At 40.9% G+C, this 260,000-nt stretch overlaps 3 protein-coding genes and 2 pseudogenes across 4 annotated transcripts; 2 read left to right on the plus strand and 3 right to left on the minus strand.

Annotated features, from left to right (window-relative positions):
* Positions 1-12,348: 12,348 nt before the first annotated feature.
* Ccdc73 (coiled-coil domain containing 73) lies at positions 12,349-152,980 on the plus strand. Its single transcript, XM_041679268.1, has 17 exons — positions 12,349-12,480; positions 32,638-32,709; positions 41,495-41,566; positions 43,457-43,492; positions 44,973-45,047; positions 58,580-58,618; positions 61,877-62,012; positions 62,211-62,290; positions 124,036-124,164; positions 124,734-124,793; positions 127,158-127,262; positions 135,667-135,777; positions 138,504-138,638; positions 145,072-145,261; positions 146,167-147,642; positions 149,664-149,797; positions 152,759-152,980. Exons 1-17 carry the CDS (start codon positions 12,349-12,351, stop codon positions 152,978-152,980), a joined length of 3,204 nt encoding a protein of 1,067 aa, XP_041535202.1.
* On the plus strand, positions 62,664-74,636 carry LOC121465666 (annotated as a pseudogene).
* On the minus strand, positions 87,264-89,571 carry LOC121465468 (sentrin-specific protease 2-like). Its single transcript, XM_041678702.1, has 2 exons — positions 89,554-89,571; positions 87,264-88,634 (listed from the first exon to the last, which is right to left on the minus strand). The coding sequence occupies exons 1-2, from the start codon at positions 89,569-89,571 to the stop codon at positions 87,264-87,266; spliced, it is 1,389 nt and encodes a 462-aa protein (XP_041534636.1).
* A 381-nt stretch (positions 152,981-153,361) lies between the features above and the next one.
* On the minus strand, positions 153,362-167,969 carry Eif3m (eukaryotic translation initiation factor 3 subunit M). 2 transcript variants are annotated; one of them, XM_041679269.1, is made up of 11 exons: positions 167,832-167,969; positions 165,567-165,699; positions 164,554-164,692; positions 164,063-164,186; positions 163,691-163,785; positions 161,422-161,505; positions 160,521-160,620; positions 159,869-159,950; positions 155,095-155,238; positions 153,981-154,041; positions 153,362-153,557 (listed from the first exon to the last, which is right to left on the minus strand). In XM_041679269.1, exons 1-11 carry the CDS (start codon positions 167,871-167,873, stop codon positions 153,437-153,439), a joined length of 1,125 nt encoding a protein of 374 aa, XP_041535203.1. In that variant the 5' UTR covers positions 167,874-167,969; the 3' UTR covers positions 153,362-153,436. The 2 variants fall into 2 exon arrangements, with proteins under 2 accessions (XP_041535203.1, XP_041535204.1); XM_041679270.1 differs by lacking the exon at positions 165,567-165,699 and having other exon boundaries at positions 167,832-167,962.
* A 17,668-nt stretch (positions 167,970-185,637) lies between these two features.
* Positions 185,638-193,483, minus strand: LOC121465477 (annotated as a pseudogene).
* Between the last annotated feature and the right edge of the window lie 66,517 nt (positions 193,484-260,000).

Raw genomic sequence — 260,000 nt, forward strand, 5'->3', positions numbered from 1 at the left:
GCAAAAAGTGATGTATCTTGTACTCATAAGCATTCTAATCTTTTTTTTTTTCAGTCCTGAAGAGTAAACCCAGGGCATAATACAGTCTGATCAAGTGCTCTACCATTGAGCTACATCACAGCTCTGGTTGTTTCTTCAGTGGCTTTTGAACATCTACTATAAACTAGGACTTTACATATATTACCCTGCTTAATCCTCACATGGTGAAAGCACTATCGCTATTACATAGATTTTATGTAGATGAGTATGCTGAAACACACAGAGCTGACACAGCCAGTAAGAAGACAACAGCCATATATGTTGTGGATATTGTTAGAGGAATCTAAAAGAGGCATGTTTTAAATACTTAGCCGAGTGGTAGTGATGTATACCTTTAAGCCCAGCTCTCAGGAGGTAGAGGCAGCTGGATCTTTGAGTTCTGAGTTCAAGGATCTCAGTCTACAGATCAAGTTCCAGGACAGCCAGGGCTATACAGAGAAACCCTGTCTTGAAAAACAAAACAAACAAACAAAAACAAAAAACTTAAAAGAATTTGTATCACAAATTTCAAAACTGGTATATTTCTTACTGTATAATGCTACCTGTAACATTATAAAACATTCTAAAAAATTCAGATTTATTCACTTTACTTGGAATATTTTGCTTGTATGTGTATATATGCACCATGTGCATACATGTTGGATCAGCTAGAACTGGGGTGATGGATGACTGTGAATCATCATGTAGATGTTGGGAATTGAACACAGGTCTTTTGCAAGAGCAACAAGTACTTTTAATTGTTGGGCCATCTCTCTAGGCCCCCATAAAACATTTTTTTATTATTTTTATTGTATGTACAGTGATGTTTTGCCTGCAACTATGTCTGTGTGAGGTTATTGGGTCTTTTGGAACCGGAGTCACAGGCAGTTGTGAACTTCCATGTGGGTGCTGGGAATTGAACCCAGGTCCTCTGGAAGAGCAGCCTGTAACTTCAGTACTAAGGATCCAGTGCTCTCTCTGACCTCCACCAGCACTACGTACGTGTGGTTCACAAACATACAAGTAGGCATTCTACCAATGCACAGAATAAAAATGAAGGCAAAAACAGAAACAGAACAGATCAAAATAAAACCCATGGATGTGTTTGTATGCAAAAAAGTAATTTCCAGAAAGTAGGTAGAAGAGTAGTATGATTGTCTTCAAGTTTGGAAGTAGGCTTGACTCTTGGAAACACCGAGTCTTCTGAAAGGCATGGATAAGATTTGCTCATAATAAGGCAATTTTATTGAAAATCTGTGTATATTATGTGAATCTTTCCAGTTTTCCTGACCCAAGGAGATGGAAGTTGGTGCTTTGCAAAAAAAAAAAAAAAATTAATTGTGGTAACAGTGACAAACGCACACTGATTATGACAGATGACATCTCTTGGGGATGAAAATGAAAACTGAGTAGAAATCTCACTGAACTTTGGAAACCTTACATCCGAGCTCTCATGCATCTGTTGGAGTGTACACTGCCCTTTTCCCTCTCCTTCACTTCAAGAAAACGGGAATTCTCTGGAGAAGATGAAAGGCCTGAGAGGAAACGTTGGAGGGAGAAACCCCTCGTGAGTTCTCGTTTTGTTACCCGATCAGCCAGTAGTGAAGCCTGCCAGTCAATTAGCCTTTTCTCAGTGTTTCCGTTGATATTTTTTCACTGCATGCTTCCATTAAAAAAGAAAAAAAAATGGCCCCAGCTTTATTGAGGTAGATTTTCTGTGCTGCATAGTTCATTCAGAGTGTGTAAGTTGGTTATTTTTAGTCTGTTCAGAGTTGTACAACGATCATCACAATCAGTTCTAGAACATTTCCTTCAAACTAACCTTACACCCATTGGTAGTCAGTCCTGAATCCCCCATAATACCCCTCCCACCTTGCTTGCCCTAAGCAACCATTGATCTGCATTCTGTGTCTATGAGTTTGCCTATTCTGGACATTTCATATAACTAGAACAAAATGTATCTCTATTGATTATATTCCTACTATGTATATACTGGACTGAAGTTAATCAAAACATTATTATTTTTGTATAATGTTGTAGTTATATTTCTTTTATTTCTCTTTGGGTTTTTATAAGCTTCTGTCACACTCTTCATACTCTTTATTTCACCTTCACACAGCTCTGTTGTCATTTTATAAATCAGAGGTAAGTTTTCTGACATATTTGCCATCATTCTTCTTCCTCCTTCTCCTCTTCTTTTTGTTTTTGGGTTTTTTTGAGACAGGGTTTCTCTGTGTAACAGTCTTGGCTGTCCTGGAACTTGCTTTGTGGACTAGGCTAGCTTCCATCTGCCTCAGCGTCATGAGTGCTGGGGTTAAAGATGTGCACCACACCATCCAGCTCGTTTTTATTCTTCTTATATAATGTTTCAAACTTTCATCTCAGATAGGGTTCATTATTTTAAAATTCTTTTGTGAAGTTCTGTCAAATTTTCTGTTTCATTTTCTCTGAAAAAAATGTGCATTCTTTCCTTATGAAAATGTCTTATTTAGCTAGATATGTGGTGGTAAATGTCTTTAATCCCAGCACTTGGGAGGCAGAGGCAAGTATATCTCTAGTAATTTCAAGCTGACCGGGGCCACATAGTGAGACCCTGTTTTAAAAAAGGTCTTTTACAATTTCCTTTCTTTTTTCAGTCACTTAAAAATATCTTATTTTGTGCATATAGGTGTTTTGCCTTCATGTATGTCTGTGCATAGTGAGTGTGCCTGGTGTTGGCAGAAGTCAGGAGAGTGTTGGATCCTCTGGGACTGGAGTTACAGATGGTTGTGAACCAGTATGTGTGTGCTGAAATCTGAACCCGGGTCCTCTGCGAGAACAGCAGATGCTTTTAGCCTCTGAGTCTTCTCTTTTGCCTCTTTCTCTTTTTTCAATCCTTAAACATACTTTCCTAAAACAGAATTGTAATTCCGTGAAATTCACACTTTTAAAGCATACAGATCAGTAGTTTTGTTATAAATTCTGAAAGTTGTGCAACTACCACCACCACTATTACATTCCAGAGCGTTCTATTATCTCAAAGAGAAACGATGCTCTTATTACTTATTTCCTGTCTTCCCTCATACCTGGCAACCACTTATCTATTCATGTCTGTATAGTTTTGCTAACTCCAGATGCTTAATGTAAATGCAATCAAATAACATGTGGCCTTTTGTGTTTGGTTTCTTTTACTGAGCATAATGTTGTTTAGGCTCATACATCCTATAGCATGTACCAGTATTTTATTCTTTTTTATGGCCCATACTGGTCTACTATATAGACATGCTGCATTTTGTCACTTCGTTTACCCATCCATCAGTTGATGGACATTTGAGTTGTCTCTACTTTTTACTTACTGTGACTGATGCTGTGATGAACACTCATGCACAGTTGTTTTCATGGGAATTTCTGTTTTTACTGGATTTACACCTAGGAGCAGAGTGCTGGTCATCTTGTAGCTCCATGTTTAACCTTTTGAGGAACTGCCAAACTGTTTTTCAGAGTAGCTTAATGATTTTATAATCCCACCAGCAATGTAAGTGATAAGTTTTCTTTGTCTTGCCAGCACTTGTTAATGTCTGTTTTGTGTGTGTGTGTGTGTGTGTGTGTGCGCGCGCGCGCTTGCTCACATGTTAATGCATTGGGGATGCCTTGGGAAGAGGGGTTTGGGGGTGAATCCAGAGCTTTACACATGCTAGGTAAGTACTCTGCTACTGAGCTACACATCTCTCTCTCTCTTTTTTTTTTAAATTTATTCAGCTGTATTCTCTTAATACTTCTGAAATGTATCTCTTTGTGGTTTTGATTTTTATCATCTTAATAAGTAATGATAGTAAATATATTTCATGATATGGCCACATGTACACTTATGCACTTATTCTAATCTCATGGCTGTTTTGTCTTTTTACTGTTTAATCATAGTAAGCTATTATATATTCAGTGTAAAAATTTCTTTGTCAAATATATGCTTTGCAAATATTTTTTTACTTCATAGATTATCTTTATTATATTCTTCAAAGTACAAACATTTAAAATTTTGATAAATCCAGTCTGCAAAACCAAATACCTTTATGGTGTTCTTGTTCATTTCTTAAAAGGAAAATTCTAAGTCTTTAGCAATTTTTTTTAACTGCATTTATTATTGCTGTGACCAAAATAGCTGACAAGAAATAATTTTACAGAAGGAAGGATTTATTTCAACTTTTGGTGTGAGAAGATTCTGTCCATCATGGTGGGAATGGTCTCTCAGGTGGAGACAGCTAGGCTCCATTTGTGGTGGCAGGAACTTGTAGCAGGTATTCATTTTTACATGTCATTAACCGGAAAGCAAGGTTGGCCTGTGATCCTCAAGACCCATCCTACAGTGACCCTCATCCTGCAGCTAGGTTCTACCTCCCAAAGGTTCCACAGATTCATCACAACAGTATCATAGCTGGGAACTAAGCATTCCAACACAAGAGTCTGTGGGCAGCATTTCACATTCAGATCACAAACACTTGCTGTCTGTGTGAGTTTTTCATAGATTCCCTCTATTAGGCTGACATTCCCGTCTGTCCTTACTTTGTTGAGAATTTTATCATGAGAAGGTATTGGACTTTGTTAAATACTTTTCTTGCATTTATTAAGATGAAGTATTGGATACTTTTCTTGCATTTATTAAGATGATCCTATTGTTCTTTTCCTTATCCCATCAATATGGTTTATTACACTGAAAGATTTTTTTTTTAGCATATCAAAACAACCTTGTATTCATAGGATAAGCCATATTTGGTTATGATGTGTAATTCCTTTTGTGTATGTGGTAAAATTTTATTGAGCATTTACATGTTCTTATTCCTAAGGACTTTTGGTTTATGGTTTTACTTCCCTGTGAAATATTTGTCTTATTTCAGTATGAAGATAATACTGGCTTTGTAAAATGGATTAGTAGTGTGTTTTCTTTTATATTGTTATCCAGAAAGTTTTGTGTATTTATTCTTTAAAGTTTTGGTAAAATTTACCAGCAAACAATCTGGTCCTGATCTTTTTATTTTGTGAGAAATTTTCCAACACTAATTCTGTCTCCCTACTCATGAAAGGTTTATGTTGATTTTTGTCTTGAGTCAGTTGGGAAGTTTATCTGCTTTGAGGAATTGTCCCATTTATTCATAATACCTCATTTGTGGCTAACATTCTTTTCCATAGTAATGTGATGAAATGATTCATTTCTCCCCATTTGACTCAGAGCAGAGAAGAGCAGTTTCAATACTGTTTAGGTAGTATTAGTGTTAATCAACATCCATTTTAATTTTTTTTCAGATGTTGAGGGCTGATTTGGCTACCTAGGAACAGTTGATGGACCATAGTTTGGTATGGTGCCTCTCTGCCTTGATTGCAGGATGTGCAACAAAGCAGCTCCTTTTTACCCGCTGTTCAGACCTCCCTCATGGCAGCTGCTTTGAACACTCTCTGGATGTATTCAGTAAGCTGCGCAGTATGTGACTCCAGAAGGCACCACAACTGTTCAAACAGCTTGGGTCAGTCTTTTTGCCATTGCCAGCCTCAGTGCACTCCTAATTCGAAGCCATTTTCATCCAGGCCAATGTGGAAGTTCTTTCCATGGTGACCCAGTAGAAAATCTATAGTGGGGGCAAACACGATCCTCTATTTGCATGAAGGGGCATGGAATGACTGGTGCAAAACTCCCCTGCCACTCACCCCCTTTTTGGCTACATAAGCAGACTCTTTGACTTTCTTTTCAAGGCATTCTGGTACTACTGTCTTATGTGGCCTTCTGGTGGTGTATATTAGCTCTATTAAAAAGATTTTCTTAAGTGGGTTTGTCTCCTTTTGATCTTTATCATTAGTAGAGCAGGCTGAGTTCGTAACTTGGAAACAGTGGCAGCAGATCAGTAGCTGTGGTGGTAGTTGTGGCTGTAGGAGTAGTGGTGGCAGGAGAGTGGTGGTGGCAGGAGAGTGGTGGTGGCAGGAGGGGTGGTGGTGGCAGGAGAGTGGTGGTGGCAGGAGAGTGGTGGCAGGAGAGTGGTGGTGGCAGGAGAGTGGTGGCAGGAGAGTGGTGGCGGCAGGAGAGTGGTGGTGGCAGGAGAGTGGTGGTGGCAGGAGGGGTGGTGGTGGCAGGAGAGTGGTGGTGGCAGGAGGGGTGGTGGTGGCAGGAGAGTGGTGGTGGCAGGAGGGGTGGTGGTGGCAGGAGGGGTGGTGGTGGCAGGAGAGTGGTGGCAGGAGAGTGGTGGCAGGAGAGTGGTGGTGGCAGGAGAGTGGTGGCAGGAGAGTGGTGGTGGCAGGAGAGTGGTGGCAGGAGAGTGGTGGCAGGAGAGTGGTGGTGGCAGGAGGGGTGGTGGTGGCAGGAGGGGTGGTGGTGGCAGGAGAGTGGTGGTGGCAGGAGAGTGGTGGCAGGAGAGTGGTGGCAGGAGAGTGGTGGTGGCAGGAGAGTGGTGGCAGGAGAGTGGTGGTGGCAGGAGAGTGGTGGTGGCAGGAGGGGTGGTGGTGGCAGGAGAGTGGTGGCAGGAGAGTGGTGGTGGCAGGAGAGTGGTGGCAGGAGAGTGGTGGTGGCAGGAGGGGTGGTGGTGGCAGCAGTAGCAGTAGTGGTTAGAGCATAGATCAGTAGGGGAAGAAACAGTGAGGAACAGAGATGCCAGGGCAGATTGAGGGTTCCAGTCGCTAGAAGAATTTCAGAGACGTGCCAAGCTTAAAGGGCCAAAAGTCCTGAAACCCAAGACTTGAGAGCTATAGCATTAGCTGCAGTCAAAGGCAATAGTTCTGACACTGTGGACAAGAGCTGTAACTGTTGCCACTGTAGTAGCTGAGAGTCCCAACATCCAGGCTTTCCCAGGGATTGTAACACTGCAGTCACTATCTGCTATTGGAAGTTGGTAATGACAACAGCTGGCAAAAGTCAGGGATAGTGTGGTTAAAGGCCAGGGCAGTAAGCGTCTAGCTGAGGGTCTAGAGCAGTAACTCACTGGCTTCTAAACCAGGAATTTAGGCCTCTGACTCTCAGACCTGAAGTAAACCTCAAGGATGCTGGTCTAGCTCCTGGGTCATGGGTCCTCAGGGGTCTAGGGCTGCCAAACTAGAAGAGCCTCTTCACCTCTTCACATCTCCACAGCTTTGTTCTTGCAGAACAATAGGACTCAGGCAGCAGACGGCGTCAGCAACATTCCCTCGTTCATCATTGAGTTTTTGCCATCTGAATCTTGATAAGTCTACCTAAATGTTTGTCAGTTTTAAAAATATTTAATTTTTTTGCATCATTAACATTTGTCTCTTTCTAGTATCTGGTTAATTTATTTCTGTTCTCTCTTTGTAATTTTACTTTTGATTTCTCAGAACATGGTTGTCAACTTGACATACCTGGGAAGAGGAAACCTCAACTGAGGAATTGCCTTTATCAGATAGGCCTGTGAACATATCTGTGGGGAATTCTCTTGATTGCTGATGGGGTTGGGGAGAGCATAGCTTACTGGCCACCCATGGGCAAGTTGTGTAGTAGGGAAGGTAGATGAGCAAGTCAGTTTGCAGGATTACTCCATGGTCTCTGCTTTAGTTCCCACCTCCAGTCTCCTGCCTTGAGTTCCTGCTTTGACTTCTCTCCATGATGGACTGTGTCGTGTAAACTGAGATAAATTCTTTTCTCACCAAACTACTTTTTTAAAAAAATTTTTTATTTATTTTTTTTCTTGAAAAAAAAAATTTCTGCCTCCTCCCAGCCTCCCACTCCTCTCCCCTCAACCCACTCCTCTCCCACTTCCCCCACTCCTCTCCCCCTCCCCCACCCTTCTTCCCCTCCCCCCACTCCTCTCCCCCTCCCTCTCCAGTCTGAAGAGCAGTCAGGGTTCCCTGCCCTGTGGAAAGTCCAAGGTCCTCCCCTCTCCATTCTGGTCTAGGAAGGTGAACATCCAAACTGGCTAGGCTCCCACAAAGCCAGAACATGAAGTAGGATCAAAACCCAGTGCCATTGTCCTTGGCTTCTCAGCAGCCCTCATTGTCCGCCATATTCAGAGAGTCCAGTTTTATCCCATGCTTTTTCAGTCACAGTCCAGCTGGCCTTGGTGAGCTCCCAATAGATCAGCCCCACTGTCTCCATTGGTGGGTGCACCCCTTGTGGTCCTGACTTCTTTGCTCATGTTCTCCCTCCTTCTGCTCCTCATTGGGACACTGGGAGCTCAGTCCGGTGCTCCAGTGTGGGTCTCTGTCTCTATCTCCATCCTTCGCCAGATGAAGGTTCTATGGTGATATGCAAGATATTCATCAGTATGGCTATAGGATAGGGTCATTTCAGGTTCCCTATCCTCAGCTGCCCCAGGAACTAACTGGGGACCTCGCCTTGGGCACCTGGGAGCCCCTCTAGGTCCAAGTCTCTTGCCAACCCTAAGATGGCTCCCTTAATTAAGATATGTGCTTCCCTGCTCCCCTATCCAACCTTCCTTTATCCCAATCATCCCGTTTCCCCAAGTTCTCCCCATCCTACCCTTCTCACTTTTCTCTCCCCATCTCCCCTTACCCCTCTCCCACTCCACCCCCAAGATCCCAATTTTTTTGCCCGGCAATCTTGTCTACTTCCCATAACCAGGAGGATAGCTATATGTTTTTCTTTGGGTTCACCTTCTTATTTAGCTTTTTTAGGATATCAAATTATAGACTCACTGACCTTTATTTATGGCTAGAACCCAATTATGAGTGAGTACATCCCATGTTCATCTTTTTGGGTCTGGGTTACCTCACTCAGGATAGTATTTTCTATTTCCATCCATTTGCATGCAAAATTTAAGAAGTCATTGTTTTTTACTGCTGAGTAATACTCTAATGTGTATATATTCCACACTTTCTTCATCCATTCTTCCATTGAAGGACATCTAGGTTGTTTCCAGGTTCTGGCTATTACAAATAATGCTGCTATGAACATAGTTGAACAAATGCCCTTGTCATATGATCGGGCATCTCTTGGGTATATTCCCAAGAGTGGCATTGCTGGGTCCAGGGGTAGGTTGATCCCGAATTTCCTGAGAAACTGCCACACTGCTTTCCAAAGTGGTTGCACAAGTTTGCATTCCCACCAGCAATGGATGATGGTACCCCTTCCTCTACAACCTCTCCAGCAAAGGCTATTATTGGTGTTTTTGATTTTAGCCATTCTGACAGGTGTAAGATGATATCTCAAAGTTGTTTTGATTTACATTTCCCTGATCGCTAAGGAGGTTGAGCATGACCTTAAGTGTCTTTTGGCCATTTGAACTTCTTCTGTTGAGAATTCTCTGTTTAGATCAGTGCCCCATTTTTTAATTGGGTTAATTAGCATTTTAAAGTCTAGTTTCTTGAGTTCCTTATATATTTTGGAGATCAGACCTTTGTCAGTTGCGGGGTTGGTGAAGATCTTCTCTCAGTCATTGGGTTGCCTTTTTGTCTTAGTGACAGTGTCCTTTGTTTTACAGAAGCTTCTCAGTTTCAGTAGGTCCCATTTATTCAATGTTGCCCTTAATGTCTGTGCTGCTGGGGTTATACCTAGGAAGTGATCGCCTGTGCCCATATATTGTAGGGTACTTCCCACTTTCTCTTCTATCAGGTTCAGTGTGTTCGGGCTGATATTGAGGTCTTTGATCCATTTGGACTTGAGTTTTATGCACGGTGAAAGATGTGGGTCTATTTTCATTCTTCTACAGGTTGACATGCAGTTGTGCCAGCACCATTTGTTGAAGATGCTTTCTTTCTTCCATTGTATACTTTTAGCTCCTTTATCGAAAATGAGGTGTTCATAGGTTTGTGGGTTAAAATCCGGGTCTTCTATACGATTCCATTGGTCGACTTCTCTGTTTTTATGCCAATACCACACTGTTTTCATTACTGTGGCTCTGTAATAGAGTTTGTAGTCAGGGATGGTAATGCCTCCAGAAGTTCCTTTATTATATAAGATTGTTTTGGCTATCCTGGGTTTTTTGTTTTTCCATATAAAGTTGATTATTGTCCTCTCAAGATCTGTGAAGAATTTTGATGGGACCTTGATGGGGATTGCATTGAATCTATAAATTGCCTTTGGTAGAATTGCCATTTTTACTATGTTGATCCTCCCAATCCAAGAGCAAGGGAGATCCTTCCATTTTCTGGTATCCTCTTCAATTTCTTTCTTCAATGCCTTAAAGTTCTTGTCAAATAGATCTTTCACTTCCTTGGTTAGAGTTACCCCAAGATATTTTATGCTGTTTGTGGCTATCGTGAAAGGTGATGCTTCTCTGATTTCCCTCTCTGCTTCCATATCCTTTGTGTATAGGAAGGCGACTGATTTTTTGGAGTTGATATTGTATCCTGCCACCTTACTGAAGGTGTTTATCAGCTGTAGGAGTTCTTTGGTGGAGTTTTTGGGGTCGCTTATGTACACTATCATATCATCTGCAAATAATGAAAGTTTAACCTCTTCTTTCCCAATTCGAATCCTCTTGATCCCCTTATGTTGTCTTATTGCTATTGCTAAAACTTCAAGCACTATATTGAGGAGGTATGGCGAGAGTGGACAGCCTTGCCGTGTTCCTGATTTTAGTAGGATGGCTTTGAGTTTCTCTCCGTTTAGTTTGATGTTAGCTGTCGGCTTGCTGTATATAGCTTTTATTGTATTTAGGTAAGACCCTTGTATCCCTAATCTCTCCAAGACTTTTATCATAAAGGGATGTTGAATTTTGTCAAAAGCTTTTTCAGGATCTAATGAAATGATCATATGATTTTTTCTTTCAGTTTATTTATATGATGGATTACATTGATAGATTTTCGTATGTTGAACCAGCCCTGCATCTCTGGGATGAAGCCTACTTGATCATAATGGATAATTTTTCTAATGTGTTCTTGGATATGGTTTGCCAGTATTTTGTTGAGGACTTTTGCGTCGATGTTCATGAGTGAGATTGGCCTGTAATTCTCTTTCTTGGTTGAGTCTTTGTGTGGTTTTGGTATCAGAGTGACTGTAGCTTCATAAAAGGAATACCAAATTACTTTTGGTCGTGGTGTTTATCACAGCAACAGAAAGCAAACTAGAACACTTATTATCATTGCTAATACTCTGAGAGTATCAATCTTTTTTCCTGTGGTTGATTTTAAGATTTTTTTTCACATTATTTTGGGTCACTTCGCTGTGATAACTGTGTTGATTTTTTTTATTTACTAATTGTGGCCAGTCTACTTCAAACATACCAGTTGTCTGTTTTTTTTAAAATTATGTATCTCAGATAATAGAGATTTCAATGAATTAAAAAAGTCTGCCAGTGGCACATACTTATAATCGATGAGAGGCTGAGTTAGGAGTATTGGAAGAGGGAGGTTAACGTAGGGAGACCCTGTCTTAACAACACCATGCTGTTTGATAATTTCAAGACTGGCCTTATTTTTTTAAACATAGTAATTATATGCTAATGAAGTGCGTATCTGCTTCTCTTGTCACTCGCCTCTCTTTGCTGGTTCCTATAATGCCATACATCTTTCTTCTCCTCGTTAACTTTGTGTGCTGTTTATGGTCCTGGAAAAGCTCTGTGTGAAAATTGTTTATCTCAGGATAATAGGAGGAACTTTATTTGCTTCTTCAAGTTTCTTCAGGACATTACCAGTGTGGAAGCATTTAAAACTGTGTTAATAGTTTGAAGTTTCTTTCACTTAACAAGTGTATCTGAAATTAAAATTAAGGTAACTGTTATAGAAGTTAAGACTGGGAGAAGGGAATGTGGCAACAAAGGGGCCTGTGATAATGATAGGATTCTGCATTTTGATTGTGATATTAGTAGCAATAAATGTGCACAGTAGTATGCATATATATATACACAAATAAATCTATGTATCACTGTACAACTGTATGGATTGTACTAATATCAGACATACATTTTAAATATTGCATCATTGTTATACAGGATGGTAATACTGAAGATGTCTCAATGATACTGGAGATGTCTGGTTCATAGGACTCCCCTGTGCTTATCTGTGCAACTGCTTTTGAGCTTATAATCATGTCAGACTGGGAACACTATTCTTGCAAAGTAGCTTCATGTGAAAGCAAAGTTCAGAAAGAGAATGCATGGCATCAAGCCTCTGGTGAAGGGTCAATATTAGGAACCCAGCCTTCACAAGTTTGGTGTGTAGGGTTAGAAAGTGTAGTCTTAAAGGGTACACAGGTACAAGAAAAACCCTCAAGCATGAGAAGTAGAATAAAGCCATTGCTGCCAAGTGTCTTTCTATAAATATTGGAGTATGAGGGATAGCAGCATTATTATTTAGTGTTGAACTTGGAGGATTATGGGGTAATGTCTTTTTATGGTAGTTGTGGGTTTTCTAGAAAAACATAAGTAATCTTTTTGAATTGCAGGAAATGAAATAAATATTAACATGGAGGATAGCACCAAATCCTCATCATCTACCTTCACGCTTCAGAGTTCTTTAGAGACAATGGCTTCTATTCAGCTCCTGGATTTCAGAACAAATTTACTTGAAGCAGTGGAAGAGCTGCGCATGAGAAGGGTGAGCCCCTCTTAAGGTTTTAAATAGAAAGCTTTGATTTTCCCAGTTTCTTTTTCCTTTCAAGACTCCCAAACAACCTCCTATTTATAAAGAAAAAATATAGCTTTGTGGAGTTGGTTCTCTTCTTCCTCTTTTACTTGGGTTCTGGGGATCAAACTCAGCTCAGAAGGTATGTGTGGCTAGTATTTGTAAAACGTACAGGCTTTAGCAGGTATGTTGAATAGTTTTTCTGTTCCCTTGACACCGCTGAGGCTGAGAATAAGGCATCTTAATTGAGACTAGACTGTAGGTAGGTCTGTAGGGCATTGTTTTGATAGATTTGGGAGGGTCCATTTACCCAGGGTGCCACCCCTGGGCGGATAGTTCTGGATGGTATGAGAATTTGAGCAAGCTAGAGAGAGCAAGCCAATAAGCAGCTGTCCTTCCTCGCCTTTGCCTTAGTTCCTGCTTCCAGGTTCCTGCCATCATGTCCTGTCTGGATTTCCCTGGACTAAAACCTAGAAAATTTGATAAACTCTTTCCTCAAGCTGCTTTTGGTCATGGTATTTGTGCTGGCTAATTTTATGTCAGATTGACACAAGCTAGAGTCATCTGAAAAGACGGAACCTCAATTGAGAAAATGCTTTCATAAGATCCAGCTGTAGACAAGCCTGTAGGACATTTTGTTAATTAGTGATCGATGTAGGAAGGCCCAGCCTATTGTGAGTGGTGCCATCCCTGGACTGGTGACCCTGGGTTCTATAAGAAAACAGACTGAGCAAGCCATGAAAGAAAGCCAGAAAGCAACGTATGTTCACAGCCTCTGCGTCTGCTTCTGCCTCCATATATCTGCCATATTTAAGTTCCTTGTCTTCAATGATGAACTGTTATATGGAAATATAAGTGCAATAAACCCTTTCCTACCCAAGTTGCTTTTGGTCGTATGCTGTAGGAATTCCTGCCACCAGTAGTCTTTAAGTTACCCGCCCACTTGGGCATGGCCTCTTATGCTGATTAAAAGCATGTGTCTAGTCTCTTTTCCTGCTGTGGGATTTGGTTGCTGTTCCCTTTCCAGCAGAGGATTGTGATCTGTGAGTCTACACCTAAAAAAATAACCTTCTAATATACTCAGTTCTGAGCTAGTGTGGGATTTCTTTTAAGCATCCTTCTTCAGTCGTGGAGTTTTATCACAGCAATATTAACCCTAACTAAGACAGTGTTTTTATTATAGCAATAGAAACCCTAAGACAGCAAGATAGCTTTATAATCCAAAACTTCAAAAGCATTCTCTTCTGGGATTGTGCTGATCTAAGTCTGAAACTGTATTGTTAACTCTATTGTAGGATAGATTGCAGCTGCTTCTGGAAAGAGGAAATGAACAAAAGCCACTGTAGTAGTAATCTGGTTTTATTTGCTTGGCTTTGTTTCGGTTTGTTTTTGTTCTCATCTAATGTTCATTATCGACCAGTCACTCTCTTAGGTACTTTGTTGTTAGCATTTCTTTTCTTTTTTTTTATTTTTAAAACTTACCAATTTTTTAAAGATTTATTTATTTTATATATATAAGTACTCTCTCTGCATGTATGCTTTTATGTCAGAAGAGGGCATCATATCCCATTATAAATGGTCATGATCCACCATGTAGTTGCTGGGAATTGAACTCAGGGCCTTTGGAAGAGCAGGTGCTCTTAACTACTGAGTCACATCTCCAGCCCCCAATAAGTATTTTGTTTGTTTGTTTTGTGTTTTGAGTCAGGGTTTCTCTGTGTCCATCCTGTCCTGGAACTTGTTTTATAGACCAGGGTAGCCTCAAACTCACAGAGATCAGTCTGCCTCTGCCTCCTGAGTGCTGGGATTAAAGGTGTGCGCCACCACCACCTAGCTAGTATTTCTTTTAACATTTGCAAAATCTCATCTTCTAGACAAGTGAACCAACACTCCTGGTCTGAAAATAAGCTACAAGTGAGAAAAAAAGCTGAAACATTATAAACTTTGTTCTAAGTTTTAAATTATTGAAATTTACTATTATAAATTTCATGCTATTTAAGTTACCTATTAGTGTAATATCTTATATAAAGATTTATATAAAAGTTATCTATTAGTGTAACAAAAATGTGTTTAAAGAAGAAATCCTGCAAAGTAATTTATAAAGTAATCTTTATAAAAACATGTCTTGATGAATGTAAAATGTTAACTTTCCTAAGTGAAACAACTTCAAGACACTAAAACTTCATGCTTTATGTTTCAAATGTTATATTTTGTTTGTTATTTGCAGATTGAAATGCACAACTCTTTAACTTTCTTCTGAGGAGGACTGGGTTTGATCTCCAACATCCATTAACAGCATGTGTGGTAGTTCAAGTAGTTAATCCCAGGGAGATAGAGTCAAGAGGTCAGAAATTCAAGGTCATCTTGGGCTACATAGTGAGTTTGAGGCTGGCATTGGCTACATAAGATCCTGTCTCAATCAAAGAAACCTTTGCTATTTTTTGGGTTAGTAAAAGAACAGTGCATGTATTCAGTTAGTGTGTATGTGCATATCATTTGTATGTGTGCGTGTGTGCACGTGTGTGTGTGTGCTAGAGATCAAACTTAAGTTTTTAAAAAATATGTTTATTATCTTTTTGAGATGGTTCACAGAAATTGCCTACCTTCCAAGTGCTGAGATTAAAAATGTGAGCCACCTTGCCCAGTTTTAATACATATTTTTGATAATTCTTTGAGAATTGCATATATTTTAGTTAAAAATTTATTTATTATTTTATTTTACTGTATGAATGTTTGCCTGCATGTATGTGTATACATGTGTACCTGCTTCCCACAGTGAAGAATGAGTCAGATCCCCTGGAACTGAAGATACAGACATCTGTGATCAATCATGTGGGTACAGGGAATTGAACCTATGTCCTTCGGAAGAGTAATCAGTGCTCTTAACTGCTGAGCCATTTCTCTAGCCCCTCTATATATGCTTGTATGTGTGGCCACCAACTGGAGTGTGTTCCATTTATGAGATGCCACACCATTAAGGAAAACTAACTCTCTCTCTCTCTCCTGGAAGCTATAGTTCATTATCTAGGGGTAGGATTTCATGACTACTACTCTTTATATGCTGAATTTTTGTCAAGCTTGAGCTTGTATAGGTCTTGTATATGCTTTTACAACTACTGTGAATTCTTTTGTGTAACTACCATTTTATATCTGGAAAACAGTTTTGCTGTTGTCATCTACTGCCTCTGGCTCTTACAGTCTTTCTTTTCCATTTTCTGTGTTATAGAGGTCCCATTTAGGTCGGAAGACTTGGCAGTGTAGGCTGAAGTTTCTGTCCTGCAAGCTGCTCCTAATAACTACACAGAGGCTTAATATTATATAAATGCTCAGGTTTATTACTAGCTAACTCTTACATTTTCAATTAACCCATATTTTTATTTACACTTGCCATGTGACGTGGCACCTTTTCTCAGTACAGCATGTCCATCTTGCTTCTCTCTGCGTCTGCTCCCTACTCTTCTGATTCTACTCTTATTCTTCCCAGCATTTTCTGTTTGGCTCTTCCCCTAACCTTATCCTGTCCAGATGTTGGCCAGTCAGGTTCTTTATTAAACCAATCACAGAAAACATATATTCCCACAGTGTAAAAGAATATTTCACACTGCAGTCTCTTATTCTTTGCAGCTTATCTACTATGGGTCTCATGTTAATTGCCATCTCATCCAAAAAAGAAGTCTTTCTAATGACTTTTGAAAGATGCAGTAATTTATGGGTATAGCAATGTCATTAGGAGTAGGTTTAATACTATGTTCCTTTTGTTAATTAATGGCAGTAGGTTGTCCCCTATGGTATATGACCTTTCATTTTTTCTTTCTTTCTTTCTTTATTTCTTTCTTTTATTTATTTATTTTTTTTGGTTTTTTAAGACAGGGTTTCTCTGTAGCTTTGGAGCCTGTCCTGGAACTAGCTCTTGTAGACCAGGCTGGCCTCAAACGCACAGAGATCCACTTGCCTCTGCCTCCTGAGTGCTGGGATTAAAGGTATGAGCCACCACCACCTGGCGGCATATGATCTTTCTAGCCATATGTTTTTGGTCTCAATAATGGTACCAGGTATGGGTTCTATCTTGGGAAGTGGCCTAAAACCCTAGAAAGGGGTTGGATACTCCCATGACATTCATGCCACTACTGTACTGGTGGGCATATCTTGTCAGGTTGGTCATTATTTTAGCTCATAGATTGAAGGCATAAGTCATAAACAATGCCACACCAGTTTGGGATTATGATTAATAGGGTGGTATTTATTTAAAGGGGAAAAAACTTACAGATCACCGTCCCAGACAACAGCCCTCTGCGCAACCAGGAAGGGAGTCTAGTCTCCAGCGGAGCAGGAAGTGAAGAGAGAGAGGAGAGGGAAGTGGCCGCTTTTTTAAAGGGAGAGAGACCACGCCCCAATGGGCTAGTATCTCAGTGGCTATAGGCTGGAGGAGTGGAAGGACCTCCCGCAACACCTCCCCCTTTTGTTTAAGTAAGAGAGTTCTAAACCTACTATGAAATTATATACAATAAGTACAAATATCCTATTCTAACTAGCTTAGGTCTTGTATAATAAATAACTTGGCCAAGTCATGAGAGAAAAGTAACTACATTTATATAGTCTTCAACCCCATTGAAGATCTGAGAAGGGAAATAGTGTTACCTGAGTAATTAGGAAGTTCAGTAAAACAACTTCCAAAACATGCAACAAATCACAGAGACAACTAGCTACCTGGGCAATCACCCAAAGTCACGTTAGCAGCATTGAAGCAACCAACTTTGGCTAAGGCCTAACATAACTGACATACCATTTTCAAAGGCAAGCAACTTTTCAAAACTATCTTACCCTGTCTTGGCAGGATATGACAGTCCTGTTTTATCCATTGATGCACGCTCTGTATCTCTGTCAGTGGTTGAGGTATGGGCATTTCTTTGCCCAAAGGCCAGTTCTGCCAAAAAGAAAGGCTCCAGGTGGAGTGTCTTTGGTGCTCAACATTGTCTCGGGAATAGAGTGGTGTTGCCAGGAGCAATTGTGTCTCACTATCACAAAACTCTGAGTTAGATTAAAAGCCATTTTCTACAGCTCATTGAAGAAGTTGAAGATTATCTATCTATACTGAGTATAATCTCTATATATCTAAAGAACCTGATTAGTCTAATTATAAATGACAAACTTAGATGACTATTAATCTATATAATTCTCAATATCTATCTAACTTAAAGACTAAGACAATAAACGACTGTGAAACAAATGAGGACAATGACCTCCAAATATAAACAATGTACAAATATACATTGCAGTATGGTAAATATATATCAATACACAAACAATATATAAGTATCTTAATCAGAGGTAGAAATGTACACTGCAATATGGTAAATATATACAATATATATCAATACAATATATATCAATACATAAAAAATATTTTAAACAGAGGTAGAAACATGCATGCATACAATAGTCGATATAATTTAACTTTGTATCAATATACAAGAATCAATACCAATATATTTGTCTAAAAACAGTAACTCACAATTATAAATCTATTATCCCATCATCCCTCTTTTTTTTTTTCAAAATGATCCCTGAGCTTATAAAATTCCTCCCCCAACCCTCAATCATATACTAATTATAATCAACCCCTAAATGATGTCCCTAAACCCAAGGGCAAACTTTACTGGGAGAGGGGACGTCGTCCTCTAGAATTACTTCCAGCTGTCATGGGGGCGACATTCTTTCTGGGGGATCCTGTGAAAGTAAAATGATGGTTAAATTTCAAGATCAATGTCTTTTGAAATTGCAAATAGTCTCTGAGTATTTTGTGCAGGTCTGGCCAAAATGTTGTATAAGATGTGTACAATTTCAGTTAACCAAGTTGGAACTGTCTTGTGCAGCTGGTACCCAAAGCAGGTCTTGTAGTAGCGCTATCAGTATCATGACGTCATATCAACCAGGTGGAGTTGTTGTTGTGGGGCCCCATCTTCTTCCTGGAAACTTCAAATGTCACTTCAGGAAAAACTCATTGTTCATTGTGAAAAACTTAAACATTAATCATATAGACATATATATATATATACATATATATATTCACTGAAAGGCATGATAGACATAGTCAATGAAAAGTATGATAGATATGAAGAAAAGCAAAGATGTTTTCTAAACTCATATTTCTTTCTGTCCCATATCATGGCTCTTGACATGAGACAGAAACTCCAAGAATTCTGGGTTTTTCTCTTACTAACAGGCTTGGAATTGGAGAGGGACTGAGCCAGAGTCCAACTTCAAAACCAGCTTTATAAATTTAGAAATATGGTTTAATATATTTTACTTACACAACCCATTCAGTTTTCTTGATATTTCCTATTGGGCAGGTATTTTTCCATCTGTCAGTATCCAAACATCCAGGGTCCCTTGAATTTTTCAAAGATGAGTGTTTTCCTGTGGAGATAAGAACAGAACCCTGCCCCCATTCTATATGTTTTTCTTACCACCTGTATGAATGTCATCATTGTGGATGAGTTGTCATTTCTCCTTTCCAAGAGGTTTCTCCTCTTCAAATCGAAACTTTATTAATTTTGATGGTATCCACAATTTTTCTTCTCCTGTGGAAACAAGAGCAAAACCCCTTCCCCAACGTAGCACATCTCCTGACTTCCATTGAGAGGTCAGCACATCTTTGAAATCAATCGGTTGATTTAGTTCAGCAGACTTTTCCATTATCCAATGTCTTTCTGCTGCTGTCGTTCCTTTCTCATTAGCGTTAAGAAAATTCAAGGTTAATAAAGCATTATGTAATCTATTTCTGGGGGTATTTTCGGTCCCTTTCTGTTTGTTCAGCATATCCTTTATAGTACAATTTGATCTTTCTATAACTGCCTGACCTGTAGGATTATTTGGTATACCTGTAATGTGTTTTATATTATAATAATCAAAAAAGCGTTTCATTTTCTTAGATACTTATGCTGGACCATTATCTGTCTTTATTTGCGCAGGTATACCCATGATGGCCATAACTTCCAATAAATGTGTGATTACTGAATCAGCCTTTTCTGAGCTCAGGGCAGTAGCCCATTGAAAACCTGAATACGTGTCTATGGTGTGGTGTACATATTTTAATTTACCAAATTCCATAAAGTGGAACACATCCATCTGCTAGATTTCATTTCTCTTAGTACCCTTTAGGTTACTCCCTCCAGGCAACGGTGTTTGATTATAGAAAGAACAAGTAGGACATCTCTTTATAATGTCCTTAGCTTGTTGCCAAGTAATGGAAAATTCTTTCTTTAGGCCTTTACTATTGACATGATGCTTCTTATGAAATTCTGAGGCCTGCAACACACTTCCAATCAATAATTGATCAATCTCAGCGTTGCCTTGGGCTAGAGGACCAGGCAGACCTGTATGAGACCGGATGTTTGTTATGTACATCGGACAAAGCCTGTTCCTGATTATGTCTTGTACCTGGATAAACAATGAAGTCAACTCTGTGTCATCTGGTATAAATTCAGCGGTTTCAATATGCAAGATAACTCTTTCTGCATATTGTGAATCTGTAACTATATTAAGAGGTTCTTTAAAATCCCTTAGCACCATAAGAATGGCATATAATTCTGCCTTCTGGACAGAATTATAAGGGCTTTGTTCCACCTTACTCAATTCATCTGACTTGTAACCTGCTTTCCCTGATTTATTTGGAACGTACGGGCTCCAGTTATTGGAGCATCACGTATAATTCTAGGAAGAATCCAAGAAGTTCTTTTTATGAGGTTAAGTCTACCACTTTTGGGATAGTTGCTATTAATTTCTCCCAAAAAATTAGCACAAGCTCTTTGCCACGGTTCATTGTCTTCCCATAACTTTTTTATTTCTTCAGTAGTAAAAGGCACTATAATTTCTGCTGGGTCTATACCTGCTAGTTGACGAAGTCTCAGCTTACCTTTTATAATTAATTCAGAGACTTTTTCCACATAAGTTTTTAATTTTTTACTTGGTTTATTAGGTATAAATATCCACTCTAAAATAATATCTTCCCTCTGCATTAGAATCCCTGTAGGAGAAATTCTGGAAGGCAATATGACTAGGATGCAGCTAAGATTTGGGTTCACCCTATCCATATGTGCCTCCTGTAATTTTTCCTCAATCATTGTTAGTTCCATTTCTGCTTCAGCTGTCAGTTTTCTTGGACCATTCAAATCTTTATCACCATCTAAGGTTTTGTTTAAATGAACTATTAGATCAGGTGTTATCCCAACAGCTGGTCGTAGACTGGAAATGTCTCCTAACAATCTTTGGAAGTCATTAAGAGTCTTTAACCGGTCTTTCCTAATTTGTGCCTTTTGCGTTTTAATTTTCTCTAACCCTATTCTGTAACCTAGGTAATTAATAGAATTTCCTCTTTGAATCTTTTCAGGGGCAATTTGTAATCCCCACCTGGGCAAGACTTTTTTTTTTTTTTTTTTTTTTTGGTTTTTCGAGACAGGGTTTCTCTGTGGTTTTGGAGCCTGTTCTGGAACTAGCTCTTGTAGACCAGGCTGGTCTCGAACTCACAGAGATCTGCCTTAGGCAAGACTTTCTTTACTTCTTCAAACATCCTTTCTAAAGTATCTTTATTTGAATCAGATAACAAGATGTCATCCATGTAATGATAAATTATGGACTTGGGGAATTGTTTACGAATTATTTCCAATGGCTTACTTCCAAAATATTGGCGCAATGTAGGACTATTGAGCATAGCCTGTGGGAGGACAGTCCATTGATATCTCCTATTAGGCTGAGAATTATTATAAGTAGGCACTGTGAAGGCAAATTTTTCTCTATCCTTTTCTTGTAACGGTATAGTGAAAAAACAATCTTTCAAATCAATAACTATAAGAGGCCATCCTTTTGGTAACAGAGAAGGCAAAGGAATTCCAGATTGTAGTGGGCCCATAGGTTGAATTACCTTGTTGACAGCTCTTAAATCTGTCACCATTCTCCATTTACCAGATTTCTTTTTTACAACAAACACAGGAGAATTCCAAGGGCTGGTTGATTCTTCAATATGGTGAGCATCTAGTTGCTCTTGCACCAGCTGTTCCAATGCCTGTAGTTTATCTTCAGCTAGAGGCCACTGTTTGATCCATATTGGCTTCTCAGTTAGGCATTTTAAAGGTAGGGCTGTTGGTACCTCTAAAGGTTTGGTATTTGCTGTATGTTCTTGTACAGCCTGAATGGCTGGTAACCTTTTTCCATAATACCTCATCATATCCTTCCCAGAATTATGAGTTCCTGGAACTACAGGAATGTTAATCTGGGTATTCCATTGCTGTAGCAGGTCATGTCCCCATAAATTTATGGCAATATTGGCTATATATGGCCTTAGTCTTCCTATTTGCCCTTCGGGCCCTATGCATTCAACCCATCTTGTGCTTTGTTTTACACGAGATAGGGTTCCAATTCCCAGGAACTGAACATCTACCTCTTGAAGAGGCCAATTCGGATGCCAAGATTCTGGGGTAATGATACTTACATCTGCACCTGTGTCTAATAAGCCTTCAATAAAAGTGCCATTTATACAGACTCGTAGCTTTTGTCTTTGATCATTAATAGAAGTCTGCCAAAATATATGTTTACTCTGTCCTACTGGGTTGTTTGACTCGTCCTCCGCACGTAATTTATCATTTATACCAGTATTACTTTTTACAGCAGAAATTGGAGCTTTTAATTTTCTTGGTGAGGCACGTTCTCCACTGTGACTGGGAATGACTGGGCCACTGTTGGCTTGGGGGCCTGCGACAGGCCCCTCAAGGAATTTCCTGATGATATCGGATTGCCTTGTCTGTCTGTTGTTGACCTGCATTCGTTGGACCAATGCCGTCCTTTACCGCATCTCCTACATATACCTGAAGGTCGAGGTCTCCTATTTTTGTCATTCCCAGAAGAGATACTATTCCTAGAAATTCTTTGCCTGCAATCCCTTTGCAAATGTCCCAATTTACCACAATTAAAACACCTGGCAGTTTGATGTCTCCTCATTGCTTTGGAAATCGCTTCTCCTACCCAAGATTTATCATTATAGCTAAACGTCTCAACATTCATCGTATGCTGAATCCATTCATCCATAGGTGCCGATCTAGACTTTAAAGGCCCAATTATCTTTTTGCATTCTATGTTTGCATTCTCAAAAGCTAGAGATTCAAGAAGTATTCGTCTAGCTTCTGGGTCTGTTACCCCTATGTCCAGAGCCTTAATTAATCTTTGCAAAAAGTCAATAAAGGGTTCTCTCTGTCCCTGCCTAATTCTGGTATATGATTCAACCCTTTTTGCTGGATTTTGTATCCTATTCCAAGCATTTAAAGCTGCTTGGTGACATAGACACAGTACTTCATCGTCATAAAGAGCTTGGACCTGTGGATCAGCATATCCTCTTGCACCAAGAATTTGATCTTGGGAAACCTCAACACCTTTTGCTCTTCCTTGCTGTTCCATATGTTTGGATTCTTTCTGAAATAAATTCCAAACATCAAGGAAGTTCCATTATCTAAATCTGCAGACACTAACTGATGGAAATCATGGGTGGTAGCTCTAGCATTAGAAGCCCAAGTCCTTATCATTTCCTTTACATATGCATTGTGCAAGCCAAAATTAACAACAGCTTGCTTAATTTCTTTCAGATCATTCATTGCTATTGGCATCCATCTAGCTTCTCTGACTCCCTTTGAGCCTTTAGAAGTTGATGCTTTGTCAGAATTAAGTATAGGGTATGTCGCTAAAACCCTGGGTAAGCCAGTTCTAATAGCTGGTGGAGGCATTGTATCCTGTCCTTGTGCCTCCTTACTCTATTCACCAACTCTAATAATTTCTCCAATCTTTTCAAATCTTTTTATCATTGTCTCTCTTAAATCCTGAATCTCCTGACCTGTATATGTTTCCAGTGATTTCACTGAGGTATCAATTTTTTGGTCCCCATTCTGCACCTGTGATTCCAAAGCTTTAATTTTTTCCTTCAAAGATAACATGTCCTCCTTAAACTTTTCTTGTATATCATGTAGATTCCCATCTTGGAGGTACATTCTGTCTGTTACCTTATCAAAACTTTGTGATAAAGTCTGAAGGTCAAATTCAACAGCCTGAACCCTTTCAGGTAACTTTCTAATACCCTTGGATATGGAGTCAATTTTGTCTGTCATAGTATCCACTTGTTCAGATAACCTCTGATTTTCAATAATTTTAATCCTGTCAATTAGTTGTTCATTATTAGTTCGTAAAGATTCTATTGTTCTTAGGAGTGCCATATTCTTCCTTAATGATAGAATATGGAAAAGAAAACTGAAACCTAGTAACAAGCAAATTAAGGTATCCCCATAATCATATAAACCTTGTATGATGTAATCCATTGTATTAGTGAAAACAAAGCAGTAAAATTTGCGTTAGAAATGAAAACTGCCATATTACCTATTATCCAACAGGTGGCGCTGTTGCCGAGTCGTGATGAAAACGGGGTCCTGTTTCAGTGCCTTAGTAGATGTTAAAAACTGGAAAATGCGAGTTTCTCAACAAAGTAAATTTAATTAAATCAATTCCTGAGATGGAACCAGAAACCCAGAATCCAGGGGTAGAGAAGAGCAACCTGGAAGCTGCTTATGCCTCCACGTGACAGAGTCACCCTGAGGGGTTGCAGCTTTCAGCAACCGGCAACCATGTGCTCTGGTTTGCGCCACTTAAGAGCTGTGCTTGCAAAGGAGATTTAAAAACGACTCAGAAAAGAGCAAACCACGCGGGCAGAGACTACGCGGGCCTGTGGAGTTTAAATCCACATGGGGAGGCAGACAATAGGGTGCGTGGGGACTGGAAGTCAATCTGAGGTGTGTAAAGGGAAAATATAAAGAACTGCAGCAAGAAAAGCCAGTGTGTGATGATTTATATTAAGCCGCTGGCTCCACGCACAAGACACAGGCCATAAGGCCGCCGCCGCAAGGCACAGGCCGCGGCTGAGGAAGGGAGGGCTCACGCCAAGCCGAACTCACGGCCAGCAGCCGAGCGGGGGAAGGAAAGGTCCTAAAACCAAACGTTGGGCACCAATTGAAGGCATAAGTCACAAACAATGCCACACCAGTTTGGGATTATGATTAATAGAGTGGTATTTATTTAAAGGGTAAAAAACTTACTGATCACTGTCCCAGACAACAGCCCTCTGCGCAACCAGGAAGGGAGTCTAGTCGCCAGCGGAGCAGGAAGTGAAGAGAGAGAGGAGAGGGAAGTGGCCGCTTTTTTAAAGGGAGAGAGACCACGCCCCAATGGGCTGGTATCTCAGTGGCTATAGGCTGGAGGAGCGGAAGGACCTCCCGCAACAATAGACTTCATAGTTGGGTAAAATTGATGTTTAATTTTCCCTCTGGTAGTGTACTTAGCACTGTGAAAGACTGCCATGGTTTAGGCAAGGGATGAAGCTTTCAGGTCAATAGCAGTTTGATTTCTTCGTGTTCTGTGACTCAGGTATGTGGTATCTTCACCAATAGGGTCTTTTCATTAATTTCTGGAGAGCTTGCAATAGTTGGGGGAATTTATGGGACTTCACTGGCCAACAACTACAATAGGAGTAACCCATTTCAGACATCAGATTTTTGTTAGCTTGTAATTTCTAGTTGAGGTATTATTGTCCTGCTATAGGGTAACTCCATAAACTCCTTTTATATATACAGATGCATATATTTATATTTTAGAAAGTTTTTTTTCTGAAGTAGTTTTCATATGACTTTTTCAGAAGTCTTTAGTCTTTGTTACCCCTCCCTGTGTTCCCTACTCTACCTGCCCTCCCATCTTCCAACCTGTAGGCAGAGACTGATTGTTCATTTCCGGGTCACCCTGACCCAAAATAATCACACAGAAACTGTATTAATTAAAAAACTGCTTGGCCTATTAGCTTATGCATATTTCTAGCTAGCTCTTACATCTTAAATTAATCCATCTCTATTAATCTGTATATCACCATGAGGTGCCTCACTGGCAAGGTTCCAGTTGGCTCCAGTGAGTGTCTTTCTCCTTCAGCGACTACATGGTGTCTCTCTGACTCTGCCTTTTTTCTTCTCTATCTGCTTAGAATTCCTGCCTTACTCTATTCTGCCCTGCCGTGGGCCAAAGCAGTTTTATTCATTAACCAATGAAAGCAACACATATACAGAAGGACTTCCCACACCACCAACCTGTTTAATCCTCTCTGCTTCATTATCCCACTTTCTCCTTCTATCTCACTGTGTTCTTTCTTCCTTTCCTTGAAAGATCTAATTTTCTGATCGCTGTGGGTATTTCAAATGAAACACATGCATTCATTTATTTTCCTTGCCACAGGCGGTGCTGCACACTTTTATTTTAAAATGTTATATACAATATATTTAGGTCATACTCTTTCCCTTCTTCCAACTTCTTTCAAATCCCCTATTTTCCACTGACTCAACTTCATATTCTTTTTTTTAAAACAAACACAAAACCAATATGTTGGGATTTTGTTTTGTTTGAATTTGTGCAGATTCTGTGCATTCATGTGTGTCAGCCCTGTTGTGTCTGGAAAACATTGTCTCCTTTCATTCATCACCTCTGGCTCACAATTGTTCCAGCTCCTCTTTCACATAGATCTCTGAGTTTTGAGTGGAGGAAAAAACACATATACTTACAGATTCAAAGCGAACACCCACAAATAATTCATTTTTCAGTTTTAGTAGACTAGGCTCATCATGTAGCCCTGGCTGGCCTGGCACTTGTTGTATAGATCAGACTGCCTTGAACTCGAAGGGCTCTACTTTCCTGTGTCTCCCCAGTGCTGGGATTAAAGGTGTTCACCACTATGTTGGACTAAATTGGTAATGATACAATTTGAAAATAATTGAATGCTTTAAATTAATAAAGATGTACAATTTAACAATCTGAATCAGCAAAATAGCTCATATTGAATCTATAGTATGTGCAATTTAGAATTTTGACTCCTTTTCTTATTTATTTTGAGGCAGTCTCCTGTGCTTCAGACTTGCCTTAAATTGGTGAAGCCAAGGATAGCCTTGAATTCCTGATCATTCTGCCTCTGCCTCTGAAGTGCTAGATTTTAGATATGCACCAGTGCACGCTGGGATTGAACTCAGAGGGCTTCATTTATGCTAGGCAAGCTTCCAGCAGCTCATCCTAAGATCTGAGTCAGACAGACCCATGGGATTGGTGATAAGGAGTAAAAGTGATCCATAATAGCACAGGGATCACAAATTGAGGATTCGGATGGTTAGTCTATGACTGGCGTAGGGTAGGACTTATGCTCAACTTGAGAGTCTATATTGTATTGTGTTGAAAGTAACATAGACATTCCTATTTCCATGTAAAATCTATTGGAGTCTAAAAATTAGAAGGAGTTTGAATGTTTTTTTAAAAAGATACATTTCTGATCCAAATCAGTTATATAAGGAGGATGAAAGACATTTACCATGAGGCCTTTAGAACATTAAAATATACATTTAGTTGATGTCCTCTTATAAACCATTTCTGGGTCTTATACTTTAAGAAGGTCCCAGTTTTGTAGATATAATATACCATGCCAGTTAAGAACTGTGTTACCACATAGTGTGCGTCATGATAAAATTATAAATAAAATTACTTGAAAAATCTGTTAAGTATCCAAATAGTAATAAGCCCTTGGGCTCTATGTAAACAATAAATATAATTCAGTGGAATTTTGGATAGTGTGAAGTAACAATGATTTGCTAAGGAAACTAAGAGAAAACTGACCACACAGTAGTATACTCTGTAGCAAATAATCTTACATCATCTTTCTGTGCTGCAAAATCAATGCCATTACTATTGATTGAATCAGTACAGTCTGTAGAATACATATTTTATTCTCAATGGAATTGGATAAATGGATATTAGCCACATTGCCAAAGTAGGATTGTTAAATACTTATACTTTCTTGGCATTTTGACTCCAAATTTTCCATTAATCTTATTTTTAATCTTTATTATTTAGCTTTTATGCTTTTCTTCACTCTATCAAGTGACTTTAAAAAGTTTTAATAAAAATGCCTGTGAGATTGTCAACGAAAGAAAATAAATTTAGCAAGAAAAATCCTATCTCCAAGTTCAATAAAGTATCCCAGAATATAGGATCCTAAAAGTGCTTATTTTTTATTAGATGCCTTAGGACTACAAGGATTTAAGTGTTTTTACAAAAACAATAAAAGAGGAGTAATTTGATGGTTTATTTACTCTTTATAACCTTTAGAAAGTGTTGTGCCTTTTTAAAGTGCTTGCTTCAGGCTGTCGTTTTACAAGATGGGCTGTGTTGGTCAGACTCTTTCAATTCCTGACCCTGAACAGATTTAGGGACCTAGCACATACAGTAGGCATGTGTTCAGGAAACCCAAACTGTAACTGGCTACTTTTACTCTCCTTTCAAATTTATAATCTGTCTTTCTAAAATTGCTCAATTCAGTTTCTCCATGTTGTTTGGTAAAAATACTGTGCACTTTTCTGTATATTTTCTTAGTCTAATTAGCCAAAAGTTGCTCAAGATAAATATCTCTACTATTGATGAAATGACCCAAAAGTTCATTTTTAAATAGTATTAAAGAGGCCGTTTTTATATTAACAGATTACTATTAGGAAAGTTTCTCATTAACACATTCCTATTATTTATTTTAAAATTATTTATTTTTGCTTTAATTTAGATGCATGTATATGTGTCTCTTTGTGACTATGTGCATGTGCCTGTGAGAGGCATCAGATGCCTCTTGAGCTGGAGTTACAGGCAGCTGTGAGCTGGCTGATGGAACTGCTGGGAATTGGAACTCATATCCTCTTAAACATTGTGCCATCTTTCAGCCCTCATATCAATTCTTAATTTTTATGTTTTCATACAACAACTATTTCTAAGTTTTATTTGAAAATGTTCTACCAAAATCAGAATGTACTTACATGTAGGCAAAAGGTTTTAAAACACATGCATGCGCAAGTGTGTGTGTGTGTGTGTGTGTGTGTGTGTGTATGTGTGTGTGTGTGTTGTATTGATGGACTCAAATGTATCATGGCATGTGTGTAGAAACCAGAGATCAACTTTGGTAGTCTGATCTTCCCTTCTATCATGTGGGTCATAGGGGTTAAACTCAAGTCACCACACTTGTGCTGCAAGTACCTTTACCCACTGAGCCCTCTTACTGGCCCTGGTAAAGGGTTTTCTAACTTGTGTGAGCTATAAAGAGTATGAAGAGTTTTTCAAGCAGTGTATCATAACAATCCCTATGTCTTATCATATCCACAACCTTTCTCTTTTAAGATTTATTATGTATACAGTATACTGTTTGCATGTATGCCTGCAGGCCAGAAGAGGGTGCCAGATCTCACTACAGATGGTTGTGAGCTACCATGTGGTTGCTGGGGATTGAACTCTGGACGCCTGGAAGAGCTGCCAGTGCTCTTAACCTCTGAGCCATCTCTCCAGCCCCATATCCACAATTTCTTAAAAATATAATTCAGTATTCAAGAGACTTTGGAGACAGATAATTTGGGATCAAATACAAACTCTTGACAGAGTTAAGACTGTTGTAGTATCCATTACTTGGGTGGTTGAGACAGGAGTTACAGACTAACCTGGACAGTATAGCAAGATCTTACTTCAAATATGAAACAAGAAAACAAATCAGCTGCCAACCTGACACAAACCTAGAGTCACCTGGGAAGAGGGAATTTGCCCAGATAGATCAGACTGGCCAGTGAGCATGTCTGTGAGACATTTTCTTAATTGTAACTGATGTAAGAGAGTTTGCTCTACTGTGGGCAGTACCATTCTTGGCTCTGTGGGCCTGAAGGTAGTGAGGCAAACCAGTAAGCAGCAGTCCGTCATGGTCTCTGCTGCAGTTTCTGCCTCAGCTCCTGCCCTGACTTTCCTTGATGATGGACTTAACCTGTAAGGCAAGTAAGCCCCTTCCTTCCTGGGCTTAGTGTTTTACAAGTTGACACAAATTAGAGTTGACTGGAAAGAGGGAAGAAGAAAGAGGAATTTTCTGTATTCAATGGCCTGTAAGCATATCTGTGGGGCACTTTCTTTCATTTCTCTCTCTCTCTCTCTCTCTCTCTCTCTCTCTCTTTCTGTTTTTCTCCTTTTCTTTTTTTAAATTAAGATTTAAAAAATATAATCTTTCCCTATTTTACATATCTATCCCTGTTTCCACTCCCTCCCCTCCTCTTACCCCACCCTACCCCCACTCTTCAGAAAGGATAAGGTGTCCCGTGAAGAGTCAACAAAGTCTGATACTTTGAAGCAAGACCAAGCCTTTCCCCCTATATCTAGACTGATAAAGGTATCCCTTCAAAGAGAATGTGCTCCTAGATTGCCAGTTCAAGCACTAGGGATAAATCCTAGTCCCACTGCCAGTGGCTCCACAGACTGCCCAAGCCTCACAACTGTCCCTACAGTCAGTGGGCCTAGTTTGGTTCTATGCAGGTTCCCCTGCTATCAGTCTAGAGTCAGTGAGCTCTCACTAGCTCAGGTCAGCTGTTTTTGTGGGTATCATCATCATCATGGTCTTAACCCCTTTGCTCTTCTTTTGCGCCTCCCTCTCTTGAAATGTAAACCAAAACAACTCTGAGATACCATCTTACTCCAGTCAGAATGGCTAAGATTAAAAACACCAATAATAGCTTATGCTAGAGAGGATGCTGGTGGGAGTGCAAACTTGTAGAGCCACTTTGGAAATCAGTGTGGCGGTTTCTCAGAAAATTGGGGATCAATCTACCTCAAGATCCAGCAATACCACTTTTGGGCACATACCCAAAGGATATACACTCACACCACAAGGACATTTGCTCAGCTGTGTTCATAGCAGCACTATTTAATAGCCAGCACCTGGAAACAACCTAGATGCCCCTCAACTAAAGAATGGATAAAGAAAATATGGTACATTTAAACAGTGGGGCATTTTCTTGATGGTTTATTTGGGAGTAGCCAGCCTACTGTGGGTGCTGTCACCCCTGGGAAGGTGGTTTGGGCTTAGAAAGCAAGCAAAACAAGCCATGTCCTCCATGGTCTCTGCTTTAGTTCCTGCCTCCAGGTTCCTGCCTTGAGTTGCTTCCTTGGCTTCCCTTGATGCTGAAATATAAACTGTGAATTGAAGTAAATCCTTTCCTTTCCCAAGTTGCTTTGGTCATGGTGTTTGTCACAGTATCAGAAAGCAAACTAGGGCACTGAGAAACTATCCTTTTGCTACTTCGATTTTTTTCAACTAAAATAGTAAGAATACCTGTCTCATAAATCTTTTCCTGGATCAATCAATATATACATAAAACTGAGAACAGTGTCATGATAAAATTTTACAATCTGAGCCGGGCGATGGTGGTGCATGCCTTTAATCCCAGCACTCGGGAGGCAGAGGCAAGCGGATCTCTGTGAGTTCGAGCCCAGCCTGGTCTACAGAGCTAGTCCAGGACAGGCTCCAAAGCCACCAAGAAACCCTGTCTCGAAAAAAAAAATTTACAATCTGCCTACTTAAATAGTGTGACCACACTGACATAGTGAAAGCTGTATCTTCTACATTAAAAAATCTTTTAAAAGATTTATTTTATATGTTTCAGTGTTTTCTCTTGTGCTCTTGAAGTTCAGAAGAGAAAGGCTGATCCCCTGGAATTGGAATTAGTTGTAAGCTACCATGTAGGTGCTAGGAACTGAACCCAGGTCTCTCCTGAGCAGTATGTGCTCTTAACTGCTGAGCTACCTCTCCAGTCCTCTTCTACATTTTAACACAACTTTTTTTTTCAGAATAAATGTATGCATATTGTGTATGATGCACATATATGTATTTATTTATTTTTAGGTAAGTCTCCCAATGTTACTCAACCTGGTCTTGAACTTGAAATCTTTCTGTTTCCCTCTAGAGTAGGTGAGTTTACAGGCATGTACTACTATTTCTGGCCATTCAATTTTAATTATAGATCATATTATTACAAGATATTCTAATGTCACCTTCACTTTTTGTGTAGTATATAATGTTGGTATTTGTTGGCATGCACTTTCTTCCTTCTTTCAAGTTTAGAAAAGCCATGGTTGTGTCTTAGGGTTTACTTCTTACTGGTGTGAGTCAGAGAAGTCCTCATTGGTAGTTATTCATGAAGTACTCTTCTCTGCCAGTGACTTTATTTAGAGAGTACATGTAACCCCATATGGCAATGAGATAATGGGATGTGCGTGTTGGGAAGCTTCTGGGAAAGATTTCCTTTTTATTAAGACTGTGTTTTTTCTTTAAATAAAATTCTATTTATGATGATGATTATGATGTGTGTGTGTGTGTGTGTGTGTGTGTGTGTGTGTGTATATGAAGTAGTAGGGGCAGCGGGGCTGTGTCCCCAGCACCCCGGCTGCCTGCTCGGCGGCTAGCTTATGCCCCAAAATAATTACACGGAAACTGTATTCTTTTAAACACTGCTTGGCCCATTCTCTTCTAGGCTAATTCTCACATATTAATTTAGCCCATTCTAATCATCTGTGTGTGGCACCCCAAGGTGCGCTTACCGGGAAGATTCTAGCCTAGTCCATCCTGGGTCGGAGATTCATGCCTGGAGCGGGGCATGGCGTCTCTCTCAGGCGTCTGCTCCCTAGAGGAGAGCTGTCAAGTCTCTGAGCTCACTTCCTCTTCCTCCCAGTATCCTGTTCTGTTTTCTCCTCCCACCTATCTTCTAACCAATAAAATGGGCCAGGGCAGTTCCTTTATTAGCCAATGACCTTCCTCCATCGTGTGTGTGTGTGTGTGTGTGTGTGTGTGTGTGTGCGCGCGCGCGCTCATGCTACAACATTTGTGTGCTGGTCAGAGAAAGCCTTTGCAGAGTAGGGTTTTTCCTTCTCCCTTTACATGGATTCTAGGGTTTGAACTAAGACCATCAGGTTCTAAGAGATGTACCTGTGCCTGCTTCTGCCTCCCAAGTGACAGGATTAAGGTTTATGCCACCATGCCTAACCTCTATCCAGATTTTAGATTACTTGATTGATATGGAACCACAGTCCTCTGCTGGATTTATAAATTTAATTTGAAGAATTCCAGGTTTCCCCCAGTGAATGTGAAGGTGTGTCATTTCTGTCTCACTAGAAAGAGCTGGAACTAAATCTGTGAAGTTTTCATTTTCATAGCATTCTTTTTTCTTTTCAATTTAGGAAGCAGAGACTCAATATGAAAAGCAGATAGCTAAAATTATTATGGAGATACAGGAACTGAAATGGCAAAAGGTAAGTATTCCCTTCTCAGATTATCATCTTCAGCATCTATTTAAAATACATTCCAGGGGCTGGAGAGATGGCTCAGAGATCAAGACCATGCTTCTCTATCAGAGGACCTGTGTTCTTTTCCCAGTACCCAGATAGAGCTCATAATCACCCACAGCTCCAGTCCCAGGGCATCTGATACCTTTTTCTGTTTTTTTTTTCAGGTTCCAGACATGGACATAGTATATATACATACATGTAGGCAAAAACATGTATACACATAAAATAAATCTTATGCTCTAACATTTACTACAACATTTTAAAATTTCTCACATATATTTATAGGTAGTGTAGCATTTGAAATATAGGCTCATGACAGTTCCCACCAAAATCAATGATATTTGTGGCTTCAGAATTTTTAAGCTTTCTAATATAACACCGAAGACAATTCTGCTGAAAACTTCTGTTTGCATCTAACAAATAATAAAGGGAATGAGTGTTTCTGCAGGTGCTGAAAGCTCAAGGCTAGGGCATGTTTTCGCAGGGTGGTATATCATGTACCCAAATAGAAAACGTATGAGCTATGATTTTATCTGTAATCTTATCTGCATTAAAACATCCAAGATAACAGTTCTTACACCTTTCCACCAAAATAAAATTAATAACCAAAGAGCAAAGATTAAGTTGATGTTGCCTCTTCTTAGGGGCAATATCTCAGATTAACAATTCAAATGACAGCGTTTAAATCTGACTAGAAATTAGGGGGCGTTTGAAGGTAAGACTAGCAACCAGGGCAGGATTATGTAAGGGACATATCTACAGTCCTATCCATGGAGAGAGAAAACAGGTGAATACTAAGGGCAAATTAAACTGTGAGTAGATTTTTAAATGTCAGTTGTGCTTGGCTTCTGAGTTTGTTTGAGACTGAGTCTTACTGCATTCAGTCCGATCTTGCACATCTCTGCTCAAGTGATCTTTACCTCAGCTTTCTAAATAGCTGGATTACAGGTATTTTCAGCTGCACCTGGCTATATCTTTTAGTTAGGAAGAATCAACAGTATTAAATTCAGAATAGGAGGATCTGGAGAGGTGGCTCAGCAGTTACGAGCACTGACTGCTCTTCTAGAGGACTCAGGTTCAATCCCAGCACCCACATGGTGGCTGACAACTGTCTGTAACTGTAGTTACAAACAAGAGATCCAGTGCCCTCTTCTGGCCTCCACAGGTACTGGGCATGCAAGTGCTACACAGACATACATGCCGACAAAAAACTCATAAAAAAATTAAAAGTAATTCAGATAATTAAAAAAGTTAATGTAATTCTTTTTAAAAATACCAAGAGCATGTTTGAGAGCTCTTAGGCTGATTCCAAGGCTTGTATTAACATAGAGGAACAGCTGGAAAGTATTAGAGAAAAAAAAGGAGAATTATGTAGTGGTATTTTGATCCTTAGACATATTATAAGGCTGTAAAATAATTAAAATAGGGCTAGTAAGGTGGCTCAGCTGGTAAAGGCACTTACTGCCAAGCTGATGCTTGAGTTCAATCTTCCCACTCCCCAGCCTGTGACCTTCACACATGTGTGCATATACACACACACATACACGCGTGTGCACACACACACACACATTTAAAAAGTTAAAATAGTTTTGTTGTATATATGAATGTATATTCAGCACACGTATCATAATACAACCCAGAAATAGAGCCAAATACAAATGGTAATTTAATTAATGATAGAATTAGCTTTCAAGTTAACAAGGAAGAATAGATTATTTAATAAATAGTATTTGAAGCTGGGTTTCAGTGGAAGAAAAAATAGAGCCAGATTCCTATAGTTCTTTATAGACTTGTATAAATAAAGAAACTGTCCACACTGTTGGCAGTGTGAAAATGATTGTGCTGTGTTAATCAGAATGTCATCAAACAACCTGTTAAAAATAGCCGTATTCTAACTCATTGTAGTTTGAACATTTTGTAATCTCAAGGTTTCAAAAGAGGTACATCAGGATGAGAATATAGAGAGGGTTTCTGGCTTTAGGCTCAAATGCCTTTATGTGGATAATTTTAAGTTGGAGGGTTGATTGGAATTGAAAAATTGTGATGTAATGTTTTAAGATAGGTCAAGGTAACAGCATGAGGGTCTTGAAGCTACTTTTGAGAATGAAGCATTTTTTTTATAAACTAGGTATTTTACCCAAGTAAACAAGTACTTTTAAAGTTTCTGCATTGGTCCAAAACAGAAAATACTAGGCACAGTTTTCTTCCACAAACAAAATAATGTTGATGCTGGTGTTCTCAGACCTCTTAGTTTTGAATGTTCTTCTTTCAGTTCTCGGTCCTTCTTTCTTTCTTCATCCTGATCTGGAGAGGAGACTATTTTTATTTAGAATGTAATAAATCAAATCTACACTGTTTTATCAAGTCATGGTAGCTTGTATGATTGATCCTGGCAATGACTGTTTATAATATATATTATATTATATATTTCCTGTCTTTTTATTATTGGTCCATTAGATAGGACAGTAGTCATAAAACAGTCCCATATTTGAACATGCTAACATGGAAAAATGCAAGGAAAATGATTATTATCAGTTATCCTAAATTAATAGCTAAGAGCACCAATTTAAACCAAGAGAACAGAAACTGTCTCTAAGTCACAACTTCAGTCCATTATTGGACTCATCTCACAGGTGGCCGAGAATTTGGAAAGCAATATTGAGGCTAACAATTGGAGATATCACTTAAGAAATAGTATGCATTTACTCATTTAAGGTTCTGGACTGCCAACAAAGAGGAAATAAAATATTTATGCATGTATAAGGAATTAAAACCCTCATAAAGCACTGCAGTTGGTGACTCTGATGACCTAGATTAGGAGACCACTGTCACGGCCACCCTCGTCCCGCAAGGATGACGTGACCACCGGAGCTCTTCTCACTGCAGTCTTATTCCAGGACTTTTTACACTTCTCTCTCTCTTCCCCTCTCTCCCTGGGCAAACCTCTCTCAGCCCTTAAGTAGGCATGGACTGCCAATCCCGAACTGCCAGGTGGGCACTGCCCATAGGCTCACGCATATGCAGGGAGCTGATAATCATTGCGTGATCATAGCATAGGTCAGGCCTTAGCCATAGGAGTTGATTATCATAAAGAGCACTCGCTTTCGGGCAGGAACCAGTACCATCAGGTGGCTCCACACAGCTCTCTACATTGCCATCAGGTGTGGCTCTCTACAGACCACTTGCTTTTTATTTATAGAGCCATATGGTAAATATTTCAGACTTTGTAGATAAGATAGTCTTCCATCACAACTATCTAACAGCCATGGGCAGCCAGCCCTTAGATGAGTAACTATGTTCTTCTTTTTTTTGGGGGGGGGGTTTCTTTGCAACTATTTAAAAATGTAAAAACAATTCTTTACGTACAGATCCTGTAGGACAAGTAGTTGGTCAAATCTGACCTGCAGATCCTAGTTTCTTCTTTTTATTTTATTTTATTTTTTCAGGAGGTCTCACTTTATAGACCAGGCTGGCCTGGAACTCACAGATTCACCTTCTGCCTCTGCTCTCTGAGGTTAAAGGCTGGGGTTAAAGGCGTGTGCCACTATCCCAGGCAGATTCTAGTTTCTTGACTCCTGATGTAGACCTCACTCTGTAGGCGCAGGAATAAAGGCTGTCTGTATTATGTATTTGTATTATGTATATGTATTATGTATTTGTATTATGTATATATATTATGTAGGCGCAGGAATAAAGGCCGTCTGTATTATGTATTTGCCTTGCTGACACATTCCCTTTGATTGGGAGCTGTTCTGTTTTGTTTTCCTGAGATGGTCTGTTTCTACAGTTTTCTTATCATTTTTTAGTCTTAAATCACTTGGTAGCATAGAACTATAGGTGTTGAAGAATGAAATCTAATATCTGTTCATTTAGGAGATCCCAAGATCTAATGCCCTGGAATTTAGATATTGTGCTGAAAGCCAAAGTAATTGATACAATTTTTTCAAACATGGTTTTCAAGTATTTCATTTCTTTCTAGTCATTTTCAGAAGACATCTTTGAGTTTTTAGTCATGTAGAAGAAATGTGCTAACATTCAGTATTGATACGATTTTGAAACCTAGTACTTTACTAGGTTTGACTGAAGTAAGGAAATACCTCAAATCAGGGGGCTCTGTTTTCCCTTAAGACTGCAGATGATGGAGACAGTGAGTTTCTGAATTAGGGGCAAGGGTTTACAAGGATTTCTGAGTGCTCTGTCACTAGAGAGCCTGTTTAGAAACACAACATCAAGAAATTCTTTTTACTTTCACAGTGGTACCTCCATGGCAAGACATTTTATTTTAGTCCATCCTGGGAAGAAGTAGGCAATGATGAGAACACAGTCAGAACTCATCATAGGGTTAATTTTAGGAAGTCCATTTACAGGAGCTGAGGTTAGGGTATACAAGAATGACAGTTTAACCAGGAGGGCTCTGCTGACACAGGAAGGATCAGCACGGACAGCCTCAGCAATCTTGGTAAAACTTCTGTTGGTGCTATAATTGAGTTTGTTTCCAGTCAGTCCTTATTCTGATGGGTAGTTTCATGTAAAGGTTTTTAAGAAATTCCATTAAGGTCCTCTGGTGCCACCAAGTGTTTGTCCTTAAAGTGTCCTGAAAGAGATTTCTTGTGTAATTTACAACCACTTTCTTTATAGCATGGAGCCCATTGTGAGCATTACAAATAGCCTTTAAAAATCTCTGAAAAGATTTGGCTTTGGGGTATTACAGAGCCCAGGATCACGAATCAGTGAAGATTAGCTAGGGCATTTGCTTTCTGCTTTCGGTTATCCTTTTTAGTGCATATGTGCCCTCAGGAAGCATTAGAACACTGATGGTTGACTTTACAACTTGGATTCCTGTTGAAGTTCTAAATCTGAAATCTCCTTATTTCTATAGTATTCTGAAATCATGGCTGTCTACAGACGCACACCTAGTGATAATGTTAACTCACTTCTCTCATGATAATTGGCAAGCTTTGCTGAGTAAGATAAGTTCTGTCATCTTGGTTGATTTACCTCTGTTAAGGAATCATAATCTAGAGGTCAGTGGAGACTGTTGTAGCATGCTGATAGTTCTCCTATCTCCATTAGAAAACTTAGCTATAAACAAATAAGATTGAACCTAGATTTAATTTAGGGAGAGTGTCTGTCTTAGCTAGGGTTTCTGTCATTATGAAGAGATATGACCATGGCAGCTCTTATAAAGGAAAACATTTAATTGGGGTGGCTTACATTTCCAGAGGTTTAGTTCATTATCATCATAGTGGACATGGCAGCATGCAGACAGACATGGTGCTGGAGAAGAAACTACATCTTGATCCTTCAGGCAATAGGATGTGGTCTGGGATACTGGGCATGGCTTTAGCATATATGAGACCTCAAAGCCTACCCCACAGTGACACACTTCCTGCAACAAGGCCAAACCAATTGCAACAAAGCCATAGCTCCTAATAGTGCTACTCACAGAGTTACCTGCTTCTGCTTTCTGAGTGCTAGGTGTACATACCACTAAACTTGGCTGATTATTTTTCATTTAAAACTATATTACATCTAAATCCTAAAATACACACATATAAATAATATATAAAAATAAATGTCAATGTGTATTTATGTATGAATATAAAAATGAATAATATGTAAAAATAGAATAAATATCCTGTGTGTGTTGTGGAAAACTGTCCTCCAGGCATGGCATGGCTGTTGCTGTCTTGAAATCAGAACCATGTGGCAACTGCACGAGATTCTCACACGAATTGGCCCACTGGTGAGAGATCACATGCCAGATGCTGATATGCCGATGAGAAGGAGGTTCTGACTTACCATTTCTTACAGATGGGTTGTGGTGAGGTGTAAGGAAAAGAGAGTACAAATTGTATCTGTGTTAAATATCTCCCTGTGGCATTTAAATTTTTGGGACCCATGAAAAAAATTTAACAATGAAAAATTGGAAAGTAAGGTAAAGATGAAATTAAGGGAACAAGGCATAAGGGAAATGGGGTATGATGTCCAGTTCACCAGGCTGGTTAGGACTGTGTTTTCCTCATAGTTGAGAAGGAGGAACCCTGGTTCTAGCATGGGTGTGTGAGAGTGTTTGTGGTCTTGCTAAACTCCACAATGAGTTGTATTATCTTAAAGAGGCTCTGGTCTATCTGGGTGACTTAGATTGGCATATAAATTGGATTTGTAAAGTACACAAGTGATCAAGAGGGGATGAGGAAAAAATAGAAAAGGGACAAGATTTATATCAAGACAAAGTATTTAGGAAAAAATAACAACAAACCAAGTTTAGTGCTTTGAGGCTCTGAACTCCAGAAAAGCAGCAGTGTTCTTAACCATTGAACCACCTCTGTAGCCCCTTAACTTTGAAATAAATAGAATAGAAAACACTTTAAATTAAATATTAAACCTAAGGAATCAGACATATAACGTTCACCTGAAATAGGGGGGAGGTGAGAAATGGGATCATATAAATGCAATAAAAAAGTGCTTGGGGACTAGGAAAATGGCCTCCTGGGTAAAGTGCTCTACAAACATGAGGACCTGAGTTTGGATTTTCAGAACCCATTTAAAAGCCAGGTGAGATAGTATAAATTCCAATGTTCCTACAGTGAAATGGGGAGGTGGAGACTGGTCAGTCCCTAGAAACTTGATTGCCAGTTAGCCTGAAGTACAAAGCAGTGAGTAAGAAACCCAGTTTCAAATAAGGTGGACAAACACTTGAGTTGTTTTTGACCTCCGCACTTGCCTTTGTGGCACATGTGTAGACAGAAGTTTCTGTCCCGCTCAGCCCCTCAGCTATTTAGCTCCAAAGAAACATACAGAGGATTATATTAACTATAATCTGTTTGACCTATTAGCTCAGGCTTATTACTAACTAGCTCTTACAACTTAAATTAATTCGTAATTCTTGTCTGTGTTCAGCCACATGGCTTGGTACCTTTTCTCAGAAAGGCATTCTCATCTTGCTTCCTCTGCATCTGGCTGTGACTGCATCTCTGCTTTTCCTCTTCTCAGAATTCTCCTAAGTCTGGTTGCTTCACCTATAGTTTCTGCCTGGCTACTGGTCAATCAGTGTTCTATTAAACCAATATGAGTTTATATGATCTATAAAGTGTATAAGAGCATTATCCCACAGAACACATACAGGCTTGAACTCACAACACACATAAACAAAGATAAGAGAAAAAAAGTGAAATTCTTTGCTGTACTTTGGTTTTACAAAAAAATAATTTGGCCAACTTAAAGAAGTAAATGTTGGCTGGGCAGTGATGGCACATGCCTCTAATCCCAGCACTTGGGAGCCAGAGGCAGGCGGATCTCTGTGAGTTTGAGGCCAACCTGGACTACAAGAGCTAGTTCCAGGACAGGCTCCAAAGCTGAAGAGAAACACTGTCTCAAAAAAAAAAAAAAAAGTAAAGGTCATTGACAATATATACTTAGATAATAAGATAATAAATTGGCTTCTCTAGGAATTCTAACCCCAAGACTACAATTCTTCTTGTATACTAGGGCTGTTAATTTTAATCAATTTAGTTAGAATTTCTTCCATTTTTCCTCCCTCTCTCCCTCCCTCCCTTCTTTCTACCTTTCTTTTTTCCTTCTTTTTGTTCTTTCTTGACAGCTTAGGCTAACAGTCTCTGGAACCATGGTGGGCCTTGAATACCTAATCTTCACCTTCCATATGCTATGACAACAGGTGCACTTCATCACATCTGGCTTGGCATTGAAGAAAGTTTGAAGCCAGCTGTTTCTAGAGTCTAAATTTTTAAAAAATTGTTTTATATATTTTTCTCTGCTCCCTTCCTATGCTATTTCCTCCCCTTCTGCCCTCTCCCATGATCCCCATGCTCCTAATTTACTCAGGAGATCTTGTCTTTTTTCTACTTCCTATATAGATCAGATCCATGTATGTCTCTCTTAGGGTCCTCTTTGTTGTCTAGGTTCTCTGGGATTGTGAATTGTAGGTTGGTCTTCCTTTGCTTTATGTCTAAAAGCCACTTATGAGTGAGTACATATGATATTTGCCTTTCTGGGTCTAAGTTACCTCACACAATATGATGGTTTCTGGATCCATCCATTTGCTCACAAATGTCAAGATGTCATTATTTTTTTCTGCTGTGTAGTACTCCATTGTGTAAATGTACCACATTTTTTTATCCATTTGTCTGTCAAGGAATATTTAGGTTGTTTCCATGTTCTGGCTATGACAAATAATGCTGCTATAAACATAGTTGAGCATACTTTGGATATATACCCAAAAGTGGTATTGCTGGATCTTGATGTAGGTAGAGTACAAAAATTTAAAAAGCAGTGTGCTTTTATTATGAATAAGCAAATGAAACCAAAATTTATGTATAATTTTATCACCAAAAGATAATGAAATTGATTAAAGTCATATTTCAAGGGAATAAATAGAAATAAATATGCTTTAAAATATTTTAATTTTGATTATTTTTTATATGATATTTTGTCTTTCTGTACGCATATGTATATCATGGGCGTGTCTGGTGCCCACATAAGTCATAAGAGGGTATCCAAGTCCCTAGGAACTGGAGTTACCAATGATTTGAGCTACCATGTGGATGCTGATCCTGGGTCTTCTGTAAGAATAGCAAGTGCTCTTAACCTCTGAGCCATCTCCCCAGCTGCCTATGCTTAACTTATTTTAACTGTAAACCTAATTGAGTTTTAAAGTTAGAAAACTTACCAAACTTTGTTTTTAACTTCTCATAATGTTTTTTTCCTTTTCTCATAATTTTAAAAACAGGAGACTCTTCAGAATCAAAAGGAGGCGTTAATAAAGCAACATAAGGAAGCAATGGAAGTTTTTAAAAATCAGGTGATTTTCATGATGGACTAACTACAATTGAAAATTGGGTATTTTTTCTCTTTGCAGTGAATATTAGGATAAACTATTCTCTGCACATACAGAAAACAAAAGAACATTATGGAAAACAAGAAATAAATTTTTTACTTATAACTCATGCTAGTGTAGAGAAATTTGGAAAAATGTTTTCTTGGTGATATAGATGTATCTATCTGTCCTTAATAATTTTGATATGTGCTCATTCATCCTCTTTCTTTTGTAAAAATATGCTATTGCCCTCCCTTTCCCATACTGCTCCTTTACAGAAGTTGATCTATTGAATCATGCATGGTGCTTGGGTCAATTCACCAGTAATTAAAAATATTAAGAGGAAGATGTGAAACCAGGCATAGTGGCACATGCTTTTAATCCTAGCACTCAGGAGGCAGAAGCAGATGGATTTCTGTGAGTTCAGATTGATTTCAGTGAGTTCAAGGTCAGCCTAGTCTGTATTTTGAGTTCCAGGCCAGCTGGATACATAGAGAGACTTTTGTCTCAACATAACAAAACAAAAAGCGAATAGCAGCAACAACAATACCCCCAAAAGAAAGAGGATATGAAGGAGGGAGAGAAGAGGTGATCCTTTTTGCTCTCTGCTGAAATCTCCATGAATAATCGCTACCAGTAATTGAAAAATAAAGAAAATAAAACTAAAACATTTTAAAGTAATGAAAGCTATACCTTCATTAATTTAATTTTATCATCTTTGACTTTCTCAGATTCATCTCTGCTTATTAGAAAATGTTAGCTTAGATTTTCATTGGCATTAATTTTACTTAGCAAAAAATAATGCTTCCTGTAAAACAGCGACAACAAAAGCAAATGTTAGCTTAGGAAAATACACTCAGAAAATACAATACCTTCTAGAATGCTGTCTTTATATCCCACTGTTCTCATTCTTTCTTCCCTCTCTTTTGTCTTCATTTTCATACAACTATGTGTGGAGAAAAAGAAACACAAAGAAATAAACCTGTGTACCTAACATCATAGTTGGTTAAGGTTAGTGATAATTTATATCTTGGGATGAATTGTGTTAAACAAGGCAAACTTTCTTTTAATTTGAAATAATTCTAACCAATGCTGTAAGAGGTTTAGCTGAAGGGTTAGGAAGCAGAAGTGTAACACAGAGTTCTGGACTGCAAAGACACCGAGTACCTCGGAAGGCCCTGGTACCCTCAGGAGGCATCTTCAGGGTCTCACAGTTGTTTGTTTTATAGTACTAGAGCTCAAACACAGGCCTTTCACATGGCTGGAAAGTTCTTATCACCATGCTGCATTCACAGCCCGTGCTTATTTTTAAGTAAAGAACTATTGAATGCAAATGAAGAGTGTGGGAGAGATAGAGATGTCTCAAAGCAAAAGTATTGACAATTTTGTTAAAGTCCTTAATGCTGCTTAGGATATTTTATTTTTTCCTTTGGCATATTCACTTTCATCTTGCTATTTTAGAGTGACATTTTTAAAGTAATAAAAGTCATTTTAATTTCATTATCATAAGTATTTAATCAAACTCAGAATGTGAATATTGCTCATGCAAATATAAATGCTGTGATTTCATATACTTATACCTTTAGAAAATGATACATGATATTGCTTAAAAGTAGATAGTAAATATTCAGACATTTAAGATTTTTGGAGAGTTAAACCAAACTTCAATGGAATTATTGATATTTAAATGTGATTTAGTTATTTATGTGCTTTAGTGATTGCCTTTCCTTCTCTTCCTTTATTTATGTTTTCTCAATGTGAGAATATGTTCAAATTGTATAAATTCAATATAGAGTATAAAATGCTTTCATATCCTTCCTGATGAGCAGAAATCACTAGTTTACTTATCTGTATTTTAATTTTAAAACTTACCAGCTGCAAATGAAGATGTATGCCTTGGAAGAAGAAAAGGTAACTATTCATTTTAAGATATAGTTAAATGAATTTAGCATCACTATTCACAATAATAGAAATGGTTGTCAGTAATGAAATAATGGAGAATGTTGGTTGATTAAAATCTTATAAGCAGGCCATCATGTTGCTTGACTTTATGATTTTCTGATTGAGAATATTCAGGCTCAACAGATGGGATGACTTTACATGGTAAAACTGGGACTAGAATTCAGGCTTCTTCAGCTCCCAAAGGAATTGTGCTTTTTTCTGCCGGAGTGCTTCCTTCTACGGTCATCCCATGCTCTAGTGCAGTGGTTCTCAACTTGTGGGTCATGGCCTTTTTGGGGAGTCACATATCAGATATCCTGCATATCAGATGTTTACACTGTGATTTACAACAGTAGCAAAATTACAGTAATGAAGTAGCAATGAAAACAATTTTATGGCTGGGGGTCACCACAACATGAGGATCTGTAAAGGATCACAGAATTAGTAAGGCTGAGAACCACCGCTCTAGTGCCTTTCCAGTGTGAGCAACTGCTTTCAGTATAAACTCTTGAAATGATTTGTATCTGGTTGCCAGCTAATTTAGAGAAGAGACATGATTTCTAACAAGTCAAGAAACTTACCTCGCATATTTTCTAATGTTAACAATTAACATGGATTATGTTAAGTATGCCAATGGACATAGAATTTACAATATTAATTTATACACATACTCTTAAGCAAGAGACTTTTAAGGAAAATTCTTCCTTATCTTTATACTCGTAATATAGATGCACCTATGTCTTATTAATTAGAATATATTTGCCCCTCTGCATCTACAGTTTTGTATGCATGGTTTAACGACACTAATTAAAAATACTAGCTAAGAAAAATTGCTTCTGTGCTGGATACAGAGATTTTATTCACAACATCATTTCATAACCAGTGTCTTATGACAACTATTTATATATAATTTATATTATTTTAAGTATTATAACTAATCTGGTGATAATTTGAAGTATATAAGAGAATGTGTGTAGGTTATGTGCAAACACCATGAGCATCCTTAGATTTTGTTATGTATAGAGGGACTCTTAGACTCAGTTCCTTGTAAATTCTGAGAGATGATTGTATGTTCTATGTAAGAATTTAATAATTATATAGTGTCTATAAGTTTGCTTAAAAGTGTTCTTATAAATTGAGTTATAGTTAAAACATTTTATTTTATGATAATTATAATTATGTAAAGGTTATTGCAGTGTTTAATGGTTTTTTTTTTTTTTTTTTTTTGGTTTTTTGAGACAGGGTTTCTCTGTAGCTTTGGAGCCTGTCCTGGAAGAGTGTTTGATGTTTAAAGGCTGTTATAAGTATACTTTGTCATGTAGATGTTTGTTTAAAGTCTGTGAAATATTAGGTTTAAAATACAGGTTTTGGTTCTTGAGTTCTATTTTCTCCTTTTATATTTATGCTAAAAATAAAATATTGGAGTGTGACCTTTTTTTTTTCCTTAAAGGGAAAATACAAACTTGCTAAAGAAATCAAAGAAAAAGAAATTGAAGGATTGAAAGAAACATTAAAAACACTGCAGGTAAAGTAACTTACAGTTTAAAAATCAATTTTCTATTAGCATGCATCAGTGAAACACCATGCAGCATGGCTAACAAAGCTAATAATAGTTTTTATTACATTATAATTTATATAATACTTTTGCTTGTGTACCATAATTTGAAATTTTAATTTTTGTTTGATAAATATTATAGTATATTAAATAGTATATACAGATGTTAAGTAGAATACACATATACATATAGTATATGTATATTAAAGTAGCCTTCATTGTTTGTTACTGCAATATAGGTGATTTACTGTTTTATTGCTATGAAGAGAAAAACTTATAAATGAAATAATTTAATTGGAGATTTGCTTACAGTATTAGAAGTTAGTCCATTATTATCATGGTGGAGAGCATGGTAACACACAAACAGACATGGTGTTAGAGAAGGAAATGGGAGTTCTGCATCCTGATACAAAGGCGGAGAGAGTGAGACTGGATCTGGCTTGGGCTTTTGAAAAGCCCACTCCCAGTGACACATTTCCTCTAACAAGGCCACACCTCTTAATCGTTCTCAAATAGTGCCATCCCTAGTGACTAAGCATTTGAGTCTGCGAGGCCTGTTCTTATTCAAACCACCATAGGTAAATAGCTGTAGTTTTTAACATTACATGTATGAGGAAAACAAGTAAGGCTTATATGTTACAATTTATCTGTGGCCCTTAAAAGCTAATAAATATTCTAGCACTTGGGAGACAGAGAAAGGCAGATCTCTGAGTTAAAGGCCAGCCTACATAGCGAGTTTTAGGATAGCTGTGGCTACATAAGGGAGAGACCCTCTCTCAAAAAACAAAAACAAACAAAATTCTGGCCTTAACTGAATATTTGCTGCATGGTACAAGTATTACAACTCTGAAAGGAAAAGTAGTCGGAAGCCAGGCCATACCTACAACTCTGAAGAGAAAGGTATCCTGGATGTTTGTTCTGGTGGGGGATGGTTTCCCCACCGGAATGTAGTTCTCCAACAGAGCTGTTACAGCTCAGCTCTCCTTGCCTCTGCTAGGGGAGTTTCCCCTCAGAAATGCCTGTTGTCTGTGCTCCAGTGAAAGTTGTTACTCTGCTTCACTCTGCTAAGGGGAGATGTAGCAGTTTTCTTCTGTTATGGCAAAAGTTGAAAAGTTGTTACTTCTCTGCCCCACTCCAATTTGGGGAAAGAAGGTCTTCAACCAAAATTCATTCAAGAGGTGTATGGGAGGGAGAAATTCAGGACAGTGGCTGCTTCTGCCTCAGTGGAAGTAGGCAGCTCCCAACTGGACAGTACAGGCTTATATAGAGTTTCTTAGGGGCGGAATTTTTCCAGGGTGAAGATTTTCTGGGTGGGAATTGGTCGGATTTCAATCCCAGAGTTTGGACAAATTTAGAGAGTGACTGGATTTTATTATCAATGATTGACTTGTTCGTCTGCTCAAGGATTGGTTGGTTTTCATGCTGACGCAGAAGACCTCAGTTCAGGGGCAGAGTGTGTCTCCTTGACTCTGGTTTTAGGGCCAAAGTATGTTTCTTTAACTAGTTTTTGTTTCAAGTCAGGGTGTTTCTTTGACTGGCCCTTTTACTCTACACATGTGAAGTCCTGATTTTCTGCAGTTAAAGACTGAGAAATGATAGCCTTTGCCCTTAAATTGTTGAGTCTCATACTGGTAATTTATTCAGTACATGTGCACACAAAGTCTGCTGTGTGCCAAACACTTTTCTTAGTAGGGTGGATACAGCGGTGAGCATAAAAGAGGAAAGATTTCTGCCTTGAGCCTACAAAACTAAAATTAAGTCAAAATGGAAATATTACTATAGAAAATGTTTTTATGATTTCAAAGTATTACCATATAGATAGCATTGCTTACAGAGAACAAATAAGAAGATCAAGTGTAAAATTGCTGCTGCTGATTCCTTGGGTTCAGTGTCACTGTGACATAAGGAGCATATACCTTTATCTGTGTAATTTTTTACAACAAGCTTATACCAATCGAACACTGAAGAAACAATGAGAGACTGTCTCAAAAACAGAACAAAGATTCTAGCATTAACTGAATAATTGCAACATGTGAATTTCTTATTTTCTGCAAATATAAAGGCTAAGAAATTATGGCTTTTGCCCTTAAATTGTTCTCGGTTTCATAGAAAATACAGAAGATATTCAGTTATAATTTGGAGTATCCCATTAAACAGCTGACTTGGGATATTAAAATCTGTCAATGTTAAGTAGTAGTGGCACACACCTGTAGTTTTGGCACTTAAAAGGCTGAGACAGGAGGTTTATGAGTTTGAGGTCATCTTGGGCTACATACATACCTTGTATCAAAACAAAAAAAAATTCACTGTCATAAAAAAAAGCAAAGGCAAAATACCTTTGCTTAGAGAGAAACTATATGCAATACATAGTCCTTGATTGGATCCTGCACCAAGGAAAGACATGTCCATATAAAGAATAAGGTTTCAGAGGGGAGACCTGGATAGAACTATTTGTTAGACTCTAAAAATTATTGTTACTATTTCTCTGGGTGTAATTGGTATTGGGGTTGTATAGAACAAAATCTTTGTTCTTAGAAAATGCTTAAAATATTAGGGGTGAAGTTTTCTGATTGAAAAATATAAAACATTGCTCAGAGAAATAAAAGGTGAGATATGACATGATTATTGAGTATGAGTCAGTAATTTTAATACTTTGTTTTTGTTCTTCCGTGGTCTGCTTTTTTCTTGCCTGTATTTATCATCACTGGAAATTTTAACTAAAATTTAGTTCTTTTTTTTTTTTTTTTCGAGACAGGGTTTCTCCGTAGCTTTTGGTTCCTGTCCTGGAACTAGCTCTTGTAGACCAGGCTGGCCTCGAACTCACAGAGATCCGCCAGCCTCTGCCTCCCAAGTGCTGGGATTAAAGGCGTGTGCCACCACCGCCTGGCTTCATTTTTCTTTTTAATTAGTAAATTTTGTGTTCACCAAGTCTTCTTATCAGGAATTCATTGACTGTCTTGTTTAAACCTGCAACAGAGTCTCTGTTCAGAGGACCTAGACTCCAGCTGTGGCCACCACATAAAGATTTTTATAGAAGAAAAATAATGTTAATTAAGTCTGTTAAAAAAAAGAAAATAGAAATCACTAACACTGTAACTATTATAAAAACACCCTTTCTAATTTGTGGGTTTTTTTTTTTTAAAGATTTATTTATTATGTATACAGTGTTCTGCCTGCATGCCAGAAGAGGGCACCAGATCTCATTATGGATGGTTGTGAGCCACCATGTGGTTGCTGGGAATTGAACTCAGAACCTCTGGAAGAGCATCCAGTGCTCTTAACCACTGAGCCATCTCTCCTGCCCTAATTTGTGTTTTCTTACTTTATTTTAGGCCCAATTTAAATTTGAGTAAGTGTTGAAACATTAATACATTTTTCTTACTAAAATATTTTCAAAAGGAGCATGCTAATTTTGGTGTAATTTATTCTTTTTAGATTGTTTGAGTTGCTGTCATATATACAGCATCTAATTATTTGAATCATGACTATTTTGAAAGCAAAATAAATTCCTTCATATGGCTGACCCTTGAATAGGTGTAAGGACATGTTTTGTCTTACTGGTGACATAATACATGTCACATACTACACAGTATCTGATCTGTCAAACAAGGCTTGAACAGAGTAAACCGGTGAAGGGTCACTGTGAGTCTCATCTCCCCACCTCAACTTGAAGAAGCTCAGGTAAAGTTCCGTTCAGATACAGATCTGACACAAACCCACCTTGTAGTAGTATGGGGCTGCAGGGCTGTGTCCCCCACACCCGGCCGCCCACATGGCTAGCTTATGCCCCGAAATAATTACACGGACACTGTACTCCTCCAAACACTGCCTGGCCCATTCTCTTCTAGGCTAATTCTCACATATTAATTTAGCCCACCTCTAATCATCTGTATGTAGCACCCCAAGGTGCGCTTACCGGGGAGATTCCAGCCTAGTCCATCCTGGGTTGGAGCTTCATCCTGGGAGCGGGGCATGGCGTCTCTCTCTGAGGCGTCTGCTCCCGAGAGAGCTGTGGAGTCTCTGTGCTCACTTCCTCTTCCTCCCAGCATTTTGTTCTGTTTACTCCTCCCACCTATCCTCTAACCAATAAAATGGGCCAGGGCAGTGCCTTTATTAGCCAATGACCTTCCTCCATCATTTCCCCTTTTTCGGTTTAAACAAAAAAAAAAAAGCTTTAACTTTAACATAGCAAAATTACATATAACAAAACAGTTATCAAGTAAAAGTTACAATAATCTTTGTCATAACTAAGGAAAACTATAACTATACCTAACTATTCTTAACTCCATCAAAGACTCCAGAAAGATACAATACTACCTAAGCAAACAAGAAAAAAGCAACTTTTAAAACTCTAGAAATGACAGAGACATCTCGCTGCCTGGACAGTCACCCAAAGTTCTTTTGTACCGTTGGGGCATCCATCTTCGGCCTTCAGGCCCATGGTATCCAGCAGACATTTCCATAAAGCAGGAAAATTCAAAGTCAGTTCAGTCACTATCTGTTGTGTCCTGCAGAATGTCTCGCAGACTCTTTCATGAATCAGGAACCCCGAAAGATCATCTCACCTTAGGCAAGTTCAGTAGTCCTCTCTGCGGGTTCTCTGTGTCCAGTTTATGCAATAGTCCAGGCAAGAGCAGTGTCTTGCCCAAATGGCTATCAAACTCCATAAGGTGCCTCTTTGATGCCCATCTTCCTCTTGAAGTAGATTGGTGCTGCCAGGAGCAGAGTGTCTCATTGTTGTGAAAAGTCCTTAGTTATTAAAACATTAAATGTCCTATTCTGTAATCTGTGAAAGACATGAAGAATGTCTATCTAAAATATATCTCTATATATCTAGAAAATCTAACTAACATGACTACAAGCTTTACTATTATCGATGATTATCCATTAACAACCTATATTTCTTAATTATACAGTACATATTTAAATGAACTACACAATCACAATACCTTAATCAAAATCAGAAACACTTATACATATAACAAAATTGACCTTAAATCTCTATCAATAAAGCAAAATCTATCCTAATGTAAATTATTCATATCTATATCATATCCCCCTTTAAATGTAAAAGAACGTTTATAAACCATATTTGGGAACATGGGCGCAGTTTTTTCTCTCCAAACTGCTTCCTGCTGAATGGGGGCGCTGTTAATCAGATCATTTAGGGTGTAACCTGTGTGCCAGGTTTATCTCAGTTGGCAGTTGAGTGAAGTAATTTTTTGAAGATGTTCACTGCAACCCTTCAGGAGGGCGTGGTCCATCATACCACATTGGAATAGAAGAAATGAACAGCGTCTCATCCTCTGTGAAAACAAAATAAGAAACTCCTTTCCAAAGTATCATGTCCTTAGATCCAAATTTCAAATTCAAGGCATTTTCAAAATATCTATGTTGGATTAGTTGAGCAGCATTTATAAATAAATATCTTTTAGCATCTGTTGCTCCTTCCTCAGCGTTTAAATTATTTAAAGAGAGCATAATAGCATACAGTATCAAGATTCTCTTTGTATTTTCCATCTTTGTGCAGCTTTGTTTTAACCTCTATTTTGTTTATTTTTACTTTTAACTCTTTGCTTTTTGAGACAGGTTCTCTGTATCTTTGACCTGAAGTAACTCTGTAGACCAGGCTGTCTTTGAACTCTCAGAGATCTGCCTGTCTCTGCCTCCCAGGCATTCAGGATTAAAGGTGTTTGCTACTACACCTTGAACTCACAGAGATCTGTTAGTCTCTGCCTTCTAGGCACTGGGATTAAAGGCGTGTGCTATCACACACAACAACTCTCTTTCTTTTTTGTTTTTTACTTTAAGAACTTCAACTTTTAGTCTGCATATATTTTTAACACACTTTAAACCATTCAGAAATTTTCTTTGTCTTTGAATCTCTCTTTACTGTATATCTCTCTTTTTCTGACCACACTAGTCTTTAAATTACTGAGCAATATGGGTAGGATTAAAGGCGTGGCTTTGCCAGCTAGATCCAGTCCATTCCTTAGCTTTCCAGCCTCATGGCGGATATACAGGCTGTAGCCATGTTTACTGTAACAACTGTATGGCATTTCAAGGTCCCTGCCAGCAAGTGAGCTACAACAGACAACACTCACGTCCTCTCTTGGTAGCCGGCCCTCCTGCCTTAAACAGTCAGAGTTTGCCCTGGCAGGATGGCCCAGAAAGCCAGCATTTTTAAACGGTGCAGCTTTTTTCCTGCTACGGCTGAAAACCGAAAAGCATGCGTTCAGCTTTTCGTCAACACCATTTAAGTGTTTCGTGGCAGGACCTCTTAATGAGCTGCAGGCTTTGCAGCTAAAGCTGAGTCAGGAAGCCTCTCTTAGATGAGGCGCTTGCTTGCCTCTAGCAAGAAGAGTAGAACCGAGAAATTGCTGCTACCAAGAAACCAGGCACAATGCTTTCACTTTGTTCTAGAATTACTTCCCAAGCTGTCTCAGGCTTTATGTGGAAGCAGTTGTCCACGTGGGCACTAATCATCTGTTGGGCGCCAACCTGTAGTAGTATGGGGCTGCAGGGCTGTGTCCCCCACACCCGGCCGCCCACATGGCTAGCTTATGCCCCGAAATAATTACACGGACACTGTATTCCTCCAAACACTGCCTGGCCCATTCTCTTCTAGGCTAATTCTCACATATTAATTTAGCCCACCTCTAATCATCTGTATGTAGCACCCCAAGGTGCGCTTACCGGGGAGATTCCAGCCTAGTCCATCCTGGGTTGGAGCTTCATCCTGGGAGCGGGGCATGGCGTCTCTCTCTGAGGCGTCTGCTCCCGAGAGAGCTGTGGAGTCTCTGTGCTCACTTCCTCTTCCTCCCAGCATTTTGTTCTGTTTACTCCTCCCACCTATCCTCTAACCAATAAAATGGGCCAGGGCAGTGCCTTTATTAGCCAATGACCTTCCTCCATCACCACCTGACAAAGACCTTTTAATACAGAGCCCCTCCCCTGCCTTCTCTACTTCCTGGTTACTTAGTTTTCTTCCTCTCTTGTCCTTTAATAATGTAATACTTTACCAGGTGCTGGCAATAATTGGATAGCAACTTTCATTGTGGAACTCATAGTCAAGGGCTTCTAATCACCTAATTCCAAAACAAATAGAAACAGAAAACCATACACCCCCAAAAAGAAAGAAACAGAGAAAATATTTTTGTTGTGATAGATTATTTGAATTTTTCCTTTCTGTATAATCATGGTACCCAGTTGATTTCAAATGAGAGACTTTCCTTAACAAAACAGTATGTCTAAATGGCTAGATAACTTTGCTGATGTTTTTGTGGATTAATGGCTTATTGTATAATGTGGCAAGACACACTTTTCTTGAACTTCAGGTTTCTTTTAAGTAAAATGAAGAAGTTGAACTGTATTATTATTTCCCAACAAGATCACTTCTATAGAGTAATAAAGTATGTCCACTATCTACTCGGTATAAAAGGAGTGAACCCGAAGAGTCAGTTTTATTGAATGTCCAGAAGCATGAAGAGGAAGATGGGTAGAATGTGATTAAACTGGGTAGGGACTATGGCGATAGATGACCTCTATAGCTCTCTCATTATTTTCTCACTAACTTCCTACTGTTCTTATAGACTATAGAATACTAATGACTCTTGCAGATCTGAAGGCATATTTAATAATTTGCTCTTTTTACTATTGAAGTTTAATGGTCTTAAGTCTCACCCAATCACTCTGATGAAAGAGAACAGAATTCTTGGAGCTGTGACTATGTGTATGTTTTGATCCATGAATAGGTCTTAGCCATTTGAATGATGTTTTCATCAGGAGGACAGAGGACATGTAACATAAAAGGTCTTGGAGTAAATGATAAATGATACTGGAACAACTTGGCATTGTGAAAAACTGACTCTAAACACAGACATACAGTTGACACAAAATAACAGAATGGATCAGAGACCAAAACTATAGCAATTCTAGAACACAATGTAGGAAAAAAATCTAGGAGGGTTTGGCATTGGCTTTTGAGGCATGAGACCAAAGGAATGATCCATGCAGTGACTGGTAAACTGGGCTTCATGGAAATGAAAAGTTTCTGCTTTTCAAAAAGACTTTCAACATAGTGAAAGACAAGCTCCAGATGAGAAGACAGTGTTCACAGAAGGCTCTCCAGAAGAGAAGACTGTTCACACAGAAGGCTCTCCAGATGAGAAGACAGTATTCACAGAAGGCTCTCCAGAAGAGAAGACAGTGTTCACACAGAAGGCTCTCCAGATGAGAAGACAGTGTTCACAGAAGGCTCTCCAGATGAGAAGACAGTATTCACAGAAGGCTCTCCAGATGAGAAGACAGTATTCACAGAAGGCTCTCCAGATGAGAAGACAGTATTCACAGAAGGCTCTCCAGATGAGAAGACAGTGTTCACAGAAGGCTCTCCAGATGAGAAGACAGTATTCACAGAAGGCTCTCCAGATGAGAAGACAGTATTCATAGAAGGCTCTCCAGATGAGAAGACAGTGTTCACAGAAGGCTCTCCAGATGAGAAGACAGTATTCACAGAAGGCTCTCCAGATGCAGACTGCTCTATCACATTAAGTTTCTCTTAAACCTAGTAAGAGGAAAACAAACAACTCAAATAAAAAATATGCTGTAGATCTAACACAAACCTTACCAAAGATACACAGACAGATGTCATGTGCTCATATAAAAAGATCTTCCACATCATATGCTATGAAGGAATTGCAAAGTAAAGTGTCAAAAATAACACTGTGCTTTAAAATTGAAATAACCAAAATCTAGATCACAGAAAAGCTGTGGAGACAATTTGGCTGTTTCTTACAAAATTCAACATTCTTTGTTAAAAAGCAGAGGAAAAGAATAAAAAAGAGACTGAAGCATGTTAATAGTGGAAACACCGTGTGTGGTGCTGTAGTGCTGGGCACATATCATTACCCACTTGTCCAGACACATAGACTGTTCATGAGTGAACCCTGTTGTAATCTGTGGACTTTGAGTGATAATGTGTCATTGTAGGCTCACTAATTGTAACAGGCACATAATTTGTGTGTGGGAGGGGAGGAGAGGGAGAAGGGAGGGAGGGAGGGAGGGAGGGAAAGAGGTGTTAATAGTCAGGGAGGTTGCTCTTGTGTGAGAAGAGCAGGGAGTCTATGGGATATTTGTACTTTTCTCTCAGTTTTGCTATAAAACTGCATATATGTTTTTAAAATCTTGAAAAAGAGACCTACAGTTCTCTAAGTGGAGTCAGAATAATTCTTATCACCCAAATTTTTACCATCCTTCTAATTTTATATAATTCAAGGTATATATTTTTGTGGTGTGAAATTAATACTTTTGATCTTTTAAACTGTGATGACTTCAAGTTTCACCTTCCCCAATAATCTTCATCTTTTCTCCTTTCCATTTTCGTAGAAGATATATTTTGCATCTTCTCATGTGCCTTACGTGTCTTCGTACTCTCACACTCTTTATCTCTGTGACCTTGCTATGTTTTATGTTGTTTCTTTACATTTATCTTCTAGTTCACTAATTTTTCAACTATGTTTTATTTGTCATATAACTTGTCCATTAAGTTTTTTATTTTATAACTGCATTTCTGTTTTATGGAAGTTCAATTTGGTACACTTTCAAATCTGCCTTTTTTATAGCGTCTTATACTTTTCTCATGCTTTTTACTTTGTCTTTTACGTCTTTAATCATAGAAAATAATTCTCTATCGTTGAGATTTTTATCTCTTATCTCTAATTATTGATGGTCAAGTCTTCCTGTTTGCAGTGTCTGCCTGCTGAGTTTCCCCTTGGAGGTCTTTGTGTTTGATGTGGTTCATAAATTTTAACTTGCTAGCCCCTCTTCACAGGAAGTACATTTTCTGCTGAAACTATGTCATGTAACTTTTCTACAGAACTCATTTAGGATACTTCCTTTTTTTCCTGAATCTCAATATCATCGGATGTGTACACATGCAAGGAATGCTTTATAATACATGTTTAGGGTTTTAGTTTTTCATGGAATAACTTTTATTTTTGAACAAGTTTTAGTTAAAAACAAAGTTTTTTGTGTTGGTATATTGAATGTCTTTGCAATTAGGAACTGCTCACTGACAATATTTATTGCACATACTACTGGGCTACATAAGGATATTTTTCATACAAATATACATGTACTAGCCCATCTTACCCATACCTCCTCCCCTGTTATTCATTCTTGTTCCCCTAGTTCCACATCTACTTTCATGTCATATATACACATATTTTATATAAATATAAAACCTATGAACCATAAATGAGAGAAAATGTATATTTGTTTTTCTGAGAGTTATTTTAGTTTACTTAATATGATCATCTCTAATTGTGCCTATTTTCCTGTAAACCACATAATTTATTTTTAGCTAAAAATTCCATTTTTATTATATACCATATTTATTTACCCAGCCCTCTGTTAGTGGATACCTGGATTCATTCCATACTTAGCTGTTATGGGATTGCTGCAGTAAACATTGGTGCGCGCAAGCATCTCTGTCATATATTGATGTGCTGGGCCCTATGGGAGATGCTGACTTTCAGTCTGCATTCACATCAATAGCATGTGAACGTTCATGTTTGTGTACATCCTTGGGAACTTTTTTATTTTTTGAGACAGGGTCTCATTGTGTAACCCTGACTAGGTTGGAACTTGCTATGTAGACCAGGTGGTGGTCTTGAACTCACAGAGATCTGTTTCCCCCTGTCTTCTGAGTGTTTGGATTAGAGGTGTACATCACCAAGCTTGGAATTACTTGTTTTCTGATTGATTGTCATTCTGACTGGGTGGGATGATATACACTTAATTTGTGTTTTCTGATAACTAGCAAGAGTGGACATTTTTTAATATTTGTACTTCATCTTTTGATAACTTTTGTTAATTTTATTAGCACATTTATTGAGTGGGTTATTTGATTTTTTGCTATTTAGTTTTTTGAATTCTTTTTATAGACTAGATATTAATCTCAAAGATTTTTCTCTCATTCCGTAGGTTGTTTCTTAATTCAGTTGTTTCCTTTGCTGTGGAGAAACGTTTTAGTTTTATGAGGTTCTATCTGTCAGTGAGAAGAGTTGAAGACTGGTTTTATGTTTTCATAGGTACTGTGTTTAGGCAGTTGCATCCTGGTATTCCAGTCTGGGCTAAGGATTTAAATGTGCTAATTATCCAGGTGAAAGTGGACCACTTTATAGATACATGAGTAATTTTCAATCTTTTATTTGCCACATTTTATTTATATGGTATTTATTATATTTATACTTAGTTTGGGTTTCAACTATATTCAGAAACAGATACGTATACTTTTGATTAAAATATATATTATCTTTTTATGATAACTTAAAAATTTTTACTTCCTTGATAGTTTAATACATATATAATGAGTTTTAAACATTATGCAGTTTTAGTATAATTTACACAGTTCTCAAGCAGTAACTTTGCAGATGACAGCATCATGTCATAATGTCATACAAAATAAATGTATGTTTCCACTATTTGTTTAAATGACTGACTGGTTTCAATAAAATGTGTTCCCAGCCTTGTCTCCTTGAACTAACTTAAATCAGAGCAATTATTTATAACAGCAGTCAGCACATTTGCTTGAAGCTCCCTAATGAATTTGCAAAAATCTAACTCCTACCACAAATTACAAGGTTAACAATGATTGCATTCTGCCATTTCTGAAGTCATTTTTGTTTATTTTTCCCATTTACTTCCTTCTTTCCACATGAGCATTCTAGTTCATTGAAACAAAAATACAAAATAAGGTTATTGACTGTGTGGCTGTGAACTTGTTGAAATTTTCTTCCTTCTTTCTTAAGACTTTAACCACAAGTTGCTGACTCAGGAGGGTCTTTACCGACCATGCAATGAAATTACATTTCCTGATTGTTTTTCTTTAACTCTTACCATGTAGTTTAACTTAAGTACATTGCTTATGGCTTATCTTCCTCAGAATAAAAATGGGCAAGCATTTCCTGGGTCCACCGTTGTTACCCCCAGTACCTGTATTTATGGACTTTGCTTACAGGGTCCAAGCACTCAGTATTTACTGAAGAAGTGACATACACATAACTATTCTTTTGAGGTTATGGCAGCTAGCTAAGGCATTTGTTTCATAGTGAATGTGAAACAGTTATTTTATTTTTCTTAAAGTTTAACAAATCAAAGTTATTGAAGAAAATGAGAATTCATACATGGCTGGTTAGAGTTTAGCCTGGTCAGCTATTCTGGAGGACTAAGTGACAATTTTCAAAAACAAAAATGTATCCAGTGTGAGCTGGCCTGCAAGAAAAATGAAAAAGCAGAGCGACATTTTGTTAAGGGAAGGCCCAGAGATGAAGGGCTTCTGTCTCTGTCTGAAAGCAGAGAATCAGAATGACCATCCTCTACTAGCCCCGGGGATTTGGAGATCTTGCAGCAGAAGCAAATGAGAAAGACATGGGACCCGAGCAGTTCTGAGCCCTTCACCTGTGTGCCTGGCACCAGGCTCACCATACATCTGCTTTGTTCTGTAGTGATCACAGGTGGCAGCACTGATGGCATTCCTTTTGCCCCAAGTCGGCAGCTTGCTTCCCCTCAGGTAGCTTCTCTTTCTCTGGACCACTCCTGAGAGTGAGGAGCTGTACTCCTTCCTTCCTATTCCAAAGTATTAAAAGTAACTTTGTAATTTTTTTTTTAAAAGAACAAACCTTAGAAATTCTACTTTTTGAAATTTGTTCTGCTGAAATGACTAACTACAAAATTCAAATATAAGCACATTTCAGAATAATTCACATTGTTAAAAAGTTGAAAACTAGGTAAGCCTATAAAAATGAGAGGGATTGGGTAAATTGGTGAAGTTAAACATTGGGCTACTATGTTTTATATAGCCATTGTAAATTCTAAGAGTCCTACAGACTGGGACATCTTTTGCGGTCATATCCCTCTAGCTCTCCTTTAAAGTTCAATTCACTAAAGCCAGAAGCACTAAAGTAGTCAGTAGTGAGATTTTTTTTTACTTAAAATAATTTTTATTCCTATGTTTATTTGTTCTTTAATATGTCCTTCAACAAACACTAGTGTGAAGTATCAAACTCTACCAGATGCAGTTTCTTGAAGTTACCATTCTTTAACATGGTATAGTTCCTACCACTCACTGTCTGTCTACTATTATTGGACCAGAAAATACACTCTTATGGCCAGGGATCTGTCTTATTCAAGCAGTATCCTAGGAACAGATGTAGTGATAGTGTTCCTGTAAATATATTGTGAACAAAGGCAATAAATGTGTTTTTAAAGACAGGATCTCAACTATGTAACCCCTTCCTTCCAAGTGCTGGAATTATAGGCACAAGACACTGTACTGCCTTGAATATACTAGTGTTGTAAGGAAGAGAGTTACTATAAAAATTTGAAAAAAAATCACTAAAAGTTGTAATAGATAAATGCCACATTTGGTAGCATGCAGTTTTGATGTCAGAAGGAATTTAAAGTAAAGAATTCTAATAGATTTTCCTTCTCTTTTCAAGGTTTCTCAATATTCTTTACAGAAGAAAGTGAGTGAAATGGTAAGAAAATTGCATAATATATATTTTTACCACTTGGATTAGAACACAAGATTCATAGTAATACTGTAATATAACTGACTTTTAGTAAAAAAAATTGTAGAAAATTGATACTGGGTATTGTTACAGTTTAAAGGCCTGCCTGCCACAATTTCAAAGTCATTATAACTTAGATCAATTTTGCAAATTTATTTGTAGATTTTTTTTTGAGACAGGGTTTCTCTGTGTAGCTGTGGTGCCTGTCCTGGGACTAGTTCTTGTAGACCAGGCTGGCCTCAAACTCACAGAGATCTGCCTGCCTCTGTCTCTAGAGTGTTGGGATTAAAGGTGTGCACCACCACTGCCCGGCCAGATTTCTTAATGCTTACATATTACAAATAAATAAAATATGTGGCAATGTTCATCCTTTGTTGTTGTACATTCATGATAATTTATGGTATGGTACTTGTTATTGTTCAGGTATTTGCTTTTTATTTCTATGCATATAAAATTAATATTTACTTTACAGAATAACATTTCATAAAATACTTATTTTTTAATACTCTCCCTCATATTTAAGGAAGAGATTTTTGTTGCTGTTGTTATTGAGGTTTTTTTGTGGTTTTAATTAAACAGAATTCTCACTATATCTACTTAAATCTTCAGAAGGCTTCTTGGGTGGGCTTATGCTATTACAATCTCATTCTTTGGAATAAACTGTAAAGCAAGTGAAATTAATTTTTGGCTATATTTTGGCTATCACATAGATAAGAAATAGAGACTGTTGCTGTAACATTGAATACCATTTTAAATATTTTGCTTCTTGAAATTATTTGAGGTGTTAAAAATAATAGGATGATTGTTAGGCTTGATTGAATAGAAGATGTGAAAATTCTGTTGCTATTCAACTGGAGAGAATAAAGATGATATTGTCAGACTATTTTAAACTGTGATTTTAATTAAGAAGCTGAAAAACTATATTCCACTTTAGCTGTAAGTACCATGACATTTGTGCTGAAAGTCATCCTCAACGCTACAGTGGTTTTACACAAAATATAGAGAAATTGAATAATGTGCCCTTTGATCTGGGAGATAAGGCTACAGTGAAGGATCAAAGGCCACGTAAAATGTATTTTACTTTCTTCCAGTTTAAAATTTCATTGAACAGATACTCATAATCTTTAAAAAAAAACCCACAGAAATATCTCCAAGTTTTTTGTTAGTATATGAATGATAAATTATATTTTTTCCTGACAATTGAAAGCATTATATCAGTTTTCTTTAAAATTATCTTATATATTGATATATTGATATTTTTGCCCATTCATGGGCAATATTCTTATATAAAAGTTAAAAACCATATTTTTAAACAGTATATATGCCATATAATTTTTAATTTATTATCCGATTCTTATATAATTCTCATGACACTTTCTTTATTCAATGTTATTCTTATTTTATGAAAGTAGAACATTATCTTCTATGCTATTTAGCAATATGGCAAATAGTCAGGAAACAGGATAGACATTCTAATATTGTCCAGACAGAACTTGTAGAACAGCAGAGTATCCTAAAATGAATAACTTAAAAATAGTATTGAGAAATTTTAAAGATGTCCATGACTCCATAGAGGTGAACATTTAACTCCTAACAAATGCCAGTCTACAGGGAGTTCACGAAACTGACTTCCCTGTAAAGGTGGATTGTAAAGGTGGAGATATGCCCCTACAGAAACTAACACATCACAGATCAAAATACTTTTCTGTCTATCTCACCTTGGAAAAGTCATGATCATTACCAATAATAATGCAACAAAATACATTGAAAAGTAAATTTGGAACATCAAATTAGCCATTACTACAACTTGATCACTGAGGAAAATCCTATTGTATATAGTGAACCAAGCAGCCAATAGTGTACTTAAAGTTACAGATGACCATTATGACTGTACTCTACTGTCTGCTTAATGTAGTAAAACCTTGTCCAGTGCCCTTTAAGTCATGTTTGGCTTCTCTTTGTATATTATTTTCCTTTAAGGAAAGAAAAGAAGAAAGATGTCTTCTTTCAAAATTTCAAAATTTCAGTGTTAAAAATTTTGATAAAATTCAGAGTGACAGTACGTTTTCTTTCAGAATAAAATGTCTCAGTTTATATCGTTGATCTGTATATATTTGTGTCTGTGCACAGTGTGCATGCCTTGTGCCCACAGGTTCAAATGTCAATATATGGCCCAGAGAACTAAAGGTGTCCATGGAATTTATAAGTCTTAATAGTATTCATTTATCATGACCAGTGAATAGTCTGGAGTGTCTGAAAAGCAGAATTTTATCATGCAAATCAGTGAAATTTCTTTTCCTTGGATTTTACTTTGGCATCAGGCCAAGGATTTTTGGACTAAGTATATTAGAGTTTAATATACATGGAATTCTATGGATAAGGAGTGCCTGTGAAAGAAATCTCCAGACTTTTGTATTTTTCACTAACAAGTTTATTAACTTTTATAGATTTTGACTGCCTACTTACTGCTTTTTAGCTAAAAGGCTAAGGAGACTGTTGTGGAATCATAAATTAATATGTAATAGACAATGTACTCTTAAAGACTACATTAGTATGGATTGAAAGTGAAAATGTCCTTGACTTGAAAATGTTCCATTAGATTCCAGTTAAACTGGGTTATATTTTTGCATATCTGGTAAGAATTAGTGTAATTCTCTTGTGAGAAATTAATGGTATTTAAATATGGTTCATTATTTTCTGTTGCTTAGTAATTGATAATAGTAGTGACCTAAGTGGATATAAATTTGTATTAATTTGTAGTATTAATCCTTCTCAGTAGGATTCAAATTTTACCAATTATGTCTCCAATTTTAGTATATTTTCTATGATGTTATATTGTCTTTCTGCCATTGCAAAGTATTGTTCTTGGTCCCTATCATTCCATTTTTTATTACATTCCTGCTTCGTGTGTGAGGATGGGGTGTGGTGGAGCATGCGCTCACTTGGGTCAGAGGAGAACTTGTGAGGCTGGTTCTCTCTTCCCACTATGTGGTTCCCAGGGCCTGGACTCACTTCATCGGGCTTTGTGGCAAGTGCTTTTGCCTACTAAGTTATCTGTCTGACTCCTTGTCATTCGATTTTGAAAATTATGTATCATCATTGTATCTTTATACATACATGTAACATGACTTGCTTATTAAAATCAGTGGGCAACTATCAGAAGTTGTTGTAAATCTATGTGTATGTTCATTTTATATATAACTTCAAAATTTTTCTTGAAAATAGGAACAAAAGGCCCATTTACACCATCTAGCTAAAGAAGATTATCACAAACAACTGAATGAAATTGAAAAATACTATGTTAAAATAACAAATCAGTTTGGATTGGTGAGAGAAAATCATGTAAAGTTAGAACAAAATGGTAGGTTGATATTTTATCTAAGTTTGTATATTCAGTAGGGAATATTTAGTGGGCTTCCTTATTATTAGTAAATTAAACTTACCTGATACTAGTAATAGCAAATGGCAGTTTAATGGAAATTAAATTAAGTTAGAATTATACATTGCATTAGGACTGTTTTATTTATATAATCTGTTTCTGATATCTTTTATGTTACAGTACAAGAAGCAATACAGTTAAACAAAAGACTTTCCACCTTAAATGAAAAACAAGAATCTGAAATAGACAGTTTAAAGAAGGTACGATTGATGCATTAAGCAAAAAAAACCTATAGTCTAAAATAATTGGTCTTATAAGATATTATGGAATATTGCAAGAAAACAGTTGAGTAATTTTTTTGATAGAAGTTAGCAAAATATAAGTTCATAAGTATTAGATATTATTATAGCAAATATAATGCATGTTTTTCCATCTATTAAAAATATTATTTTTTTCAATTTATCATCAGATAAATGGCCTGTAATTCCTAGGGAAATAGGAATAGCCTGTAAAAATATTTACTGTGTCAGCTAGATAGTTTGTTTACTCCTTCCTTCCTTCCTTCCTTCCTTCCTTCCTTCCTTCTTCAGGTAACATATATGTGCTAAGTAATATGTGGTGCTGAATATAACTATGAAGAATATAAAACATGTTCCTACTTTAATGAAGTTTATGGTATGTTTTAGTTTATTCACCTATTGATGTGCCTTAAGGGGAAAAGGGTTTGTATTGACTTTCAGTCAATCACAGTAGGGAAGGCAACATAGTAAGTAAGTAGGAGCTTGAAGCATTTGGTCACATAATACCTACACTGAGAAACAAACCATGAAGAATGCTTGCTGTTGCTCAGCTCCCTTCCTTTACTTATACAATCAAGGATCCTAAGCAAGGGAATGGTGCCACCCACAATGGTCAGGTCTTCTCACTTCATTTAACCCAATCAAAATAATTCCCCAAAAGCATGGCCAGAGGTGTGTCTCCCAGATGATTTTATTCTAATCAAATTGAGATCCTGGGGTCTCCATTGCAACTTAGGGTTCTCCCTAGAGCATGATGTAATGGTTTCTTCTTCTTTTTCCCCCCAAGACGGGGTTTCTCTGTAGCTTTGGATCCTGTCCTAGAACTAGCTCTTTTAGCCCTGGCTGGCCTCGAACTCACAGAGCTCTGCTTGCCTCTGCCTCCCGAGTGCTGGGATTAAAGGTGTGCGCCACCACCGCCTGGTTGTAATGTCTTCTTAAGATCTCTTTGCAGGCGTGCCCTGTGCCCTGGGTGCTTCTACGCCCAGCATTGCCACTCCGGCAACTACTGCAGCCTGTGCCCAACTGTGCCTCTGGCTTTTTGGGTTGCACCACGCTCTGGCCTCCTGCAGCTCCTGGTGCCCTGCTAGGCTGTGGAGCTCAGCACACTGAGGGAGACAAAGCCTTTGTTGAATTCTTTTTTTTTTTTTTTAATATTCAAGACAGGGTTTCTCTGTGGCTTTGGAGCCTGTCCTGGAACTAGCTCTTGAAGACCAGCCTGGCCTCAAACTCACAGAGATCCGTCTGCCTCTGCCTCCTGAGTGCTGGGATTAAAGACGTGTGCCACCACCGCCCAGCTCTTTGTTGAATTCTTGATGGATGAAATTAAGGAAGAGAAGAAAATCCAGAAGCATAAGTGCCTTCCCCAGAGTGTTTGGAGATTGGGAGCTGGAAGTGAATGGGACAGAGGCTAAATTATTACGCAAAGTTGCTAGAAAAAAGATCACTATCACCTTCAACGTTAACAACAGCATCCCTCCAACATTTGATGGTGAGGAGGAACCATCACAAGGCAGAAAGCTGAAGAACAGGAGCTGGAACTAACATCCACTCCCAATTTTGTGGTTGGAAGTTACAAAGAGTGATGGCAAGAAGACCTTTGTACTGGATTGTCACTACCTGAGGATGAGATCAGACAAGAAGAGGAGGCTGGGAGTGATATTTTCTCTATTAAAGAAGTTAGCTTTCAGGCTACTGGTGTGTTGGCTGAGGTTTCTGTCCCTGTTAATCATAAACTGATTGGCCTAGTAAGTCGTTGCTTATATCTGTTCCTTTCTCTAGAATTACTTACCAAGCTCTCTCAGGTTTTCTGTGAATGCAGTTGTCTACACATTGGGCACCATTTGTTGGCTGAGGTTTCTGTCTCACCCAGTCCTGCAGTCTTTCAGTCCCAAAGTATAATGGCGTAAATGAATGCAGACAGATTGTAAAAATATATACAGCTTTAATGGGGAAATAGACTTACTGAACCACCGTTCCCGCGGAGACCAGGAAAGCAGAAGCAAGCGCTGCGAGCATGCTCGCCAGATTTATAGGTAAACATTAGGCCGATGCAAACACGCCCCCTAAGGGGCTGGACTTATCTCTACATCTCCCCTTTTTGTCTAAATAAGACAGAACTAAACCAAATACAACTATATACAATAATAACAAATAAAAATATAACAAACAATATTGAGAACAAAAGTTTTGCTAAACATTCTATCTCAAGGAGTCTAAATAATGTAGAGAGTAACTACAATTATATAATCTTCAACTTTCTCAAAGATCTGAGAAGGGAATAAATATTACTTAACAAACAAGATATATCCAAAATGTGCAACAATTGACAGAGACAACTGACTACCTGGGCAATCACCCAAAGTCTTGTTTGCAATGTTGAGTCAACCAACTTTGGCTAAGGCCTAACATAACTGACATACCATTATTAAAGGCAAGGAACTTTTCAAAACTATCTTACCCTGTCTTGGCAGGATATGACAGTCCTGTTTTATCCATTGATGCATGCTCTGTATCTCTGTCAGTGGTTGAGGTATGGGCATTTCTTTGCCCAAAGGCCAGTTCTGCCAAAAAGAAAGGCTCCAGGTGGAGTGTCTTTGGTGCTCAACATTGTCTCGGGAATAGAGTGGTGTTGCCAGGAGCAATTGTGTCTCACTATCACAAAACTCTGAGTTAGATTAAAGGCCATTTTCTACAGCTCTTTGAAGAGGTTGAAGATTATCTATCTATACTGAGTATAATCTCTATATATCTAAAGAACCTGATTAGTCTAATTATAAATGACAAACTTAGATGACTATTAATCTATATAATTCTCAATATCTATCTAACTTAAAGACTAAGACAATAGACGACTGTGTAACAAATGAGGACAATGACCTCCAAATATAAACACTGTACAAATATACATTGCAGTATGGTAAATATATATCAATACACAAACAATATATAAGTATCTTAATCAGAGGTAGAAATGTACACTGCAATATGGTAAATATATACAATATATATATCAATACAATATATGTCAATACATAAAAAATGTTTCAAACAGAGGTAGAAACATGCATGCATACAATAGTCAATATAATTTAACTTTGTATCAATATACAAGAATCGATACCAATATATTTGTCTAAAAACAATAATTCACAATTATAAATCTATTATCCCATCATCCATCTTTTTTTATTCAAAATGATCCCTGATCTTATAAAATTTCTCCCCCAACCTCCCAACCCCTAAATGATGTCCCTAAACCCAGGGGCAAACTTTACTGGGAGAGGGGATGTTGTCCTCTAGAATTACTTCCAGCTGTCATGGGGGTGACGTTCTTTCTGGGGGATCCTGTGAAAGTAAAATGATGGTTAAATTTCAAGATCAATGCCTTTTAAAATTGCAAATAGTCTTTGAGTATTTTGTGCAGGTCTGGCCAGAATGTTGTACAAGATGTGCACCATTTCAGCTAACCAAATTGGGATCGTCTTGTGCAGCTGGTACCCAAAGCAGGTCTTGTAGTAGTGCTATCAGTATCATGACGTCGTATCAACCAGGTAGAGTTGTTGTTGTGGGGCCCCATCTTCTTCCTGGAAACTTCAAATGTCACTTCAGGAAAAACTCATTGTTCATTGTGAAAAACTTAAACATTAATCATATAGACATATATAGACATACATATATATATTCACTGAAAGGCATGATAGACATATTCAATGAAAAGTATGATAGATATGAAGAAAAGCAAAGATGTTTTCTAAACTCATATTTCTTTCTGTCCCATATCATGGCTCTTGACAGGAGACAGAAACTCCAGAAACTCTGGGTTTTTCTCTTACTAACAGGCTTGCAATTGGAGAGGGACTGAGCCAGAGTCCAACTTCAAAACCAGCTCTACATATTTATAAAGAAATGTTTAAAAAGATATATATATATATATATAAATTAATACTTACAAAATGTGTCCATCCATCAGTAATTAAATATTTATGGTCCCTTAATTTCTTTGAAGATGAGTATTTTCCTGTGGAGATAAGAAAAGAACCCTGCCCCCAACCTATCTGTATTTCTTACCATCAGTATGCTCGCCATCCTTGTGAATGAATTGTTATTTATCTTTTCCAAGTGGCTTCTCTTCTTCAAACCGAACCTTTATTAATTTTGATGGTATCCACAATTTTTCCTCACCTGTGGAGATAAGAGCAAAACCCCTTCCCCAACGCAGCACATCTCCTGGCTTCCATTATGAGGTCAGCACATCCTTGAAATAAACTGGTTGATTTAGTTCAGTAGACTTTTCCATTATCCAATTTCTTTCTGTAGCCGTTGTTCCCTTCTCATTAGTGTTGAGAAAATTCAAGGTTAACAAAGCATTATGTAACCTATTTCTGGGGGTGTTTTCCACCCCTTTCTGTTTGTTCAACATATCCTTTATAGTTCGATTTGATCTTTCTATGACTGCTTGACCTGTAGGATTGTATGGTATACCTGTAACATGCTTGATATTGTAATAATCAAAAAACCGTTTCATTTTCCTAGAGACATAAGCAGGACCGTTATTCGTCTTTATTTGTGTAGGTATACCCATGATAGCCATGACTTCTAATAAATGAGTGATTACTGAATCAGCTTTTTCTGAACTTAAAGCAGTTGCCCACTGAAAGCCTGAATAAGTGTCAATGGTGTGATGAACATATTTTAATTTGCCAAATTCTGCAAAGTGGAACACATTCATCTGCCAGATTTCATTCCTTTGGGTGCCCTTATATTAGCCCCTGCAGGCAGTGGTGTTTGGTTATAGAAAGAGCAAGTAGGGCATTTCTTTACAATCTCCTTAGCTTGTTGCCATATAATAGAAAACTCTTAGAACCTTTGCTATTAACATGATGTTTTTTATGAAATTCAGAGGCTTGTAGCATACTACCAATCAATAATTGATCAATTTCTGCATTACCTTGTGCTAGAGGACCTGGCAGACCTGTATAGGATCGCATGTGTGTTATATACATAGGGCAAAGCCTGTTCCTGATCAAATCTTGAACCTGGATAAACAATGAGGTTAGTTCTGTATCATCAGGTATAAATTCAGCAGTTTCAATATGTAAAATAACTCTTTCTGCATATTGTGAATCAGTAACTATATTAATAGGTTCTTTAAAATCCCTTAGCACCATAAGAATGGCATATAATTCCGCCTTCTGGACAGAATCACAAGGACTTTATTCCACCTTATCCAAATCTTCTGATTTGTAACCTGCCTTCCCTGATTTACTGGCATCAGCATAGAATGTACGGGCTCCAGTTATTGGAGCATCACGGACGATTCTAGGAAGGATCCAAGAAGTTCTCTTTATGAAGTTAAGCCTCTTGCTTTTTGGATAGTTGTTATTAATGTCTCCTGTTGCGGGAGGTCCTCCCACTCCTCCAGCCTATCACCGCTGAGATACCAGCCCATTGGGGTGTGGTCTCTCTCCCTTTAAAAAAGCGGCCACTTCCCTCTCCTCTCTCTCTTCACTTCCTGCTCCGCCTGCGACTAGACTCCTTTCCTGGTTGAGTAGAGGGCTGTTGCCTGGGACAGTGATCTGTAACTTTTTTCCCCTTTAAATAAATACCACCCTATTAATCATAATCCCAAATTGGTGTGGCATTGTTTGTGACTTACGCCTTCAGTCTCCCAAAAAATTAGCATAAGCTTTTAGCCATGGTTCATTATCTTCCCATAATTTCTTTAGTTCATCAGCAGTGAAAGGCACTATAATTTCTGCTGGGTCTATGCCTGCTAGTTGATGAAGTCTCAGCTTGCCTTTTATAATTGACTCAGAGACTTTTTCCACAAAAGTTTTCAGTTTCTTACTTGGTTTATGTGGTAAAAAGATCCATTCCAAGATAATATCATCTCTCTGCATTAAAATTCCTGTAGGAGAAATTTTTGATAGTAGTATGATGAGAATACAATCGGGCTCTGGATTCACCCTGTCCACATGTGCCTGTTGTAATTTTTCCTCAATCATTGTCAGTTCCTTTTCTGCTTCAGCTGTTAACTCTCTGGGACTGTTTAAATCTTTATCACCATCCAAGGTTTTGTTCAAATGAATTATTATCAGGTGTTATCCCAATAGCTGGTCATAGACTGGAAATGTCTCCTAACAGTCTTTGAAAGTCATTAAGAGTCCGTAAGCGATCTCTCCTAATTTGTGCCTTTTGTGTCTTAATTTTTTGCAAACCTATTTTATAACCTAAATAATTAACAGAATCTCCCTTCTGAATCTTTTCAGGAGCAATTTGCAATCCCCATTTAGGTAAAAGTATCTTTATTTCTTCAAACAGTCTGTTCAAGGTATCCATGTTTGAATCGGATAACAAAATGTCGTCCATGTAATGGTATACTATAGATTTGGGAAATTTCTCGCGTATTATTTGCAATGGTTGGTTCACATAATATTGGCACAGGGAGGGGCTATTTAACATGCTCTGGGGGAGGACGGCCCAGTGGTACCTCCTCGAAGGTTGAGAATTGTTATGAGTAGGCACTGTGAAGGCAAATTTTTCCCTATCTTCTTTTTGTAAAGGTATAGTGAAAAAACAATCCTTTAAATCAATAACTATGAGAGGCCATCCTTTTGGTAATAAAGAGGGCAAAGGAATTCCAGACTGCAGAGGGCCCATAGGTTGAATAACCTTGTTGATGGCCCTGAGATCTGTCACCATTCTCCATTTACCTTATTTTTTTTTTAACCACAAATACAGGAGAATTCCAGGGGCTGGTAGATTCTTCTATATGTCCAGCATCTAATTGTTCTTGTACCAGCTGTTCTAAAGCCTGTAACTTTTCCTCAGCTAAAGGCTATTGCTTTGTCCATATTGGTTTCTCAGTCAACCATTTTAGAGGCAAGGCTGTTGGTATCTCTGAAGGGACATCAATTGCTTGTTCTTGTACAGCCCGAATGGCCGGTTTTCTCCGTTTGTAATATCTTTTAATATTATTCTCAGAAATATAGGCTCTAGAAGTAGCAGGAATGTTAATTTGGATATTCCATTGTTGTAATAGGTCACGACCCCATAAATTCATTGCAATATTGGCTACATATGGCCTTAATTTTCCTATTTGTCCCTCTGGCCCTATACATTCAACCCATCTCGTGCTCTGCCTTACTTGAGATAGGGTTCCAATTCCCAGGAGCTGAACATTTACATTCTGAAGAGGTCATTACGGATGCCAAGATTCTGGGGTAATGCTCAACAGAAGAACTTCAAATGGCCAAAAGACACTTAAGGTCATGCTCAACTTCCTTAGCGATCAGGGAAATGCAAATCAAGACAACTTTAAGATACCATCTTATACCTGTCAGAATGGCTAAAATCAAAAACACCAATGATAGCCTTTGCTGGAGAGGTTGTAGAGAAAGGGGTACACTCATCCATTGCTGGTGGGAATGCAAACTTGTGCAACCACTCTGGAAAGCAGTGTTTCGGTTTCTCAGGAAATTCGGGATCAACCTACCCCTGGACCCGGCAATGCCACTCTTGGGAATATACCCAAGAGAGGCCCTATCATACAGCATAAGTATATGCTCAACTATGTTCATAGCAGCATTGTTTGTAATAGCCAGAACCTGGAAACAACCTAGATGCCCTTCAATGGAAGAATGGATGAAGAAAGTATGGAATATATACATATTAGAGTATTACTCAGCAGTAAAAAACAAGGACTTCTTGAATTTTGCATACAAATGGATGGAAATAGAAAACACTATCCTGAGTGAGGTAAGCCAGACCCAAAAAGAGGAACATGGGATGTACTCACTCATATTTGGTTTCTAGCTATAAATAAAGGACATTGAGCTTATAATTCATGTTCCTAGAGAAGCTAAATAAGAAGGTGAATCCAAAGACAAACACATAGGCATCCTCCTGAATATTAACCTTCATCAGGCGATGAAGGGAGACAAAGACAGAGACCCACATGGGAGCACCGGACAGAAATCTCAAGGTCCAAATCAGGAGCAGAAGGAAAGGGAGCACGAGCAAGGAACTCAGGACCGCGAGGGGTGCACCCACACAGTGAGACAATGGGGATGTTCTATCGGGAACTCACCAAGGCCAGCTGGCCTGGGTCTGAAAAAGCATGGGGTAAAACTGGACTTGCTGAACATAGCACACAATGAGGACTACTGAGAACACAAGAACGATGACAATGGGTTTCTGATCCTACTGCATGTACTGGCTTTGGGGAAGCCTAGGCAGTTTGGATGCTCACCTTACTAGACCTGGATAGAGGTGGGCGGTCTTTGGGCTTCCCACAGGTCAGGGAACCCTGATTGCTCTTCGAGCAGATGAGGGAGGGGGACTTGATTGGGGGAGGGGGAGGGAAATGGGAGGCGGTGGCGGGGAGGAGGCAGAAATCCTTAATAAATAAATAAATAAATAAATAAATAAATAAATAAAAAGCTGTATGAGGACCTGCTGGTCTGTAATCTAATTAAAACATTAATTAAAAAAGATTCTGGGGTAATGATACTTATATCAGCACCTGTGTCCAGAAGGCCAGTAATAAAAATGCCATTTACATACACTCTCAGCTTAGGTCTTTGATCATTTATAGAAGTTTGCCAAAACACACGTAACTCATCTTTCTGATCATTATTGCTTGTAACAGTAGGCCTGGGGCTTCCTAATTGTCCTGACGAGGTACGTTCTCTGCAGAAACTGGAAATGACTGAACCATGTTTGCCATGGGGGCCTGTGAGGCCCCCCCTCTCACGTTTCCCCTCTGTATCAGGTTGCCTTGTCTATCTCTTGTAGACCTGCATTCATTCATCTAATGTCTGCCTTTTCCACATCTTCTACATAAACGTGAAGGCTGAGTCCTATTTCTGTTATTTCTAGAAGATCCATTATTATTATTTCTGAAAATCCGTTGTCTACAATTCCTTTTCATATGACCCATTTTGCCACAATTAAAACATTTGGTATTCTGGTGTCTCCTTTTACCATTGGAAATTGCTTCTTCTACCCATTCTTCAGTGCCATAATCAAATGTATCAACATTCAGTGTATGCAAGACCCATTCTTCCAAGGGCGCTGATCTGAGCTTTAAATGCTCCAAAATCCTTTTGCATTCCACATTTGCATTTTCATAAGCCAAAGACTCAATCATTATACGTCTTGCTTCTGGGTCAGATATCCCTATTTGTACAGCCTTAGTTAGTCTTTGTAAAAAGTGACTAAAGGGTTCTCTCTGACCCTGTTTAACTCTGACAAATGATTCCATTCTCTGTCCTGGGTCTTGTACCCTGTCCCAAGCCCTTAAGGCTGCTGTAGTACACATGGAGAGTGTGTTTTCATCCAGATTAGCTTGTTCTTGAGGGTTGGAAAAGAGCCCTTCACCTAGAATTTTATCTAGGGAAATGTCAATTCCCTTTGCTTTTTCCTGCTGTTCTAAAAGTCTTGCCTCTTGCCTGAATAAGCATTTCCATTTCAATTGCGGTCCACTCTCAAGTACCGCAGACCTCAGCTGGAGCCAGTCCGAGGGGGTTGCTCTGCTTGTCGTGGCCCAAGATTTTAGCATCTCTTTAACAAAAGAGGCGTGCATCCCAAAAGTCATGACAGCCTGTTTAATTTCTTTGAGATCATTCATACGGACAGGCTCCCATGTAGCTTCCTTGATGACCCTAGGGTTTCTAGAACCAATCACCTTCTCTGTTGTTATTACTGGAAAGGCAGGTAGAGCTGTAGGTAGGGCTTTGTGGAAATTGTCCCAGAGAGATTTGCCCACAGATGTAGTTAAAATTTGCCTTTCTACCCTTGGCTCTTCATCAGAATTTAGAAATTCCTCAATCTTTTCAATTCTATTCACCATTGCCTTCTGCAATGTCTGAATCTCCTGTCCAGAATTATGTTTCAAAGCCTTCATTGAGGATTCTAAAGTATGAAGTTTGTCCATTAGAGATAACATGTCATCTTTGGACATAATTTTTATGGCACAAACCGTGCCTTCTTTTATTGACAATCTTTCTGCCAATCTGTCATAAGCTTTAGACAAAATCCGATTGTCACATTCAGCAGTTTTGATTCTCTCAGTTAATGTTTCAGTTCCTACAGAAAGAGACTGAAGCTTACTATCCAAATCAGCTGTTCCCTCTTCCATAGTAATGAATTTCTCCTTAACATCAGCCTGTACCTTTTTTTAAATATTGCTCAGTTGCTCGAATCATGTTAAACAAAGATCTGTTCTCTTCCTGGAGAACTTCAAACTGATTCTTGAGAAGATTGTTGTCATTCTCAATTGTTTTTAAGCGTTCACCCTCTGCCTTAAGAATCCTGGATTCGTCTCGTAAAGACTTTATCATATTTCTATTATCAAACCATATAGTGCCAAGGAAACCTACGAATCCCAGAAGGATCCTTAGATGCGGGGTGATAGACACCTCTTGTAAAATCTCCCACATGGTACAATTAAAAAAAAACTGTTAAATTCTTGAATGGTAACATGTTCAGACATTTTATTTATAAAAGAAAATTTTTTTTACCTGCAATGACCGGTTCCTGACAGTGGTGGTCTCTGTGTTTTTGGAGCCTGTCCTGGAACTAGCTCTTGTAGACCAGGCTGGCCCCGAACTTACAGAGATCTGCCTGTCTCTGCCTCCCAAGTGCTGGGATTAAAGGCGTGTGCCACCACCGCCTGGCTGGCCTCGAACTCCCAGAGATCTGCCTGCCTCTGCCTCCTGAGTGCTGGGATTAAAGGCGTGAGCCACCACCGCCTGGCTGGTCTGGAACTCCCAGAGATCCGCCTGCCTCTCTGGATATTATGGGCCTGAAGACCGAGTGTATCGTGGACTCGGCACTGGGGCCCGAGTCACGAACTAAAAAAACGGAACCCGGGAGCGTGCTGTGTTAGCTAGCGGGCTATGTGCTTGAGTCCAATCGCGCTTCCTGAGCTCGGGTAGCTAATCTTGCTTGCAAAGGCTGGGAAAGATTGAGCTTGGCAAAATAGCCCAACTTTGGACGCCAAAATGTAACGGTGTAAATGAATGCAGACAGATTGTAAAAATATATACAGCTTTAATGGGTAAATAGACTTACAGAACCACTGTTCCTGCGGAGACCAGGAAAGCAAGCGCTATGAGCACACTCTCCAGATTTATAGGTAAACATTAGCCCGAGGCGAAATGCCCCCTAAGGGGCGGGACTTATCCCTACATCTCCCCTTTTATGTTATGTTAATCATAAACTGCTTGGTCTAGTAACTCAGGCTTCTTATTACTCTCATAACTTAAATTATCTCGTAATTCTTGTCTGTGTCAGCCAAGTGGCTTAATACCCTTTTTGGTGAGGCAGTCATATCTTGCTTCCTCTGTGTCTGGGTGACAACTGATTTTTTTCTTTTCCCAGATTTCTCCTGTTCTCTTTGTTCTGTCTCTACTTTCTGCTTGGCTACTGGCCAATCAGTGTTTATTTAAAATACAATTGACAGGGTACAGACCATTGTCCCACAGCACTGGTGATTCCGAATCAACACAGATTCCCTGGACTGGGCCTTGTGTGACCACCTGATGGATTTCCTTATGGACCTAGGGGCAGACAACACTTTTACAGATGAGTTGGTGGAGCTCAGTATAGTCCTAGAGCACCAAGAATTTATCACCTTTCTTGAGGACCTCAGAAGTTTTGTCAAGAGCAGTAGAACTGTCAGAGACTGAGGGCTTTAATTTAAATGGCAAGCTTTGACCAGTGAACAAAAGCTACCTTGATGTCAGAATCATGCTTTGAAATGGCTGTCATCCTAATATGGGAGGAAAGAAGCAAGTTTAAGTTATTTCTGTTAACGCTTCCATTTACTCTTCATTTGGATATTTTTCTCCTGTACAAATCTATTATTTGTAGATTTTTGTATAATATAATGATGGATAATAAAATTAATGCTATCTACTAAAAAAAAAATCTCTTTGCAGAGCCGGGCAGTGGTAGCACACACCTTTAGTTCCAGCAGTTGGGGAGGAAGAGACCAGCATGGTCTACAAGAGCTAGTTCCAGGATAGGCTCCAAAGCTACACAGAAACCCTCTCTCAAAAAGCAAACAACCCCCCCCAAAGACACCCCCCCCAAAAAAAAAAGATTTCTTTGCAGGGACTCTGACCCTGCCTGGCTTCAACACTCTCTGGAATCAGGGATCTAGACACCATGACCCCTTCAATTTTTTACCTTTTAGGTCTACAACTGGTACCGCTTGGGTAGTGCTGTCAAGTTCTGCTGCCAGATACAGGTGTATCTTGCCCTTCATGGACCACACCTCTTATCAGCCTCTGTGTCCTAACCCTTGGAAAGCATTCTCCTAGGCAATTACTTTAGAGGAATAGGGAAACAAACACTTTTCCCTAACTACATTCTTAGTTACGCTCTCTCCTTTCAAATAAGTTTGTATTTTGACAAGTTGGAGCCTTTGATGGGTGTGGTTTTGTCCTTAAGACGCTATTCCTATTGTGTGCAGAACAGGAGTATTTTTCTTCTGTAGTGTTGATCTCTTTAACAGTTACAGAATCGGTATGTTTATATCCACAAAATAACATGCTGTTTTGATTGATTGAATCTATAGATCTATAGATCAATTTAGGAAAAAGACCTGACATCTTGTCAAAATTGTCTTCCTTCCCTGGAACATGGATAATTTTCCATTATTTGGTTCTATTTCAAGTCAATTTGTATCTTTTATTAGTAGATACTAAAAATATAACAATATAATGAGTTTCATGAGAACATTATAATGCATGTATATGATATGTTTTAATTGCATTCAGCCTTCATTGCCTTGTTTCTCTGATACCAATTGATAGTCACCTTCTCAAATAGTTTCCCTTCTATTTTATTTTTTTTAATGACTGTGAGTTTTGTTAGGGAGCTTGGACACCTTACCAATGGCTACATCACAGAAGATGTATATTCTTCCTCCAGCAACCATTAACTGGCTATAAATTCTCAGGTAGAGGCAGGGTCTTGTGAGTTCTTCTCCTCCTCCATAACAGGATGCTGGTGGCTCCAACCTTCTGCAAGTAATCATAGCTTATGTCCAGGACTGCAACAGCGATCTTATACCTGGGAGTCATTTTCCACACAACTCCATGCCCTTCCTCCAGCTCTTAATTCTTTCTACTCATTATAGTGTTCCCTGAGCCTTAGAGGGGGTGATATAGATGTCCTATTTATAGATGAGCATTAATCTCATACTTATTTTCATTTCTTTGGCCAGTTATAAACTTGTACATTTACTGCAGCACTAGCCAAAACTGACAGCAGCACTAACCTATGCACACAAACACAGCTGTTTTGAAGGCAGCTTGCCCATTTAACAAAATAGCAGCAGTAGCTTGCACTCTAAGGCAATGGTTTTTCAACCTTGCTTGGAATGTAGGAAGGAATCATGCTGGCCTAGCAAAGTGGCTGTAGTAGATTCTTTTCTAAGGTCCTCTAGCCCCAGGAAATAGGGTAGGGTTCTAATATCATACTTGATTTCCCTCCTTTTGAGTGGGCCTTGAGTCCAGCTAGATAGCTGTTGGTTACCACCAATATGTGAGGGCTATTTATTGGAACTTTTTAGTTACTTTGTCATGCTGGTTATTGTTGTTTATAGGTATTACAACTGGGTAGAACTATTAATTTCTTCCCTCCCTTCGTGCCTTGGATAATATTTTCCATTACCATGAAAGCTAGACTGCAGGAAGGGGCTTTCAGGTTAGATCCAGCTCTAATAATCACTTGAGCTTGGTGTCCTAAGTATGAGCTATCTTCAGCAATCAGGTTTTATCTTCAACCTCTGAGAGGCAACCAAGGGCAACAGCAATCATCTATCTTGTTTTGGGAGTCATTTGGATTACCCTGATTAACCATTTGAAAGATTTCTGGTTCTTAGTACTGGGATTTTGTTTATCTGTGGTTTTTGTGGGAGCTTTGTCAGCCCAAGTGACTTAATAGCCTTTAATGTGTGTGTGTGTGTGTGTGTGTGTGTGTGTAATTGAATACATATACACTTATATGACATGTGTTGTGTATAATTTTAGGTAAATTTAAGATGTAGTGGTTTGGATAGGGATGGTCCTTATAGAATTATGTGTTTGAATACTTGGCCCATATGAAGCTGCACTATTAGGAGGTGTTGCGTTACTGGAGTAGTTGTAGCCTTGTTGAAGGAAGTGTGTCACTATGAAGGCAGGCTTTGAGCTTTCATATATGCTCGAACTACACCCAGTGTGACACACGGAGTTTCCTTCTGCTGCCTGTTGATCAAGATGTAGATTTCTCAGCTTCTTCTCCAGTACCATATCTGCTTGTATGCCTCCATGGCCAACTGTGATGATAATCAACTAAGCCTCTGAAACTGTAAGCCAGCCCCAATTAAATGTTTTTCTTAATAAGAGTTGCTGTAGTCATAATATCTCTTCATAACAATAGAAACACAAACGAAGACAAGATAGTATGATTCCTTGAGTCTTTATTAAACAACATTGGTATAATGTATTCCTTGTTTCTCCCTCCTTTTGTATTGATCTCCTCCCATTTCTCCAGTTGGAGCCCCTGCCCTGCTTTTCTGCTGTATTAATCTCTTACATTTCTTTTAGACACTTTTTTAGAATTTCTATATTTTACATCTTTGTTATTGAATTTATTTTAATTCAAATATTTACTTTATTAATAAGGGTTTTTAAAAAGTTCCCTGTTTGATGATTCCCACAATTTTGCCATATCTGATGGTTCTTATATTTGATTATGCTTTTATAAAATAGTTTCCCAGAAGGAAGGCCTTGCTAAGAAGAGGATTCTTTAGCTTACTTAGAAATGGTTTCTTTTTTTCCTGTACAAGGAGAATATTCACTAGTATCTTTTGTGAGTTCACAGTAGAGCTTCTATAGGGAAAGATAGCAGGAGTAGGTCCACAGGCCCCATGACTTATGCTCCTGGAGTTTCACACTAGCCTCCAGCAATTGGTAAATTACATTTAAGGTTTTCCTAATCTGGCATTGACTCTTATAGAAATTGCTGCTCTGGTAAATGGAAACTCTTTGTGTTTGACTGTACCTTCATTTCTAGGCTAGCAAGTTTGTCCAGGATCTACCTTCTGCAACAAGTCTAAGAAGAACCGTTGACTTTTCCATTTGCTGTGGTTTCTACTTGTTAGAATACTTATGTACCTTACATCGTCATAGAGAAACTAGAAGTCATTTATATGTATTTGTAATTTTGCTGAAATTAGTATTTTATTGAGCATCCAAAGACATGTACATATGTTTGAAAGAATTTGGAGTCTTTCAGATGAACAGTATATACTCTGTTGCATAATTTAAGCAATCAGGAAATTTGTCTACTTTTTTCTTGTCAGTCCGCCTGAAGAACAGCAGGACCTCTCAGGATAAAGATTGACATACTGTCTAACATAACAGAGTTCAAAGACCATTTATATCTGTTTCATTATACAATATTATTATAATATAGAAGTAGTAAGTCTTTTGATGCCAGTAAATTAGTTTTATATTCTCTGAACTCTATTTTTATGTCTCAGGGGTTAGAAAGCAAAAGCATTAAGAACAGTAGAATACATAGTAAATAATCACATTTCTATCCCTTAGAAGAAGCCTTATGGCCAGACATAACAGTGCAAGCCTGTAATCCCAGAAATTGTGGGTTTAGGAAGGAACATCAGGTGTTGAAAGCCAGTCTCATTTACATAGTGAGTTAGAGGCAGTTTGGGTTACCTAAGGTGCAGTTTCAAAAGGAAAAAAAAAGCCTTATGTGTAATTTAGATATATAAATGTTGCTTTGTGGATTTGAGAATTTTTTATTAATTTTTATTGAGCTCTACATTTTTCTCTGGTCCCATCCCTGCCTCTCCCCTCCCTTTCAACTCTCTCCCAAGGTCCCCTTGTTCTCAGTTTACTCAGGAGATCTTGTCTTTTTCTACTTCCCATGTAGATTAGATCTATGTATGTCTCTCTTAGGGTCCTCATTGTTGTCTATGTTCTTTGGGATTGTGATTTGTGGTTTGGTTTTCTTTCCTTTATGTTTAAAAACCACTTATGAGTGAGTACATGTGATAATGGTCATTCTGGGTCTGGTTACCTCACTCAAAATGGCGTTTTCTAGCTCCATCCATTTGCCTGCAAAATTCAAGATGTCATTAATTTTTTCTACAGTTTATTTCTTTTTGTTCTAAAGTTTTCAAATGTTCTGTTAATTCACTAGTGTGGGATTTTTCCAGCTTCTTTATGTAGGCATTTAGTGCTATGAATTTTCCTCTTCACACTGCTTTCATTGTGTCCCATAAATTTGGGTATGTTGTGTGGTCATTTTCATTGAATTTTAGGAGGTCTTTAATTTCTCCCTTTATTTCTTCCTTGACCCACTCACGTGAGTACTGTTTAATTTCCACATCTTTGTTGGCCTTCTGGAATTAGTATTGCTTTTGACTTCTAGTTTTAAACCATGGCGATCTAATAAAATACATGGGGTTATTTCAGTTTTTTTGTATTTGTTGAGGTTTGTTTTGTTACCGAGTATGTGGTCAATTTTTGAGACGGTTACATAAGGTGCTGAGAAGAAAGTATGTTCTTTTCTGTTTGGATGGAATATTCTATAGATGTCTGTTAAGTTCATTTGAGTCATAACATCTGTTCCCTTATTTCTCTGTTCATTTTTTGTCTGACTGACCTGTTCATTGGTGAGAGTGGAGTGTTGAAGTCTCCCACTATTAGTGTGTGTAGTTTAATGTATGATTTAAGTTTCAGAAGTGTTTCTTTTATATATGAGGGTGACCTTGTTTTGGGGGCATAGATGTTCAGTATTGAGATTTCCTCTTGGTGGCTTTTTTCCTGTGACTAATATGAAATGTCCTTCTTTGTCTCTTTGGATTGATTTTAGTGTGAAGTCTTTTTTGTTAGATATTAGGATAGCTACACCAGCTTGTTTCTTAGGTCCATTTGATTGGAATATTTTTTCCCCAACCCTTTACTCTGAGGCAATGTCTGTCCTTGAGGTTGAGGTGTGTTTCTTGTATTCTGCAGAAGGATGGATTCTGTTTTCGCATCCAATCTGTTAGCCTGAGCCTTTTAATAGTTGAGTCCATTTATATTAAGGGATATTAATGACCAATGATTGATATGTCCTGTTAATTTAGTTTTTATTGCTGGCGATGTTAATTTGTGTGTTTTTTCCCTTCTTTGGGATTTGCTGCTATGACACCATCAATTGTCTGTGTTTTTGTTGATGTAGCTTACTTCCTTAGGTTGGAGTTTTCCTTCTAGCATTTTGTGTAGGGCTGGGTTTGTGGCTAGGTATTGGTTAAATCTGGTTCAGTCATGGAATATCTTGTTTTGTCCTTCTATGGTGACTGAAAGTTTTGCTAGGTATAGTAGTCTGGGCTGGCCTCTGTGGTCTCTTAATGTCTACATAACACTTGATCACTACCTTCTGGCTTTCATTGTCTCCAATGAAAAGTCAGGTGTAATTCTGATAGGTCTGCCTTTATATGTTACTTGGCCTTTTTCCTTTGCAGCTCTTAATATTCTTTCTTTATTCTGTATGTTTAGTGTGTTGATTATTATGTGGCAAGGGGACTTTTTTTTTTTTGATCCAATCTGTTTGATGTTCTGTAAGCTTCTTGTATCTTTATAGGCTTATCTTTCTTTAGGTTGGGAAAGTTTTCTTTTATGATTTTGTTAACTATATTATTTTGTGCATTTGAGTTGAACTTCTCTTTCTTCTATATCTATTATTCTTAGGTTTGGCCTTTTCATGGTGTCCCATATTTCCTGGATATTTTGAGTTAAGCTTTTGCTAGATTTAAAGCTTTCTTTGATGAGTCTATTTCCTCTATTGTATCTTTAGTGCTTGAGATTCTCTCTTCCATCTCTTGTATTCTTCTGTTTATGTTTGCGTTTGTGGTTCCTGATCGTTTTCTCATGATTTCTGTTTTTATAATTCCCTCATTTTGTGTTTTCTTTATTATATATTTTTCAGTTTTCAAGACTTGAATAGTTTCTTTCATATGTTTGAATGCTTTTTCTTGGTTTTCTTTAAGGGATTTGCTAATGTCTTCCAATTTTTTGTTTGTCTTTTCCTCCATTTCTTTGAGGGAATTTCTCATTTCCTCTTTAAGAATTCCTGAAGTTATTTTTTAGGTCATTTTCTTCTGTTTCATCTATATTTGTTTGTTCAGGTCTTGCTGTTGTAGGGTCTTTAGGTTTTACTGGTGTTGTATTGCTCTTCGTGGTGTTGTGTGTGTTCTTACCTTTTCTACTCATCTTTTCTTCTAATAGAGTGGTTGGGGCTGTCTGTGATTCTGTTGATTAATCTTCTAGGTGCCAGTGAATCCAAGGCTCAGACGGTTGTTCCTGGTGGTACAGTCAGAGTCTCACGGTCTTAGTTACCTGGTTGGTCACTCTGTGTTCCTGGAGGTTACTCAGTGCTCCTGGGCTTTGCTCTGCTCCCTTGGAGTTTGCTCTCTCAGGCCTGCACTGGCCTAGGTTGTCGGCTCAGACCTATTTCTGTAATGTCCCTGGTCTGGATCTGTTCTTGCAGAGGCTCCTGGCTTGGGGTTGGTCCTCTAAAGGACTCTGGCTCTAATATACTCCCTCGGAGGTCCCAGACTCATGCTCAGACCGGCAGAAGTTTCTGGTTCTTGCCTCCTCCCTTCCATGTCCCAGACTGACACCTGGACCCACAGAGGTCCTGGCTCAGGCCTACTTCCTCAGAGGTCCCAAACTCATGCCAGGACCTGCAGAGATCTCTGGTTCCTGCCCACTCTCTCCAAGGTCCCAGATTCATGCCCAGACCCACAGTGGTCCAGGCTTAGGTCTACTCCTTTGAAGGTCCCAGATTCACGTCTGGACCTGCAGAGGTCTCTGACCCTGGTCCACTCACTCAGCGGTTGCTCCCCTATAACTGCTCCTGTGGAGTTTGCGTCTCAGGTCTGCTCTAGCCCTGGTTGCTGGCTCAGTCCTGCCTCAGTCCTGGCAAATGTCCCTGGTCTGGATCTGCTCCCACTTCCGTGGGACTTGCTTTCTGAGGCCCAAGCTGGCCTAGGTAGCTGGTTCAGTCTCGCTCCCGTGGAGCTTGTCGCCTCAGGCCTTCTCTGGCCCATCCCTGCTTCCACAAATGACCCTGGTCTGGATCCACTCCTGCTCTCATGGAGGACACTGTCCAAGGCCTGTCTGGCCCAGGTCACTGGTTCAGTCTTGCCCCTATGGAGTTCACTGCCTCAGGCCTTCTCTGGCCCAGTTTGCTGGCTCAGTCCCACTCCTGTGGAATTTGTAGCCTCAGGCCACCTTGAACCCAAGGTGGAGTTCATTGCCTCAGGCCTACTCTGGCCTAGGTTACTTTGGGGCAAATGATGTGTAATGATGGGAGGGAAAGTATGAACTGTATCTTTGTTACTGTCCTATTGCTGTGATCAAACATCATGAGCAATCAGACTTAAAGGAAAGCATGATCTCTCTCAGCAACAGTCTTTACTTCAACATTAATATATTGTAAGTGGGCCAGATCACCAGACAAGAGTCACGACAGTTTCTAAGAGCCCCTAAATACTGAGTCACCAAGCAATCCTATTATAACCCATAAACTTTTTGTTTAAACCCACCAATCAGCCCCCAGACTAATCTTTCCTCTCTGGAATTCCCCTAACCCTGTTTAAAAGGTGGGTCTGCCAGCCTCTTGGGTCATCGCTATGTGCCACCCCAACATGTTCACATTTTAATAACGTGGTCTTCCTTATTGTTTCGTGACTGGTGGCCTTTGATGGGACTACTCACCGTCCTGGTGTTCTTTTCTCCTTACACTGTACATTTTGTAATTCTTTTGGCTTCATTTGCTCCTTTGCATTATAGGACTGCATGAAAGTAGTTACTAAAAGCTCAATATTAGGCTCCTGAAATTTCCAATGCTAAGGAAATTCAAAACTTTACAATTTATCCTGAAGCCGACTCTTTGGACAAGAACAAAAAGCAGTCACATTCTGCAGTGAAATTTCACAGGAATGGTATCTAGCTCAGTTTCTAACATTGTTCCCATTTGCAAGCCTGGCTCCTACTAGATTGGCCCATTAAGCCCCACTTGCAGTATTCAACTGCTTTCCTCTTGCCCAAAGCCCAAAAGCGTTTCGCATTTCTCTGCCGCAGAGCATGGTCAGGCCTGTCACAGCTGTAGCCCTGCTTCCAGTACCAATTTCTGTCCTTGTTACTTTTCTATTTCTGTGACAAACAGCATGACCAAGATAACGTATACAAGAAAACATTTAATTTGGGTTCCAGAGGGTTAGAGTCCAAGACCATGATGGCATGGGGCATGTCAGTAGGCCTGGCTGTGGAGCAGTAGCTGGGAATCTGATGAATAAGGCATGGGTTGGGGGAGAAAAAGGGGTAGAGAAAGAAAAAGAAGGGGAGGGACGAGAGAGTGCTAACTGGGAATGCCATGGCCTTTTGAAACCTCAAAGATCATCCTCAGTGACACACCTCCTCCAATAAGACCACACCTCCTAATCCTTCCCAAATAATTCCACGAACTGTGGAGCAAGTATTCAAACACATGAGACTATGGGGCCATTCTCAGGCAACCTGCCCCAATCTGGTGCCTGATACTCAGTCTGGTGAAAATGAAAGTCACAGCATTTAATTTTCTCATTGGCAGTATTTCTGTCAAATATCTAAATAATGACTATATTTCTGTGTTAACTTTCTGACTCAGGAAAGGATTATAACTGAATCATTAGACAGGAAAAGATTATCAGTGACTCATACGGATACGACCATCCGTACCTTATGCCAAATGTCCACAGCTATATAAACTAGGTTGTAGGGTCAAATGGCTGCACTGCAGTGCAGATATGCGATACAGAAGGACAAGGCCAGAAGACTGCTTGAACAAGACAGGGCAAATGAACACTTACTAGAAGACTGAGAAGATGTGTATATCAGTCACTTGTCTCTTGATGTGCTGGAACAGCATTATAAAAACAATTAAAGAAAACATTTTTGAGTTACGGTCTAGAGAGATAGCACACAGCATGATAGGCAGGCATGGCCACAGACAGGGGAAGGCTGAGAGCAGGAGCAGGAAACCAGCTGATCACAGTCTCCTTCAGTCCCAGGGATCAGAGGGAGATAACAGGAAAGTGGGGAGGCAATGCACACACAAAACCCTCACCCACCAGTGACATGCTTTTTCCAACAAGGTTCTACCTCATTTATTCTGTGAAGGAGAGAGACTCTTTAAAATCTACTAACTTATATCCCCATATTTCTTAGTTTAAATTTGAGGGAAATTCTTCCAGATGAAAGAAAAACATGAGGAATGGCAAATTATACTATAATTTTATATTTATTTTTAACAACTTTAAACTTTATTACATAAAATTGTATTAACACAACTGTAACCTAATGAACAGAAAAGTTAAATACAAGTTTATCACACATAAAATGGATTATTCTATATTGGCAGTGCCCATGCTAAACACAAAATCCCCACTTCCACGGTGGGAATGGGATATAGCAACATTAATCTAACAAATTAAGTAAAAAACATAACTATTAAATTGAAAAAAAACATTTTAAATAATTCAGTATAGTCCTAGCTGAGGTTTGGATTCAATGAGACCTGAGATAAAAATGGATATTTACTATTACAGTTATTTTTTTAATTTATTTATTTATTAAAGATTTCTGTCTCTTCCCCGCCACCGCGTCCCATTTCCCTCCCCCTTCCCCAATTAAGTCCCCCTCCCCCTCAGCCCGAAAAGCAATCAGGGTTCCCTGTCCTGTGGGAAGTCCAAAGAACCCCCACCTCCATCCAAGTCTAGTAAGTTGAGCATCCAAACTGCCTAGGCTCCCACAAAGCCAGTGCGTGCAGTAGGATCAGAAACCCATTGCCATTGTTCTTGAGTTAAGGTCATGCTCAACTTCCTTGGCAATCAGGGAAATGCAAATCAAGACAACTTTAAGATACGATCTTACACCTGTCAGAATGGCTAAAATAAAAAACACCAATGATAGCCTTTGTTGGAGAGGTTGTGGAGAAAGGGGTACACTCATCCATTGCTGGTGGGAATGCAAACTTGTGCAACCACTCTGGAAAGCAGTGTGGCGGTTTCTCAGGAAATTCGGGATCAACCTACCCCTGGACCCAGCAATACCACTCTTGGGAATATACCCAAGAGAGGCCCTATCATACAACAAAAGTATATGCTCAACTATGTTCATGGCAGCATTGTTTGTAATAGCCAGAACCTGGAAACAACCTAGATGCCCTTCAACGGAAGAATGGATGAAGAAAGTATGGAATATATACATATTAGAGTATTACTCAGCAGTAAAAAACAAGGACTTCTTGAATTTTGCATACAAATGGATGGAAATAGAAAACACTATCCTGAGTGAGGTAAGCCAGACCCAAAAAGAGGAACATGGGATGTACTCATATTTGGTTTCTAGCCATAAATAAAGGACATTGAGCTTATAATTCATGTTCCTAGAGAAGCTAAATAAGAAGGTGATTCCAAAGACAAACACATAGGCATCCTCCTGAATATTAACCTTCATCAGGCGATGAAAGGAGACAGAGACAGAGACCCACATGGGAGCACCGGACAGAAATCTCAAGGTCCAAATCAGGAACAGAAGGAGACAGAGCACGAGCAAGGAACTCAGGACCACGAGGGGTGCACCCACACACTGAGACAATGGGGATGTTCTATCGGGAACTCACCAAGGCCAGCTGACCTAGGTCTGAAAAAGCATGGGATAAATCCGGACTAGCTGAACATAGCGGACAATGAGGAATACTGAGAACTCAAGAACAATCGCAGTGGGTTTTTGATCCTACTGCACGTACTGGCTTTGGGGGAGCCTAGGCAGTTTGGATGCTCACCTTACTAGACCTGGATAGAGGTGAGCGGTCCTTGGGCTTCCCACAGGTCAGGGAACCCTGATTGCTCTTCGAGCAGATGAGGGAGGGGGACTTGATCAGGGGAGGGGGAGGGAAATGGGAAGCGGTTGCTGGGAGGAGGCAGAAATCCTTAATAAATAAATTTAAAAAAAGATTATAGAGTGTGTACATATACACACTGTCACATATTCCTATATAATGTTACATCATTTGAATAAGTACTACCACAATGTATGGCTAAGAGCTATGTAGCAAACAAATTAATGAACTTCCTAATATCATACAATTATTCTGTGAAAGAGCCAAGTTTTGACATGGAAAACCATTGCCATTCTTTGCTGTAATATATCATCTTCCACAGACAGTAGACACACAACCTCTGAAATACAGTAACAATGTCTAGAGAGCTAGGGTCCCAGCCAGCAGAGGAGTTATTGGTGGCTTCTGAGGGGCAGAGAGTAAACCTTTGCAGGGTTGTAGCCATGGGGAAGTTGACATGATCAGCCCATCACCCCATATACATGCAAGCAAAACTAATTAAATTCAGTGGATTATTAAATAAAACAAAATTGCCATGAAAGGAGGGGAAGATGTCTGAGGAAAAAGGGATTTCCAGAGGGAGGGATAGGGTAAGCAAGTGGGGGGGATATTCAAAATGCATCAGATATGTATATGAAATTGTCAAAGAATAAAAATTCCTTTGAAGAGAAAAAAAAAGATACCATCTTACACCTGTCAGAATGGCTAAAATAAAAAACACCAATGATAGCCTTTGTTGGAGAGGTTGTGGAGAAAGGGGTACACTCATCCATTGCTGGTGGGAATGCAAACTGGTGCAACCACTTTGGAAAGCAGTATGGCGGTTTCTCAGGAAATTCGGGATCAACCTACCCCTGGACCCACCAATACCACTCTTGGGAATATACCCAAGAGAGGCCTTATCATATTACAGTTATTTTTAGTCAGCTTTCAAAACTAAGGCAGGTCCCCTTAATTCTGGGAAAGACTGTGTCTTTGGATGACCATATGCTTGTCTTTACAGTCCTGGACAAGCAGGCAGCAGTTTGGCCATATCTAATGGCCACACAAGTGTACATAAATCTTGGACAGACAGGCAGCAGCTTAGCCACACCATATGGGCCACACAGTTCTACCTGAGTCCTATAGGCAGGCAGTAGCTTGTCCACAACTTGTGGCCCACAGGTGTACATGAATCTTGGACAGGCAGCCAGTAGCTTGGCCACATCCTATGGCCACACAGGTCAACGTAAGTCATGGACAGGCAGGAAGCAGCTTGACCAATCCTATGATTACGTATGTCTACAACCTAGGCAATTCCAATAGAGTTTGATGGGTCAGAAAAGAATCAGTCGGTACAATTTATTTTCCTTTTTTGTACAATTTTCAAATGTTAAAAAAAATACATAAAAACAAACCCCCAACTTAAGTTTAACAGATCCAGCTCCAGCATTAGAGATGCTAGTCGACACTCACTGCCTGCCTCCTCTTGTTGATATTTCTCCTGATTTTCAGTAGGGATAACACTGTAATGGGCATGCCTTTCAGGGATAAACAGTTCAAACAAGAAATAGAGTTGATAGTTATAATAATAATAATAGAAAAATAAAAGAAATATTATCAAAATAATATTATTAATAATAATAATTATAGAAATTAACAACTGCCAAGGTTTACAAATGAGTTAATGAAACAATAAAATCATAGGGGGGCAAGAAGACAAAAAAACCCCAATTCATAAACGAAATCCAGCATTAAAGAATATATTGAACATGTGCTCTTCTGTGGGTTGGACAGCAGTTCCTAAGCTTGCAGTAGTTACATGCATCCTATAGGCGGCACTGGCAGGACTCCCCAAGTTAGGACTACATTGAAGAGAGTGGGATTTATGCATGTTGAACAGCTCAGTATCTGTTTTCAATATTTTCAAACCATCCTGCTTGAGGTATAGAGAAGCATCGATGGAAAAGTGCAGGGTGCCATAGCAACCGGGAGGATGTTGTTACAGTAAGTGACTGTGCAGGATCTCCCATACCATCCTCTTCCTAAAGATGGGCATGTGCTGCTGAGAAAAGGTGGCAGGTTGGTCTCTAGAAATGTAATCTGCATATTTGCAGGTAAACACGCCACAGTCGTTCCCGTTCAGCTGTTGAGGAATCTCCTCTGATGTCATGCTGTATTGCTTCCACTCCAAAGGGTTCAGCTCAATGTTCCTTCGAGTCTTGCTCTCATTTTGTAAATATTGAAAGATGGTCTCACAAATGCTCTGCCCTGTGTGTCCCATGGAGTCATAATATATAATACTCTGTTTTCTTAGGTCGATTTCTATTAGGCTCCAATGTGTGTTCTGGTGGATAGGCACTAAAATAATTTCCTTTTCAAAGAGATCCATTGCCCGAGTCCATCTCTTCACAGCACTGTAGCCGCCATGTTTTAGCTTGGGGTAAAAAAAAGTACTAAACACATGAAGAGCAGGGTAGCTTTCCTTTTCACTTCTCTTAACCAGAAGATTCATGTAAAAATTAATTATCTCGTCATTGAGCCATTCACCAGGCTCTAGGGTCTGGATATCACCTCGAGTAATGTGCAATTTGAATGCACTACTTAAGATTTCCTCTTGGGGCCCTGGACCTAGTGCCTTCTTGATTTCTTTTTGCATGTCCTCGGTAATATCACGCACTTCATCCGTTCCTCTGCACTTCCCTTGGTCTGCAACAGGCTTTTCCTTTGTTGTAAATATGGGCGTCTTGTTGGGGAGTAAGCTGCTGCTGCCAGTATGCAGGATTTGAGCCCGTATTCCTTGCAAGTCAGACTCCGAGTGGTGTCTCCTTCTTTCTTCAAAATTTACTCCAGCTTTCTTCTGTGCATCAGAAGATTCTTCTGGAGACATCTTTCCTATTTTGTCTGGTGACAGACATTCTCTTGTGGCAGCAAGAGTAGATTGTTTAGGATCACACTTAGTTGTTCTGGATCCGTGACTGTGCTCTTCCACACGACCTTTAACCTTCGAACTATGCGTAAGTGCCCTGGGAGCCCTGGGTGGGTCAGAGACCTTGTCATCATTGTGTTGAAGGTGCTGCTGGAACTTTTGGTGCTTTACCCTATGGTGGTCTAGGGGAAATGCCTCCATGACCCAATAGGGCCGCTTACAATCCTTGCCACCATCAGGAGATTTTCTTCCAGTTACAGCCTGCTCCTGTGGACCTTTGGCCAAGTCTAGGATCTTTAGTTGTCTTGGCCTCTCTTCCCGGGGTTTCTGTGGCTGCTCCTTGCCTGGCTGTTCACTTTGAAGCCATCCATCTTGCTGTTCCTGAGCTAGCCTCTTCTGAGCCTTGCTGGGCTCTTCAAACTCCCAATCCGTTCGATCCTCTTCCTGGTGTTTCAATTTTCGACCATGTCTCAAAGCTTCAGACTCCGTAAATAAAACTCAACATTGTTAATAGGATTCACTGAGAAAAAGGTACTCATTGCCTTGGTGATGGTCCTAGTAATAACAGAAGCCCTGAACTCATCCCTAAAGACTCTAGAAGGAATTCCACCAGAGCTGGAGTTACAGATGTGTGGATGTTCAGTGGGTGCAGGGATCTGAATGGCAATCACCATGTTTGGACAACAAGCACTTTTACTACTGGTTATCTCTGGCTTCTTGAGCTTCTCTTCATCTATTTTCAAAGGTACAGAGACTTTTTACAAATGTTGGGCAAACGGTCAGGTCACATATTGTGCGTTGCTCACCCTGAAATGTGACCCCTTAACAAACTGTGCAAGGATATTTACACCAGCGATTACTGGAAGGAAAAGGTACTGTTTTCTGTGAAAGGTGTGAATGTCTTATGATATTACCCCAGGTGTCATTTTATTCTTATCAAGCTTCTTTCTCTTCTTTCTAACTACACCTCAGAGGGATTTGTTTCCTAAGAGAGAAAAAAAAAAGTTCAGGTCCCGCACTGATCCTCACATCACTGAAGAACTTAATGACTGAACTGCCTTTGTGAAGTGAGCATAAGGCTTAGAGGATAAATTTTTTTGTGTTATGCTGGTAAAAACAGGGATTTTTAACTTACATAATTTACAAGGAAGTTGTGCCTACCTTGAAAGTACCCTATCAGGGGCCCAGTATGAACCAATTCCTGGTGCAGTTTGTTGTAAGCTTTCTCATTGGGACCGTCAGTGCTCCAATAACAACACAGACTTATGAAAGCTTGGCCATAGCTTAGGCTTTTGTCCACTAGCTCTTATAATGTAATTAACCTGTTTCTATTAATCTACACTCGATCACATGGCTTGGTTACCTTTCCTCCATTTCCCATGTCTGACTTCTTCTGCTTCCCTTTGGCATCTCCCGAGTGCCCAGATGCATTCCTCTCACTTCCTGACTTCTCTCTGATGGGAATCCTGCCTATCTTCTCCTGCCCAGCCTTTGGCCATTCAGACCTTTATTACCCCAGTCACAGCAAGACATCCTCACATGGTGTACAAATATCTGACATGTCCCCCTCTTAATCTAAATAGAAAGGAAATGTTTTAACTCTATCGTAGTAAAACTATATTCAAGAACCATTCTCAGGTAAGGATTACATTCACAATGTTCTGTCCATTTATATTTGCAACATTTGGAGAAAGTACTGTATTATCTATCTCATCTTGGTGAGTCCAAAAGTTTCATTCAGAACCTAAACGATGTTATACCATAACTTGTATGACCATCCTAAGTACATCTTTTTAGACCTTAAGATATTTTTTTAGGTACACAACTTAAGCTTTTATATTTCTCAAACTTAGAAACTTACATCTCTTATGTAGTTTCTCTTCTAAATTTGGTAACAAGGAAAGCTGTAACTATAATTATCTAGGTTTCAACCCCATCAAAGAAAGAGGGATATAATAGTACCTTAGTAAACAGGAAGTACAGAGCAAACAACCTCCAAAACAATAGAAATGACAAGGACAGCTGGCTGCCTGGACAGTCACCTAAGGTTCCTCTGCAATGGTGAGGCATCCATCTTCAGTCTTCAGGCCTGGAGTGTCTTACAGACTTTTTTGTAAAGCAGGAATTTTGAAGGATTTCCTACCTTGTCTTGGTAAAGTTCAGCAGTTACTTTCTTTTTATTTCTTCTCGTTCTATTTGGACAGCGTACTGTCAGCAGTTGGGGCAAAGGAAGCTTCTTGGCCAGTGACTACCTTTACCACATTGAAAGTTAAGTCCATATGGAGGTTCTTTGATACTTAATCATCCTGTTTTGAAGTAAATTGGTATTGCCAGGAGCAGACTTGTCTCACTGTCATGAAAAGCCTTATGTTACTAAAATATCTTAAATGCTATATTCTGTAGATCTCTGAAGTGTTTTGAGACCATCTATCTATTTAAAATATGTTTGGCCTTGAAAACATACCTAACATTACTATAACGTTGGTTGTTATAGAAGACTAACTACTAACTTGCATTTCTTAATTACCTTAAGTAGTTTATAATAATAGCTTTCAAGGACTAGAAATTTACATTGCATAGTTAAGTGAAAGTAGGCACAATACCTTAAGCAAGTATAGAAACATATAAACCATATAACTAAAATAACTTTAAATTTGTTGTGATATACAAAAGGCCATACCAATGTAAAATATTTGAGACTAAGAATTGCTTTTTGAATTTAAAAGTAGATTCAGCAATCTAACCTTTTATCCTATCATTTCATTTTTATACATTTATTATTATTATCATTTAATTGAAAAAATTTTTTTTTCTTTTAAACACTGCCTGACCCATTAGTTTCAGTTTCTTATTGGCTAGCTTTTACATATTGATCTAACCCATTTCTATTAATCTGTGTAGCCCAAGAGCTGGCTTACCAGGAATGATCTTAACCTGCGTCTGTCTGGAGTGGGAGAATCATGGCGACTCCCTGACTCAGCTTCTTTCTCCCAGCATTCTGTTCTGTTTACTCCACCTACGTAAGGGTTGGCCTATCAAATGGGTCTAGGCAGTTTCTTTATTAATAAGAAATCACTCCCACATCATTTCCCCTTTTTCTGTTTAAACAAAAAAGAAAGGCTTTAACTTTAACATAGTAAAATTACATATAGCAAAACAGTTATCAAGCAAGAATTACAGTTACAATATTTATATCTATTTTATCTTTTATCATAACTAAGGAAAACTATAACTATCTATTCATTCTTCAACTCCATCAAAGACTCCAGAAGGATATAATACTACCTAAGTAAACAAGAAATAAGAAAACTCTAGAAATGACAGAGACATCTTGCTGCCTGGACAGTCACCCAAAGTTCTTTTGTATGGTTGGGGCATCCATCTTCAGCCTTCAGGCCCATAGTATCCAGCAGACATTTCCATGAAGCAGGAAATTTCAAAGACAGTTCAGTCACTATCTGCTGTGTCCTGCAGAATGTCTTGCAGACTCTTTCATGAGTCATGAACCCCAAAAGACCGTCTCACCTTTAGGCAAGTTTAGCAGTCCTCTCTCTGCGGGTTCTCTGTGTCCATTTTATGCAACAGTCCAGGCAAGAGCAGTTTCTTGCCCAAATGGCTATCAAACTCCATAAGGATCCTCTTCGATGCCCATCTTCCTCTCGAAGTAGATTGGTGCTGCCAGGAGCAAACGTGTCTCATTGTCATGAAAAGTCCTCAGTTATTAAAACATTAAATGTCCTATTCTGTAATCTTTGAAAGACATGTCTATCTAAAATATATCTCTATATATCTAAAAAATCTAACTAACATGACTACAAGCTTTACTATTATCAATGATTATCCATTAACAACCTATATTTCTTAATTATACAGTACATATTTAAATGAACTACACAATCACAATACCTTAATCAATATCAGAAATACATTTACATATAACAGAATTGACCGTAAATCTCTAGCAAAATCTATACTAATGCACATTATTCATACCTATATCATATCCCCCTTTAAATGTAAAAGAACATTTATAAACATTTTTTGGGAATATGGGCACAGTTATTTCTCTCCAAACTGCTTCCTGCTGAATGGGGGCGTCGTTAATTAGGTCTTTCATGGTATAACCTGTGTGCTAGTTTCATCTCAGTTGCCAGTTGAGCGAAGCAATTTTCTGAAGATGTTCACAGCAACTTTTTGGGAGGTCGTGGTCTATCATACCAAATTGGGATAGAAGAAATACACAGGGTCTGGTCCTCTGTGAAAACAAAAGAAGACCTTCTCCAAAGCATCATATCCTTAGACCCAAATTTTGAAATCGTAATACCCTTATATCCATTCTGGTTTAGCTTGGCAGCCCATGTAATGAAATGTCTCTCTGTACTTAGCTCCTTCATAGTCAAATATTTTAAAGAAAACAAAATGTACATAATCCAGACTCTCTGTGAATTTTCCATTTTTACGTGGCTTATTTTTCTTTATTTCTTTTAATCTCTTAACTATCTGTACTCTGTCTCTTTCAAGACTTTATCTTTTTTTTTTAAACCATTAACTTTATTCTCTATATTCTTTTTTTTTTCTCTCTCTCAAGCCTACGTACATTCATCCAACAGTGTGGTCTTTTATGTCTGAATATGTTTTATTGTGAATCTGTAACATTTTTTTTACTATCCAGGAGCATTTCTTAAAATGTTAAGCAGTTCTTAAAAACTTAAGTTGCGCCATGTACAGGTAATACGGTACCGCCTGTGTCCTGCCCAGTTGAAACCTTAAATGCGCTGTTTTTATGGTAATTACGGTAGTTCTTGCCTGAGACCAGCACAGTTTAGCATGGCAGAGCTGAGCCAAGCCGCTCCTGCCTCAGAGCCATTTGGTGCCCCTGAGCCACACACAGTTTCAGGCACACAGCAGTCCACGTTGCCATCAAGCAAGCCGTAGAGCTTTACTCCAAATGCTCCATTCAAAAGCTCTGTCTCCCACAGGAGCCAGACAGAGATCGCAATGGCGGCACAGCCCAGAAAGCCGGCATTTTAAAACAGCCAGTTTTTTCCTGCTGCTGAGTCAGGACAATTTCTTTGCGGCACGCAACCCACAAACAGCAAAAAGCTGTCTTAAATTCTCTCTCTCTCCTTTTTAAGCCCTCTCAGGTTTTACGTGGAGTTCATTAGCACGTTGGGTGCCACTCTGTTGAAATACGGAGCGGCGGGCTGTGTCCCGCCACCCGGCTAGCTTTACCCGAAATAATTACACGGAAACTGTATTCTTTTAAACACTGCCTGACCCATTAGTTTCAGTTTCTTATTGACTAGCTTTTACATATTGATCTAACCCATTTCTATTAATCTGTGTAGCCCAAGAGCTGGCTTACCACGAATGATCTTAACCTGCATCTGTCTGGAGTGGGAGAATCATGGCGACTCCTTAATTGAAAATTTATATATCAATCCCAGCTCCCACTCCATCCCCTGCTCCAACTCCCTCCACCTTCCCCTGCACTCTACCCCACATCCTTCCCATGTGGAGTCAACAAAATCTTGCACATTGATTTGAGGCAGAGCCAAGGCCCTCCCCAATATATCAAGGCTGTGCTAGGTATCCCTCCAAAGGGAATGACCTCCAAAAAGCCAGTTCAAGCAGTAGGGATAAATCCTGATCCCACCTGGCATTGGCCCCACAGATCAACCCAGCCATACAATTGTCAGAGGGCTTAGTTTAGCCCTATGTTGGTTCCCCCACTGTCAGTCTGGATTCAGTGAGTTCCCATTAGCTCAAGTAATCTGTTTCAGTGGATACCCCCATTATGGTCTTGACCCCTTTGCTCATATTATCACACCTCCATCTCTTCGACTGGACTTTGGGAGCTCAGGCCAGTGCTTCATTGTAGATCTCTGCATCTGCTTCCATTAGTTGCTGGATGAAGGTTCTATGATGACAATTAAGGTGGTCATCAAGCTGATTGCAGGGGAAGGCCAGTTCAGGCACCCTCTTCACTATTGTTTAGGCTCTTAGCTGGAGTCATCCTTATAAATTCCCGGATATTTCCGTAGTGCCAGGTTTCTTGCTAGTCCCAGAATGGCTCCCTGCCTCTACCTTCCCCTTCAACCCTCTCCCAATGTCACCATGCTCCCAATTTACTCAGGAGATCTCGTCTTTTTCTACTTCCCATGTAGATTAGATCTATGTAAGTCTCTCTTAAGGTCCTCATTGTTGTCTAGGTTCTCTGGGATTGTGATTTGTGGGCTGTTTTTTTTTTTTGTTTTATGTTTAAAAACCACTTATGAGTGAGTATATGTGATAATTGTCTTTCTGTGTCTGGGTTACCTGACTCAAACTAATGTCTCCTAGCTCCATATGTTTGCCTGCAAAATTCAAGATGTCATTATTTTTATCTGTCGTGTAGTACTCCATTGTGTAATGTACCACATTTTCCTCATCCTTTCTTCGGTCGAGAGGCATTTAGGTTGTGTCCAGGTTGTGGCTATGACAAACAATGCTGCTATGAACCTATTGAGCACACGATTGAACATCCTTTGGATATATACCCAAAAGTGGTATTAATGGGTCTTGAGGAAGGTTGTTTCCTAATTTTCTGAGAAGTCACCACTCTGACATCCAAAGGGGCTGTACCAGCTTGCATTCTCACCAGCAATGCAGGAGTGTTCCCTTTACCCCACATCCTCTCCAGCATAAGTTGTCATCAGTGTTTTTGATCTTGGTCAGACTTAACAATTGTAAGATGGAATCTCAGAGTTGTTTTAATTTGCATTTCTCTGATGACTAAGGATGTTGAGCATTTCCTTAAGTGTCTTTCAGCCACTTTACATTCCTCTCTTTGGTGTTCTCTATTTAGTTCTGTACTCCATTTTTTTAAATTAGATTATTTGTTCTTTTGATGACCAATTTCTTGAGTTCTTTGTATATTTTGAAGATCAGACCTCTGTCTGATGTGGAATTAGTGAAGATCTTTTCCCATTCTGTAGTCTGTCATTTTGTCTTGTTGACTGTGTACACCTTTGCTTTACAGAGGCTCTTCAGTTTCAGGAGGTCACACTTATTGTTTCTCTCAGTGTCTGTACTACTGGTGTTATGTTTAGGAAGTGGTCTCCTGTGCCAATGTGTTCAAGTGTAATTCCCATTTTCTCTTCTGTGAGGTTCAGTGTGGCTCTCCTTTATGTTGAGGTCTTTGATCCATTTGGACTTGAGTTTTGTGTATGGTGATAGATATGGATCTACTTTCATTCTTCTACATGTTGATATCCAGTTATGCCAGCACCTTTTGTTAAATATTTTTTTCTTTTTTCATTTAATATTTTTTTGCTTCTTTGTCAAAAATCTGGGGTTTGAAGGTGTGTGGATTGATATCCAGGTCTTTGATTCAGGTTCATTGGTCCTTCTGTCTATTATTATGCCGATACCAGGCTGTTTTCAGTACAGCCTGTAGTAGAGTTTGAAGTCAAGGATTGTGATGCCTCCAAAAGTTCTTTTATTGTACATGACTGTTTTGGCTATCCTGGGTTTTTTTGCTTTTCCATATGAAGTTGAGTATCGTTCTTTTGAGGTCTGTGAAGAATTTTACTCCAAACTAACCAAAAGACAGAGAGAGAATATCCAAATTAACAAAATCAGAAATAAAAAGGGAAATATAACAACAGACATGGAGAAAATACAGAGAATCAGCAGATCATATCTCAAAAACCTTCACTGTACAAAATTGGGAAACTTAAAAGAAATGGAAAACTTTCTTGGTAAACATCATTTACCAAAATTAAATCAAGACCAGATAAACAAATTAAACAGACCTATAACTGCTTAAGAAATAGAAGCAGTCATCAAATTTCTCCCAACCAAATATAGCCCAGCATCAGATGGTTTCAGCTCACATTTTTACAAGATTTTCAAAGAAGAACTAATACCAATACTCCTCAAATTATTCCACACAATAGAAACAGAAGGAACTTGTCAAACCCTTTTTATGAGGCTACAATTACCCTGATACCCAAACCACATAAAGACATTACTAAGAAATAGAATTATAGACCAGTCTCACTCATGAACATTGATGCAAAATTACTAAATATAATACTGGCAAATCAAATCCAAGATCACATTAGAATCATCATCTACCATGATCAAGTCGGCTTCATCCCAGAGAAAATCTGTCAATGTAATCCACCACAAACTGAAAAATAAAAACCACATGATCATCTCATTAGATGCCAAAAAAGCATTTGACAAAATACAACATCCCTTCATGATAAAGGTCTTGGAGACAGCAGGGATATAAGGAACATACCTAAACATAATAAAGAAAATATTACAGCAAGCCAACAGCCAACTTCAAACTAAATGGAGAGAAACTCCCAGTGATCTCACTGAAATCAGGAACAAGACCAAGGTTGTCCACTCTCTCCATATCTATTCAATATAGTTCTTGAGGTCCTAGCTAGAGCGATAAGACACCAAATGCAGATCAAGGGGATACAAAAGAAGATTGGAAAAGAAGTCAAACTCTCACTATTTGCTGATGATATGATAGTTTACATAAGTCACCCCAAAAATTCTACCAAGAAATTTCTACAACTGATAAACACTTTCAGTAAGCTAGCAGGATATAAAGATTAACTAAAAAACAATCAGTAACCCTCCTGTACACAGATGATAAATGGGCTGAGAAAGAAATCAGAGAAACATCACCCTTCACAATAGCCAGAAGTAGCATAAAATATCTCGGAGTAACTCTAAGCAAACTAGTGGAAGACTTGTATGACAAGCTTTAAATCTTTGTGGAAAGAAATTGAAGAAGGCACCAGAAAGTAGAAAGATCTCCCATGCTCTTGGATATGTAGAATTAACATAGTAAAAATGGCAATCTTACCAAAAGCAATTTACAGATCAATGCAATACCCCTCAAAATCCTAGATTTGAGAATTTTAAATATAGATAGTTTAATATAAGAAAGAAGCTTGGTGTAGTGGTGCATGCCTTTAATCAAAGAAATTACCTGCAATCCCTAATCAAAGGTTTTAAAGAACCATTCAATGTATAAACTTCAAATGAAAACTTATTCAGTAGTTTAGAACAGCACATTTTTAGTGATTGTTGAATCATTTATTTTATCTTGTTTTTACAGCACTGTAATTAAAGTTGGAACTTCATTCATGCTAGGCAAATTCTCTACCATTGAGCTATGTCCCCCCATTGTTGCCTCAATTATTTATCTTAAAATTATTTTCCAATTAATTTTATTTAGTATACAAAATAATGGGTTTAAATGGACATATTCATACACATGTGTCATTATTCTTTATTCACCTTTTCCCCATCCTTTCTCTCTCTCTCTCTCTCTCTCTCTCTCTCTCTCTCTCTCTCTCTCTGTTCTCTCCCTCCTTCACTTGGTACCCTTCTTCTAGTTAGTCCCTATTATGTGTATTCATTGTTCCTGCTTCTTACTTCCCTTAAGATTTCTTCTCAACTCTCATGATCCCTTTTCTACTTCATTCACCAACAAACATATATCTAAACACACATACACACACTTTAAATGTTCACGTATGAGAAAAAACATGCAGTATTTGTCTTTCTGAGTTTGTCTTATTTTACTTAATATAAAGATATCCAGTTTCATCTGTTTTCCTAAAAATGTTATGGTTTCATTTTTCTTCATGGGTACATAAAATCTATCATGTAAATGTACCACATTTTCATCATTTATTTGTAATTGATGGACATCTAATCTGGCTTTTGTCTGACTACTGGAAATAGTTGAATAGTACAGCTATAAACATCCATGTGCAAATATTTCTGTGTGTTGGCTTACAGTTCTTTAGGTATACACCCAAAGTGGTATAAACTATATCATTCAGTAGTTCTATTTTTAGGTATTGAGGTTCTTCTGTATTGATCACCATAGTGACCAATCTTACCAGCAGTAAGTCAGGATTTCTCTTTCCTAACATCCTCACCAGCCTTTGTTTTCTTTTCCTTTCTCCTCCTCCCTTTTCTTTGCTTCAACAAGGTCTTATGTAGCATAGGCTGTTCTAAAACTATGTTATGTAGCTGAGGATGACTTTGAATTTCTGATTCTTCTATGTTTACCTCCTGAGTACTCAACACCACACCCAGTTTCTGCATTGTTGAGGATTAAATCCAGGGCCTTGTGCGTGTTAGCCAAGTAGTCTACCACCTGTGCTTCTTCCCAGTGCCCATTTGTTTCCTTCCTAACAATTATTCTAACTGGGGTCAGATGGCATCTCCACCGCCGTGTGTGTGTGTGTGTGTGTGTGTGTGTGTGTGTGTGTGTGTGTGTTTGTGTGTATGAGGGAGAGAGAGAGAGAGAGAGAGAGAGAGAGAGAGAGAGAGAGAGAGAACATAGAAGTCCACATTGGGTATCTTCCTCAGTTGAGATAGACTTTTTCACTGAACTGGAGCGCAGTGATTTGGCTAGACTAGCTAGTCAGTAAGCTCTAGGGACCTGCCTGTCCATACCCTGTCAGTACTATCATTATAGATTTTTTTGGTGATTCAGATTCAGGTCCTCTTGCTTTTGTGGCAAGCACTTTCACCATTGAGCCAATCCCTCAAAGCAGTTTTAATTTGTATGTGTCTGATGGCTAAGGATGTTGAATATTTTTAAAGGTATTCATTGGCTGTTTCTATTTCTTCTTTTGAGAATTCCCTATTTAGTTCAGGAATCCATTTATTGACTGAATGATTTTTGAAGTTTTTATGTTTAATTTTTATAGTTGTTTATGTATCCTTCATATTAATCCCCTGGCTAATGAGTAGTTGGTAGCTTTGGCCTCCCCTTCTAAAAGTTGTCTTTTCACTCTGGTGATTATTTTATTTACTGTGCAGAAGATTTGTCAGGTTCTTTAGGGAAACAGAACTGATAGAATCTATTGCATGCGTATGCATGTAATATATTTAATATATATTATGAGGGGAGGTTATTAGATTGGCTTGGGCTATGACCTATCGAATCAATAATGGCTATCCTTAGATGGAAAGGCCAACAGTCTGGTAGTTGTTCAGTTCATAGGACCAGAGCTCCTAGAGAGTTTCTGGTGTTCAGTCTACATTGTTCTAACACCAGTGAGGGGATGCCTCAGCAGCAGGCTAAATGAACTTGCCAGCCAGAGGGGAGAGCAAGCAGGCAAAAAGCAAAAACGTCTTCCATGTTCTTTTATATGGGCTGCTACCAGAAGGCCCAAATTTAGAGTGGGTCTTCCCACTTTGAGTGATTCAATCAAGAAAATCTCCCACAGAGTGCTCAGGCTTTAGTTGATTTCGAGTGTATTCAGGTTAACAAGTTTCTTCATTTCATTTCCTTCTATTTGTCAATTCCTAGCACAGTTCTGTCATTACTGGAGTCCTATTCCAAAAGAGTCCTTACATCTGCCTACGTCTTGGAGTGTCTTCCTTGGGCCTTGCATTAAGGTCTTTGGTCCACTCTGAAGTGATTTTAGGAAAGGGTGAGAGATAAGGTCAGGTTTAGAGTTCTGTTTGTGGAAATTCATTTTCTGTAGCATCATTTGCTAATGAAGCTTGCTTCTCTTATGTACAGTTTCGATAGTTTTGTAAAAAATTAGGTGGTTGTAGTTGAGTTTATTTTTGGGTTCTCTATCCTATTTCATTAATCTGTATGTCTTTGTATCTGTACCATGTTGTTTTTTCCACTTTGTCTCTGTAATTCAGGATTGGTACATTGATATCTTCATCATCATTCTTTCTGATAAGCACACTTTGACTATTTGAGTCTTTTGTTTTCCATATGAATTTGGTAGTATTTTTTTTTTCAGTTTTCTGGAGGATGCCATTGGTATTTCTGTGGGGATTACATTGATCTGTAGATTGCTTTTGTTAATAAAGGCATTTTCAAAATTTTGTTTCTGTCTATCCTTGCACATAAGAGTGTCTTTTTTTAATACAGTGTCTTAGTCTTATAGAATCCTTTTAACTCCTTACTTTTTGTTCATATCTATTTAAATATTTTGAAGCTGTTGTGACTAGGGTTCCTCTTCTTATTCCTTTCCTTCTGAGTGAGTTCATTATTTGTATACAGAAAAACTACTGATCTGATTATGCCGATTTGTATTCTGCTGCTTCCCTGAAAGTGTTTTTTGGATCTAAAAGCTGTTGTGGTTTAAGTGGAGGGCCATATTATCTACAAACAGGGAGGATATGACACTTTAATCTTTTATTTGTATGTTTTTTCTCTTGCATTATTGCTCTAGATAAGACTTTGAGCAATAATAAATATGAGAGGAGAGAGTGGGCAGCCTTTTCTAAACTTCAGATTTTCAGAAAAAAACACTTTTAGTTTTTCACAAATTAATATAATGGCTATAGATTTCTGTGTATAACCTTAATTACATTGAGGCATGTTCCTTCTAGTTTCTTCAAGGTTTTTATTATGAAGAGATTTTGAACTTGTTGAAAGCCTTTTTTGTGTGTGTCAATTTCAAGGATCATGTGGTTTCTGTTATTAAGTGTTTGAGTGCTAAATTACACTTACTGGTCTATGTATGTGGAACAGACCTTGGTCCCTGGAATTAAACCAACTTGTGGTATATGATCTTCTTAATATTTTTTCCTTTCCTTCCTTCCTCCCTCTCTCTCTCTCTCTCTCTCTCTCTCTCTCTCTCTCTCTCTCTCTCTTTTGGCATGCTCTCACTATATATCCCTGTCTGACCTGAAACACACTATGCTGGCTTCAAACTTAGAGATCTGCCTACCTTTGTCTTCTAAGTGCTCTGATTGAAAGTATGTGACATCACGTTCAGATTTAATGTGTTACTTTAATCATTTGACAAGTTTCATTCAAACACACACATATACACAAAATGAATTTTAGTCATTTTTACCCTTGTCCCTGATGAAAACTCTTCTCCCCATCAAGTTCCCTTCCTACCTTCATGTCTTTCGTGGTATGTGACTGTGTCAGGGTTACCACTGCTACGATGAAACACCATGATCAAAACAACTCTGGGAAGAAAGGGTTTAATTAGCTTCTGCTTCCTTAGACAGGAACTCTAACAGGGCAGGAGCCTGGTGGCAAGATCTGATACAAAGGCTATGAAGGGGTGCTGCTTACTGGCTTACTCTTTGTCACTTGTTCATCCTGCTCTCTTATAGAACCTAGGACCACCAGTCCAGGGATGGAACTTCCCACAATGGGATGTCCTGTAGCCCCCATCAATTACTAATTAAGAAAATGTTCCATAGGCTTCTCTACAGCCCAATCTTTTTGTTTGTTTGTTTTCAAGACAGGATTTCTCTGTGTAGCAGCTCTGGATGTCTTAGAACTTGCTTTGTAGACCAGGCTGGTGTTGAACTCACTGAAATCTACTTGCCTCTGCTTCCTAAGTGCTGGGATTAAAGGCATGAACCGCCACTGCCCGGCCAATCTTCCCTCCTCCCACAGTGGTATGTTTGTTTTTTTCTTTTTTCTTTCTAAAAACTATCTTTTTTAATTTTACATACCTTAAATCATAGTTCCCACTCCCTCTCCTCGTCCCGTCCCCTCCACCTTCCCCCCCAACAACACCCCACACCTCTACTCCTCAGACAGGGTAAGGCACATTGCTTTGAAGAAGGATCAAGGTCCTCCCTACTATGTCTAGGCTGAGCAAGGTATCCCTCCAAAGAGAGTGGGTTCCCAAAAAGTGAGTACAAGCAGTAGGGATAAATCCTGGCCCCACTGCCAGTGGCCCCGCAGTCTGCCCCAGCCATACAGCTGTCACCCACATTTCGAGGGCCTAGTTTGGTCCTGTGCTGATTCCTTCCCTGTTCAGCTAGAGTTGGTGAGCTCCCCTTAGCTCAGGTAAACTGTTTTAATGGGTATATCCATCATGGTCTTGACCCCTTTGCTCATATTATTGCTCCTCCCATTCTTCGACTAGACTTTGGAAACTCAGCCCAGTGCTCTGCTGTGGCTCTCTGCCTCTGCTTCCATCAGTTGCTGGATGAAGGTTCTGTGGTGACATTTATGATAGTCATTAAAGATTTATTTATTTATTATGTATACAGTGTTCTGTCTCTCTGTATGCTTGCTGGCCAGAAGAAGGCACCAGATCTCATTACTGATGGCTGTGAGCCACCATGTGGTTGCCAGGAATTGAACTCAGGACCTCTGGAAGAGCAGTCAGTACTCTTAACCTCTGAGCCATCTCTCCAGCCCTGGGCCTATCAATCTTATGGGGGCATTTTTCTCAATTGGCGTTCTCTCTAATTAGGGTTGTTGCATGAGCATAGATAGAGGATTTTCACTAGAGCACAAGCAATCTAGTAGTAGATAAACCCCCAAGGAATGTGACGCTCCCTTCCTCTAGTACCTGTTATTGCAATAGTCCCTTGGGAGGGTGGGCCCTTATTAACCCCTCCCGTTTGTTTCCATGATGAAATGTCTTGTCCTGGTTGTGTGGCCATAGATACTGTGAGTTGATGAGTGCAGTAGCCATGCCATAACTAGAAAACATCTGTTTGAAGGGTTTTTCTTATTCTCTAGGTCTTACATTCTTTCTGCCTCTGATTCTGTAATGTTCTCTAAGCCTTGGAGGGGTGATCTAGATATCCTTTTTAGGGCCATCACTCTGTACTTTAAGCAGTTATGAGTGTGCATTAACTCCCACCTGCTACAAGAAGCTTCTTTGACAAATCCTGAGAGCAGTGCTACTTTACTCATGATGTAAGCATGAGTATTTAGAAGGCAGTGTGAAAACATTTCCATTTACCAAAACAGTAACAGTAGTTGTAGTCCTAGTGTGGTCATAGTGTAGCTGTAGTCATAGTAGTCGTCATAGCGGGGGAAGGAGGTGGTGGCTCTCTCCGAGATCCTGTGACCTCTTCTTCCACAGACTTTTGACCAGGTTTATAGTACCAGATATGAGTTCCCTCCTGTGAAGTATGTCTCAAATCCAACCAGAAAGCAGTAGATCACCCCTATCCTAATCGTGCTGCTGCTGCAGCAGTGGATACATCTTGCCTGACCGGTCACTATTGTAGTTCATATAGTTCCCAGGGCCATCTGCATGCATTGTGAGTTTAGGAATTGATCATTTTGGTGACTCTAGAAGCATACTGTGAGCTAGCTTTTTCTTTTCTGTGACCAATTATCTGAATAAACAATGATAGAAATAATTTATTTTAGCTCACTATTGCAGAGGTTTTAGCCCACAGTTATTGGCATACTTGCTTCTGAGCCATGATGGAGAACATACTGATAGGGTGCATAGGTGGAGCAGAGCAGTTCACTTCTATTATGGACAGGAGGCATAGAAGGGCCTGGAACAAGAGACAACACAAATCCAGGACTCCAGTGACTTACTGGCTGGCCTGGACCTCACTATGTGGACCAGGCTGGTCTCAAACTCACAGAGATCTATGTGCCTTTGCTGCTCAAGTGCTGGGATTAAAAGTTTGCCTAAGGGGGCTGGAGAGATGGCTCAGATGTTAAGAGCACTGGCTGCTCTTTCAGAGGTCCTGAGTTCAATTCCCAGCAACCACATGGTGGCTCACAACCATCTGTAATGAGGTCTGGTGCCCTCTCCTGGCAGGCAGGCATACACGCAGGAGAATACTATATACATAATAAATAAATAAATTTTTAAAAAGAAGTTTGCCTAATACATCCTCCTGCCTTTTCCTGCCAAATTAACACTCCCTTTTTACTTTCCCCTTGAAATCACCTGTGACCTGCTATTCTCATTTCTAGAACCTATCCCCATGGTTCTTTTTCAGTTTCCAATTTTTTTAGTTACTCCAGGTTATATGCTCATACATGAAGATAACCATAAATGTCTTTCTGGGTCTAGGTTATATCACTCAATATAATCTTTTCTAGATCCATCCATCTACCTGAAAATTTAATGATTCATTGTTCTTTAAAAGTAAATAATATTCTATAGTATGTATGTACCACCTTTACTTTATCCGTTCATCAATTGAAGGATGTTTCTTTTCCTAACTGCCATAAACAGAGTGGCAATAAATGTGGCTGAGTAAGCATCTGCAGAAATGTATGTCGTTTGTGCATATACCAAGGAGTGGTATAATTGGATCTTATGATAGATTTTTTTGTTGTTGCTGAGAATTTTACACAGTGATTTTCAGAGTGACTGGACCAGTTGCCATCCCACCAACAGCCAGTGAGCCTTCTCTTCTACCCACATACTTGTTAGCATTTGTTGTCTGTTGTTTTCTTGATCTTAGTCATTCTGAGTAGGGTAAAGTGAAATCTCAAAGTGATTTTAATTTGTTTTTTCTTCATTGCTAGGGATGTGGAACCCTTTCTGAGATGTTCCTTAGCTACTTTTGTTTCTTCTTTTGAGAATGCTGTTCCAGATACATAGCCTGTTTTTTTTATTGGGTCATTTGTTTCTTGATCTTTTTTTGAGTTCTTTGTGTATTATAGTTATTAACTCTTTCATATGTGTAGCTGGCAAAGATTCTCTCCCACTCTGGGCTTTCTCTTTACTTGGTTGATTGTTTCCTTTGTTGTACAGAAGCATTTTAGTTTTATGAGATTCCATTTATCATTTGTTGGTCTTAGTTCATGAAAAATTAGAGTCCTAAATAGAAAATTCTTCTCTATACCTATATCTTGTATGGTGCTGCCTATATTTTCTTTTAGAAGTTTTATAATTTTGGGTTTCACATTGAGGTCTTTGATTCATTTGCAGTTGGTTTTGTGTAGGTAATATTTACAGACCAAATTTCATTCTTACGCATGTGGACATTTTATTTTCCCAGCACTATTTGTTGAAGTTGCTGTCTTTTCTCCAGTTGAGTATTTTTTTTAATCCTTTGGCTGTAAAATTTCAGAGTGTTTAGACATTCTAGGTATTTTATTTTATGTTTTACAAAATTTTTCCATAGTCTTTATTTTTAATCTTAAAAAAAACATTCTTTTTGAAAATTTCAGAAGCTAACCAACTAATTATATAGGCCATATCATTCACTTAAAACTCCTAATCATTAATTTTCCTAGAGATAATTTTGTTTCTTTTATACTGTTGTGTGATTTTGTCCAGAACAGTTAAATTATTGGTTTGTGATAAGGTAGAATTCCTTTTTTGTGTGTGAAGCAAAATGAAACAGATCAAACTTCGTTGATAGATAAACTAGGTATTGCAGTTCTGTATGCTTCCTCCACTGTTGTGGCAATCCTGAAGAATCCTGATATTATCTATGGGCAGCATTCATGACCTCTGCTGTTTGTCTGAGTAAATGTCAGACTCTCCAGGAGACTGTGATATTAAGCAGACTCTCTTGTGCTGGAAAGGGAGGGGTGGGGAGAAAACAGCATGGTATTTATGACTGCAGGAACTATAAGCTGTAATTTCATGAGATCAAAGCATGTGCTGTTTATCTGTTACACTAACGGCTTTGAATAAAATGGTTAGAAAACAGACAATGTACTAAAAGTTCAGGATATTTTAAAGCTTATAAAGGCTGTAAAATTAAAAGCACAGCTTTTCAGTAGAAAATTATTTCACGGAGGTCTTTGATTTCAATTTACTATGCACTTAAGATTAATTAATATATACAAGAAAGAAAAGACATGAAATCGTTACTGTTCACTTTTTCAGCCATCTATTAGTTTTCTATACCTATTTTCTTCTAACTTCTCTGTTTCATAATAATTATTTTAATGAGAATTAATACATTTTAGAGTGACTCCTAAAGATAACTAATTCCAGAAGTTCCACTTTTCATATTACTGTAAAATATAGGAAAGAGTCTAACAAGATGGCCTAACAGGTAACGGCACTTACCCCCAAGTTAGAGGACCTGAGTTTAATCCCTAGAACCCACGCGGTGCAAGGAAAGAACACAGGTTGTGTTCTGACGCCAGATGTGTGCTGTGGTTCATACACCCATAAATATACATACAAGTAAATACATAAACATAATTTAAGAGAAAAATGGAGAAAAGATGTTTATAACAGTCCAGATTATTTTCCAGCCTCAAAATATAGTGCTCTTCTTAAAGTTGGCACGATGCTGATAACTCACACTGCTAAGCTTTACTTTTCCAGTTTGCTCATGAACTTCACTGGTCTGCTCATTCCTAACACCAGCTACTTCTCTGTGATATGGATCTGAAGTGCGGTGTTGTTCCTTGAATGGAGGGAAGGTGGCTGTTCAGTCACAACTTCTCCTCACTGTACTCATGCCTACTGCTTTCCAACAGTCTTGCAAATTGACTGTAAACTCTGCTACCATTAACAATAATCTGTTTGGCTGACTTTAAGTGCCTTCATCAAGTGTTTTTATTGCCATTTACGTTATACTAAATAAATGAAACTTGATCAAATTTAATTTTCAGCAAAGGTAAGCCATATCTCTTTCAGAGTTATCATTCTTTACCAAGTGTATTCATTACATCTTTTAGTTCCTCTTAAATTTCTGAAGATATTCAGGTATGATGGACTATAAGTTGTAAAACAAGATACTTTTCCTCAAGGAGCTTATAGAGCTGTGGTTGCCAACCTTCCTAATGCTGTGACCCTTTAGTATAGTTCTTCATGTTGTGGTGAGCTCCAACCATAAAATTATTTTCATTGTCTCTTCATAACTTTGCTACTGTTATTAATTGTAATATAAATATCTGATATGCAGGGTATCTGATATGTGACCCCCCCCCCAGGGGTCATGACCTGCTGGTTGAGAACCACTATTATAGAGGGGAATTCACTACTGTTAGCCAGAGGGAATGAATCTTAATTCTTTAAATAAATAAAAGTAATACCTAATTATTCATGACCTGTATTAAGATGTCAGAGAGCTTACAAGTAGGAAACAATTCTGCATTGTACTACATCTGTGACCATCACAGATTCCCTTACTCGACAGAGTAGGAATATCACAAAGTAGTTGCTCAGCAAACACAAGTTTCTTATCTGCATTTTGTAGATGAGAACATTGGAAATAAAATGGATTAAGTGACTTACCTAAATTTACACAATGAAAATAGAACCATAATTGAAATGCATATAAAATTTGGCCTAGAGCCTATGATCTTAAGAATTCCACAAATAATTATAGCAGCATATGTTGTTCATCCACACATGTTGCTGCATTAGCTGCAAGAGATCATATATTTGTCAAAATGGGAGTGTGTTTCACTTTCAATGACTGTGACAAAATACCTGACGAGAACATAGGGACAAATTGTTGTGGCTCACAGTTTCATAGGTTTCACTTTACATCCCATGGCTCCATTGATTATAGGCCTGCAGTGAGGCAGAACATATGGCAGAGATCCTATGGAGAAGTTTCTTTCCTCATGGGGGACAGAGCGTAGAGAGTGTGCTAACAGGAAGGGGCCAAGGGACACCCCTCCTCTGGTGCGGGACAATTGTCTGTATTCTGTCAATTATATTTTAAATAAATGCTGATTGGTCATAGCCAGGCAGGAAGTATAGGTGGAACAGCCAGACAGGAAGTAGAGGTGGGTCAATGAGAGAAGGAGAATTCTGGGAAGAAAGAAGCCCATTCCTCTGTAGTCCTGACCAAGCCACAGAAGAAGCCAGATGTGACCGCCTCACTGAATATGGTACCGAGCCACGTGGCTAACATAGACAAGAATAATGGGCTAATATAAGTTGTAAGAGTTAATAAGAAGCCTGAAATACTAGGCCAATCAGTTTATAACTAATATAGACCTCTGTGTGATTCTGAGGGAACTGGGCAGGACAGAAAACCTCAGGCAACACTCCACAGTGACCAGCTTCCTCCACCTAGGCTCCTCTTCCATATTCTGCTACCTCCCAATAGTCTGTTCATATTTTGAATGCTGAAAGAATACTCATCAGATCATACTGTTTGCCTAAAGCTTATCAGCTGACAGCCAAGCCTTCATACAGGGGCCTGTGGGAAACATTCTACCCTGCGTTCCTTCCAGACTTTTCATGCTCATCTCATAATGCAAAATGAAAAACCCAGTACAGGGCTGGTGAGATGGCTGAGCAGATAAAGGGGCTTCTACTAAGCTTGATAGCCTGACTTTGCTTTCTGGATCAAACTCATTGCCACATAGTGGAAGGAGAGAATGGACTCACCCACATTGTCCTCTGACATCACACACACAGTGAATAAATGTAAAAAATAAGTATTTCTCTACCATATGAGAGAAATTAGAGTAAAAATTAAGCAATCTCTTGCAAAGTCTTAGGGGCATGAACAAATTGTAGATACGTTCTTGATCATAATGTAACACAGATATCTTAGCATTTCTGTTGTTATAATCAATACCATGACAGAAGGCAACTTGGTAAGGAAACGGTTATTTCAACTTAAAGCTCACACTCCATCACTGAGGGAAGTCAGGGCAGGAACTCAAGGCAGGAACTGAAGCAGCAGCCATGGAAAAACACTACTTACTAGCTTGCTCAACCTACCTTCTTAAACAACTCAGGGTTGTGTGCCCAAAGGTGCACCACCCCCAGTGGTCTGGGCCCTCCCACATCAATTATTAATCAAGACAATATCCCACAGACTTGAATTGAAGCCAGTCTCATGGAGGCATTTTCTCAACTGAGATTCCCTCTTTCTAAAGGATTCTAGCTTGTGCCACACTGACAATAAATAAATAGATAAATAAATAAATAAATAAATAACCAAGGCAGATGGCATCTGGTCCAATTCTGAATGGAGTCTTGTTCCCATCTGAAACTTCAGGAGTGTGATTTTTGCCCTCCATATTTACATCGGTTTTATGATCTAAGTTCCCGTAGGAACCATTCATTAAGCTCTACTTGCAACATTTTCAGGTTTCTGTAGCCCAATCTTTTCAAGTTCCTATCCCAAATTGGTTTTGAAGGCTGTGGTGGTTTGAATAGTTATGGCTCCCATAGACTTACGTGTTTGAGTGCTTGGCTCATAGCGAATGGCACCGTGAGGAGGTATGGCCTTGTTGAAGTAGGATCATCTAATCTCCCGGTTTTCATCTTTTTTTTTTAAAGCTGTGGAATGTTTTATGATGTGGGAGCTCAGTATTGAAACAAATAAATCTTGAGCATGTGAACCTGAAGAGAAACTTGGAAGAACTCTTGAGCCGTACCTGTTAGTTCCAGTTTTTATAAGAATCTCAGCAGAGCATTGCTGAGGCTTGTCAGAGCACAGTTTGAAAGCTGTAATCAGATCTAACAACTTTTTGCAGGGAGAGGAACTGAGACCTACGAGAAGGGTAGATTATTCAGTATCAAGTAATAAACAAAAATTCTCCACTTGCCACACTTTATTATACACATTTGAAATATTCTGGACAAACTGTAACCTTCACAATGTTAACTCTGGTCATGGGTTTGGTGATGTCAGCAGCTGTTGCACTGCACACGATCAGTCTGCCAGTGACCATCTCCCCTCATGCCATTGTAAGGTTTGAGCAGGAGCATATGATACAGATTTTGTAAGCAAGAGGCAGTTGGAGGAAACTTTTTGTTGTTTTTATAGACTACCCAGAGCTGGCTGTGATGGTGCATACTTACAGTCACAGAACTTGGGAGGCAGGAAGACTGCAAGTTTAAAGCCAGCCTGCACAACATAGTGAGACTGTCTCAAGAAACAAAACAAATACTATTCCTGAATGAGATAATTACTATATAATATCAAAATTGGCCTCTTGTTACAAGTCCAAGGAAAAATAATCCAACAGACAGATATGACCAATTATTGGTAATGTATATTCAGTACTTGTGTTCTCTGTTATGTGATAGAGGATATCCTTATTATTTGATGGTTTAAGATGTGACATATAAACAAGAATGAAGTGATGAGAGAGAACAGAAAGGCTATTCAGTGAATTTCATGGCACTTGTGCAAAAGTGACCTATTTAAAGGGCCTTTCAGATTCTAAAAAAGATTGCTCTGGCTCACTGGTTATTTCCCCTTCCAGTCTTTCAAGACTTGGCCATGTGGTCTCTGTTTTTCTTTTTCCTTTTCTTTTCATAGTTTTTCTTTCAGTGAATTTGTATTCTCAATTCAGTGTCAACTCCACAAGATGATTTCACACATCTGTTTCCAGCTTCTCATTTGCCTTAAGCTCCAGATTTCATAACATCTCCACTGCCTTTCTCCTTTTTCTGCCCCTCCTCCTTCTCTACCCTCCTCCTCTTCCTGCCTCTTTCCCTCCTTCTCACCCTCTCTAGGCTCCCTCAGCATTTTGTATTAAATCCCAGACTAGTTTTGAAATCCCAGACTCCCGCTGTCTTCTTATCTCAGTCATCCAAGGAACTGGTACTTTAACACGGCCTGAAGTACCACCCTTGCTCTTCTGCCATTTACTTTAAATTGCTGAAAGTTCTCTCTCTTTGTTCTTTTTTTTTCTTTTTTTTTTTTATTGAGAAAAGGAGAAAAAAAAAAACAAAAAACAAGTTTCCACCTCCTCCCAGCCTCCCATTTCCCTCCCCCTCCTCCCACCCTTCTCCCCCTCCCCCCACTCCTCTCCCCCTCCCTCTCCAGTCCACAGAGCAGTCCGGGTTCCCTGCCCTGTGGTAAGTCCTAGGTCCTCCCCCCTCCGTCCATATCTAGGAAGGTGAACATCCAAACTGGCTAGGCTCCCACAAAGCCAGCACATTAAGTAGGATCAAAACCCCGTGCCATTGTCCTTGGTGTCTCATCAGCCCTCATTGTTCGCCATGTTCAGAGAGTCCGGTTTTATCCCATGCTTTTTCGGTCACAGTTCAGCTGGCCTTGGTGAGCTCCCAGTAGATCAGCTCCACTGTCTCAGTGGGTGGATGCACGCCTCGTGGTCCCGAATTCTTTGCTCATGTTCTCCCTCCTTCTGCTCCTCCTTGGGACCTTGGGAGCTCAGTCCAGTGCTCCTGTGTGGATCTCTGTCTCTATCTCTATCCATCACCAGATGAAGATTCTATGATGATATGCAAGATATTCGTCAGTATTGCTCTAGGATAGGGTCATTTCAGGTTCCCTATCCTCAGCTGCCCAAGGAACTAACTGGGAACCTCATCTTGGGCACTAGGGAGCCCCTCTAGGGTCAAGTCTCTTGCCCACCCTAAAGTGGCTCCCTTAACTAAGAATTGTGGTTCCGTGCTCCCCTATCCACCTTTCCTTTATTCTAATTCTCCTGTTTCCCCAGGTCCCCCCTCCTTCCCTTCTACCTTTTCTCTCCCCATCTCCCCTTACCCCCATCCCACCCCACTCCCAAGATCCCATTTTCTCCCCGGAAATTTGGTCTACTTCCCTTAGCCAAGAGGATAACTATATGTTTTTCCTTGGGTTCACATTCTTACTTGGCTTCTTTAGGTTCACCTATTGTAGACTCCGTGGTCCTTATTTATGGCTAGAAACCAATTATGAGTGAGTACATCCCATATTCATCTTTTTGGGTCTGGGACACCTCACTCAGGATAGTGTTTTCTATTTCCATCCATTTGCATGCAAAATTCGAGAAGTCATTGTTTTTTACCGCAGCGTAGTACTCTAGCGTGTATATATTCCATACTTTCTTCATCCATTCTTCCATTGAAGGGCATCTAGGTTGTTTCCAGGTTCTGGCTATTACAAATAATGCTGCTATGAACATAGTTGAACAAATGCTTTTGTCATTTGATAGAGCATCTCTTGGGTATATTCCCAAGAGTGGTATTGCTGGGTCCAGGGGTAAGTTGATTCCGAATTTCCTGAGAAACCGAAACACTGACTTCCACAGTGGTTGCACAAGATTGCATTCCCACCAGCAATGGATGAGGGTACCAGTTCCTCCACAGCCTCTCCAGCAAAGGTTATCCTTGGTGTTTTTGACTTTAGCCATTCTGACAGGTGTAAGATGATATCTCAAAGTTGTTTTGATTTGCATTTCCCTGATTGCTAAGGAAGTTGAGCACGACCTTAAGTGTCTTTTGGCCATTTGAACTTCTTCTGTTGAGAATTCTCTGTTCAGTTCAGTGCCCCATTTTTTAATTGGGTTAATTAGCATTTTAAAGTCTAGTTTCTTGAGTTCTCTATATATTTTGGAGATCAGACCTTTGTCTGTTGCGGGGTTGGTGAAGATCTTCTCCCAGTCAGTAGGTTGCCTTTGTGTCTTAGTGACCATGTCCTTTGCTTTACAGAAGCTTCTCAGTTTAAGTAGGTCCCATTTATTCAATGTTGCCCTTAATGTCTGTGCTTCTGGGGTTATACATAGGAAGCGATCTCCTGTGCCCATCTGTTGTAGGGTATTTCCCACTTTCTCTTCTATCAGGTTCAGTGTGTTCGGACTGATATTGAGGTCTTTAATCCATTTGGACTTGAGTTTTGTGCACGGTGAGAGATATGGGTCTATTTTCATTCTTCTACAGGTTGACATCCAGTTGTGCCAGCACCATTTGTTGAAGATGCTTTCTTTCTTCCATTGTATACTTTTAGCTCCTTTATCGAAAATGAGGTGTTCATAGGTTTGTGGGATAAAATCGGGTCTTCTATACGATTCCATTGGTCGACTTCTCTGTTTTTATGCCAGTACCACACTGTTTTCATTACTGTAGCTCTGTAATAGCGTTTGAAGTCAGGGATGGTAATGCCTCCAGAAGATCCTTTATTGTATAGGATTGTTTTGGCTATCCTGGGTTTTTTGTTTTTCCATATAAAGTTGATTATTGTCTTCTCCAGATCTGTGAAGAATTTTGATGGGATCTTGATGGGGATTGCATTGAATCTATAAATTGCCTTAGGTAGAATTGCCATTTTTACTATGTTGATCCTCCCAATCCAAGAGCAAGGGAGGTCCATCCATTTTTTGGTATCCTCTTCAATTTCTTTCTTCAATGCCTTAAAGTTCTTGTCAAATAGATCTTTCACTTCCTTGGTTAGATTTACCCCAAGATATTTTATGCTGTTTGTGGCTATCGTGAATGGTGAAGCTTCTCTGATTTCCCTCTCTGCTTCCATATCCTTTGTGTATAAGAGGGCGACTGATTTTTTGGAGTTGATCTTGTATCCTGCCACATTACTAAAGGTGTTTATCAGCTGTAAAAGTTCTTTGGTGGAGTTTTGGGGGTCGCTTATGTACACTATCATATCATCTGCAAATAACGAAAGTTTAACTTCTTCCTTTCCAATTCGAATCCCCTTGATCCCATTATGTTGTCTTATTGCTATTGCTAGAACTTCAAGCACTATATTGAAGAGGTATGGTGAGAGTGGACAGCCTTGCCGTGTTCCTGAGTTAAGTGGGATGTCTTTGAGTTTCTCTCCGTTTAATTTGATGTTAGCTGTCGGCTTGCTGTATATAGCTTTTATTATATTTAGGTATGACCCTTGTATCCCTAATCTCTCCAAGACTTTTAACATAAATGGATGTTGAATTTTGTCAAATGCTTTTTCAGCATCTAATGAAATGATCATATGGTTTTTTTCTTTCAGTTTATTTATATGCTGGATTACATTGATAGATTTTCGTATGTTGAACCAGCCCTGCATCTGAGGAATGAAGCCTACTTGATCATAATGGATAATTTTTCGGATGTGTTCTTGGATTCGATTTGCCAGTATTTTGTTGAGGATTTCTGCGTCGATATTCATGAGTGAGATTGGCCTGTAGTTCTCTTTCCTGGTTGAGTCTTTGAGTGGTTTTGGTATCAGAGTAATTGTGGCTTCATAAAAGGAATTTGGTAATGACCCTTCTGTTTCTATATTGTGGAATACATTAAGGAGTATAGGTATTAGGTCTTCTTGGAAGTTCTGGTAGAATTCTGCATTGAAACCATCTGGTCCTGGGCTTTTTTTGGTAGGGAGGTTTTTGATAACAGCTTCTAATTCTTCGCGACTTACAGGTCTGTTTAGATTGTTCACCTGGTCCTGGTTTAGTTTTGGTAAATGGTATTTATCTAAAAAAGCGTCCATTTCTTTTACATTTTCCAGTTTTGTGGCATACAGGCTTTTGTAGTAAGATCTAATGACTCTCTGAATTTCCTCTGTGTCTGTGGTTATGTCCCCCTTTTCATTTCTGATCTTATTAATTTGCGTGTTCTCTCTCTGTCGTTTGATTAGTTTGGATAGGGGTTTATCAATCTTGTTGATTTTCTCCAGGAACCAGCTTTTTGTTTCATTGATTCTTTGGATTGTTTTCTGTGTTTCTATTTTGTTGATTTCAGCCCTCAATTTGATTATTTCCAGTCTTCTACTCCTCCTAGGTGAGTCTGCTTCTTTTTTTTCTAGAGCTTTCAAGTGGGCTGTTAAGTCTCCAGTATGTGCTTTCTCTGTTTTCTTTAGGTGGGCACTTAGTGCTATGAACTTTCCTCTCAGGACTGCTTTCATAGTGTCCCATAAGTTCGAGTATGTTGTTTCTTTATTTTCATTGAATTCAAGGAAGACTTTAATTTCTTTCTTTATTTCTTCCTTAATCCAGGTATGGTTCAGTAGTTGACTGTTCAGTTTCCATGAGTTTGTAGGCTTTCTGGGGGTAGCATTGTTGTTGAATTCTAACTTTAATCCATGGTGATCTGATAAGACACAGGTGGTTACTAATATTTTTTTGTAACTGTGTAAGTTAGCTTTGTTACCAAGTATATGGTCAATTTTCGAGAAGGTTCCATGAGCTGCAGAGAAGAAGGTATATTCTTTCCTCTTTGGGTGGAATAATCTATAGATGTCTGTTAAGTCCATTTGCTTCATTACCTCCATTAATTCTCTAATTTCTCTGTTAGGTTTCTGTCTGATTGACCTGTCCATTGGTGAGAGAGGAGTGTTGAAGTCTCCTATTATTAGTGTGTGCGGTTTGATGTCTGCCTTGAGTTTTAGTAATGTTTCTTTTACGTACATGGGTGCTTTTATATTAGGGGCATAGATATTCAGGATTGAGACTTCTTCCTGATGAATTGTTCCTGTTATGAGTATAAAATGTCCCTCTCCATCTCTTCTGATTGATTTAAGTTTGAAGTCAACTTTGTTAGAAATTAGTATGGCCACACCTGCTTGTTTCTTAGGTCCATTTGCTTGATAAGCCTTTTCCCAGCCCTTTACTCTGAGTAGGTACCTGTCTTTGTGGTTGAGGTGTGTTTCTTGTAGACAGCAGAATGTTGGATCCTGTTTTCTTATCCAATCTCTTAGCCTGTGCCTTTTTATAGGTGAGTTGAGCCCATTGATATTAAGTGATATTAATGACCAGTGGTTGTTAACTCCAGTCACTTTTTTAGTAGTAGGGTTTGTGTGTTTTCCTTCTTTGATTTGCGCTGGTGAAGAGTCTCTAGATGTCTGAGTTATTGTGGTCATTGTTGGACTCCTTGGTTAGTGATTTTCCTTCTATTATTTTCTGTAAGGCTGGATTTGTGGCTACGTATTGTTTAAATTTGTTTTTATCCTGGAAAATTTTGTTTTCTCCATTTATAGTGAATGAAAGTTTGGCTGGATATAGTAGTCTGGGCTTGCATCCGTGGTCTCTTAGTTTTTGGAGAACATCTATCCAGGACCTTCTGGCTTTCATGGTTTCCATAGAGAAGTCAGGTGTAAGTCTGATAGGTTTACCTTTATAAGTAACTTGGCCTTTTTCCTTTGCGGCTCTTAATATTCTTTCTTTATTCTGTATATTTTGTGTTTTGATTATTATATGGCGAGGGGATGTTTTCTTTTGATCCAGCCTATTTGGTGTTCTGTATGCTTCTTGAACCTTCATAGGTACATCTGTCTTCAGTTTGGGAAAGTTTTCTTCTATAATTTTATTAAGTATATTTTCTGTACCGTTGAGCTGCACTTCTTCTCCTTCTTCTACTCCAATTATTCTTAGGTTTGGTCTTTTTATTGTGTCCCATATTTCCTGAATGTTTTGTGATGAGAGTTTGTTGGACTTGCTGTTTTCTTTGATCAGAGTGTTTATTTTCTCTATGTTATCCTCAGAATCTGAGATTCTTTCTTCTATCTCTTGTATTCTGCTGGTTATACTTGATTCTGTAGTCTCTATTCGTTTACCTAGATTTTCCATGTCCAGTCGGCCCTCTGTTTGTGTTTTCTTCTTTGCCTCCATTTCAGTTTTCAAGTCATGAACTGTTTCCTTTATCTGCTTGATTGTTTTTCCTTGGTTTCCTAGGGTTTCATTCACTGATTTACTCAATTCCTCGAACTTTCTATTATACTTCTCATCCATTTCCATAAGGGCGTTTTTTATATGCTGTTTAAGGGTGTCAATCACTTTCATGAAGTCAGTTTTTTCTACTTCTTCTTGATTAAGGTGTTCATGTCCTCCTGTTGTGGGGTCACTGGCTTCTGGTGGTTTCATGTTGTTTTTCAGATTGTTGGGAGAATTCCTGCATTGGCGTCTGCCCATCTCTTCCTCCCAATACTCCCCTTTGGATCTTCTTTTACAGGATCAGGTCTTCTTGCCCACTGATGTACCTTCCCAGAGATGTTTCTCCACAATGATGTTTCACTCGGTGCCCAGATCGAAACTCCACGCTGCTGCGGGCAGGCTATGGGAACAAAGGAGCTACTGGCCACCCCTTTGTCCTCCCGGTTCAGATTCGGTCCCAGAGTCCTAGCAGGCTAGGCAGGGAGGCGCTATGCCCCAAAGGAGGGAGAGAGGGAGGGAGACAGGGGGTGTGGGGATCTGGATGTAAGCTGAATGGGATAGAAATAGAGAGGCGGTTTGGGCAGTATAGCCCCTGTAGGATGGCCTGGAAGTGTGGGCGGGCTGAGGTATGTTCCCAGCTGCCGCAGCACTCACTCACCACAATGATGTTTCACTCGGTGCCCAGATCGAAACTCCGAGCTGCCTGGTTAGCTCGTGAACAAAGGGCCCACCCTGCTCGCTGCGGGCAGGCTATGGGAACCTTGACTTTCTTTTTTGATAAATAAGATTATGGGGGACTCCAGAGAGGACTTGGTTGGATTATATCTGATAAAGAAAGCTGGGAGCTCCTAAAGCTGCACACAAGTTTAGGACATGTCTTTTTTTTACTATAAATGGGGGTTTCTATTGAAATTCCTGGAAGCTTGTAGCTGGGAAAGGAGAAAAGCCATAAGCAAACATTAATCATGTTGAAATTCTTGGTTTCAACTGACAAAAGGCTTGTCAGAATCCTGGATGAGGGTTTTTTCTTTTCCCATCATCCTGTCATTTCCCTGCATTTTTGACCTACCTCACACTTATCATCTCATGTTGGTTTTCATGTATAATATATCAGTTAGCCAGTGTTCTGTTCTCTTTTAAACAAACCAATTTACTCAGCTGCAAGCTTAAGGGAGCACCTGTTGGCACTTGACACACAGTAACTACTCAGTAGATGTAGAAAGAATGTTCAACTCAGTTCTTCTCCTTTACCTGCCAAATCCTGTCAGGGTCCGGTGCTAGCCCAGACCACAAATTCTTTCTCTGGACCAGACCCCAACATAAGCTATCTCTCTCTGGACTGGCGTGGAGGTGCGGGAATAAAGACACCACTCACATGGCTTTATCAAGAGGGAGATTCTCAGAGATCCCTCATAATATCCTGAGTTCACATGCTGAAGAATTCCTCTCATTTATTCTCCAAACAGTCTTTATACCAAAACGTAAACTGAGGGATAAATACATCAACATTCTGTTTCCTAGATAACCAGGTGAATGGCTTTTAGTCACTTCCACAACGACCTGTGCTTGCTATCACGTCTTCCAGGCCTGTATGCTAGCTGTCACATAGGCTGAATTAGTATTTCTTTTTAGGCATCCTCCAAATTACAAAGAAAGAAGCGAAACAACAACCTGACCTTTTGTTAGGTTAGCGACAGCCTGTCTGGAAGGTTACATGAGCATTTCAGGTGTGGCCTATGGCTTTGGAGCCTGGCAGCCATACCATATAGAAATATGAGCATACAATCCATTCTTTCTTATTAATTTTAATAAAACCTGTGCTTCTGCAACAGGACATATGATCATGCCTGGCTTGGGCAAAGACATCTTCATTTATCCAAATTTTCCAGTCTCTGGAACAGGCATTCATATATGCAAGTTCCTGTCTTAGGCATCTGGGGAGAAGAAGCTTCAAACTCATCATTGACTGCTGATCTCTGTGAAGAAAAGAGATTAATGGAGAGAGATACTTTTTGGGCTTTGTGTCTTGGAGCCATATTTTCTTGTCAGGATAAATTTTAATTTCATTGCAGTCAGGTCATCTCAGCAGGGTCTCTGGGTCTATGTGTGTGTCCCAAGTGTCTGGAGGCAACTCAGCATCTGTCCCTCAGAGCAGCATGGCACCCTGCAGTGTAGAGTGGCAGTAGCAGGTCCTGTGATCAGGCCCACCTCTTTGTGGGGGCTGGGAAGACTGGATCATGGACTCTTCTCCAACTCCTCAATGGGATGTCATCAGGTCTACCTCTCCTTTACTGTATATGCACTCATCTCATCCAGCTTTTATTTTCTTTCTGTGAAAAAAGAACAAACACATCCTCAACCCCAAATTAATATAGGTCGGGTCTTTTCATAATTCATTGCAAGGGCTATTTTTCACCTTGCCTTAGCAAAGGTCACCTTGGTGCCATTATGCCGGATCTGTTTGCCGTAGATCTGTCTGCAACATTTATAAGTTGTTTTCAAGGAGCCATATCACGCTACACAGTTCCTTTTCATTAATAATCATATATGCAGTTCTTCCATTGGAAGAGCCATTTTGTAAAATTCAGCATAACATCCATTAAGGGATCTTTAGCTATAACATTAGCAAAATATAGTTGTGTGAATTGCAGCAATGATCATCTGGGAAAGATTATTACTCTGGCCCTTAAATAAAGTAAATACAATTGTTCAAGAATCACTATCTTAAAATTATCAATTAATCTATTGCTTAGTATAAGAAACATTGATCATATTCAATTTTCTGTTAAACGATTTCCTAGATTTTATCCTGTTCTTGTGTATTAGACAAGCTTCTGCTTTAAATTAAGAGTTTAATATCTTAACTGGCAAAAATGGGAAGCTGCAACAATAAAAGCATTTTGTTTTTTCATAAAACTGCTGTAGAATAAGTTTTGTACTTAATACATACTTGTCATAACAGAATCATAATTAATATACTGTACTTGTTGATTATTGTATATCTACGTGTTGATTTATACTTTACCTGCTCTAGTACCTGTTTGGCAGCTTCTATAAGCTCTTTACTGAAAATTGGCTCATTTTTTTTTTTAAGAATTTTACTTTTATCTCAAGATTTTTTATAATATTGTAACTAAGGCCTTAACCATTGTATATCTCATTAAAAGTTTGTAAGCTATCCTCTTCTTATGTTTCCTAACTGCCTAGCTGATAGGAAAATGAAAAAAGAAACCATATTTAACTAATGGTGCTGGCCTAATTAGACATCAACATGTAGAAGAATGAAAATAGATTGATATTTATTTCTATGCATAAAACTCAAGTTTAAATGAATCAAAGATCTCAACATAAAACCATCCACATTGAACTTCACAGAAGAAAAAATTAAAAGTACACTTTGGCATATCTCAAACACAGCCTCAGTGGCACAGACATTGAGAGAAAGAATTAATAAATCAGATCTCCTGAACTGAGACGCTTCTGTATAGCAAAGTACATAGTCAACAAGATATAATATCAGTCTATAGAGTGGGAAGATATCTTTTCTTATCACTAATCCATTTCAAAAACATATGAAGAACTCAGGAAATTAGTTATCAAAAGAACAAATAATCAATAAAAATTTATGTTACAGACCTAAGCTGAAAACTCTCAATAGATGAATTTAAGATGACTGAAAGACACTCAAAAAATGCTCAAACACAACATCCTTAAGCATTAGAAAAATGCAAATCAAAACTCTGAGATTTTATCTTATCCCTGTAAGAATGACCAAGATTAAAAACACCTATGACAATTTATGCTTAAGATAGTGTGGGGTAAAGAAAAAAAACTCCTCCACTGCTGGTAGAAGTGCAAACTGGTACAGCTGCTTTGGATTCAAGTATGGTGATTTCTCAAAATTAGGCAACCATCTACCTTAAGACTCAGCAATTCCCCTTTTGGGCCTATATATAAAAGATGCTCAACCGTACCATAAGGATATGTGTTCAACTATGTTTACAGCAGAATTACTTTATCATAGCCAGAACCTGAAAACAACCCAAAATGCACCTCATGTGCACATATGATAAATGAGAGACATCATCCTTTTAAATAGCCATAAATACCATAAAATATCTTGGAGTAACTCTGACCACACAAATGGAAAAACCTGTATGATAAGAACTTTAAATCTTTTAAGAAAGAAATTTAAGACATCAGAAAATGGAAATATCTATTCTCTTGTGATGGTAGAACCAACATAGCACAAATGACAATCTTACTGAAATCAATTTACAGATTCAATGCAAATGTTCATTAAAATTATAGCAAAATTCTTCACAGACCTCCAAAGAACAATCCTCAACTTTATAAGAGAGAGATAAAAACTCAGGATAGCCTAAACAAAATTAAAATCCTGTACAATCAAGGAACCTCTGAATGCATCACAATTTTTGACTTTAAAACTTCACTACAGAACCACAGTATTGAAATCAATCCACCTTGGATACAAATTCACATGCCTACAAACAGCAGATTTTTGACAAAGAAGCAAAATTGTGAAATGAAAAAGAAGCATATTTAACCTGTTAGTTAATTTTTATTGTCCTGAAGCTGCAGTTCCCTGGGCTAGTTTCCTTTTCTGCACACCTGCCTTTCAGCTTCTGGTTGAAGCAGTGCCGCAAATCGGGGTACGACACAGGCTCTGTCTGCCTGTCTGCCAGGCTGCAAGCTCTGGCGGGTGTAGCTGCATGGGTTTCACCCTTATTTCACTTTTACTCCTCCTGTCTTGAGGGACTCCTTGAGTCCGTGAATAAACAAATCCTGTTTACCGAATGCTTGTCCCATGGTATAATCTTACCTTGCGCCGCTGTGTGTCAAAACCTCCGAATCTGACTCATGGTCGGATGGTCTGTGAAGACAGGCCTGTTCTTTGTGTGCAGTGGCATTCCACAACCTCCACGGTTTTCTCAGGTCCCTGTTCAGGTGCCATTCTTCAGCATGTCAACTCAGGATATTATGAGGGATCTCTGAGAATCTCCCTCCCGATAAAGCCATGTGAGTGTGTCTTTATTCCCACGCCTCCACGCTGGTCCAAAGAGAGATAGTTTATGTTGGGGTCTGGTCGAGAGAAATTAATTTAGGGTCCCAGCTGACACTGGATCCCAACATAAAATCCAATCTCAATCCATGAAACTATATTCCTTCCCCTCCTCCTTTCTTCCCCCATTTATATATTCAATATTGTTCCTAGTTTTCTCTGCTTCTTGCTTTTATATTCTTTTACCTCTCTTATCCTTAAATGTGCTTTTAAAAGTTTACTTGTGTTAAATGGAGCTGGAGCAGAAAGCAGATGGCACATTGGCGTTGGTGATGAAAGAGTTTAATGGGGAGAATGTTTGTGTAATTTTTGACAGAGCTCAGAGAACAAGGGGTGGTGAAGCATCCTACAGGTAAAAGTGGAGGGGAAGTGACAACCACTGTCACACCTGAAGGGACAGGGAGTGGAGCAGCAGGACTTGGAGAAAACTGTAGGCTACAACAAAGAAGATTGGGCTGTGAGTTCCTGAAAATGTAGGGCCTGACTAGATTGTGGTCTGTAGGGAGGGAGCTACTACACAGGTATCTCCTGCAGATCTAACCCTTCAGCCTCCAGAGGCAGAGGATTTTCTGTTCTCATAGAGATCAGTGATGCAGGGCAGAGAGCAGTGTGCAAAGAACATGGCAAGTAAGTAAAGCTGGTCAAATGGAGGGTATGCATTCATTTCACACATCTCCCTAATCCATATCTTTTTTTAAAAAAAGTAATTAACTAATTAGTTAATTTTACATGCCAACTGCAATTATCCCTCTTTCCTCTCCTTCTGCTCCCTCGCCCCACCTCCCTTCTCCCCCATCCACTTCTCCTCAGTCTCCATTCAGAAGGGATAAGTCCTCCCCTGGGAGTCAAAGCATGATATATCAAGTTGAGACAGGACCAGGCTCCTCCCCCTTGCATCAAGGCTGGGCAAGACATCCCACCATGGGGAATAAGTTCCAAAGAGCCAGCTCATGAGTCAGGTTCTGGCTCTACTGCTAGGGGCCCTACAAAAGACCAAGATACACAAATGTCACCCAGATGCTGAGGGCCTAGATTGGTCCCATGCAGGCCCAGAGTTCATGAGCTCCCACAAGCTCAGGTGAACTGTCTCTGTGTGTTTCTCCATCATGGTCTTGACACCCCTTGCTCATATAATCCCTCTTCCCTCTCTTCAACTGGACTCTTGGAGTTTGGTCCAGTTCTTGGCTATATATCTCTGCATCTGCTTTCACCAGTTTCTGGATGAAGGTTCTGTGATGACAATCAGGTTAAGTCACCAATCTGATTACAGGAGAAGGCTAGCTCAGGCACCCTCCTGGCTATTGCTAGGAATCTTAGCAGGAGTCATCCTTGTGCATTCCTGGGAGTTTCCCTGGCACCAAGTTTCTCTCAAATCCCCCAATGGCCCACTCTATCAAGATATCTCTTTCATGCTCTCCTCCTCTGTCCCACCCACAACTCAAACATCCTGATCCTTCATGTTCCCATCCCCCCATCTCCTCCCCTCTACCTCCACTGCTCCCAGTTTACCCAGGACATCTCATCTATTCCTCTTCTACCTCCCTGGGAAGAGGAGAGTTCTTATTTTAACTGACAGTAATATGCCTACCTGTTTTTCTAAGGAAAGGCCTACGGCTTGATCCACATGGTTACTTTAACAGTCTTTTCTGCATACTCAAAAGTGGTGTATGAACTAAGACTAATTTTCCTGGTTTTTTGGGTGGGGACTTAAGATATAATTGTATGAGGCTGAGGCATGTAGCACTGCGGCCCCCAATTCTGGTTGGATCCCTGTTTCTTGTAGCATCTATTTGAGCTTCCTCCTCCTCAGTTTGCTGTCCTTTTCCACCTTCTCTATTGGCTTCTTAACTCATCTGTGAAGGCTAGGGTTCCTTGGGACACAGTCATTTGTCAGCTTCTGCCTTTCGATAACTTCTTCCCATAAAGGCCCTTGATGGATCCATCGTGGGATCCTTTCCACCAGGTGATCAATTCATGGGATAGACCCAACAAATGCTATGCCCAGGCTTCAGAGAAGTGTCACTTTGCCAAAAACTGCCATTACATGTACAGACTCACACTGCTCCAGATGCTGAGACTAAGTGATGGTTGAAGGCTTAGCCCTAAGTAGGACAGTTATACTATTTTCTTTAAGGCTCAGGAAACATTGTGGATGAGGGGGTGGAAAGAATGTAAGAATTAGAAGATAAGAGAGAAGCGTTGTAAAATACGATCTTCTTGGCACAGCTTAGCTCTTGAAGTCATGATCTTAGCAACTGTAGTTGCCTGTACTGGGCCTGTGAAAGACTAAGCCTGTTGTCTTCAATCTTGGCTCAGGAAGGGATTTGTGTGATCATACCCCATCCTGTCTAAGTATTGACTACTGATGGAATCTCAGAGAGAGAGGCAGTCAATATCTTCATTTGTGAACCCACAAATGAGCTCACCAGGCTCCACTGTATAGTTTAAAGCCCATGGACACACAGACTGACAAGTTAAAAGCCAGTGTGTCATAAGACAGAAAGATATGAATGTGAAGAAGAGACTTTTAAGGAGAAGAGGTTTGATAGAGGTGGGAGGAAAGATGGAGTGTGTGAAAGAGTAACCAGATGTGTTCTATATACATTGATGAAATTGTCAAAGAAGAACTTTAATAAAATTTATATATAAAAATATTCTGTTGTTAAATGAAGTATAATTTTAAAGATTTGGACACTATCATGAAAACATCTTGCTTTGGTAAAATATATATACTGAATTTCCTTTTTGTTTGTTATGTTAAGGAACTAAAAAAAGTAGCTTCAGAGTTGATTAAGTCCAAGGTCACATGTCAGCATAAGATGGAAGAAGAAAGTATAGATCTGATAATTAAAGAACAAAAATATGAAGAGCTTCAAGAACGACTCGACATGGTATTTGATTAAATTTACTCAAGTTTATAAAATTAAATCTTACTAAAAGTATGAGAACTGTAGGATTATTGCATGAAATATTTCTTCTATGTAAAGTAAAAATTAAAGTATGAATCTTTTTTAAATTATTGAACTTTTACTTTAATCCCAGCACTTGGGAGGCAGAGACAGAATGATCTCAGTGAGTCTGAGGTTAGCCTGGTCTACCAAGTGAGTTCCAGGACAGTCAGGACAGTTACACAGAGAAACCCTATCTTGAAAAAACAAAAACCAGAAACAAAAACAAAATTATTTAACTTTTTTGTCATTAGTAAATCTAGAACAAAACTAGGCTGTAACAAATTTCATCCCACTCAGATATAGCTTCAGTGATTTTATGGCACAGTGGTGTCTCTCTAAGTCACGTCTAAGATGGGAAATTTTATAGTTTTAATGCTTATGTTTTTACTAGACTATATTAGGCTTCTTAATTCACTGGAGCCAGTGTCTCAACACAAACATGGGTGCTGAATCAAATATAGAATGTACTGAATTTTACATCATAACTTTAAAATTCTTCAACTTTAAAGGAATTGGAATTAAATAAGAAAATTAATGAAGAGATTACCCATATTCAAGAAGAAAAACAGGTAAGCACTACTCATGTATTTTGGAAGTTAGTTAATATTTTCAGAACCAGTAGTAAGGTGAGAAGTAGATGTGAGATGATATTTACCTAGCTGTGAAGTAGGCATTCAGCTAACATGTACTGAGTGGGCATGTTTGTATGTGTTTAACCAGTCGAATGTATACTGCTACTTTTTGTTAAAAAAGACTTCCTTCCTTCCTTCCTTCTTCCTTCCTTCCTTTCTTTGAGACAGGTTTTCACTAGGTAGCCCTAGTTGTCTTGGACTTACTTGGCAATGTAGATCAGGTTTGACTTTGAACTCACAGAAATCCACCTGCTTCTGCCTCCTGGGTTTAAAGGCCTGTGCCTTTATATCTATTTTTGTGTGTATATGTGTCTTAGTATGTGCTCACATGTGTGTACACACATCTGTATATGCAGAGACCAGAACTTTTTAGTTCCCCTGAGCTGGAGTTACAGATGCTTATGAGACGCCTGGCTTGTTAAGTGAATGCTGGAGACCAAGCCTGACCCTCATGATTGTGCAGCAGGCACTCTTAATTGCTGGGCCATTTTTTTATGTCAGGGTCTCACTCTGTGGTGTAGGATAGCCTGGAATATGTAGACCATGCTGGCCTCAAACTCGAATCCTCCTATCCTATCACAACCTTCCAGGTGCTAAGATTATAGGCATCAGCCACATATTTCCTAGCTAAATTTCCATTTTTCAGAAGTAGCTTTATTATTTGTTAGTAATATCTTAGCAAATAATTACTGAAAATATATTAACATACCATGTGTGATTTTAGAACAATTTCCTCTTATCTCAGTTTATTCTTGTGTTTAAAGAATAGCTTGGAAAAACTAAAGTTATTTTAAATTTTTTAGATTTATCTTATGTATATGAATGTTTTACTGAATATGCATATGTGCACCATGTGCATGCCTAATGTATACAGAGACCAGAAGAGGGTATTGGATCCCCTGGAACTGGAGATACAGATGGTTGTGAGCCACCATGAGGGTGCTAGAAATTGAACATGGGACCTCTACAAAAGCAACAAGTGCTCTAAATGCTGTGCTTTCTCTCCAGCCCCCTTTCTTCTGTTTTCTCTTTTCTTTTTCTTGCTTTACCTTCATTTGATTGGTGATACCCTACTCTACAGAAACATTTTATAATATTATAATTCATTTCAATATAGATATATTTCTATATCTCTAGGTGATCAAGGCCACATGTTTATTTCATTTTTAGATTCTTTATCTTATTCAGTAATACCATAGACTCTGGCACATTTCAGAAATTTATTTTACAAGCTAAGGGACTTTTAGAAATAATACTTGATAAAAATTTGTATAACTAATTATTTTAGATAATAAATCAGAGAAGTGCTATCATTTTAATATAAAATATCAAACTTAAGCTAAAACAATAATAGCTTAAAAACTAGAAATGTGCCAGGTGTTGGTAATGCACACCTTTAGCCCGAGCATTGGGGAGGCAGAGACAGGAGGATCTCTGTGAGTTTGAGGCCAGCCTGGTCTATAAAGCAAGTTCTGAGACAGCCAGGGCTCTGTTACACAGAGAAACCCTGTAACAGAAACCCAAAACTGTGAGCCCATTTTACCTTAACTGAAGGTCAGAGAGTTTGAGCTTATCTTTGCTCTTTCAAAGTTCTTGGCAACAGGTGTGGCTACAAAACAAGAGATTCTGACCTAGGGTCTGGTTACTTGGTGTTTTGGACATTAAGATGGCCTATAGAGGTAGATCTGCTTGCTCCACTTGACCAAAGATCAGAGAATTCAAGTATGCTTCTGCTCCTTATAAAACAGGAGGTTTAACTTTGGGAGTAGCTGCCTTCAGGATACTTTATCTAGGCTGTGTTCACTGCGCCAGATATCAAATGCTTTACTCAGAAATTAATGGCTTGATGTCTCAAGTATTGAAACAAATAACTGTTCTGCTTGTCCTTTGAATCATGTTCAAGAAGTCTTTCGCCATCTTTTCCCCTTTTGTATTGGGGCATAAAAGTGTATGAAAAATAAATGCTAGTGAACTCAGAACTCGAAATTCAACATTCAATATTCAGCATTTGCTGAGTTGCTCTCCCGGTACTATCCTGTGTCTCTGTGTTTCTTTCTTATCTCTGTTTCTCCTACCTAATGTTTCTAATCCTCACACCCCTACCCTGGAACGTACTAACACACCATGGCTAGAATTGCAGCAGAAGTCACCCCAAAAAGGCGGCTTGCGACAAAATCCTGTTTCAAAACAAAACAAAACAAAACAAAACAAAACAAAAATCCCAAATAAACAAACAAAAAAAACTAGAAATGTATCTGGAGAATGAACTTAGAAACATGATATATTTTTATGTTTTTGAAGGATATCATCATTTCTTTTCAACACATGCAACAATTACTTCAGCAACAAACTCAAGCTAATATTGAAATGAATGAAGAATTGAAGGTGCTAAGGGAAAATAATCAGGTTATGTATATATTGTTTAAATATATTTCTATCTAATAAGCTTCCCATGTTTAGTTACATTTAGGTATCTTGTTCTACCATTTGATTTAAAAAGGTAAAATACTAGATTCCTTCATCAGTTTTTAGCATCAATATCTAAAGTAATAAATATATTTTTTAACATTTAAGTTAAATGTTAAGTTTTATCAAATATCTGACTTGAATTTTTTGATACAGGGTCTCTCTAATATAATGTTGGCTATCCTAGAACTTTTGTAGACAAGATTGGTCTCAAGCTCACAGAGATCCACCTGCCTCTGGTTTTAGTGCTAGGATTAAAGGTGTGTGCCATCATGCCCAACTAGTATATGACTTTGTAATGGAATCAGTGGAAATTTTCTGTTTTAGAGTTGTGGCCAAGGTCAAAATTGAAGGTTGAAAAGAAAAAGTGTCAGTCACATTTTAAAAAAGTGTCAGGATTTGGAGGCCTATCTTCATAAGAATATGATCAAACTACCATCATCTTCAGAGAGAGTAGGTAGTGATTGGACTTCACACTCCAAAAGGAGAGGCTTCTCTCTTGCCTCTCTCTTTGGGGGAAGATCCAGCTAAATAAGGTGTCTACAAGGTAGATTCATTGTAAGACAATGAATGAAGGGGGATGCTACCTTACTCCATGACTGGGTGCTGAGGTAACATAGATAATGGGGAGTCCCTCTGCTGTTGCTAGTAGAGTGAAGCGAAGTCAGTTCATGTAGAAATTTACCAAGAATAAAAATGATGCTCAGGTCTAATCTAGAAATTTAAAAGACTTTTCAAAGTGTTAGGAGTAAATTATGTTTGAGAAATGTATTGTGTTCCAGTAGAAAGCGGCCTTGGAAAGGTGAACAAGAGAACTTCGTTGATTCTGGACTCGACATGAAGAAACATGGGAGTGAGTGAAGGGGCAGGAACATGACTGGGTTTGACTATGCCAAGTGATGGGATGGCCACTCTCTTATCTCATAAGGAGATGGGGCATGTTCAGATAGGGTGGCCAATCCATGCTTTTTAAGCCCCTTTGAAGGCAGCAAAGCAAGTAAATTGGAACATGACCCATGACAACTATAGCCATCTCCCATGCAGGGACAGTCATCATAGAGAATTAGGGCTAACTTCGAGTGAGTAACTAGAGTGGTTACACAGGGACTTGTAGTGAGAAGTAAATGTCTTCCTTCTGTTTAATTTTGTTCTCAATGTCTAGAAGTTTTTAATTTTATCTTTTGAATTTATGTTTTGTAAGTTAAGTTATGGAAGTATGTGCTGGAGGCTTGGAGCCTCAACAGGCATTTTCTTGTTTCTGTTGCCTCTCTCAGTCTTGGTTCTTGGCTGCTGGTTCTTCTGCCTTCTAGTGCCCTGGTCCCTTGCCTAACCACCCACTCTGCATCTCTTTATTTGTTTGGGGAAATCTTACTTTTTAGTGGATGCATAGGTGCAGTAGGAGAGGTTTGTTGTGGGTACATGTACCTTTCAGCACTCTGTGGAGAGGCATGGCAGCAGCTCTTCCTGTTTCAGGTTGGCAGCACCTTGGCATGGGCAATGAGTATCCCTGCCTAGCACTCTGATCTTGCCACAGTTACCTCTGCCCTGGGTTTATATAGAGGGCCCACGGAAAGGAAAGATCACTTCCTTTTCTGACTAGAATGTGATACATGGGTGAAGCAAGTGGCAGGAAGAAGTGGGGCCCAGAAAGTAGTAACTCTTGTTCATGCTGAGTTGTCATGAAGCTTTTAGGCAGCTGTGTGGACTTCAATTGTGCTGTGATTTTTTTCCTGGTCCAGAGAACCATGCCCCTAAATAGAAAATGAAGCGTCCTATGGCAGAGAGAGAGAGATAAAGGAAAATTTACATATTTAATACCTCTAATAGCTTGTTTCCTCTGCCTTTTTGTTTTGTATCAAGCCACACAAATTTTGTTAGTCCATCGTCGTTGAATAGAACTAAACTTGAGCAGAGCAAAGCAATTTATCTCACCATTGCTGCCCTATGGCTTATCGTGTAAAGGGTTCTGCCTGCTTTCAGTTATATAGGAATTAAAATGTCAAAGATATAGAGGGAGAGAAGTGGACCAGTAGAATCAAGCTATTCATCCCCTTAACCTCTTCACCCATTCTTATAAAAGACTAGTAGAAAACAACTTTTATAAGCAAGAGTCTCTTCACACCTTTTCCCAATAGCATATGATTTATTTTGGAGAGATATGGTATCACTCTGTAGCCCAGGTTTACCACAGCCTACGGAATGCTGATGTTGTAGGCATGTAAGCACTATGTCTGACTCAAGTTCATTATGAGTAGTTGTTACAAGGTCATCTGGTAATCCATGTAAAAGACTTGAGCCATAGTTTCTGGGGGATCCAAGTATTAGATGTTAGCTAGTTTATTCTGTGATGGAGTAGAGATCCAGAAAATATAAGCAGTTTTGTTTGGGACCTTATAAATTGTAGAAAAAGCAGTATTACAGTCTTGTCCTGGTCCCAATCCAGTACTATTTCTGTGTTATGTGCTCAACATATTTTCCTAGAAGCATGAGAGTTGTTAAGTTTGTGTTCCAGTTAGTTTCTGTCCACTTGATATAAACTAAAGTACACTGGGAAGAGAGCAGCAGTTGAGGAATTGCCTCCATGGGATTAGCCTATAAATATTTCTGTGTTGATGGAGGGGGTCAGCTTACTATAATTGGTGCCATCTCTGGTTAGTAGTCCTGGTTTGTATTAGAAAACCAATAAGCAAGTCATACAGAGTGGAGAGCAAGCAGTGCCCCTCATGGTCTCTGCTGTAGTTCCTGCCTTCAGTTCTTGCCTCCAAGTTCCTGGCCTGACTTCCCTTGACGATAGAATCTCCTTGTGAACCAAATAAACCCTTAGCTTCTCAAATCAACTTTGGTCATAATATTTTTCACAGTGATATAAAATAAACTAAGCAAGTTTGTTAAATCAGTTGTACAAAAATTGTACTAAAATTTTGTGGTATCTATAGTGTTCATTGCTCTGAACTACTAACCAAGTCTGTAAGTATGGCCCTAGGATCTTTTAAATGTGCACCAATATGTTGAATATTCTAATGCCTTTCTTTTTAATTATTACAATTATTACCTGTCTCTTGATATTAAATAGAAAATTATATAATATCTTACAGTACATTTCAAAATATTGTCAAGTAGCCTGCTAAGAATGCAAACATTATCCTCCACTATCACCATAATTTTATAAAACAGAACATTTTAAAACATATGTATTTTAAAGATAATCTCAGGATAAAGGACAGAAAAAGGATAAGAAAAGTCATGTAATCACATCTGCCCATGGACTAGAGAAGTTTGTCATGGATCAGTGCTTAGCTGCAGACTGAGGTCTAAGAACCCCTGATATATAGCCTAACAAAATATTAATGCTGAGCTGTTGCTAAGGATCACATTGCTTAGATACGGCCAGGGTTTTTCTGAGGAGCATTCTAATTCCACATGCACTAAAAGGGATCGTTGCTCTTGCTAATGGCCAACTGGTTTTCAGTGCTCTGCAGCTAGACTATCATCCCTCTTATATTTTTAGCAGTAAATTTAGAAAGCCCATAGATACCTAAATTCTAGTTATAACTTTAGTTATATTTCTATAATACTATTAAGAGTAATTTTCATATTTTACTTCTGTGGTTGTTACGTTATTACTGTATTAACTAGAGCAATTTACTGCTTTTTGAAGGTTAAAGCATTTAGTGAATGATTTCAGTTTGACCTCTGACAATATCCTTTTTTCACAGATGTTTTTCAGATTTGCTAATTCAGTTGGAATAGCAACAAATTTTCATGTATGTTTGTAATATGCACAAGTTTATGTTCATGATAAATATGTCCATGAAGACAGCAGCAATATAACAGCAGGATCATCAGCGCATGAGAGTGTCAAGCGTGCTGTGGACCTTGTGAAGTGCTATTAAATGAGTGAATAAACTTGGGCTATTTTCAACTCAGAAACTACCTGGCTAGGGCTCCCAGCTAAAGATGATTAATTAGACCTACATTCACTTCTGCCGCCTTGTGAAACTATTATAAAATGGCAATAAATCCACAAGGACATGAAAATGACAGAAGGAACACAAAAGGCTAAGTTTTAAAAGTGAACTATGTGTATAATTATCAGAAACAGAAAAAAGAAACCCAATTCAAAATCGTGGAAATGAGGCCTGGGATGTGGTTGAGTTGTAGGATCCTTGCCTGGCATTGTGAGTTTTATCTCAGCTTGATATAAGCTAGAGTCATTTTGGACAAGGGAAGCTCAGCTGAGAAAATGCCTCCACTACATTGGCCTATGGGCAAGCCTGTAGTGCATTTTCTTAATTGATTGATGTGGGAGGACCCAGATCGCTGTGGAAAGTGTCTCTCCCTGGAATGGTGCTCCTGGATGCTATGAGAAAGTGGGCTGCACAAGCCATGGGGAGCCAGCCAGAAAGCAGCATCCTCCATGGCCTCTGCATCAGCTCCTGCCTCCAGGTTCCTGTCCTGTTTGAGCTCTTGCCCTGACTTCCCTCGATGATGGTTTTTGATAGGGAACTTTAAGATAAAATAAACCGTTTTTTCCCCAAGTAGGTTTTGGTCATGGTGTTTTCTCACAGGAATAGAAAGCCTAAGACAGTGAGACACTGGATTGTATCTCTGCACCACCAAACAAGCAAAACTAAACCCAGAAATCCTGTGTTTTTGAAGTGGGATATGTAGTTAGTTTAAAGACCCAGATGGGAACACCTGTGTAAGACTATATTGCAACCCCATATTCCTCCTCCCCACTGGTTCTCTTCTCTTTGCTATAGACTTGGAGGTGTATGCTTAGAGTTTGAGAGAGAGCTGAGGTTGGAAGGAATCTAATAGTATGTTGGGGCTCCTTATAGTTAGAAAACTGGTTATCAAAATATTAGTGACCTGAAATTGATCATGTCGCTAGCAGAAATGGCAACTATTGTAAATTAATTCTTCTCTCTGCCCCTCTCCTCTCCTTTCTCTCCACTTTCTGCCCTCTTTCCCTCCATCCCTTTTCTTTCCCTCCTGTTCACCCTTCTTATCTTCATCTCTCCTCCCCTTTCCCTTTGCTCTATCTATCTATTCATCCATAAACTTTTGGAAATATAGTGAAAATAAGTTCAATAGTCGGGCCAGTCATTGTAATTCTCCTAGATACCGGACATGTATTCCAATTCCCAGAAAAGAGAATGGGAGTTTCCTTTCTGGGCAAACTAACCTGCCCAAAAGGAAGATTATGGTTCCTTTAGTTATGTTTCACAAAAGAAATCATTCAGACAGAACTCCCTACAGTGAAGTCCAGTGTTTGACAAATTTTTGACCATCTTTTAAATACATCATTCTTAAGTACAAATAGATTATTAAGTATTACTGGACACTTGAATAAAATCTTTCACGGTCTAAAAACCGTGTAAGCGAAAACTGCTTAAAGGAAAAATACTAATCCACAGGACAAGAATTAGAAATTCATAAACACAGAATAAGAGAAACGCTACTAGAAATATAAGTGCAGTGGAAAGGTTGTTAGGTAAGGTTGAGATACTTGCTTAGAAAGTAGAATCAGTAGACACATGGATAAAACTGGGAAGTAGCTCAAGTGGTAAAGGGCTTGTTATGCAAACAGGAAGTCCTGACTTAAGCACCCACTAACAAGTCAGCAGCTGCGAGCCAGGCAGTGTTGGTGCACACAAAGGCAGGTGGATCTTGGTGAGTTTGAGGCCAGCCTGGTCTACAGAGAGAGTTCCAGGACAGCTAGGGCTACACAGAGAAATCCTGTCTTGTAAAACAAAACAACAAACAAGCCAGCCATGGTGGTGTGTGCTTTCGAGTGCTGGGAGGCAGAGTCAGGCAGATCCCTGGGGCTTATTGCCTGGTGAGCCAGGTTACCCTACCTGGTTGGTGCTCTAGTTTAGTGAGAGATGCTGCTTCCGAAAAGTCCTGAGAAATGATGACACCTGAAGTGGACCTCTGGTCTCCCTGTGCATACACACGTGTGCACACAAGGTAAGGAGATGTAAATAAGAGAAAAATACTTTGGGAATTAGCTTTCTCATAGGCAAAACTGGACATCGGGAAAAAACTGTAATTGTTTCTGCAGAGGTTGGGGAGATATTGCCAAAGCTGAGTTGTGCTGCGCTCAGCCAATCTAACTTCTCAGTAGCCGTAGAGGATCACAGCAACAATTCCCATCCTTGCCTGCTTTATCCTGACAACAGTGTGCAGTACCCGGAAAAGGAAGTAAAGGGACCTAGGAAACAGGAGACTGCAGGAGAGAAGGGAATCCTCACTGATGACCTGGCTTGTGCAGTCACTGGAAATAATAAATCAAGCTGTAAATGGAAGGATGGAAGGGCTCCAAAGAACTGCAACCAAATACCTGAAGGAGGTGGTCTTTTAAAGATAGGATACGAACCAGGAGCAATTGATTGACACACCTAATATGCACTGTTTCAAGAACATGCTGCTATTGGTCATTTATTGTTAATAGAATAGAGATTGTAGTATGTTTGCTCATCTCTTTCCTAAACATCAATCCACTTTTTAAAATAGAGTATGCTGCCATATAAATAGATATTGTAAAAATATTTGTTAGAATGTTACAATCTAAGTGCCTATTAATTATACAACACTGTAAATATTTAGAAACTGCTCTATTATATGTAACCATTATGTGGAAATGTTCCCATTATCCTGAAGTAGAGCAATCAAAATAGGTCTTCATTTAGATGTTTAAAAATTTCGAGTGGGACAGAAGACAGTGTTCTTGTCACAAGATACAAAATGCTTTTTATTGGATGTGGTGTCATAATTTCATAGACATATTTACACATTGATAGTCTAGATGTAACCAAGAACTCTTTAAGTAGAACGTCCTTAAGACTTTTAAGTGAGCTGAGCGGTGGTGGCGCATGCCTTGAATCTCAGCACTCGGAAGGCAGAGGCAAAAATAAGACTTTTAAGTGAGATGAATTTATGTTTAGTGGTATGGGAAGTGAATAAGAGATAGTTTGCCTTTTAGAAGAGTAAACTACAGAGCAGTACGTTTGTGTGATAAGGTTCTCAGCTGTGTGTAAAGCTCATCACAGAAACTTGTAAAGTGCTAAGTGTTGGGAGGAGAACTCAAAAAGGCCATTTCCACCTTTCCCTTTTATGTTGTTTTGTGTAGCTAGAAGTTTTTTTTACCGTGTTTACATAGCTTTATAAATAATTAACAGATGAACTTAAAATTCTAGATGCATTGGATATATAGATACTTTTTTTTTCGGTTTGCTTTAGTTACAAACAGATAGTAAAGAGACCTCATAATGTTAGTGATAGTGATTCATAGTTCCAACATCCTACTCTTAGAAAACACTCGACGATATTTTTATTATTTTTATTTTTATTTATTTTTTTTTATTTTCGAGACAGGGTTTCTCCGAAGCTTTTTGGTTCCTGTCCTCGAACTAGCTCTTCTAGACCAGGCTGGCCTCGAACTCCCAGAGATCCGCCTGCCTCTGCCTCCCGAGTGCTGGGATTAAAGGCGTGTGCCACCATCGCCCTGCTATTATTTTTAAATTTGTTAAACTTTTTATATATGCTTTATAGCGTTCACATCTTGTATTTTTTTATTTTAAAACAATCTTTTTTATTTTACATACCATTCCAGTTCCCCCTTCCTCCCCCCCTCCTGCTCCTCCCACCTTCCTCTGACCCCACTCCCCATCCATTCCTCAGAGCAGGTGAGGCAGGACCAAGGCCCTCCCCCCGTATCTAGGCTCCATAGGGAATGAGCCCCCCAAAAACAGTTCACATTGTTCACATCATGTAAATTTTTATTTTTTTTTTTAATTTATGGGTTTTTTTTTTTTTTTTGAGAGAACGGGATAGGGTGGTTCTATTACATTAGGTCAATGAAGTAACTAAGTGGTGTATTAAATAAGCCGGGCTAGAAAGTATTAATTTGAAATTAGAATTGTTTTTTAAGGGTTTCTATTTCTAGCTGGTTAATTTCTAAAATAAACAGGTAAAAACATCTTATGTAGTTAAAATTTTTAGTAGGTTAGGCAGGATTATGCTACATTTCACGCTTTTCAATGCTGCACTTTATATTACTTTTTCAGTACATTAAAACTTATGCAGTGAAACTGAATAATGGCAATGTTTTTATACCCTTTTATAGCCGTTTCTTCATCACAGCCTCCCCCTATTTCCTGTTAGCTAAACTCTAAGCACCTTTCTGTTAATTTATGAAAATTGTTGTTGAGGTAGCACATTACCACTGATCTGTATGGCACTTTCAGCATGTTTCACGCAAAGGTCTGAGCAACATAAAACACATCAAAATTCATTAATGTGGTATTGATTATTTTTTGGATAATTAATTTTATTGCAGACCCTTGAAAGAGATAATGAGCTGCAAAGGGAGAAGGTAAAGGGAAATGAAGAAAAGTTCCTTAGTCTCCAGAATGAGCATGAGAACGCACTTGGAACTTGGAAGAGACGTGTAGGTTCATTAAATTGTAAAATAGTGAAGTATTTAAAATAGCTATTGAGTACTAAAAAAATTACAGAATTGATGTCAGACAGTTTCTTCTTGTACTCATATATCTGCCAAAGTGAGTGTATTTTTAAAAACTAAATTTAATAAAATTCCCTTTGGTGTTTTCATGCATAGAAGACTATATGTGTATGTTTTTATACACACATATAAAACATATGTGACTATATAGAATAGCTATTAATATGTGACAAAGAAAAATTAACTTGCATCTAAATAAAATAATTCAGTATATCTTAGTGAAATGGAATCATATGTGAACTATTGGGCAAGATTATTGTCCTCAGTAGTTTTGTTGAGATGCGTCAGAGCCAAGTTAGAACATGTATGCAGTTCTGAGTGCTGTTGTACTAATATCTTAACAAGAGATTATAAAAGAGACTTCCTTTAAGTCATATTTTTTCAATTACACTAAATGTTAATTTGATAAAGTATGTAAAACAATTGTAGAAAATGATGTTAATTCAAGTTGCAAAGCAAAATTTTACTTAAAAGACTGATGGATCACAAAATTGGATTTTCTTTCTTAAAGCCAATTTCCATTGCTTTTACGATTCCTTAGAAAGGAAATAAGGTAATTGTCTCAAGCTATGGCATGTGGAAATCATGGCTTTAATCACTCTTTAAAAAAAGAATTAACACAGTAGAAAGTCACAATGAGTTTATGAAGCTATATATACACATATATATGATTCTATTTTAGACTTTTGTACTAATTATACATTTCCACATATTATACTAATAGATATCTGAATATAAGTATTATGACATTTTGTGTAGATGATTTTATTTGATTTCTGATTAAAAAAAATTTATTTGTAGTTAGTAAGTTTTCCTAATTTAGAGTTTCAAGAGATCAACTAGGTCGTTGATGGTTTTGATATGCCTTATTCAAATCTAAGAAAAATATTTCATACTTCCATCACAATTCTAAAAGCTGGTTAATAATCTCCACCAGGAGAATGTATCATCAAGCAACAAGTACAGTAACTTCAATTAATTTGCTTTGCCTCCCAGTACCTTCCTTCTCATGCAGTCTTTAAAGGACTGTGGAAGTAGTGCTGTGAGATTGGGAAAGCTGGGAAATAAAAGAAGCTGCAAATGACATAGAACAAACATGCTGCAAAAACTGGCACCTGTATATGGCACACACATACACAAACATATATATATACTATACATACATACACACATTGTGTGTGTGTGTGTGTGTGTGTGTGTGTATGCATGCAGATGTTTATATCTGGAAACTGGGCTTCCACTGCCTGTGCAGTTAAGTAAAGCAAACTAACATTCATTTTCTCTTCTGAGAATATAACAGTGGCCATCTTCCAAGGGCAAAGAATAATTAAGAATAGAGGAAATGGGGCTGGAGAGATGGCATATCTGTTGAGTCCTCTTGTAAGGTTAGTTCTCAGCGCCCACATTGGGAGGCTAACAACCAGGGTTTCTGATGCCCAGTTCTGGCCTCCATGAACACATACACATGTGCAAAAGTACACAAACAAACTAAATAATAAATTTTTTTAAAAAAAGGAAAAACAGCTTTATTGGTGAGACTATAATTTATAAGCTTAAATAAAATGGTTTTATCATAATATTTTTAGATTGTACAACCATAAACTTTTATAAACCACATATCATACACTATCATAATCATAAATCAAAACTAAAATAAACTAAGCAAAATATAGTTGAATAAGAAAAAACACTTTGGTTTTGTAAGGATTTTCTTTTCTTTTCTTTTTTTTTTTTCTTTTTTTGAGACAGGGTTTCTCTGTGGCTTTGGAGCCTGTCCTGGAACTAGCTTTGTAGACCAGGCTGGTCTTGAACTCACAGAGATCCACCTGCCTCTGCCTCCCGAGTGCTGGGATTAAAGGCGTGTGCCACCATCGCCCGGCTGTAAGGATTTTCTTAACTGAAGATCAGATGTATATAGTGTGTGTCTATCTGTTTGTAATCACATATGAAATTTCTGTGGAATAGCATCCCCCCAAGAAAGCGACTGTGAGCTGCACAGACAGTAGAAACCCAGTTTCCAGATGGAAACATGGGCTCAGGTGCCATGTCTGTTGTAACACTTGGTGTTCCACATGTCCAGCTAGCTCAGCTAAACTCTGCACGTCCAGTGTCGTGCAGTGACGAAGACAAGGTCATGCAGGTGGAACTTCTGTAGGACTAAGGTTAAATTCTTTTTTTTTTCTATAAGAAGGTATTTAGGGAGCTGGGCGATGGTGGCACACGCCTTTAATCCCAGCACTCGGAGGCAGAGGCAGGTGGATCTCTGTGAGTTCAAGACCAGCCTGGTCTACAGAGCTAGTTCTAGGACAGGCTCCAAAGCCACAGAAAAACCCTGTCTCGAACCCCCCCCCCCCCAAAAAAAAGGTATTTAGGGGCAAAGGCTCTAGGTTCGATTTTGGATTGCAATCCTGACTGCTACTTTCTGTCTGCAATAATGCGGTCAAGTTACTTAATCTTTCTAAGTCTGACATTTCTCAGAGAGGATGAATGAATATACAATCATGTTTGTTAAATACTTGTCACTATTACACTGTTATCTCTTAAGTGTTTTAAGTAGTTGATTTTGCTGTTATTTTGACTATTTTATAAAACACTAATGTTTTCAGGTAAAATTTATGCACTTGCTCATTTTGACTTAATTTTTATTCTAGGTTGAAGAACTTAATGGAGAAATGAATGAGATTAAAAATGAGTTGTCGTTACTTAAGGAAACTCATGTTAAATTGCAAGAACATTACAACAAATTATACGATCAGAAAAAAGATGAGGAATGTAAGAAGTTTCAGGTAAATTTAAATATGTTTTGGGGTATTAACTGCTAAATAGGAGCATCACTGGTGATTTTTTTTCTTTTTATATTTTAAGTTGCCAGTTTTTAATAAGTTAGTTATAAACATGTAAGTTGTACATTTGGCTTCTAAGTTTAATATAAGGTTCAAGAATTCCTGGGATTTAGATTTTGAATTATTCCAGGGCCACATTTGTTGAAAACCCCGTTCTTGCCCAGCATAGTCATTCGCACCTTTAATCCCAGCACTCACGAGGCAGAAACAGGTGAATCTCTCTGAGTTCAAGGCCAGCGTGGTCTACATACCAAGTTCCAGAATAACCAGGACTACACAGAGAGACCCTGTGTCACGAAAGAAAAAAAAAAGAAAGAAAAGAAAGGAGGGAAGCAAATACTGTTGTTTCTTCTCCTGCTGTAGCTTGATACTTTCTTTGAAATATGTGGGTCTACTTCTAGACTCTATTCTGTTGACTCTGTATTTATTAGACACATAAATTGATGCCAGCAGCACAATTTAGTGCAGCTCTAGAGTTCTTCAGTTTGGTTGTTTTACTTTTTAGTTACGCTTTGCTGATGTAGATTTCTTAAGTTTCCATTTCACTTTTAGAATTTATCAAGTTTTGAAAGAGAAGGCCTGCCAACCAGCTCCCAAATAATGACATGGAGAATTCTGATTAATTATGAAACTTCAGCCTATAGTTTACTTAGGCTTGTTCCTAACTAGCTCTTATAATTTAACCCATTTGTATTAATCTGTGTTCTATCATGTGGCATTACCTCTCTTCCATCTTGCACCTCCTGTCTCCTTCTGTGTCTCCTGGGATCTCCTGCACACCTAGATTCCTCCTCTTTCTTTCTCTCCCCAGATCATGCCTATACCTCCTGCCTAGCTATTGGCCATTTGGGATTTTGCTTTGGTTTTTGGTTTTTCAAGACAGGGTTTCACTGTAGCTTTGGAGCATGTCCTGAAACTAGGTATTGTAGACCAGGCTGAACTTGCAGAGATCCGCCTGCTCTGTCTCCCAAGTGCTGGGATTAAAGGGGTGTGCCACCACCACCTGGCTAACTCAGCTTTCTTTTTACAACAGTCACAGCAGTGCATCTTCACAGTGTACAAATACCACAAAACACAAACCAGTAAGCATTCTCAGAGGTCTCTACTTTAATTCCTGTCTCCAGGTTCCTTCATTGAGTTTGTGCCTTGACTTCTTTCAAAATGGACTGTGACCAGGGATTTGTATGGTGACATAAGCATTCTCTTCTCTAAGTTAGTTTTGCTCAATATTTTATCATAGCAGCAGAGATGAAAAGGAGGACACTGAGTGTTTTTTCTTAAGGTTGTTGTCATAGGATGTGTCCCTGCTTTTTTATTAGTGAGTTCATTGGTACATAGAAGATCTGGTGGGTTTTCTTTGTTGATTTTACCTTCCTTTGCTGGATTTGCTTATCAGATCTGAGAGTTTTTAGGGAGAGTTATTGGTGTTTTTCTCAGTATAGGCTCATCATCTACAAGCAGGGATAATTTAACTTCTTCCTTTCCTATTTGTATTGTAAGGCAAGGTGTCCTTGCCTTATTCCATTTTTAGTGGACATGCTTTCAGTTTTCCCCTCACTGAGTACCATGCTTGTTCTACAGACTTCTTAGTATGTTCAGGTGTAATCCTTTGGGCTCAGTTTCTTCAGAGCTTTTATGAATGATATTGATCTTCCCCAGAAGTCTTTTCTCTTTTTAAACTTTATTTATACTTTTATGTATATGTATGTATACCTGCATACTAGGTTGTGGGCCACCATGTGGTTTCTGGGGATTGAACTCAGGACTTCTGGAAGAGCAGCCAGTGCTCTTAACTTCTGAGCCATCTCCCCAGCCTGCCTTTTCTCTATTTAGATGATCCTATAATTTTTATCCTTGACTCTGTTGCTAAGATATGCTTATTGGTTGTATATGCTGAAACATTCTTTTTTAAAATTTTTTAACAATTTATTCTATGTGTTTTCATATCATGTAGCGTAATCCCATTCATTCCCTGTCCCTTCGCATCTGCCCTCTGCCCCTGCTTACCCTCCCCAGTAAAACAAAATTCAAGAGGAAAAAAGGAAGAAAATAAAATGAGAAATTTTTTTTAAAAAAAGGGAAGGAATTAAAAATCTCATAATGGAAGCTGCAGTGTGACCCAACAAATCACACTCTATACCCTTTTGTCCATAGATCTCTACTTGCAAGTGTTCATTTCAAAGAGTCATTGGTCTAGTCCGAGGCCCCTGTTTTCACTACACATTCGATAATGCCCCCCCCCCCCACACACACACACACTAGAACTCTTCCTGGACATCCCGCTGCTACCTTGCAGCTTTGGGTCTACAGGTCAGGTCCCTTCATCTGCTCCAGCAGATCATAGATAGGTCGAGTGTTGGGGCAGGTCAAGTCATAGCCTGGGCAGCTGTAGGGTTGGTCCGCCAGATAGGAAATGGAAACAGCTATCCCATAGTCACAATTTCAGGGCTGGCTCACCTACACCTGCACTAATAGCGCTGGCTCTATTGTGCTGTCCTGGAAAGGTGCAGGACCTGCTCTCCCAAGTGTTGCAGCTGGTGTGGGTCTGGGATGGCTCTCCCATGCTTATGATTACAAAGCCAGCTCTCCCACCTGACTCTGGTGTTTATGGGTGTCGGGGGAGGTGGGCAGTTCTCTCCCACTCATGTCACCACAGGATAGATGGGTAATGGGGGCAGCTCTCCCATGGTCAGTTTGGGGGCTGGCTCTCCCACAAATGCACTAACAGAGTTGACTCAATCGTGCTGCCCTAGTGAGGTGCAGGGTCTGAGAGTTGCAGCTGGTGGGATCAGGGATGGCTCCCCAACTCTGTTGAAACATTCTTGTGCCTCCAGGATGCATCTCAGTTGATGTGGTGTACAATCTCTGTAGTGTGCTGTTGAATTCCGCCAGTTGTGCCTGGTGTCTTATTTACACAGCCACTGCAGTGTGTTTTCTATTGTTCTTTATATCTGCCTCCAGAGTGCAGGGATGCAGCTTTACTTTGGCCTAATTTTGAATAACCAGTGACTAATAAAATTAAGCATGAGTCTGTTGAGTCTTGGACATTTTGTTGTTGCCGCTGGAGAGTCTTTTTAAATTATTATTTAGATTCCACTGTATGTTACTGATTGACTTACGTTTTCTTATATTTCATTGGTTCAATTTTATTTAATAGGTCATATTTGCCTAAAAATGTTCATTTATTTTATATTTTTAAGATGTATTGGATTGTAATTTTTCAAGATTGACCCTAATGATGATCTGGACTTCAGGGACATATTATGTCCATTTTCATTTCTTGATAGTGGGAATTCGAGTCTTCTGTCTTTATCAGTTTGGTTAGAGGATTGTCTGGCCTCTTCTGAGAACTAGGCTTCATTGGTTTCCCACACATTTTTCCCCTTGCTATTTTGATGTTGCCTTTTTCTTTTCTTCATACCAGTTATTTTTGGATTTATTTCCTCTTTCCAGCTGCTGATTATTGCAACTTAGAGTATCGATTGTTTACTTGCTTTCTATTTACAAGCTGTGAAGTTTCCTCTTGGCACTTTTAGCTGTATTCTATAAACTTTGATATAATTTTAACTCTCACTCAGTACTGTGGATTGAACTTAGAACTTGCCACGTGCTAGGAAACACTACAGCACTGAACTAAATCTCAGCACTTGTAATTTTATCTTAAAATTATTATTATTATTATTACTAGACAGGGTTTCTCTGTATAGCCCAGGTTGTCCTTGAATTTGTGATCTTTCTGCCTCCATTTCCTAAATCTGGGATTACAGGTCTGTACCACCATGCCTAGCAGTTCAAAGTGTGTTTAGATTTTTATTGTGGGGTATTTTTTGACACATATTAAAAGATTGCTTCCCTGAAAGGCTGTTTTAATTCATTCTCAGCCATCATAAGAGTACCTGTTCCTGTCAACCCCCCCCCTCTCTCTGTGTGTGTGTGTGTGTGTGTGTGTGTGTGTGTGTGCGTGTGTGTGTCTGTCTCTTTCTATCTTCTCCCTCCCTCCTCTCTCTCACCATTTGTTTGCTTTTGGAGGCAGATCTCATTGTGTAGCTTTTAGACCAGGCTAGCCTCAAACTCATAACCTTAGCCTCCTGTGTACTGTGAACACAAGTGTGCAGCCCCATGCCTGTTTTTTTAACCAGTTTTAATATGTATATTACTTTTATTTTATGTGTTTGTCAGATTTCTTTCCTGGGTTTTAGTTTATGTTTTTACTTGTAATTAAACATGTTCAGCTATCTCCCACATACATCTCTAAATGACAAACTTTCAGCAAAATTAACCAAAAGATTATCTAAATTAATAAAATTAGAGATGAAAATGGAGACATTAAAATAGATACCAAGAAAATTCAGAGCTTCATAAGAACATTTTAAAAATCTATATTTTTCCAAGCTAGAAACCCTATATTTTTTGCTAGAAACTCTAAAAGAAGTGGATGGATTTCTAGATATATAAGGTCTATTAAAGTCAAATCAATATGAACTTTAATTTAATTTAATTTAAACTATAATTTAAATAGATTCGTAACATCCAGTGAGGTAGAAACAGTAATTTAAAATTTCCTAACTGAAAAAAGTCCAGGGCCAGCTGGATTTAGTGCAGAATTCTGCAAGACCTTCAAAAAGAGCTAATGTCAATTCTCAAATTATTCTGCAAAATAGAAACTGAAGGAATGTTTCTGAATTCCTTTTACAGAGTAGTATTGCCCTGATACCCAGACCAAAGATGCAAAAAAAAAAAAAGAAAGAAAGAAAGAAAAGAAAAAAAATATATAGGCTAATCTTTGATGGACATAGATGTACAAATTCTCAACAAAATACCTACAAACTGAATTCAGGGACACATGAAAATGATTACATACCATGATCAAATTTTCTTTATCCTAGAGATACAGGGATGGTTCCACATATATAGATCAGTAAAAATAATCCACCACATAAACAGACTAAGGGACAGAAGCCATGTGATCATCTCACCAAATGGAGAAGGGCCTTTGACAAAATCTAACATCCAATTCATGATTAAAGTTCTAAATCAATCTTTAAGTCTTTCCTTTCTATGTTGAGCCACATTTGCTGAGAAGCAAATTATGTTTTTTTTTCTTTCCTATGCCCTGTCATTCTTCTGCAGAAAAAAAAATCTGCATAAAACAATTACCCCAGCCCATCCACCAGTTGCTCCACCCACTGGACACTACACCAGCAGACACTGTATCCAACGTATACTTCCCTCTTCTCTTCTAAGTGCTTGATTTTTTTTTTCCCCAAGGCCCTTTTCTCTGTCATTGCTTTGTTCTTCCCCTTTTACCTCCTAGGCTGCCCCTTAAACTGGTAAAAAAATAAATAGCTCTTATTACCAGTAAGTGAAGACAGTGTGCTGTAAAGCTTTTGTATACATTATCAAATCATGACAGCATTTTCATGCTATGGATGAGAAAGCAGGCAAACTTGAGGGTGAGCTGGGTTTAGTTAACTGGCTTAGAATGAAAAGTGAAGGATATTTCTTCTGCATCCATCTCCTTCTCAAGCCCCCCACCCTGCTCTCCCTATCCTCATATGACTCCTCATCATACTTCAAACCAGGGACATAGAGACATAGGGATTCCATATAGTGCTGCATAGTCCCTGCTTTATTAAAGCTGTCTTCTTTCTTTTCCAGTATATATACCAAACTAAGTTTTTTGAGGGTAGGGACTGTGTTTTGTTCATTATTGAATTCCAAAACCTACTATGAGATCAGTATTTCTGTGTGAGAAAAAGGAATTTACTTTTGAAACAGAGTCCACATTGTAGCCTAAGCTAACCTGGAACACACTAAAGTAAATACAGGCTGGCCCCAAACTCCTGATGATCCTCTTGTTTCAGCCTCTTGAGTGCTGGAAGTAGAGGTGTGGGCCACCACTCCTGGTTTGTTTTCTGTCTTATAGGTGCATAAAATGCTACCTAAAATTTGCCTGGCCCAAACAAATCTTACTCCTAATTTGCTTGCCTGTGTGGTATAATAATATGATAGATATATTTGTTTTATTTATTTATTTTTTATTTTCGAGACAGGGTTTCTTCATAGCTTTTTGGTTCCTGTCCTGGAACTAGCTCTTGTAGACCAGGCTGGCCTCGAACTCACAGAGACCCGTCTGCCTCTGCCTTCCAAGTGCTGGTATTAAAGGCGTGCGCCACTACTGCCCGGCTGATAGATATATTTGAAAGCATATTGGGCTTTTCAGTTTGTTCAAATGTGAGACTGTATACAGGGAACTTCAAAAGTCATTTGATTTTCAAATAGAAATTGCTGAATAGTTGAACTAAAATTCACTTTTATCAACAAAGTTTTCTCAAATATTTAACACATTTAAACAATCTTTTCTATTTTATACTAGCGTATTCCAGAACTAAATAATGAAAGTAATGATGGACTATCCAGTGAAAAATCAGAAAATATCACCATGCAAAAATGTAATTCTGATCAAGAAATATGGGGAAAAAATACAAGCAGTTTTTGTTTAGATACTGATTACTACAGAGAAAAGGAAAAAATTAAAGACGTACCTGTAGAAGAAATTGCAGAAGGTAACCTTAAAGCTACATTGATAAAGCTCCATGGGGGCCTTCTCTGGCATTTAGGGGGCTACAGTTAAAGCTTTGCATGAGGACCTTCCAGTATAGTGGGGAACCACCTTTTCACCTGTGTGTAAACAAGCATTCTGCACATGAATCTATAACAGTGACTTTGCAGAGAGCATGCTCTGGGTCACCAGCACACTTTTGGTGAGCACACCACATTGCCCTTGGTTTAGATGCCCACAGGGAACACTGAGATGATTTCTAATTTCTCCACTTAAAGTGGCACTGGCCGAGGTGTTCAACTGAGGATGGATAGCCACTCGGTGGAGACTTTGGAGAAAAGTGATTGAACCAATATAGCCCTTAAGATCTGAAATTTATGTTCTAGGTTATTTTAACTATACTTGTGATTTGATGCCTATAGTTAAAGCAAAGATAAATAGAATTGTCTTGGGTAGGTAGATTGACCCAATTATTCCAGAATTTTAAAATACTTATAGAGTAAGAAACAAAAAAATGATTGTTGTCAAACATGATCAAGCTAACTATCAACTTCTGAATGTTGTTAGACCTGGGCTGTAATGGATGTTAGTATATACATTAATTTTTATCAGGATTGTATTTTATGCCTCAAAGGAAACTATAGGAAAAATAAAGACCATTGTGCAAATATTTAACGCTGCTTGCCCCAATGGGTAATTGCTATTGGGAACTAAAAAATTTTAGGGCAGAGCCAAGAATTTAGCTTGCTTTAGTATAGGAATGCAAAATTTGAAGAAAATTGATGTCATCTTTGTATGATTAATGTCCAGTAGACTATTTAAGACTCAATATGTTTTCATAAAATGTAGGTGACATATGTTGTAAACAAACTTTACTGGTAACATTTTATTGTGTCCTTTTCATGACAGACTTACAGCCTTTTGAAATAAGTGCCAAAAGCAAAATTAATACTATGGTGACTCAGGATGGACACCAAAGTGGAATGTCCCCGAGCAAAGCCCTTTGTGTAGATAATGATATAACTGATCAAGAACAAACCTTGAATGTTACTGACTACAAAAAGTCAGGCAGTGTAGAAGTAAAAGACAAGGTACGCTTGGAAAAGGACAAAGGATGTGCAGAATTTAAATCACTGAACAATTTCTTTATAGAGCGACATGAATCACTGGAAGCAGAGAAGACGTGCCTGGAAGGGATTGAAGGATTAGGTCTTCTCCACAGTGGTGTAGATGCTCCTCTGGAGACTTGGCGTGACAAAGAACCCCTTAATGGCATTTCAGATGAGATGGCCCACAAAAGAAACTATAACACAGATGTTTCTGAAAGCAAGCTCTTCAAACAGCAATTCAAATTGCTTCCCACAGACCTGGAAAATGCTACAGAGAAGGAAGTTACAAGTCATGACCAAACCAAAGCAGGGTTAGATTCAATTCTAGATATAAAAGTAAAATTTGATCATTGTAAGAAACATGGCTTACAGGATTTAGGTAATGTTATGTTAGATGATAAGAACCAAAAAATGAAAGAGACCTTAAGTGAAGAGAGTGAGTGCAGCACAGTACCCTTTCCGTGCAGTCAGCAAGCTAGAAAGGCTGCCCAGCAGCCTGAAGCAACTGGTGCATGTGCTGCAGTGATCAGCCCACACTGTCCATCTGCTGTTTCTGAAGATAATTCGAAAGTACTTAAGAATTCACCAAACAGTATTAATACTCTGCTGACATTGGTGAAACCTGAGTCAAGCCCTGCAGAAATAACTATGCGGAAAAATATGAATAACATACAAAACAGTCCGTTTAAGAACCACTTGGAATCTTCAGAAAGTCGTATGAGCATCTCAAACGTTCGTGTTAACCAAGGGGACAGTCCTGCTTCACAAGCCAGAGATTTTAAATCTGTAGTTTCCATAACTTCCACAGGAAAACCACTTTCCAGTGAGAATCAGATAACTGCAGCTACAAAACGTGCTCTCTTTTCCTCGGTGGATGTTAAGAAAAGACGGTGCATGTTGCTAAATAATAGAGAGAAAGCAGAGGTATCAAATGACATCCTGTCAGAAGGAACATTTAGTGAAGGTCAGTTGGAAGAATCACGTTTGTCTCATGTATCGCCATCTGCAGATTCAGTAAACACAAGTGCAAGGCTGGCCTTTGATCGTCCCACTCTAGATAAAAACCTCAAGAAAACACCAGGATATATGAAGTTTGTAGCCCCTAGTCCTCATTCAAAAATAAATCAAATTAAGAACAAAACAGTGGGCATTTCCCTTTCCAGCTTTCCTTTATTGGTAAAGGAGAGACCAGCAGGTCCAGAAAGCAAAGTGATCACTCAAGTGACTTTTTGTAAAAATGTTGATCTGGATGACACCAGAAAAAATACTGAGCCAGGTAAGGAAACATGGCATGCTTGAAATTTTCTTTTTAATTTCTGTTACTTAGCTATTCTGGACAAAAAGAGTTTCCAGATTTGTTTAAAGTGGAAAAGAATATACGTGTGTTTGTGAATATAAAATCACCTAAGCATAATATAGAGCATACATAAATAGAACGGTTCTCTTAAGATGAGTTGTTTTTAACCTAAGTCTAAGTAGTAGTATCGGTCTACCACCAATCACATTTGGGAGTGTTTTTCCTTGTCAAAGTATGGCATACCACCACCAGGGTGAGGTCATTGAGGTAAATTAGGAATAGCTGCCTAGTGAAGAAGTCTTCATCTCTCTGAGTAAACTGGTCTTTTCTTTTTCTGTTTTTCCTTTTGTACCTGTTCCTTCCCTAGTACTACAAATTCAACTTCTTTCTCTTGGCAAAAGTGAAACAAAGGAATTTATTTCACATCATTGGGTTTTGTTGTGACTGCTTGAAGCATGTTAATCCTTAAATAATTATGTACCTATTATATTCACGTTACTTCAGTGATTAGAGGGTCCATTTTCTTGAAGTAGCACACGAATGACAGAAAGAATAACTCCAGGAAACAAAATAACTTGGTGAAATACAGGATTTGGTAGTGATGTGGCTATTTGGTGGTAATACATTGAGGTTCATATTCCCTGCTTTTATTTTACTTTTACTACAAATATTTAAAAATGAACTACATGTTGGGCTGTGGAGGCAGCTGGTAGAAAGCAGTTGCCATGTGAAAGTAAGGATCGTCAGTACCCAAACAGATGCTCGTGCTGTGGAAACCCACTTGAATCACAGCAGAGGGAAGCAGAGTCAGGGGATTCTTGGAGGTGGCTGGCTAGCCAGATTAACTGAATTGGGCCAGTTTTGGGTTCAGGTGAGCAACCTTACCTGTGCATACAAGGTGGAGTGAATGAGGAAGATATCTGATGTCGGCCTCTGCCACACACGCAAACATGCATACACATGGAGAAAACTCAGCATGAATAGGTACCATACAGCTGTGAGTTAAATATATCAAAGTGATAGTTTGTGATATGAAGAAAAGTATGTTTACTCTGCTAATAGTAATCTCATAGTCAAAGTTGTTGAGGTTAAAGGCATTCTTAAGATTTCTTGGACAGTCTTACTAGCATTGAACTGTTCATTTTCCAGCTTTAGTTTCTCTAGAGCTGGAGTCAGAGTACTCAGATTACAGATGTGTACCACCATGTCTTGCTAATTACAGATGTGTACCACCGTATCTTGCTAATTAGATTTTAAGGGGACTTTGCGGATTTAACACATTGAAGAAATGCAGGTTATAAGGAATGCTTTATTTAGTTCAGACTTAATAGGCTTTGTTCAAACAAAAAATTGAAGAAAAAAACTTAAGGAGAACAGTAGGGTCTTAAAAATAAATATACCTTGTTTGCTAGCACCATCGATGTAAGGGGGGGAAACACCAAAATGCTATATAGCCTTGTTTCTCAAACTGCAATTTTTAATATTAAACATAGCTTTTTCTCAGCACTATTTTCTCAGCATGTTTCATTGGCATAAGAGATATCTAACTATACATCTTTTAAGATTTACCAGCTGTTTTAAGTAACTTTTGTTAAGCCCAACAGCCCCTACTTAACAGCCCTTTGTGACATTTTCAATATAGTTTGTTTATAGGTAGGTGTTTATGTTCAGTCTTCCTCACTAAATTTGTAAAATGCTCATTATATATTTACATGTGTGGGTAATATGGTGGTAACCAGGAAAGGAGAATATTTTGTATGTGTGTTTAAGAAGGTATTTATACCATATTACCTTTCTTAACAATTTAGGAAACAGTAATAATACAATCTTGTTTTCTGAAATGAAATGCCCAAAAGGAAAGTCTAGGAATTATCCAAGTAATATCCTGACATGGAAATACTTGGTTTTTAAATACAAAAACATAAGATCAGAAAGTGAAGTCATTAAGATGTGTCTAGAGAATACAGTTCACTTGTTGTCATTTCCTGTTTGTCAATCAGATACTGCCAGCTTTAGCAGAGTTGCTGACACTGTGAGTGACTGGAGTATCCATCCAGATCCCAAGGGACAGCCGGGTGAAGGGAAGAATGCAACTACAAAGACGCTTTATGATTCTTCTTTTCCCACAGAACATGTAAGTCAATTAAAAATATTGCTGAGCAGACCTCAGTGAGCTAATTCTCCAGAAGTATGTAGCACTGTATGCATCTGGAGACTATAAGCCCTAACTTATCTCCAGAATAATATCAAGAGGGCAACATGGCACCATTTTTCACAATTAAGGCTGATAGAAAACAGCAGGAAAAAGTCACAGTGTATAAATCAAGTAGATACAAACAGCCTGTTTAGGGGACTGAGACATCATCTTATATACTCCTCTCTGTCATCTCAGCTTAGAAATAGTAGATTTGAACATTCAACATTTTTTATTAATAAGCTATCAGATTGATTAATTTATATTATCTTTGGAAGTGCACGAAAGGATAAAATGTCCATAATGCAATGATAGGAAGTATGCATTAAACAGAATATTTGTTGAGATCAGATGGTTCCTAGGAGCCCATTCAGTATAAGAGCTACTAACCATAGCTGACAAGTTATTTGGTTAAATTTCTAAATTTTATACCTTAGTGTATAGAACTTTACCCAACAAGTCTGTGTTGTTCAAAGTTTTTACAAACAAAACTAACCCTGTCCAGTGCTGGTGTAGCTGATAAAAGGTAAGCAATGCCACTCATGAGATTACCACAGCAGCACATTTTGCAGATCTTCGGGCACTTACAGGCATTAAACATTTTTTCACACTACAAAGCTGCATGCTAGCATCCCGAACAGTTTCAGCCATGAATATTTCATTTCCCTTTATAAATGGGAGAAACCTCAAGTAACACAACTCTTCTCACAGTAGTGAACTTGGCACGAGGAAGCCTGACTTCCCAACTGGTAAGTCATAAAGTAGAAAGCAAATTTCGGTCAGAGCCGGACACCACAATCTAAGTGAGGCCAAATCTTAATGTGGCCTGACTAACCTCTGCTCCAGCATTTTAAGGGTCCAACAGAATATGATATTCCTTGAAAACCCCTTTTTGTAGTTAATCTCTAAGTTCTTTGTATCTGATACCTAATGTTCTCCCTACAGTAAATGTTTCTCAGGATCTGCATTTACGGATTTTATAATTTCTAAAGAAACATGGTTATTACATTCTGTAAACACTTTTATTCTATTTTACAGATGAAGAAGTAACACAAATGTGAAATCTTTTCCAAGGTCACTTAGATAAAATTATCTATGGTAGACCTATATTACATGTCCTAGCTCAATCCAATGTTGTTTTTCTGAACTCTTCCAAACAGAAAAAAGATTTGATTTACTGGAGCATATAAATCAAACCTCCTGTGTACAGTGGTACAGTAAATATCATTATCTCTCTAAACTTAATAATTACCACATAATGTAGGAAAAAATCAGAAGTAGATCTAGAACAAATGACAACATTTTACAGTACATACACCTCTGCAGGGGTAAGGAAAATGGTATTAGAGCAAGGCCACGCTCACCCCTTTATGGAGCCTGTAGCTCATGACAGAACTAAACTGTGAGACAATCTGGCCTGCAAAGTCAAAAGTACTTACCTGGTGCTTTGCAGAAAGTTCACCTAAGTGTTCTACATGATGGGTGATGTTATGAGGACTAACAAGCAAGAATTAAGATTAAAGGCATGTTCCAACACTGCCTAGCCATCTTAATTTCTAAGACCAGAGGAAATAATTGTTTTCTCTATAAACTGCTATGATCTATTTTTTTTATTTTATTTTTTTGGAGACAAGGTTTCTCTGTAGTTTTGGAGCCTGTCCTGGAACTAGCTCTTGTAGACCAAACTCATAAAGATCCTCCTGCCTCTGCCTCCTGAGTATGATCTAAATCTTAAAAAGAGCTAAACTTAAAAGATTTATATAAAAATGTTTACATTAGGTTTTTAAAATCTTGGGATATTAATGTAAATTATTTTGTGTTTACATAATATATATGTAAATCCCTCACACCAAAAACAAAGTAACCATTATCCTAAAGCTATTCAATTTCCCTTCAAAAAAAATAAAATAAAATTGACATCATTTTTGAGGACCAATGTTTTCCCCATGAAACCACTCCAAACTTGATAGGGATAAGTTGGAAACAAAGTCAGTATTTAATTTGTGATAGTTATTACATCACACATTCATAAAAAGTACTGTTTTTGAAGCTCTTTTGCACAACTGTTTGTGAAAAAATTTCAAGTCCAAAAAAGTGCTCACAGTAAAAGGCAAGATAGATGATTCTGTAGAATAACTGAGAACACTTAGAAAAGGAAGTCTAGCAGCCAATCCATAATACCGGCATATCTTTCTGGATAATGGAATAAAAATAACAATATTTAGTTTCTTTGTATTCCTATTTTCAAGTATTGTATCAGGAAAAAAAAAATCTCTTAAAACAAAAGTTGTTTTGTGAATACAGCTTTCCTCTGCAGCCAATACCATAATACCGGCATATCTTTCTGGATAATGGAATAAAAATAACAATATTTAGTTTCTTCGTATTCCTATTTTCAAGTATTGTATCAGGAAAAAAAAATCTCTTAAAACAAAAGTTGTTTTGTGAATACAGCTTTCCTCTTCTGCCTCAATGCTCCTCCTGCTCTTCTCAATAGTGTCAGCAGCCTGGCAGAAAAGACCTTTTTTTTTTTTTAAAAAAAAAAAAAAAAAAAAGAGCTTACCTGTTTGAATTTCTAGTCTTCTCCCACTTTGACAGTTACCAAACAGACATTTCTGGGGTGGGTAGAAGACAGACTGACAGTTATCTGCAGTTTTAACTTTATTTCATCAAAGCCCAAGACCTTTCAAAAAATATTTGCAGTATCCCTGGGACACACAAGTGTTTGAAGAGCTACTACATAAGACAGACATTCACATTAGGGACCACTGCTGCCAGATTACTATAGTAATTCTTAAGTCAGCCATGAGATATCTCCACTCTGATTGCAGGTGTTCTGGGTTTTCCTCACTGCCATTTGTATGGTAATTTTGATGGTGAAATAAACATGGTCTTTCCTAGGTGAAAGCAGAACCTTGGATTTCAACTGTGCAACAAAGCAATTCACAGGCAAAGGAGGTGACAGACACTCCTGATCTACTCACCTTTTCACCTGGTAACAAAGACTGGCAGAGCCTTATGATAAACCAACTAAATGAGATTGAAAAGTTGCTAAGCTTAGAAGACAACAACCAGACCAAAAAAAGAAAAGCAGAAGAGATGCTGGAAAAAACAAGCGACTAAATGTTGATAAATGTCATAGTCAAACTGATGAGCTCAGGTGAAAGACTGATAGAAGCTTTCTGTAGTCAACCTGACATGATACACTCGGGTGAAAGACTGATCATCTAAGCTTTACAGCTAGCTGCCTTCACTTCACCAACTTTTTCTAGTATGATGGAGACTTCATCTTGTATTTGCAGAGCTTGCTGTTAGCATCAGGCCTCTTTAAACTTTTATCTTCCCTTTGTATAATTCCTTCAAAGCACTGTTTGTTAGTTCCTTTCTTTACAGAATTCAAATATTATGATTAAGACAAACTGTCCCTTTTTTAACATTAGTTTGTTTTCTAGAGTTTGTGATAATTCCTTAAAACTGAAAAAATAAATGGCCAGACTAGTCAAATTTTAATTGAAAGCATTTTACTATGACTTAAAACATTTCTTCCCTCAAAGAAAAAACAATTATTTGCATAAAAATTCAGGTATCAGAAAGACTCAAAAGGCTATTTTTCACTTTGTTCAAGTTTTGTTTCCAGGCATTAAGAGTGTCATACAGCTGTTGCCACTGCTGTTTTCCAAATGTCCGATGTGTGCTGTGACTAAAAATTAAGAACAAAGTATTAGTCAACCTTTTAACTGTTGAATATTCGTTCAAAACACTATACAGTTGAAGATTCCTTAAATCTAAATTAAATATCATTTAAAGTTAAAGGAGAATTTAAGCATTAGATGTTTAGAAACTCTTTTACCATACTGATCTCTCCAACAACTATAAAGCAGACACAAAGTCATTAGTATTCTAGCCAGTGCTTAGCCATTAAATGAAATGTGCTGGAAAATAGGGCTCTTTCATTAAATAAGCTAATCACATTCGGTCTGAACCTTAATAAAATTATGATAAACAGCCACTGTTTAACTACAGGCAACTCATAAGGACACTACCTTGGTTCTCTAAACCAAAAGTAAAGTAATCAGAACAAACTAAACCGTCCTACAGAAGGAAGCAAAAATATAGTTCTTACCTGACAACTACTTTTCTCTGGGTCTGATCAATTTTGCAGTAGACCATTTTAGTTCTTACAGCTGGAAGAGATTTTTACACATTAAGTTATATATAAGATTTCTAAGGAAAAACAGCTAGGTATGACCAACTGTCCAGAATAAAACTCTACATTTGTAGATAACATAATTTAAAAAAAAAATAGCTCTTTGAATATAATACAGAAAATTTAACCAGAAGGAAGGCTATGTGGTATCTGATGAATACTAGAGCAAACCATTCAGTATTATAATGTTTTTACTACGAACTCCAGTTTAAAAGGCAGGTGTAGTGGCTCACACTTAAAATCTCAGCCTATGAGAGACTGAGACAGGAGAACTGTCTTGAGTTTAGGCCAGCCTGAGTCATAGTTTTGACCCTGTCAAAACAATGAATTCTATTCTGTTCCACAATTACTCATGGGGAGGATTAGCCTTCAAATAAAGTATTACTTCTTTAGACAGCTACTGAAAACTTAGATTATTAGAAGCCAAGCCAACAGTTGTATATATTAACTGTACAATCTTTCTAACTTCAAAATTAAAAAGCCTGGAAAAATATTCTTGGTTAACAGGTCTATCATTCTATTTGCATTAATGTGTTTAACCTTAGGATTACAAATAAGGTCCACATTCCTATCCTACAGACACACAGGTCATTGTGAGCTGCCCACGTCGGTGCTGGGAAGCAAACTCCATTCTTCTGGAAGAGTAAGAAACACTCTTAATGGACAAGATGTGGGCTAAAATTCCTGTTCTTTTTGTTTTGAGAGTCTTGCTATGTACCCCCAGTTGACTTATGGTAGTCCTTCTGCCTCAGCCTCCAGAGTGACAGGATCAGAGTATCCATCAGCATGCCCACGGAAGCGTCCTTGCTTCTAACCACTATAAATAGCACTGTGAGATTTTAGAAACAGGACAAAATCCCAAAGCCACAGAGTTTATATATTTATATATAGACTTTCCATTCTACTACAAATAAATTTGGTTCTACTAAACAACCCAGGCTTACTAGCATAAAGTGCATTTCAAATTAATAATCTTAGGATCCACATCATAGAAATTCTAAAAGCAATGAGAAATGTTCTGTTGTCTTACCATCAATAACAAATGCTTCAACATCATCAGCTCCAATCTGTAGCTCTTGCTGCATTGTATCAAAAGAAATCTCTTTGTTTTCCACTGCCATCCCCATGAAAGTGAGGAGTCTCATTTTCGCCATATTTTGTTCATGTAACAGGCCTGAAGAACAGAACAGTGAACCCGGTTGAGTGTCCATACAAAGGTTTGCACAACTTATGCAGTTTGTCAATATGTGTGAGCATTTACATAGAGCAAACCTGACAAGTTATATTTGGCATTAGAGTGCTGATTTTTTTCTAAACTATATTATCTTATAATAATGAATAACAGAATACAGGTGATTAAGTCTAAAGTTAAGCATGGGCCACAAATAATATTTTAAGGTCCTAAAGACTTTGTATATTTTGTAATTTTTAGGAAAATAAAAATATATTTAGCACATTTCATAGTTAAATTTCATAAAGCTTATGTTCACCAAGAGCTCTTCATTTAAACAAGTTCTGTGTACTATTACTAGAAAGTAAGTAAAGAATCATGTTATTTAAACAAAGAGCTCTTAGTGAACAGAACTTCTGCTTTGTATATTTGATGGTGTAGTACTTGCCTAGCAACTATAATTTATATTTTCTTCCTTCTTTCTATTTTTCCAGACAGGATTTCTCTGTGTAGACCTGGCTGTCCTGGAACTCACTCTGTAGACCAAGCTGCCAGTCTGACTGACTCTGCCTCCTAAGTGCTGAGATTAAAGGTTTACACCAACTCACCTATCTTACTAAGTTATATTTCCATATGCCATTTCCCTTCTGATTCCTCTGGATTTAGTATTTGCAAATCAGGACTATCAAGGTTTGTTTATCATTTAACATTTTTAGGCCAACATATTCAGTAATTAAAATTGTACTGTTAGCAGAAATGCATGTTTGAGATAAAGCCAAAGAATAAAATTATACAAATCATTTAGTATTTGTATTATAATCTCTAATCATACACAGTATATTATTCAGATCACAAAAAAATTGTGAGTAGAAATAAACATAACAAGTAATCCTTTTTCTTTAAAAAAAAAAAAGGATCAAGTAGAAATTATAGGCAGAGAATTTAAGCCCATTTATAAAACAGTGTAAAAACACAAAGTAACTTTAAAATTCTAAAGCGTTTTGAATTTTTTCCCTTCCTTTTTTTAAGGGGGGGGGGGGGAGACAAGGTCTCTCTACATAGCCCTGACGGTCTTAGAACTCATTATGCAGACTGGGCTGGCCTCAAACTCAGAGATCTGCCTGCCTCTGCCTCCAAGGGCTAGAAGTAAAGGTGTGCACCGCTACATTTGGCTAGCTCTGAATCTTTAACCGGATCCTATGCAGAATTATAGCAGAGTGTTAATGTTCTTGTTTTGACGGTACTTTATGATCAAAACAAGCTTTAAAAAGTAGTTGAATTATCAAGTGTATTGTTAAAGTTATATAAGCACCCACGAATAAAATGACAGTTAAAACATTCATGTATTAGTGGAAGACAAGGGAAGCCCGTTAATCCAGGGCATGATTATCTGTTAATTAGCTGTAATTATGATACAGGCTTCCGATTTGGCACAGATTCAACAAATAGCATGATCATCATAACTCAAACGAATGAGGTACACAAGTAAGTATTACTGAGTTTAATGGTAATCTACAAGCATCAAAAAATTAATTAGTGCACATTAACCCTAATTAACAAATGCAAATCAGATGGTGATTAACTTTCTGAAGCAAGAAGGTAGCAACTGGGTAACACCAGATTACATGTGGGCATGTTAGGGCAATTTGGTTGACACAAGATAATGATACAATTGGCCCAAGTTGTCAATGTTAATTTTAAAAAATGTTTTGACAATCTAATGCCACCTGTGGAATATAATACTTATAACCTGATTTTCACTACAATAAATATCTAACAATACATATAAAACCTCCAATATAAACATGCAATACCATTTCTCCTATAGTATCTGTAAAAAAGTCAATTTACAGTGAAGATGCTCAAAAACAAAAGGCAAATTAGGAAATTTGTTTTCTAGTTGGCACAATAAATTAACAGTCAGGAATTTGTTCCAATCAAAGAGTAAGTATTAAAAGATTCTAAAAAAAAATCCCTTTGCAATCTCAGTTCTAGGTGCATAAACAGAATCCTCTGAGTATGAAAAATAATACTGAGTTTTCAAATTCTGTAGGTCTGATTAAAAACTGCATGCAGAGATGCCTGTGCTTAGCTTATGGACCAGGTTAGTAAAGCTGTGTCTTCTTCCACTATCCCTTCTCCACCTTTCTTGAGAAAAGGCTTTCACTGAACATGGCTCCGACCATTCAGCTAGATTGCCTAGTCTGCAGACCTTGATTCTGCCTGTTAGTGCATGACCAGCATTAGGGTAGCAGGCACAGACTGCCTCTCCCAGCTTTGACATGGGTGCTGGGATCTGACCCCAGTTCTCATGCTTGCACGCCACATACCTTTACCTACTGAGACATCTTTCTAAGCCTCTAAAAATACCTCTTAAATAGTTTACTGATGCTCTTGTGCAGGACCCTACTGTAAATGAAAATAAATGTATCAAAGGAATGAAGATTATTCCTGGAATGAATTGCATGAAATCGTTTTTTTTTCTGTCTAAAAAACAAGTCACATTTATGGCCATTACTTTTATAAACAAGGAACCAAATGTATAGCCTGTACAGTTCTGAAAAAGCAAACTATTACACAGATGAAGCTTGAGTTACAGTACAGATCTGAAGGCAGCAGCGCTTTGGTTCATGAACTGGGCTCCCTTCCTAGAGGAAGGCTCAGGGCTCTCCATCGTATTTCAATTTTAAAGTTATAAAAAAATCTAATTTTATGGAAACATTTATTCATTACTAATATGTCAAAACCTTAATGCAGTAATAAAAAAATGTGCATCATTGAGCAATTTCTGCATTGTCACTGACCCTTGTCTTAAAATGCTGCAATATAGAAAACGCAGTTTTAATGCATGCAATAGCTTATGAACCAGTGCTCCTTTGAAACAGTCAATTACACATGGATGGGGGAGTGTCAAAGTGTTAATTACTACTCCTTTTGCCTTGGTGCGTAAATAAAGGGGTTGCTGACATTAACATTCCATCACACAGCTTCATGCCACAAAGCAAATTAACTGGGACAGAATATGGTTTTCTGGGTCTAGTGCACCTGGCAAAGTATTCAACACAGACACTCATGCATCTCTTTAATCTTGGTGTATTTCAAATGCCATATGTTCAAGTGAGTTAACCTTCCCCCAAACCAACAGCTGTACAGAATGTACAGGTGTTGGGAATTAAGGCTAACCAAACTACAAAATGAGTTTAGTCACGTCAATTCCAATAGTCCTCTTCAGTATCTACATCTCACATAAGGCTAATCATTCAATTTTAATGTGAAACACAAATCAACCTCTACTGTCTTTTAATTGCTGCCCACCAGGAAAATAAACTCCCTTTATTTCAGTTGACTTACAAAAACTATGAGTTTTAGAATATTTAAAACCCATTCAAAGACTGGAGAAATGGCTTGGCTAGGAAAGACACTTGCCATCAAGCCTAACAACCCAAGTTTGATACCTGGGACACACACAGTAGGAGAAAGCAGACTCCTCCAAGTTGTCTTCTGACATTATACATGTATGTATACAGACACGCACATCAGTAACTAAAATTTTAATACGAATAGAAAACTATTTAAAACCAAACAAAAACACCAAAGATAAAATTAGATTTCTTATGCTGTCTTCAAAATATAGTTCAGAGCTTTTATTACTATGCAAATATCACTACACATCCATTGGCAGTGGAGTCAACCATATATTTAATTGTAGCCCCACTAGCTTGGTCAGTAGAGCATAAGACTCTTAATCTCAGGGCCATGGGATCAAACTCCACGTTGGGCACCAGATGTAGCACTAATTCTAATTGTTCTTAATAATAAAAACTTGGAGTCAGCTATCGCAGTGAAAGCTGAAAGCTCAGACAAGCAGAGTAGTCAGTCACTAGAGAGTTCTTACCTCTAACAATCCTCAGACTGAGGGGGCAATCCTGTCTCTACAAATCCTCAGACTGAACGATATCTCTCTGAAACCTCAGACAGTCCCTCCCTGAGACTGAATCCTCATTTGGCATCCATCTCTACAAATCCTCATGCTGCATCTGAGCTCCTGTCACCTCCTGCTTTATATTCCTCTCTCCACTTAGCCATGTCACTCTTGTCTCCAGCTCCCTAGTGCTGGGATTAAAGGCGTGGGATCCCAAGTGCTGAAGGCATGAAATAGAAAGTGTTGGGATTGATCGATCACCTTTGTGTGAGTTCTGTTTGTCTTTCAGACAGATTCAATCCTGTGTAGCTCAGGGTGGCTTTGAAATAACAGAGATCTGTCTGTCTCTATTTTCCAAGTGCTGGGATTACAGGTGTGTGCCAAGTGGCCTGGCCTCTATGGCTAGCTAGTGGCTTAGCTCTGCACTCTGATCTTCAGGCAAGCTTTATTTGTTAGATTACAAACAAAATATCACTACCTTGAATGTTTTTTACTAAAGGGGGGGGGGAGACACATGATACAATTCTGCAACTACATTATTCTTTACACACCATCAAACATTCCAAATAATAATAAAAATCAATCTTAACCATTAGTCTTTCTTCGTCAAGTCTTACCAGCTTTTAAAATAAGGTGTAATGGCTCAGGATCATTCCTGTCTTCCCCGCAAAACAAAGAAACAAACCCCAACAATCAAAACCCAACACTTACCAAGTGAATCAATGAAGTCTTTATTATTCTGATAGAATTTGACATACGATGCCAATTTAGCACTCACAAAAATGGTTAATAACTAGAGATAAGAGACAAAATAGTATCAAGACAGAAGCTAGATGTACATTCAGATTTTAAGACACTAATTTCTAACAATAATTCTCCATGTTTAAGTTAATGCCCAACCACCCAACTAGTTCATTTAAATAAAAATAAATCATCCAATAAGGAAGTACAGTGAGCACTAAACTACCTAGATCAAATGGGAAACAATGCACAAAACTAGTTGCACTTCAGAACTATTCTTTGGTTTTGTTTCTAACAGAATGTCTTGCGATATTTGTTCTCCCAAATGCTGGGACCAAGACTGGCTATTCTTGTTTTTTTTTTATCTTAATTTGGGGCAGTGATATTAAGCAATAAAAAGAAACGTGTTTTAGTGAAGTTCAACATGTCTAGACCAAGAAAGAAGATACAGGAACAGTGTTCAGTAGATAGAGAAAGCTGACCCTAATCCTAATTAATACCAGTCTGTTCCCCACAGAGGGTAGGGTCTCTGCTGCATGAATTCCATACAAAGGGGGACTTCTGCTTTATTATGTAAGACTGCAGAGAGAACACTATTCACACCAAAGGACAAACTACTTACATCATGGATAAGCTCGCCTTCCAAAAATTTGACTGGCTTTAGAGTAAGAAGATGGTCAAAAAGAAAGGCATTTGGATCCTTTAGTGCCCGCACAATACACCTTGATAAGAAAACAAAAAGTAAGCTGGGCCTTGAAATCTTAGCTTGTTTCTGACTACTTTGCATATCAAAAGATATATTTAATTCAGTAAATTAAGAGTTCAATATCCAAAAGCAAAAGATGCAAATTTGGGTTAAAACCGGTCAGTATCTTTTTATTGAGGTGTGCTTGGTTACCTGTAATGCAACAGCAGGAGCTCACAAGTGTCACATCTCATTCACCCTTATAGACTGCTGTCATGACCACTCACCCTTACAACAACCTAACAGACCATTCTCATGACTGTATTAGAGATCATGAAAGATACTCAGAGAAACAAGAAAGTCATCTTGTAAATACAAATTAAGATCTGGAGTGAAAGTTTAAATACTGATATTCTCAAAGTAGGGCCTCTGCCATTATCTCTCTGTATGTCAACCCCCACTGTGTCCAAGTCCATGGGCAGTAATAACCCTATATGGAAATTTCCTAAAAATCTAATTCTAGCCTCACTGTTATGTTAAATCTAGGACTATGAAAATCCTTATTTTCTCATTAACAACTGGTTAAATTTTGCCAAGCAAACTTTTCCCTATCTACAAACCTTATTCAGAGAAACTGACGTGAGAGTGAGTTTTAATTCTTTGGCTGTGCTTATTAGCCATAAACAGCACAGCCTGTACAGTAACACCAAGTGGCTATTTCACACGCATTATCAATCCTTAATGTCCTACTGACTACCCTGGTCTGCTGACAGTTGCAGAAATTATGTCAATTACTGAACTGAATTCTGTAGCTCACCCAAGCAATGCTCAATGTTACCTGTGGGCATCAACTCGAGCCTGGGAAGCATTGTCTTCTGTATAACTCCCAAGCAATTCCACCATGACCTTTGATGCAGCATCACTTAAAAAAAAAAAAAGCCATCATCATTTCATTGGTCTGAATTTTATTGGTCATTCATCCTCTGTAGATCTTATACATATATAAAACAGTGATGAAAATGGCTGTTCTCAAGGTATGACAGGCAAGCTGAGATCCCCAAATAGGAAATCTCCCTTTATCTTCTAGTCTCTGCCAAGAAACAAGTTAAGGTGGAAGGCAGGGCAGGTTGATTTGCCTGGCAAAGAAGAGGTGAGTAAAAAGGCTCAAGGTAAGCTGTTAGGACACTGTGACTGTTGAGCCAACATCAGGCATTTAAATCACTGCTTAAAATAGCTTTCCAATTTAAATTATCCTTAAAATTATGTGGATGGTCAATTCTTACTATTATAAAAGGGATAGAATAATTGAATACATTTATTCAACTTGGATGCTTATAAAATGCTTCTCCTGCCTGGGGATGTAGCTCAGTGGCCGAGTGCTTGTGAGAGGCTCTGGGTCTAGTCCCAGTACCTCCAAACATCAAGCAAACAAACCCAATATTTACCTTTGCCTTTCTTACTTCCTTTAATTGGTGATCTTCAGCCAGTTGAGAAATTATTGCTAAGCTGAAAAAGACTAGGTTTCCCCCTTTCTTTTTCTAGATTTTTTTTCCCTTCCTATCTGCAATCAGCCTGAGAAGCACAGCAGGAACTGTTTGCCTTAAGTTCAAAGATATAGCTAGGCATAGTTATATGGCACTTAACATCTTAAACACAGTGGTGAATTATAAAAATCCAAAGGAAAGCATTAAGAAACCTCATGGACTAGTCATAGTTAATTGTCTTATTCTCCATCCCAGGCACACCATGTCTTCCAGCAACCACAGTATAAGATCTAGTACATCTTAACTAAACAAGTCTTTTTATTAAAAACCAAATACTCCATTTAAAATGCACAGCATAGAGGCTGGAGAGATGGCTCAGTGATTTAGAGCATTGTCTGCTCTTCCAAAGGCACCGAGTACAGAGTTCAATTCCCAGCAACCACATGGTGGTTTATAACCATCTGTAATGAGATCTGGTGCCCTCTTCTGGCCTGCAGAAGGATCACAGTATACAGAATAAATAAATCTTTAAAACAAAATGCACCACATGACAGGACATAAACGGGGTAGCTAACTAGGATCAGTCATTAAACTGTAGGGACACATGTGATATGCAGACATACATGCAGGCAAAACATCTCTACACATAAAAATAAAACACACACACACTGAAGTTTTTTTTTTTTTTTTTAAAGAGAAAGTATTCAGCAGTGAAGTATATTCTAATAGCCAACACCAGGACATGTCCAGTAGCCCTGGTAGCTGTTATTGACCTACCTTTATTTCCCTGAGAATAGCTGTGGAATTCAATTATTTCCTTTTAATACATAACAGACTAAGAGCCAAACAAGCAATAATGATGATAAATTTTCCAGAGTGGAATTATCAACTCCACCAAGTACCTGACATTCACAGGCAATCACAACACCCATCAACCTAAAACCACTGTGTTATAAAAAAAAAAAAAATCAACTCAACTCCTAAAGGAGAATTTTAAAATGCAAAGTATAACAGAGAAAGATAGTCACATTTAACACTAACCAGTGTTTGCTTAGTAGCAAAGCCTTTAAAACCCCATCTGTGATGTCCTTAACGAACCAAGGTAAGGAGTAGTAGTACTCTTTCCACTTTGAAGTACTAGAGCTACACTAAACAGTCTATTCTATTCAGGGTCATGCAAGAGGTGAGCTCAAGGTCCAGAGACCTGACTCTACAGCCTGAACACTGAAATACACACCTGTCCTCGTACAGGCTAGAAGCACTCCATCTGAAATGGTCCTCTTAACCCTTCACTGACAATGGGTTAAAAATGCTGTCACAGCAGGGCAGCATGGAGTAGAATACCCACTGCCAGGACCAGAGGCACACACCACAGCTGGCCCAAGTGTTTCTGGATATGGAAGTCCGGGCTTCACTTGTGCAAGCACTCTACTAATTCGGCTCTATCTCCAGCCTCTGACTCAGTCAGCCTTTGCAATTATCTTTTAACTTAGTAGCTAAAAACTAAGAAATAGAATTCTGATGACTGTGGAGAACAAAGAAGAACTACTTGATCAACTTGTCAAGAAATGTCCCCGCCTACTTAAATAGCTGGAGAGATCATCAGTGCAGAACTCTGCATACCTTTTTTTACAATCCACGAGTGCCTCATAAAGTAGTCTTAAGAGGGTGTGTTTCTTTTCAGTGGTGAGCTTCCAGGCGGAAATCCACTTTCTCACCTACAGTAAGATTTACAAAAGGAAAGAACTTATTAACACAACTGAGCAGCAGATGTTCAGTTTAAAACTCTTAGAAGGCAGACTGGGCAAGAGGATCTGTTCAAGCTCATCCCCGACTACACGACACATCAGATGTCAGCCTAGGCTACACCCCACACTTCTCCAAAGGAGAAACAGAGATAAAGTTCAGGACACACAGAGCTCCTACTATGTCAGCTTACATCCTAAGTAAGCTACATTTCCTACAAACTGAATAGGCACTCCACAAGACACTCACTTGATCCAGCTCAGTTGGGATGTACTGGATGGCCCCACACGATGCTGCCACCTTGATGAGGCTGCAGTACACTGTGTATCTTACAGGAGTGTTCTTATCCATACCGTGGAAAAGGTTGCTGAGCCTGGTTAACAAACACATAACAATGGCTGAGGTCAGCAATCAAAGTACTAACTGAGGTTATTGGCCATCACAACAAACCTGAGGCAGCACTATCAATCACTTCATAGTACAAAGGAGGGAATTGGGGCACAGAAAGTTAAGAGACTGCCCAAGACATTGCTAACAAAAGCTACCAACAGTCCAATTCCAAACTTCCTGCTTTTAACAATTACAACTTATGCCATACAAACAGCCCTTTGAGTGCTTTGTTTCTAAAAGAGATTTATTTTTATTATTCTAAAGTGCATTTGTATGTGTAGCAGAAGAGGCCGGAAGTCAGGTCCTCTGTAGAGCCATCTCCAGCCTCCTCTAGCAGTCTTAAAACTTACAGTTGCAGTCTCAGAGAAGGGCGTTCACCTTCCCGAAACTTGACCAGCTTTTCACACAGACTTTCAATCAATGCTTCTTGCTTGTCTGGTTCCAGGATCAAGAGGAGGGATACCACACTGTTCATCACACTTTCAACATCTGCATAGGCAACAAGAACACAGCCAGGAGAGATACAGCATTCAGCATGTCTAGTTCAGTATGTTATTTCTAGTGTCTCAGTACACGGTCGCTACAGCTTGGCGACTGTCTTGAGAAGACACTTGATTCAGGGACAGCAGGAAGTATATCGCATTCATGAGTTCACACTGCACCAGCACCACTGCAAAGCCAATACTCAGAAGACAGGTGATGATTTACATAATCATTTATTTTCTGTTATGGTTTTAATTGGCATAGGATCCAATCATCTTGAAATTACTGGCTGGATTATAAAGTCAGGGTATCTCAACGGAAGAAAACTTTGTGCCTCACATAGAGAATTACTTAGAAATGAAAGGCTGTTAAATTTCTAGCTGGTTAACTCACTTCCAAATATTACAGATATTAACTGCACACAAAATTTAATCTCTAAACCTTAACAAGGATTTCAGAACTCACAGTACAGAAATTCTAGCTCTCAATAAATGGGGAGCAGCCCAACAATTATCTATTACTTGATGTAATGTCCTCTTTGATGCCTATCCAAACCTCTTCGGTTCATTTTAAAACATCAACAACTAGTATGTGTAGAAACACAGATATACTTTCAAAAAGTTTCCCCAAAATGGCTTACTTTACAGGTCTAACAGAAAAAAACCTGAAATTGTATGAAAAGATTATATTAAAAACAACTGCTTGAAAAATCTTTAATTTAAAAATATTTTCCTATATTTTGATTATATTTTCTCTTCCATGCTGCTTAAAAATCTTAAAAGTCTCAAACCAAAGCATATAACTGCTAAGAAAAATTTTTAGGTAAAGAAGTTCTCTTACGATTAGTAAGAAATATTTTGTACAAAGAATTAAAACAAACCTTTATCATCTTCCTTCAGACACACATCACAGGCTTCAATAATCTGAGCTAAATCTACATGAAGTCCACCTTCTGAGTTCTCTTCTGAGATCTCAGCTCCTTTTGATTTCAAATAAGCACGAAGTTCAGCTGCCTGTGAATCAAATAGGGTTGCTTAATTTCTATGTCCATTTGTAAAACTGACTCACAACAAAACACTATCAAACCCATCTGCCCTGCTTCCAAAGTAACACGCAAGTGCCAACTAATCGCCCCCTATACAGCCCCTGCAGCCACACTTCACCAAGATCATCTTCAGTTTCATGTCACCCTCATCCTGCTGAATTCTAGTCGGAAGCAAATGCTTTCTCATATAACCCAAGGGATTTCTGCTGGGAGGGATGGGGACTGCAGAGAAGTCGATCTGATTAGGGTCAGAAAGAACTTTTGGTCCAATCAAAACAACTAATTACTAAAATAATTTGGACTTTTTCCTGCTTTACTCCCTAATTATGATCTTTAATAATGTTTTTTTTCTTTGATGGTTTGGCATCCATGTCGTCAAACATGCATACAGATGATTTTTAAATCTACTAAAATAAAAAACTGAAGCAGCAGAGGAAAGAATTTCACTAGAAAATGCACAGGTGGCAGGGAGTGTAGAAACACAGCTGTGGTCTCAGCACTTGAGACAGAGGCAGGGGGATCTCCATTGGTTCCAGGACAGCCAAGGCTACACGGTGAAACCCTTCTCACAAAATAAAGCAAAACAGAAAATGCACAAGTGGACAAAGCCAAAAGAACCTTGGAGGAGATAATATTTTTATTCCCACAAATGTGTTTAGCTACCTCAGGAAATAATCACAGAGATCTGATGGCATTATTTTTCCAAACAATAACATAGCAACCTCATATAAAAAGTTGGTATAGGCTGGGCCTTTAATCCCAGCACTTAGGAAGCAGAGGCAGGAAGACCTCTGTGAATTCAAGGCCAGCATGGTTTACAGAGCTAGTTCCAGGACTGCCAGGGCTGTTACACTGAGAAACCCGCTCTGAAAATTCTTCCTTATGACACAAATATATATCCAGTCAAGATTTTTATAAATTTATTTATTAAAGATTTCTGCCTCCTCCCCGCCACCACCTCCCTCCAGTCAAGATTTTTAAAAAGCTTTGTTCACTTCCTGCTTTACAAACCCTTTCCTAAGAATTAATCAAGTTTAACTTTTTTTATATCATGTTTGTTGACCACAAGCAGCTATGGGACAGAAAAAAGGAAAACCAAGACAGACAACTAATTCCAGTCAAACGGACTAAACATAATGGTGAAGCAGTCCAACTATGTGCCTGAAAGGAAGGACTAGCGTGAAATTCATGCATTACCCAACAGAAACATCAGCACTGTACAATAAGACCAGCGACAATAGCCACAGACCCTGGGGGAAGTACCCTTTCGATAAACATTAGTCAATTATTGGTAACACGATTCCGTTCTATCAACTACTCTGTATTCTTCTGTATCTTCCTGTGTGCGCATACCTCCCTCCGTTCTGTTTAACATATGGAACCTCAGGTTTCTGTCAGTAGGCATCATGTGCGCGCACAAACACAACACACACAAACGAATACGATGAGCGTCTTCAGACGATAAAATTAAAAGAATGTCATTCCGCCGGGTGGTGGTGGCGCACACCTTTAATCCCAGCACTTGGGAGGCAGAGGCAGGCGGATCTCTGTGAGTTCGAGGCCAGCCTGGTCTACAGAGTGAGTTCCAGGACAGGCTCCAAAGCTATGGAGAAACCTGTCTCGGAAAACGTAAAAAAAAAAAAAGGATGTCAAACAATTAAACTTCTGTTATGAGGAAAACGACTCGTCCACTTCAAGTGTCAGGTGCGGACGTCTCTCCGCACAGACGCGGGGCTGACAGGTGGGGCTGTGCGAACAGCGGGAGCGGGTCACCGCCTAAAACGCAGGCCCTCAGGACCAGCATTCGGATGCCAGCTCAGAGCTGCTCTTCCCGGACGTACGCGAACCTCACCGACACCGCGCCCTGTCCGCGGAAAGTTCTAGGTCGTCGTCGGGTACTCAAACGAGTCCCGATGCCCACCAGGCCTGCGTCCTGAGCGTCGGCCGCGCGCGCGCCGAGACCCGGGCTGGAGAGCGCGCCCCCGCCTCCCGCTGCCGGAGGTCCCCACCCCCGCCGCCCCGCGCCCCCGCCTCCCGCTGCCGGAGGTCCCCACCCCCGCCGCCCCGCGGGCCCCTCAGGCCCCGCGGCGCGCACCGCACCTGGTCTTCTTCGCTAATGTCGATGAAGGCCGGGACGCTCATGGTGAACGGCCGGCTGCGGAAGACACTCCGCTCGAGGACCACGCCGACCGGAAAAGGGAACAGGACCGCGCGGCGTTACGCACAACCGCTTCCGGGTCAGACAGCTAGGGCCGACTTGGTGGGCGGGGCCCGCGGTTCTACTTCCTCCTCGCGGGCGTCTTGGTCCTGCGCTCTGCCTCACCTCGGCAAGGGCTCCTCCTCCCTAAAACCAGCTCCCCCGAAACTTAGGTGGGTTGGGCTGATTTGTCCTCGGCTGGCCTGCTGCTGCCAAGCTCTGCCCCAAGCAGCCCCCGGAGCCTAGTGAGCTCTTGCTGACTCTGACAGCCTTCCAGATGGCCCCTGTCCTTTAAAGCCTTGGAACTTTTGTTTTTTTGTTCTGTGTTATGCTTCAGCCCAGTTTGGTCCAGTTGCTAAGCAATGTTTCTAGTTGCTTGAGGGTGACTAGTTTTCAAAGAATGCTCCCACTTAACTAATAAGGACTTATCCAGAATACACAATATCTTAGTATCTGTTAGGAATGATTCCAGGTTCTCCCCTCCAAAGATGCCAAAATCTATGGGTACTCAAGGCCCTTATGTAAAAATGGCTTAGTGCGTGTATATTACCTATGCACCCCCCCCCTTCCCCCGTATATTTTAAGTTATCGCTGGGATACTTAAAATACCCAATACAATATAAATTCTATGTACTGTGTTTTCTAGGTAATGACAAGAGACTCTGCTAATCTAGTACAGATATTTTCCTGGAATATTATAGTCTGCAGTTGATTGAATCTGTATGCAGAACTTGAATTATGAAGGACCAATTATATAAAGAACGTTGGAATGCAGCAATAAGGGGGAAAGACAATTACAAAGCGGGCTGAAAAAGTGAAAACAGACCTCATCAGAGAACACGCACATGATATCCTCAGTTGAGAAAATACCCCATCAAATGGCCTGCCAGGCATCTTCTTAATTAATGATTGATAGGGGAGGACCCAGCCCACTGTGACTGGTGCCACTCTGGGTAGATGGCCCTGAGCTGTACTGAAAACCAAACTGAACTAGCCAGGAGGAGCAAACCTCTGCTTCAGTCCCTGCCTCGGGTTTCTGCCTTGGGCTCCTACCCTGACTTCCTTCAGCGATGGGCATGACCCAAGAGTTATAAGGTGAAATAAACCTTTTCTCCCAAGCTGTTTTTCGCCAACGTTTTATCACAACAATGGAAAGCAAACTAAGACAATCTTCCTGGAATACTGGGTTACAAAGCAGAATGAGCAGGAGATACACTGTCAAGGAAGAAAAAAAATGAGGCTGGTTGAAGATGGGGGAGCAGGTTTCTGAGGGAGGGAGGAGGAAGAGAGACGAGGAGGGAGGGGGGATGGAAGAAGGGGGAGTGGGGATGGGGAACCAGAGCGTATTAGAATACTCTTCTCAGAATTGTAGATGGGAGAAGATACCCAGTAGTCCTGTGAAAATATTGATACACTAGTGAATAGTTAAGGCCAAAGCCAGGGCACCGAGGCTGGAGTACAGTCCTTGCTCATCGTCAGTAACCTTTGCTTTGTATTTTGAAAGATGTGTTTTCTCTGAGATTAATACTTTTCTTTCTTTCCTTTTCTTGTTTTGTTTTTGTTTGTTTGTTTCTTTGTTTTTGAGACAGGGTTTCTCTGTGTAACAGCCCTGACCGTCCTGAAACACACTTTGTAGACCAGACTGGCCTCGAACTCACAAAGATCCTCCTGTCTCTGCCTCCCAAGTGCTGGGATTACAGGAGAGCGCCACCACGATGCCTGTTGAGAATATTTTTCAACCCTACTTTCAGTTTCTTTCTGTTTCTTGATGAAAGTTTGTTGATCCAATTGTTTTCAACTTTAGTGTTGTCAGTTTTTTCTTCAATATTTCATTTTAACTCATCAATAAATCTTCCTTTAAAAATACAGATACTTTGTAGAGAGAGTATTTTAATATTAACACTTCCCCCCTTTTAAAACCATTTTCTTTTTTATGTGACTTTGTAAAGTAAAAGAACATGACTTCATGGGGTTCTTGAGAAGGAGGTAATGAAAGGGCAGGGAGAAAATTATTTGAGGCTTTAGATATTTACTCATTTATTAGAGTGTTGATCTCTCTGATATAACTATGTACCAGGCACTGTCACAGGTGTTTGAACTACCAGAGCAAACAAAATCAAGGCATGCAACTTATTTATTGTTTATGTTGCTGTGACGGAATCAAACCATGGCTTTGTATGTGCAAGCTCTCTATCACTATGCAGTAAACAGTCCTTGTATTATTAGGATTGCTATTGCTGTGACAAAACCCCATGACCAAAAGCAAGCTGGGGAGGAAAGGGTTTATTTGGCTTCCACTTTCACATCATAGTCTATCAATGAAAGGAGTCGGGACAGGAACTCTGACAGGGCTGGAACCTGGAGGCAGAAGCTGATGCAGAGGGCATGGAAGAGTGCTGTTTTCCCTCTTGCTCCCCATGGCTTGCTTAGCCTGCTTTCTTATAGGACCCAGGACCACTAGTCCAGGAGTGACACCACCCACAGTGGGCTGGGCCCTTAATCAAGATTCTGATCTTAGGGAGCAGGAGGAGGGGAGGGAGAGGAAACTGGGATTGATATGTAAAATGAGAAAAGATTGTTTTAAGAAAATAAATTTTAGGGGGCTGGAGAGATGGTTCAGAGGTTAAGAGCACTGGCTACTCTTCCAGAGGTCCTGAGTTCAATTCCCAGCAACCACATAGTGCCTCACAACCATCTGTACTGAGATCTGGCACCTTCCTCTGGTATGTGGGCATACATCGAGGCAGAATGTTGTATACATAATAAATAAATAAATCTTTTTTTAAAAAAGAAAAAGAAAATAAATTAAAAAAAAAATTCCAGCTGGACGGTGGTGGCGCACGCCTTTTATCCCAGCACTCGTGAGGCAGAGGCAAACAGATCTCTGTGAGTTCAAGGCCAGCCCAGTCTACCAGAGCAAGATCCAGGATAGGCTCCAAAGCCACAGAAAAGCCCTGTCTCCAAAAACCAAAAACCAAAAAAAAAAAAAAAAAAAAAGATTTCTTTCTCTCAGATAACTCTAACTTGTATCAAGTTGATCTAAAGCTAGTCAGCTCAATCCTCTACAATTTTTTTGATGATACTTTTCATTAAATTCATTTTAACTGAGTAAATACAGCATTGATTTTAGTTAATAAAATGTTTTCTGATCATGTAAGTTTTTTCCCCAAAATAAATCTCCCTTAAATCAGACAAATGGTGCAAGAAATGCTTATGACAGGAGCCGTCCTGAATGTTTCAGAAAAGAAAATGAGAGTCAGTTGAAGCCGGAGCCAACTGTTTTCAGCTTGAGGCCTTACACGAAATGCAGGTCACTGGTATGTCCAAAGCAGTAAAGAGTTCCCACTTGCTGCCATGACAGCAATCTGTCACTACGATAGCACATCCTTCTTGAGACTGTCTCAAACATGTCCCCAGAACATCCCAAAGCAGAAGGAGCAGACAGTTGAAGAAAACCCTGAATATTCTGGAAGGCAAAGCCATTTCTCTCTTGTTTCTACTGAATTGCAAGCATACTTTTTATGTGAATGTTGGGGACACGAACTCAGGTACTTGTGATGGCAGAGCAATTATTCTTACACACTGCACCACCTCCCTAGCTCTCCTAGAATCTTCTGTGTGCAATTCTTTATTCTTTTTAGTTAAAACTTTTGGAAAACTTGCATTTGCTGTACCTGCTTCCATCTGTTTGGGGGATGTATGTCTGTGTTGTGGGGAGGGCCTGCGGGTTGTGGGGAGAGCCTGCGGGTTGTGGGCATACGCGAATGTGGAGTTTAGAGGAGACCTTTTGAACTTTGGGCCCTTGGGCTTGCACAGTGCCCACTGAGCTGTCTGGAAGGCCCAGGGCTCCCTCTTTTTCAAGGCACCACTTGATTAGTGCCGACCCTTCTGCTTTTGCCCTTCTTCCTGTTTTGATGTCTAAAGCATGAATTTGATGGTGGGAACTGCAGCGATCCTACTAAAACCTAGCTGTGGCCTTAGAGGTAAAAGTAACGACGGCAGGGAGAGGTGGAAGGGGGCTCATGTCCTGATACCAGGAAGATGTCAACCATCTGGCTTGTTTTAATGGAAGAGTATTTCGAAATAAGCCTCCATCTTATTTTCATGTGCTATTACATGGGCTCTGACTCGTACAGAGGAGTCCGATTTTGACCGACTCAGAAAAACCTGAAGTCTGAAGTTACTATTTTATAAATGAAAGGCTTATTTATGTAAGTGCGAGTTGCTGGTTTTTATTGTGCACATTTACGGTGGGAATCTTGGCCTCCCCTGGCTGTTGTGATGTAATGCTGAATCCAGAACACTACTATCCTTTCGGGATCTTAGGGTTTTACAGCTAATAATTAAGTTTTATACTTGTGAGGCAGCATATGATTACAGTGACTTTATAGGGAAGCAAGTAGCGTTGAGTTCAGCTGATTGGCGCCTCACCGAATAGATTACACATGTGCTACAGGAGACTGAGGTCCGGAACTTGACATCGCAAACAGGCTGGCCACAGGCAGCACCATCTTCCCAATAGGCTCGCTGCGGAGGGGGGGGGGGGGGGGGGGGGACATGCCCCAAGGTCCCCTCTTCACTGCACGTGGCACTGCCATCTGTTGGGTTTGTTGAGGAAATCGTATTTATCATTCATGTTTTTAAAGCGACTTTAAAAAGACTCGCATAACCCAGTGGGAAGAATTCCCTGATTGTCCAGGGTCTTAGTGACAGTAAATGACGCAAACACAAGAGAAGATTTATACACCAGTCGTTTTTAATCTTTAGAGGAAAAAAAAAAGATATTATTCTGAGCCCCTAGATGAGCCACACAAAGCATACCCTTGCTCTGCCTGTATTTGTCAAGGTTCTCTAGAACAGCACCTAGAGAAATGTGTGTGTGATTACAGGAGGTGATTTATTCGATCCGCCTGCACCATCAGAGGCTGCGGAGGCTCGTGGTGACTGTGAGTTGGAGACCTGAGAAAACCAGGAACTGCTCAGTCTGAGAAGCTGAAAACTCTGGAGCGAGAAGGCTGGATGAAGCCCCAGAGCTGGGCTGGAAGTCTGGGAGCCAACTGAATCTGTATCAGTGCTAAGGCGGCTGCCGCGTGAGCGGAGGTCGTGGTGGTCCAAGCCCTCACGCAGATTCCAACTTCCCCTTCTCCTGTTGACCCAGCCCCCTACTGGACAGGGCCCCTCACAATCAGCAGCTCCATCTCCATCAAGGATCCACTGACAACAGCTAAAGCCATTAACCAGCCCGGTGTTGCATATCTTTAATCCCACAGTAGGGAGTCAGAGGCAAGTGTTTCTCTCTGAGTAGAGGCCAACCTGGTCTACACGGACAGTCCTAGGTTAGTGAAGGCTATATCAAAAAGAGAAAAGAAAGGAAAATTAAAGAAGTAATTATTTAAAGTGACTCCACACGTGGAGATGTTTTAGGCAGCTGCTGTCATGTCATGAGACAGAACACACACTAGAAAATATTCTTAGCTTCGGGGGTTGGGGGGTTGGGGGTGGGTAGAGCTGCTGTTAGTACTCAGGCATCTGCACTGGCCTGCCCTTGGGGTCCTGACAGGATATGTCCTCAGCTGTGGCCACCAAGAGCGCCTCCTGTGCGCATTCACTAGGTTCCCTTTTAAAAGGGCCCTGCCCACCACCTATCTCTCCGTTTCTCTCTCCCTGTCTATCCGTTCCTTTCTCTCTGTCTCCCCCACCTCCTCTCTTCTGCTGCTCCTGTCCCCAGAGGCCCATCTCCCACCTCCTCCTTTTTAAATTCCCTTTCCCCTAATTAAGAAAAACTCTCCATGTGAGCCCTGTTACATGGCATCTTTCTCTCATTTGCCACTTTTTTTTATTATTTATTTATTTATTTGGTTTTTCGAGACAGGGTTTCTCTATGGTTTTAGAGCATGTCCTGGAACTAGCTCTTGTAGACCAGGCTGGTCTCGAACTCACAGAGATCCGCCTGCCTCTGCCTCCCGAGTGCTGGGATTAAAGGCGTGCGCCATCACCACCAGGCTCAAAATATATGTTTTTAAACCTTTGTATCGACGTATAACATATGCTCAGAAAGACACACGAGCTCTGTAGCACACACTAAGGTGAGTCACCATGGGCCTCCACCCCTGTCTATACTAATGATAGGCCTGTAAAACATGGGATGCCTCTTTGGAAAACAGTTTGGCAGTTTTTAAAAGGTGAAGTGATGATTCTGCCATAAGTATATATCCAAGAAAGCTAAAAAGAATATATTCATACAAATGCTGCTGCATGACAGCTTTGTGGCAGAGATGAAAACATAAAAAACTTCAGTCACACATGTGCATGCATGTTTATAGCAGCATTATTCATAATGGACAAATGTTCATAGTAGCCAAAGCCCATCATTTCGTAGACACAAATGCAATGTATTTGCACAATGGAATATTAGTCATCAGTAAAAGGGAAAAATGGCATTCACGATGCAACAGATAGGAGCCCTGGTGACAACATGCTAAATGACCTGTGGACTTTGGGTGGACAGTGAGGATCGAAGCTATAGGTCCAGCAAAAGGGCACCCTTTCCTGGCCTTCTTTGCACCTGGGGTTTAGATGTAACATCTGGTTAATAAAATAACAGGGAAATTGCTATGTGGCGCTCTCTAGAAAATTCATTAAATGGAAGCAGATTTGCTTTGCAGGAGCCTTTGCCCCACCCCTTTCCTTCTTACATTGGCTGCACATGGGAGCTGGAGATGAGGCATCCATTTTGCAACCCCAAGGTAACAAATGGAGGATGAATTTTGTAAGGCAAAGGAATGTACTCAAAAGCTAAAAGCACCCTGGGTCCTGGATCCCTGCGGAAGTGCCTTATCAGCCTGGGGAATGTGTCTCCAGACTTGTAATTTTCCAACAACATGCCGCTTATCTGTGCAAGTCACTGAATGTCCATTTACTTTTGTTACTCTCTGTCAGCCTTACTGAAGACTTGTGTGAGAATTGGAGGGCTTCAAATAGCAGGCCCTGAAATCCAGCACTGTCTAAGTGAGAGGTAAAGCTTTGATAATGAGGATCCACTTGCTCAGGCTGCAAAGTGCAGAGGACTCTTGTTACACGATGTAAAAACATTCCCCACGGAAAACTGTCTCCTTTTGTTCCTTGGGACATAAACCATGATGTTTTATGTTGTTGTTGGGGAAAGAGTAGATTTTAATTTATGTTGTCAGAGCCTGGTTACTTCTTGCTCCTGACAGTTACGTCACAAAGGACAGGGTAAATTCAAACTAGAGCTGGTTACTTTGTAAGTAGAGATACAGGTACGGCAGTAAGGTTGACCGCCACTCTCTTAATCCACTGTGTGTTGGTACCACAAACTACCCGAGGCTCGGTGTTTCATGAGAAAAGAGGTTTGTTTGGCTAATAGTTCCGGAGGTCCAAGACAGCTGTGTTTCACCATGGACGAGAAGCAGAAAGACTGACGACAAGCAGAAGAGGCCAGGGATGTGGGGATCAACTTGTGCCACAACAGCTCACCCACCCGAGAAGCCAGCATCAGTCCCATCCAAGATCTAGGACCTCAAACCTAACTACCTTGCGTTGAGTCCCACCCCCTAAAGATTAGCCTGCCTCCGCACTGCCTGGATTTGCAATATGAGCACAGCCCCCTATCCCTTTTTCCCATGGGAAAAAGCCCCTCTGTGGGTTACTCTACAGCAACTGAGGGGACCTTAATTTATAATGCCCAGTAAACATGGCTGCACTTGGCTTGGTGTGAAAGCCTTGTCCTCATCCTCCTAGGCTGTTTGTTGTACGAACACCACCGGTTCATTTTGAAAAAGTGAATAGGCTAATAGGGATAGCACTGGACTGAAATTCCCTCCTAGTCAACAGTTAACTGAGCTGAGGATGCTTCATTTAGAGACTGGTTTGACATGGTCCCCACATCTCCCTGCGTTTCTGACACCTACTGCCTAACTTAATCGTTTATATTACACACCTCGCTGCGGTAAGCACTGGAGCTTAGGGTCATAGGCAGAACTACTGCCTAGGAAAACATCTTGGTGAAAATCAATCTGTTTCTCTTATTAAAATATCCGTGCATGGAACCACAGTTCTTAGTTAAGGGAGCCACTTTAGGGTGGGCAAGAGACTTGACCCTAGAGGGGCTCCCTAGTGCCCAAGATGAGGTTCCCAGTTAGTTCCTTGGGCAGCTGAGGATTGGGAACCTGAAATGACCCTATCCTAGAGCAATACTGATGAATATCTTGCATATCATCATAGAATCTTCATCTGGTGATGGATAGAGATAGAGACAGAGACCCACACAGGAGCACTGGACTGAGCTCCCAAGGACCCAAGGAGGAGCAGAAGGAGGGAGAACATGAGCAAAGAAGTCGGGACCACGAGGGGTGCACCCACCCACTGAGACAGTGGACCTGATCTACGGGGAGCTCACCAAGGCCAGTTGGACTGTGACCGAAAAAGCATGGGATAAAACCGGACTCTCTGAACATGGCGAACAATGAGGGCTGATGAGACACCAAGGACAATGGCAGGGGGTTTTGATCCTACTTAATGTGCTGGCTTTGTGGGAGCCTAGCCAGTTTGGATGTTCACCTTCCTAGATATGGACGGAGGGGGGAGGACCAAGGACTTACCACAGGGCAGGGAACCCGGACTGCTCTGTGGACTGGAGAGGGGGGGGGAGAGGAGTGGAGGGAGGGGGAGAAGGGTGGGAGGAGGGGGAGAAGGGTGGGAGGAGGGGGAGAAGGGTGGGAGGAGGGGAAGGGAAATGGGAGGCTGGGAGGAGGTGGAAACTTGTTTTTTGTTTATGTTTTTTTTTTCTTCTTTTCGCAATAAAATAAAAAAAAAATATCCGTGCATGGCCGCGCATTGCTTACGTCAGCAGTCCTCACACCTCCTCTGCACCTTGGAACCACCCTGAGAGCTTTGTGAATTCTCGCTCTTCCCCATTTCTGCCGTCCATCTTGAGGCTCTGCATCTTAGCAGATATATAGCTGGACAGGAAAACTTGGGCAGAGTCTGGTGCAGGTGTTTGCTGAATCACACTTTGAGACACACTGGCCTATTGACTAAGATCCCAGCTCCTGACACATTCCAGGTCCCACCATTTTGAACTGCTTTCTCTCAACACGCCAGCCTGGTTCAGATTCCAAGTCTTATACCTAGAGTGTTCATGCTCCGTGGACTTTTGAGACTCCTAAGACATGTTGTGTGTCTGCTTCTCTTTCCCTTTCTCTCCAGAGGAAGGAAACACCCACTTCCTTGTCTGCCCTCTGCGCCCTTTGTATGCTACTGTATTTGATCTCTATCAAATCTCTCCCTTTTCCACCAGGCTTCGAGTCCATGACAACCATGGCCATGCGTTAATTGCTAGTCTTTGTAGCAAGGACTCTCTAGCAAAGTCTTTGATACACATGAAATACTTAGAAACACTCAAAGACTATATATGTAGTTTCTGGAACTGGAGAGATGGCTCAGCGGTTGAGAGCACTGCTGCTCTTTCAGAGGACCCAGGTTCAGTTCCCAGCACCCACACTGTAACTCCACTTCCAGGTGATTGTAAGTGCATGGTGGCATACACATACATGCAGGCATACGTGAACATGCACGCACACACACAAGCACACACACACACACGCTCACCATTAATAAAACAAATCTTAAATATGTATTTGGTAGAGCTGTAGAGATGGCTCAGAGGTTAAGAGCACTTGCAGAAAACCTGGGTGTAGTGGTTCTTAGCATCCACATGATGACTTACAACCATCCATAACTCCAGTGTCAAGGGATCTAAAGTTTCTAACCTCTGTGGGCAACAGGCATGCATGTGGTGTATATACATACATGCAGGCAAAAAAAAAACATTAGTTTCTAAAAATTAAACCAAATACCACAATTCATATATCTCTAATTATGAGAAATCAAACTAAAAAAATAAACAGAGAGGTTGGGTTAAAAAGAAAAGAGGGCTTTTGTAAAAGAAGTCATCTCAAATCCGTGCTTGTCTAGAAGCTCCAGAATGGAGCAGGTTTAACACATCAGGATGTGTCCTCTGGGGTTTCCTGTGGACCTTGCTGAGGCCTGACTCCAGACTGTCCTCACTAGACCAGGGTCAGTCACTTCCAACAGCTTCCATTGCAGAGAGGCCGCTGGGAAGGTTGTTAAGGTAAAGCTATCCCAACCCACGTGAATCTGATGGGAAGGCAGCCCCTTTCTGCTCAGCGGCTGTCTTGATTTTCTGTGTGGATATAAACAGACTCCTATATATCCTACCTCATATGCATCCTAAACAGACTACGAAATTTTCACTTGTGACTTCCCAAATGCAAAGATCTACCCGCCAGCATTCTTCTGAAGGTGTTGGATCGGTATGCGGTGACCAAGGCCCCTTTCAATAGATCTCTGCACAGACTCTCAACCTCTCTGTCTGCTGCCTTGGCCTCCCTCTTGGCCCTGGCTCCTGTCTTCTGCGTCATCAGCCCACACAGTACAGTGCACACCTCTCTCTTCATCACTACACCTAACCCCTATGTGCAGTGATAAAACCGTCCGTTCTCTCCTGTCTGTGCCCGAGACTGTGTTTTATGTAGATGGCCATAATTCTAGAACAGAAGTTGCTTAATTGATGCCGTAACTTGGCATGAGCTAGAATCATCTGAGAGGAAGGAATCTTGATCGAGACAGTGTCTCTGTAAGATTGGGTTGTAAGCAAGCCTGTGGGGTGTTTTCTTAATTGGTGATTGATGTTTGGGCAGTTCATTGTGGGTGAGAACACCCTGGGTTTGTGTTGCTGGGTTTATAAGAAGGCAGGCTGAGCAAACCATGAGGCACAAGCCAGGAATCAGCAGTCCTCCATGGCCTCTGCATCAGCTCCTGCCTCCAGGTCCCTGCCCTGCTTGAGGTCCTGGCCTGACTTCCTTCATTGATGGGCTACAACCTGGAAGTGTAAGTGAAATAAACGCTGTGGTGGTTTGAATAAGAATAGCCCCAGAGTCTCAGAGGTTTGAATGCTTGGTCATTGGGGAGTGGTATTACTTGATAGGGATTCGGAGGTGTGGCCTTGCAGGAGTAGGCGTAGTCTTATTGGAGGAAGTGAATGTGTCCCAGGGGTGGACTTTGGGGATTCAAATGCTCAAGCCAGTCCCAGTCTCTCTCTCTCTCTCTCTCTCTCTCTCTCTCTCTCTCTCTTTCTCTCTCTCCACCTCCCCTGTAGATCCAGATATAGAACTCTCAGCTACTCCCCATCACCATGCCGCCATGTTTCCCTTCATGATGACAATGGACTTAACTTCTAAACTGTAAGCCAGCCCCAATTAAATGTTTTCCTTTATAAGAGTTTCCAGGGTTGTGGCATCTCTTCACAGCAATAGAACATTGACTAAAACAACATTCTACCCAGGTTACTTTCGGTCATGGTATTTTGATATGGTAATGGAAACCGTAACTAAAACAAACACCTTAGTCAGTCAGCCAGGCAGGCAGGCAGTTTGTTTGAAGTCCACCATTAAACCTAGGAGCAGCCACTCGCTAGGCAAGGGCTCTGCCTCTGAATTACATTGTCACCCACTAAGGAATGCTTTGGAGAGCATTTCACCTTTATGTGCCAGACCCTGTTTAACATGCAAACCCAGCCAAAACCCGGCCCGTGAGAGTCTCCCATTCCAGCAGAGGCAAACTCAAAGACTTAATACCATCTGCAAATCATATGACATGTTTGAGGGTAAAAATAGGGGAAAAGGGGGGGGGGGAAGCCTAGAGCGGGAAAAGGTGGGAACGTCTATATGAAGCTAGTTTGTCTAGTAAGTGGCTGACTTGCCTGGCATGATGGTGTGCACCTGCAATCCCAGCACTCTGGAGGCTGGGGCTGTGGAAGGATGGGTGTGAAGCAAGGCATAGGTAATGGTGAGACAGACTCTCTAGAAAACAGATGAAGAAATGGTGAGTGACTTACCCGGTACATGCCGAGCCAAGTGGGAGTTCGAGTTTTTTGTTTGTTCGTTTGTTTTGAGACAGGGTTTCTCTGTAGCTTTGGAGCCTGTCCTGGAACTAGCTCTTGTAGCCCAGGCTAGTCCCGAACTCACAGAGATTTGCCTGCCTCCGCCTCCCAAGTGCTGGCATTAAAGGCGTGCACCACCACTGCCCGGCGATGCTCAAGTTTTTATTTGACCTCCGTGAAGGAGTACAAGATGGATGTTTCTATAAGAGACGGTTGTGCGTGTGCGTGCAGGTACCTGAAGAGGGCAGAGACATTAGATCTGCTTAGGCTGGGAGGTGGCAACAAGAATCTCACATCCGAAGAACATTCCAGGCAGAGAAAGCCATGTGTCTGGAGGCCTGCAGTCTTAAAAGCGGACGAGGCTGGAGACTGGCAGGATTCCGAGGAGTTGGGGGAGTGAAGGAGTAGAAGACGGAGCTGCCGAGGAGCACAGGGCCAGGATGTGAAGGGACCATGCCCTGCTAAGGAGTTTGCACTTTACCCTGTAGACAGCCGGAGTTCTGTTGATGAGTTTATGCAGGGGAATGACATGTTTATATTTATTTTGAGGAAGATAATTCTGACAGATGTAGTGGAGTGGTGAGAGACTGGGCAAGTCACTTAACCTCGCTCTTCCTCTGTTTCGCCATCTATCAAGCAAGACCAAGTGTCTCTGCTCTCCTTACCTCATAGGATTCTGCTGAGGAAGAAATGAGATAAGAGATTGTGAAAACACTTTCGGATGTATGTGGTTCTATAAAAGTGCAGGTCAGCCGTGCTGTTATTTCAGCTGGGCCGTGTGTGGGAACGCGGCTTTAGAGGAATCCGAAGAGCCAAGGAGAGAAGCAGAGGAGAGGCTCTAGTCCTGTCTCCCTCAGAAAAGAAAACCAAATAATCCTTTAATTTATTGGATCCCTAGTTTTGGCACTCTAGGGTACAAAGAGCTAAAGGGATCCTTCTGGAATATAGAGAGAAGCGGCCCATGGACAGCTTATGGTTCAACTGAAGGTCCATCATCCTTCTAGGTCACAAAAGTGAGTACCCGCTGCTGGGAGTGGTGGCACATGCCTTTATCCCATCACCCAGGAGACAGAGGCAATTGAATCTCTATGAGTTAGAGGCTAGCCTGGTCTACATAATGAGTTCCAGGATAGCCAGAGCTATGCATTGAGACCCTGTCTTGAAACACTGCTTCCCCCCCCTCCCAAAATAAAAGATTAAAAAAAAGAAGAGTACTCAACCCAGGAAAAAGTCAGCTTGTGAAAATCTGATCCAATCCAAAAGCAAGATGAGAGAAAGAGTGGAGACTGGAGACGTTGAGAGTCTCTGGGAGAAAATAAAGACTGACTGGGGTTAAGACCAGGTGGTGCTCTTCCAGAGGACCGGAGTTCAGTTCCCAGCACCTCCACCAGGCAGCTCATGACCACCTGTAACTTCAGGTCCTGGGATCAACGCCGTTGGCCTCTTCAGACACCTGCAACACATGCAAACCTCCCCTCCCCCATAACTAGAAAGAAAAAAGAAAAATATTTAATTCATCATAATAATTTGATTGGCCAAATAACAGCCCTATTGCTCTGGAAGAAGAGAGAGGAAAAGCAAGGTAGAGAAATTAATTTCAGAGTCAGGTGCAGTGTGCAAGTTGTCCTCCTAAAAGCAATGTTTTATAAACAAACAGCCACATTTTGCATGCCTTTCTTGGTAACAAAAATGAGTAAACCTCACTGTATCTTGTACCGTGGGTCATTCTGCCAAGTGCTTTTTTTGAGTTGAGTGTTGGGTAATGTATCCCGGAATGTCATTTCCTCTCTTGCTATCCCAAGTCCTTTCCTGGAGTTTTGAGTATTTATTTTACACTGGATCATGGGTAGCTCGTGTGTCTGTGTGTGGGTATGTGCATCTGAGTGAGGTTGTCTGATGAGGTCAGACAAGGGCTTTGGATTCCCTGGGGCTGGAGCTACAGGCTGTTGTGAGTCTTTTGGCAAGGCTGCTGACAACCAAGTTTGGGACATCTGCAAGAGCAGTGTGTGCTCTTACCAGCTGACCCATCTTCCCAGGCCCTAGACTGTGGAAATTATACGTCTGTTTGCATATTTCTTTGTAGATTGCGATAAGATGTACATTTCTGTAAAAGAAGTAGACCCTCAGTGTTGAAAAATATTGATAGAGGATGTCATAATAAATAGCTTAATAAGACCTGTATTAGTTTTTGGGAGCCTTTAAAACATTTAACTTATCACATATGTTTTATGTTTACTTAATTATCATTTTACCTTATGTTTTATAGGGGAAGTATATAATTTTTGTTGTAATATTTGATAAAGCAAGCATTCAACTGAATTTACGTATTTATTTTTGCAAATGTGTGTATGCATATGTATGTTGAGTGTAGGTGTGTATGTGTACACTATGTCTTGTGTGTGAAGGTCGGACTCTACTCCCAGTAAGACCGTGGGTGTAGATTCATGCCTTCTATCCTGCTTGAGAGAGTTTCTCTTTCTGCTCACTGCTGTGTATGCCAGGCGAGCTTGTCAAAAACTCTTGGTGATTCTCCTGCCTCAGCTTTCCCTCTTCCGGAGGAGCTTGCTAGACTGGGAATCTGAACTGAGGTCATTCGGCTTCTGTGCTTTACCCACAGAGCCATCTGTCTTGACAGGAGTTCTTATAATGCACTTGGTACCTACCATCACTTCGTTGTCTCTATAAAAGTTGTTCAAAGAGACGGGAGTTAGCAATAAGAAACAAGTAGCAAAAATCCAATAGAGTCCTGGGGCTTGGGGGAGTGATCTGGCCTGCCTAGGAACGACGTTTTCATTCCAAAGCTGATATAAAGTGTGTGCAGTGGACAGTGAACATGACAGTGACTGGCTCTGCCAAGGGCATGATGTAGCTGGAAGAGATGGGCTTTGGCATCAAGCAGAGCTGGGTCTCAATCCAAGCACTGATGCCTTCAAGCTGGATCTTTTGGGCAAATGACTCTGTGAAGCGCAGCTGTTCGTATCAACAAGGGTCCCATGAACGAACAGCAGTGATTCCCAGAAAGGAAGCGCATGCGGGAACGCCTTTGGACTTAGGTCTCCTGTTAATGGCTTGTTCAGAAAAGCATCTTTAAGCCAGGTGGTTGTGGTGCACGCCTTTAATCCCAGCACTTGGGAGGCAGAGGCAGGCAGATCTCTGTGAGATTGAGACCAACCTGTTCTACAAGAACTAGTTCCAGGACAGGATCCAAAAGCTACAGAGAAACCCTGTGTCAAAAAAACAAAAACAAACAAACAAAAAAAAAAAAGGAAAGAAAAGCAAAGCATTTTTAGCCCCAGGGGGTATTTTCCTCAGAGTCTTCAGACCTAACTAAAAGACAACCACTTTCCCTTTGAGATTTAGGACTGGATTACGAGCATGTGACAGGGAAAGGGAACTGGGAGAGGGTGGGAGAGGGTGCACTCTAGCTAAATTGAGAGCTGAGCAGTGATTAGGGGTGGGCGAGGGGCAGAGGGAAGGCATCAGCAGGTGTATGCAGAGGAGTGTCAAGGGAAAGGGGTGGGACAGAAGCAGATGGGGCAAGGGGATTGAGGAGTAAGCGCCACATTTAAATGGCATCCTCTCTCTTACTCACTGGGGCACATGCTTTGGAGCAAACTAAGAAGTATAAGCTATACAAAGAAGAAAATTGTTGCCCAAAGTTCTTCTGCATCCTGAGCTACTCATTACTCGTTGCTTATGTTTTCCGCGTTTCCCTCAGCAGCCCCACTCATCACCATGACAACTGTCTGGAGAAATATTGAAATAAAGATGAGCTAAGGTTAAGGCTTGTGTTGTCTGGAAGCCTTTTTGGACCTGTTTGCAAGGCTTGTCCTCTGCGCTCACTTTTTATGCATATGTTCTGTAAACGTTTAAAATCAAAGGAAATAAATACGATCAATGTCACTTATTCTGTAGGTTATTGCTTTTCTTTTGAGACAGGGTTTCACTAAGTAGGCTTGGCTGGCCTTGAACTGAGAGATGTGCTTGTCTCGGCCTCCTGATTAGAGGCCTGTACTACCATGTGTGGTTTCTTCACTTGCAGACACACAGTCACACAAAGACACACCCACACACACTCATACACACACACACACACACACACACACACACACACCTGGCCCAGCTACAGCACCTATGTGCAAGTCAGAGGATGATTTATGGGAGTCAGTTCTCTCCTCTTACCTTGTGGGTCCAGGGATTGAACTCAGGTGGTCGTCCCTAGTGGTGCCTTTACCCACCAAGTCATCTTGCTGGTCCTGGAGAATTCCTCTTTAAGGGAAGACCATTACTTTCTTGGGAAGAGAAACAATGTAATAGGGCTGTCTGAGTTATGTGAAGGAAATGCCAGTCCTGCATTGCCAGAGCAGCTCGGGATGAGTTGCTAACTTGCTTTGTGTAACTTTGAAGGATAGTGCTACTGCCGGCCTGCAACAGTTGGGTAGAAGTTATCACTCAGAGCTTATACGTGCTGAGACCCCACAAGAGGGTTTGACACTCCTTAGTGGAGGCAGGCAAGTTGTACAACCTTTGTGTTGAGGTTCCAGGGCAGGACCTGTCAATCCAACAGAAGACTGAGGGCTGAAAAGAAAGATAACTTTGAGGTGACCTTTCTGAAAATGGAGTCAGCAGCGAACTCCAGGTTCGGGCAGTGTTTTTGAGCATGCGTTAGCTAATGCCTTTTGTTCATTACTTTGTGAATAAAAGGAAGAAAGGACAGCAGTGTCCTGAGTGGACACCGGAGGAGGAATGGAGAGCGAGCAGTGACGGTCAGTGAGGAAGATGGTTCTGGGAGTCTCACAATAATAGCAACCACTCCCATGGTCCTCCTCACGCCTGTCTCTCTGGAGACTTCTCTAGGTACTGACTTTTGTAGCCTAGCTATGAGGTAGTACAAATACTGTTCCCAGGGCTCAGATAAGAGGAACAGTGACACACAGATGTTGTGCACCTCAAGGCGTCTGCATTTCATGTCTCCTTGAATGGGGCTATGGCATTTGCGCTCATACAGGACAATGGTCTCGCACTGAGAACCAGGGGGAATCTATGACTGGCATGCAAGTGCTGAAGAATTTAGGGACTTATATCAGAACATTTGTTAGCTATTTTCTCTTCACAAACAACAACAAGAAGCAGGGCAGGATGCTAGGGAGGTGGCTCAGTGGTTAAGAGCACTAGCTGCTCTTCCAGAGGGATCCAGCCCCAGAGTGGCTCATAGCCATCTGTAACTCCAGTTCTAGGAGATCTGATGCCCTCTTGTGGCTGCTATGGGTACCGTCGCACACACGGTGCACAGACATGCATGCAGACAAAACACCCATAAGCATGAAATAAAATAAGTTGAATGCCCAGAGCTCCTGTAAAGTGGGCGTGGAAAGGAATGTATCTGTAATCTCGGGATTGCTATGTGGAGATGAAGGCAGAGGCAGGAAAGCCTCTGGAATCAGCAACAAACAACAAAGAGACTCTCAAATTTGGTAGAAGTTGAGGACCGACTCCCTAAGATTGTCCCCTGACTTCCCCGTGCCTGTTATGACATGTATCTACCTCCCACACTCAGGAAACACACACGTACACAGAAGATATTTTTAGTTTTATGATAGATTTCTTTTTAAAGGGTAAAACAATCAGACAATTTGAATTCAAGTCCAACAGAACCGCTGTCAGTCAGCCATGATACCATGGTGTGTTCTCAGAGTCTTTTTGGAGAGGAGGAAGGTTCTGACACTCTATCCATGTTCATCCTTCTTATTTGCAATGCAATCTACAATTTCTTGTGGACACGTTAACTTCTCTATATCTGTATCAGGATTTTCAAACTCAAATTGATCTTCCATGGCCATAATGTTCTTCAATTGGTCCAAACGGTCTACGCCCAGGTTCTTTAAAAAATGAGAATTTACTGAGAGCTTTTCTGGGTCAGCCTTGTAGAGTTTCAAGACATACAGTACTGGGTCTTTGATTCCCTCTAACGTCAAAGGGGGTGAGTCACTCTGTGACCCTTCAAGGGACCTGGGTGAGAGCCCAGGCAGGCTGCAGAGGCCAGGGCCTCCTCCAAGTTCCCTCAGGGCAGAGCGTGGTACTGAGTGGCAGGGCCAAGGCCAGGGTGGGAAACCTGGGCAGTGGCGTGAAGGCTGCGGGTGGGCAGAGGACACAGGCGGAAAGGACAAGCAGCCACGGCTAAGCCAGCCCAGGATGCAGTGTGCGTAGGTCTCCTGAAGAAGCTGCCACTAGCACTGTACTAGAAGATTTAAAAAAAAGAAGAAAGAAAGGAAAGAAAGAAAATCAAAGCTTAATAAAGACTGTGTAGATTCAAGATATGTATGACCATAATGTATTGGTATAGCTTGTAAAGGGTACCACAATTAAGTTATCAACTCACCCAGGCTGAGCGCCAGATTCCCAGAACATGCTCCTCTTAAGGAGCTTGAGGACTGGAGAGATGTCTCAGCAGTCAAGAGCATTTGATGTTCTTGCAGAGGACCCAGGTTCTTTTCTCAGCACCCATGCTGAGCTGCTCACAGCTGCCTGTAACTACAGTTCCAAAGGGTCTAACGCCCCCTCCTGGCCTCCATACGCACTGCATGCATGCTGTATTCATACAAGCAGGCACACACATATAACAAAAATAAATAAGAATTTATTCCATGAGTATTCGAGTCAAATGATAACTGGGTATCTTTTTTAATGCATCTGTCTTTCCTGCCTCCCAGGCTTGCTCCTTCATGGACAGAAATGTGTAATAGTCTCTCCGTATATATTACACACCAAGTATATATTAATTATGAAAACAAAAGTCTGGAGCTAGGAATATGGTCCAGTGGGTAAAATGCTGGCAGCACGTGAGGACTTGAAGTCAGATCCCCATCACACAGACGGAATACTGAGAATGGCAGTGTACTCCTATGGCGCTATAGTGCGCGTGTGTGCGTGCGTGCGTGTGTGTACAGGCGTGGAGACTGAAAGATCCCCAGGGCTCACTGGTTAACCAGCCTAGCAGAAACTGCAAGCTCCAGGTTCAGTTTGAGACCCTGTCTCAAAACCTAAGGTAGAGGAGCCATTAAGGAAGACACGGAGTGTTAACATTAACACATACATGCACCAGAAAACTTCTGCCTGCACACATGCATGCACCAGGGAAAGTGCGCGTGCATGCGTGCATGACAGACAATCAGAGACACAATACTTAAGTAATTTGAACAAAATTTTAAAAATTACTCAAAAATTCATATAGGGCGTATTAATACTAATTTCAGAGTTTTGAGATCAGTCTCCTGGAAGGATGGTGTTAAGTACTAATAGACAGCTAACTATTGGGAAGTCTTTACAGTTTAAGGAGCATGTTCCTATTTTAAGCACCTTTTCTATGCCTTCCTGATAAAAATCTATCGTGGAAGCCTAGCCAGTTTGGATGTTCACCTTCCTAGATATGGACGGAGGGGGGAGGACCTAGGACTTACCACAGGGCAGGGAACCCGGACTGCTCTGTGGACTGGAGAGGGAGGGGGAGAGGAGTGGGGGGAGGGGGAGAAGGGTGGGAGGAGGGGGAGAAGGGTGGGAGGAGGGGGAGGGAAATGGGAGGCTGGGAGGAGGTGGAAACTTGTTTTTTGTTTATGTTTTTTTTTCTTCTTTTCTTAATAAAAAAAAAAAACAACCACAAGAGAACAAACAACTTAAAAAAAAATCTATCACAGGAGATGGTCTGAATTTTGCTTTTAAATTTTACTCCAATGCCAAGGTATGGCAGGGTGGGAACTGATATAAGGTTTATGGCCTCAAATATGATCAAGATATTAGAGAACAGGTAATAACAACATCTATAAACCTGGTAGAATTTATAGTGTGAATAATCTTATGTCTAGCCCTAGGATGTAAGGAAACACATTGAGACATCAAGTAAAACTCTTATAGGATGTAAGGTGCTTGGAATAGCTAAGTAGTACCCTAGGTACTTCGATTTTAAATCTTACACTCCCTGCTAATAAGCCCACAGGGAATTCTGGGCTGTGACTTTGGACTGCGTGTAACTCCTAATGGTTTGAGCAAAACCAGGATTTAACTTCAAACCCGAAAGGAAAAACTCACATGTACACGGTGAAGGAAATAGTGTGATGAATTCCGTGTACAAAGGTCCTGATGTGACCGACTGTGAGGTGGCAGTCAGTGTTTAGCCTGTCACCTTCACTCCAGCCCAGATTCATGGCTTGAAATGAATCCCAAACATTGTGTCCGTTATCCGCAATTATTTCTGCACGCAGCTCCAAATGATGAAAACATCTTTTAAATTTGCCACAGCTAAAATATTAATCATGAAACTCAATAATAAAAACCAAAAACCCCCTTAAAAAAATGAGCCAAAGATCTTAAACACGGCACCAGAGGAGACAGAGATATGACTGTAAATTAGCATATGGAAGGCTGCCCAGACCACGTGCCAGCAGGGACTGCAAATTAAAACAGGCGGTAGAGACGGTTCTGCTGTTAAGGGTGTGTACAGGGCTCTAGCGGAGAACCAGAGCTCAGCTCCTATCACCTGCGCCTGGCAGCTCACAACCACCTTCGGTTTTTAGACAGGGTCTCTCCTCGATCCTCGAGCTCACCTAGGTTCGACAAGATGACCAGGCAACCCAGGTATCAACCTTTGTCTCCCCTGCCCCAGAATGGTTATCACCACACCTAGCTTTTTTTTTTTTTTTTCTTTTCTCCAAGTCAGGGTTTCTCTGTGGAGACCCTACTGCCCTGGAACTAGCTCTGTAGACTAGACTACACTGGCCTTGAAATCACAAAGATCCTCCTGCCTCAGCCACCCTAGTGCTAGGATTAAAGGCCTGCGCCACCACGCCTGGCCACACCTAGCTTTTCTTGTGGGTGCTGGGGGTCTGAACTCAGGTCCCATGTTGCACAGTGAGCATTTTACCCACAGGACCATCCCCTTAGCCCTCAAGCAAAACTTTAAATATTCTTGGGCTGATATGTCGTGTGACATAGGTTCTCAGTTCATTTGGACAGATACTGTTCAATCATATGGGAGGAATATGTTTAATTTGGTAAGAAACCACTAATTTTCCAAAGTGGGTGTGATGTTGAGAATTCCTACCTACAAAAGAAAACAAACAAAACACAGCACTCTTGTCTCTCTGCGTTCTTCCCAGAGTTCTCTGTTGTGTTCTGTAACTGTATATAGTGATATCTCATTCTTGTCTTTTTTTAAATTTTTGAGAGCGAGAAAGAAAGCGTGTGCGCGTGTGTGTACAGTGCCTGCAGAAGCCAGAAGAGGGTATCAGAGCTCCAGGGGTGCTACATGTAATCTCAAACCATTTTATGAAAGGGAAAAGAGGTGATATGACTGTGTGCCAACAGCTGCCTTTAGCTTTGTCAGACTAATTCTGGACTCTGACTTTCCCTATTACATGACAATAAATTTCTGTTTCTTCAGGTCATTATGCTGTGTGAGTTTGTTAGAGTAACAATAGAATAGGATCTTGAATCTCACTTAAAAAATGTAAAACAGTGTGGAAGGACGATATATTTGCAGGGAATAACAGAGCGTAAGAAAGCTTAGAACGGGAGGGCCCGCTGGGACCAGGTGAAGGGCGGTGTTTAGATGGAAGCAAGAGAGTGTTTGAGAGGGCGGTTCTAGCCTCGCCCGCCACCGCAGCTGAAGTCTGGCTCTGCTCTGGAGGCTTTGCTGGAAGAAAGAGGCCTGATTGCAAGAGGCCAAGCTAAGACTTCAAGGAGGATGTGAAACTCCCAGGCTCCACTAGGTGCTGATGCGGGAGGCTGAGGAACAAAGGCTTTCGGAGTCGCTGTTCTTAGTAATGACAATGGCCGTTAGCAGGTAATAAAAGAACTGTTCATCACCCTTTAGTCGTGGGATTGTTCGAAGGTATTTGCGTACGTGTGTGTGTGTGTGTGTGTGTGTGTGTGTGTCTGTCTGTCTGTCTGTCTGTCTCTGTCTCTGTGTGTGTGTCTGTGTGTTTGTGTGTGTGTGTGTGTGTGTCTGTCTGTCTCTGTCTCTCTCTCTGTGTCTGTGTGTTTGTGTGTGTGTGTGTGTGTGTGAGTGTGTGTGTGTGTGTGTGAAGGAAGGAAAGGTGACAGAAACTAGGAGGCAGGGGATGCATGACTGCAGAAACTTGGTTTCTTCAATCCTGAGGCAGAGGCTATGGGCTTCTCTGTGCTTTCTGTGAGAAACTGGGAATGGTGCTGATCTAACGCTTCGTAAACTCTTATCTCTCTTAGGGCGTCTCAGACAGCACACACTGCCTGCTTTTGGCTTCATGCTTCAGAAGTTTAAATAAATAACCCTTCCCTTCAATTCAGCAGCTATCAGGGAAAATGATATTGTTTTTACTCATCCTGGCGAGGGGAGGCCCATCTGAAGTCCCCACGCTTTCAAGCAGAAAGAGCATTTCTGCCAATGAAGCGTGGAGTGACTTCCCAAGTCGAAGGCAAACTTTTTTTTCTTTTTAAATCGCAGACAAAAAAGATGAATGCTGCCATCTAAACTTTGCCTGACCGTTATTTTCCCTAATATGGTCAGTGGCTTCCACAGCATCGAGATGAGAAGGGATTTTGATAATGATGTTGTCTTCTCTCGGATAATGAAAAGTTTCTGACATTTAGGTGAAAAAGTCAGAATACTTTGTCAGACGGGCTGTTCAATGCATGAGAAAACCCTGAACTCGCATTGGTTTGAGTAGCTGCGAGGGGGCACGGCAAGGTTACTGTACTTAGGGCGAAGAGAAATGGATGTTCTTTAGAAATTCCACCAAGTTCCTTTCATGAAAGTGTATCAATCCCCATTAAAAAACACAACTTGATGACCTTGACTTCCTCTGGCAAAATAACGAGGAGAGTCTGCCATGAATTGGACATCAAAGAACCAATAAATTTAACGAGTTGTTTTCAACACTAAGGGCTCCACTAGCTGGTGTGTTTCGCTATTACTGCTCTGTGGTATGGAAAAAAAATTCTGTCTTTCAAGCTTTGCCAAAAAGAACGTGCCCAAGGCCTGTCTTAGGAAGACGGAGACTGGGGACAGAAGTCTGTGGCCCACTAGGAATGTCTCTCACGGCACTTAGAATCCTCTCACTGGATGCTCATAGTTGAATACACTTCTAGACTCTTCGTCTAAGGATGGTGGGCTGGGCATACGGCTCAGTTGGCAGAGTGCTTGCCTAGCAGGCAGAAAGCTTCGAGTTTGAGTTCCAGCATCATAGGAACTGGGAATCTGGGTAAGCCCTGTACCCAGAAGGTAGAGGCAGGAGGATCAAACACTTAAGGTCATCTTTGGTTGCACAACCAGTTCAAGGCCAGCTTAGGACATGGGAGACAGTTTCCAAAAAAAGTGAAAACGAAAATATAAATGAATAAACAAACAGTAAGGATGCCATGTTAAGCCACACACTGCTAGATGACCTTTCTCAGGGAAAATGAAGTTAAGAAGCCTGGGGACGCAGCAGTAAGGTGAGGCTGAGGACAAGGACTGGGTGCTGAGAGGCAAGTTGAGATAGGAGCCGGGACAGGATTGGCGTCTTCACGCTCTTTTGTAAGCATGTCTAGAGTCCTTCTATTGTCTCAGGAGCTGCAAATTCAGATGTCTACGGGACACAAGGCTACCTCCCTGAATGCTATGGGACTGGTGGACACTGGCGGACTGGCTAAGAAGCCTCGTCTAGGAAAGATGGCGTCTTCCTATCTCTCTCTGGCCCATTGCTGGCAAGCACATCATCACATATAGTTTGGAATGAATTTTGCCAGTGCTTGCGTGGTGTTTGAAAGAAAATGGCCCCTATAAGGAGAGGCACTATTAGTACGTGTGGCCTTGTTGGAATAGGCGTGACCTTGTTGGAGGAAGTGTATCACTGTGGCCGGTAGGTTTTGAGGTCTCCTATGTTCAAGCTGTGCCCTTTGTGACACACAGTTGCTTCTGCTGCCTACAGATCAAGATGTAGGACTCTCAGCTCCTTCTCCAGCACCATGTCTGCCTGCATGCCGTCATGTCTCACCGTAATGTAAAGGACTAAACCTCTGGAACTGTAAACCAGCCCCAATTAAATGCTTTCCTTTATAAGAGTTGCTGTGGTCATGGTGTCTCTTCACAGCAGTAGAAACCCTAAGATTTGATTTTTTTTAATAAAAAATGACTTTAAAATTTTTTTTTCAAAAAGCAAGAAATTTGTATCTTTATATATAATTGTTTTGGTATATTGGCACATAGTCGCAATATTGTTAAAACATTGTGCAGACTAAATATTGTACACATTTGGCTTTTGAGTCGCTCTTTACCACTTCTTCCTGTTTGATGCTACTGTAACTTTGCTGGGAGACTGGACAGTCTTTATAGGATGTAGTGGAAATAGAGGTTGTCATTTGAACGTAGATGAGATATTAATACTGGATGAAGGCAGAGTTTAGACTTGCTGGCCGAGAATGCAGGTCAGTAGACGGCTTTCCTAGGATGCCTCAGACCCTAGATTCAACCTCTAGCTCCATACATATGCAAGAAAAAAAAGAGAAAACCTCAAATCCAAAAAGCCAGAGACAGGCTATGTCACCAGGTCGGTTGTTAAATGGTTGCCATGCAGGTGTGAGAACTTGAGTTCAATCCCCAGACTCATGCTAACGTGGCCTTTAATCCCAGTACTCAGGAGGCAGGGTCAATCAGAACACTGTGAGTTCAAGGCCAGCCTGGTCTAAAAAGCAAGTTCCAGGACAGCCAGGACTGTTACACAGAGAAACCTTGTCTTGAAAACCCAAAAAATAAACAAACAAACAAAATGCTGTTTTGTAGCTACATGCTTATAATCTCAATACTGGGAAGGCAGAGGCAAAAAGATTGCCAGGGCTCACTGGCTGGCTACGCGAACCTAATTGGTGGGTTCCACGTCAGTGAGCAATCCTGTCTCAAAATAAGGTGTGGGTAGCACATACTAAAGGAAGTTACTGGAGCTGAGCCCCTGAGGCCACAGTGATGAGAGAAGGGAAAAGGTCTTCTGCAGAGCCTCAGAGATCCCTTGCTGGGCTGGGGCATAGTGTAGACGGGACAGCCCTGCACATGATTGGCTGTAATACATGTTTGGCTATTAGGTGCTCAGGGAAGTAAAAGGCCACACACATAGCATTCATCTCATAATAAGTAATTCTGCACTAAACATGCAGCATCCATTCTCCACATACAAACCAATGAACCTCAGAAACTGTGTTTAGCACTGCCGCAGAGAACGTAACACACATGAGATGTGATTCGTGCCTGCCTGTGAAATCTCTAGTTCCCCAAATTCCCTCCCATTTACCACTTTCCTTGGAGCCTGATCCTTGGGTCAAGGTACACTGTAAACAGCTTCTTTGGAGAGGGGCGTAAAGCGCCCTGAGTAACCCAGGATATTCACAACGGCTAAGGCCACTGATGTAAAGGTGTGCGCTGTCTTTAGAGCATCACCCAACAGACTTATTGGGCTAGCGTCCATTGGGAGGAGCTGGTGAGGACCCACCGGAGCATTGGAGCATCGATGGAAAGACATGACTAACCTGGGAGTCCAGGGCACGGTCAGAGGGGACAGCGGAGAGGTACATCCGAGGACTCCAGATACCACAAGAGCACTCAGTGCCCAGACAAGCCTGAGAACTTGGAGGGAGAGGGTTATTAGATAAGACCAAGACCATGTACCAGAAGGACCTCACTGCCCCACTCGTCATGACTACAGTGGTTATGGCTGCTGTCCTATCGGCCTCTGACCAATCTCTCTCAGCACCCTGACATTTTCAGAGGCATAGTCAACATAGATGCACTGCAGGGGCGAAACCTTAGACCATCTTTTTGCTTGGAAGAATAAGGAAAGGCCGGCCGCCCCTCAGCTTTTTAGTGCAAATACTGAATGCCTTAATTTACTTTCTTAACCAATTTATGTTGGAAATTTAAAATACTTTAGTAACTGCCAATAACTACTATCTCAAGTTATTGGTAGAAATTGTGTGTTTTTTTTTTTCAGTTACAGTCAGTTAAAAATAAACCTTATTTTTTAAAGCGCAATGTGAGGCCTTATAGTGAGTTTTTTTTAAAAAAAAAGCACTTAGCAAAAGAAAGATAAAAAATTATCTCTGCATATTAAATAAACAAACACACTGTAATAAGCACAATAGCATGAGTTCACAGTTTTGAGTAGGAAGGTTTTTTTTTTATTATTATTATTTATTTAGTTTGGTGTGGCGCTTTCAAATTAGTCCCAGAGCGAATACAAGAGCAGACAGTGTGTGAAATCCGACTGTGTGAGCGTCCACATTGATCCAGCGTTGCTGATCGGTGCTCACGGTCGCTTTAGGTCAAGGTCAGAGAGCCTGGGCTGCGTCCCTTCCCTGACATTTTGATGAGCAGTTTAAGGAGTGCGGCTGGTGAGGTTTTCACACACTGTCTACTGTTGTGTGGGGACAAGAAGCAGAGAGTAATAACTCCCTCCCCATTCTGCCTGACTGCCCACTGTTGCCGGTACCACCAACACTCATGGTAACCGGTACTGTCAACACGCACAGTAGCTGGTATAAATTAGATTTTTTTCAACATAACGTACTGCATGTAATAATGTCCCTTGCTAGTTAAAATATTGCAGGAGGTTTTCAGAATTAATAACGTTCCTTTTTCTGACTTCTATAAGGCTTGTGTAGTATTGATACTTTGTATTTTTAGATATAATCCACATACTATAAAATTTGCCTTTAAAAACATAATTTAGTGGGTTTTTTTTTTTGAAAGTTGTGATTAGGGACACAATTTGATTCTAGAATATTTTAAACACCTCTTATGGAGACCCTGAATCTTTTGGCAACCACTCCCCAATTATACTTATATTTAGTTGACTTATATACAAGCAGCTAGGAAGAGGTTATTTCAGAATCAAATTATCTGTGTGGGCCAGGTGTCCAGAGAGTGCTCTCTAGGTGGCTTTCTCTAGTAAGGCAAGAGTGTAGCTTTCTCTTGTAAGTCTGCCTGTTCTAGGCCCTTAGTCTTCCAGGTTTTTACAGGTTTCTTTTTTTATTAAGAACATGTATATTTCAGCAGACAATAAAGCAGGGGAAAGCAATGTAGCAGTGAATACCTGAAAATATGAACATCTCATGTTTAATTTCCAATGTATTTTATTATGTGAAAATATTAATAGGTCAGTAGCCTACTTACAGAGTTAGGGGGAGGCTTGTGGAGATGCTAAGTGAAGAATTTAATACAACAGCCAGTCCAAAGCCACCAGCATATTGTGACTGCTATTATCGACGACAATCTTTAGTGTCCTGTGTATTGTTAATTCATAGACAACAAATACCTTTGATTATTTTTAATCCCGTTAGCCTTTAACTCACTGTTTAGCCCAGGCTGGCCTCAAACTCATAATCCTCCTACCTCAGCCTCCCCAGTGCTGGACTATAGGTACACCACCACACCTGGTTTCAAAACACCCTCCAGAAGGAACAAATGGAACCCTAACCTGGAAAATACTTTAAAGTAAGTTAGCAGGATATTGTGATTAGCAAGAGCTACAATTTATTGTCACACAGTTAACAATAGATTGCAATATTTACAAGCTTTGTGGTAGTACTCAGGGGCTGGAGAGATGGCTCAGTAGTTAAGAGCACTGGCTGCTCTTCCAGAGAACCTAGGTTCCATTCCCAGCACCCACACAGAGGCTCACAACCTTCTGGAAGTCCAGTTCCACACTTTGAGGACACCAGGCACACATATGGTACACAGAAATACATGCAGGCAAGATATTCATATTCATCAAATAGATTAAAAAGATAATAACAAACATCTTTAAAGATAAAAAATAAAGTAAAAGACAAAGTAGAATTCAAATATAACATCAACAGTGAGGGCCTCTAACCAAACACCAAATTTCTTTTTCCCAATTAAATAATTACTTTGCACATCTCAATATAATGTTAGGATATGAAGGTTTTGTTTCAAGTATATTTTATATGTATGCTGAAGATGTGTACATTTGAGTTTAAATTCACTGTGGTAGTCAGTATTTAATTATTGATCTCTGAATGGACAGGTTTTGAAATGACCATAATTCTTTGACATTTCTCCCTTCAAGAGATGATGTGTGTGTGTGTGGGGGGGGTCTTTGTCCCCTCCCCTTTAATATGATGGACCTGTGGTGCTTTAACCAAAAGAATATGGAGAAGTGATGTTATGTGACCTCCAAAGCTGGATCATAAAATACGACACAGATTCCCTTTGTCACTGAAACACTGGCAGTTCTCAGTTCTAACTCAAAGCAGTTCAGTCCTTCCCAGCCAAACTTAGACTACAGCCATCCTGTCAAATGACCAGACCAGGCCACAAGGCCATCTTACGTCTTAGAGATGAGCTCATCCCCCAGGTGGCCTCTGTTAATATTACACAGAGGAGCTTTTGGGTCTGTCAAAATCCCGGCATACAAAGTTGTGTGATATAATGGAGAGGGCTATTTTTTCAAGCCACTTTTAAGATTGCTTGCAACAGCAGCAGCTTCTGAACTAAGGTCATGCATGTGTCATCTGCCATAACATCAATCCCTTGCACTGGTGACAGTGGCCAAGCAGCTCCCCTTTATCCCTCATGGTGCAGAATGTAGCTTGCTCTCCTTCTCTCTTTTCTGCCCTTTTGTTTGTTTGCTTTGCCTGTTGTTGCTAAGGCCTTTGAGTGGTCAGGCATTGGTTGTTTTGATCTCTGAATGACTCAAGCAATCTGACCCAAGGCTTATGCAAATGGATTTGGAAATTTTACAAAAAAGTAATATCTTGAAAATTCCTTCCACTCACATGTACCCAGTGAACAAATGTTCTTGAAGTCTTTTATTAAACTGGATGTTCATCTACAAAGTTAAATAGGAAACTGAGGTCATTATCTTTGATCTGTTCACTTGAAAAATGCAGAAAATGGAAACGGAGATATGAGAAAAGGGGAGACTCCATTTTCCATTTTTCTAAGTTAGTATACCTTTAATCCAGATGAGAAAAAGCCATGAAACATTGCCCACACCACATCCCTGGGTTTTGAGCTAATGGATTATTTTTAAAACTTGAAGGAAATCTTTATTCATATCTTGGCTGAAGGCTTCAGAAGAATCATTTCTAGCTACAGATACAGCACGGATGATGCAGGAAAGATCAGGTATTAGAGAACCAAGTCTCCTCGATGGTGGTTAAGACCCTGGGTATCTCGGGAACAGGTGAGATGAAGTTCTCATTTCTTACTTTCTTAGAGAACACAGCTATGCTTTGACATCCATCAGAGGTATAATTGGGCATCCCCCTTTCCTTCCTAACATTACAGACCTGTAAACTTCTGAATGATGGTTGCTGAATGAAAGCAAAATTTCTGTGAGTACAGAGGCTGCCCATCTAAATCTATATGGAGGAAAGGAGTCAAGACTATCAGAAACAAAGGAAGAGAGAGAGCTGGCAGGAAAATGAACAAGACAACCTTTTCTCGGAACAACACAAAGATAAAGTACCTTTCCTGCTTACTCAGTTAAGATGGCTCCCCTACCCCACTCCTGTTTCTGCTTGCATTTCCTGAAGAAGGGTCAACAGTGAGTGTTTGCCAAACTCTAAATTGTTCTCATGAGGACTGTAGGGCATTTCTAGACTCTCTACTGGTCATTGGTGTTATTCTTCTGGTCCCTTTAAGGGACAAGCCACGCCCACTCCCTGCTTCTTCTTCTTCTTTTTTTTTTTTTTTTTTTTTTTTTTTTGGTTTTTTCGAGACAGGGTTTCTCTGTGGTATTGGAGCCTGTCCTGGAACTAGCTCTTGTAGACCAGGCTGGTTCCCTGCTTCTTTTGACCTCTCCTCTCCATCTTGAAACTCCCTTCCTGTCCCCTCTGGTGTGTGCACACCTCTCCCTCTCCCTCTCCCTCTCCCTCTCCCTCTCTCTCTCTCTCTCTCTCTCTCTCTCTCTCCTTTAATAAATGTTTAGTTTTATGCCTATTTTATGTGTCTATGTGCCTTTCACCCGCCACCTGTTTACATGCGCCCGCTTGCTGTTGGGAACCCGCCGCTGCTTGGGTGCAGGACTCGGGAGCTGCCCAGGGATTTAGGAACATTATTTATTTAGGAACATTAATTGGAACGCCAGGATAAGACCTCTGAAGTGGGAAGGAACCTTGATACCATGCCATTCACTGTGTGGTGGCAGGGCCAGCAGCCCTTGAGTTTACACCGGAACATTCTAGAGATGCAGAATTTATGTTCCCACAGAAGACCTCCTCAGACAGAACCAAGGAGTCCAAACATTGGGTCATTAAAGCATGAGAAGAAAGTACAGACAATACCATCTGGGAGGGGATTGGTGCAGCCTAAGAAGATGAAACTATCAATGTGGTAGATACAGGTAAGGAGGCGTTCAAGTTCCATCTTGAAAAGGGAAAGACATAAACTAAGATCAAAAGAAAGCTCACAGCATAGTGGTGGTAAAAACAAGGAGAAGGATGGAGTTGCTGTAATGGGGAGAACTAAGCATCAAATTAATATCCAGAAAACAATGGGGGTGGGAGATAAAGATGTTTCTATGGGACAGATTAAGACCCACTGAACTAAGACAGTGAGAGTCTCCGGGACTAGGCTATATATTTTGTAAACAAGGCAAGACTTTTTTGATCATGCTTAAACAGTATTACCCTATGGATTCTTTAGAAGAATTCTCTTTCGGCATGGTGCGCACACATGTGGAGGTCAGAGGTTAATGTCAATTGCTTTCCTCAGTCTCCACCTTCTTTCCTGAGACAGGGCCTCTCACTGTGTTGCCTGGGCCTCACAGATTTGGCCTGGCCATGTGGGACCCTCCTGTCTCGTTTTCCCAGAGCGAAGATCACAAACACACACTACCATTCCCAGCTTTTTACACAGGGGCTGGGGATCTGAACTCAGAACCTCATGCTTGTGTGCAGGCCCTTTGTGGACTGAGCCATCTCCCCGAATCTTTAGCAGAAAGCTGAAAGTCCGCAGGAAAACTCCAGCATCAAGGTGTTTGTTTGTTTGTTTGGCTTAGCACGATTTTTGCTTGAAGCGTGGAAAACATATTTTCAGACTGGTGTAGCAGGTGTTTTTCTTAATCTTTTTTATTTTTTAAACCAGAAGAACTGCTGAGTTCAAAGGAAATGAGTGCACTTTTATTTAAATTTCCCGAGATTAGAGGAAGAACATATTGCCAAACAATGCCTCTTCACTTCAAAACCTCGGCCCATAAATTATTGGAGGATATCTTATTAAAAGTCTGTAAAGTTTCCTATTAAGAACGGTTGATTGCAGTCCAGACTATCATGGCTTTGGTGCTTTCTCTGAAATACCACAGCTGTCGGGAAGAAATATACTTTCAGACAAAAGGTTTTGTTTCCCTAGCAATAAATTATTTTAGTGATATCTCGAGATAGATAAAACTTTCACTTATGTTTGAGTGAAGGAAGATTCTACTGATAACTTTTTTTTTAAAAAAATCTATAAAAAGAGAAGGAGAATGCAGATGTAGATAGCGAATTAAGTCCGACTTCCTTTAAGTTGAGCAAAGCAATTCTTGGTAAAGTCAGGGGAGATTATTATTATGGATAATGAAATGATTTACTGGAAAACGTGGAAGTAACGTTCAATACGGCCACATCTCGGCACTGCATCAAGTTGGTATTTTCAACTTTGACCTTAGAGCCATTAAGGAAAGGAAAACCCTTGCTCTAATGATAGCTTTATGTAAATTGCCAGGGAGAACAACCTCTCCGCACACTGTGGGCCTGGAAGAGGTGGGAAGTGCCTTGTTTGCGGTGTTGATGTAGTGACCTGGCGATTTCATGGCGGGTGAGGTCTTTGAAACAAAGTTATGCTCCCGTCTCCCTGGCCTCTTTTCCCTCCCTCCCCCACTGTCTCTAATGAGGACCTTTCTTTACAAAGCCATGAGACTGAATTCTATCAAACACATTTGATTTAAGAATTGCAAATATCCTCTTACTGCCCGGGAGTAACGATGGCTACCAAGCAAATTGCTGGAGACTTCTAATTTATTTTCTATGAACCTTTTCAGGGGACATTGGACTCGTAAAACATTTTGTAAGCCAAGAAAATGGCTCATAGTTCTCTCTCTCTCCTGCTTTTTTCTTCTGACTTTTGCTTCCAAATCTAGTATAAGCCACCCAGAAAAAACCTGGTCTATTTCACCATTTCCAGAGCAATCGGTGTTAAGGAAGAGCTAGTCTGTTTTCCATCTAGTGCCTGGGGAATCTCTGATTGCTGGTAAGCCCAGAACTTTGATATTTAAGTTTTTTGTTTGTTGTTACCATTGTGGGTTGTTGTGTTCCGTTCATTCTATTTGTTTATTTTGGTTCTTTTGGCAGGGGAATGAAGCCAGGACCCTGCAGACTGGGCCCTCTCCACCACCTAGCTGCATCCTCAGCCTGTAGTTTTTGATTTTAGCAGTGGGACCATGATATTGAGATTTCACAAAGCTTAATAATGGTAGAATTAATCAGCCTGGATGAAAAGAGCTAAGTGGTACCAAGGCCACAAAACACTGATGAAGCAATACTCGTGCAATAAAGAAATCATAATTTTTTATCACTTTGGACTTAGGAACAACAGAGCTGTGTCAGCATATTGCTCACGCTCTTTTTCAGAAGTAATAATTGAAAAAAAAAAAACCTAACAAAACAACCTAGCCAAGCATGGTGGAGCTATGGCACTTTAGAGGCTTGAGGTAGGAGGATTATTGAGGCCAGCTTATACTATGTAACTTGACTGCAGTTTCAACCGCCACCCCCCAACCAAAACCGAAGCCTACCAACCAAGTAAACAAATGAACAAAACAATCTCCTCAAAACCCCAAAATAAAATATAAAAGCAGGCAGATAAGACTCCTCAAACAAAGGAGGCTCTTTAAAACTTTAAAAAAACCAAAGCAGTGCATCTGAGCAGGGTGAAGTAGTACACAGGTTTACTCTTGGCACTTGGAAGGTAGAGGCAGGCAGATCTCTGTGAGCTCCAAGCCAGCCCAAGTTACACAGTGAGAACCTGTATTAATAAATAAAATGGACATGATAGGTATAAAAATACATAATCTGCAAGCTCCTGCCTTTTAGTAGAGTATCCAAAAATATATAAATGATCTGACCATCTCTGCATATAAAAATACATAAAAATGACCTGACCGCCTCTGCACATTTATCAGCAGTTCTATGATTGAACAACTTCCCTTTGCTCCAAATAAGGACTCTGCACGCAGTGAGTCCACACAGCCTTCCGAGGCCTGCACTTGTTAAAAGGACATTAATCATTTGAGCAAGGTCGCAAGCAACAAAGGCCAACGAGAGGTCAAAGTGCACAGGTCCAGTCATTTATCAGGTAGAAATGGGCTACGTTTCAATAATTTGTAAAGTATTCTTTTATGAAAAAGCGATCGGTCATTGTATAGGCTGGCGAAACTCTGATTATCCCTTGGCACAAAATGGATGATGACAGGGAGTCGAGAAACACTATCTGGGTTTAGACTTTTGCAGGACCACCACGGCTTGAACATGCGTTTCCAATTTCTATAAGGATGTGATTATGATGTGGGAATGTCTTCCTGGCTCAAGAGAAAGATATGTCAGAATCGCTTTGCCTCTGACAAACAGATTAGGATCAGTTGGTTAAGGCGAGGGCGGAACTGGGAGCAATGAACACCGTGAAGATTATGGGTTGCCACTGGCTTTTGTGATGGTAGAAATGATCTTTTCTACGCAGGTCCAGAGCGGGACATGGTGGACGGCCTTGTTTCAGCGTATCAACCCTGTAACCCAGTGTACCGCTCTTCTCCTCTTCTTGGTTGGAGACACCATGCTTGTTGACAGCTCCAGACACATTTTATAAATTTGAAAACTCAACTTTCAGGGACCTCACTGTGTGTGACCCTGAGTTTAATCAAAGAGCACACTTGTCTTTGAGTTTCTTTTTAACAATTTGATTGAGATAGAATTCACATACCATACAATCCACCCACATGAAGTATAATTTGACAGTTTTCTCATAGCTGAGCGGTGTAACCATTGCCACAATCCAGTTGAGAGCATTTGCATTGCCCCCAAAGGGAAATTCCATTTCCATTTCTCCCAAATGCTCAGCTTAGACAATCACCAATTCTCTGTCTCTTTAATGTATATTTCGTATCGGGGGGGGGGGGGGTCTCCGTCTTTTCACAGAGTGTTCTCAGATCTCATCCACCTTGTAGTACACGTTTGTCCACCTCATTTTTATGGCTGAATAGTGTTCCATTCTATAGCTATGACCTGCTTTGTTTGTCCGTTCACCAGCTGATGGGAACTTGGGTTGTTTCCTTTTTGAGGGGCTAATGGGAGCAACGCTGCCACAGTTAGCACACATGTACAAGTTTTTTATATGAATTTAGGCTTTTAGTTTTTAGGTGTCAGGGAGGAGAATTTTTGGGTCACATTGTGACTTTGTATTTAATGGTTTGAGGAACTGTTAAACTATTTTCCGAAGTGACTGGCCCATTTACATCTCCACAAGAAATGCTGGACCACCCCAGCTTCCCCTCATCACTGGTAAAACTTATTACTAGAGAATTCTTACTCGCAGTTTCTGAAGTATTGGTTGCTGCTGTTACAGTGTCAGAATTGGACCCTGAAAAGTCGTTAGGCTAGGGAAAGTTTCCACATGGCAGAAAAAAAAATGACCTTAAATAATTAATCGGAACATATATTTAACAGATATGGCATCTGAACTTTTATTTTGCCAAGAGTTTCATATCTTTCAGTGCCACAAAGCATTTAACACCCACTTCTAGCATGAATTACACTCCCCATTCTCATAAATTCCACTGGAAAAGAAGGTATTTGTAGCAGTCATGGTTAGGAAAATACAAGACGGGCTACCTGTGAAGGTGTCTAGTAAACAGAAACACTATAGTGGTCCCATAGCAGCCTCCTGAGCTTGTATCAGTGTTGTGACACAATTATGCGTTGCCAGTTTGCTTTAAAGAAATAGCCAGTTGGAGGGTCTTTGGTTCTTCCTTCCTTCACTCTAGTTTCTGTACTAGAGCACGAACAGAGGGCCTCTTGCAGGCAGTGTGTGTGCTCTACCATTAACTACGTTTCTAGCTCTTTAAATTTCATGTTAATAGATTGAGACTGAACTCCCTACATGGTTCAGGCTGGCCTTGAACTTATGATTCTCCCGTATCAGCTTCTAGAGTGCTAGAATCACAGGTATATATGCCATGCCCGGGGAAGATGCTTGGCTCCTAAGAAAGCAATAGTAGCCACTGACAGTATCCTATTCCCTCCTGCCTCCTACAAATGGATCAGAACTTATTTAAATACCTCTTGATTTTTGGAGAAATAGGCAGTTTCCAAACTCTGCTATGATAAGTAACGTTGCTATGAGCAACACATGCAATTCTCCTTTGCAGATTAAGAGCTGATGCACTGAACTTTCCACAGCTGGCTTTGGCCTTGTGGAGAGCCAGCCAGAGATTATCTTGAGACTATGTAAAATTGATGCAAAGCAGACCTTCACTTAGCAAGGGGCTCATCTGGAAGACCCCTATGAGTCCACTAAACAGGGACATTCCAAGAACTCAATTTATCTGTCTTAAAAGGTTAAGCTCATGTGTTGACCCTGCCAAGATTCAGTCCTATGCTCCTGAAGGCTGCAATGAGTTGAGACTGCTGTGGGCCCTTCATAGCCATTCCCTCGGGCACACCAGTGGTTTCTCTATCCCCACAGCCTGATCCTACGCCTGCTGTGTTCTGATAGGAATTTTTCTTCCCACTGAGACTCTGCAGTATGGATTGCTTCTAGCTCAGAAGCAAATTCCACCATAATGAGAAGACTAGAGGGAATCACTGCAGCAAAATTGACATGTTAGATGTCAACACACAGGATCAAGTGCAAGGAATGACATGATACGTAAATACGTATAAGGCTAGGCAGAAAACCTAGGTCAATTCCTATCTTGTCACTTACTAGTTTTGTGACCTTAAAAGAAGTTAGTAAATATTCTGAGTATCAGGTTCTTTTTAATAAAATTAGTCTTATTGGATGGTTGCTATGGACTTGTATTTCTGAAGGATGTAGATGGTGAGTCGAGTGTGCCGTGTGTGGATGGTGGGACCTCTGTGCCCGTGTGTGGATGGTGGGTCCTCTGTGCCCGTGTGTGGATGGTGGGTCCTCTGTGCCCGTGTGTGGATGGTGGGTCCTCTGTGCCCGTGTGTGGATGGTGGGTCCTCTGTGCCCGTGTGTGGATGGTGGTTCCACTGTGCCCGTGTGTGGATGGTGGGTCCTCTGTGCCCGTGTGTGGATGGTGGGTCCAATGTGCCCGTGTGTGGATGGTGGGTCCAATGTGCTGTGTGTGGATGGTGGGTCCTCTGTGCCCGTGTGTGGATGGTGGGTCCTCTGTGCCTGTGTGTGGATGGTGGGTCCTCTGTGCCCGTGTGTGGATGGTGGGTCCTCTGTGCCCATGTGTGTGGGTCCAGTGTGCCCGTGTGTGGATGGTGGGTCCTCTGTGCCCGTGTGTGTGGGTCCAGTGTGCCCGTGTGTGGATGGTGGGTCCAGTGTGCCGTGTGTGGATGATGGGTCCTCTGTGCCCGTGTGTGGATGGTGGGTCCAGTGTGCCCGTGTGTGGATGGTGGGGCCAGCGTGCCTGTCTGCCTATGTGTGTTACAGAGCACTGCCTGCTGGCCCCTCATAGGTTAGTATAGCTACATTTTATAATCCAGTCATGCTACAATTCTTTTAAAATAATGTTATTAATCGAGAATTTCGTACTTTGTGGTTTGATCACACTCCCCTCCCCCAGCTCCTCCTAGATCCACCCCACTTCCCTACCCACCCAACATTTTGTCCTTTTTTTTTTTAACCTATCAAGTCCACTTTGTGCTGCCCAGATGTTGTAGTGTATCAGCCCAACAGGGGACACGCCTTTACCAAAACCAAGCTCTGCTTCTCCCAGCATCTGTCAGTTACCGGCTAGGACGGGACTTCATGTCCACTTCCCTCTTCATTGCTGGGGTTTTCTCTGGCTGGAGTCTTTGCAGAACATGCATGCCATCACAATTGCCACAGTTCTCTTCATCCCTGTTTTTCATATCGGAAAGTTGAGACTAAGTGATGTACCCAAAGTCAAGCATCTTCTAAGGCGAAGCACCCCAATCCGTGTCTTCTACAGTCTGATGTTCACGCTGTCCCCCCATCACATCATGGCTTCTATTTTAGGGTTAAGGCACCTTGAGAAACCCTTACAAGGCAGATTCTGAGACCAGGTTCTTACATGCACTGGAGAGAAGGGAAACACTGGCTATCTAGAATGTGCCATTGGTGGCCACAGCTGGTACCTTCCCTGCACCCAGTCCTCCCTCTGATTGCAGTTACATCTCCCTCCCTTGCCCATCATTGTCTAAGTTCCTAAGAGCCACTTTCTCGCCTCCAAGCTTTCTACAGTCTGCTTTCTACTCCTCCTTTCACGCTGAGGCTCCTAGCTTGTGTTGGGCTGCAGTGGGGGTGGCTACAGCTCTTAGCTAAAGTACCCCTTCTCTAACCCAGCCCCAGTCCACAGGCATAGGCTCACTCTAGTCCTTTCTTCACTGTGTGATCTGCCCCCATTGCAATGGCTGGTCCACCCGCAGCATTCTGAAACAAGGAGAATGGAATCCGCAGTGCTGCTGGGACGAAAGGGAGCTGCATTCTCCGGAGAGGAGGTGATGCTGTGTGCGGAGACAGACAGGTTGTCTGCTTCCTCGTCACTATGGTGGCTCAGTGCCAGCAGAATAGGTTACCCACCACAAGTCCAGGCCATGCTAGGTATTCCTCCATAGGGAAAGCCATGGCCATTGTGGCCACAGCTGGGATTTACTCACATGATATATGTCTATCTCCATTTCAGAAAGCAAGAGATCCGATGATCTTAGTATGATAGACTCACTCCCTAAAAACACCTGCCACCTGCAAGGACGCTTTCTCTTTGGATTTATGATTCATTCTACTTCCTTCATAGAACTTCAGCCATGCAAAAAAGTGTTTTAACCTTGAAATTATTTTATCAGTCATTCATATTTCTCAGACACAGAAATTGAAATATAAGTTGGATTTTTTTTCCCTATAATTCTCAGTCTCTAAAAGGTTAAATTTTTCTCCTGGATTGTTTTCATTTATAATTACACAGTAGAGTGTAGAATACAAGTAATCAAAAGAGTATAAAATCTGGAGAGAGGTCCCAGGGTAAGAGCACTTGATGCTCTTGCAGAGGACCGGGGTTTAACTCCTGGCACCCACATGGTGGCTCAGTTTCAGGGGATCTGACACCCTCTTCTGCCTCCGCAGGCCACAGGCACACATGTGGTGCACATACACACATTCCGGCAAAACACTCATACACACAAAAATAAAACAAATCTAAAAAATAGTAAAAGATTAGCAAGCCAGGGCACCTTCTCAGAAGTTGATTTAGCACATGCGTGCATGCACCACACTCAAGCACACCACAGTTAGCTGCGAGAGCAGCGCAGTGACAGGGCACTTGCGGTGCACAAGGTGCCCCCCAAAATAGCAAACAAGCAGTTTCTAAAATTGTGTTTATATAGATACCTATTGGTGTCATTCATTACTAGGCTGAGACAGTGCCGTTGTAACAATTTCTGTCTAACTTTTCTTTAAGATGTAAGCACCGAGGACTTTCAGTCTGGGCTAGAGGATAGACATTAGAAAGTGTCATCCTACTTCGAACTTCTAAAAATTTCATGTTAAAATGCTTAATTGTCCAGTTTTGACTTTGAAAAGAATTCTTAGCTGGGCAACAACTATACTTCCCCCCCTGTCCTAGGGATTGAAGCTAGGACCTGACCCGCACCAGGGAGACACTTGTGTGTTCAGACCTGTATCCGCCATTTTGTTTGGAGAGTGGGCCTCTTTAGGTTACTTACACTTGCCTTGTGCTCTCTCTCTTTCGCTCTCTCTCTTTCATCAGGTTGGCCTTGAACTTTTGATTCTCTTGCCTAAGTCTTCAGAATTCCTGGGATTACCGACTGTCATACTTATTGTCCTATTGCTGTGAAGAGACACACGTCCAAGGCAAGTTACAAAAGAAAGCATTTAATTAGGGGCTTGCTTACAGTTTCAAAGGGTTAGTCCATGACAGTCGGGGTGGGGTGGGGGAGCACAGCAGCAGGCAGACATGGTGCTAGGGCAGTAACTGAGGGTACACTTCTGATCCACAAACACAAGGCAAAGAGAAAGGGAGTGTGCGTGGGGGTGGGGTAGGGAGAGAGACAGAGAGAGAGAGAGAGAGAGAGAGAGAGAGAGAGAGAGAGGAGGGAGAGACAGACAGACCAAGAGACTAGGCCTGGCACAGGCTTTTGAAACCTGAAAGCTTGCCCCCAGTGACACACCTCCTCCGACGGAGCCACACCTAATATTTCCTAAAAGGTTCCATCAAACATGGAAATATGAGTCTGTAAGAGCTAATCTCATTCAAACAGCCACACAAGCCTTTCTTACAGGGCCCGGCTCAGATTATGTCTTTTAATATTGTGAAACCTTGTGTTTCAGCTATTACAAGAATGTACTTTCTCAGCTGTTAGGCTGCAAAACTCATTTTCCCCAAAGCTTATCAAATAATTGTTAAACACTGCCGTTCCTCTTTCACTTACGAAGTTAGCATGTATCCTACAAACCCACCGTGTTCAGAAAGACTTGGGGATAGCGATGTTTTTATTCCAGGACACCTTTGTGCATGTTTCATTTGTGAAGATTAATTTGTATTGTCATATGCTTTATAGTCTATCAAATCCTTGGAGCTAGTATTATCTTCCTTCCATTTATGAAAATACCTAACTGGTAAAAACAGCCCTCACCCGCAGGTAGGCTCAGTTGGTCTTCATGGAAGGAGATCAGCTGTTTTATGGTCTGTTTGGCTCCTGGTTATGTGAGTGTGTGCTTTATTTGATGACATCATAACGGAGCTGGCTTTTCCGTTAATGTCCACATTTCTCGCCTTTACGGCTCCCTGTACCATGCTGGCATTTCTGAAGGGCAATTATCGTGTGGAAATGGAACATCAGAATGAAATAATTTCATCTAAAAATTAATGTCTTCTTAAGTTTTCATTACCATATGCCTTAATGAATTCCGCCAAGACCGGGAAAGGAGGTAGTGCAGCAATAAGGTGTGTCTGATGGGTTGCCGGCAAGACGGAACGACAGCATTTTACACGGTTACAGTGACTAAGTGCTCAGTGTTGAGGAATCCGAGGACCAATAGGAAAACCCTGAGCAACGCCTGAGTGTTTGCTAGACTCCCACTCTCCTGTGCCTGCCTCAGAACTCTCACAACCATTCCTAATTCTTCCGAATATAAAACCAATAGCAGCCAATTCCAGGCGTCTGATCCCGGGCATTGTTTTGTAGTGTTTATGATTGCTATAGAGATGAAAAATGTTGGGGCTGGCAAAATGGCTCAGTGAGTAAGGGTGCTTGCCTCTAAGTCTGAGGGCCTGAGACCAACATGGTGATACCCGGGACCAGCTACAGAAGCCTGTGACTTTAAACACCCAATTCAAAACCTCAGTGCAAGGCTGCCCTCCCTGTTGGAGCTTGGGTTTTCTTTTTTTTTAATGCCTTTTTTTAATTTTTTATTGAGAAAAAGAAAAAAAAAGTTTCCACCTCCTCCCAGCCTCCCATTTCCCTCCCCCTCCTCCCACCGTTCTCCCCCTTCCCCCACTTCTCTCCCCCTCCCTCTCCAGTCCAAAGAGCAGTCAGGGTTCCCTGCCCTGTGGAAAGTCTAAGGTCCTCCCCACTCCATCCATGTCTAGGAAGGTGAACATCCAAACTGGCTAGGCTCCCACAAAGCCAGAACATGAAGTAGGATCAAAACCCAGTGCCGTTGTCCTTGGCTTCTCAGCAGCCCTCATTGTTCGCCATGCTCAGAGAGTCCGTTTTTATCCCATGCTTTTTCAGTCACAGTCCAGATGGCCTTGGTGAGCTCCCAATAGATCAGCCCCACTGTCTCAGTGGTTGGGTGCGCCCCTCACGGTCCTGACTTCCTTGCTCATCTTCTCCCTCCTTCCGCTCCTCATTGGGACCTTGGGAGCTCAGTCCGGTGCTCCAGTGTGGGTCTCTGTCTCTATCTCCATCCATCGCCAGATGAAGGTTCTATGGTGATATGCAAGATATTCGTCAGTATTGCTATAGGATAGGGTCATTTCAGGTTCCCTATCCTCAGCTGCCCAAGAAACTAACTGGGGACATCACCTTGGGCTCCTGGGAGCCACTCTAGGTTCAAGTCTCTTGCCAACCCTAAGGTGGCTCCCTTAACTAAGATTTGTGCTTCCCTGCTCCCCTATCCAACCTTCCTTTATCCCAATCATCCTGTTTCCCTAAGTTCCCCCCATCCTCCCCTTCTCACTTTTCTCTCCCCATTTCCACTTACCCCCCTCCCACCCCACCCCCAGCTTGGGTTTTCTTTTGGCACTTGGAAGCATTTACGTTTTATGTCCTATAACTGTGACGCCACAGTGCAGAGTAGATGGGGGTCAACACAGAGAACCGAAAACGACCGAAGCACAGAGAATAAGTGACTGAGAAGTGCTCATCCCTAAACAAGATATCCGTGTGACATTCCTGCACGAGACTCAGGAAATGTCTACAAGAGAGCCAGAAGTCAGGAGGGCAGCTGTGAGCGGTGGTTTCTGGACACGACCGGCAATTGTGCTTGAGAACTCGCTGCAGCCACGCTTGCCTGCAAACGACCTATGCAACATCTGTCTAGCTGCTCTCTGGCATGGACGGTGGGCACTCACGAAGACCCACTCTCAGAGGAAGCTATTGGCGGTCTGTGTTGGCTGGGAGAGAGAGAGAGAGTCAGATTTCCTCAGGGTTGGAAATTTCCAGCAGGTTGCCAGGATAATTTGTCTCAGTATATTTTTACACACACACACACACACACACACACACACACACGGATAAAATTAGGAAGGGGACTATAGGGAGAAGTAGGGACCTGGGAAGAAGTGGAGTGGCAGGATGAGTCATGGATTTAATCAAAAGAAATGTATTAATATATGAAAGAAATAAAATTGTCTAGCTAATGTATGGGAGTGAAGCAGGCACTTTAATTGTTCAGCTCAGCATACCTTGCCTGAAAGTGGTGGTTTGTGCAACCCTCTAGGTCTGCTTGCACTAGCTAGCCCCCTGGGTTAATACACAGTTACTAAGGAAGCCCTGTAAATCGACTGGTGACCCTTGGCAGTTTGCACTGGCTTACATTCACCAAGGCCTTGGTTGCCATGCATCTTAGATTGACAGCAATCTCTAGGCACACAGTGTTTATCAAGACCATGCTATTTGACTGTCCATACCTGGGACATTCTACTGAGCATTTTGTTTTCTACTGAGCTTTGTTAGGTCCAACGCTATCAGGGAAGGGCAAATCTCCCTTCATTCGCGGCTACAAGGCATGAAATAACATTCTCCAGCACATGGCTTTAGCAGCCATCTGCTGCCTGTATATCAGGTAACCGTGAATGTGAACATGCCCTGTACACACAGTTTATGTCTGCTTTCCCAGACTGCTTTCTAAAAGTTGAATCAGGTGTCTCGTGCTTTAATGGTGTATTTATTTTTTTTATCAGTAGTGGGACGGAAAGCTGAGATAGTGTGGATCAGACCCTACTTTGAACAGCTAGGGCTGTTGTGGTTTTCAAGGTGCATGAGATGTGGGTGTAGTGAATGGATTCCTCCTGTCAGCACCTGTTTCAGTCTGAATGAAGGATGCTCCGCTCATAGGAGATCCTGTTAGCATGCGAAGACTATCGCTGCTTGTCCTTCAAGGGCTGGGCGGATCACTGGATGCTTGGACCGAGCAGCTAGTGACAGAATATTCTCGCTGTCTGCAGTAATGAGTGACAGAGGCAATGCTGTTCCTGCTGGTCTTTTGGTACTGAACCTGAGAGGCCAGTTGTGGGTTGGGCTAGAAAGAAATGGAAACATTCAGTAACAAGCATGGGAAGGAAGCTGAGCTTTGGTGCCAAAAATGTGTAATTACCTGGGCATGTTTAGTATAAAGGCTTATCATCTGGTAACCATGGAAACTGCATTTAGCTCACTGTTTGATAATCCTACTTATTAATTCATTTGTATTTTATCTAAGAGAGAGAGAGAGGGGGGGAGGGAGGGATAGAGGGAGGGAAAAGAGAGAGAGACAGAGACAGAGAGAGAGAGAGAGAGACAGAGACAGAGACAGAGAGAGAACCTTACTATGAATCCCAGACTGGCCTCAAACTTGTGATCATCCAGTTTCAGCTTCCTAGTGCTGGAAATCTCGGTGTATGTCACAATATGTGCTTCTGATTATGGGTGTGTGTACATATGTGTGTACATGTCTGTGCAGATACACATTCATGTGTGTATGAAGCCAAAGGTCAATGTCTGGTGCCCTCCTCAAGTGGAGGAGGCCAGGTTTCTCACAGAATCCGGAAGTCATCAGTTTGGCTAGACTGGTTGGCCAGTGAGCCTCAGGGATCCTCCTGCCTCTGCCTCCCCAGCACTGACATTACAGATAAGCCCTGTCGAACTTGGATTCTTCTGTGGGTGTTGGGAATCTGAACTCAGATCCTCATTGTGTGACAAGTACTCTATTCTACCCATTGATCATTTCTCCACATCTTGGTCATGCAATTTTTAATTTTTTTATTTTTATTTTTTAGATGTGGCAATAAGCAACATCTGTCTTAGATGGGATTTCTAAGAAATTGGCTCTGAATTGGAATTTTTCCTGCAGGACTTCTTTGGAGAAAGTTCTTAAGAACAATACTTCTTAAGAGGGTGAGGGAGGATAGATTGGGCATAGGAAGAAAGGAAGCCTGGATATTGGTGCATCCAAGGGCTCCTCTGAGTCCACGGGAGTTCTGTAGCTGGGGTGAGTTTTGCAGGGTTGCACTAAAATGAGACCTACTTCACCCTAATTTCTACCTCTGCCATCTACTCACTAGAGGACAAAGGTAATCCCCGGGGAGTCAGCCTAACTAGGAAAAGGCAGTTTCCTGGGGATGGATTCTACTGTGAGCTGCCAGACACTGCCCACAGCTAGGATAACTGGGACACACCCCGAAGGGGGGGATCCAGGCAGTGTGCCACAACGTTCATTACAGCAGCAATGGAGAAGGAGAGGAGGGGAGGGAGGAAGGAATGAAGGCAAAAGGGAAGGAGGGAGATTGATTCATAAAAAAACCAATTGCTGGCTCTTACAGTATAAAGAAAGAAGAGTTTGTGTTGGCTTGCAGTTGCAAGGGGTCTAGTCATGACTAAAGATTAGGCATGCGTCCTGGACCGTGTGACTGACAAGTAAGTAACTTGGACCTTCCTCCCTCCCTCCTTCCCCCCTTTTCCCTCCCCTCTCTCTCTCCCTTCCTTTCTTCTTCCCTTTCTCTCTCTCTCTCTCTCTCTCTCTCTCTCTCTCTCTCTTTCTGTTGAGATAGAGTCTCATTGTGTAGTTTTGGATGGACTAGAACTTGCTATGTAGACCAGGCTGGTATCAAGTACACAGAGATTAACTTACTTCTATCCCCAAAGGCTGGGAATAAAGACATGTACCACCACACAGGGAAAGTACTGTTTTTTATATTTTATGAAAATTGTGAACTTATCGCCTGCAAACTAGGTTAGTGAACATTTGCTATGCACAATGAATTTCATAGTAAAATCCCTGACTAATGAAAACACAAATCTACTAAAGAAAAAACAGGTTGCTCAGCTATCAGGTTATATTTCTGTGTTATTTGTCATGATTTTAAAAGTAATTTTCAGGCTGGAGAGACAGTACCCATATCAAACTGTTCACAGCTGTTGGGATAATCTTTGGTACACTGAGTGAAGAAGTCTCTGTCCTTCCTTGCCTGCCTAAGATACTTCTGATTGGCTTAATAAAGAGCTTAATAATAAGTCTCAGTGTCACTGTCCAAAGAAAGACTTATTCTGCACAGCTGCCTGTAACTCCAGTACCAAGGGACCCTCTGCCCTTGACCTTCTCCTTAGGTACCTGTATCCACGTGGTATACAAACAGACAATCAGGCACACAAACACACATAAATAAAAGTAAGTAACTTTTGAAATTTAAAAGTAGTTAAATAAAAATTTCCAAATTCAGTCTACTCATTTTGATTTATCTTGGTATAAATTTTTGTAGAAAGTAACACTAAAGACTTTCACATTTGAGTATTTTATTGTTGAATGTCATTTGAGAAATAAGACCTCTTTGCTCATATTCTCACTCCTCCCACTCTTCACCTGGACTTTGGGACCTCAGTCCAGTGCTCCAATGTGGGTCTCTACCTCTGTTTCCATCAGTTGCTGGATGAAGCTTCCATGTTGATATTTAAGAGAGTCATCAGTTTGACTACAGGGCAAGGTCAGTTTGGGCACCCTCTCCTCTCTTGCTTAGGGTCTTAGCTGGGGTCATCCTTGTGGACTCCTGGGAATTTATCACCAACTCCAGCCAGACAGGCAAGGAATCAGCATAGGTCCAAACTAGTCCCTCTGAATGTGGGTGACAGTTGTATGGCTGGGGCAGATCGTGGGCCCACTGGCAGTGGTAATAGGATTTATCCCTACTGCTTGTACTGGCTTTTTGGGAACCTATTCTCTTTGGATGGATACCTTGCTCAGTCTAGATATAGTAGGGAGAGCCTTGGACCTTCCCCAAAGCAATGTGCCTTACCCTCTCTGAGGAGTGAATCAGGGGTAGGGTAGGGGGGCTAGATGGAGGGAATGGGAGGAGGGGAGTGAATGGGAACTGGGATTGGTATGTAAAATGAAAAACAATAGTTTGTTATGTTTTTAATATATGTGGATATAGATATATGTGGATATATATACGTGGATATATATATATATATATATATATATCTTTTGAATATGTGGAAGGACCAATGAACCGATGAATTAATGAATGAGTAGGTGAATTAATGAATCTTCTACTTAGCTCCAGTGCTGAACACAGTTCCCATCCATTACATCAGTGTTATTGGCGTGCACGGGGCAGTGAAACAGATTTTGAATTCTTCTCTTTAAATTTGACTGGGGATATTGCCCACATTTCTGGCTTGCTTTTAGGATAAGGTCGGTGTGTGAACCATTTACAGATCCTTTTTCCCTACTCCCAATGTCTCTGATTAAAACACCTTTGGCATTCTTCACAAAGGAAGAAGAGAGTTCCGGAGAGTCTGGATTCAAGGTCCCATCTGTGGCGTCTGTTTCCACTGGGGCAGGAAGGTCTAGCTGGTAGGCTAGACCCTGATGTAGGATGCCCATTGTCAGCAAACCCACAGATTCTTCCAGGAGGAAGAGCCAGGGCCTTCCTGATGGTGATCTCGCTGAGTCTGGGTACCGCATTGTAGGGCTTGTCTGTGTGCCTCCTCCACGTTACTCATGGTACATGTTCATGGCTCAGAAGAATTCACTGTGCTAACAAACGAGTGAGCAATCTAATCATCGAAAAATAAACAGGAAGGGCTGCCCTTTTGTTCAGAATTGTGAAACTGTGCCTTCCAGGGACGTGGGAGTGCTAGCCTGTGCAGCCTCCCAGCTTCCTAACTTTAGCCAATACTACATTTAGCCTCAGTCACATGTATCTATCAACAAAGACTACACTTTCCACACACACACACACACACACACACACACACACACACACCAATGCTCCTGACTAACATCTTAATTAAACTAATGACGCATCAATCAATCAACTAGCATTGGTCAGGCACTATGTGTGTGTTGCATATGAGGAACTGGAGAGATGCTTCAGTGGGTAAAGAGCTTGCCATTCAAGCATGAGTACCTGAGTTCAAATCCCCAGAATCTACACGAGAGCCAGATGTGGTGGTGCTCATGTCTATAATCCCAGTACCCTGTGGCAGACGAGAAGTGAAGGCTGGCTAATCCTTAGAAACTTCCAGGCCAGCTAGCCTGGCATGTGAAGGAGGGGTGAGATTCTGTCTCAAACAAGGCAGAAGGTGAGGAGTGACGCTGGAGGTTGTCCTCTGACCTCTGCATGTGCCATGTAGCATGTGCATATCTCGCATGTGCTAATGCATCTGCACACTCATGCTTCATATATGTACATACAGGTGCATGCATGCAAACACACACACACACACACACCTGGAAAATGTGAATAAAAAATAGGACCATGTTTTTGCTCTTAATCAATTTTAAGCCTTTTTGGGGATATGGATTTAAATTTTTGCAAAAACAAACCAACAAAGAAAAAGCCAATACAGCACAGTTCCACCTGTGTGGTTCAGAGGAGGGATAAAGGAAGCTAAAGAAAGGACTGTCATGGCGGTAACTGGTGTTTGTTGGTGAATTCTGTGTAGATTGTTTCTGAGAACGTGATTAAGATGTAACTTCACCTCATCATTGTGGCTCAGGGTTGCTTTCGAGCTGCCATGTCTTCTCTTGTATCTTGCCTTCTGGTTGAAATGCAGGACTGGGACGTGAACTCCAGGCGTGAAGCCCTCCACGAGGTGGAGGGTATCTAGTGGCAGGACCGGCAAAGATCTTAGCTGGTAGAGACAGAGGTGTGGAGAGAGTCAGAAAGGTAACAGAGTGGAGCCTGGACCTGCAGAGAACAGACATTATGGAGAGGAGGGGTTGTGACTACGAAGATGCCTACCAGGTAACGATGCTTTGGCAGGTCAGTGGAGAGGTTGGGGTAGTTCTGGACTGGGTGCCGTGTAGGGATTCTAGAAGCCTGAGGTGGGTAAGAGTGGAGAGAGGAGGCAGGTGCTGGGCTGGAACGGAAAATAAAGAATTAGTAGGCGTATGGGGACAGTCAGCACCAAAAGATGAGGAGGTTGCTCAGTCCAGGTAACCAAAGCCCAGCGGGCCCAATGATCCTGAAGGAAGTGAGAATATTAAAAACAGCAGCGAAGGACTGGAAGGCGACAACAATCTGACGAAGCGCTCTTCCGACATAGGATGCAGGGAGCCATGGGTTTAGTCCAGGATTGCGAGAGCCTTTGCCGGTGATGGGCATCTACCAGCAGACAGCGAGAGGGCCCTCGAGAACGCGGAACTTAGTGGTGACCTCGGAGAAGCTTTAGATTCCCTGGCGCACTATTATAGTCTCTAGAACAGTGGTTCTCAACCGGTTCCCCACCCATTTGGGCTCGAGTAACCCTTTTACAGGTTACATATCAGATATTTACATTACGATTCATAACAGAAGCAAAATTGCAGTTATAAAGTAGCAACAAAATAATTTTACAGTTGGGGTCACCACAACATGAGGAACTGTATTAAAGGATTGCAGCATTAGCAAGATTGAAAACCACTGGTCTAGAAGATCCTTAACTCTCTTGCAAATCTTTTTCAAAGATTTGTTTACTTTTATTTTATGTTCTGCCTCATACTGGTATGGGCTCCATGTGCATACAGTGCCTGAAGATACCAGTAGAGGGCACTGCATTCCCTGGAACTGGAGTTTCAAAGGGTTGTGAGCTGCCATACAGGTGCTGAGACCTGGAACTGGGTACTTTGCAAGAATGGTAAGTTCTCTTAACTGCTGAGCCATCTCCAGCCCTAACGCTGGGATTTTTATCACTTCTGCAGCGCTTTTGATTTAGTTAAGTGGCATGTCTACGATTTCTGAGACCCATGTTAGGGTAAAAGAACCTAAGAGCAAGGCCTGGCTGTAGGATTCTTTCAAACAATGTTAACGATTTACTTATCTACCAATTTGTTTTCAGCAGCTCAGATCTGAGTAATGTGACCAATGGGTCTCAATGTCAAAAGATGAACCCACCTTCCCTTTCAGTCCTGTATTGGCCCAAGTGTCTGTTAGGAACCCAAAGCATCCCAGCTCTTTCCAAAGGCATTCAATTTTTTTATTGATATTTATTGAGCTCTACATTTTTCTCTGCTCCCCTCCCTGCCTCTCCTCTCCCCTCTTCAGTCCTCCCCCAAGGCTCCCATGCTCCCAATTTACTCAGGAGATCTTGTCTTTTTCTACTTTCTACTTCCCATGTAGATTGTATCTATGTAAGTCTCTCTTAGTGTCTGTATTGTTGTCTAAGTTCTCTGGGATTGTGGTTTGTAGGCTGGTTTTCTTTGCTTTATGTTTAAAAACCACCTATGAGTGAGTACATGTGATAATTGTCTTTCTGTGTCTGGGTTACCTCACTCAAAATAATGTTTTCTAGCTCCATCCATTTTCCTGCAAAATTCAAGCTGTCATTATTTTTTTCGGCTGTGTAGTACTCCATTGTGTAAATGTACCACATTTTTCTTATCCATTCTTTGACTGAGGGGCATTTAGGTTGTTTCCAGGTTCTGGCTATGACAAACAAAGCTGCTATGATTATAGTTGAGCACATGTCCTTGTGGCACGATTGAGCATCTCAAAGGCATGCATCTTATTAGCAGGGCTTGATCTGGACTTTAAAAACAAGAGGAGGATGAGGCAGGATGCATCGGTGGAATTCAAGTCAAATATATATCCAGCAACTGCCCTTACAGGGCTTACTTTGTGTTAGGCATAAGCTAACATAAAAATAGACAGCAATCTTAAAGTTTCAGAGTCTATGTGGCTTTCAGGCTCATTTTCCCCACATACCTCAGACTCTAACAAGGTAGTTGTTTTACAGATGAGATTAAAACTTTGCTATCCTTAGCGTGGAAGGGATGACTCACTTGGTAAAGTCCTTGTTGTGTAGACATGAGGACCTAAGTCTGATTCTAGTGCACACACACACACACACACACACACACACACACACACCAGGTGCAGCAGCGTATTACTGTGCAGTTATAATCCCATTGTGGGAAATAGAGACAGGAGGAACCCTGGTGCTCAATGGCCAGTCAGTCCAGCCAAATCAGTGAGTTCCAAAGTTCCAGGTTCAGTTTGAGACCCTGTCTCAAGTGGGGAGAAATTGAGGAAGATTAGCATTGTCCCCTAGCCTCCATATGCTCTCACACTCATGTGCTCACACGCATAACACACACACATATGCACACACACACAACTTGGCCACTCTTTTCTGCAGGTCTAGGGTGAGTAAGGCCCCCTCTAGGCCTGTTTTATTGGAACCCCGATTTTGAAAGGCCCACCCTCTACTTGTTTACAGCAGGTCTAAGAGTTAGAGGTAGGCACCAGCCCTGAGTTGGGAGCACTAACAACTTTTCCCAGGCCACTTTGGGCTCCACTTCAGGGCCCCAAGCCAAAGTGGCCATATGTGTGTTGCTGTGCATGGATCTTCAAGTTCAAGGACAGCTCTGGTTCTTTTTTGTAAGCCCTCTCAGATCTCCAGCCAGCCTACACACTTAGGAAGTCACCCTGCCCTTGTGAAGAACAAACATTTGCAAAAGACGGCCTGGAATTCTGCAACCACTTCATTTCGGGAGGCTGGTCTGAGGAAGACATCCCCATCAAGGATGGAGAGAAGCAGACAGTGCCTCTTCCTAGCAAGAAAGAGCATCTGTGCGCCTTTCACCTGGGTCCCCAATGATCTAGTTAGCGATGCAAATGAGGCTGATCTTTCCCCTTCCCCTCTTCTGTAGAAATGAGGCCCACAGCCTTTTCCTCATGAGTGTGGCTGGCAGGGAATGCGCTTCCTACCACAGTTCACATGGGCACTGCTGCAGCTTGCTCTTCGTGTTCACGGTCTCCCTTCAGCGCCTTAGCGCGCCCGAGCCGTGTCAGGAATGTGTTCAATTATCAAACCCCAGTGAGTCTGAAACCTGATTCTGTCTTCTTGGATCCCATTAAAGGATGGGTTTTTTATTAGGGTCACTAAAGAAACAGTTAACACTCACTGTGAGAGGTGGACTGGATCATCATTTTCTCCTCCAGGCTTGGTACCTGTCGAGTATCTCAAGCAGATCAGTGGGCTGATGGTCATTGTGTGTCTTTAGGGGTTAAGACTTGACCATGAAAAACATTCCTTGTAACACTTGGCATGCACATTCCAAAAAAAAAAAAATCCCATCAAGAGGCTGGCAGTTTTAAAATTAATTATTTGAGCTTGAACAATTCAAAAGCACCATCCAATTAAAAAAGGTAATTCGGGACAGAGGTTATTGCCCATCATGTCTTCTAATTACTTTTCTGTATTTTGAAAAAACAAAAACAAAACATTAAGTGCTGAGATAATGAACTTGGGGGCGGTGTTCCGCAGCAAATCCCCGGGTGATGGAAAAACAGTGATGACTTCCAGACAGGCACACTGGGTTGTTCCCAGAGAAACTTGGGTTATAGGAGACAGCGGTTCTAACCCCAGGCTCCTCAGAACACCTTCACAACACACCACCCCAGGCTCACATCTAGTAAATACAAGGAAAAATAGACACAAAGCTTAAAAAATTAACTTGGTTGATGTTTTAATATACACATATTTAAGGGCATCTACTTAAAGTGTGAACTTTAATGAGCTGCTTTTTTTTACATTTTTATTCACTTAGTGTGCGGGTATACACATATGGATGCGTGCATGCTGCAACACACATTTGGAGGCAAGGGGACAACTTTCAGGAATTGGTTCTCTCTTTCCATCTTGTGGGTCCCAAGGATCCTCAGGTGTAGCTTGCAGCAAGCATCTCGGCCCACTGAGCCATCTTGCCAGTTCCTACAATGAATTTTGGCGGATGTGCACGCAGCTGTGTATCCAGGAGTGTGATGGAGAAGCTGTGTATCCAGGAGTGTGATGGAGAAGCTGTGTATCCAGGAGTGTGATGGAGAAGCTGTGTACCCAGGAGTGTGATGGAGATAGTGGTGTCCGTCCGTCACCCAAGAATCTTCAGTCTCCACCATCCATCCCATGTCCTCAGCCGCTGACACACACAGGTCCGTCTTTCATCACTTTAGATTAGCATGTCATATCAACGGGACCCTGCGCATGCCTTTATAGCAAGATTTTCTCACTCAGCAAAATCTTTTCTAAAATCCCTCTATATTACCATGTGCAGCAGTAGTGTGTTCTTACTGATGACTGTGTAGTATTTCATTGGACAGATGTACCAACTTTGTTTAATTGTTCACTGCTGATGAATGTTTGGAGGCTTTTTCCAGAAAAAAAAATGAGTATATTGTATTTGCTTTAATGCCCCGCCTATTTGAACAAATTTACTGTTTGTGTGGATAACCACTTCTTTTAAAAGCAGAATAAATGTAATAAATCTACAAAACTTATTCCAAAGTTATATGCTCAAAAGAGAAGCGGCTGTGTCTTGGGTGATGGCACAGAATGTTTGTAATAAAGGAGTTAGCCTACGTTATTTCAGAAATAAATGCCAACTCTCCAGTGTTTCGCATGAGTTGCGCTTGGGCATTTTACTCTCAATATTTCTGTCTTTTGTAATGTCTCTGTATATATGATACATGTACATTTGTGTGTATATTTGCATATCCATGTGTGTGAGTGCAGGAGCATGGGGAGGACAGATGACAGATGACCGTCCTTGCCCCCACATTGCTTGTTGTTTGATGTGTACCAGGCTAGCTGGCTGCCAGCTCTTGGGGATCCTCCTGGCTCCTCCTCTCCCATCTTGTGGTAGGTAGTAGGTGGGTGGTGGGTGGGCAGGGATTACAGTGGCCTTTACTACATCTGGCTTTACATCTGGTTCTGGGGATTCATGCAGGTTTTCACACTTGCATGGTGGATGCTAGGGATCCGAACTCAGGTCCTCAGGCACCTTACCAAGTGAGCCATCCCCCAGCCTTGTTGGTTTATAGTTTTAGGGCACAGGAAGGGTATAAAAAATGTTACCATGGGTTGTTTTTTTTTTTTTTTTGAGACAGGGTTTCTCTGTGTAGCCCAGGCTGTCTTAGAATTCGGTCTGTAGACCAGGCTGGACTTGAACTCAAAGAGATCAGCCTGCCTCTGCCTCGAGAGTGCTGGGATTAAAGGCATGCACCACCACCGCCCAGCACATTACCATGGTTTTAAGAGGCATAGAAAGATGGAAATATTCTCTTATAGGACTTAGTTCTGGGACAGTGCTTGGCAGTATAATTAATATTTACCAAATAAAAAGAAGTGATGAATGAGTTGTTAATTGCCTGAAATTTACTGAGAGTAGATCTTAAGTGCCCTTATCTTCCTTAGCATTCATAAGCACACTCACAGGATGGTAACTGTGTGTTGATTATGTGATTGTGGAAATTATACAATGTGTGCACATACTAAATCATCACACTGTACAACTTAAGTTCACTCGATTTCGTTTTGTCTTGAGGCTAGCCTTGCTCACTACATCAATTACCAAATTAATTTCAGCTTCATTGTGCAGAGTGGAAGTGTGATGACCAGGAGAAACTTCCTCTCTTTCACCTGCCAGGATGGGACCCAGTGAGAACACGTTCTTAGGCGATGAGAACAGGAAAGAAAATTGCCTTCCAGGCTCATGACCATAAACTCAGCAATGGACTTTCACCCAGACAGGGAATACTGATCTTCACGTTTGTGATGGTCCTTCCACACTGTTGGTACAGCCTCTCCATGGGCTTTGTAAACACGCGAATGGCTTGCAGGGCAGAGGAAAACCAAATATCACATGTCATCAAGCAAGTTACCACTTTGCTTAAGACAGCTATCTCCAGATTAGCAGTTTTTCAACCTTTTGTTAAAAACAGTGTTTTTGGAATGTATCCCCAAAGTGCTTATTCATTTTTGACACATAACTACTCATATATATTTTATAATTATAAAAGTAAATACTTTTTTTTAAAAAAGAGAGTATGATAAAAAATAGAGAATTCCTAGTAGCAGCTAAGTTAAAAATGTCCATCACCTGGACATTTTTAAATATATACCTTAAATATATACATGTACACATTTAAAAAAAACAGATCTCTTTTATGAAGCAATAAACTTACTGGGTTCCTTCCAGTCGACAGAGTCTCACCTGTCCCAGGCACACACCAAACAGTGCTTCTGTTATACTTGTTGGACACACCACAGGCAGGACTCAGACCATAGACTGTTGAGACAGCACCTCCAGAAGAAGCAGCTATTGGCACTCTTTCTGTGGACTCCTTAGTAACCCCAGTCTAGGTTGGGATGTCCCCTCTATTTCTTCTGTCCATTACTTTTTCATATCCTTTTCCCTTTCCTATTCCTTCCTTTATAAAAACATTTGGGTTTGAGCCTTGGGATAACAGAAAAATGCATCTTCTCAATCTAGCCCCTCCTCTGCCAATCTGGTCAAAGTAAACAAGCGCCTCGAGGACCCGAGGAAAACGGGCAGTGAGTTCCTGGATGGCTTGCTGCGAGGAGGTTCTAATTGTTTGTGATTGGCCTCTGCCCTCTTGTGCAGATTGATGTATGAGGTGAATCGGTCATCAAGTGTTGGAAAAATTGATAGCAGAATAGCGTGGAGAACGTAGGAGATACAAGTTGTTTGAACAGAGCTTGGAAAATATTGCCATCCCCATTCCCGACCCCCACACACCCAATTCCTCCCCCGGCATAGGATTCCCTGAGATCACTGCTAGGCCCTCAGTTGGTCTTGGAGGTTCTGTGTGGAGTCAGACAACGGGGAGAAAACAATCCATATGCTGTGTGATGTCTTATTCCTTCCCATTACTGTTCTCAAATCCACTATAGGAATATACATGTGAAAATTTTCTTTTTATCAGGAAAGTGATTTATCCTCACTCCACCCCAAGACTTTTGCTTATTGTGTGGTTTTTAGGGGAGAAGTCAGTGGTGACTTCTACTTTAGAACCACTGTCCTGGAGATGCCCCCAAACTCCTGGGGTAAGTTTCTCTTCCCTGCTTAAAGAAGGGAGTTGAATTTAGAGGGACCGCATTGGACATAATGTGTTGTGGGTCAAGGCAAAGCACTACAGGCTAGCTCCATGCTAATTTATGTACCTGGCCCTCTGTGCTCTTAGAATAATGGGCAGCCTGCACTTGGTGACATTTCCTCTCACTTTATACACTTGTGAGCTGGAGGTCATAATTCCAACCCAGTGATCCACTCGGAGGAGACACATGGTAGACCCAGTAGCCGGGTCTACTGCCATGTTAGAACATTATTCAGGTTACGTGACCACCTACTGAAAACTCCCCTCCGTGTGTCCCCTAGCCAGTCAGAGCCAGTGCCTAGCAACTTCAAACTGTCTTTAGTCCTTAACGCTTTAGTTTAGTCAAAAGATCTTTACTAAAGCCGCCATAAGCAGTGTCTTAGCAGGCACCTGGAATATGGTGGTCCTCAACCAGATGTGTCTCTCGCCCTCATGGAACCTCAGAACAATGGTGAGAAACAACCCAAACACGCACGACTATACCTGTGTCCTCACAAATTATGACATGTTCGAAAAGAGAAAGAGACCAATATGCTCCGGGAAAGGACAGGAGAGGGTGACTTACACACGGTGCCGTATACAGCTGTGGAAGGGGACCCTGAGCATGGGACAGGAGGGGGTGACTTACACACGGTGCCGTATACAGCTGTGGAAGGGGACCCTGAGCATGGGACAGGAGGGGGTGACTTACACACGGTGCCATATAAGCTGTGGAAGGGGATCCTGAGCATGGGACATTTAAGCTGAGACCCGAAGGAAAGGAGGCAGCTATGGGAAGATTGGAGCAGGCTGAGGGACAGCATGTGTGGAGATTCTACACAGGGACAGGCGTGAGCGAGTGCAGTTCAGGAAATAAAAGATGGCGTGTGTGGGAAGGGTCAGTGCACTTCTTTCCACACGTCTTCAATGCATAGCATATCCTCTGGATGGATATCACACAGTCGGGGTGATGTCCGTTAAGTGTGTCCCAGATGTGCTCCACCATTAAATATTCTACTACACAATTTATAATGACTTTGTTGGGTCAGGAGGTGGTGGTGCACACCTTTAATCCCAACACTCAGGAGGCAGAGGTAGACAGGTCTCTGTGAGTTCGAGGCCAGCCGGGTCTACAAGAGGTAATGACTTTGTAGAATTTCTATTATGGGTATATTATATGACTTTAGCCTTTCCATTATGGAACATTTGAGCCCATAAAATTAAATAGTGACATAGTTTAACCACATAATAAAGCCAGGCATGGTGATGCATGCCTTTAATCCCAGCACTCAGGAGGCAGAGGCAGGCGGATCTCTGTAAGTTTGAGGCCAGCTGGGTCTACATAGTGAGTTTCAAACCAGTCAGGGCTACATAGTAGGATGCTGTCTCAAAATAAAAAATACATAAAAATAAACAAAAATAATTTAAATACCAAGGGGCAGAGCCTACCTTTCCATACGTGTATTTCATCATTTCTTAGGGAAACCTAGAAATAAAATTGCCAGCCCTAAAAATAAATACGTCTGTTTTGGGCTGGGAATGTGACCCAGTTATAGCATGCTTGACTAGCAGACATGAAGCATGGGTCCTCAGATCACTGTATAAACTGAATGTGGTGATGTGGTATGGCATGGCAGCACTTGGGACACTGAGTCAGGAAGATCAAAAGTTTGAGATCAACCTCAGATCCATAGTGAGTTCAAGGTCATTCTCCTACACATAAGACAGAGAGACAGAGACAGAGAGAGACAGAGACAGAGAGAGACAGAGAGAGAGACAGAGAGAGAGAGAGGAGGGAAAGAAGGAAGGGAGGGAGGGGTGAACGGAGGGATGAAGGGAGGCAGGAGTCTATTTTCATCATGGGATGTAAAATGCAAAGGCAGCATCTTGAGACGTGCTGACCTCCATACTCATGAGTGCAGTTCAAGCCATTCCAGGGGGAATGAGATTTCCAAAGAGGGAGGACCAGACTATGGAGAAAGCAACAAGTCACTCAGCCTATTAAAAGTGGAATAGTGGGTCTGCCTCTTGGATCACGGGGCAACTTGAAGGTTACAGATATTTCACGTGGGAAATTCCATTTCCTTGACTGTAAGATAGAGGCAGTAACAGAACCTGCCCCACAGTATTGGTGCAGAGATTAATAGAACTGCCCAGAAGACACAGCATGGCATCTGCCCACGGCAGGAAGCCATTGGTGAGTGGTGAATGCCGGTTCCCTCACCACCCAGCTGATTCTCACAGGTGTGGGTATAGACTCTCATGAGCACATTGCTGGCCCACAATCCTTTCCTTGAGGAACTGGATGAGGCGCTCACCCACCTTTTCCTGGCAATAGAGGGTATGATCTCCATGTTGAAAGGTGAAACTCTCCTACGTGAGTTGTTCTGTCTTTAATCAAAAATAGGCCATCTTTAGTCAAGAAACTTTCGCACCTAAATAGCTCAATAGTTGCTCACGTGTGAGCCTCCAACATGACAGGAAACCAAGAGGTGTGAAGGCTGGCTCTTGTCACCCCGGGGTTCGGAGAGTATGTTGCTCTCTCTGGCTCTCTTTCTCCTGCTGTAAGAGAATGATGTCACCTCTCCGAGGGCTTGCAAGGATTCCACAAGACTAACACAAGCAAGAGCACTTGACCTTTACAGGGTAGGAGATTGGTAAATATCATTGAACCCAAATCCCTTATCCACATCCCAAGTAGCAACTGGTGAGGACCTGGGCACATAAAACTTCATGCTTTAATGAGAAAAGACATCTGCTTTGAGGAATAGCCCTCTCTTTTATTCCCACAATGATAAATTGCCTTTCCCTTTCATATGCTGTCTGAAAGCTCACGGTGACCCTGACTTATAACCGAGATAAGACAACAGGAGCGATAAGGACGCTCATGAATCTCCTAACACGTCGCGAGGTTGCAAGAGTGATTAGTTTGACTCCCCATCTTCCACCTTTGTCAGCGCAGACAAACTCTGAACTGGTCAAGAGGTCCAGGGCCATCTGCAGCCCAATAGACCTGGAGGGAGTGTCTGAGTTCACAGCGTTTCTCAGAAGGTGTCGGCAAACGAAGAGCCACTGTGAACGGTATATTCATCTCACCAGGAGCCATGACCTTGTCATTGGGCCAGAAACTTCTGGAGAAAATTCCAATTTGAGTTTAGATTTTTGCTGGGCTCAGGGTCTCATATGCATTAGGCAAGTTTTCCCGATAAGCTACACACCAAGTCCTTAGTTTTTAAAGACAGTCTCACTATGTAACCCAGGCTGGCTTTGAACTCTGATCATCTTGTTTTTACCTATTTGTGCTATGGTCATAGGTGTGTACCTAGCACAGATTTTATTTGCAGTGTGAGAAGGGAGGAGTCAGGACTGGAAAAGGGCCTTGACCATAAGAAAATAAGAAAAAGTTTGGAGAAGGAGATGCAAAAAAAAATTCATAAAAAAATAAGATTTTGGCCGGGCGGTGGTTGGCGCATGCCTTTAATCCCAGCACTTGGGAGGCAGAGACAGGCGGATCTCTGTGAGTTCGAGGCCAGCCTGGTCTACAAGAGCTAGTTCCAGGACAGGAACCAAAAGCTACGGAGAAACCCTGTCTTGAAAAATAAAAAAATAAAAAGATTTTGCAATTTCTTTTGTAGCCATTTTCTGGCTTACTAGAATATAAGAAAATGGTTTAATTCCCCCTACTTCTAAAATAAGAACAAGCCTCCAGGTATCAAATTCTGAAGCCATTGATTGGCATGTGAGCTTTCTTCTCATTATTACCTATATCCAGAGGGTCCTAATCCCGGATTCTAGCAGCTGTGCCAAGTCTTCCACCTGGAAGCAGCATCTCTATTGCATGCACTGGAACTGAAAATTCTGATATTCTCCTTGTCTTTCGATTTGCTTGTTGGTTTAATTTCTTTTCTTTTGTCTTACCTTGTTCATTTCTCTGGAAAATTCTTTGATTACACTTCAAACCACATGTGAGCCAATATGATTTTCTTTGTGTGTGTTTGCTTTGCGGGCAGGAATTAAACCCAAGGCCTTACGAACACCAACCCTGTTTTCTCTCCCCACTTCCCACCTCCCTCCCATTGAACTGCATCCACCCCTCATCTTGTGGCCTTTTAAAAGTACTTTCACTCCCAAACCCCCTGTCTTTATCTTGTGCTAACTATTTGAACTTGTCTTAGCTGTCTTTCCTTATTCTGTGGCTGTCCCTTCAATTCCTCCCAACACAGCAGCCAGAGGATCCTGTCCTGCGTAGATGAGATCATGGCAAAACTCCCAGCTTCGTCCATCTACCCTGAGAAGAGTCCTCACTAGGGCTTTCAAGATATCAGAATCCCAGCCCATTGTCTGCCTGCCTTTCCCCTCGCTTCGACCTCCTCCAACACCTCCACCTTCTTCAAGCCTGCCTTGAAGCCTCTGCTCTTTCTCTTCCATCTACCTGGAAGGTTCTCTCCACAAATGCATTCCTAGCTGGCTCTCCCATTTCCTTCCTGTCTTTGCCAACTTCCCAGAAAAGTCTTTCCTAGTCGTGGCTTCAAAACCTGTGCCCAACCCTTTAGCCAGTGAAACAGAAATGAACAAACGAACAAAATGGGTCAATGCTAGAGACTGAGAAAGATTTTATTATTAGAATTGAACTACGTGCTTTGTGAAGGCCAGCAAGTTCACTGATCTTTTGCCCACAAGCTACAGCCCCAAGAACCCTGATACTATAACCAACATAACAAGAAGGAGCCCTAGTATCCTGCAGGGAAGGATTCCCAGTTCATACAGGAAGCAAATGCCTCTTTCTTTTGTTCTCTTTGGAGGGGTAGGTGATGCTCACCCACACTTGTGAGGTCAGTGTCCTTTCTCCGCCTGTAAACTCAGACTTTCCTCTCTTCTAGACCCACCCAGATAGCTGGGCCTCCTGGAGCCTCATCAAGTTAACATTAAAATATTATCACACAGCTGCAGATGCTGGTACACAGCTGGAGACCCAGAGCTTGAGAGGCTGAAGCAAGAAGATTGGGTGTTCAAAGTAGACTGAGCTACTTAGTAAGTTCAAGGGCAGGCTAAGCTACACAGTGAGACTCTGCCCTCTCACCAAAAAGTGGGGTGGGTGTTAGGGATGTTAACTCAGTGTTACAGTGCTAATAGCACCCCCAAAATGCAGATAAGTAATTAAATACTAAAATATGTTGTCATAGCAACTAAGATGTAAGTGGTGAGAGCTAGTTGGAAGGAGGCACAGAAAGTTCCACCAGGGGAGGTCTGGCACCCGCCAAGAGCTCGGCGAACGGTACTGCCTTCCCTTGTCTCCAGCTTCACCCTTTACATCACAGAGAATGAGTTTGTGGAATGAGTTTCCTGTTGAACTCCATCTATGGACCACTTTTCCTACGTGCCTACACAAGCTTACAGAAAATCTGATGGTAGTGTTTGCAACTCCCTAAAGCTATGAAGCGAATGCTTTTAAATATTATGGGTTCTGGGGCAAAAAGGATGTGGTTGGACAGAAGTGGTTACGAAGGGAAAAGCTTTTAATTAGTTTCCAAAAGTTCCTGGATTTTCATTGTTTTCTTCTTTCTCCTTTCCCTCAAATCTCAAAGGCTTGTCATGAAATGGAGGAAGCCATTGACACAATTAGGTTATTTGCATATAGATAATAGTAGATGCTCTCACATCTTCAGCCTTTAAAACGTGAGTTTAGTGTCTTTAGTAAGATATCAATGGTCATTCCTGTGGGAGCTCTACTTTTAGCCTTACTTCATAGTTGTAGCAATGAGACAGCAATGTTCCAGGTGTGTGTTCTTAGATGCTGTATTATAACTGTTGAGATTGTAAGTCAATATCTGACTTGTGGCCTAAGGGTCACCTCTTAGCTTTCGTGTATAGATGCACCCACACCCACCTGCACCCCCACACCTCCACACAATGTGTATGGGTGTTTGCCTGCATGTGTGTTTGATGTTTGTGGAGGCCAGAAGAGGGTGCCATATCTCCTCGAATTAGAGTTGTAGACAGTTATGAACCAACATAGGGGTGCTGGGAATTGAATCCAGGTCCTTCACAAGAGCAGCAAGTGCTCCTGACAGCTGAGCTGTATTTTCAGCCTCTCTTCGTATATTTTTTTATTTCATTAATTCTTCAACATTTATTGTGATGGGGTCAGAAATATAAACAAATCATAGGCTGTCCCTTGAAGAAGACTACATCTACTGGCTCCTAATGATCTATTGTTATTTTGCTTACTGGTTTGCAGTGATATGGTGAACACTATCCTTATTAAACACTCTGGAGAAATGGCCATCTAAAAGGGGTGTTTGTGTATATGTATGTATACGTATATAAATATGTATACACATGTATACATACACACATACATATACATGTGTATAGATCCATTTCTTCCAAATAGTTTTGAGGGATTTAAACTGCCTTTGAATATAGTTCTCAACTCCTGTTATAGCTTAGGGAGATACATATATTTTGGTTTCATGCGGGTTTTTTAATTAAATGTTTGACTTAATATACAAAGTAAAGGGTTTTACTATGGTATTTTCACACATGTCATTATACTTTGTTCCTGTCTGTCCTCTCCCCATTACTTTCTCCCCTCGCTCTATTTTTCTTAATTTTGTGTATACATCATGAAGCACATGTGTGCCTGGGGTAGGCAGAAGTCAGAAGAGAGAGTTGAATCCCCTGGAAATGGAGTTACAGATGCCTGTGAACTGCCATGTGTGTGCTGGTCCTCAAGCCCAGAAACAGTCCTCGGAAAGAGCAGCCAGTGCTCTTAACCACCGAGCTGTTTCTCCAGCCCCCTCTTGCTGGTCCCTTCCTCTCCACAGTCATCCCCGTTCACATCACATGTGTTCTATTACCCTCCCCATCTCTGTGTCTCTCCCCTTCTGCTTCCATGTACCACACACACACACACACACACACACACACGCACGCACACACGCACGCACGCGTGCGTACATACACACACTGCTAGATGCCTCATGAGAGAAACCAAGTGGCATTTATTGTTTTGAATGTGGCTTATTTCACTTAACATAATGATCTCCACTTCTATTCTCCTCAAAAGTTATGATTTCTTTCTCCACCCTATTTCTTTCTCGTTCTCTTTCCCTTTCCCTCCCTCCCTCCCTCCCTCCTTCCTTCCTTCCTTTCTCTCTTTCCGTGTATGTACCACATTTGATCCATTCATTTGTCGATGGGCATCTAGGCTGGTTTTATTTCCTGGCTATTGTGAATAGTGCAGCAATAAAAGTGGGTGTGCACGTGTGTTTGTACTGTGTTGACTGTGTTTTCTTGAAGAGTGCTCTTTTTTTAAAATTAGGATGGGGAGGAATTTCAAAAGTGGTTTTAATTAGCATTTCCTTAAGGATTTTTCTATAATGTTTTGTTTTGCAGGGTTGTAATAAAGGTCATTAAAATGTTAATTGGGTAATGTGTCTCAATTTTTTAATCCCAGCGCTCACAAGAAGGTTGTCACAGTTGGAGACTCTCTTAGCCTGCAGTGTAAAACTATCTTTAAAGCATTTTTGTGACAGTATTGGGGTGTGGGGCTAGCAAGGAAATTGCGAAGAGAGTAGAGGCACTCACTGTTTCACAGGCTTGACATCTGAGTCTGATTCCTGGATCCCACAAGGTGGCAGGAGAGAACACGCTCCCTGAGTTGTCCTCTGACCTCCACACATAACTGCAGCACACTGTGCCCACACCTACGTACAGACACATAGATAATCTGAAAAATTAAAAAGCACCAAAACATTTTAAGCTGACTTCCTGGTCTTAAAGAGCATTGTAACCTTTATATGACTGAAACAGACTTTATAATTAATGTTTGATAAGTATTCTTTTGTGAAACTAAATCACCCTATTGGGAAATTTAAAGACTCCCTTTTATCGTATAATTGAAAACATTTTGTCCAAATACCATATTCTTCTTTGTAGGGCTGGGGACAGAACCAAAATGTGTGCAGTTAAGCAAGTTCTCCATTACTGGGCACGTGCCTAACCCTATTTCAAGGTCTTCTTCCTCTAGGTAACCTGTAACACTTGCAGTTAAAGACACGAAGACTAATGATCGCCTTAGCTTTATCTATGATTTATTTTGTGGCATTAATTTTGCATCATGTAGAACAGAGCTTCTCTGCTCCAGCACTCTTGATTTGGGGCTGGACAATTCTTTGTCGTGGATGACCCTGTTTGTCACAGGTGTTTGTCAGCATCCCTGGATCCTCCTTACAGATGCCAGTAATTCTCTTAGCTCCAAAGCTGGGGCAGTCAAAGCTGGCTCTAGATACCACTCAGTGTCCACCAGGGAAATCTCCTCCACCACTTGACAATCAGTGCTCTTGAGTTTCCAGGACATTTAACTCCTAACAGTGAAATGGGTATTCCTAATCTGTTTCTGACTTTCTGGGGAATAATGCTTCTGGTGTTTCTTTCCAGAAAAAAAAGAATCTATGCATTTATCCCAGGAAATAAAATTTTATTCTGATATTAAGACAAATAATTAATTAAACTGTGACAATTATTGTTTTGTGGTGATGTAGAATACATTCCTGGTATTCTGAAAAGATTCCTACAACTCAATGGCTCTCTTAGGACCAAGGCTACTAGACTGGTGGTGGTGGTGGTGGTGGTGGTGGTGGTGTGTGTGTGTGTGTGTGTGTGTGGTGTGTGTGTAGGAGCAGGGTAGAAGTGTTATATAACACTTGAATCTGGACATTTGACTCATAGATGCTTAGCAAACAGTCCAGGGGTTTTTCTTGAAGACAAGGAAGCCAACACTAGACTGTGGCTGAGAAATCACCCCACGGTATCTGGGTAGATGGATTCTTTAGCGCTCTTTCAAATGACTATTTTTCTTTTGTTTTCCTGTACTCTTTTACTAGGCTCCTACTTTCAACATTTCAAAGGCAATAGTTAAGAGTTCTTACTCTGAGCTTCTTGTGGTCTTGAGAAGTCAACTTCGAGGATGGAGGTGATGGTGGCAGCTTGGAAGAATCTACATTATGTTTGAGCCTTCACAGACACACTGGGGTCTGAGGTCCCAGACAGGTGGCTCAGGTGAGGGAAAGGGAAACATATATTCCACACTTCACTGCTCAGATTCTAGTGGTCTGCGTGGGCCAGTGGAGGGGGCTTAAAGCCCCTGAGGCTGGTAGATTTGTGTCGGGAAAGCAGTATAGCAAGACGAGATTAGGAACAATTTCAGAGGGTGTTGGAGGCATTACTCCTCCATCTGAGCGTCTGGGCTCTGTCTGTAAGGACCTGGGTCTGTGCCAGCAAAGGGAGTAGGACAAGCCCAAGGAATGGAAGGTCACCGGCAGAGAGGCCGTTTGATAATTATATCCTTGTTTCTTTGAAGGTACCAATGTCCTTGATTTGCCAGCTTCAAAGTGAGCTGCCTCTGAAGTGGGGGGACACTCACACCTGCTGTGGGGCTGTGTTGACTACAGACTCAACAAGACAATAAGTCTGTTGACATTCTCAAGGCCACACTCATAACTCAGGCCTGGGGAAGTTTCTCTTCTTCTTTGTTTCTTTCTAAAAGATCACGAAGACATTAATGTGTCCAGGACTGACTCTGGAGTGGATCCCAGGTAAATTCAGATCTTCTGTGGGTTAGAGTCTAAGCCTTATCCTTTACCTGTCCGCAAAGGTCTTGTAATCATCCAGGGGCCAGTAACAGCAGGTGTAGTTGCTCTTTTCTTCCCATATACTCCTCTCTGGAGATGCTGCATCAGCCATGGTTTAAAAAGGACCCACATGGTTCTGCTGTTCACAGTCCCTTCCTAGCCCTTTGCTTCTTACAGGTCTTCACAGGAAGGACAGAGGGACCTGTTTGTCTACCGTATAATGAATACGGTCTAAAAATGGATTTCCAGGGCTTAGGAAAGGACTCAGTTGGTAAAGCGCTTGTCACACAAACACCAGGACCTGAGTTCAGATTTGCAGCACTCTTGTCAGAAGCTGGCTGTGATGTATTTGTAGTCCCACTGCGGGGAGGCAGAGGGGACAATCCCCGGACCTCACTGGAGAGCTGTCCTAGCTGAACTGAAAAGCTCTGGCTTCAGTGAGAGATCTGTCTTAAAAATCAAGGTAAAGAGCAGCTGAGGAAGACACCCATGGCCTCCACACAATGCACACTCCTGTGTACACATGTCCCTATGTTGCACACACTGACCACATACGAATAATAGAAGTGAAGTTTCTACTGATGACATAAAAGTATCTGCTGCTTCCTCGCCCCAACTTTCCACTTGCTGCCTGAACTCTCCCAGGGTGGAATATTCTATTTTAAAACTCCCTTTGTTCAATCATTGGATGACTGAGGGCTGGTCCTAGCCCTCTAACACTGTCCAGGAAATGAACCCAACAAATGGAGCCTGCACACAGATGTTTTCCTGTGTTGTTTTTATCAGCCTCCTAGACCAAGGTTTGCCTCCAGCAAAATCAGGTGTTGAACAACACCTAGAAAATAAGGAGAGGGAAATATTTACCACATTTTCCTCGTTATTTTATTTTATTTTTGCTCTGGCCTTAAAATGATAAATATTGGATCCATAGACACAATGTCCTCCCGGCACCGAGTTTTCCTCTGACGTGGCGCAAATGCACGGTTCTACCCATGACACATCAATGATGGATCTTCTCCTGTTGGAGGAAGGTTCCCGCCCTTCCCTCCCTCCTCCATTCTCTTCATTGTTCTGAGAGTTTCTGCTCCCTCCCTCCAACATGAGGGGTGACAACTGTGTCACCTAGAAAGGGATGAGGGCTCCACACACCAGCTCCTGCCTCTCTTGGGGTCCTGGGATTCTGAGTTGTTGCCTGTGATTTACTGAGGAGACCCAGGGGGACAGCCCAGGTGCTGTATCTCATACCCTCGCCGGCTGCCAAGGGAACGTTCAGTCTGTTGACTTTATTCAGCTACGCTGGTCTGGCAGCCGTACCTGGGACTGTATATTACTCTGATATTTAATTTATCTGGTGTGGAAGGCGCTCTCTTCCACTTCAGCTGTCTCATAGCAGAAGATGAAAAACCATTTCGTTTGCAAGTCGTAAAAACTTTAACAGGCTTGGGCCTTAAAGAGTAAGGGACTCCTCTGACTAACAAAGGATCAACAGAGGTCTAAACAACCATCGCTGATGTAGTTTTTCTCTAAGAGAAAAATTATGATGCAAACCCGATTGCAGTAAAATCAGCATGGGAAAATAAATGGCTTCCTTTGGGTGCTAACCAGTCTGAAGGGAGCACAAGCATAAATAGTTATTAGGGGAACAGGGAGTGATGGGGCCTTGGTCACAGCCTCTCTCACCTCCCACCTATCCTTCCCAATAACCCTGGTGACACAGAAGTATAACACTGTGGGAAGTAGCGGAACTCAAACCCTGCTAGCACATACGATTCCTAGCCAGTTAATAAAATGTCATTGATTTAATTATTGACCTCACTCGGTGGGGTGCATGAAGTGAGAAGCCCAGCCCATGCTTCCTTAGAACAGAAACAAACAACACAAATAAGGGCTGGGATGATTCCAGGGATCCAGGTATCAACCTGGAGCCGCTCAATAGGTGTCAGGCTGGGGTCCCAAGCAGCCTCCTGCTCTTCTAGGGATCTAGTTATCAACCTGAAGCTACTCACTAGGTGTCAGGCTGTGGTCCCAAGCAGCCTCCTGCTCTTCCTGGGATCCAGGTATCAACCTGGAGCCGCTCACTAGGTGTGGTCCCAAGCAGCCTTCTGCTCTTCCATTAGTGCTTCACGTCAAGCGTTGATTTGAAGCAAAAATAAGCATAACCTATAGCAGTGCAAAAACAGAGACTACAGGAATAGAAATTTATGCTTCTTCCAGAATCAGAAGACATCCTGGGGCTTTTGCTTATCATCATGCAGACTTCACTTATTTTAAAGGTTCTTTCTGAGTTTTATGCAAAATGCTGGTTCTGTGGTCTGGCTGCCTGGTTTGTTTTCTTTGATTATGATTTATTAACTGTGTGGTCTTGATGAAGTTACTTAACTTATCTGTGCCTTGGTTTTCCTCCTCTGTGAAATAAGGGTGTGTTCACCTTCCCACAGACTACTTTTGTGGAAAAGTCCATGAACTAGAACCTGACATGTGGTGAATGTCCCATGCGTGGGAACTCGTCGGTAGTCACTGACTGAACTTAGGGTTTAGTCTGCAGGTTTCACTGTAATAAGCAATTCTGCGAGGCAGTGACCTTTATTCTTGTTTTGTTGAAACAAATTCCAGATCTCTTAAAGAGAACCCGGTTTAGAATTCAGGTTCAGAAAGCAGGCTAAGGCTACACCTTTGCAAGGAGTTTTTGGCACATGCTCTATGGAAGCACATATCGAGTGAGAGAATCCGATAACAATAGTAACAACAACAACAGCAACAATAATAATAATAATAATAATAATAATCTACCATAAAAGCCCCAGCTCACCTTCTCACCATTCTGGAACTCAGGCACTGAGATGGCCCTTTGGGGCACAGGCTAAGCACTGGGTGTGGCTTTAGGCAAAGCAGCCGTTTCATCTCAGGGTCTCTTTGGAAGGCTAGCAGCCCTCACACTCCCAGCAGTGATGGGTATAAACACCTGGGCAGCATGAGCAGGTTACACTGCCCCTTAGCTTGAGAAAAAGATGTTCAAAGTTATCTCCTGGGTAGTGGACCTGCAGATCATAGCTATTTTGTCCAATATCTGAGACAATTTGAGGAACCCCAAAAGGAATTGTTGACTCAAAATAAGTATGGCTTGTACTGGGGAGACAGCTAAATTAGTAAAATCAACCTTAGGTTGATGCCCAGAATCTACATAAGAAGTAGTGTGTGCTGGTGGACATTTGCAATCCCAGTGATGGGGAGGTAGAGAGAAGCAGACCCATGGGCTTTGCTGGCTAGACAGTCTAGCCTAACTAATGAGTCCCGGGTCCCAGTGAGAGACTGTCTTAAAATGTACCATGGCCAGCTCCTGAGAACTGACACCCGAAGTTGACCTCTGGCCTACGCATGCATGCACCCGCACCCCCAAACCTAACAAACAAAAAACCGAAGCATGTCAGCTGCTAACTATCACCAAAACAAGCAGATCGCCAGCAGGCCACAGATGTCAGTTGGTTCACACGTTCTTCACACCTGGCTTTGGCCAAATGCAGAACACTAAATTAGCTCAAGTGTTTTTTTTTTTAATGATATCTTTGTGAATCATAAGCTGGGGTACACACGGAGTGAGTTGAGCCTTTGTCTGAGTTGGAGTCAGGGCCATGAATTAGTCCAGGTTACCCAGCACGACAACAGTTACACACAATGAGATCGGGACCATTGGCGTGAAGACAAATTTCTCAAGGAGAAGGTAGCTGTTTGCCAACTGCAAAGAAATTATAAAAACAAATTCTTGGCTGAAAACTTGAAAGGATAGGTTTGGAATGTTATCTTAATGCACATTACAGTCTTGAAGTTTCTTGTCATATCCAAGATAAAGTACTGTGTTTATATTTTATTCATTTCCATGCAAAATGACTTCTAAAGCTACCCGCCAAGAATTCTCACTGACAGTGCAGTTCATGTTTCTCTGACTATATTTCTTTTTCTTCTAACAATACACTGTTTTATGATTAAATATGCCTCTCCTAGGATTATAATTTCTCATCATATAATTGATACAATTACATAAATACAGGATTAAGTTCAAAATTCCTAAGGGAACAACTTCAGATTTGAGAGTAAAGTCTTATCACTGAAATACTTTCAGAAAACACATCAGACATGTGGAGCCATCGGGTTTAAGAATGCACTACCAATTTTATGTTAACTTATCTAGAGTGCAATGTTCTCTGTCATATGGATAGATCTGTAGCCATGAAGATTAGTGCCTAGCCAAAACAGGAAAAGAAGAAAGCTTAATTTTTCTTTATCTCCTCGGTACACTACCTAGCTGGAGTTAGACACTTAAGAACTCTGCATGACTGCTCAGCTCCTCTGGGGTAGCTTTTGGTCCTGATAGCCCATGATACATGTGTAAGAGTGACCAGATGATGCCATCAGATGCCAGCACCCACAGCTGATGCCATCAGACTCCAGTGCCCACTGCGTGCAAGTGTCCTGACTGGAACTGTGCAGAGGGCAACGCCAGGGTGCGAAGTGTCCCCATACTGCAGTGAGCAGTGCAGGCAGGAGGCGTAAGCAGAAGCACACTTAACTTCCATAACACATGAGTCTGATAAATGCTGTAAAAGAAAAAAGGCTCAAATAAAATGCTACTGGGGTTCTAGAAAGGATACTCTCCGCAGAGCTCCTTGTAAAAATAAATAATGTTTTAGATGAACCCTGAGGGATATGTGTGAGATTCTTCAGTGAAGGTCTGAGGTTTCGTTTATCTTACAATGTTGGTTTTGTGCAGACTTATGAACTCTAGCCTCTCTGAGTGTGCAGGAGATGCCTCTTTTCCCTCCACACTTGGAGCACTTGGTTTCACTGTCTTGCTGTCTTCATGGTTGCTCTGTTGTCAGTCCCTGCCTGAGCCATCGTGTCTACCCAGCTGTTCTGAGTGGTTCTCCTGTTTCTTCTCTCCAGCATGCCCAGGGCAGCATTTCCTTTGCCTTATCCTACTAGAGACACACCGGGCCTTGTCTGTGTGTTTAGATGTTTCCCCCAGGTTAGAAAAACTTGCAGCTCCTTCAAAGGTCGTCTCCTACAGTCTATCCTTTCTTTATAAAACTCTAACAATGCATACTCGGTGACTTCTCGTCCTGTTTCCTGCATCTTTGGCCAGTTTTTCATTCATTCTTTTGTTTCTATATTTTTCACTTTCTTTTTCTCTCAAATTCTGGATATTTCCTTCAGGTGGTTCTTCAGTTCATTAATTATCTCCTCGGACATTTACCATTCATTAATTTTACTTTTCAGCCTTAAGGATTTTTCTCTCTCTCTCTCAAAAGTCAGACGTATCTGATCACCCTTGAGTGCCTGCCACTGTTTGCTTTTTTTAGGAATCCCAATCCTCATTTATTAAAACATTTTACCATTATTTACTAGAAAGGCAGAAAAATAGAAGGATGAGGACTTTAAAAGATTTAAATATTTTATTTTTTTAATTGTATGGGTATATCTTTACCTTCATTTACCTATCTATATATCTATACATATGTACACATATGTACATATATGTATTATATGTATATATGCATCATATACATGCCTGGTGCCCATAGAGGTCAAAAGTGGATTCTCTGGAACTTAGGTATGGATGACTAGAAGTCACTATGTGGTTGCTGGGAATGGAATCTAGGTCCTCTGCAAGAACAAGTGCTCTTAACTCTGAGCCATCTCTCCAGCCCAGAGATGAAGATTTTAGACCCAAAGTTCCTGAGTAGCTCTGCCGTGAAGAGAAGCTGATAGGAGACAAGTGACTAGCTACTGGGCTTCAGCTTCGCTTGCCTCTGCCTGTTCTACCTCTTTCCCTAGTGCTGAGAACCAAACCCAGACCTGCTCTTCCACTTACAGAGCAGGACTGCAGCAGTACCCACTACTTGTTTCATGAGTTGTTATGGAAATCAAGTTACAATTGGAAGAGTCTTAACAGTGGCATCCAGCATATAGCAATCACCGTCCGTTTTATAAAACACGGTGCATCTACTAATTCCAGCATTCACATATGCTGGAGTCTAAGCCAGATGCTGGTTCCCCTCCTGGGCTTAGTGATCTGTGATGGGAACTCAAACTTGATGAATTTTCTTGGACTTTTCCCTTTCGGGGATATGGGCCTGTTCCCAGGGTCTAGTATACAGGGTCTGGATAGTGGATCTCAGTGGCTTTCCAGGTGTGAGGACGTGTGCCCATTTCTGCTGGGAGACAGGGAGACCCTTCAACTGTTTGGGAGAAGAACACTCCTGGCCTAAGGCATAAGCCCCAGAATCTTGCTTTTCCCACCTTGCGGTGCCTCAGGGCAGCATGTGTTGCTGTAGCAGTTTCCATTCCCAGGCGACCTTATTTTCCTAAAGCTCCTTTGCACCCTGGTTCCAGCTGGTTTTCTTGAAGGACCCTTCTTACACTGTTTTGTTACAAAATGCATGTCTGGTAAGACCCCGTTCTTTTGTAATTAGCAAGGCTGTCACAGAATTTAGTTATCAATACTGTTTGAAGCTACCACCTACCTGTTGAGTATCGGTCAGAGTGAGCAGTCTCAGGCTGCAGCAACAGGCAAGCCCAGTCTTTAACAGCTCCGAGATAAAGATGTGGTCTGCCCAGGCTATGTGTCTGTCTCAGTCAACAGGGCTCTGTGTTGTGGGAGACAGAAAATAAGGTAACTCGTGTGCTAGTCATTGAAGACTTGTCTGGGAGCAGTGCACTGTCTTTTCTGCTGACTCTCGGTTGATCAAAGCGAGTGACAGGGCCACACCTTAGTTCAGAAACACTGACACATTTGCTTAGGAAGAAGAACACTGGAGCACCAGTGAACCCTGCTGACAGCTACAGCGTTCCGTTTCCACCCAGCTTTATAAGCAGTTCCGTGTTTTGACATATTATAGGCACACATCTAAAAACTCTTCACGCTGTTATGTAATGAGTGCCCATCACAATCATTTTCAAATGCCAGCTTAATGGGTCATGGTCACTATTTCAAACAGACTGGTTGTAAAAATGCTCGGAGCGTTCCTGATTATGCAAGGACCATATGTTCATCGTTTACATATTTCTAAATTTAGAGAGCAAACAAAGTATGACTAGAATCTGAATGAATGTGCATTCCAAAGTGGTGGGTGGCCAACATGAAGCTCCGGTGATGAACATGAGCTTCAGAGGGGTGGAGTATGCTCACAGGAAATGGAGGGCCCTCAGTGCCAGGAAAAACTGCCGCTCTGGAGAATAAGAAGCTGATGGAGGAAGGTCATTGGCTAATAAAGGAACTGCCTTGGCCCATTTCATTGATTAGAAGATAGGTGGGAGGAGAAAACAGATCAGAACGCTGGGAGGAAGAGGAAGTGAGGTCAGAGTCTCGACAGCTCTCCTCTCGGGAGCAGACGCCTGAGAGAGACCCCATGCCCCGCTCCCAGGATGAAGCTCCGACCCAGGATGGACATAGGCAAGAATCTTCCTGGTAAGCGCACCTTGGGGTGCCATACACAGATGATTAGAAATGGGCTAAATTAATATGTGAGAATTAGCCTAGAAGAGAATGGGCCAAGCAGTGTTTAAATGAATACAGTTTGTGTGTTGTTATTTCGGGCATAAGCTAGCCGTGCGGGTGGCTGGGGGGCTGGGGACGCAGCCCCGCCGCCCTAATTACTACATATGGCACCCACGTGGACAACTGCTTCCACATAAAGCCTGAGACAGCTTGGGAAGTAATTCTAGAACAAAATGAAAGCATTTTGCCTGGTTTCTTGGTAGCAGCAATTTCTTGGTTCTACTCTGCTTGCTAGAGGCAAGCAAGCGCCTCATCTAAGAGAGGCTTCCTGACTCAGCTTTAGCTGCAAAGCCTGCAGCTCATTAAGAGGTCCTGCCACGAAACACTTAAACGGTGTTGACGAAAAGCTGAACGCATGCTTTTCGGTTTTCAGCCATAGCAGGAAAAAAGCTGCGCCGTTTAAAAATGCCGGCTTTCTGGGTCATCCTGCCAGGGCAAACTCTGACTGTTTGAGGCAGGAGGGCCGGCTACCGAGAGAGGACTTGAGTGTTGTCTGTTGTAGCTCACTTGCTGGCAGGGACCTTGAAATGCCATACAGTTGTGGCAGTAAACATGGCTACAGCCTGTATATCCGCCATGAGGCTGGAAAGCTAAGGAATGGACTGGATCTAGGTGGCAAAGCCATGCCTTTAGTCCTACTGAGATTGCTTGGTAAATTAAAGATTCATGTGGTCAGAAAAAGAGAGATATACAGTAAAGAGAGATTCAAAGACAGAGAAAATTTCTGAATGGTTTAAAGTGTGTTAAAAATATATACAGACTAAAAGTTGAAGTTCTTAAAGTAAAAAACAAAAAAAAGGAAGAGAGTTGTTGTGTGTGGTAGCACACGCCTTTAATCCCAGTGCCTAGAAGGCAGAGACAAACAGATCTCTGTGAGTTCAAGGTGTAGTAGTGTACACCTTTAATCCCGAATGCCTGGGAGGCAGAGACAGGCGGATCTCTGAGAGTTCAAAGACAGCCTGGTCTACGGAGTTACTTCAGGTCAAAGATACAGAGAACCTGTCTCAAAAAGCAAAGAGTTAAAAGTAAAAATAAACAAAATAGAGGTTAAAAACAAAGCTGCACAAAGATGGAAAATATACAGAGAATCTTGATACCGTATGCTATTGTGCTCTCTTTGAATTGTTTGAATGCTGAGGAAAGAGCAAAAGCTGCTAAAAGATATTTATTTATAAATGCTGCTGAACTAATCCAACATAGATATTTTGATGCCTTGACTTTGAATTTGGATCTAAGGATATGATACTTTGGAAAGGAGTTTCTTATTTTGTTTTCACAGAGGATGAGACGCTGTTCATTTCTTCTATTCCGATTTGGTATGATGGACCACGTCCTCCTGAAGGGTTGGTGTGAACACCTTCAGAAAATTGCTTCGCTCAACTGCCAACTGAGATGAAACTAGCACACAGGTTATACCATGAAAGACCTAATTAATGACGCCCCCATTCAGCAGGAAGCAGTTTGGAGAGAAAAAACTGTGCCCATGTTCCCAAATATGGTTTATAAACGTTCTTTTATATTTAAAGGGGGATATGATATAGGTATGAATAATTTGCATTAGTATAGATTTTGCTTTATTGATAGAGATTTAAGGTCAATTTTGTTATATGTATAAGTGTTTCTGATTTTGATTAAGGTATTGTGATTGTGTAGTTCATTTAAATATGTAATGTATAATTAGGAAATATAGGTTGTTGATGGATAATCATAAATAATAGTCAAGTTTGTAGTCATGTTAGTTAATATTTTCTAGATATATAGAGATATATTTTAGATAGACATTCTTCATGTCTTTCAAAGATTACAGAATAGGACATTTAATGTTTTAATAACTGAGGACTTTTCATGACAATGAGACACTCTGCTCCTGGCAGCACCAATCTACTTCAAGAGGAAGATGGGCATCGAAGAGGCATCTTATGGAGTTTGATAGCCATTTGGGCAAGAAACTGCTCTTGCCTGGACTATTGCATAAACTGGACACAGAGAACCCACAGAGAGAGGACTACTGAACTTGCCTAAGGTGAGATGTTCTTTCGGGGTTCCTGATTCATGAAAGAGTATGCGAGACATTCTGCAGGCCACAACAGATAGTGACTGAACTGACTTTGAATTTTCCTGCTTTATGGAAATGTCTGCTGGGTACCATGGGCCTGAAGGCTGAAGATGGATGCCCCAACGGTACAGAGGAACTTTGGGTGACTGTCCAGGCAGCGAGATGTCTCTGTCATTTCTAGAGTTTTAAAAGTTGCTTTTTTCCTGTTTGCTTAGGTAGTATTGTATCTTTCTGGAGTCTTTGATGGAGTTAAGAATAGTTAGTTATAGTTATAGTTTTCCTTAGTTATGATAAAGATTATTGTAACTTTTACTTGATAACTGTTTTGTTATATGTAATTTTGCTATGTTAAAGTTAAAGCCTTTTTTTTTTTTGTTTAAACCGAAAAAGGGGAAATGATGGAGGAAGGTCATTGGCTAATAAAGGAACTGCCTTGGCCCATTTCATTGATTAGAAGATAGGTGGGAGGAGAAAACAGATCAGAACGCTGGGAGGAAGAGGAAGTGAGGTCAGAGTCTCGACAGCTCTCCTCTCGGGAGCAGACGCCTGAGAGAGACCCCATGCCCCGCTCCCAGGATGAAGCTCCGACCCAGGATGGACATAGGCAAGAATCTTCCTGGTAAGCGCACCTTGGGGTGCCATACACAGATGATTAGAAATGGGCTAAATTAATATGTGAGAATTAGCCTAGAAGAGAATGGGCCAAGCAGTGTTTAAATGAATACAGTTTGTGTGTTGTTATTTTGGGCATAAGCTAGCCGTGCGGGCGGCTGGGGGGCTGGGGGACGCAGCCCCGCCTCCCTAATTATTACAAGAAGCCACTGAAATCTTTTGGGGAAAAAAATTAAAATATCCATTCAGTCTTTATGGAGCAATTTCCATGGGCACTACGTGAAGAACTGGGAATATGCAATGAATGAAACACAGCTCGTTCCTTTACTTAACCCACCATCCAGTAACAGGACTGCAAACGAATCTAGGATGATGGACCCAGGCAGCAGAAAGAAAATAGACAAGGATGTGAAGAAACTGTTTTACTGTGTTCCCATCCAACTCAGGAGAGCCCAAAGCGGCAGTCTGGAGATGGAGATGAAGAGGAAGGAATGGATCAAGATGTCTTGGAAGACGGCATTATAGACGGTTCCAACTGCCCAGGTATCAGGACCCAGAGTTCATCTTAAGGTTGCAAATTCAACGATCAGGTAAAATAACACCATTAAGATAAATTAAAATGTTGGGAGGAACATTTGGCTTGGGATGGGGAGGGGAAGGTGCTATTTGGTTAAATACATGCTGAATTTGAAATGTCATGAATATCTCCTGGTGGAGGGATCCAGCAACAAGCTGGATGTATGGAATCAGGAGCTCTGTGGTCAGAAACCAGAGTCCTTGGCACAGCATTGATGGTGTCTTCCTGTCCCTTTTAGAAGACAGGAGTATAGAGAGAGCGTGCTCAGAGCCATGTTCTGAAGCTGTCTGATGAACATGGGCAATGACAAAGCTTGACTTTGTGAGACTGAAGAATACAAACCCGTTCCTACATCTCAGAGCCATCGTAGAGAACGGACTCCATCCCTACAGATCTGTCTGTCATGTCTTCAAGGCTTGTTAGTTTCCAGTGTCCTCACTGTGAACTAGTTACCGTCTGAACAGACAATAACCACACCCAAGATGGGTGGAGAGAATTTTCTCACCAGCTGGCAGAGGTGCCACCCAGAGCACCCTTTATGTGGGAATGTGGTGGAGGTTGAGGTCTATTTAGACTGGGAAAGGGGGACTGGGCTCTGAGCAGAAAGAACAGGGTTGGGTACCAAACCAAACCACTGGACGAGATCCTCAAGGGTCGCTAAAGATCAGTGTAAATAATCTTACTCAAGAGTGTGCCAAAGTGCAGTATAGACAAGCGAGCCTTCACTGGGAACGAGGGTTAGGTTAACTGAAATATTAAATTTGAACCCTTTCTCTTCATGCCAGCCAGGCCTTCACACTTTGTAATGCTCGGCATGGAGATTCTAAGCAGGCAAAATATCGGGTGCAGCCTTTCTTGGTGACAGTTTTGCCTTTGGTATCTTATGGCACAAAACTTAAAAATGGCTCAGAGAGTAAGCCTTATGTTTGTATATTTTATCAAAATAAAATTTGAGTTTAATATGTAATCTTTTTGTTCTGAGGACTGGTATGTGCATATTTAACGAGAAGTAAACACAGTGATCATATTATTGTATTAAAGAGATTGTGAGCCTCGAGGGAGCATTTTGTAGAAAGGGAGGACTGGGGGAGGGTGCCAGCAACACTGAGTCTTTTCAGACAGGTCTCACTACATAGCCCCTGGATGTTCTGAAATTTACTCTGTAGACCAGGCTACCCTTGAACTCAGAGTTTGGCCTGCCTCTGCCTTCTGAGTGCTGGGATTTAAGGCTGGTGGTTTTTCTTTGTTTGTTTGTTTTTTTTTTTACTTAATCGACACAAGTTTATGACCCACACTTACTGGGAATTCCTCCTTCATGGGAATAATTGCAATCTCCGATCCCCATCACAAATGGTGTTCAACAAGTTCCCCATGCCTGCTGCCATAGGACTGGCACACACAGAGCCAGTCAGTGTAGCTTACATGCAACCCTGGACATCTAAGGGCATCACAGACCTGTTATTGCTCCATATCGGGTGGCTAAATGCCACTTGTCCCTCTAAGAAATTGGGTATCTGAGGCCTTTTAAGAAAAATTATTTCCATGGATCTTTTTCAAGACAGGGGTTCTTGTGTAACATCCCTGAATGTTCTGGAACTCCCTTTTATAGACCAGGCTAGCCTTGAACTCAGAGATCTCCTTGTCTCTGCCTCCCGAGTGCTGAGATTAAAGGTGTGTGCCACCACTGCCCAGCTATTCCCATGGATTTTAAACACGATCACCTGTGTTGACCACAGGATTGGAACTCTCAGCTGGAGCCTGGTGGTTTGCTGTTGGGTACACTACTGAAGGCAATGACTACTCCTCCCTCAGAATCTATCGGTAGCCAACAGTTCAGCACAGAGAGGCAGAGTCCCCCGTCCCAACCCATGATTGCCTGTTGACAGACCCAGTGCCCAATGCAGACAATCCAACTATGGTTTTTGTAACTGCCGTGTAGTGGCCTGAAGACAGCAATTCTTAGGTGTTCTCCAACTTCCACAGGCTACATTCTTTCTGTTCCCTTTGTGGTGACATTCCTTGAACTTTATGGTGGGTGGTATAAACGTCTTATTAAGACACTCAGGTGTCATTTATTCTAAGTTCCCTAAGTAGCCATGAGTCTCTGCATTTATTGTCCTTGACATGAACGTGGGAAAGGAACCCCAGAAGTGGGGAGACTACAGGTGAGAGGGAGGTAAGAGAGGGTGAGGGATGCTAAAATATGATCTCTCTATGAAATTAATCAAAGGACACATTTAATCAATAAAAATGGGAATTTGATTCTACAAGGATTAAAAAAGATAAAAGAGGATTTTGCATCCATGATGTTATAGTATTAAGTCTTGTAAGCACATAGCAGACATTTTTTGGCCAATGGATAAAGAATTTTCAAAGCTAACTCCTGAGGAAGGTGAGAGACCTGCCTGGGGATACAAGAGCTGGTTTGCTTGGGAGCTCACTGGATCTGAGGCAAGCAAGAATGAACCACCTTCCCCAGGGACAGTCTTGGGTGTGACACCTAGGACAGACCAGGTTGTGTGCTGTATTTGCCTTACACATGGCTTTACTTCAAGGCCATGCCAAGCTCTGGGGACAGCTGGAGTGGGAACTTCAGAGACTTGAGATTTCTTCTGCAAAACAAAGGGTTGGGTTTGATAGAGGCTAAGACGAGGTTGGGATCTGGAGTATGTATACTTAGCCAACCTCAGTGTCTCTGGACTGTGTCATTTCTGATTGGCACAGTAGGTGCAGGAGAATTGTCTATATTCTGTCAATCACGTTTTAAATAAACGCTGATTGGCCAGGCAGGAAGTATAGGTGGGCCAACCAGACAGGAAGTAAAGGTGAGGCAATGAGAACAGGAGAATTCTGGGAAGAAGGAAGCTCTTTCTGCAGTCCTGTCTCAACCACCTAAGAAGCAAGATGTGACCTGCTCCCCTGAGAAAGGTACTGAGCCATGTGGCCAACATAGATAAGAATAATGGGCTAATAAGTTATAAGAGCTAATACGAAGACTGAACTAATGGGCCAATCAGTTTATATCTAATGTAGACTCTCTGTGTGATTTTCTTTGGGGCTAAATGGCTGTGGGACCTGGTGGGAAGACAGAAACCCCAACAAGCAGGCCCTCATGTTACGCTTAGCCTGGCCAACCCCAGTGTCTCTGGACTGTATTGTTTCTCATTGGCACAGTAGTTAAACATTCTGACTGTCATCCTTACTCTCAGGTCTCTTCCACAGGAAGACAAATCTTTGCAGGTATTTAGAAGACAGGGGTCGCCTGATTTGGGGGAACAGAAGATTCATACAAATTCCCCCAAGCTGTGCATATTGTTTCTCAGTATTCTGGTTACTTCAGGTGCAGCTGTTGTCTGCAAACAAAACCACCATGCTCTCCCTGGCTCTGTGCTTCCAGCCTCCATTTGCTAACCTCCAAACCTTTCTTCCCTCTGCTCTAAAATAAGGTTTTCCTTGGCTCACAACATGTGACCAGTTTCCTCATGAGTGGGGAAAATAACAATAGAAAGTTTGAACCCTGAGTGTCTGAGGTTCTCTCTTGGTCCCTCCCCGTTCTTTCTTGATAGAAATCCAACACAAAGGAAGGATGCTGAGCTTCCAAACAGCAAGGGAGAGGTAGGAATTTTCTCATTTCTCTGTTTTTCCTATTCTCTGTCTCTATCTCTCTCTGTCTCTGTCTCTCTCTGTCTGTCTGTCTGTCTGTCTCTCTCTCCCTCATATCCACCCTTCAATACTTCATCCTGTGGTTCTTCTGCTACTATAACATCCATTAATTTGTACACAATTAAGTTATCATTTCATATGTATTATCTGTACATTTATTTCTCAGGTTAGGAGATGGATTGCTTTTTTTTGTACTCCATTGTCCAACACAACACAGGGCATAGTAAGCCTGGTGTTCTATAGCTGTCAATCATATTCTATGTAGCACTAGTCCTCCCCAACCCAACTCAAGGAGCAACTATATGAGCCAGAGAATGCACATGTGACCTTTGTCTGGGAAGGTAAGATTTCCATGCAAAATACTTACCTAAGAGCCTTAGGGACACTGGAGAGTCACATAGAACTATGGCCTCCAATTTGACCTTGAGGCGATGTCAGTGCAGAAAGTTCTATTATTCATGCTACAAGTTCATCTGAGAGGGGGGTGTCAAGAAACATCCATGAGAGTGGGGAAAGTGAGGCAGAGGAAGAGAGAAGTATGAATAAAAGATGCCCTGTGTACCAATTACCACCTTGGGAAACTGTGGCTCAACCTCTCCTGAGACCCTGAGACTCCAGAGCCACTGTCCCACTGGGGAACAGGAAAGACTGGGCTCATCCATTTGTTTGTCGTTCATTTGATGACTTCTCACCTGCGCTGGCTGTGCCTGTGTCTGCCTGCAGCCCAGGAGAAATCTAGCAGAGAGACAGAGAGGAACACAAGGGGCATGTGATGGCGGATCTTGGCTATCAAATTGACTACATCTGGAATCAAATTGACTACATCTGGAATCAGCTAAAAACCAAGCAGCTGGGCATGCTCATGAAGGGTTTGCTTGACTAGACCATTTGAGGTGAGAAGACACACCCTAAATCTGGGCCACGCCTTCTGGTAGCAGCCCACAGAAAAGGACAGGGAGGAAGGAAGTTCTTGCTTTTTGCCTACTTGCCCTCACTCTGCACAGCAAGCTCATCTATCCTGTTCCTGAGCCATTCCCTCGCTAGTGTTAGAACCTTATCTTTGGGATTCCAACATATATGGAAGACTGGCAGCTCTCTAGGGTTTCCCTAGGGCTCGAGGGCCAGATTAGGACTGCTGAGACATTCGGTCTTGTCGGCTCCACAACTACTGGAACTTTGGCCTTTTGGTCAGGAGACAGCCATTGCTGGACTACACAGATCACAGCTTGTAAGCCTTTCTAATAAATCAGCACTGTTCCTTTAGCGAACCCTAACTAATCCATAACAGCACCCAAGGCAGGACAGAGGCCCTAAACGGCACATCGACAATGCTATACCTGCTGCAGTAACTCAAGGCCAGACCTAAACCCCAGTTATGCTGTGGCCTCTAACTTGCAGAGCCTTGCATCAGAGGCTGATCTGTTGAGAGGAAAATGTGTTGAAGAAGCTGGAGCAACATACTAACGTCACAGGGACAGGACAGAGGCCTGACCATTGCACCACTGTGTTTATCAGCAGTCACATGAGCTGGCTGGTATAGTTGCCATGGAGACAAGCCCCAGGACTGGTCAATCATAATGACTCTTCTGTTCTCTGGCTGTAGTTTATCCCAGATCCTGTTCATACAACTGATGGTCAATCCTGAGCTTCTCTTGACGTGAATGAAGTTCTCCAATGACATTATTCTCCTGTCCCCATAGCTGTCTCCTGAGCTAGACCCCCTTCTTCTTCATGTAGCCCCTGGAATGCCTGATTCTAACTTTCAGCTATTTTAACATACACACATGCATGCACACACACACACACACACACACACACACACATACCTGCATATGGACACATGGACATGCACTGAACAGCCACAATCATACACATATATGTACTCTCATGCACACACACATGCACACACATGCATATACATACATGCACTCTCATGTACACACACGCACACATACACACGTTTTCTTTTATTTCCTTGCAGTAGTTCTGCCATCATCACACAGAGTCGTCTTGGGTCAAAACTGCCTGTCCAAACACAAACATGGCATCAGACAAGGAAGCCAGAGTAGAGCAGCGTAGATCACAGGGTGTGCTCAGCACTATGTAGAAAGAGCTCCGCTCACTGGCTGGGAGCAGCTGTACCGCTGTACAGGAATGCTCACTGACCACGACTAGCCAGAATATTTTCTGTATCCATGAATTAGTCCATTCTGCACTGCTTTGATAAAGTATCTGAGGAAAGATAACTTCAGAAAGCAAAAAGGTTTGCTTAGCTCACAGGTCTGCAGTTTCAAGAGCATGACTTGATCAGCTCCCCCCTGCTGAGGATGTCCATAGTAGACCACAGTACCACTGACACAGGGTGACGTCATATCTCTAGAATCCAAGGCCAAAGCCTTTTTTTGAAGATGTACCACAGTACACTAGGCCCTACTTCTTAAAGATCTCACCCCCTCAGTGTTCACACATGATGCAAGGACAGGGGAGCACACCTCCCATATGATCTTTCGGTCACCATCCACATCCTATCATAGCAAGCTATCATCAGCCAAGAATGTGTGAAGGTTAAAACTATTTTCTTTAAAAGTATCCTATTGCTCAAACGAGAAGCTTTGCATTTCTGTAATACCAGACAATCATATATAAGAGTATATCACGTGTTTGCCTCTGATCAAGGGGTAGGAGAGAGAGAAATTGATTGAGGAGTTGGCTCACAAATTTATAGAGTTATTTAAATTCAAAATCTGCATGGTAGACCTCAGGCTAGAGACACAGTTCAAGTCTAAAGGCTGCTGGTAGAATTCCCTGTGTCTTGTGGGAGGGAGGAGTCAGTCCTTCGCTGTCAGAAACTTCATCTGATTGGATGAGGCCCATCATGTCATGGAGGGCGATCCACGTCACTCAAAGTCTGCTAAGTTAAATGTTAATTTCACCTTAAATGCCTTCATGGGTGTATCTAGAATAATGTTTGATCATATATCTGGGCTCTATGGCTTTGCTAATTTGACCCATAAGAATAGCTATGGTACCACCCATCTCTAGTTCTTAGCAGTGGTTTCTTGGTTTATGTTTGTTTAATAATGAATAAAGTGAAAAATCTTGCTTTCTCCTTAAATTAGGGGCAGCCTTGACAGACTGTGAAAAATCTCACATGCATCCACACAGATGCCCAAGAATGCCCTTCTGAGCCTCTGTTAGCAAGACTCCTAAGCTGGAAACAATCAGAATGCCCACTGGCACTGTGTGACAACGTTACACAGTGGCCAGTGTTACAACGAACTGGGCTACAGCCGCATGTAAAAGGTAGAGCCTCACACATATGACAAGATGGAGCCAAAGAAGCAGACGCAAAAGAGCAGGGCGTTAGTTCATTAACATAAAGCTTCAAAGTGGATGCATTTGCTCTTCATTCTATATATTAATAGATGATGTCTACTCAGGCGCTAAGTAATTTAGAAATGATTCCCACTGAAGTCATGATAATGTTTCTTCTCTCTGGGTACAGAAGAAACATCGTCCCACGACACCTTCTCACGTCACTCCTCCCTGTGTCACCACTGGCTAAGCTTCACTTTTCTGTCTGAGCATCACCCTTCACGGTGAAAAGGTTCATCAGTTTTCTTCAAGGTCCCCTCACACCAAGTACTAAAAAAAAAAAAACAAGAAAGACTGACCCCCGCCTCGAATGGCTTATGGCCACGGAGGTCAGTGTCTTCACTCTGGTCTTGCTGCCCAGTCACTTCTCCTCGAGACCCTTTTCCATCTCACCTCTTCCTCCGGGACAGATGTCTCCATTTCAGCACCGTGCTTAGATTTACAGTATAACCAGTTTAACAGTTGGGCGTCCTGAAATTCGGCCCCAGCGGAACTTGCGAAGCAGCTGCAAAAAAGATGAATGTCTCTCCTGGGATCAAAAGCCTGGAGGGTTTTCGGGGAAAAGTTCAGTAGTGTGTGCATGCAAAGCCTATTTTAAGCCGAAGGCCCTGTTAGGGTTGAAGCATCCGTCTATCTCATTATTAGCTGGGAGAGCCTGAGGTGACCATGCTTTGAGAGACCCCCCCCCCCCCATCGCTGGCCAGAAACTCAGGGATAGAGGGCAAGCTGTCAAAATCCAGAGCTTCCAGGATTCCCGGATGGCAGTAGGCTGCAGGGCAGGTATAGGTGGTTCCCTTCAGCCTCTTTTCAAACCTATAAGTTAGTACTTGGAAATATACTTTCTAACCACTCCCCACGCAGGAAAACACCCCATCCCCTCTCTCTCTGTCTGGAGAACAACAACTTTCACGCGGAAACCTGAAGAGAAGCACGCGAGGCTCTCGACATCTCACATCAGACTGGCTGTCATGGACGCTGGCTTCAGTCAAGCGTTTAAACTCCGGTGGAGTAGCATTTATCTACAATGGGGTCATTTTATAGATCCATTAAACCTACATTTTCTCTTGGGCTCCTTCCCCCCCCCCCCAGCTCCCCTCAACTCTTCTTCCAGTCACATACTCTTAAAAAAAAACCCTTAAGCCCCAGAAATAAATCTCTATAAACTGCCAAGCATTCAATCAGGCTTTTACTATATCTCTTTGCAATTAGAATAAATTTACTGCTTGGAGAGATGAGGGGAAATATGTAAGGTACTCCTTGGATAAATATACTCCAGTGAGAAAAGTAGAGGCTCTGTTAAAATTATCTCTGTGAATTCAACAAGAATCAAGGTCACGGGAACAGCCACATACCAGGGAACGTTAATTGATGGGCCTGCAGCTGGTGGTACCACTTGGCCGCTCTGCTCCAGCTGCCTGCTCTATATTTCTCTCGTTTGGAGGACCATTCTTGGCCCAAATCCCATCTCTCTCTCTCTCCTTTTTTTTTTCTTCCAAGTACATAAGTCTGTTCTGGAAGGATGCCAGCTTTTCAGAGCACTAAAGCAAGTGCTGTTTCTTCACCGTTTTTATCTCCTTTCTAAAAGGAAGGCTACTCTATCACCTCTGGAGCGGGATTACTGGGAATCGGTGATGGGGCTGCGGCCTGAGGTCAGTGTTCTGGTGTTGTGTGCTAAGCCAGCCAGGCAGGCCCTCTTGTATCTTCCCCTCCAGCAAACACAGAAGACAATTGAAATCTCCTCCTATCTTCTTTGCCTGTGTGGCTTTTGGGTTAGGCCAAGCGGGGGCGTGGAGAGGGGGGAGAAGGCAAAATATAGTCAGCAGGCACTTACCATGAACTACAGAGGCAGGAGGAAGGAAGCAGGAGCTAAGAGGCCAATGGAGAAGGATGTTTTGCCGGGGTCAGAGGAGTATATGCCTTGTAGGTCTACTGGGAAGGGTTAAATGAGTAAACCTCTTAGGTGGGACCCAGGAAGTGGGCTAATTACGATGTAATTTCACAAAGGAAGCCTAGCTTAACTGGCCAGTCTGGTCTTCCCCATGATGCTTTGAAATATATTTTGGCTGTGCAGCATTCTGGCTAAGAACAATTTCAGAGTCAGAAAGATCTGGAAGCTAGGCACCATGAGACATGCCTACAAACCCAGCATTCAAGAAGCTGAAACAGAAGGATGCAGAGTTACAGTTAACCAAGCTGACTGTCTGTGTACGGCATACAGTTACGCTAGTTAACCCAGTCTCCAGGGGAAGATCATGTCTCTTAAAAAACAACGAACAGGATGGGGAGCCGGCTCAATGAGTAAAGCACTGGGCACGTGATGATGAGGATTTAAGTTTGAATCTCTAGAACCTACACAAAGCTGGATACAGTGGCAAACACCTGCAATCCTTGTGCCCTGCAATGAAGTGGGGATCAGAGACAGGGGCAGCCCCGGAAATGTGTGGGCCAGACAACCTGGTGTATGCAAGAGCAGGTAATAAAAGACTCTGCCTTAAATAGGGTAGGTGAAGCCTGACATTTGAGGCCGTCCTCTGAGCTCCACGGGTTTGCTGTAACACTCGCACACCTGTGAACACACACACGCACACACATACAACCTGAACATCATACACACGGAGATTTTCTTTACGAATTTGTGTTTGAATCCTGATCAAATACTAAGTTTCTGTGACCACAGGCAATTGTCATATAGGAAGTTAGCCCAGGTTACACCTTGACTTTCTCATATGTAATACAGAACTCATAGCAAGGTATTTGCCTCAATGCTATCTAAAGAGATGCTTCATATGTAACCTTAGGCAAAGGGTGCACTGGTAGCCCCACGAGTTTCTTCACTGTGACCATTGGGCTCGTTAGTTATAGCCGAGTGTTTCCATGGCAGCAAAGGATGAGGAAGGGAGTTTGCGTCTGAGCTGATGAAGACAGTGAGAGAAGCAGCGAAGTGTTGGTCCCACTTACAGCCTGCCTTGTTTTTCTTCTCTCTTGGAAGCTTTCTTTTCTTTAGTGTTGCATTCTGGAGGGACTGGGCGTTCTTCCACACAGTGACAGACATGCGAATCTCGCCCAGAAATAACAGGGAAAGTGCCTGACTCTGCAGTTTGAAGGAATTCTCCAGGTAGTCATTAGGCATACACTCAAGACAGAGCCCTAGGGAAGGCTGTCCCCACCCCCACGACAGGAGGGTCATCTGTTGGTTAGGGCCAGACTCTGCAAAGGAAAGTCAGCTGTACGGAGCCCTTCAAGGAAGGAAGGATGTTCGGGAAACATTTGAAAGGGTCTCTGTTACTACTTCCAAACTGTAAAATGATATTTGGGCCTTTTAAATGACTTGGGAATTTTTCTTAAATTAAGGAATATGGATTTGATGGAGGCCCTGGGGATTAAAGCGTCCCTTCTCTTTGAAGCCTTTCAAACAACTTTAATCCGCTTTCAGAGCGCAGCTCAATTTGCCATGGCATTCTTAAAGTATTGTTGCCTTCTGCACGGATCTGATACTTTCGTGTCTTCTTTTAAAGGCATTTACAGAAATATTTAGGGTGCAAGAAAAAGTTACGATAGATCATGAAGCCCGAGACTGCATAGAGTAAGCCCTGGCTTCTGAAATGCTTGAAAGACATTTAAAAGTTTTTTGCTTGGACTATAAGAAAATTAAGCAAGTGGTTGGAACTATTGCTCAGTTGTTATGGTGCGTCTGCTCTCTATAGCACAAGATGCAAGGTCAGTTCCTGGCATTCACGCCAGGCAGCTCACCCACCTGTAACTCCAGTCCCCAAGGGAATCTGACACCCTCCTCTGAGAACACTGCAGTCATGTGTACAAATTCACACACACAGACACACATACAGACACACACAGACACACACACAGACACATACACACACACAGACACACACACACAGACACAGACACACAGACACAGACACACAGACACACAGACACACAGACACAGACACACACACAGACACACACAGACACAGACACACAGACACACACACAGACACACACACACAGACACACACACACACGAAGTTTGAGCACCTCCAAATTCTGTAAAAGGACCAAGCCTTTAGGCTGACTGGCTGCTTCCCTGTTCTCCGTCATTGGAACCCTCCAGGACAAGGATCTACAGTCCTCGGGATAACTTAAGAGGTGCTAGGGGAAGAAAGACGGACTAAATTCAATCGATAGCTTGCATCCTATTTGGATGTTCACCCATTCAGACAACGTGAGCAGCAGCCGTTCCCTAGTCATTTTGAGTCTACAGTGCTGTCTGGATCTTCATCAAGCCAGGACCCAAAACCTGTGCCCATCTTCCCTCTCCATCCCCATAGAGCAGATCAGGACACGATTCCGGTGTTCAGAATGAGCCCAGGGGCATAGTTATCTGCAGGGAGGTGACCTGTTGGTCTTCTGACAGAGAAGAATGATCTAGTTTGGGGCAGGGCGGCTCCAGTGGCAGAGAGCTGGACTGTGGTCTGGACCGTGGTCTGGACCGTCCTTCACCACTGCATCTCCATGCTTAACTTTGAGACGAATGCAACCACACTGTATGCAGTCTTTTGAGTGGCTCCCCTCACTTTGTATACGAATCGCAGCCTCATTCATGCTGAGCCATTGCCTAGCCCTTCATCTCTCTTTACCCCAGGCTATTTTCAGGTATGGACGCGGCACATTTTGTCACTCCATGTGTTACCGGAGTCTTGATTTGGGGAATTTTACATGATGAAAGATTCGTCCACAGAAAGTGTGTGGCTGCTCTTATTTCCATCGGAGACCATGCATGACACACACAGGCTGCACGGGCTGGCTTCCTGTCGCTGAGCATGGCCTGCTGAGCCCTTACTCATTTTGTGCTACCAAGGACAATGGAGTGCATTTATGAAAAGGGGCTTATCTGGCTCACACTTCTGAAGGGTCATGACTGGAGGACCTCATCTGGTGATAACCTTACTGGCAGAATCCCAAGGTAGATGCATAGTGTTGCCTTAGCTTATTTTCTTGTTGTTGAGACAAAATGCCTGGCAAGAAGCAGTGTAAGGGAGAAAAGGTTCATTTTGGCTTACAGTTCGAGGAGATACAGTCTATCGGGCGGGAAGGCAGAAGCCGGAGGTTGCTGGTCACATTGCATCCCCGCTCAGGAATCAGGGTGAACAGAAAGTGGAGCCAGGCTCCAGAAGCTCAAGGCCCTCTCCCAGCGACCTCTACCTCCTAAAAGACCCAGCAAGTCTCTACCTCCTAAAAGATTCCATAGTCTTTCCAAACGGAGCCACAGGCTGAGTTTGCATCAAGTGCGCAGACATATAAGGCTATGGGGGACATTTCACATTCAAACCACAGCAATTTCTCATTCTTGAAAAGCAGCATACTATTAAAATCATGAGACTAGTCCCCAGCCCCCTTACTATAGGTCAGATGGGTTTGCTCTCAGTTGTAGAGAGCTTTTGCGGTTTTTACAAATAGCCTTAAGAGGCAGCTTTTATTATTAGCCCATTTTACAGACAAGGAAACCAAACTCAAAGGGAAACAGATAACAAGGAGGGAGGCAGGATGTGAGCACAGGAAGGCTGACTTGATCTATGTTTGGAGGACTTGACTGATAAATCCTGTTCCTGCCAGTTAGGGTAACTGTTGTGTGACAAACTTTTCCTGGGGAGACCCAACACACATCTATTCACCCCAGATAGGGATCCCAAGACTGACCAAAGTATAGATACTACTAACAAGGTCCAACTTGGTCAAACAATGAGTTTTATTGGGATTATTTATAGAAGTATGGGTTAAAGGTTACTACAGGAGCAAAATGACTCACAGACAACTGCATCACCAAAGCCCACCCCAGCCTGGTGACAGATCGCAAAGCTGGGAACCTGGAGCACACTGCACAGCCCGCAGACAGCTCAGACAGCTTAGCATGTTGGAGAATGTCTTTTCCACGTTACTCTGGGCTAAACCTCTTCCAGGCAGCTCGGCTGATTTCTGTTTCCTCCAGGCAGCTGGGCTGGCCTCAGTCTTCTCTGCAGCTCAGTGTGTCTCAGAGGGACATTCCACTACTCTGGCATGGAAACCTTGTGAATCTGGTCAGTCTCAGGGACTTCCTGAAACTATTTTGAATTGTTTACCTTCCTGTGCAAGGAGCTTCCCTGTAGGATAGGATGTTTCAATCTCACAGAAACTGTTACACACAGTGGTATGATCTCAGAATGGATTCCGAAACTCTCTGAGCCTTCTCTTCTGCGTATGTTTCCACTTGTGAGAAGGATAAGCATGCCTGACAGTGTCTCTCAGTGATGTGAGTGAGAGGCAAACGTGATGAGCCAGCAGGTTGCAGGCAGTCAGCACGGTCCACCTGTGCCAGCGCAGAGAGAAGCATAGTTGTCAGGAACAGGTTCAGTTCCCTCTGCTGAGCACAAACATGGAGGAGAGAGACACGCAAGGTGGAGTTCATGTCTCAAAAAACTAGCTTTGCTGGCCTTTAATCCCAGCACTCGGGAGGCAGCGGTAGGCGGATCTCTGTGAGTTCGAGGCCAGCCTGGTTTACAAGAGCTAGTTCCAGGACAGGAACCAATTGCTACGGAGAAACCCTGTCTCGAAAATTAAAAGACAAACAAACAAAAAAAAAAAACCCAAAAAATAAAAAATAAAAACGAGCTTTGGAAAAGTGGCTTTGGGGATGACAGTTAGCACCTACTCTCTAAGGATGGCCAAGCCTGTAAGAAGCCACTGGCTTTGCTCTGATGCTTGGGTAGACATGGCGCTAGTGTCTCCAAACCATCCACTCCACCTGGCTTACGAGTCCTGGATGAGCTGCGTGGATACAGATCCTGTGAATCCCAAGTCAGGGCCCATCTGAAGAAACACCTTTACTTCAGCAGCTGATGGAGACTAGTGGGAGACCTGGACCTAAAAGGTACAGATGCCGATATGTGCCAGTCTTGAGGCCAATGGTAAAGAGGCTGCGGGTCACAAGACTGGGCTGAAGAGAGTTGATTAAAATAACTAGTTGTAAAAGATACTGTAAAGGAAGAAGGGGGAGAAAAATTATGTTATGAAAAACAAAAATATTAAACATAGCCAAACATGGGATATTCATGAAAAGGAATTATTTATTCATAAAAAGGAATGGCAAGTTGTATGTTACAGAACCAATGAGCCTTAAAAACCAGTGTGCTCAGTAAGGCGGAAACAAATGACCACTTGTTGTGTGGTTGCTTCCGGTTTAAAAGCCCAGGTGGAGAGAGAGTATGTGGATTTGCGGTTGGCAAGGGCTAGAAGGAGGGAGAGTGAGCAGAGCCTGGCAGTGGGCTCAGGGTTTGCTGGCATATGGTGAAAATGTTCTGGAATAATATGGCGGAGAAGGACACAAAGCACAGGTAACAGAGCTTGCGCCCAAGGCTGAGGCTCTGAGTTCAATCCCAGACACTCACATAAAAGAACAGAACCCATCCCTACAAGTTGTTCTCCGCATTCCACAGAAGCATGCACACACAATAAATAAACATGATACAAATATTTTTAAAAATAGTGGTTTATGTTATGTGAAGTATATCTGGGGGAAGGATCAAAACCAGAAATTAAGCTATTAAATCCCAATATCCTAAAACAAATGCCAAAAGATCCTAAATTTTAATTTAGCAATTTTATATTTTTTCCTTGCATCTTGTATAATTGTCTACCCAGCACGAATTTGCTTTTTCAAAAGGCTTTTTGTTTTAAGAGCCTTAGCCATCCACAGGAAGTTGCCAAGATAGTAGGCCAGGTCCTAGCACCCAGTTTCCCCTCAGTGGCTGTAATCTGGCATTACTGTGTCCACATGGACTCCAGGAATTGACGTTGATGCAATCAATGTTTGCCAGTCTAACCCTGAGAGATTTGTTAGTGCCGACATAAAGACACACCGCCACCCCCCCCCCCCAAGCTCTTTCCTGCCTATCCTTTCTATTCCCGCCACTACCCCCGGTCCTAACCAACAGCAACTGCTCATCCTCTCCATAACGAGGCTGTTTATAGCAATATAGACAGAATCATAAAGTATTTTAGTTTGAGATCAGCTGTCCCGTCAATAGGATGCCTGGTGCTATGAACACTGGTGGGCAGATGTTTGTGCAGATGTGAGCTTACTCTGGGATTCAAGACAAGAAATACTACTACAAAGTAGTCATGGATATGAATATATACTTAGTTTTTTAAAAAAGATCTTTATTTATTATGTATATAGGTTTCTTCCTTCATGTATCCTGCAGTGCAGAAGAGGACACCAGATCTTATTACAGATGGTTATGAGTTACCATGTGGTTGCTGGGAATTGAACTCAGGACCTCTGGAAGAGCAGTCAGTGCTCTATTCCTCTGAGCCATCTCTCCAGCCACCTACTTAGTTTTTTTTTTTTTTTTTTTTTTTAAAGAGAGTCCCAAACTAGCATCAGAGAGTTTGGACCATTTAATGAAGTGGTTCTCAACCTTCCTAATGCTGTGATCCTTCAATATAGTTCTTTAAGTTATGGTGACCCCCCCCAACCATAAAATTATTTTTGTTGCTACTTCATAACTGTAATTTTGCTACTGTTATGAATCACAGTGTAAATACCTGTGTTTTCCGACGGTCTTAGGTTTCTCCTGTGAAAGGGTTGTTCTACCCGAAGGGCTCATGACCTACAGGTTGAGAACTACATCACCCACAATGCAGCAGTGATCCAGCTCTCCACATTTTGCCTTCATTCCTTTCGGTGGGCAGGGGGTGGCACACAATGATAGGGTCTTGCTGGGTAGCCTAGACTGGCTTGGGAGTCTCAGTCCTCCTGCCCCAGCCTTCCTAGTGCTGGACATCCTCACTTTTTTCTTCAACTGTTCAACTGTTATCATTGCATCTCCTCATGGGGGAAAGATGCTGGTTAGATTTTCATTGACTTAGTTTTTGTTTTTGTATTTTTTCCTCCTTCTATTTTATTGAAAGTTTATTGTTTTCAATATTGAATTTTGAGAAATACATGCACAAAATAATTACAAGTCCTTGTCAGAATGTGTGGTTTGCAGAGGTTTGTTTTTTTGTTTTTGTTTTTTTTTTTTTTCTCATACAGCATAGCAAGTCTTCTGCTCTTTTTAGTACCGACTTTCTAGGACATTTTAAAAAATTATGGTTATTATTATTTTTTGGTGAAGCTTATTTTAGCATTTGTCCTTTGGTGCACGTGGATCATGCGTTTGATGTTGTCTAAGAACTCCCTTTCCAAAACTTAGATCCTGTAGATTCTCTATGGCATTTTCCTTGAAAAGTTTTAAAATTCTGAATGTCTTAACTGCGTGGACGGATGTGACAGGAGAAAGCATGTGTGCCACACGGAAGTCAGAGGACTGCTTTGTGGAGCCAGTTCCCTCCCTCCACCTGCAGGTCGGAGCTCCTGTTGGAGGCTCGTGTGCTGCAAATGCCTTCACCTGCTGAGCCATCTCACCAACCCCTATGGATTGCTTTTTGAAAAGGTGTCCCCCCTTCCTAAATATAGAAGAAATGTGTGCACGCTGCTGATCAGTTGGAATATAAAAAGAAGTTGAAGGGAAAATTAAAATGGTGGGGCAGCAACCTCCTGAAGTATGTTTTGGTATTAGACTTCAATTTTAATAAAAATGCGACCTCTTTTGTAACACGCCACTGGACCCCTCCCACAGTGAACCCGGGCAAAACAGCCCGTTGCTCAGGGAGCGGTGCCTCACTCAGTGCTGAGCTCAGTTGGGGGAGTTGCCACTCAGACACGACCAAGAACTACTGACCCTAACGGTAAGACGCGTGTTTATGAACTGCAGCAGTTAGTCACAGACTGTAATTACCACACCAGATAAAGAA

Source organism: Microtus oregoni, unplaced genomic scaffold (genome assembly GCF_018167655.1).
Source record: "Microtus oregoni isolate MIOR12 unplaced genomic scaffold, Mior012 000031F_ref0000149, whole genome shotgun sequence".
NCBI classification, from domain to species: domain Eukaryota; kingdom Metazoa; phylum Chordata; class Mammalia; order Rodentia; family Cricetidae; genus Microtus; species Microtus oregoni.

Coding starts and splice junctions, on each gene's coding strand:
- Ccdc73 (XM_041679268.1), top strand. CDS start 12,349: ATGGAGGATAGCACCAAATCCTCATCATCTACCTTCACGCTTCAGAGT. Junction 32,710..41,494: donor AGGAACTGAAATGGCAAAAG/GTAAGTATTCCC, acceptor TTTTAAAAACAG/GAGACTCTTCAGAATCAAAA. Junction 62,013..62,210: donor TGTAAAGTTAGAACAAAATG/GTAGGTTGATAT, acceptor TTTATGTTACAG/TACAAGAAGCAATACAGTTA.
- Eif3m (XM_041679269.1), bottom strand. CDS start 167,873: ATGAGCGTCCCGGCCTTCATCGACATTAGCGAAGAAGACCAG. Junction 164,187..164,553: donor CCTTCTCTGAGACTGCAACT/GTAAGTTTTAAG, acceptor TTTGTTAACCAG/GCTCAGCAACCTTTTCCACG. Junction 153,558..153,980: donor CAGAGAAAAGTAGTTGTCAG/GTAAGAACTATA, acceptor CTTAATTTTTAG/TCACAGCACACATCGGACAT.